Source organism: Thamnophis sirtalis, unplaced genomic scaffold, assembly GCF_051295495.1.
Source record: "Thamnophis sirtalis isolate CommonGarterSnake01/CBP01778 unplaced genomic scaffold, rThaSir2_p1.2 scaffold_6, whole genome shotgun sequence".
Taxonomy (NCBI): Eukaryota; Metazoa; Chordata; class Lepidosauria; order Squamata; family Natricidae; genus Thamnophis; species Thamnophis sirtalis.
Genome location: NW_028261386.1, coordinates 104512374 through 104800731, shown reverse-complemented (window position 1 = coordinate 104800731; position 288358 = coordinate 104512374). Strand labels below are relative to the sequence as shown.

At 39.1% G+C, this 288358-nt stretch overlaps 4 protein-coding genes across 16 annotated transcripts in view; 1 reads left to right on the top strand and 3 right to left on the bottom strand.

Annotated features, from left to right (window-relative positions):
• FYN (FYN proto-oncogene, Src family tyrosine kinase) overlaps window positions 1-51076 on the bottom strand; it is a 126667-nt gene extending 75591 nt beyond the window's left edge. For 3 of the 9 annotated variants that reach the window (XM_087718634.1, XM_087718633.1, XM_087718635.1), the window contains exon 1: window positions 50408-51076. The gene's annotated coding sequence lies outside the window, so the exon portion shown is untranslated. Of the gene's footprint in view, window positions 1-10989; window positions 11105-50407 lie in introns of all 9 variants that reach the window. The other 6 variants (XM_087718627.1, XM_087718636.1, XM_087718637.1 and 3 more) reach the window with 4 other exon arrangements.
• A 36737-nt stretch (window positions 51077-87813) lies between these two features.
• CCN6 (cellular communication network factor 6) lies at window positions 87814-99157 on the top strand. 3 transcript variants are annotated; one of them, XM_014051966.2, is made up of 5 exons: window positions 87814-88241; window positions 92134-92425; window positions 93066-93308; window positions 96921-97114; window positions 97983-99157. In XM_014051966.2, the coding sequence occupies exons 1-5, from the start codon at window positions 88071-88073 to the stop codon at window positions 98262-98264; spliced, it is 1182 nt and encodes a 393-aa protein (XP_013907441.2). In that variant the 5' UTR covers window positions 87814-88070; the 3' UTR covers window positions 98265-99157. The 3 variants fall into 3 exon arrangements, with proteins under 3 accessions (XP_013907441.2, XP_013907444.2, XP_013907446.2); XM_014051969.2 differs by having other exon boundaries at window positions 88170-88241; window positions 92145-92425; XM_014051971.2 differs by lacking the exon at window positions 87814-88241 and having other exon boundaries at window positions 92192-92402.
• TUBE1 (tubulin epsilon 1) lies at window positions 97039-112955 on the bottom strand. Of its 3 annotated transcripts, XR_015697071.1 has the most exons (13): window positions 112822-112955; window positions 112625-112698; window positions 110797-110849; window positions 109737-109794; window positions 107832-107947; window positions 105755-105876; window positions 104919-105106; window positions 103433-103608; window positions 102178-102318; window positions 101174-101314; window positions 100179-100353; window positions 99528-99752; window positions 97039-97883 (listed from the first exon to the last, which is right to left on the bottom strand). XR_015697071.1 is itself a non-coding variant. In XM_014051973.2 (12 exons), exons 1-12 carry the CDS (start codon window positions 112844-112846, stop codon window positions 99594-99596), a joined length of 1428 nt encoding a protein of 475 aa, XP_013907448.2. In that variant the 5' UTR covers window positions 112847-112955; the 3' UTR covers window positions 99196-99593. The 3 variants fall into 3 exon arrangements, 2 of the variants coding, with proteins under 2 accessions (XP_013907448.2, XP_087574750.1); XM_014051973.2 differs by lacking the exon at window positions 97039-97883 and having other exon boundaries at window positions 99196-99752; XM_087718624.1 differs by lacking the exons at window positions 97039-97883; window positions 112625-112698; window positions 112822-112955 and adding an exon at window positions 112221-112492 and having other exon boundaries at window positions 99196-99752.
• Window positions 112956-116012: 3057 nt separating this feature from the next.
• LAMA4 (laminin subunit alpha 4) lies at window positions 116013-215000 on the bottom strand. The gene is made up of 38 exons (XM_087718623.1): window positions 214476-215000; window positions 182990-183091; window positions 177746-177870; window positions 171602-171682; window positions 169651-169865; window positions 166557-166652; window positions 164028-164179; window positions 160716-160826; window positions 160074-160185; window positions 158628-158795; window positions 157896-158089; window positions 156745-156861; window positions 155102-155250; window positions 153905-154046; window positions 151662-151758; window positions 150524-150637; window positions 149086-149268; window positions 147810-147949; window positions 146589-146762; window positions 144737-144879; window positions 143204-143366; window positions 141547-141674; window positions 139955-140126; window positions 139467-139598; window positions 136075-136217; window positions 134907-135045; window positions 133371-133508; window positions 132167-132300; window positions 130649-130813; window positions 124853-125006; window positions 123672-123865; window positions 122939-123128; window positions 122107-122262; window positions 120969-121128; window positions 120040-120170; window positions 118295-118388; window positions 117939-118058; window positions 116013-116701 (listed from the first exon to the last, which is right to left on the bottom strand). Exons 1-38 carry the CDS (start codon window positions 214674-214676, stop codon window positions 116556-116558), a joined length of 5475 nt encoding a protein of 1824 aa, XP_087574749.1. The 5' UTR covers window positions 214677-215000; the 3' UTR covers window positions 116013-116555.
• Window positions 215001-288358: the final 73358 nt, after the last annotated feature.

Below are 288358 nucleotides of genomic sequence, written 5' to 3'. Positions count from 1 at the left end.
CTGATACCAAGTAATTTAACTGCTCATTTCTATAGCTGAAACATCAGTTCAGAGAAAGTCACAGCTGTTGCTTCATCACATCCCAGACTTCACGGGCAGCTGTCAGGTCCCATAAATTCATATCTTGTTTTTAGCAGGAGTATTTGAGAAATTCCATACACTATGAATTTATTTTTAATTTTAGGAACTTAAGAGTATGTGAACTGATGGGGATGATCAAACTACGTTCCCCAGCAAGTTAATGTACCATTTCAAATCTTATCTGATCTAGAGACTACTAGAAATTTAAATTTGATTGAAGAAAAAAATCGCAGTGCAAAAAAAGATAAATATATCTGTGCATAAATGTTTGCAATGCATCGGTGTTTCATAAATACAGTATGCATAATTACTATATATAATTTAATGAATTTTTACATGAATGGATTTGTAAGGACTCGTAGGAGAGCAATGCTATTTGACTGATAACCTTTCAATGCAGGCTGCTTAGTAGGCTTTTTAAATGCCTCAGTGAGCTCATTGAGGAAGGAAAAAGCCATTTGCTTCTCCTCCTCCAGAGCTCATTGTATTTCCATTCTGCCTGCCAGTGTGAAAATCAAAGCCAGAGGAATGATGAGGCACTGTGTCCTTCTACCAAAAGCTTACTCATTCATCGAAGGACACATGCACTCACCACACGCGAATCCTTGGTTGATTATTGCTTTGAGGCAAATTGTCAAATCTGAGCTGAACAATTTTCAATGTATTTGGTTGAAATAGGAAAAAACACTGAAAAGATAAATGTATTCAGACTTAATCTTAACTGAAGTTAAGTAGTTCTTATCTAAGAATTAGAATTATTATAATGTGCAGAGTTAACAGAAAAGTAACAGAAGTTAACAGAAGATGAGAAGAAGACCTGGAAGTCTATTTCTCCATGTCTTAAAAGAGTGGAAAGAAAATAAATTAACACAGACAAAAATTATGAGTTAATCCAGAGTGGCTAGCTGAAATCAATTTCAAAAACTTTTCCTCAACAGCATTCATGTTCATACAATTACATTTGTGATATGTGGATTTAAACATACACACATATGCACACATATATATCTCCCTCCCAACAGAGAAAAATCATCAAATAAATAAATAAAATAAAAGCAGGGACCAAGCAATAACAAAAACAATTTAATAGCATCTGATTAAGTGTAATCTGTAAAGTAATGTGCCACTTTATAAGATCTATTAGTTCCCTCATTTGCAAAGGCCACTTATTGTCTCAGAACAAATCAAGTAAATTCATCTATGCATCCATTTACCCCCCTCCCTCATTTTTTATTTTATTTGGCCATTTATATCCTGCCTTTTATTATTTCTACAAACAACTCAAGATGGTAAAGATATCTTACACACATTCCTCTTCCTATTTTTCCTAGAGTCACCACCTTCTGAGGTGAGTTGGATTAGAGAGAGTGACTGGCCCAAGGTTAGCCAGTTGGCTTTTATGGCTAAGACAGGGCTTGAACCCAAGAGTTTCTTGCTTGCTAGCCTGGTGCCTTAACCACTAGATCAGGGGTGTCAAACTTGCTTTGCCATGGCAGTGTCACTTGATGTATTGGGACTTTCCCCCCTTCGCTAAACCGGATGTGGGCGTGGCCAGCATATGACGCATCCAGCCCACGGGCTGCGAGTTTGATAGCCCTGCACTAGACCTAACTGATGTTCATTTCTGCATAAACAGCAAAAGAGAAGAAAGAGGATGGAAATACAATGAAATGGAAACAAAAGTGGACAGAAAACATCACAGGGCAAAAAAAGAAACCTGTGTAAGTTTCCAAAAAGAACCAAAACTCAGTAAGAAGAGAGATGGGTATTTAGGCTAATCTTCCATTTTTCAGCAGTCAGGATTGTCTTATTGTAGACAAAATACTTAAATATTAAACCTACTGCAGGATCTATTGTAAATTCCTCTTGCCTTTGTTTCCAGCAGTTCCTTCTATTCTTATCATAAATGCGTGCTCTCTCTCTCTCTCTCTCCCTCCCTCCCTCTCTCTTTCAATTAATAGGCAATTATTGAGGGGAGGATGATCTCCTACTCATGAAAACCAATTCTTAACCGTACTTAGTGAAACAGAAAGTTCTACCCAGAGAAAACGGCTATGGAGCAAAATACAGATGTTAATAGTCTGTTAAAGGAAAGATTACGCTGTACTATTATAGTTTAGCATAATCTTTATAATGAAACAACTGAGTCACTTTGTTTTACTAAATTTAAAAATCAAATTCACTTTACAAGTGTTTTAAAGTTTATTCAAATAAGCCAAGATAAGTTTGCTTCTTGGTATATTTATTTGCACTTGAAGAAAAGCCTTCTGCATCCTATATCCCATATGAGACAAGGCATTTTAAACATCAGCTTTTTCCCTACTTGATTTTGTTGTTAGAACTTAGAACCTTGGCAAAATAATTCAGAACAGAGATCTAAGGAAAGCACCCAAAAAAACAAAATTTGAAAAAGGATTGCTTCATAAATTTTTAGTTAAACATAGTGAACTTCAATCCCACTCACATTAATTTTACAGTATCTAAGAACTGTGTAAATTACTTCTATGTAAACACTGTATGTAATATATAAAATTCATTCCAAAAAGCACATTTTGATCTTGCCAAAAGAAAAAGTTTACTGAATCTTCAATTCAGCAGCATCAGTACAGTGCCACAAAGGTGCGGTGCAAAAATAACAAAAAACATAAGGTTGTCATGGTGCAAATCCCATTCTCATATAGTTGTATTCCCACATCAAACACAACTATGTAAGCTGCAATATTTGTGTCATAATAACATGATGTATATCTTCTCACTGGTCTTTCTTACAATCTTAATTAATGTGACTTGTATGGGAAAACAAGAATATTCTATTTGAGCTTTAGTAAATTTTATTTTGAATTTTTAATAGAGTTTCTTCCTTCCAACTAGCCGATATTTTGTTTTGCACTGTACTGTATAATGCAAAGAGTATTGGTCCAATAAACCAAGATAAATGTCAACCTATTTCATTAAGAAGTACTAGAGCCCCTATCTTGTCCTCATAACGCACCTTGAGTGTGAAGACCATCCTAAAAACCTTAAATTTTCAAGCAGAAACATTGCTGTCCTGGCACATACATTTCCCACAAACAATAGTTGATTGCATCAACTAAGCTCATGATGGCAAACCTATGTCATGCATGCCAGAGGTGGCATGCAGAGCCCTCTCTGTGGGATTGCGGGCCGGCCACCTGGTCTTTGGGTTTCCGGCGCACATGCCAGGTAGTCTTTGCACATAACGCAGCACTGGAAATCCAAAGATCAGGTGCCCAGTGCCCGCATGCATGCGTGTGTTCTGGTTTGGTCACTCAATGCTGAAAAGGTTCGCCATCACTGAACTAGGCAGGCATCTCTACCATTGCCTGCCTGTGTATCAGCAAAGAAGCAAAAGATGTTGTTGTTGTATTATGACATTACAAAGAACATGTTAACATGTTTTTATGCAAAAGCAATAAAAGGGGATCATATGAGCCTCCTGAATTAAAAATGAGGATATTGAGATTTTATTCGTTCTTATTGAACTTGATTTGCAAATTACAGGGACAACAAGAGTTGTGTTTGTGGGATCTAATGTTGGAACTACTGCTACTGCCTATCTTGTTAATTTCATCTCTTCAAAAAAGATCCAAAAAGATTCAAACAGAAGTGGAATTCACTACATTCTACTCCAGATATAAACTTCAATTTGACTTATGCCAATTACATCTCAATGTTTCTAAATGTTTAGTCAAACTCTAATTTAAACTGCTGAGTAAGGTCCTGTTTCACCATTATATCATCTTTGGCTCCCTTGATCACTTTTTACCCAAGATCTTGGATGCTATCCCAAATTCACTCTGCTTTGCTTGACTGATAGCAAAATGACACTTGTGTATGCCTCTGCAGTATTATTGCTAGCCAGCTATTCCTAATGGGTGGGTTAACTGTGTACTTGCCTGTTTGGCAATTCCATTCCTGGTTTTGCATGTTACCGGAGCATTCCATCTCCACTGAATTTATTCTGTTCCCAATTTACTGCCACGTGAGCATTTGCATTAAACATCTTTTGCTCCTTAGCTCTGATCCTTCCTCTTCCTTTCCGTTCTATACTAGATAGGGGAATGAAAAAATAGTATTTTGATAGATAAGTATTTTATTTTCAGGGATGCCACTTGATCAATGACAGATAGAACCACTCTTCTCTTCAGGTCCACCTCTATGCATCTCTCTTTCCACTTTTTACATTTTCCCCATTGGTTAGCTAGCTAACTGGCTTGCAGCCCACCAGCAGATGTCACACACAAAAATGCTGTGTTGGCTCATTCAGTTTATAAAATTTCATCAAAACAGGACTGACTCCACCACTTTTGGATTTGTGCAACCAATGTGAACAACATGAGTAAATAAAGCATGAATATTCACATTAAACAGGTAGAGGCATACTGTGTGTGTGTGTGTGTGTGTGTGTGTGTGTGTGTGTATTTATTTTATTGGTTGATTGAATTACCAAATCCTTCAAGATGCTTGGTGGCTTTCAAGAATAATAAATACATAATGAAAAATTACAGTTATTGTGTTAATAATGCCAAAGAAACCCATCTACCTCCAACTATGTCAACATATATATGTGGTAAAACAAAATATTAATATAATAGCGACAAAATTCCCCTTAGAAAACACAGATTTTTACAAGTTTCCGAAAAGCCATTACCAAGGAAATCTAGGTCAATGTTGTTCCATAGCAATAATAATAATAACATAGCACTAGTGCTACATCTAAAACAACTAGCGTGCCACTAATGTTGTTGAGCTGGAAAGCATCATCCTTTCTCACTTTGTGAAATAAGAACCACAAACAGTTTATCCTGGGTAGTACATCTTGAGTGAGTCAACTTCTGGTTGGAACACCTTATTGTCAAGCAATATAGGGCATTATAAGTTAAAACTTGTAGTACCATACACTCAATAAAGGGCCTACAAAAGTTGTGAGCTCAGGCCAATGAATTGGATGCTATCTTTTGAATTGAATGCACTTTCCAGATGGTCTTCAAAGACAGCCCCCTATAAGCGCATTATGAAATTCAATCAAAAGGTGCGAAGGGTATAAGTCATTGTAGACAGGTACTTCAACTCTAGGTAGGCCACTATAAGCAAGGCAAAGGCCCTTCAAACCATGGCCTCCACTTGCACATCTAGTAGGAAGCATGACTCTAGGGCAGTGATGGCTAACCTTTTTGGTGCTAAGTGCCCAAAGCACGCACGAATGCACACTTGCGTGCCCCAATCCCCAAATCCCCCTAACCCTAACCCTAACCCCAGACATGTGCCCTGCCCTGTGCATGTGCCTCGCTACCCCCCATTTTAACTTCCAGGTTGGTGCAGGAGGCTTTTCGGGCCCAAAACAGGATGTGGGGCGGCCTCACGATCTCCACAGCTTCTTGCCCCCCCAGAGTGCCCTAACTTTCTCCTCCATTCCTGCCACAGAGGGGCACCTGCGGAGGGTGGAACCTGCAGAGACCAAGCAAGGCACAGGCAGCAGGAATGGAGGAGAAAGCTAGGGCGCACTGGGGAGGAGAAAAGTGCTAGGGGGGAAACTGCAGAGATTGGGGAAGGCCCAGCCCCCATGCATGCGCGGCAAAGATCCAAAGACCATCTAGCCGGCGAGAGCTACACACGCATGGATGGTGGAGCTGGGCTGGGGCGAAGGCTGGTGTGCCCATATAGAAGGCTCTGCATGCCACTTGTGGCACACGTGCCATAGGTTCACCATCATGGCTCTAGGGGAACCTCTAAGGACAGTGCTCCCTTATTGAGAGACAACTCTAACATTGGCAGATAATTGTAAACCACAACTCCATCTTGTTTGGGTCAGACCCAACATCCCGATGCCAAAACAAGACTTTGAAAGGACTTCTGGCTGGGCCAGAGGTGACAATAGAAAGCTGAATATCATCAGTGCATTTATGGTATCATTCCCAAATGTCCTGATGATCTTTGTCAATAATCTTCATGCAAATGCTAAACAGCAGGAGGTGACATAGTAACATCCCTGTGGCAGCTCACACTTGAGTGGCCCCTTGACCAAATTCTCTTCCTCCAGCATCATTGGCTGGAACCACCAACTGAGAAAGAAGCAGTAGATAGACCGTTGGCTTACTTGAATGGTCGTTCTCTAGGCGCTGTGGGAGTGTCCAAGCACGGGTTAACTTCAGCTTGCTGCCCAAGGAACTGAGTTTTAAAATTATTGTAGCTCTGCCTCATGCTTGCCTCAGAGGCTCAGTTTTGAAAAACAAAGAAGATCCAATAGTCTATAACTCGAACAAGTCCAACTCCCAAACAGTGGTAGAAAGGACCTCGCGGGTGGGGTTGGACACTCCTGCAGTGCCTAGAGAACAACCATTCAGGTAAGCCAACGGTCTTTCTCCTAGGCGCTGCTTGGAGTGTCCAAGCACGGGACATGCCAAAGCTATGTCGAACTCGGGAGAGAAGAAGGACAGTCCAGGGCCACGGGGATCGCTATGAACTCTCCTCCCAAACGATGCCTCAGCTGAGGCGAACATGTCAAGTCTGTAGTTCCTTATGAATGAGGACGGGCTTGACCACGTAGCGGCATGGCAAATCTCCTCAATCGGCGCTTGAGTAGCCCAAGCAGCCGAGGTTGTGGCGCTCGTTGAATGTGCTGTAATGTGAGGAGGGACTGGCTTGGCCTGAAATTTGTAAGCCATCTTGATACTCACTCTGAGCCAGCGTCCTATGGTGGAAGACGTGACCTTCTTGCCCATGGAAGCGAGTTGAGAAAGTGTCTAGAAAGTGGTAACTGAAAATCTGTGGACAGAATGGTGCTCAAGGCGGCCACCTGCCACCTGAGAGTGTTGGGCGCCAGACCCTTGTCCAAGCCGTCTTGCAAAAAGTCCAGAACTTGTGGTATGGTTGCAGAGGAAGCAGTGATCTGGTGGCTCAAGCACCACTGCAAGAAGGATGACCAAGTTGCTTCATAGATTCTGATGGTGGAAGGCCGCCTAGACACCTGAATAGTCCGGATGACCCTGTCAGAAAAAGTGTGAAGCCTCAGGAGGTCCCCCTCAAGTGCCAGAAGGCCAACTGCAGCCACTGGGGCTCCGGATGTTGAACAGCCCCCTGGCTGAGGGAGATTTGCTCCTGAGGTATGTGCCATGGTTGGGACACCGACTGGCTGACCAGGTCAGGAACCACGTCCTCCTCGGCCAGTGAGGAGCCACAAGCAACACCTCCGCTCCCTCCTCCAGAACTTTCCTTATGACCAGAGGAATCAGTGGGAGAGGAGGGAAAGCATACAGTTGACCGGGTGGCCAGCGGGACTGAAGAGCGTCCGTGCCTTCTGCCCTGGGGCAATGGAACCTGGTGAAATACCGGGGAAGATGCGCATTGGTCGGTGAGGTGAACAGATCGACTACTGGTGGGCTGAAACTCCGGGACAGCTGGCGGAATAACCTCGGATGGAGATGCCACTCCGAGTTCTCGATGGTGGTTCTGCTTAACCAGTCTGCTGTTATGTTGCTCACGCCGGAAATGTGATCCACCTGTATAGAGGCCAGGTGTCTCTCCACCCAGTGACCCTGAACTTCCGCTTCTGACATTAGAGCCAAGGACCGCGTGCCGCCCTGATGGTTGATGTAGGCTTTGGCGGCGATGTTGTCGGTCAAAATCAGTACATCATTGCCCCTGACCTGATTGAGGAAGTGGCGCAAGGCTAGCCTGGCCGCCTGAAGCTCTAGCCAATTTATGTTGTGGGCGAGCTCCGCCTGCAACCATCTGCCCTGGACCACCAGAGTTCGTAGGTGAGCACCCCAGCCAAAGAGGCTGGCGTCTGTAGTTATGATCAGGTGCTCTGATTCCCTGAAGTAACTGCCCTTCAGAAGGGCCTCTGACTGCCACCATCTGAGAGAACGGAGGACCTTCGGGGGGACCCGAATCACCCGTCTGGAGTTGCTGGCCTTGCACCTCTGTAGAGAGAGCAGGAACCACTGGTGCGCTCGCGTATGCAACCGTGCCCACGGGACTACCGAAATGCACGACACCAGCTTCCCCATCAGCTGGGAGAGGGAGACGATCGACGCTGATCCGGCCGAGCGAATGCTTCTCACCAGAGTCCTGATGCTGTCTACCCTCTCCTGCGTGAGGAAGACTCTGCAGTCCCCAGAATCGATCACCATGCCGAGATGCTGGATTCTGCAAGTTGGGGTCAGGTGGCTTTTGGCAAGGTTGACAGAGAATCCGTGGAGCTGCAGGACTCTGGGCCTGCCCCCTGGATGACGAGTGGATGAGGATGTTGTCCAGGTAGAATTCCAGTCTCACGGGAAGGGACCGGAGATGCACAGCGACTGCGGTCAGCAGCTTGGTGAATGTCTGCGGGGCTGACAACAGGCCGAAGGGGAGGGCCCTGTACTGGAAGTGACAATTGGTGAACTGGAACCTCAAGAACTTGCAATGCGCCGGGTGGATCAGAACATGCAGGTACGCTTCCTTCAGGTCGATAGAAGTCAGCAGATCGCCCTGCCTGACGCAGCCCAGAATGGTCTGAAGCGCTTGTACGCCAGATGCTTGTTGAGTTTCTTGAGGTCCAGTATCGCCCTCACCCCCCCCCCGATGACTTGGGGATCAGAAACAGGATGGAATAGAACCCACTGCCTTCCTGACCCCTGGGGACCTCCTCTATGGCTGCTATCTCCAGTAGATGGTCGATCTTCTCCCTCATGAGCTGGAGCTTGTGGGCGGACCTGGGAATGGGACAATGGATAAAGGTTCTCGGAAGTACAGGAACTCCAGGGTCAACCCATGACGGACCGTGTTCTGGACCTAACTGTCCATCGTGGTCTCCTCCCATTGGGCGGCAAAAAGTTGGAGACGGCCGCCTATGGGGGGAGCTCTGTGATGGTCACTTAGACTTCCGAAAGGATCGGTTAGAGTACCATCTTCGGAATTGCTTACGGTTCCCTTGCTGCCTGCCCCTGTCCCTAAACAAGGACCTGTCTTGGGAACGGTCCTGGGGCGGAACATAGGAGTGACTGGGACCTCCGGAGGAGGTAGAGGGTTCGTTATTCCGAAAGGAATTCCTACGAAAGGACTGACCCTTACGCTCGTGCTTCTTAGTGATCACGGGGAGTACCTTGCGCTTATCCTTGGACTCAATTAGAAAGGGTTCCAAGGCCTCCCCAAAGAGTTTCCCCCCTTTGAAGGGAGCGGAAGCCACCTTCCGCTTCGCCTTCACATCCGCCTGCCAGTGGCAAAGCCACAGTAGGCGCCTTGAGGTGACATTAGAAGCCAGGGCCCTGGAGAAAAACTTCGTGGCTGTGAGAGAGGCGTCCGTGGAGTACTCCACAGCCGCAATTATCTTATTGACATCCTGCCTGGCTCTGGTATCCCCTGCTGGAAGCCCTGCCAGCAATTTTCAAAGCCAGAACAGGGCTGCCCTGCTGAAATAGGAAGAGGACGAAGAGGCCCGCATGGTCCAGGCAGTAGCCAGGTGGGTCTTGTGAGCTGCTGACTCTGCTCTCTTGTCCTCAGCTTTAAGTCCTTCCAGCAAATCCGCAGGAAGAGAAGACGGAGAAGTAAGTGACACAATAGGATCATCCACTTGGGGGCGCTTTAACAGCTCCTCTAGGGGAGCTTCCATAGTATAGAGCTTTCTATCTGTCCTGCTAGGATTCGCCATGGACCCCGGTTGGGTCCATTGCTGTTATATAATGTCTGGGAACAGCTGGGGGGCTGGGACCAGGTCCAGAAGCAGAGGCGCCTCCTTAAACAATCCTGCGCCTGGGTCCTGGGGACCTACGGTCTCGCTGGTGCACTGATCTGAAGGAGTTTTGGTCGCAGGGGCTGGAAGACCCATTTGGGGCCCCGCTGCCCGAGCCTTGGTGAGAATGGCCCTGAACATGGCGCGATTGAAGAGCCCGGAACCAATGGCCTGCTCAGGGGCAGGGTTCTCATCATCAGAGAGAACCGGGGCCTCTAGCCCGGCCTCCTCCAAATCTGAGACCTCACTGATCCCCGTGGGTGTTGGAGAGGCCTCCCTAGCCACTGTTGCCCAAGTACTGGAGCCCCAGAAAAAACGTCCTGTAGGACGACTGAGTTTTTTGAAACTGAGCCTCTGAGGCAAGCAAGAAGTGGAGCTACAATAATTTTAAAACTCAGTTCCTTGGGCAGCAAGCTGAAGTTATCATGTGCTTGGACACTCCAAGGAGCGCCTAGGAGAACAGTTCATTCATTAAATACTAGCATTGCATGTTAGATCATTAATACAATTAACGGATTATAGTCAAATGACAAATTTAGCCAACAAGGTAATGAAAGGAATTTCCTATGATGATTTTGATGGCTTTCTTATGACTAAGTGTTTCCTGCAAACTTGTTGAAGACACAAGCACATCATTTTCAGTAAGAACTAACAAGAATTTGAAATCAGGAAGATTGGCTTTATTCCAGCTAGTGTTAACTGAAAACGGTGGCAACTCTAAGTTCAGATGACATGCTAAGCCATAATAAATACACAAACCATGGCTGACGAGCTACATATCTATTATAAGCTCTTTTATTCAGTTTCATTGGTTGTAGGGTGTTTGTTACATAAAAGACGCTCGTTACATCAAGTTTCATTTCAACTCAGTAAAAATAATACCAACAGAAAACTCTTTCCCATACTTTTAAAAAAGTCAAAGAAGTGAAATGCTATTCTTGCAAAACTATAGCTACTAAGCATACTATAAATGTAATATGTCTGAAATATTATTTATTTCACACAAATAAATATGGGGGATGTGTTACATAAAATGTGATAGTTGCCGGGTCACATTTTACCTATAAAAAATGCAACACATATTTATATTTATTATTAACACAATTAAGAAAATAAAATTATACATTATACATGTACAATAATACAGTTCTCTGACATGACTTGTTGTCACATACCATAATGGCTGTGTTGTTCTGTGCCGTCCCCTGATACCAATGCCATCACATACACAGCCTGGCCCTAATACTATCACATACACACTCCTACAGGAAGGCAGCAGATAGCAGAGACCTGCAGAGGTACAAGATGGGTAAAGAAAGTGGTAAGTAAAATGGTTGAGCTGTTGCTGGCTGCACAAAAAAAAACTCAGTGGCCTTGTGTTCACAAATCTGGCTTAGATTTTTTCCAGATGAAAGTATTTCTAGTAGCATTCCCAGGAGAAAGTATTTCCCAGAAGCATTTTTCCCCACAAAATTGATTTAATTCACTGACTCATAGGAAGTGCTCCTATTAGAATAGCAATCAGTTTAGATCAGAGGTGTCGAACTCACGTCATCCCAGTGTCGTCATGTGATGCATCGGGACTTTCCCCACCCTTCAATAAACTGGGCGGGGCCAACGCATGACACATCCAGGCTGCAGGTCAGTAGTTTGAAAGCCCTGGTTTAGATGAACAAGTTAAGAACACCATTCCAAAGAGTGATGTTCTATCACACCTGCTTTTTAAAAGTTGAGATTGTGATTTTTTAAATTCAAATTTGAATAAAAGCAATGCCTGGTTTTAATTACCTAAGAGTTCATATATAAATAAAGTTCCTATTTAGAAATGAACAGTTGATCTTACTTGAACACCGTCTTTCTTGGAGTCTTGTGGGAGTGTCCAGGAATGTGATAATACCCATTTCTGGACCCTCCCACAAGCTACTCCGGGGAACACATCTTCTATCCCAGTGTTTCTCAACCCTGAGAACTGTAAGATGTGTGGACTTCAATCCCCCAAATTCTTTAACCAGCATAGCTGGCTGTGGAATTATGGGAGTTAAAGTCCACACATCTTACAGTTGCTGTGATTGAGAAACACTACACAATATCCATAGCAAACGGAAGCTAGAAGAAATGCTAAAAAAGAATTGCAGATACACAACAGGTAGATTGCTTGATACTCTGTTTCCTGAAATGTAAAAAACACATATGCCCCCAATTCCCCCCATCTTCTCACTTGTGTGAAAACAAAGTTTGCTGTGATGTATAATTAATACTCCCATATTAATTTAATGAATTAGTCAAATGCATGTTTTAGAAAAGACTCATAAATTGTTTCTGATAACCAGTATTTAATTCTTTTATGCTAATTACCACAATTCTCAAACCCAAGAATCAAAATCAATATAAAGAAATAAAAGTGTTTTTTTTAAATAAATATTGATTCATGGTGTTTGCTGCAGAAGAAATGAAGCAAGCTTGCAAATACAGTATATTTTACTTTTGGAATTTTAAGTTAAAAGGCAAAGCAATATAGATTTATAGAAAGCTAGCTATGATTATAGGTTTTGTCCATAGGTTTGTAACATAAATACAGTTGTCATGTTAACAACTTTCTAACCACTAAGAATTACTTTTAACTACACCCTTTCAATTATAAATGTAGAATCCTTTCATTTGGGGGGAGGGGGCAATTGTCCAAAACTAAGTAACTTCTAAGATAATGCAAGACTGTCTCTTCAAGACCTTACAATTTCAAATTCAAGCTATATATATATATATATATATATATATATATATATATATATATATATATATATATATATATATATATATATATATATGTCAAAAATGTTAACTGTATAATTTAGCTTGCTGATGAATTTGACTTCTATTTGTAGCAGATTAACATGCTCATCTATTCATTTCAAACAACAAATGTTAAGCATTTTATTGCCTTCTATTGTTTCTTGAATCCAGAAACAATAAAATAATCAGACGTAAAATTACCATTCCTTCTATAGAGATCATTATCTGAATTTTAGTCCTAAAAAACAAAACAAAAAACCACAATTGTGTTTGACCTGTTAAATGACTACACAACATTCCCCAACTTCGTATATTCCAAGTTGGACTGCGCTAAATAGGCAGTACCATGTACAGCAGTCCAATACCACAAGTGTATTAGTTTCTATAAAGGACAAGGTACTGGTAAATTATAAATATAGGTGGAATACACTTTTAAATGACAGATTTGTGCAAAGATGGTGTGACTGTCAACTAAGTAGGTGAATGCTGCAGCTGAAGCAGTAGGCCTCACAACTAATCCTTCTTTGGCTCAATTTATTTCTGCCAATTCTGTGGTTTTACAATAGGCTTAAGTTGATAGTTCCGCATGAAGTAAAAGCAATCACACAATTTAACGTTAAGCCACAAACTAGTGCAAACAGCCACCCATCAAAGTGTGAAAATGAGCAGATGCAATGGCAAAAAACAAATTTAGAGAAGCTTACTCCACAACCTGTTTATGTCAAGTTTTAATTTATTTACCAGTTTAACTGCAATGTTTTTTCTCCCAAGTAGAATTCAAATACCAAAGTCATCACTAATGGAGGCAGTAGTCAATTAGTCTAGCCACAAATCAGTGTTACTCTTATAATCAGGCTACAGATGGTTCCAAACACAGCCTTCTGGATAGTTGGTAGAAAACAAAGATATAGGATTACCCATAACTTCACTGATTTCAACTTTTAAATAAAAAAGCTTGTCACAAATCTATTTATTTTTTATAATTCTCAATCCCATTCTCACTTGATCTTCTTCTTCCATTAGTTTGCTTCTCCATTCTTTCCATTCATTTAATTCTTTTCTTTCAGAATATATGCTGTGAATTTCAATGTTTTATTTTCTTTAAAGATAAGGCTTCAATAGTGACCCTCCTCCCTGATTTATTCACCTTTCTTACAATTAATCCACTGATTTTTATGTTTGGGGCAGTGGTGGGTTTCCATTATGTTTACTACTGGGTCGCTCATGCACGTGACACTTCTGCACCGAAGCATCCAGGAGAGCGGGCGGAGCCTTTCGCCACTGCAACTATCGGTTTGCCCGATCCGGGCCGAACCGGGAGCAACCCACTTCTGCTTTGGGGGCATGTTTCATTCTCTCCTAATGGGCCTGTCTTGCAGAGTTTTTTCTGCTCTGATGAAAATCAACAAAAGTAAAGACAGTAGTACATATTTTATCTGTTTACCGTGCTGTTCTTTTTGAGAAAAAACCCCCAACATTTGTATTTTTAGGATCAAACTTCAGGAACGACTACTCCTTGGACCATGCACAATTTTTTAAAAAGTGCCTTCGGATCATTTTTTGAGTGCTGGTGACTTCCTGGATTGTCCGTCCAAATTTTTTTTGCAGGGCTTGCTTGCCCTTGTTTCCTTCCTAGGGCTGGGATTGGGTGGCCCAAGGTCAATCAGCTGGTTTTGTCCCCAAGGTAGAACTAGAACTCAGTGTCTCCTGAATTTCTAGCCTAATGCCTTACACACTATACCAAACTGGCTCTCGTATGCAATGGGTATTTTCTCAGCCTTCATTCTGGTGAAAGGGAATCAAGTAATCTCTGCAGAACTCTACTTTCTACCTTGTCTTGCCTTTTTGTTTGTTACCCCCATTAATCTATCTGATTAATTCTCCCACTAGTTGTTCTTTAGCAGCAACTGAGTACCAATTATATCAGTGGGTTCTCCTAGGATATGAAGAGTCAAAGGTAGGAGGCTAGCACATGAATCACTGTATGTACAATGATACTCTGAAAATAAAAAAGGATGAAGTGGGTGGGGGGAGTGTGCACCTAATATTTTATTGTTGCTGACAGATGCCAAAAAGAATGAACCTCAAAGAATTAACCTCTTTGTTTAGCCACTGAACAGTTGTGGCAGAAGCTGCTTCTCCCACACTGCTTAATGATTTGGCCGCATTAGAAAGTAGAGGAAAAAAGCTTGTTCTGTTTCCATGACTATTCACCCTTTAGCATCTCAGCTGAAGGGGACAACAACTGATCCTATTGATGTCAACTCCAGCCATTACATCGCAAACTGCAAGCTATAAGCTTCATTTAATATTAGCCAATAAATATGCTAACCACATTCTGATAATACGCCTTTTAAAAATGCTTAGGATTTTTGTTTTGTATGTTGAATTGCAATTGGATTTATAAATACTGAAGAAGATATAATACACACACATTGACATACTCTATTACTATACTGTGAATAGAAGAAGACTTAGATATATTATTTGTTATCTGCATTAAATGGGAGGAAAAGAACGTTGGTCTTACCTGAACGCGTCTTTTAAGAGGAAGGGAGGGAGTGGTCATGTGTGGGTATTCTCAAAGCCTGATTGGTCCAAAGACTGAGAGCAAACTCTTAAATACTGGTGCCTTCCAATCCTAGCCCAGTTTCCTCGAAGGTGAACTACCGTTCACTGAAACAACAAAAAACAACAACAACCAACCCCCCGGGAACGACCTGGGCCCTCCCCTTGGCCCCAAAGGAAAACATCCAGGGTGGGTCATGACCACTCCCTCCCTTCCTCTTAAAAGACACGTTCAGGTAAAACCAACATTCTTTTTCCAGAGGAAGGGAGGGAGTGGTCACGTGTGAGACATACCCAAGCTTTAGTCCCAGGGAGGGAGAACAAGAAAACCACTAAGGCCCAAGGGGAGCATTGGCCACCACCCTCTGCAAGACCCTCCGACCAAAGGACGCGTTCGCTAAAGTGAAGGCATCCAGACGATAATGTCGGATGAAAGGCGTCGGAGAAGCCCAAGTGGCCGCACGACAAATGTCCTCAAAGGGGGCCCTCATGGCCCACGCCGCCATGGTTGCAGCACTCCTAGTAGAATGGGCCGTGATACCCGAAGGGACCGGCCGACCAGCCGCACCATAGGCCTCCGCAATAGCCTGACGCAGCCGACAGCCAATGGTGGCCGAGGACACCCTAGATCCCAACGTTCCCAGCTGGAATGAAACAAACAAGGCCTCCATCCTACGGACCCCCTCGGTCCACTGGAGGTAGATCCGCAGCGCGTGGCGGACATCCAACTGATGCCAAAGCCTCTCTCTATCATTGGACGGGCCCAGGCAAAAGTCGGGCAGGATGATCTCCTGAGCCCTATGAAAGGGAGTGTTCACCTTCAGGATGAAGGCCGGATCAAGACGAAGCACCACCCTGTCCTGGTGAAAATGACAAAGGTCGTCCCTGGAGGACAGGGCGTCCAGCTCTGTCTCTGACCATCCCCAGGTGAAGAATGCATGTGGAGGGGGAAAGATGACTCTTGGGGAAGTTCACTGAAAAACCTAGGCTCTGAAGACTCCGGATGGTGAGCTGAAGGTCCGAAATGGCTTGAGGAAGAGACCCCTCCTGAACTAGGACATCGTCTAAATAACATTGGCACTGTACCGGGATGGAGTGCAGATGAGCTGCCAGGGCCGCCAGAACCTTCGTGAAGGCCCGGGGGGCCGAGGCCAGCCCGAAGGGAAGAGCCCTGTATTGGTAGTGGCATTTCCCATGCGAGAACCTCAGGAACCTGCGATGACCGGGCAGAATAGGGATGTGAAGATAGGCTTCCATGAGGTCCATGGAAACCAAGAAGTCCCCTTTTCTGATGCCTTGAAGGATAGACTTGACGGAGGACATTTTGAATTGCCTGTACACCAGAAAACAGTTCAGGTGCTTGAGGTCCAGAATCACCCTCCAGCCCCCCGAGCTCTTCGGAATCACGAACAGGTTGGAGTAGTGGCCCAGGCCCTGTTCCTCTAGAGGAACTGCCTCCACCACCTGAATGTCAAGAAGGTGGGCGATAACCTGATACATCAGGCGGTGGCGCTGCAGGCTCTGGGATGGAGGGAACAACCTGAAGAGATTTGGCAGGGTTGAGAGAAATTCTAAACTGAGACCGTGATGAACCATGGCTCGGACCCAAGCGTCTTATGTGATCTCATCCCATTGATCCGCGTAGAGGGAAAGGCGGCCGCCGATGGGACGACTCAGATTCAAGTCACTTCCCCCTGCGGTAGGGATGGCCGCCTCCCCCATGAAAGGGCCATCTGGACTGGTGTTGGAAGCGGTTCCTGTCCTGAAAGGACGACCTGGGAAACTGCCTGTCTGAGCGGAAAGAAGAAAACCCTGGTTATAGTCGTAATCTGTAGCCCTATACTGCTGCCTATGATAAGGATGAGACCTAGCCTCGGGCTTCTTAGCTTTAGATGGCAGAACCTTCTTTTTGTCTTGATTCTCAACCAGAATGGGTTCGAGGGCCTCCCCAAAAAGATTAGGCCCCTCGAATGGAGCAGCCACCAAATTCCACTTGGCCTTGTTATCCATCTGCCAGTGGCGCAGCCATAAGAGCCTGTGAGATGTGACCGAAGTGGCCAAAGCACTGGACGCAAACCTGACTGTATCCAGGGTCGCATCAGCGGAAAACTGGGAGGCCGCCATGATCTTGATCAGATCCTGGTGGAGCCACTCGTCCTGGATGGGAATGCGCTCCTGGAACTGCTTAAGCCACATGACCGTGGCACGATTGAAATAAGAGGCCGAGGCCATGGACTTGATAGCACATGCAGTGGCTGATCCAAATCCTTTATATCCCCAAAGGCAGAACTAGGCCCCAGGGGAGCCAACCTGCGCGAAGGGCAGGGTCCCCTAAAAATACCCTCCAAAGGATCCCTCGAGGAAGAGGGCGATGGGGAGCCCCTCCTCCCGGAATAGGCCTGAGGCATGCCAGGAGAAACCGAGGGAGAAGAAGGGCTAAACCCCCTAGGGGAAGAGCGAGTGGAAAGAGGCCCCAGTGGGGACTGGGACCTGTCCCAGGATGAGGGCCCAGCTGACTTGGCCTGCCTCTCTACCCTAGCAAACGTTTTCTCAAGTGCCCTGTGTCTCCTGGCCTCCTCTCTGGTGAAGGACCTAGACGGGCGCTGGGCAGTCAAAGAACCTGGGGGGGGGACCCCTTGCTCTCCCCCTGAACCAGGCCTTCTCCATCCCTGATTGGGCCCACCTCCTGGCCCTCGGGAATCTCTGCCCCCTCGTCCATGGCTACTCACGTGTCCAAGGCTGGAACGAGGGCTTCGAGGCTCTATAGGCCCCACCGGGACCGAGACCTTCTAACTGCTGTGAAAAATGAGGCCTGAGCAGCCGCCGATCGAAGCACGCTCCTCGCGCATGTGGCGGCAAACCAAAATGGCCGCCAGACACCTCTGTACAAGTCCAGCGGCCAAATCAAGTCTCCCGCAGCTCAGCCGGGCTCCCAGGCACCCACGCTGCTTTCAGAGAGATCAGGGGAGGCCATGCGGCGCCCAGGCTCGCACCTCCCTCCCCCAGAGGCCACTCGCAGTCAGGGACAAATAATTAGAAGCATGGAAGCCGATCCAACGATTGCCGGCTCTGCGAATGGCTTGTAGGTGCCTCGTGGCACTGCACTGCTTTCCAAAGGTTAAATAACAAGCGCAGCTGCCATTGCAGCCGCTGATAAAGGAGCTGGCACCCCCACACCCCTGGGGGATAGGGCGCTGAGGCTCCAGGCCCGTGGGGGGGGAGGCAGAACACCCCACAGGGCCCTCCCCAACCGCCTGAGGCAGAGAACTGTCCCTTGGAGCCACAGCTGCTAAATTTAGGAATTTGGAAAACTTTTTAAAAATGTCCAATTAAACTAAATGAGACCAGATTGGAATATAGATCCTATCATGGAATATTCTCAACAGCACTTGGACCAAGTAGACTGAGAAGAAACTGGGCTAGGATTGGAAGGCACCAGTATTTAAGAGTTTGCTCTCAGTCTTTGGACCAATCAGGCTTTTACTTTTGCTTTCTCAGTATATTTAAGCAGTAGATTATAGCTACACCAATGATTTATCATTTTCCTAGCTTGGCATATATCCTACTCTACCAACCTTTGCTCATGCTATACAGCTTCAAAATATATAGGCTAACGGTATGACAAAGTTATGGTTAATATGGATTTTCAAAATCATGTTGTTAGGCATGCCATGTTGACTCCAAAAGTTCTTGTATAGTTATCAATTCAAGAAGTTTTTTTAAGAAGAGAAATGAATTATTGTTAATCGTGTCCGACCCATTGAAACCCCATGGACAATGTTCCTCAAGTTACGCAAATTTGGCTGACCTATGCAGATTTGTTGATTTTTTCAAAGGAGAAACCAAATTAAACCAAGGGAAGAATTGGAATTAAAGGGTCATATTTGTCAATGATAAGCTAAGTTGTCAAAAAGATTTAAATTGGGCAAGTTTGATTGTACAAATAAGAAAACCAAATTTGAATTGGATCTGTGTACCATTGATGAGCATGTTATTAATAAGATGTATACTTTTTTACTGAAACTGAATTATGCAAGATGAATATGTTAAAGATTGTGTGACTAAATGGGAAAAATGGATATAATGCAAAGAATATATGAAATATATACTGAATTTTAACGTGAAAGAGAATTTTTATAAGAAGTACCTTGGTATTTAACACTTGACAAATTATGATAAATCATTTCATAAATCACTAAAGATGCGGCTGTGTCAAATATATGTTGGAAGTGTAACCATTTGAAAGTACTGTTACCATATTTAGGGGACATGTAAAAAAGTTAAAAATATTGGGACCAGATATGTATACTTTAATTCAGAGAATTCTTGGAATAAATGTGCAATTGAAATCAAAAGATTTTCTTTTATGTTTGATTCATAAAAACATCTTGAAAATAAACATGGGACCCTGTTTTTATGTATAACAGTAGCAAGACTTTTTTATGCAAGGACTTACAGATTCCTACAATGTGAGTATCAGTACCAAAGAAAGTCAGATGTTACTTTTTTTCTTTTTTTGCACCCCTACTCATTCCATTCTTGACCTTTTCTTTCCAATTTCTCTTTAATTTTCTGTTCATTTTTTATTTTTTTTATTGTTACTTAATGAAGTTTTACGAAACAAATAAACAAAGAAAATAAAATGTATGGGCTAAAATAATCTATCTAGCTGCCCATTCAACTTTTTGAAGCCCCACTTATCAGTTTATAGATATGAATTACTACTAGTTATATTTAAAACTCCACTCCTGATTATTTTTCTTTCTTCTATCTGCTCATTACATCCTTTTGTCTTTTCTCAATTGTGCAGAGTTGCATGTGTCTGGCCAAAATCGCTTACAGATTTTCCACTGATTATTATTCAGGAAAGTCTACCTACATTGTCTCTGCTGGAATGATGAGACTGATTCCTGGATCATTTCCAGGAAAGTGAAATCACCTATGAGCACATGATCACCAACAATCCAATCAGCCATTTTCTAAGTCTTCCAACTGCTGCAAAGTAGGTTAAGAGGTCAATACTTCCTGCATTTTTACTAAAGAAGTGAGCAGAAAATTAGAAAAACTATACTATCCTGATTAAATCCAACCATAGCAGATAGATGGAGGTGGTCTTATCGACCTCCAATTTTTCTGTGTCCTCACCCTAAAAATAAAATCCAGGAGCCCATATTATTATTTATTAAATTTATATGCTACCCATCTCACTCTCAAGCAACTCTATTAGCCTTGAAAGCAAGAAGGGAAGATAATGTCCTGCATCCCTTCAAATGATATAGCAGACTGGAGAAATTAATTTAGTCCCGAACAGTCAAAGCAGCTCTTGGGCATGAAAACTAAATCCTGAATAATAAATAAAGAAACAATCTTAATATAGTAAGTTCAGTGATCATTGAAACAGCATATAATTCTCTCCTTTTGTAACTGTTGGAGTTTCCATTCTTTTTTCTTCTTCAACTACAGTGAAACAGATGGCAGTGTGCTGTCGATCTCATCCATATCCTATTGTTCTTTTTCTACATGTTTTACAAGCACAATGGCATATATGTGTTTTTATAGCCTCTGCTGCAACGATGGGGGTGGTAGATGGAATGGCAAAGTGACCTACATTGAAAAGGATTTCCCCTGACCATATCTGTTTGATTAGTGATTGAGAGGATGAGATGGAGTGGAAGAAATTAATAGACAGCAGAAGCCAATAGCAACGAAAAAGGGGAATTGGGTAAAAAAAAAAAAGTTTCATCTCTTAATAGTGACTTAAAATGAATTCTCTTTATGGAATTCAGATTAAAATTTAAAAATATGTTCTCTAATGAAAAATAGAAGGGCTAAAAATATATCCTTGACTGAAGATATTTTTTTACCCATTGCATGAAAATGCAGAATGAAAAGTGACAGTGGACTCATCTTCATTATCTACAAAGCAATCAATTTAAAAACAGGAAGCCAGCACCATTAAAAGTTCCTTCTTTTTCCTTTTGTACCAGCTGAAGGGGAGAGCCTTAAGAGCTCATTTTGTCTCTGTGTGAAATCTGTGTCTTGACTTCTTCTGTCTCTGCCTTTATGACTCTTTGCAATGCTTCCTGTTATGTTTGCTGCAGCTGTATCCTCCATATCAGTCAAACTAGCACATTCTTCTTCTCACGGATTCCTTTCACAAAGGATTTCCTAAAACACCCGTCCACATTTGCTATAATTGGTTACCGCTATGGAAGCCAAATCCTGTTCATTCTATTTGTTGTCTAAAATAATGTTTTTTATCCTCTTGATTCATACAACCTTCATTTATTTGTCTTACTATCCAACCCTCATTCATTCATCCTTTCTGTATGACCAACTACCTCAAAATACTTTGTCATTATTGATAATTCATTTTGTATTGAACCTGAACTCATTCAGCACCCATTCATGCTTGACTCGTCTTCTCATTTTATGAAACCATTTTTTCCCAGTATGAAGCTCCCACTGCATTCAACTTAATTTTTGTTTTTCTTGACATACCCAACTCTTACTTTGATATAACAAAGTGATCAAAAGCACATTCTTATATAGTTGTTTTCATATTTTCTCAATAAACATTATTCCATGTAAAAGATCAGAAACAATACGCAGTACTTTTCTCCTAGCATTTATACAATTTAAGATTTCTCCACCCGTTTCCCTATTTTTATTCAAAGTTCACAAATTCATATGCTTGTTCTAGCTTTTTTGAATCAGTTTACTTTGCAATTATTATTAATTCCATTTTTATTATCAAATATGACTGCCTTAATTTTTTTAATTAATTTTCAGATACATACCCTTTGTTACTTTATATAATCTAACATTTGCTGCAAATCATTTGGATTCTCAGCCAATAACACCATACCATCTACTTACAAAGATACACACACATTCATGGCTCCAAACATTACACACATTTTCTAGTCATGTATGTAAAACATACAGAAGACAATACACTTTCCCGTCTCTCTATTCAATGTTGAATAATTTGCTAAGTATTATATTTATTTTTTACCTACCTACCTACCTACCTACCTACCTACTAAATTTATTAAATTTATATTGCTGCCGATGTCACTTGCATGTAACTCTGGTTGGCATACACAATTAAAATACAAGAAAAATCAGTTTTCTTCCATGAAAAACAATTAAAAAAATTAAAAGTTATATTTAAACATGCAAGAGGAGAATGCACTCTAACTATGTACAATGTTACTATTTAAAGGATTCCACAATTCCTTTGGATCTCCAAACCCAGTGCCACATCCAAGTTTTGAGGGCATTGCAAAGATTGGGGCCAATCTTACCTCTGGGAGAATGATGTTCTCTTTATTCTCATGACTTCTTTCATTTCATTATTCATGTTTTAGTTCCATTATATCCATCTCTTATCCAATTCAGATGTACAGTAACTTTCAATTACACATTGGAAAAAACATTCCATTATCCAAGCCTATTCATGTTATCACATGCTTTCAACAAATGGGCAATTAATTTTTCATATTCATACATTTCTTAATGATTTGCTGAAGAGCAAAAATCTGGCCCGCACATTCCCTGCCCTCTATAAATCTGCACTGTACTAATGCCTGTATATTTAGTAGAAGTCCCTAAGTCATAGAGCTGCTTCTTAAGGGCAGTATCACCTTCTCAAAATACCATTCTGAATCCAACACACAATGGCAATGAAACACAGCTCCAGCTTGCTTAGGTTAAATTTCAGACTGTTTTATCCAATCCAGACCTCAACACTCTCCAGACACAACAAAATTTCAACAGCATCTCTAGATGAAACCGAGGCAGAGGTGGGTTGCTCCCAGTTCAGCCTGGATTGGGCGAACCAGTAGTAGCAGCGGCGGGAGGCTCCGCCCTCCCACCCAAACGCTTCTGCACATGCACAGAAGCTTCTGCACATGTGTAGAAGTGTCATGCGTGTGTGCGAATAAACTGGTAGTAAAAACATTGGAAACCCACCACCGGCTTGAGGTGGCAATGTACAACTGAATATCATCAGTATATTGACAGTATCCATTCCAAATCTCCTGATTTTACTGGTTTCAATTTAAATCTTAGATATTATGGGGAGAGCACCAACCAGGGCATCCCGCGAGGAGTAGCTCAATAGTTTCTAGCACTTTCAGGACTTTTCCAGGTACATTAGCTGCAATGATCTTATTCTCTTAGCAGTCTTCTGAGGTTCAGCTTCGGAGCATTCCCAGTGCTAGGAAGAATCCATATAAACTGTTTTTCCTTTTCTCCCACTCTCTCTCTTTTCTAGATACTCTCCCTCACCTGCCATTATTTTTTATACTCATGGGCTTTCTGATTTCACCATTCAAAAGATATCCATCATGCCTTCTCTTCTGCCATGTTTATGTGCTCTATATGGTACAGTAACAACTTAGGCAAAAGCAGAGATGGGACTGTGGGAAGGAAAGACCACAGAAGAACCACAGTGAGATCTATTTACAAGAAGATGGCGGTGTGGGGGAGGGAAGGGGGTAAAACTGATTTACATAGTGAATGCACCTAGCATCTTTTCAGCTGTGGTGCTGGATTTTCCATTAGAGAATGCTTGCTGTACAACAATGATCTTAAAGAGTGACAAAAGACATGAGTGAGATATGGATTATAAGGGTAATGTATAAAATAGTGGGTAATCACTTAGCTCATTTTTTAAAAATGTGATTTAAAGAGGCTGGCTTTTCGCTTTCTTCTCAGAAAAATAAGCAACCAGGACATCTATAAATGAGAGAGGATGCAAAATATGTTTGCAAATGAACTGTCATTTTGCATACCTGCACTGTAATTGTTAACATCCTGTTCCTGTCTAGACTTCAGCTCAAGGAGACTGTGCATAAGACTCTTCTTGCAAGCAAAAATCCAAAAAGCTTTCTGAAAAGAAAAATCAGAGAAAACTTCTTCTTGCACTCCTAATTAAAAGCGACAACTCTTACAATCTAACTACTTCTTGCGTTCGCATTTGCATCCTCTTCCTCCTCTTTCTGGTTATGCACATGAAAAAACCAGCTGACTCTTTATCAATTCTATTTGCTGAAAAAAGCTCCAGTTCGGATGCCAAAGCTTCTTCTGATACTATCAAACGCTGCTAGAATTGCTTGTCTACTTCAAGGCAAGACTAAGCACTTCATTAAGGTACATCGCATTGACTCTGCTTTGATGAAGACAATTGTACTGCCTCCAGGATGTGATGTGCCTTAATTTAAAAAAATAATAATACCCCAAGGTCACAAGCTTGGATTGATAACTTATGATAAGAAAATAAGTTTAAAATAATCCTTTGAATGAGGCAGAATTATTATTCAAAGAGGACTCATGCCACTTTTCAAATTCTTAAAATGGAACACACAAGCCATTTCTTTCCCACTCCATTGTCTCCTGAATTATGTGAGTGCAGTGGTGCCTTCAGATATACCGGACAGCCTTTTAGAGATTTTTAAAACAAGCTTTCATAAGAGGTTATTGTTTCATAGCACTTTACAGTTATGGGTAAACATATAAACCATATAAAAATACTTCAAAGAATCACTGGTAATACAATACCGCGTTTCTCCAAAAATAAGACAGGGTCTTATTTTCTTTTGACCCCCAAAGTAAGCACTTGGCCTTATTTTTGGGGAGGTCTTATTATTTTTGAGGCGTAGGAGGTGGCTGCTGCTGTGTTGCAATATTTTTGAGGAAGGCTTATTTTCAGGGGAGGGCTTATTTTAGTGCATGCGCTCAAAAGCCCAATTGGGCTTCTTATCCGGGGAGGTCTTATTTTCAGGGAAACAGGGTAGTAATTATGAACCAATCAGATTAAAGCAATCTATTTAATTTTTTTTCTCTTAGTAAGCAATTTATGTTTTTACTTGATCTGAATCATAGGAAATAAAAGAAAAAATGGATTTATATAAAACCAATTCAACAGTACAACACTGTCATAGAATTAAAATGTTTAACGTGAAAGGGAAGATTAAAATTCCTAAGAAGTTTTAGCTTCTGGTTTGGCCCTATCAATTTTTGCTCTGGCCCTACTTAATTTTGGGGCTGAAGGATGGGGGTAGAACAATCCATTCAATTACCACAGCCCCTCCCCCCGGGGCTGTGTACTCTCTCCATTACGCTTCTCTCTGTACCAATGACTGCATCTTGAAGGATCCCTCTATTAAAGTACTGAAGTTTGCACAAGATACAACAAGTCATTGGTCTCATTTGAAACAATGATGAGTCTGCATATAGAAAAAAGGTAGATTAACTGGCTCTGTAGTGCAGCCAAAACAATCTGGAGCTGAACACTCTTAAAACTGTAGAGATAATAGATAATAGAAGAAGCTCTCCTATTCTACTACCTCTTACAATATGAGGCAACACAGTATCAGCAGTAGATATCTCCACGATTCTAGGTTCTATTATCTCCAAAGACTTAAAATGGACATCTAACATTAGAACCATCATTAAAAAGGCACAACAAAAAATGTTCTTCCTGCATCAACTCAGAAAATTCAGATTGTCCAAGGATTTGTTGATACATGTCTACAGAGAAATTATTGAGTATGTCAATCATATCTCAGTAACTGTCTGGTACAACACAGCAATGAAACAGGACAGGTATAGGCTTCAACGGATAGTTAGGACTGCAGAAGAAAACAATTGCAATCAGCCTGCCTTCTACTGAAGATCTGTATACTGCACGAACTAGAAAGAGGGCTGAGAAAATATCTACAGAACCCTCACATCCTGGACATAATCTATTTCCACTTCTCCCCTCAGGATGCCACTATAGAGCATTGCATGCCAAAACAACCAGGTAGATAGTTCCTCCCTCCACATGCTTTCACTCTGCTGAACACTTAATTCCCACAGAACTGTCTCATTTCTCATCTTGTCTCATCTTCTCATCTTTTCTACTATCTTCTCCTATTGGTTTCTTCCGACTTATCAATTGTTGTTTGCAACTTATTAATGATTGCAACTATGATTATGACCTATTATTTGCTGTTTATATATACACTGTAAATTTATGCACCAGAGACAAATTCCTTGTGTGTCTGATCATACTTGGCTCCTCTCCTTTCCCCTTCTCTCCACTGAACAAGTGTTTCCTTAGGACAGTGTGGGCGAAACCTTTCAGCACTGAGTGCCAAAATGGGAGCGCGTGCACGCAGGGGAGTGCCAGAAACTAAAAGAGCACCTCCCCCGAGTGCATGTGCGGGAGCACTGGAAACCAGAAGAACAACTTCCGATGCGCACGTACACACCAGGAAGCTGTGTGTGCCGGCCACCTGGTCTTCTGGTTTCTGGCGTGCATGCACGCATGAAAACCAGCTAGCCAGCATGCATGCGCAGTCCGGAACCCAGCAGCTCAGCTAGGGAGCTACTTTTCTGGTTTCCGGCACTCCTGTGCGTGCAAAGACCAGCTGGACAGCGCTGGAACCCAGAAGAGCAACGGGCGACAGCTGGCATGCCCATAGAGACGGCTCTGAGTGCCACTTCTAGCATGCATGCCATAGGTTTGCCATCACAACCTTAGGACTTAGTGATAAATCATAAAATTATAGTATTTACTTCTATTTTGTACAATTATTTAGTAGAAAAGATATCTATTTACATTTTTTCATATAACATGAACTATGTGGAGAATTAATCCCAATTTAGATCAGTCTTCAATCAGGAGCAGAGGAACCCTTTATTCCCTATAACGTGGGAGGGTTTCTAGTGGTTTGAAAGGGAATCATTTCTCCTATGGTAAAAGATAAGTTGAATCCTTGATGCACTGTGTTTGGTTGCTTGCAGATGCCTGACAAGATAATACAATCAGTGCTGGTGAGTGTGGGGTTTACTCCCTATTTATATACAATAGTGTGTCCTGGCAGTTTTGGTGGAAGTGAAGTTTCTCCTTGGTATTCCTTGATTAGAGTATTGTTCTCTGCTTGGCAGTTTCTCTGGTGTTAATCTCTGTTTATAGGGATTGCTGGAGGGATGTGTTCTAGTCTTTTTGTTTCTTCTTTTTTATTATCTCTTTTGAATTATTTATAAATGTCATTTATTTCTATGTATCTACAGCTAGATGGCATATGTGTCCCACATGGTGGCTGCTATATACCTTACACTGTACAGAAACAACCAGCAGACTATTACAACCACATGGCATCAGTATAGCACACAAATCAACTAAAGACCTGCAAAATTATTTAAATAAACCAAAAGACCCAATAGAACAAAGAAAAAACATAAGAAAATACATTTACAGCATGCAGAGTAAGGACAAAAAACCAGCAGAACATGTCCATAAGCATCAACTAGTAAGTTAAAAGACATGATGGAAACTCCATAATCTCACAACACAAATTCAACCATAATTTCAACAATGTTACCTTGTTTTGGAAAAAAATATGTTGATACAGTTTCTGCAGAGGTAATTATCTTAGTACTAGAGTGCCTATATAGAAAAATATGTGTGTTTATGGACATGGATAGACACACATATACCCTTCCACATAGCACTATTCTACTTATTGGTGCTATTTGATACTATTTTAACAATCTGATTGGCTTTTTCTATATTTTAATTGAGGTATTTGAGCTGTAGGACTTTAAAACTCCTACCCCTGGGGGGCTGTTGAAATAGCCAGCCCCACGGGAACCATGAATGTTGTGTATTTTAAATTGTTGTTTGTCTATTTGTCTATTTATCCCCTTCCTTTGTTTATTGTAAGCCACCCGGAGTCCTTCGGGAGTGGGCGGCATACAAGACCAATAAAATACAAATACAAATAAATAAAAGAAAGGAACACAATTAAGCCAAGATCAATAACTTAAAGCCATCCTACTGTTCTATTCAGCATCATTTAACATTGTGGAAGTAATTTCAGGAACCATTTTTAGAATTATTTCTAAAAGCCTTTTACAGTACAGGTATGTCCTATCTTTTTAAAAATGAAATTAGTCATCTAATAGTCACTAATTAAAATATTATTTCAGCTCAAATAACTGAAACTCTTATTGAAAGAATAATGCATTCATAATTGTTCCTTTCCAACACATGTAACTGTTGTACTGAGTAGTATGGAAACACATATATCACCACATCCCACAAAATGTAGAAAATTATAGTCTAATAGGTGTTTTTTTTTTGCAGCTTAAATGTCTTTGATTTTACAGTATGTCACATTTTATGAGATAGGTGGCTATATAATAAATATAATAAATAAAGTATAAAGCTAATAAACTAACCATGAAAGTCAGTTTGGTATAATGGATAAAGTGTCAGATAGTTCTGCCTTAGGCACAAAGCCAGTTAGGTAACTTTGGACCAGTCATTCTGCCAGCCCTCAGAAGAAGGCAATGGCAAATCACTTCTGAAATCTTGCCAAGGTAATTGCAGAGACTAATCGAGGAGTCAACCCTGTCTCAGAAACACACATACAACGAAAATAATAATTCTTCATATTATAAATAATTCTTATTTATAGCTGAGATCAATATCTGGTAGTACAGGCAGTCCTCATTTAGCAACTGTTCAAAGTTACAACAGCTGTCACCAAAAGGTACTAATGACCTGGTCCAGATTTCCAATGGTGGCACCCACCCCATTGTCACATGATCACATTTTGAGTGCTTGGCAATCAATCAGCCTTTTCAGCCATTTTCGGGGGGGGGGGGGGAAACCACCAATAGGAATGCAATGACTGACTTAACAACCATGGTGTTCACTTAACGACCACCACAAAAAGGGTTGTAAAATTGGATCAGTCACATGTGTGCCTCGACTTACGATGGAAAAGTTTCCATTATGGTCATAAGTCAAGACTACCTGTACTACTGTGCTTTTAGATTAGCAGATCCTAAGGCAAAATGATTCATGACTGAAAAAACAAAGGCTCATCTTCACCTTTTTATATGAATCTATTAAGATCAAATAAGGGAATGGGTGAAGGAACTCTATGAAAAGCTTTACCATGGAATGGAATTTCCAAGAATAATTTAATCCCCCAACAAAACATCCGTGTGGGGAAAGCATTTCTTTTGTTTTTCTTGACTTTTTTTCCTTCTTGAAAGTAGGAAGATTGTAGTACAGGTAGTCCTCGACTTATGACCACATTGAGCCCAATATTTTTGTTGCTAAGTGAGACAATTGTTAAGTGAGTTTTACCCCATTTTACGACTCTCTTGAATTACTCCAATCATTACATTAGTAACCCAGTTGTTAAGTGAATCTGGCTTCTCCATTGGCTTTGCTTGTCAGAAGATTGCAAAAACTGATTACACGACCCCAGGACACTGCAACCATCATAAATGTGAGACAGTTGCCAAGCATCCGAACGTTGATCATGTATCCATGGGGATGCAGCAATGGTCATAAGTGGAAAACAGTTATAAGCCATAGTAACTTTGAACAATCACTAAGTGAATTGTTGTAAGTTGAGGACTACTTGTATATACATTAATGGATCACTTCTACTAACCACAATGATATATTTTCTTCTTAACTGCTATTCCTTCAACTCAAGTTCTTCAACTTAAGTTCTTTCAGGTTAAAGGAATGCAATATTACAAAAATATTAGTATCACTAAAATAATATTTCCCTGAAAATATTGGGAAAAGGAGAGTTAATAGTAACACAAGAAACAGTAGCAGATTCCTTAGTGTACCTTAGAAAATGAGACATAGCAATCTGTTCAATGTCATGACTATATTAAGATTCAGGAAAGTCTTTTTTTTTTTTGCAGGAATAATTAAGAGAGATTTTGATTACTGACGGGAAAACTGATGATCTTATTAGTCATATTATTCAGAGATTTATCTGTACCTAGGAACATGCATAATGTTTTCATGCTTGCATCAGTGATACCCTCCCTGACCTACACAGCTCATGAATGACACCACTGATCTGCATTAAGGCATGACATGAATAATGGAATGTAATAACAAATGAGATGCTTTGTCCTCATATTCAATCTTAATATGCAGCTAATTCAAATATTTTATATGTCATAAGACTGTTCATATTTGATTTCTTTTCTTCCATTCAATTGTACGAAGTCGTAAGTTTTGGTTATTCACCATATTGTTTATTTTGAAAGCGTGTATTATTGAACTGAAGTGTACAGGACATGTTTTCAATACTGAAATAGCATATGAGTCTGAGAAATAAATAAAAAATGTAATTTGTGTGATTTAGCTTAATGTGGTTAGGAATCTAGCCACTGCACTTAGTAACATAGTTTATGACTCTGTGTTGTGTCAGTTGTGGTTTATTCAATAAACCATGTTTCAGGGTGAACTTGGTTTCTGCCTATCAACTGTGAGAGTAGGTTGGTGAATTGAATTACCTTTCGGCTCTTCTACATGTACAGATCTGTCTCAAAACAATAAACTCAATTATTAGGAAAACAGTCTTATTTTTCACATAAAAGCCTTCTAGGGTAATGAATCTTAGGGTAAATTCAATTATGCTCATGCACTTTCCTCTCTTTGGAAGAATATTATCAGGAAAAAGTGCCTTGGTCCCATTATACAGACTGATTGGTTTTTAATAACTGTTCAAAATAATTAGCATAGTAATTAATAAACAATCAATTGCATTATTTCCAATGAATAGAGTAGTGGGGCTCTGCTATTCTATTCATAGTACACCATATAGCAATGTCACTTACAGATTAAAAGAGCTTCAGCAATTTGGGATTGGTTTTCACCTAACACCAAGTAAATAGCTATAGGCACTTCGACTTATATATTGTTTCACAGTGCTTTACAGCCCTCTCTAAGCGATTTACAGAGTCAGCACTTTGCCCCCCAACAATCTGGGTCCTCAGCAAAGCTAAGGAAGAAATTCTAGGCAAACCTTTCTAAAGAGAAAGTTCCAAAGTTAGAATGGCACTATCACAAAGATCATGTCTCCATTCATTACCTGATTTATTTCAAAGGAGCTGTTTCACTGCTAATGGCTTACAGTATTTTCACAGCATCAGCCAAGAATATTGTTGAAGTATAATTTTATATATTTGTTGAATTTATCTGCTACCTATCTCACCATGGGGCTATTACTGCAGCTTACAATGATAAAAAGGAAGAAGATGAAATGAGTGTAAACAGAAGTAAAATAATAGAACTCACAAAATAAGCAATGAAAAAGGAGCACAATGAGAATACATCAATATAGCTAAAAAGATAGACAGGTGGAGAGCAGAGACCAAGGGGTGGGGGAGGGAATGTGGAGTCTACCATCAATTCAGCAGCCACCTCCAATGTAAAAATTTCCCATTTGGACCCCAAGTCAAATGGAATAGCCAGGTCCTCAGATTCTTGCAGAATGATGGGAGGGTGGTAACAGATCTTACCTTAGAGGGTAAGATATTCCAAAGGACAGGCATTGCAGCAGAGAAGGCTCTTTTCTGGATCTCAATAGTCAAGAATTCTTTGACTAATGGGATCTGAAATAAATCCTTCTAACTGCTGGCATGAATAGGAGGGACTTATCCTAGCGGGAAGAGACAGTGCATCCTATTTTGGCTCAAGGATGACTGGGTAACTTTAGAAGATACTGGAAGTTGAGAAGTTTTAAAACTGCAGGAAGAAATGTTGATAACCTGTGCTATGCTGATAACACTATCCTGATAGCAAAAATGCAAAGGATCTGCAAGCTCTACTTACAGATATTAAGGTGCACAGAGAGGGAAAAGAGACTACAATTACATATTTAAAAGGCCAATTAATGACAACAAGTAGAGCAACCAGCCTTAGAATTGGCAATAAAGAAATCAAAGTGATGGATAGTTTCTGCCTTTTAGGATCAACCATCAAGAATAAAGGAACAAGTAGTCAAAAATACACCATAGACTAGCACTTGGCAGAGAAGCTGTTAGGAATATAATATAACGGTTGGGTTGGCAATATATAAATCATGTAACAATGCTGTACCTGTTTCTTTAAATCATGCTGTAAATTTGTTTAGTTGCTGTTTCCTGAAGCGGCCATAAGTTGGAGCCAGAATCACTGTTAGATGCTGATCTGATCTGAGTGTTTGGAAGCTGGTTGCTAGAAGTGCCATATAGTGATCAGCGTGAGCTATTGTAAGTTTTGCAACTGCTAGCAAACTTTGTGTTAGTATGATTATGGACTATATTATTTGGATTATCCCTTAACTGAAAGACGTTGATGACTGACTGTCTTAACCGTGTATGACTTGGACTGTTTGATGGACTCTGATACCTCTATTTCCATGAAAGTAAAAGTCTATTTAAACTGCAGTGTCTCTGTATGCTGGTTTGTGTGTTCTCCAACACCACTATCACAATGCTTCTCTGAGTGCACTCGCTCTCCCAACGGGGAGCTTACCTAACAGAAGCCATGAAGGCCTTGGAAAAGGTATTCAAATGCTGTGATGTTTCTATATGTGCAAAAATGAAAATTAAGAAAAACATGGTATTCCCTAAACATACCATGGAACTAAAAGCTGAATTTTAAAGAAGCATTAAAAGCAATGGATCTTTGAACAAATCAACTCATCTCAGATGACAGGGCAAGAAATTTTGCTCTACATTCCAGCTTGGTTAGCAATAATGGCTTAATTTAACTAAGATGGCAATTGCTGAATATTTGTTCTCCTCCCATTTATAAACTTATGTAGAGCCGAGGTGGCGCAGTGGTTAGGGTGCAGTACTGCAGGCCATTTCAGCTGACTGTTATCTGCAGTTCAGCGGTTCTAATCTCACCGGCTCAAGGTTGACTCAGCCTTCCATCCTTCCGAGGTGGGTGAAATGAAGACCCAGATTGTTGGGGGCAATATGCTGACTCTGTAAACCGCTTAGAGAGGGCTGAAAGCCCTATGAAGTGGTATATAAGTCTAACTGCTATTGCTATTGCTATAATAGTGCTCTTCCTTTACACAAAACCCATTTCCAAATAGGTTAGCGCTCTTCCTTCACACAAAACCCATTTCCAAACCATTTGCTTTTCAACCAGTTCCATTTCCCCCCATGTAGATATCTTACAATATTACACCTAGACAACAAGTTCTTTTGTAATCATCTCAATGCAGTTTTGTCTTTTAATGTGAAAAGCTCAAATGAGATAATTTCGCAGAAGTTGAAGTATTTGGTAAGAACATTAGGGACAAGAGTCCAGCTGTCTAACTTAATTAAGTTTCTTCTTTAGGCAAGGATTTAGGTCAAACTCTGAGAATGACTGGTGGGATTTTAAATTGCTATAATGTTTACTTGAGTTAAAATGATGCAATAAAGGCATAACATTTAAGAATATAGCAGAATTAGAACAGAGATGACTCCACTAGAGCACATTGTTGCTATCTTGCTATTAAAATGTCAAGGTTAACTATAAAATACAAACATTATAATTATATAATTAAAATGTCTTTAATTACTGTATATACCATATTATATATATATTATTTATTTAATTATATAATTTAATATATTATAAAATATGATAAAAATTCCTCAAATAAAAATTCAATAATGCAACATTTTCCAGATTAAATGGAAGCTTTAGCGCCAGCGCCAGAAAGCTGTCTACAGAAACAATGTCATTGTTTGCCAATGGAAGGACAAGTGAATTACAGTTAGCTGTTCTTCCTTGGCAGGGAGCTCCAGCACTGGGAAATAACCTCTAGAATCTCCTTCAGGGTCACTAATTTAACATTATCCAGCCCATCACAGTAGCAACTACAAGTTATTATACACTGTCTCCTTGGTCTTTTCTATGGGAAACAGCTAGAGGAATTTCAGTCTAGTTTCAACCTGAATGTTAGCCATATAGCAACTGCATCTAATTTACATGTTTGATATTTCAGGAGACTCAAAGCCTAGTGGGCACAAAGGGTGGATTTCAAGTATTTCATTATTGTTAGTGTAAAGAAAACTTAAGAGGTTTGATTAATTTCTATTTTTTCCAGAAATTCATAATTATCATTTTTTAGACCAATTGTTTGTCCTATATCCAAAACTCCACTATTTTCATTCAGCACCACCAGTGTGTTTCTTTTATTACCTTTATCAGAGATTCTAGAAAATAAGACAAATATCATGTGCTCTGTGAAGTAGATTTTAACACAAATGTACTGTGAATAAAAGATAATTTAGAAAAGGTGAACTGAATTCTTTCACATCTGAAAAAAAAGAGCTTAATCTTCTCCAAATTAAAGAAGCAAAGGCGATTACTCACTAATCATAAAAAAGAACACCTGTTCATAATATGCAGAAACCAACATATTCACAAAGTATAATCCTGCATACGTTTACTCAGAAGGAAATCTCATTGCGTTCAATGTGGGATTGAGGCCTACTCATAAAGGAAAAAAGTAACACGAAAGGAAACGAAAAACATACACAAAAGATTATTTTCAGAAATCTAGAGGTTTCCTAGTATTATGTTTGTTGCCAAATCTTATGAATGTACTAGAATAAATGGAAAAATAGTGTATCAAAGCCTTGTCTACAACCAATAACTAAAACCAAACTATTCTTAATCAGGAATTTGTATTTCTTCATGGCTGACTTTTCAACAAAAGTTCTTAAGCCCATGGCTCCTTGTATAATGTAAATACATCAAGTGGGAAGAACAAAGCACCATTATAATCAGGGATACTGATCCCATGGATAGTGGAAATCAGTGCTAAGAATTTACAGGCCCCAACTATAAGTAAATATTTAGTCTTGTTTGTGCTCTCTTGTCCTTAATCTAGGTAGAATTGTTAAAAAGTAAAACATGAGTCAGCAACTTTTGCAGCACTCTTTGTTAGATCAAATGTTAGCAGAAAAGACGACAAAAAGGGCAGGGCAGGAATTCTTAGCATGAGAACCATGTAACTTTGGAGTTTAAAATAGAGACTGTAGAGATTATTAGGCCTCTGTGTGGCAACTGGGATTTGTTTATATCACTTGATAATCAATTTTGTACAATCATTTTATTAAATGTTACAGTTAAACAGATAAAAATACAAACTACAAAAAATAAAAGAAAAAAAACAAGTACAGAAATATAAATGAAGAAAAATATATAGCAAAGAAAAATGAAATATATAAAGTCACGTTGTTACACAAGTACAATTTTAACATCATCACTTTTTTAAAAATACAACAAACTTTTCACTTTATTTATTATCTATAAACATATCTTTAACACCTTTGAGTCCTGGTCAAAGTCCATTTATGGTTACCAGGAATAAAAGGTAATCCTCCGATTATGATCAGGGGCCCAGAATCTCAGGACACTGTGTGAAGCAGTTAAGTGAGATGCCACTTCACTCAACCACTTCACTCAGTGACTACAATCTTGGCTCTCCTAGTTGCAGTTATTAAGCAACTGCAGAGGTGGTTGACTAGCCCCCATGAGAGAGGGTCCAGGTCTCCTGGATATGGTGGGGCAGGGAGACACCATGAATTTCCCACCCTACTGGAGAGAATGGATCCTTCCCTCCCTCCACTTCAGGGAGAATAGTACAAATGATAGTCTTCACTAGTGTTTTTGCCTTTTTGGGTCTACTCCTGCAGTGTACTGAGGGATTTCTTTCAGGGGAATCCTCTGGCCAACTGAAGGAATAAACCTCCAGTCTGGTGAAGACATTACACCCAGAACCATGGCATTTGATAGTGTTTTCTCTTCTGGTGCAGAAAATGCCAGCAAATACCAGATTTGGAAAGGCTCAAAGTGTTACCAGTTGCTAGCATTTTGTTAGATTTGACGTCCATTCTTCCAGCACACAGGAGAATTTTTCCCTCCCTGTACAGAGGGAAAGGGAAATCCCTATGTGCATGAATAAACAGACTTCAAATCCAATATCCCCTCTGCTTGCGCTTTCTAGGGACAGTTTTCATTGACATTCTGGGGAAACCAGCAAAGAAGATTGCAAATGGTGTTCACATGATCACAGGGCACTTGGGAACTGGTTGTAAATGCAAACAGGTTGCCAAGCAGCCAAAAAGTAATTATCGTGCGTGTGTGTGTGTGTGTGTGTGTGTGTGATGTTTTATTACAGTTGGAAGTGCTTTATGGACCATACAGTACCCATTTGGAGGATATTGTGACTGTAGTTGTCAAATGACTAGTCATTAAGTCGAGGACTGCCTGTAACAACATCTATTTTAATTTTGATTAGGTAAACCCACTTTACATTCATTCCTTTTGCTTTTAACAATCCTAATCATTAGTCCCTTAAAGTAATATCCTAGAGCTTCTTTTTTTTCTTTGTCCCTTCTCACAAAATCCTTCAGAACTTTCACATGTCCAATAATCCAATATAAGAAAGTTACCCAAGTCACTGTTTTGATTTGCCATTTGATATTTTTTAATTATTAAGATATCAGCTGGCCTTATTTGTATATCCAATATAATATCTTTTTTACATTTAATTCTTGTAGCTTGTCATTTTTAAATGCAGTTTCAGACCAAACTGAGTCTAGTCTGGTGAAACTTATTCCTTTTTCTTACCTGAACTGAATGCAAGCTATATATAACAGCAGATACTCTGGGTCCGTTATTCACAAGTATCTTCCAATACATCCAATGTTAAAGTATTTTGCTCCATTCTGTGCTAGTAAGTGAAATTTAAGTGATCTTCTCCTTTAATTGTAATATTTAGTTCCTTCTGATTTCCTCTAGTATCTAATATTCAAATTTCCATCCTATCACTTTCTAAGGGAAAAGGATCATTGGACTTACCTGAAGGGTCGTTTTCAGGGGGCTGCGAAGGAGAGTCCAAGCAAGGGTTAAATACAGCCAAACTGCCCAGAACTGAATCGAAACTTTAAGCCATGCCTGTGGTGCTGATTATCCTCAGATTTTTGAAATGAAGACGTGGAACCGGTGTGCGTTGAGAAGTCCAACGTAATCCAACGATCACACAACAAACAAGTCCAACTGGAACTTCAAACTGAACATGAAAACAGCAGAGCTAGACCCCTTGGCGGGGTGGACTCTTCTTCGACCTGAAAATGACCCTTCTGGTAAGTCCAATGGTCCTTTTCCAGGGCGCTGCTCAGGAGAGTCCAAGCAAGGGACATACCCAAGCTAAATGTCACTAGGGCGGGAAGCAGAAGCAGTCAGGGTGTCTCCGCTGGAATGAATACCCTGCAGCACATGCCTCCCAAAGACCCTTCCGCTGAAGCAAACTTGTCCAACTTATAATTACGCACAAACAGAGACAAATCCAGGTGGCCGCTCTGCAAATTTCCTCAATCGGAGCCCGAGCCGCCCAGGCTGCCGTGGTGGCAGCGCTCTTAGTCGAATGTGTCGTGATGTGATGGGGCATCAGTTTAGACTGCAGAACATGAGCGAGGGCGATGCAGGCCCTAAGCGATCCACCAATGGTAGATGAGGACACCTTCCGGCCTTATGAAGATGGCTGGAAGGAGACGAACAATGACTCAGAACGCCGGAAGCTGGCTGTGCGCTTGATGTATCTGCGAAGCGTCCTGCGGACATCCAACTTGTGCCAGCACTTCTCATGGGGATGCCTGGGATGTGGGCAGAAGTCAGGGAGGATGACCTCCTGAGCCCAATGAAACCAAGAATTAATTTTGGGAATGAAAGACGGATCCAGTCTGAGATAACTCTGTCTTGTTGAATCAGGCACAAGTCCTCACGGACTGACAAGGCAGCGAGTTCAGAAATACATCCAGCCGAAGTGATGGTGATGAGGAACATGCTCTTAAACATCAAATGCTTCATGCTGGTCATCCGGAGGGGCTCGAAAGGAGACTCGACAAGGGCACATAAGACCACGTTAAGATCCCAAGTCGGATACCTGTGAACCGTAGGATGGCTCAAGTTAGCAGCCCCCTGGAGAAAACTGCAGATGGTGGGATGATGACCAAGGGATGACTGACTGTCAGGGGCCAGGATGGTGGAAAGTGCCGCCACCTGACGGCAGAGTGTGTTGGGCGCCAAACCTTTGTCAAGTCCGTCCTGTAGAAAGTCCAGAATGATAGGAATTGACGCAAAGGGAGCCTAGGTCCCAGGAGAAGCACACCAACTAACAAAGACCCTCCAAGTAGCATCGTAGATCCAAATCGTAGAAGGACGACGGGACGCCTGGATAGTAGAAATCACCTTGGTGGAAAGGTTGTCCCTGTTCAGGAGATCCCTCTCAAGTGCCAGACGGCTAGCTGCAGCCACTGGGACTCCGGATGTTGAAGGGCCCCCTGACTGAGAGAGATGTCCTGTGGCGGAATCCGCCATGGATCTTCAACGGAAAGGCTCACCAGGTCGGCAAGCCAGGTTCCCCTGGGCCAGAAGGGAGCCACCAACAGGATCTCCACCCTCTCCGCCAAGATCTTCCAGGTGACTCGGGGGAGCAGCGGTAATGGTGGGAAGGCGTAGAGTAGGACACGGGGCCAAGGGCAATGGAGGGCTTTGACCCCTTTGGCCCCAATTCTTGCTGCTCTAAGAGAAAGGTCAAGCCAAATTGCCAGCCAGGCCGGACAAAAAAGGCAACATGAGGCTCCTGCTGAGTCAGGCTGCAGGCAGCTGCAGCACACAGTATTTAACATCGAAACCGCAAGTGGCTCGAAAATGGCATCCGGAGCTTCCCGGTGCTTTAAAAGCTTGCCACCAAGTTTAAATAGGAGCCCTGAGGAGCCGCATCACACGCCGGCCACCAAGAGGCACGGACGACGGCAACAAAGCCTCAGCTGGGATTCCCCCTCTCAGCGGGGATCGCAGCAGCGCTGGCGCCGGCTATCTGAACCACGTCCCCCCGATAGCTGCCTGAGTTCCCCGCGATGCCTGTGTGTGAAGCAGGACGCCAGGGAAACAAGGAGATCCAGAAATTAAAGCACTTACATTAGTCAAATCTCACCAAGCCTGCTCACAATTTAACGAAAACTACTCACAATTAGCTCAAGAGAATCCAAGCAAAAACTTCCAGAATGAAGAAAAACTCTAAGCACATCCACTGGGCTAGCTGAATTGAAAAAATCTGAGGATAATCAGCACCAGAGGCGTGGCTTAAAGTTTCAATTCAGTTCTGGGCAGTTTGGCTGTATTTAACCCTTGCTTGGACTCTCCTGAGCAGCGCCCTGGAAAAATAAAACATTTTCCCATAGGAAGGATTCTAATAATTCAAAACGTTATCTCAAATCTATCTGGATCCTTAATACACTTATAACTTTCTAAATCAATATCCTAATCTCCCCTTTGCTGTTTATTAAAAAAAAGAGTGAGTTGGTTCTTAAACCTATCTTTAAAACTTCTTTTGCTAAGTATTATGAATCCTCACCAGAAGTCTGTGTATCACTTGTAGTCTTGACAGATACTTGTAAAAGCTGAAAATGAGGTTTCTTATGTGGAAGCATCAAAATACATTTTTGTACTGGCAGAGAAGTCTTTTTCAGATATTGAAAGTACTAATCAGGGATGTGGAAAAGCTTTGGAACAGGACAAAGCAAAGCAACATGGATATTAGTTGTTCTAACTTCAAAAACAATTCTAAAGAGCTGCTGCATTTGAGGTTTCACTAAAATACTCTCCCTCTTCAAGAATCTACATCCTTGTATAGTGAGTTATGAAGTTTATAGTATATATGGAATCATGGCATATGCACAAGATTACAGCCTAAATTTTAAGATAATTGAATAAGTATGTTGATTAAACTACACAGAGAATAAACACTATTGTTAGAAGATGAGGAAGGTAGTTATATTATGGCTGCATAGTTCTTCACAAAATACATTCAGCAGCAATCACTGATTTGTGACTGTATATGGCACCATTTTACATCCATAAAACACAGATGTTTGAGGTTTCATGCTTAATTTATCATATAAATGGCTGTCCTCTTAGAATATTATAAACTCAGTGCTATACTTAGGTTTGTTGCATATTACAGCAAGATAAGAGCCATTTTGATTCCATGCAACACAATAACTGAAGCGTCAGTTAAAGAGTTATTTGGAAGTATTAAAATTACACTGTACATTTTTGTTAACTAAAGATATTCAGCGTATCTTGCAAACACCGTTTATATTAAAGTGGACAAATATTCTTATCAAATATTGTATTCTAAAATTTAGTATCTGGAAAAAGATATTGTGTTTAACAATGAAGTTAATGATTACAAATTTATATATGTATAAAGCAGGGCATTTTATCTTCAGAGCTTTTTGGAAAGAGAGGAACCTGAAGTAGACATTCCCTGGGAAGGGATTTCAGAAAGTAGGCTGTCAGTGACAATGCTTGACACCAGGCCTTCTTCCCTTGTACGTATTTTACATGATCTCATATGGATCTCTCAATAGGATATTTGGACAATGACCAGATTTTGGGGGGGTAAAGCAGTTCCTGATGTATCCTGGTGCCATACTATAGTTACTTTGACTACCAGAATTCTATTCTTCAACAATTCTATGCTGTTTCTTAAATTTAGAAATGGGTTGGGTTGAATTGGGTTGGGTTGGGAAAGGGGAAAGGAAAATTACCAGGGACTCTCCTGTTGGTTTAAAGGTAATGTAGGATTTAACTTTTAAAAACTGTACTTGGTACATGAAAGATATCTGATCTATCTATGAAGTTCTCAAGAAAAAGAACTGGAATCAGTCACAAATTCATCACTGTGGTTTTAGAATTGAGGAAAAGTCCAGAAAAATCTTACCATATTTTTGGAGTATAAGACGCACCGGAGTATAAGATGCACCAAGGTTTTGAAGAGGCAATTTTTTTAAAAAAAGTTTTTTTGCACTCTGCAAACCTCCCAAAAATGGCCCGTTTTTCATGAAAAGGGGATCGGGTATTTTTTCAAAAAAAGGGCATGAATAGCCCTTAGGAGGCTTTTAGATTGTTCTGGGGGGGGGGGCAAAAATGAGCAAAAACAGCTCATTTTTTGAAAAAACGGCCCATTTTTGTAAAAAAAAAAGGGGGGGGGCATTAGAAAACTTATAGAGTGCTCCTGTGGGGTCAACATTGAGCAAAAAATGACACATTTTTGCTCATTTATGCCCCACCCCCACCCCCAGGAGCTCTCTGAAAGCCTGCTACAAGCTATGCATGGCCGTTTTGGTAAAAGGGGCAGGGTTTCAGGAGGCAAAAAAATGCTACATTCAGTGTATAAGACGCACCCAGATTTTCAGCCTGTATTTTGAGGGCAAAGGGTGCGTCTTATACTCTGAAAAATACGGTAACTTATAGAATACATGTCTGAAAAGGGTTTTCTGCCATCTTTAATGTTCAAACTACTGGATTAAGATATGTTATTCTCCAAACATTTTTAAATGATTTTATTGCAGTAACCAATAATACCCTTTTCCATCATTGATGTTTTTATTATGTTTTGCTCATTTGTTTCTTGCCCTATTTTAACAAATAGATTTTTTATTTCAAAATAGTTGCTTTTAAAATGATTTAAGACTATTTTTTCGAAAACAGGATAAACTGATTTTATAAAAACAGAACAATCAGGAGCATCACGGTCCTTGAAATCAGAAGCCAAAAGTGCACATTCATTGTGTGTAGAAGATATATGAGCCAGTAAAAACGTTATATTTTCTGTATGTGTAACACACGTGGGGTAATCAGTTCAGGTAGACTGGATATAAATCAGGCATTGTTTGGTTTGCTCTTGACTTGCTTCATTACACAGAATATTGGCAAGGACCTTGATTTGGAAGGGCAAAACAGTATTGGCATCATCAAGGGGGAAAATGTCCACCTCACTGACTGTTCACACAGCAGAAAAGGAAATCATTTGAGCTTGACATTTAATCAGAATAATAAAGATTTATTCCATCCTATGCCCACACACTAAAAATCCACCAACAGATTAATGACTACCAGGACAGAATCAGCAAAATGGTTATTTCAATCGTTACTTTTCCTCTCCAAAAGTGGAATCATGCATCCATCTACAGCTGTTTGTGCAATCAAAATCATGGTTTAATACAAGCATATTTAAGCGCTTAGATATACCCACATCTATGCACAAGATAAATAGATCTGTATGAAACTGGGTCTACTGTGCATTTGGAAATTCCAACAATAGAATCATTAAACTAAAGCAGGGATGTCAAATTCGCAGGCCAGATGCATCATGCACTGGCCACACCCACCCCTGGTTTAGTGAAAGGGGGAAAAGTCATGATATATCATGTGATGACAACATGATGCCACAAGTTTGACACCACTAAACTAAAGCAACATCTAACCCTGTATATCAGATCCAAAAAAGCAGATAGGCAAAGCATGTCCATAGAATTGTTTTCTCCCCACTTTTGTCAGCAGCTTCTTATTCCTATCAGGAAGGCCTTCTTTGTGAAGAATGTTCCTGGAAGTGAAATCTGCCATTTTGATGAAGAGAGAAAAAGGAAAACTTGGATTACCATGTGCAGTTATTTGAAGCTTGAATACAATATATCAGTGGTGGGATTCAAATTATTTTACTACTGGTTCTGTGGGCGTGGCATGGCTTGGGGGGCGTGGCTTGGTAGGCGTGGCAGGGGAAGGCTATCGTAAAATCTCCATTCCCTCCCATTCCAGGGGAAGATTCCTCAAAATCCCTCCTGATCAGCTGGGAGGAAGACAATAGATGGGGGCGGAGCCAGTCAGAGGTTGTATTTACCAGTTCTCCGAACTACTCAAAATTTTCGCTCCTGGTTCTCCATAACTGGTCAGAACCTGCTGAATACCACCTCTGCAATATATGCATGTCACACGAGCGAGATGATTGTGTTACTGGTGTTCTAGCTCACATGCAAGTTCCCCACTTTACTTGAAACGATTGCCTGTTCACAATATGGTTTAAGGGGAGGGAGGTTGATTGTGATGGAGATTGTGCACTGCTTCCCATAGCCTGAATCCTATTTGGAAATATGTTACTTGAAAAGAGCTTGGATGTTATCCCATTCCTGATAAAAAAATATTTTAAGGAAAGTAGCTTTGGTTTATCATATAGATATATTGCTTGATCAATACTCTACCCTGTGAAAACACTGTTCCAATTTTCTTTCTTAAACTACAAATTGGTATAGATTTCTATAGAACTGGACTTTGCCAGAGAAATGGAAAAATGAAAATATGACAGAGTTGTAATTACTGAGAACACAGAAACAGCATTTGGACACTGCAGTGTATTAATATTATTTCTGGATCTCCAAACGTTTGAGGATACTTTTGGTGGCCTAGCTGACACAATAGAATAAGTATTAGAATTTTGAAATATGCCAATTATTTCTGGATTAGAATAACAAAGTAAACAGCATTATCTGTTTTTCCATTATTCAAATTCAGTTCAATGAACACTATTTTGAAGTTAGTTACTTTATTTTCAAAAAAGTAAATATGAAAAAGTACTAATTTTCCAATGATGGGTTTCTCTCTAACATACTTACTTTTCCCTATATAGTTAGAAGTAAATGTTTCCAGTTATTCCATTGCAGTATTATTCCAGACAACATTCCTCAGGTGTTTTTTTAACTGCAAACATTTATTTATACCAGAAGTTTAACTATAAATACTGAAACAAACAATTTTTCAGATACAGTAATTGGCATCGTACATGACCTTTAAGAATTTCCAATGACTAGCATGCAAATTAGAGCATAAACTCATTGAAATTAAACAGATCCCATTGATTTCAGTAGAGGAATCCTATATTTAGAATTCCGGTTAAAATTAACAGGAGTGAAGTTTTTAATTTTGGCTGGATAGTATCTTTATATTTTTACTCTCTTCAAAATATAATAAGGCCAAAATATACCTTTGTGTAAGCCAGTGGTTCCCAAACTTGGCAACTTAAAGACTTGTGGACTTCAACTCCCAGAGTTGAAGTCCACAAGTCTTAACCAGCTCTGCTGGCTGGAGAATTCTGGGAGTTGAAGTCCACAAGTCTTAAAGTTGCCAAGTTTGGGAACCACTGGTGTAAGCATTCCCATCTTAGCATTCATACCTTATCTTCACTTAGCTTCTACAGCATTGTTTTTAATCATTCTTTTTTCTGTGTTGCATTATCAGTAAAAGTATAAACATTTAGTATAAAACCACAAATTGGTTAGATCCTCTCCTCAGGAGTCCAAGGCAACCTACAGAGCATTCTTCCCTACTGATTCTACAAGACAAGACGGTCCACGTTTTTTGATCATGTTTTAGTGAAAGACATTAAAAGCTGTTTTATATAAAAGGGATTTTTCCTCTTCTTTCCTCCTTTTGTGACTTACTGCTAAAGGAAAATGGTTTTTACCCATCCCTTGTATTTTCTTTTTAAAAAATCCCTCTTGTATAAGTAATTTATAATAAAGGCAGAATTTACAGCCCAGTATTTTGAAGATGGGGAAGCTGCTATAACTATGCTAATAACTATGTAGAAAATTACTATGAATGTAAGAGCTTCCAGATGTCTTTTTTAAAATATTAGGTAATTCATGAAGGCAAAATATAATACTAAATCCTGAGTCCAAGGATAGAATCCAAATACATCCAAGGGTCCATTCTGGAGGGAGGACAACAAATAAAGTTTGTTGGTTTGTATATTTCCTGGTAACATTTTAGTCACAATGGGAAGCAGGAGGCAGAATACAGTGAATGCTAAAAGGCTCTTTTTAGGTTTTTGGTTTGCTTTTTCCTTCTGTGACATATTTTTACTTCCATACTGAAAGGGGGAAAAAATCCTATATTTTCAGAACTTTTCAGGCGTGCAGTCCCACTAATCATGTCTGAAATATTTATTTCCTGGTTAAGCTGCTGTGTTATATACATGTATTATAAAAATAGTTCCTTCTTCATGGAGATCCGTTGGGACTATAAATATCTTTAGTGACCTATTTTCATGCCAAACAATTATTCTATGAAATTTAAAAGGAAAATGGGTAGCTGAAATAAAGCCTAGGACCCACCAATAAAGGTTTCCCTAAGACAGTGTACATTGATGCAAATATTAACACAAGCACATAGAAGAGATGTATGAAAACATAACGCCACATATATGACTTTATTAACAGTTCATTTTAGTGGATGGATAAGAGAGAGACTGCAAGAGTAAATATTTGCATCTATGAACAAAAGGACGATAAAATAATAAAAAGTGTTTTCCAAAAGGTTAGTTTAATGTAATTATTAATTGAAGCATACTGCCTGAAAGGGTGAGCAGTTTTAACTTCTATAATCAAATTTGAATTAAATTCATTGCATATCATATTATGCCTAGAAATAGTGTTAATCCTAATGAAGCTTATTGGTATGTAAGCCTCAAGGGTGTCTTGTCAAACAATTCCACCTGTATGTATACTTGCATGATGTGACTCAGGCTCCTGCAGCAATATATTGCTTTCTATTGAGGCATAAAGAAGATTCATATTCATAGCTTTATAAATAATATTTGTTTCCACTGTTACTTCTTTGATGGAAAATTCAACAGGCAAAAACTTTGAAAGCTGCCTAGCATCTGCATCGCCTGAAAAAAAATAGTAGATATATCTTATTACAAAAGCCCATTTGTCCCACTGATAATTAAAAGTCCATCTTTGGAGCAGTTAAGGAAATTACAGTCACTTCATTCTCATGACTGTACCAGTGGAAATGTGAATTGACTCATTTCTAATGAGTTGAATGATAAGGATTTAAGGGACACTTCAGGAAAAAATGTTTTGGCACTAGATATCTTGAAATGTTCTATTTTTTTTAACTCTAAAACATGCCTGAATGTAACAAGATATACACACATAAAAGCATGCACTATTTGCTCTGCTGACAAAAATAATTCTCCAGGCTAGTACTCCCTAACTGGTATTAACTTGCAACTATATTAAAGGTAGTTAAGTGCACCCATAAATTTGCAAATTCAATGGAACATGGTGTACCACATATCTGAAAGATATCCAGTCAGGAAATTTTTACCACCCATCCTCCTTATGGAATACAAATTATTTATTTTTACTATTATAATAGCAAATATGTTTTTTCTGGAACTAACTCTTCAAAAAACCATATACACTCACTCAATAAATACTACTTCAACTGGGCAAGACAATGGCTCATAGTTCAAAATTACTTCTGTTCTGCAATTTTCGCTGCAATCTGAAAGCCAGAATCCCCTTGTGTCCAGTTTCCTGAACTGCTATTCTAACAAAAGAAACTGCTACATTATCAGCACTTCAAAAAGAGCTTTTGAAGGCACAAATGAAATGTTATGAATTTGAGAAGCAGCTCTTTAAATAACTTCCCAACAGCACTAATATCCCAGCTGCAACTATCAAATTCTTCCATTAAACGATATAATGGCATTCAGCCCTGTCAAAATTGTCTCACACAGCCAATGCTTGTATAAGCATTCTATATGCAGCATTTCCTCTAATGTAGGACAGAAAAGTGAGGTGAAATTGTTTCTGGCTGTAGCTACCCCGCCCCCTGCCCTGCCTCACCTCATCCTGCGCGATGAGCCTCCTGCTCACTGCTCCACCCACTGGAGACCCCCGGAAGCACATTACAATTATTATAAATTATTAAATTATTTTTAAAATCTCAATGGTTATTTTATAAAAACAATTAAAAATCAATGGACACAATGCAGGTAAATTCATGGAAGCATACATTGCTTGTGCTGTGGTATATCTACCTACATTCACCTACGTGAAAAAACAATGGCTATGTTCCCATATCTTCAATCAAATATTGTACGCAAGAGTTAGTATGTTAGTGAACAGCTAAGGCTAGTCAAGATCTAGATGGTCTTGCTAAAATTACCACTTCCAGAGAACTGATTCACTGGTGTGTGTGTGTGTGTGTGTGTGTGTGTGTGTGTGTGTGTGTGTGTGTGTGTGTGTGTCAGATTTGTAGCATGAAAATAACAATCATTGAGAGAGAATCAAACCCTCTTCCCACCACTTAAATCTAATGACACAAATTTGAGCTGAGATTTACTTCTGATAGGAATCAGTTTTCTTGGCAACAGGACAGTAGTAGTTATTACTCTTCTGAAGCTTGGGTGTTGGTATCTTTTTTAGTTTCCCAATCTAGGCTACAAAGTTACTTGGTGCTGAGAGGTAGTCCTCAACTTATGATCACAACTGTGACAAGTTCCATTGCTAAGCAATGCAGTAATTAAGTCATTTTGTGACCACTCTGATTTTAGGAGTCTTTTTGCTGTGGGTGATTAAATGACTCATGCAGTTATTAAATGAATCTGGCTTTCCCCATTGACTTTGTCTGAAACCAGCTGGGAAAGTTACAAATAGTGATTACCTGAGCCACCTTTTGAGGTTTACTTCATAAAGGTGTGTGTAGAATGATATAAGAAGCGTCTTGGCACTGTGCTACAAACCAACCCCTTTGTACATGTGCTGTAATATCATATGAACAAACAAAAGGGGTAGAATCATCAGCACATCACTACACAGTTGATTTCATCATTCTAATGAAAACAGCCAGTTCTTGGGGACGCCCATTCTAATAACACTCTTTTTCTTTTACCCAGACTTACTCTTATTCTTTGAGCCCAGATAACAGGGGGGGGGGGATTCAGGAAAGGGGTTGAGAAATCAGTGGGGCCACCTGAAGTTGCACCTCTATTATGGTGTCATTTTTGTTTTTAAATTTTTGTGTGCATGTACTATAACAGAGGTTAAAAGGCCTTAGCCATTTTCCTCTTGGAATTCAGTGTGAGCAATGAACATATTTAAGTGTAATAAGTGGCAGCTCTTTACATTTGTTCAGGTAATACATATAGTAGATATAACTATGGGCAAATTAAAATATACTAAAAAGCTAGGGAATTTCATAAATTAGGTATTGTCTTCTGCAATCGCAGAATACAACCAGTTGCTAACACAAGGATAATAGGACCATTTATAAAATAACTTTATTAAATAGTAAGCAATTAAAACTATTCTTTTATGAATTGTCAGTCTCCCAAAGTCAATATGTTGAAATAGGCAGTCTTATGATTCAAATGAAATTAATTCCACTAAGTTTATTCTAGAGTTACATGTATTATTATACCTCATTAGTAGACTATACCTTTTAAAAAATCAGCACAAGTGTTCAACAATTGTATAATTCTTAGAATGGTATCATGTGATAAGTTTATTTTAAAGAACAGCTCACTGTAACCTAGTTACGTAGGTAGCATAAAACAAGGATGTACAATTGAAAACAAGAAAACCGCAGACTTCTAACCAGATGTTTTAAACTCTGTTTATGTCAGATTAAACTGAAGTTTCCAGAACTTCCAACCAGCAACATTGAGAATTCTGGGAACTTCCATGTAGGAGGTGCCCAGAAAGAAGAAGTTATCTCCCAAACCCGTTTCCCTTTTTGGAGGAATCAGAGCCATCACAGTACTAAAGGTGGGTTGAGAGAATAAAAGAGAAGGTGTGTGCATCCTTTATTTCACCTTTATGATATGCATTATAGATTGCAGTCTTACACACTTAAATCCATTAAACTTAACAGGATTTGTTTCTGAGTCAGCATGAATAGGACTATGCTTTTGGCATCATCCTATCTCAGAATGAATTGAATCACTTGCATGAATCACTCCCTTATTTTTAAATTTAAAAAAAATGTATTTTTTACAGATAGAGAATTAAATCAAACTCAACTACACCATAATTTTTTTTTAAAGATATTGGTTTAAATGTCCTTTAAGACTGTAGGCACCAAAAATGCCTGCACCCATGGTAGAGATTTAGAATCCTTCACTTAAATGTTTAAGGAAAGTGACTGAGAATAGGGGGGGGGGTCTCCTTTGGAAAGAGAACTGCAAAGCTAGGGAGGAGAGAGAAGAATCAAAAAGGAAGAGCAAATGAGATCCCCTTTCAAACTTCAGTGCCCTTTGGCATTTTATTGATATCTTCTCTTAAAGCTCCTCTCTCTTTGTCGCTCTTATACAAATCTTGCTAAAATTTATTTGAAGAGGAGCTGTTTTACTATTTCTTCCACTCCCCCTTTTTGCAGTTAACTTACAGCCCAGGCATGGATCACTATGACTCCTCCCATCCTTAAATTATACTCGGTTTGTGTAAGTTAGAGAGGTTGAGAGATCTCATTTAATTTCGAGGATTCTTGCAAACGACCCCAAAGGAAAAAAGAAAAAAGAAAGTCAGCATAAGAGTGTGAAAAACCCAGCTGAACAGGAAACTCTTCAATTATTAAAAGATTACATCATCGCAGTTATTACCGTTCTTTTCCACATTCACACGCTACAGAACATTATCTATTTAATGTTCTCAAACCTTCAAGGCATCTCCACCAGGGATTATCCTGTCTTTCTTCTATTATGGGCCAAAGGAACAAGTTCCACTCCAAGAACGCCACCACCACACCGAACCAGCAAGCCTTCATTTCACAAAGCCTCAGCACTGCAGAGCCCATAAGCATGATCCCGTTTTTGAACATTTTGTCATATGGCACCATCAGTCCTAATCAGCAGGTCACAAGAGCCGGTCTCACAAATTCGCCAGCATGTCACACTAACCCAACACTATCCGGCGCGATAGTCCAAATTACCCCTTCCTTCATGCCAACACATCATCGGACAAATGTAGTAAAAGGAGAAAACTTCTGATCTCAAAAGTCTTCCTCTCGTGGATTTCCGCCCCCCAAAATAGCACAAGTACTGACTCTTAACCCAACAATAATATGAATGACATCCCATAACCATTAGCGCTTTCCTAAAGGGCTTGGACTACACCCCTTTGTAACTCTTAGCCACGGCGGCCTTAGCCAAGCTCTGGGGGGCTAATTTTCATATATGTTTCAGAGAATACGTGTACAACGTACGGTATTAAGTACATTTATATCTAAGAAACCCCGACTCTTTTAGAATTTAGGGGATCCTCTCAGCTCCCCACCCGGCCACGTTCAACGACACAAATTAACCCTTCCCGCACCGCGAACGCAAGCGAATTTTCTTCGCAGTGGTGGGTAAGGCTTCCCTCGCCACTCGTTCTTTGGGCCCATCCCCACCCCACTCCCCATTACCCACGCACTCATCCACGTTTCGATTACCGCCGCCCACCTTTCCAATTCTTCCGCGGGGGGGGGGGAATTTTAGGTTCCTACGTAGCCCCGCGGGGGGGGGGTTGCAGGAGGGAGCCCCGAAGGAACGAAGACAATTACGCTCAGAGGCACTTCAGATAAAGAAGTGCGCACAAAGCAGGGCGAAGGGAAAGCAACCCATGGCGGGTACACAAAAGCCGGCGCACGCTTCCTTCCCTTTTCCCTAAGGCGGGGCGGCGTGTGTGTGTGTATGTGTGTGTAAAGGGGGTGGTGGTCGCTGTTCCGGGTCTTACCTGAAACGCAGCAGGACTTGGTCTGCAGAGCCCCTTTCTCACCAACGCCCCCTCCCCTTCGTTTTCCTCCACTCTCTCGCTCTCGCTCTGCAGGATCCTAAGGGCGGAGGCAGCAGGAGTCCCTCGTGAAAGGCTCTCCAGGTCCCTTCGCTCGCTCACTTCCAGCCAGCTCCGGAGCTCCGCTATTAACGAAAGTAAGGACCGAAAGACGGCGGAGGGGGCTGGGTGGGGAGAAGGAAACGGGTGGGCGTCAAAACAGCGAGGGATGCCGAGACGAAGAAGGCGGCCGCAGCTTTGTTCGGCGCGTGGGCAGCCTCGCGGTGCTCGTCCGGGGAAGACGGGTTCGGGCTCCCGTTTCCTCCCTTTTTTTTCTCCCCCCAAATGCAAGTCTTAAGGAAAAGCCGCTTCAGTCAGTCTCCTCCCCTCCTTCCACTATCGCCGCCGTCGCTGCTGCCGCCGCCCCCCAGGCTCCTGACAGATGGCGCAACCGCAGCATCGCAGCTCTGGCGCTGCTCCTCTCTAGCTCGGCGCGGTTGGGAGCCTGGACTCCGTTACCCTGCCTTGCCTTGCCTCCTCACCCCTGCGTCAGTTCCCAAAGCGGGGAAAAGCGGCTCCGAGACAGACATCCCTAACCGGCCTATGGCGAAGCGACTTCGGGGGCGGATGGAAGCGCTTCCGTCCTTATTGGCAGGCGGCCCCGTACGGGAAGGCGGGCATGTTAAAACAAGGGGGGGGGTCGTTTGCGAGTCACTATCAGCTGCAACAGCGGCGGCGGCGGTTTCCACGCGGTGGGCTGGGCTGCGCCTTTAGTATCTCTCGCCGTGTAAAAGAGCCCTTTGAGGCGCCCCATTCAACGGAAATGGAACTATTGCGGAGAATAGTCTTCTCTTTCTTGATCGGCGTGCGGATTGCAAGATTGCAATGAATCATATCGTTTGGAAAGATTCCGTGTACGATCCTCCCCAGCCTTCCTCTTTCGCATCCTATCGCGCGTAAAGTACAATGACTACCGGCATTTCTAAGAAGGCAGCCTCTGTCATCTACGTTCACACGCTTCGTTGGGTTGAAGTCGGATGCCGCTTGGATTAGGTGGTTCTGCAAGCACTGTGGATCCGGTCGCGAGCAGTGCGGATGATCGTTGTAACAATTAAGTAGTGACCCTTACGCAACTCTCCTAAAGGGGATGAGCGGTTTGTCAGAAAGCCGGAAAGTGAAAATTATCTTGGTGGACTAAAGTTTACGTTTGTGGTCACAAAAGTGAGAGCTTAATGGACCACAAATGTGAGATTGCTCCCTGCCATATTTGTAAATGCCCTTTACCTTTCCTTCTTACCTTCATTTCGTCTGTCATTTGGGCGTTACTCCAAATAAATCTCCCAAATAAAGCCCTGGTCTGCAATCAAGTTTTCTAAGCAAGTTATGTAGAGCCCAGAGCGTGTTGGCTGGAAAATTCTGGAAATTTGAACCCCACACATCTTTAAAAGTTGCCAAATTTGAAACACACTTCCCAGAGACATTCTTTCCTTCCCTCCTCCATCCCCTCCCTAGACTTGTAAAGTCTCCCCTCTCCTAATTTGTGACTCCTGGTGGCATATATCAACTGAAAGATAATTTAAAAAAACATAACGCACAAGGTTGGCAATAATAACATTAGAGAACAGGCAAGTTTACAAATAAACTTGGGTAGGGCAAGAAGCCACATTTTGCCTATTCATCCTGGATTGGATTGGATTTATTACATTTATATGCCGCCCTTTTCCCCGAAGGGGACTCAGGGCGGCTCACAATTCAATCAGGGAAGGGGGTACAGACAGGGGAATAAAAAGACGAGACATAACAATACAAAATTTAAAAACACACAACAACCATACCATTCGAGAAGGGGGGCAAAAACTCTTTAGCCCCAGGCCTGTCAGAACAGTCAGGTTTTAAGGGCTTTGCGGAAGGCCTGGAGGGTGGTGAGGGTTCAAATCTCCATGGGGAGCTCATTCCAGAGGGTCGGAGCAGCCACAGAGAAGGCTCTCCTCCGGGTAGTCGCCAGTCGGCATTGGCCGGCGGATGGAATTCAGAGGAGGCCTAATCTGTGGGATCTGATCGGTCTATTGGAGGTAATTGGCAGCAGGCAGTCTCTCAAGTACCCAGGTCCAATACCATGAAGGGCTTTATAAGTGACGACTAGTGCCTTGAAGCGTATCCGAAGACCAATAGGCAGCCAGTGCAGCTCGCGGAGGATAGATGTTACGTGGGTGAACCGAGGTCACAATATTTAAGATTAGAAGACAAACCAGAAACCATTGTCAACCCTGAAACACTTCCCAAGCTCACAAGGTTGTGATTGAACTCATTTGACTATTGCAGGAATAACTATTGACCTTGCTCCCTCCATAAGGAAGTGCAGAAACCAGCTTCTAGCTAATGCCCCCAATTCTCATTCATTCATGGTGAAGGAGAACAAAAAAGTATGGCCTGAGTGGACACGGGTGTCAAATCACTGTGGTACCCTGGTGTAAGGCTTGAGATCATCAAAATAAGAATCAGTAGCTATCCAAATTTCAGGTTCCTCTAAGGCAGTGGCCCCCAACCTTTTGAGCAGCAGGGACTGGTTTGATCGCAAGAGGTTTTTCCATAGACCAGAAGGAGGGGTGGTTTCGTGTACTGTCTGCATCCCGCGGATGGGCCTTTGCTTGTTTGCATGGCCCAATTTCTGGCATGATATGGCATAGTGCCAGTCCATAGACTGGTGGGTTGCGGACCTCTGCTCTAAGACCAACAAGAATCATTTTAAACTTAATTGATCAATTAAGTTTAAAATGATTATTCACTGGTGCTGCCAGTAGTACTGTATGATACTCTGCCAGGAGTAGCGTCAAAGCCCACCTGACAGTGTCCTTAATTTTCGGAAACTTGGCATACTGTGGCAGGATTTTAAGAGAATGATCAAGAAATTGGGACAAAGTAATCTGATTAAAAAGTATAATTCTGCATGGAAAATAGAACAGAAACAGCCAAAAGACCACATGATACCCAACATAGGAGTAAGGAATGGAAGAGGCTCTGAAGTATTAGAGGGAAGGAAGAGCTAACTCTGGAAAGATGCAGAACAGAATACTATAGACCCTACAGGAGACACATTTTGCCTAGGAGACAACATAAACAAGGGGTGTCAAAGTCAAATTCAGGTCTGTGGACTGGATCTGGCCCACAGGGTGCTTAAATCTCACCCACAGGGCTGCCCTGGAAACAACGGACAACCTGTGGTACCTCTGCTAGTGAAACGGAGGTTGGGAAGGCCGCATGCCCCCCGCCTGAGCTCTGTTTTTATTGGCAGAGAATTGCAGAAGGCCATCGCAGCCAAAAATGGATATCAAGCTGGCCACCCCCATCCTGGCCACACACCCTGGCCCTGCCGAGGTCAAACACAACCCTGATGCGGCCCTCAATGAAATTGAGTTTGACACCTCTGATGTAGACCTTAACTGGGTGTGTTCTAACATTAAAACCTCTAGTTGTGAATACTAAAGTTCTACACATTCTTGTGGCATTTTTATTCTTCAGTAACTGTGTACTCATGAACATATTTCATTTACTATGGGGGGGGGGATTTCATTGCCATGAATTGCAAAATCATAAATGCAGTCTTCCATGATTTTGTAAGGATGTAGTGTACCTTATTTTGCAGTATCTGTGTTTTGATATTACGGATCATGCTGGTTTTAATTCATATAACAAATAAGATAAATTAGTTGTTAATCCTACTGTAATCTGTATGCTACATGCATATCTGAGTGTTTGTTTGTTCTGGTGAGACTATCCAAATATACATTCACTAATATTGTGATTTATGTCATGCTTTAGTTCAACTTTATTTTTTTCCACAAAAACTCTTGCAGTAGTTCAGAATTCAATTTTTACAACATTTTATTCATTTCCTTTTCCTTTTTTTCTTTTTCTAAAAGGATAACAAAGAAATTATAATTTGCATAATATTTTCATTTATATTTATTTATACATAAAATTATTGAAATTTAAATGGAGATATAATATCTCTTACCATAAGAATACAAGAAAAACTGCATTGGATTTGATATCCTATTTAATGCAGCATACTATTTCTCCACTGTGATTTAACAATTACAGTTTCCCAGCAAGCCATAGCTTCCTTATACTAGTAGTTTCCAGCAACTGGAATTTAATGGTATCTTGCCTGTAATAGAGACAATAATATGGCTCTCATAATTTAGTAGATAGTGAAGAGTTCAATGAGAACAGTGTTTCTCAATTTTATTTATCCAGCGTGTATGTAAGAAACATATTTTCCTCTATATATTGGTTTGGTTTTTTAAAGCTTATTATACATGACTGAAGTAATAAATGAATCACATCTGGCTTGGGTGGTGTTCCTGAATTATTTCTGCAGAAGTTCTTGTATTTCTGTTTTATTTGAATCCATATGCAGGATTAGCACATTGTCATGGTTTGTATATGTTAATCGCGGGTGAAATTCAGCAGATTCTGACAGGTTCTGGAGAACCAGTAGCGGAGAACTGGCAAATACCACCTCTGGCTGCCCCCAGAGTGGGTAGGAATGGAGATTCTGCAATATCCTTCCCCCAGAAGTGGAGTGGGAAACAGTGACGTGCGGTGAGGTTTATGGCTGGTGAGGCAAAAAGAAAGAAAGCGGCTTTTGGCTGCCCTGGCGCCCTGGCGCTATGTCCGACATAGAGGCGGGATGCCTCTATGTCGGACATAGCAGCAGGGCAGCTTTTCTTGAAAGCTGGCAAAAGCCTCTATGTCGGACATAGCAGCAGGGCGGCTTTTGCCCGCTTTTAAGAAAGTTTTCTTGAAAGCGGGCAAAAGCCACCCTGCCGCCTCAGCGCTATGTCCGACATAGAGGCGTCCCAACATAGAGGCCGGGACGCCTCTATGTCAGACATAGCAGCAGGATGGCCAAAAGCCGCTTTCTAGAAAGAAAGAAAGAAAGAAAGAAAGAAAGAAAGAAAGAAAGAAAGAAAGAAAGAAAGAAAGAAAGAAAGAAAGTGCCAGCCCACCAGCAGAAGCGGGTAAAAGACCCGCCTCTGCTGGTGGGCTTCCCCGACACAGAGAAAGAAAGCTGGTGGGCTGCCCTCCCTGCCTCTCCCTCTGAGTGAAGAAAAGCACACAGACACACACAAATTACTTACAATTACTTACAAATTACATTAATTTTGAATTCCTCCCCCTCCCTCCGACCCACATACCTTTTCCAGCTGTTTCACAATCACAGAGGATTTCAACTCTGCTCTTGCCTGCCATGATGAAAATGTAAAAATATAAAAGGAAAAAGGCAAGAGCTGCTGAGGTCAGGTTGGGCTAGCTGCTGCCAGAGTCCCCAATGGATAACTCTGCTTAACTGTTTAAAAAAGCTTCTAAAAATGCCCTCTACAGGAGGAGGCAAGAGAACGATGTGCCTCATCTACATAAGGAATTTTTCGGCTTTTAACCCTTGCTTAACTCTGCTCGAGTGATCATAAAGTCAGACTAAATGAGGTATGTGGTTCTCCCACCTCCTCCTGTAGAGGGCACTTTTTTAGAGGCTTTTTTAAACAGTTAAGCACTAAGCAGAGTCATCCACTGTGACTCTAGCAACAACTACCTCAGCTTTTTTCCTTTTATTTATTTTTTCTTTTCATGGTGACAGTGGTGAGGCTCTGCCTCCCCTGACTGCATGTCACTGGTGGGAAAGGAGATTTTGCAGTATCCTTCCCCTGCCACGTCCATAGAACCAGTAGTAAAAAAAATTGAATTTCACCACTGGTTAATTATTTTAGATGCTTACAGTTTTATAAGAATTTCTGCACAATACTTTCCTTTTAACTTTCCTCAGCTTTCTGCCATTCATTCTCATTGATTATATCGTACACACCCAGATAAGAAATATGTCACTTCTATTCAGTTCTCAACATCATCCACGATTTAACAGGGCTATATACTCATTTGGGGAATCTGTAGATGCATCCATCTAGATTCAGCTTTGGACATGTGTGGTCTGATGCCATCATCTATGCCAAGAAACTGATCCAGTCCTGCTTTTGCTCAGTTGGTGTGTTTCTAAAATCATATTTAATATGTTGCATTTCTCTGAAATGCTGCAGTACTACAGAGCTTGTGGGCGGTGTTTTCCCATTGGGAAGAACTTTTCCCTCACCCTGGCTCCTGGGTTTCAGCTGACACTGCAATTTGCTGACTGCATTTAAAAGGGGGAGATCTTTGACAGCATCACAAGTTCCCTTTTGCAGCAGCCTCTGGCTTATTCATTTATTTATTTTGGTCAGTGACCAGACAAAGACACGCAGAGCTCTTGCTGCTTCCACTCGGAAAAGCAGCAGGGAGTAATCTGGACCTTTTTTTGACTCTTAGACCTTTGCAACTGTTTCCAAGTGCACATTTCTCCCAATGAAGGAAATTGGGCTGAAACTGACAATAATTTGTCCTGTTTTTCTCCCCCCCCCTTTTAGAGGGACAGGCAGCCAGTCTGCAAAGCTCCATTTGAGGGTCCTCACTTCAGTTTTGTGTACAGAACAAGGTGCTAGCAATCCTCTTCCCCCTTTTGTGTGATGTGGTACATTGGTGGGTTGCCAATTTTTCTACTACCGATTTGGCGGGGCGTGATGCTTCTGTGCATGCGTAGAAGTGTCTGGGTGGCTGGGTGGAGAGTCCTGCCACTGCTACTACCAGTTCTCCCAGTCCAGGCCAAACCGGGAGCAACCCACAGTGGCAGCTGTTTCTTCACCTCTGGGTCATCTTCCCAGACTTCCTATAGGGAAATTTTTAGCACTTTGTTTATAGTGTTCAGATGTTATTCAGAATTTCTCCTCTTCTCGTCTTCATTCTATCCTCGGCAGCCCCACTTGAGTATATTGACAATTACAAGGAAAAGGCCTTGTTGCAAAATTGCCAGCACACTGTCCTTTCACCATGAATGCAATCAAAAGACTTTTGAATGCAAGACAAATGGTGAGAAGAGAAGAGCAGCTAAGATGATTAAAGGCTTGGGTTCTAAAGCATATGAAGAACAGTTCCAGGAATTAAATATGCCTAATCTAGGGAAAGAAGGACTCAGAGTGACATGAGAGCAGGGTTCCAATATTTTGGGGGGCTGCACCAAAGAAGAAGGGGTCAATCTATTTTCCAAAGCACCAGAAGGCAAGATAAGAATATCAAGGAGAGGACCAACCTAGAACTAAGGAAAAATTTCCCAACAGTGAGATCAATTAATGGAATAGCTTTGCCTTCAGAAGAGACTGAGCAGCTATTTGTCTGAAATGGTAAAGGATCTCCTGCTTGAGCAGGGGTTTGGACTAGAAGACCTCCAAGGTCCCCTTCAACTCTATTACTCTGTATTCTGGTGGCTTGGTGAGTTTGCAGCTCTTCTTTATATAACAGCTGCTCAGCTTTTTTCTTTTCTTTTTTGCAAAAGGACACAAGAGGCAAACACATTCGGTATATTTGGAAATGTGGTTGGCCTGCTGGGGAGGGGTCTTTTTCTGTTCCAGAATATGCAGCAGTTTGGAATTGGACACCAATTGAATTCTCCTCCTCGTCATCCTCTTAGATGGAGGGAAAGTATTAATATTTCCACCTGTTCTCTGCATTTCAAGTTTGGTAAAACTGAAGATAATTAGCAAATTCAAAGTGTTCTACATAGGAAATGTAGACATCTTGGTATTCAACTCTGGTTGCAGAACCATGATAACAATTAAAAGCTTGATCCTTATAGTGATTCTTGTATACAACTCCATGTGTTCTTGTACACATCTCCATGGCAAGGACTGTCCATTTATATTCCTGTAGTCTAGTCTGCTTCCTGCTGGATAACTAAAAGTTTTAGGGGAATTTGAAGAGAGGCTATGTTGCAAACTTTTGAAAGTCACATTGTTGATCTAAATAGTTAAATATATTAGTAATATGTGGCTTAACTTTGCAGAAGTCCTGTTGATACTTCTTTATCAAAGCTCATTTTTCTATGTCAAAAAGAGGCAATTTATTTATGATCGGGATAAAATTCTTTGGCAACCTTTTGATGGTTATTAAAACTTTTGGAAGTCATGCTGCCGATTCTGCAGCCTTGATTTCTAAAAGTCACTAAGTCTCAAATAGTTATACAAGAACCTACACTGAACTTCTAAGATGTAAATTCTACTCTGTACATGCCTATGCATATGTATATTTGCGCGTACACACACATACAAACACGGGAAAAGAGTATATTCCCATGAAACAAAACTAATGTGAGAAACCCTATTTGTTCTTTTTTAAAAATAAGCTCTGTTATATGATGTTACAATGTCATAATTCCCCGTCTTTTGACCTGGAGCTGGGTCTGGAGTGTTTCCTGTCCCGTTTCTTCTCTTTCAGGTCTAGTGTTATTGGTCAGACTATTAAAGCATTATTTCAAAGTTGCATCAATTTAGAAATGAAACTGCCTCTGTCATGTTTATTTTGAAAACAGTATGGTCTCTATAGCAGTTCAGATACAGAGGCAGATTTGGGGCTGATTTAGGAACTGCTTCTGCAATGGTTGATAGAATTGCTCTTGTGACTTCCACATTATGCTTGGAGCATACGTTCTCCATACACACAAAAATGGTAAAATACAAGGTTCTGTCTGATATTTTGTGCTAGAAATACAATTCTGGGCCACTGATCTATTATACTTAAACCTCTAATACAGGTACAGTGGGACCTTGAGTCCCAAATGGCTCAGATGATAAACAATTCAGGTGCCGACTGAAAAATCTGCTAAATGTTTAATTCACGTCAAGAACACATCCTCGGGTGACCAATAAACACAACCGCGGCAATTTTCCCTTCCACACCTTTTTTTTTGTGGGCGCACATGCAGAGTTTGTCTTGCATCTGGTCATGACCAAATCAGGTGCTGAATGAAGTCCTGGAATGGATTATGGTCAGCATCTGAGGTCCCACTGTAGTCCTTGACTTGCAACAGTTCATTTAGTGACCATTTGAAGTTACAACGGTACTGGAAAAGTGACTTATGTCCATTTTTCACAATTGTGGCATCCCCTGGTCACATAATCAAAATTCAGATACTTGGCAACTGATTCATATTTATGATGGTTGCAGTGTCCCAGAGTCATGTGATCCCCTTTTGCAACCTTCTGATAAGCAAAGTCAATGGGGGACCCAGATTTACGTAACAACTGTGTTACTAACTTAACAACTGCAGTGATTCCCTTAACAAATGGGGCAAGAAAGGTCGTAAGAAGGGGGAAAAGTCACTTGATCAATGGGTCACTTAGCAACTTAGAAATTTTGGGCTCAATTGCGGACTACCTGTGTGTACAGATCAGATTTACTTATTTGACTTCTATCTTGTTTTTCTGCTCTGATAAGCACAACCTCCTTAATATGGGGCCTGAGAGCAATAACTACATATGGGGAAATAAACTATTTGTTTTAGCAAACAGGCTCTAGGGTACATTTCTACTGTGCAACATTACCTCTCTTTCAAGGTGTTAAAGCATAAATCCCACAATTAAAATGGAATTGGTAAAATATACAATTGACTATCATTGTTTCTCCATCCTTTAAATTAGGCATGTGCAACTTCAGATGAGAAACTTTGGGAGCCATATTGGGAGCTATGTTTTATGGGGTGATTAAATATATCTGCAAGCCTTAAGGGACCTGTTTTACTTTTTAACCTCCCTAAAACGACAAAAAGAGCATAATTTTCTGGCCCCACTCACCCTGGGGCCCTGAGCCTTCAAAAAACATGCTGACAGACTGCAAACAGCCAGAGGAGCGCATTTGTGCAACCCTCCTTTAGACTTTTATGGCTCCCAGGCACAAGAAGCTTATAGAAACGCAGGTGGTTTCATTTTGGTGTCAAAACACTACTAGAATGATTAAAGGAGTGAAATTAGGAGATTTCTTTATGCAATCATTAGCAGTGTTCTCCTTGCACCTGGTTTTAGGGAGATCATGTTACCTGTAGGTTTTAAAGATAGGAATTAAGTTGGTTGTCACAAAAGGCACAATGTCCAGGGCTGCTTTGGCACGACACCATACAATGAATAATGTGCCAAAGTTGAAGTGTGTCTAACTATGAGGGTCCCTTTTTCTTCTTTCTTGTTGCAGGTTTTTATTTTCTTTCTTACTTCACATCTTGCAAAGCCTGATCTTTCCGTGCCTCTAAGGACCATTGAAAGTACAGGTAGTCCTCAATTTACAATAGTTTGTTTAGTGACCATTCAAAGTTGCAACAGCACTGGTTCATAGTTATGACCATTGCTGTGTCCCAGGGTCATGTGAACACCTTATGCGACCTTGACCAGCAAAGTCAATGGGGAAGCCAGATTCTCTTAACAACTGGGTTACTAACTTATCAACTGCAGTGATTCACTTAACAATTGAGGCAAGAGAGGACATAAAATGGGACAAAATTCACTTAACAAATATCTCAACAACAAAAATTTAGTGTGTGTGTCAATTGTAGTCGTAAGTTGAGGACTACCTATATTGTGAAGAAAGAATGATATCAGGGAAAAATTCCTACCTCTATGAGACCTCCACAGAAGGGAGAGTAATTGCTAGTATCCAGGAGTGGGCTGCTGGGGGTGTGCGGGGGTTTGGGAGAACCTCTAGCTAAGATTCTGTGCAATTCGAAGAACCCCCAAATCCCACTCCTGGCTGGCCTCGCCCACCCCCTCCCCTCCCAGGAGTCCCCACATGGTCCATTTTGGATGCAGGTAAATGCAGGGTGTGCATGGAGACTCAGGGAGGGCAAAAAACGGGCCTACCGGAAGTTCAGGAAGGGCCTTTGGAGCCTGGGGAGGCCATTTTTGCCCTTCCAGAGGCTCAAGGAAAGCCTCCCAAGCCTGGGTAGGGCAAAAAGCCGTGGTGCAGGAGGCTGACTAAGTCACACCCAACATGGCCAAGCCCACCCAGCAACTGGGCAGAGAACCCCTTGCTAAAAATTTTGAAGCCCATCCCTGACTATCACTAAAGTAAAGAGACTGTCAGTATATAACCTGGGTCCACACAGATAATGAAGAAATGTTTAAAAAGAAGTTGAGAAACAACTGAAGCTCAGAAAACAATCCTTAATATTCATAAGAGGGCTCCCTGATAAGGCACAATATCAGATACTAATATGGCACTGCCAAAGTACTGGGGAGGCTTCACCCCAGGCATCTTTTTAGACACTTCAGAAAATAGAAATATCATCTCTACCTTCAGATTCATCTTTGGCTAAAAACCCCAGAATGTTCTACAATTCACTTTTCACCATAAAAAAGAGTTGCTCAGCTTCCCATTGTTCTTTTCCTTTGCAAATTTAGAGTATTTTTAAAATTCCCCCTTGAACTGTTTTATCAAATATCTTAATATACTTTATATCTTTGTTCATACTCTTTGGACTATGAAGTGACTTGACCAGGATATTTTGCTTGATCTTCTCTAGTATTGTATTAGAGGATTACATATCAATAAACCTTTTTTTTTAATTGGTAAAAGCTACAGTATTCAGGCCACATGGAATGTGGGTGATTAACCAAGATTATTATGTACCAACCTGGGACTTATCTATACATGTATGATAAAGTTCACATTTATTTAATTATGGGATTTATGACAGAGTCCAGACTGTTAATCTTGCCGAAAGCCTTCATACATTTTAATACATTAAGAAATTATACTCCAACATTTAGGATTTACCATTGTTATTATACATTTAGCAATTTTAAATGAAAATTTAACCACTTATGGTGAGCAGATGAGCTGAAATCAAATTCTCAGGAGAGGCAAGATAATTTGGAAAGTGTTTTCATTTGGGGGAACAAAATAGGTGAGTTTGAACTCTTCCCCAATCCAATACTGTTGATATTTGATTTTGGTCAGTATCTCTGGATTTTCTGTGCACTGTAAAGGATTCTGGTTCCCCCCCCCCCCCGCCAGGAACTCATTAAAGCCAAAAGTTTGTCACTTATATAAAATGCTGCAGTGAGGAATGACAGGGATTACTTGATTTTTATAACTGTCTTGTTCTCAAAGATCCTTAACTACCACTTTTGATCACTCTAATTATGGTTTTCTTTGGAGAGATGAGAGAGTAAAGATTTTCATAGTTTTGCCATTTACAGTATTGTATGATTGTCTCATTGGTCCAATCATTCATGTTGAAATAGTGGTATGCAACACCATGTAGATGGATGACTCTGGATACCATTCTCTTCTGAAACTCTTTGAATAACATCCAGCATTTAATTTCAATGGGCTTCAAAGACTTTTTAAGAGGTAGTCTTCTGAATTAAATTTTCTGTTAAAGGACTTTAGTATTTTCAAGGCAAATATATATTTTGCTTGCAAGTTTTTGCTTAGTAAACTAAAAATACTTACCATATTTTTCAGACTATAAGGCGCACCGGTGTATAAGACGCACCAAGATTTCGAAGAGGTAAGTAAGAAAAAAAAGTTGTTGTCCTCCCCAACCCCCAGGAGCACTCTGCAGGCTTCAGCAGGGCTGGGGTAAGGCAAAACACCCCCGTTTTTGTGAAAAACTGCCCATTTTTTGCCCATGTGTCACAAAAATGGGATGAAGGGGCAGGGCTTTGGGAGGCCAAATGGCTGTATTCGGTGTATAAGACACACCAACATTTCCACACACTTTTATGGGGGGAAAGGTGCGTCTTATACTCTGAAAATATGGTAGTTTGTCCTCATTTTCCTGATACAGAATATCAGACTGCAATTCAAGCCTAGCAAGGAGGAGCTGCTTTGAATTTTTTTGGGGGGGGACCTGAATTCAGGGATCTGTTTATCCTGTTTCTGGTTTCTATTATATACTCTCACACACAATTGCTATGGAAATCAGCAGTTTACTCAAGGAACATGACAGTACACAAGATATGCAACCCAAACCTGAATCTTGGAAAGAAATTTGCCTGAATGGTTTGCTTTACCTGGAATGTGTAAAAAAGTAGACAAAATCCAGTTCACTGTTACAAGATCCAAGTTAAAGTTGTTAGCCACTCCCGAATTTCACAAGCAGAATTCATACAAATGCACACAAAAGCCAAAGATCAGACAATTGATTCCAAAAAGGGATCATGGGCCAGGGCTGCCTCTTAAATCAAACTGCAGCCAGATGTCTTTAATCAAGAGATTTACTTCCTTGCTTGTCAAGAAACATCACAGAATAGCTCTGATGTGCTATTTTCTGTATTGCCCAGGTGTGGGAGTCAGGAGGCCTTACCTCATCCCCACCTAAATGCTCCAGCTGCTTAGGGGTTCCTGTTTATGATCAGTCTTGTGATTCTTGGTTTTGTGTCTCCTTAGCCTGACATTTCACAGGTTCTGTTGGAGCTGCTTCTTCAAAGTCAGAATCAATTGTTATGTGAGCTGCACTAACTCCTGTTAAGCTTCCAAATGCAAGATGCTGGTTATGGTTTTTAAAGTATGGCAGACACACACAAGTGTTGCAGTAGTCCATGTTACTCACAGGATAACCTGTCTATGAGGGTTTCTGCCTACCTCACCAGATCTGACAGGGCAGGTGTGCTTCAAGTCCCCCTGTTAAGCAATGCCATCTTGTGAGTCCAAGGAGTCATTTCTTGGACTGGTGGGAGTCATCTAACATCCAGAGGGACTTTACCCCGGAAGGCCATGAATGCTAGATAGCCCCAATAAAGGTGGAGTTTATAAAGTTTGTTATATGGTGGTTGGGTTACTGCATTATGAACAATTTAATTCTGTTTTGGTTTGATTTATAAAGATTTTATAATACTGCTTTTATTAATTTGGTGTTCAGTAAAGATAGAGGTTCCCCATGTACATATGTGCTAGTTGTTCCCTACTTTAGGGGGCGGTGCTCATCTCCGTTTCAAAGCCGAAGAACCAGCACTGTCCGAAGACGTCTCTGTGGTCATGTGACCGGCAGGACTAAATGCCAAAAGTGCACGGAATGCTGTTACCTTCCTACCAAAGGTTGTTCCTATTTTTTCTATTTGCATTTTTACATGCTTTCGAACTGCTAGGTTGGCAGAAGTTGGGACAAGTAATGGGAGCTCACTCCGTTACCCGGCGCTAGGGATTCGAACTGCCGAACTGCTGACCTTTCTGATCGACAAGCTCAGTGTCTTAGCCACTGAGCCACTGCATCCCTAATTTGATGTTAGTTATCTGGAATTCATATGTAAGTTGGGCAACATTATATACTTTTTAAAACGAATATCTAAAAATTAAAAACTAAAGGAAACGTTAATGCATGTTCTCTTAACAAGGTCACCTGCTATATCTTTACCACTGTTGAGACACTAAAGACTTGTTTGTGATCTCTTGTCTTGAAGAAATGGACTTCTTGATTAATGCTGATTGCCTCTTTATGGAAACTTCTTGATTGTGATATACAATTTGCTGACCGTTTTCTCCCTTTTTATTTTTAATATTCAGCTGCTTTATAAGTTGAATGATTAAACTTTGTAGTATTGGTTTCCCTTGCTAGTGAGACTTCATTTTATACAGTATTGATAAACTTATTGTTAATGTTGTGAATGGAATCTATTTAAATTTTTAAGAATAAATAGTTGCAAGGCAGCAACAGTCTCACAATCCCAATGTTAAAAGATTTAAGCCCTTCAAGTCTTATTGATTGCTCTATGGTTCTTTTACCTGCACAAATATGATGGTAGTAGAAATGTTTAGATTGATGAGAAATACATGGAGATGAGGCAAGGACAGTGATTTCAAAAGCCACAACAGAATACAGAATACAATACTCAACCAAATCTAGGTTAAGTTTCAGGATATTTACGCTTAATTTTAAATTTGTTGGTTTTTGAAGCCTAAGTGGGAATTGGAATATTGCTGTCATCTGAAACCAAAGGTCTTCTGAATGTTGAATCAAAAGGCTGCAAGGAATTTGAATTTCAGGAATTTTCGTGTACTGTTACTTGTGTTATTTGTGTAATGGTATAATGGGAACGACCTTGGAAGATAGGAGGAAGAACTGACAAAAAGAGGCAGCTGATCCTGCAGAAGAAATGGGGGTGTGGCACACATCTCAGAAGAGACCTTCCCTAGTTTCAGAGTTGCAAGATTTTGTTAATGTAACCTTGCAATAAAGATAGTGCTAGTACTCCTGCATAGGATTCAAATTGTGAGTTTCCCACAAGAATGTCAGACTTTATCTAACAAAGATCATATATACCCAGTTGAGCAAGTAGGTTCCTTTAGGATTTCAATATCTGTGTCAAAATTATGCAATGAACATGACATCTGTACTGGTGAAGATGCATGTATGATAGGCTAAATCAGGGGTGTCAAACTCAAGACCCATGGGCCGGATCCAGCCTTCAAGGTGCTTAGATCTGACATTTAGGGCCGCCCTGGAAACAGCGAAAGACTGGCCCACGATGCCTCTGCCAGCGAAAACGGGCTCCTGAGCTCTGTTTTTGGCTGTGGTGGCTTCATGCAACCCTCTGCCAGTGAAAATGGAGGTGGCTCTCCCGACTTTGTTTTCACTGGCAGAGGGTTGCAGGAAGCCATTACAGCTGAAATGAAGCTTGGGAGCCTGTTTTCTCTGCCACAGGTGCCCCCCCCCCAAGTGATATCGATCTGGCCATGCCCACCCTGGCCATGCCCACCCCGGCCCCCAAGGTCAAACACAACCCTAATGCAGCCCTCAATGAAACTGAGTTTGACACCTCTGGGCTAGACTTTTCATCATGATATCACACTACCTAATATTTGGATTATCACCATTTGTACTGGAAATCTCTATGCTGTTAGGCTTTCTGAAAACATCTAGGTAACAGAAATAATGATCTACATGAATTCATGGATCCATGCACTTTTGTTAGACTCTTTTGTAACAATAGGAATCTTTTCTTTTTTTTGCTAGAGATTGTTTACCCACAGAGATAATTTTGGGGGCTATATGTCAATGAGATAAAGGAGGAACAGTGGTAAGGACATCCATCCCTTTATTCTTCTCTTCTACTCAGTGAATTTTTCCTGCTTCCTTATCATAGTTGTCAGCCATTCTGTCGTGTCTGACCCACGGCCACTCTATGCATCAATACCATCCATACCGCCTCCTTCAAACCCGCCATAGCCATCCTGGTGTCATTCTTTATAATGTCCAGCCATTAGGTATTAGGGTGGCCCCTTCTCCTTTTTCCACTGATCATTCCCAGCACGATTGACTTTTCAAGTGAGCCAACTCTCATGACGTGTCCAAAGTATGACAGCCTCTTTACTCATCATCTTTTTATTCTTTGCAACCGAATAGAAAATTGTAACAGAATTATGTAATGATATTTGGAACTCCCTTTGTATCTGCCTGCCTTTCTATCTGTAGAGTAATTATCTGCAAACAGAACAAAACAGGACAACATTTGATGTGATGAGGGAAGCTGGCAAAATAGATGAGCTGGATCCAGCAGGATGCCGCAGAGAAAAACACTCCCAAAAATGATCCTCAGTACATCGCCTTGGGACAGGCAATGATGCTGACAATTCCAAGCCTCCTCCTTCTTGGTAACATGGAATGGAGCATATGGCGTTGGTTGCCCTGCTGATCCTGTCCAGAGCCCCTCTCTCTTGTGACTGCAGCATCAGTGAGTGAGGTTTCCACCCAAAATAAAATACAAATAGCTCCTAAACAGAGTATGGAGATATTTCATGGGCTCACACACTTTCACCTATGTGAAGATGGTAATTTTTGTTTACAGTGAAAAAATCAAGTACTGTATTCATTGCTTTTCATATAAATACAGTATATTTCACAAGCCTACTGGCAGTGGGCGGGATTCAATTCTTTTACTACCAGTTCTGTGAGCTTGGCTTGGTGGGTGTGGCAGGGGAAGGATATTGTAAAATTTCCATTCCCTCCCCACACCAGGGGAAGGTTATTGCAAAATCCCCATTTTCTCCTGATCAGCTGGGACATGGGAAGCAGAGAATAGATGGGGGCGGGGCCAGTCAGAGGTAGTATTTACCGGTTCTCCGAACTACTCAAAATTTCCGCTGCCGATTCTTCAGAACTGGTCAGAACCTGCTGAATACCACCCCTGCCTACTGGCAAAAACGTTGGAAAGTCTTATGACCTAGAAGACAGCATATGCAATCCATCCCACTACCCCAGTATAGACATACCACAAAGACATAGACACAAGAGAGAGTTTTGGTTTGGAAAAAATACAATTTTCTGGAAAAGATCAAAAGAACAAATAGCAAATGAAGTTTGCCAGCCTTCAGTAGGAGTGGTACTTAAAATGATGCCCTGTATGTTTCTCCACCTTATTTCTTTCTCTGATTTCTTTCTACCTGTCTCTTCCCTGTGCAGAGGTTTGCTAGGGTTGGGATAAATTAGCTTTGCTAATTTGAGGAATGGATAGTCCTCAGAAGGCTTTTTAAAATAAGACTGAGTGACACATGAAATAAGATTAAGCTTCAGACATGGCTATTTGGTAAGAGATCACTGACTACTCTTTTTGTATAAACATGGATATTACTAATATGCAGAAGTATCTCTTATCTTATCTATGAAATGTTAAAGACTTTGCATTGTATTTTAGTGGCATTTAAAAGATATGAATCAAATCCATAGGATACATGGGAATTGCTATTAATAACATTTAGAAAGACCTACATTAATCGGGGACTAATTCTAGGCTCATTAACATCAACAATAATGCTTAAACTTTTAACAATAAAATGTAAGCCTATAATCTTTTACAGTTAGACTGAATTTAGTAAGGGCGTAAAAAGGTTTGGCAGTTCATCTTGAATAAGAAAAATGCTAGATTGCATCACTATTTAAGTACACTATGGAGAGATGTTTCATTTACTTACATACCATATTTTTCAGAGTATAAGATGCACCTCCCCCCCAAAAGAGGGTGAAAATATGGATGCATCTTATACACTGAATACAGCATTTTTGGCCTCCTGAAACCCTGCCCCCTTCACAAAAATGGATGTGCAGAGGGTTTGGGAGGCCTGCAAAGTGCTCCTGGAGCCTGGGGAGGGCAAAAACAAGCAAAAAATGGGCATTTATTTTGCTCATTTTTGCCCCCCCAGCCCCCAGGAGCACTCTACAAGCCTCCCAAAGCATATGCATGTCCTGATTTTTGCAAAAAACAGTCCCATTTCTGTGACAAATGGGCCATTTTTTGCTCATTTTTGCCCCCTCCAGCCCCCAGGGGCACTTTGCAAACCTCTCAAAATCTCTGCATGCCCCTGCACAAAAAGCCAGGCATGCAGAGGATTTGGGAGGCCAGCAGAGTGCAAAAACCTTTTTTAAAAATTTACCTCTTCAAAATCTTGGTGCATCTTATAGTCCGAAAAATATGATATTTACAACTATATAAAAATGGTGTTTTTTCTCTCTGCAATAAATGATCATACATTATATTTACTGTATTTTCACTGAAATGTAGTTTAATTAAAATGTAAAGGAACATATATTCATACACTCTCACACTGTGCTTCAGCTTTTAGACAATTGAAATATATTTAGACAGTTATAGATTGTTCCTTATATTGTCAATATGAATGCTGCTGTTGAAAATATTCTGCAACAACTGTAATAGCAAATAGCAGTGTCCTGCTATTTGCCATTCACAACACTGAAATCTCATCTCTTTGTGAATGTGTACATCCCTCTGGATGCATATGTCTTTTATTTATTTAGCATATGGCAATGTTACATTAGCTAGGAAACTATAATGCTAATACAAGAGTAGTAGTTTGGCAACCATGTTTCCCATGTTTTCCCGAAAATAAGACCCGGTCTTATTTTCTTTTGGGCTTGAAAATAAGCACATGGGTTTATTTGGGGGCAGGTCTTGTTTTTTTTTAAGTGCAGGAGGTGGGGAGCATGGGGGCCGAATTGCTCTGTTCCTGAGCACCCGATAGGTGAGTAAACACTTTCCATCCCGATGGAGAAATGATGGAGTAGGTCTTAGTTATTTATTATTTATTTATTTATTAGACAGCCCTTTCAGCCCTCTCTAAGCAGTTTACAAATTTTTTAGCAAATTGAGTTAGCAACTTGCCCCCACAGTCCGGGTCCTCATTTCACCCACCTCGGAAGGATGGAAGGTTGAGTTGACCTTGAGCCGGTGAGATTTGAACCGCTGAGCTGCAGATCACAGTCAGCTAAAGTGGGCTGCAGTACTGCACCCTAACCACTGCGCCACCTTCTCCTCCTTCTCCTCTTCGGGGAAACATGGTATTAAGTCTGTTTGGTTCACACTTTTGTGGTTTCCAAGGTGCAGCACAGGGGGTGAGGTAACTCCATGTCAGAAATAAAGATGAGAGGCTTTCCTGCAGCTTCATCTAGAGCCCTCTCCCTCCACTGAAGCCACCTCACAAATGGGTATTACAACTGCAAAGGTCCAGGGCAAGCAAAATTCTAACCATCCACGGTAAGTACTGGCTCGTTTCTCCATTGAAGTGGTACCTATTAATCTACTTGCATATAACATGCTTTCAAACCGTGACCCGTCAAAAGCGCGGACGGCAAAAGCGCGATCGACAAAATCGCGCCTTTGACGTCATCACAGCGCGACGAAAAAGATCGAAAAATTCAAATAAAAATTAATAAAAATTAAATTAAAGCAAGCCGATTCACATAAAGGTAAGGGTTAGGGTTAGGGTAAGGGTTAGGGTTAGGTTAAGGGTTAGGGTTAGCTTTAGAGCGTTAGCGTTAGTGTTAGGGTTAGGTTAAGGGTTAGCGTTAGGTTTTTCGTTACTTTAACGGTTAGGTTTAGGGTTAGGTTTAGGGTTAGGTTAAGAGTTAGGTTTAGGGTTAGGTTTAGGGTTAGGTTCGGGGGGCTTAGGGTAAGGTTTTCGCTTTATTTTTACATTTTTCGAACTTTTTCGTCGCGCTGTGATGACGTCACAGCGCGCTTTTGTCGAGCGCGATTTTGTCCTACGCGCTTTTGTGGTGGAACCCTTTCAAACTGCTAGGTGCGCAGAAGCTGAGGCGACTGATGGGAGCTCACTCCGCCATGTAGGACTTGAACCACTGGAGCAAAAACCATCTCCAGCATTATTAAGCCACTGAGCCACAGCACCTCTCTATGCCGTTGATTACACTACTTAGGAATGCTGTACCTCCCTTCCCCCCTCTGTATTCACTGACCCTGAACAAAAATAAGAAATATTTTTTAGGGTCCATTATGCTGATATCTTGACAGGCGGTATTCATAAATCGAATTATCTCCCCAAGAAAATCTAACACATGCCCCAAACATATAGAAATATAATTTACTCTAGAAGTCTGCAATGCAGCTATTTATTTGGTTTATTTTTCTTTGAACAATTAACATCAAATAATTAAATTTATGCTAACCCGTCATAGACTAGATCATAATGAACAATGCTCCTTGGAAGCATAAGAATATTCAGTATGTTTCTGTGCCTGTAGTCCTAAATGTACTTAGAGAGTCATCTCTGACTTTACTTTCTTGTCTGATGTGCTGTACAAAATACCGGAGGGCACATATTTAAAGAGCTTCTTCACTCATTGAAGTTGTTAGTTGGCCTTATTAATGCATATTGTTGTGGCGGTATTGATGACTTCTTTGGAGATGTTGATAAACCTCATCCCCCAGGGGGAATATGCCTTTCCTAGCTAAGACAGTTGGGAGCACTTAAAACCTGTGATGCAGGGGTAAATACATGAAGCAAATTATTCAGCTCCCCTTCTTTGTGGGTTTGTCTTATTAAAATGTTACAGAACTGGAGCATGTACTACACGAGCAATCCGGTTAAGCCCTACACTCTTTGGTGTCCTTCAAATGACATTTTACGGTATAAAACAGTCCTAATTCACATGGAGGCCAAGATGCATACAGCTTTATGGCTTTCCTTTCTCTGACATGATTCAAGTGATGAAGGAGGGAATTATCTGGAAGTCTCGTGGCAAGTGCTTTGGACAAGGCTAGAGCAGTGAACTGATTTAAATCAGGAGTTCTGTTTAGAGAGAAAGGGTGGTCTAACTCCCAGTCTTTTACACAGAAAAAAAAAGAACAGAAAAAAAGGCATATTTTTCATAGGAACTTCACTGGCACCAAAAGGTTTTGTTTCTGTTTTTAACAAAAACCTTACATCTTCATTGGAAGGTATGCATGTAAGTTTTTCTCTTTAAAAGGCCTGAAAAGGAATCGTTAGGTTTATTTGTCTTTTCTTCATTGGACAATCATTCTCTTCCACATACAAAAAAGAAAGAAAGAAAACTTAAAAAAGCAGCTTTAAAACATAATTCTGCAAAGTGTTCCAGGGGCTCATCATGCCCTGAGCTTCCACATTCCATACATGTGCTGCTGCTACGTAAGTGAAAGTAAATCCATCACTTGATGAAAGTTCTTTGGAAGGGAAGGGAAAGAGTTAGCTCAGAGGGTTGCAGTTTTAAACATCAGCCTCCCCCGCCCACTCTATGTATATACACCCCTCTTGAAACTTTGCCTTTGATGGAAGAGGGTGATCATTGAGATAGAGCACATTGTTCCTTCGGTCAAGCATATGCAACCTCCTCCCTCTGCTAGAAATTCCATCAGAGTGTTGCATTCATCAAAACAAACATTCACTTGAGAAACCAGTTTAATATATCGACATATGTATCTAGACATTGTAAGGAAGAGGAAGACCTCTTCCAAGCCGAGTTTCCTTGCATCATGGAAATGATAGATCAGTCTATGGAAAGAACAAGCTGGATGACAGCATCTCTTCCACAGAACACAATAGAGCTGTGATGGTGAACCTATGGCAAAGGTGGCACACAGCGCCCTCTCTGATGGCACATGAGCCATCACCCCAGTTCAACTCTGCCGTGCATGCGCACATGCTTCCCACCAGCCAGCTGATCTTCAGGTCTCTGCCCCACATTTATGGGAGGCGTGTGCAGGGGGCCATGCGTGCATGTGCTGGGGTGGGGCACATGCATAGGGGTGAATGGCAGTGACGTGCAGTGAGGTTTATGGCTGGTGAGGCACTGATGCAGTGGTGGGTTTCAATTTTTTTAGAACCTATTCTGTAGGTGTGGCCTGTTTTGTGGGAGTGGCTTGTCAGTCATGTGACCGGGTAGGAGTGGCCAACTTGATGTCACTCATCAGGAGATGTCATGGATTGGGTAAAATGTGGTGAAGCTCACTTAACAACACTCTTGCTTAGCAACCAAAATTTTGGGCTCAATTGTAGTCATAAGTCAAGGAGTATCTCTGCCTTCCTCTGCATAGCAGCATTGTCCTAGTAAACTATTTCTCCTTTCTGGCAGTTTTCCTCTCTGTTAGAGGAATCAAAATAATCCATACAATGTAAGGTTTCCTGTTGCAGCAGGGGGTTGGACTAGATGACCTCCTAGTGACCTTCTAGCCCTAAATTGCTGTGCTGTTTTTCTTTCTTTCTGCTAACAAAGAAACTTGCCTGAGGCTCATTCCACATGCCTGCCAGATAGAGATAATGAGATAATGACCCTAGAGAAAGTTTGGCTCCATTCACAAGCCTTTTAGAAACACAATGCTCATATTGCACAAACCCCAAAACTTCAAAAACATAAAACCATATAACTTGTAACCATATAACCAATTTGTTCTTTCCTGCACCTTTCCAATTTAAAATTATTAAGACTTGTGGACTTCAACTCCCAGAATTCCACAGCCAGGCATGCTCAGTTCCGATTTAAAGCGACAGCATTTGTTTTTCTCCTTTGCGAAAGAAGTTTCCTTCTTTCTCTTTTTCTTCTCCCTTCCCCTCCTTCCTCCCTCCTTCCCTCCCTCCCCCTCTCTCAAACACACACACACACACACACAGAGAAGTTGGATTGGACTATCTCTCCTACCCCCTTCCCTCTCTCACTCACTCACTCTCTCTCAAACAAACACACACACACACACACACAAGCTGGATTGGATATCTTTTCCAATGGCTTGAAAGCAGCTCCTCTGCCATCCCCCATTCCCCCGTTGCCTTCCCCAAACACCTCCCCCATTGCAAATGCAGCCTGCTGACTGGGTGGGAAATGCCTGGAACGCAATAAAGCCCACTCACTCACCTCCTGCTGGCAGGCTGGGGTGAGAGGAGAGGCAGAGAAGCCGGAGGGGAGCCAATCCGAGCCTTCCAAAAGAAAGAGGCTGGGGGAAAGTGTGTGTGCTACAGCATGGCTCTTTGACTGGCTTCCTGCCTCTTCCTGTGGTCTCCTCAGTGCTCGCTTGTGCTCTCCCTCCTCAAGTGTAGTTTGATTGCAGGTGGAGCCACGTTGCCTTTTCAAACCTGTAATCAGTGAAGCTGGGCTGGATTTTTATATAGTTTTATCCAGCTGTGTGTGAGAGAGAAAGAAATGGATGGGGGCCGGTGGAGGAAGTCACTACACTTGGGGAGAGAGAGCAACAGCGAGCACTGAGGAGACCACAGGAGGAGGCAGGAAGCCAGGCAAGGAGCCATGCTGTAGCACACACACTTTCCCCCAGCCCTGGAAGGATCCACTATGTAAAAATCCAGCCCAGCTTCACTGATTACAGGTTTGAAAAGGCAACGTGGCTCCGCCTGCAATCAAACTACACTTGGGGAGGGAGAGCACAAGCGAGCCAGGGTCCTTCCCTCCAGCCTTTGCCCAAAGCCCCACACAGCCACAGGAAGATGAAGTTTGAATTCCTCCCCCTCCCTCTGACCCACACGTACCTTTTCCAACTGCTTCAACTCTGCTCTTGCCTCAGGTCCTCTGAAGACGCCTTGCCTTCGCTTCCTTCTCTTTGGGAAGCACCTTGCAAATGGGCTGCGGGGCAGGGGAGAGTACCGGTATGGGGGCATGGCCATGCCTCCATGGAACGGCTGTCACTTACTCTGCTGCCACTGAGTCACAGAAAGAACGTGCACCCTCTACTATGAGGCAGGAGAACTGTGTGCCTCACCTAGTCTGACTTTTTAGGCTTTTAAGCCACTGCTTAAAAAGAGCCGAGATGGCGCAGTGGTTAGAGTGCAGTGCTGCAGCCACTTCAGCTGACTGCTATCTGCAGTTCGGCGGTTCAAATCTCACCGGTTCAGGGTTGACTCAGCCTTCCATCCTTCCGAGGTGGGCAAAATGAGGACCCAGACTGTGGGGGCAATATGCTGACTCTGTAAACCACTTAGAGAGGGCTGAAAGCCCTATGAAGCAGTATATAAGTCTAATTGCTATTGCTATTGCTATTGCTTAACTCTGCTCAAGATCATAAAACGCCAAAAAAGTCAGACTAGGTGAGGCACGCAGTTCTCCTGCCTCATAGTAGAGGGCGCTTTTTAGAGGCTTTTTTTAAACAGTTAAGCAGAGTCATCCACGGTGAGGCAGCAGCTAGCTCAGCCTCACCTCAGCTCTCGCCTGAGAGGCTGAACTCACTGCAGCCTTACCGCAAGCTCTCACCTGACTAGTTGAACGGTAAATGTTTGCAATTTTAATACCAAATAATGTAATACTAGTGAAGCTAAATGGAAAATAACTATGGTACAGATCAGTAGATAAATACAAGCATTTAATTTATTTTTTTCTTTTCATGATGAGAGGTGAGGCTGTGCCTCACTTGCCTCACCTGACTGCACGTCACTGGTGCACGGGAGTGTACATGCATTGTATTTTGGAGGTTTGGGTATGCACCCATTCATTTGCACACACACGCACTTTGGACACTAGGTCCAGAAAAGATTAGCCATCACTGCAATAGAGTGATGTTACTTAATAGCAATGCAAGTTCTCTTGGCTGGAGACAGTATGAGGAGGCCCAGTTGACAAAACATATTATCAACTCCGCTGATGATAAGTCCCTGGGCAGGATGCGCCACATGAAGATATGCAAAACATCAGGAACTCCACAACTTTGAAGGAAACAAAACAGGAAACACGCTCCAAATAAACTTGCGGCAGGCCTTAGACAGGTTGCATTGCTGAGTCAGGCAAGAAACAGCGAAACTCTTAACTATGAACATTGTCACTCTGACAAGTTATTCTGACTGACAGTCTTGTCTTCACATGCTTTGTAACATTAGCAGAAGGAAAAATCTACAGGAATATATAAATCAGTATTTTTAGACTCTCGACATTTAACAATAAAGCAACACCTCTTTCCGGAGCACAGACCTAGAGGACAAGGTGCCTTGGCCAAAAGAGCATTGAAGATTAAACAAGAAGCTCCCCCATGATCAAACAGAATAATGGAGTGCGGGGAGAGAGGAGGAGGAGGTGACATGGCGGTGGAAAATTTTCAATTTCATGAGCGCGTTTGTAGGCACTAATACACTTTCAGGAAGTGTGAATCAGATCTGACTCAGTGTAAAATGGAAGTAATTAGTTTTGACAAAGAGACTGTAACTATCCCAACATAACCCCAGCGAAACAGAGTTGCATTCTGAAAGATGTGGGCAAGATATCATGCAGATTCCTTAAGGTATCTTAAGTGATACAATACATAAGAATATTTCAGTATCTTTTTTTTTTAGTTTTGTTTAGCTTACATACTGTAACAACAGATGGTACAGTGTTTAAATGTTTTACACTGAATTTTTCTAGAGCCATCCAACCATCATTGTACCAATTTGAGAATACTGTATTAAGGACAGTTGGCTGATGACAACCTGTTGCAAGTAGCTAGTTATAAATTACATGTACTTGTGTGTGGGGGGGGCATTAACATGCTTAGGTCTGCTCTAACCCTTTTCTTCTAGTATTACACATCACACACTTGGTTAATGTGACAATTCATGGCAAGTACCTTTGAAAGTGTTACTAAATGCAATTAAATTGCCTACTTCTTTAGGGCAGCAGAATTTTCTGGAAAACCCACATCGTTAGCAAATAAAATTGTTTTTGACTGTTTGATGTTTTAAGCCACCTAGAGACTTTTGAAGTAGGCAGCCTTAGTACATTATAATGGCAAAGCAGATAACAACAAGACCTGGCAATAGCTTAAAGAAGGAAAGTTGAAGAAAGGACCAATTTGGCACAAGTCATTGCGTTAAGAACATATACAAATAAAGTCAGAATTGAGAAGACAGCAATAGACAGCAAATGCCGCCTCTGCAAAGAAGCTGAAGTAACAGTAGATTACTTAGTTAACTACTGCAGGAAGATTGCACAGACTGACTATAAACAATGGCATGACAAAGTAGCAACAATGGTGCATTGGAATATCTGCCAGAAATACCATTTGCCTGCAAGTAAGAACTGGTGAGACCGCAAAACAGATAAAGTAATAGAAAACAAAGACATTAAAGCACTCTGGGACTTCAAGATTCAAACCGACAAGCATCTGCCACATAAGTAAGTATAAGTAAGTATAATCTTTATTGTCATTGTACAAAATAAACACAACGAAATTGGTTTTAACCTCACTGGTGCAAAATTATAGCAGAAACAAAAAAAAAAAAGAAAGAAAAAGAAAAAAACTAGCGTGTGCATGGAGTGATTGTGGTTGTATTTAAAAGTCTGACACTACAGACTTAACAATTATTAATAAAAAAGGCAAACTAGTTTCCTTGATGACCTTAAAATGGAAATCAACAGAGAACAGAGGTGTATGACAAGGTGATACAATATCACCTACCCTTTTCTCAGCCGGCCTTGAAGAAGTATTTTGCAAACTAGTCTGGGCAAAAGATGGAATAAATATCAGTGGCATCTATTTAAATCACTTAAGATTTGCAGATAGCAATAGCACTGGACTTTACAGAGCTTAATAGCCCTCCCTAAGCAGTTTACAGAGTCAGCATATTGCCCCCAACAATCTGACTCCTTGTGATGATGTTGTTCTGTTCTCACAAGACCCCGAAGAGCTACAAAGACACATATAAGAGATGCACAAAGCAGGAGAACCGTTAGGCTTAAAAATAAACCTGAAAAAGAGCCAATACAAAAACTACAAGTGCTGCAAAGAGCCATGGAAATATATATGCTCAGCATTACAAGGCAAGAGAGAGAGACCTGCACATGGATTAGAGGACAAACAAAGTATGCACTATCATCAAGAGAGTAAAAGAATTGAAATGGAAATGGGCTGGTCACATAGCAAGAAGAACTGATGGCAGGTGGACCAAAGCAATCATAGAATGGATCTCACTTGTTAAACTGCATCCCCGAAAGAGATCTAAACCAAAATGGATCAATGACACCAGCAGGTTTTGCGGGTCCAATTGGCAAAAGAAAGCTCAGGACTGTATTGGTTGGAAACATGTGGAAGAGGCCTTCCTCCCGCAGTAAATGAATGGAGATGATGAGCTAAAGTGATGAGAATGAATGGAGACAGCAAATATGCTGGAGACAGCAAAATAGAAGAGAAAGAACTGGAGAAAATCACAAAATACAAAAACCTGCAAATAGAACAACTGCAGCAAAAGAAATCAAAGATTGTATCAATAGAAATAGATGCCTTGTATGACAATTTCAAAACAACTGGAGCACCACTTGAACGCCATGACATTGACAAAATAATCATGTCAATTGCAAAAGGCAGCTTTACTGGGCAAAACTCACATCCTTCAATGATAATTTAATACCATCAAAGAACATCCCTTAGGAAGGTCTTGATAAGTTAACAAAAATGCCAAATCCAGTCTAAACACCTGGCTGACTATGTGATGAACTATAATAATAAAATTTATATGCTGCCTGACTCCCAGTGAATCTGGGCACTTATCTAAAGTGATGTGCCATGTATCTAAAAATGTTGATTGGTTGCATTTTTTGTCAAGGAACAAGGAGGAAACTGACAGTAACATCCATAAATAAAAAGCTAGCCAATCTAAATATAATTCAAATGCAGTACGTTCTAACACCAATCAAAATCAAACCAAATTTAGCAACTTTGACAGACCAATTTGTCTAGTGGAAAATGCACAACTCTATTTTAGGCTACCTTGTACATTCATCAAGAAGGACGAATATTATCTTAGAGCACCAAATGTAGTACTGGGGAGAGCCCAGCAGGTAGTAGGAGACTGGTTGGATGGCTTTATCTGAGAATAAATAAAAGTGCCCTGCATTTATTTATTTGTATTAATTTATATGATGGCCCAACTCACCAAAATAACTCTGGATGGCTAAAAAGAATTAAAATACAATATAAATACATGTAAATGAAAAAAATAAATAAGATACACCGTCCCCAACCAATTAACACAAGTAGAAGAAACATTATTAAGACATACCTACTTCAGAAGTAGCAAGTTAATTATATTTGGGTATGGCTGGAAAGTTTTATTTTTAAATTGCTATTAGCATTATAGCAATTGAACTTGTTGATCAGAAAGATCAGCAGTTCAGCAGTTCGAATCCCTAGTGCTGTGTAATGGAGTGAGCTCCTGTTATTTGTCCCAGCTTCTGCCAAGCTAGCTGTTTGAAAGGACGTAAAAAATGCAAGTAGAAAAATAGAGACCACCTTTGGTGGGAAGATAACAGTGGTCCCTGTACCTTCGGCATTTAGTCATGCCGGCCACATGTCAACAGAAACGTTTTTGGACAGCACTGGCTCTTTGGCTTTGAAATGGAGATGAGCACTGCCCCCTCAAGTCGGGAACAACTAACACATATGTGTGAGGAGAACCTTTACCTATTAGCATTATATGTAGTGATTAAGGCACTGGATGAAAAGGGATACCATGAATTCTAGTCCTGCTACCTCAGTGACCTTGGGCCAGTCATTCTCTGTTGGTCCTAAGAAAGAAGCAATAGCAAACCACTTCCAAAAATCCCTTGCCAAGAAAACTGTAAGAATTAGTTCAGGCAGTTGCCAGAAATCAACATTGAGACAAAGGAAATTCCTCCTTAACGGTACAATAATATTTTTTTTAACTGTTAAAATGGATCTTTCCAATTCTATCTATCCTTCCTTATCTGAAAATGCCAGGGATTGGAACTACATTTTTTTTTTATCTGTGAAGAATATACTTTGTTATTGACCTCAGGGTCGTCTCCATATATTAGCAATGCCTTTGATGCATTCAGCCACAGATTAAAGTGACCTTTGTAAGCCAAGAGTTTCCTGGTTTTAGCACATCAGATTGGAGCCTAAATTGATTTAACATTCCGAGAGGTGAGGGCAACCCCTCCCCCCATAAAACATGTAAGAGAGGAACAGTAGTATCCTTGATTTGGGTTTTTTAATTCCACTAAGGAGCAAAAGCACCACAATTGCAATAACTGATGTGTCCTAGTTGAATTTTATTACACTGACTAATCCAAGCAATGTTTTAAACAATTTTTGATTACGCATTCTGGGTGAAATAATGAATGGCTTTCAGTTTCTCTTAAAGGATGTATTCTTTTATTATAAGAGTGACCTCTAGTGTATAGTTTGCAGCATGTTTTTCCATGGCTGTTCATTATATAAAATGACAGAACATTCTATTGTTTAGTGAAAGGTTAAAAATTTTCTTGAATTATTTAACGTTGCATTCTGAATTTTAGTATGGATAAAGAAACAAAACCTCCAAAGAGCAGAGCGCCTGGGAGAGCAGCAGTGATAGAGGACAGGACATCCTTTGCAAGCAGAAGACCCCAAGTTCTCTCTCCAGCGTTTCCTAAAAGGATGAGAAAAATCCTTCCTTCAGTGCTTAAGAGTTGTTGCTAGTCAGTGCCAATAAAGTCACAGAAGTAGCCTAAGCCCTTTGACTACTCAATTACAACAATCATGTTCTGGCCACAGCAATGTCCCCCTTTCTCCCCACAATGTTGCTCTTTCCTCCCAATCCCATGAATTAATCAGTCTTGGGTTATCATGAGACATATTACCGTAGTTTTTAATGAAGTCTTTCCCCATCAAGTTGTTACTACCCTTCTTCAAATTCAAGATGCATCAATCCCTAATGGTTTGTCACACATTATCTTGAAATCAGATGATCCCTGAGGTGCAAGAATTCCAGTGATGGGTTCCAGATCCTGTTGCAATCGGCGTCCACCACATGAACGTGCGCAGTGCACTCATGGTTACTTACTGTCTGTGACATTCCAGCTGCTTGGCGGAGTGTTGCGCAGGCATGCACGCTCCATGAATGTGCGCGTAAGCCTCAAAGAGCTCTAATACAGGTAAGGAAGGCGGTCAAGCGGTGGGCCCTCCGGAGCAGCATACCAGAACAGTACCCAGTGCTCCCGCCAGCACTGGTACACCCGTATTGGGGCATACTGGTTGTAACCCACCACTGAAGCATTCCCTTCTTATCTGGCCATTAATCATCCTCCACACAGCCATCTCTCTCCCAGCATTTACTTTCTTCATTAGTACCTTGCTTCACAAGTTCTTTTCCTATCCATCCTTCTTTCCTTTCTCCTAGTTTTGACCCCAGGCTCTTTTTAGGGGTTCCTACAAGGTAAAAGTCGGAACAGCAGAGTACTATTGTTTCACTTGGGAAGAAAAAAGGCAGCACATTTATGCTTATCTGCTTTAACAGCTTCCTGAAATACATCTTTATCTTGAGATGTATCTTTATCTTAAGCTGCCCCATCTTTTCTCATTGTAGAGTCAAGAAATAATGTTCAGCTTTTTAACTGGGCTTTTATTGCTGTACTGTTTTGCTGTATTTCTCAGTTTTAGTCATTCATTCCATCATTACCTCAGCAGCTAGTCATTTTCAATTCTCCATCAATATGGGCCTAGTTAATTGCACAATCATTGCTGATTTGCTTCCTTCCTCTTTAGTATGCTCTCTTTCTCCAGATTACTTTAATTTGAAAAATATCCACGAAGATGCTGACAAACTAACCCAGGCTGGAATCTGAAATCAGATTATTAGCCCCTCAATGTATTCCAGACAAGAAGCATAGCTGGTATGAGTTCTAATTCTATATATTTTTTGTAAGGTTACATTAATAGAATCTTGCAAGTCTGAAAGTAGTTCTTCTCCCTTTTCCTCTCCAGAAAACTAGGGAGGATCCCTTTTGAAATGCTTCCCACATCTCCTCTCTTTCTGTGAGATACTTTTTGCATAGCAGTTGTCTAGCTTGTGGCTCTTCCTCCTATCTCCCAAGGTCCTTCCTACATATCGTTGCCCCATTTGTGCTGATGTGCTCCAAAGAGCAAGATGTTTCCCTGATCAGCTACATCATGGTATTATCACAAATCAGGGGGATACTATTCAGCAACATCTTAAAACAGACACAATCAAAGCAAGCTAGAGATCATCAATGGATAGAACAATTTTTATGCTACCATTGTTTTGTGATAGTTAGAGGATAGACACCAGTAATTTAACTCAGTTGTGGGGAAAGGGCCTAAGGAATGTGCTGCCAGAGACAAGTCTGTGAGGTCTATCTCAGGACACCTGATATTGTAGCACATTAATTAGTATTGTTGTCTTTGACTGCAAATCAATAAAATAAACAAGATTTGCACGCATGGCAGTGGTGGGTTTCAAAAATTGTTCGAATCTACTCTGTGGGAGTGGCTTGCCGCCCATGTGACCGGATGGGAGTGGCTTGCCGCCCATGTGACCGGATATGAAGATGCCGACGACACTTTTCAGAACCATCTTAAATTACCTCACACACAGCACTGGCATGCATAAGAATATGATGTAAACTTGTTTTTTAAAAGGCATCTTTGGTTTGCATTAAAACAACTTCAACACACACAATGTTCTGATTGCACCACAAATGCAGTAGTCATCCTTACCTTTCACAGAGGCACTGAGTTTTATAAATATGAGCATGATAGTGTAGAATAATCATATCCAAGGACCAGTGGTGGGTTTCAAAAAATTTTGGAACCTCTTCTGTAGGTGTGGCCTGCTTTCCGGGTCCACTGGTGGAACCTCTTCTAACCGGTTCGGTAGATTTGACAAACTGGTTCTATTGAATAGGTGCAAACTGGTAGGAACCCACCTCTGACACATGGTTAATACAGAGTTTACTGCATGAACATCTTTCCATACTAAGCTACCATACCAGTTATACCATCTAATCTGATGACTCCTGCTTTGTCTACGTGTCTCATATGATAGCATTAGTTCATGTTGACTATTCTCTGTGTATCGGAGAACCATCATCAATGAGAAACTTTAAGATTGGTGGATAACCAAAGAGTTGCTATGCTAGTGCTTACTGTACCTTATCTTTTGATTCTACTGCTATTCTTGCACTGATTATTTTGCTGCATGGATATCCCAGCATAATTGTGGCTAATGGAATGGAAGTCCAGATTAGCCTACCTGTTTTTGCCAATCCATGCTGCTGGTAACCACCTACCATTAATGCTGTTACAAATCTTCTAAAGATAGATTGGCTTTATCATTATTCTGCTGCAAAATCAAAATGGATAGGCATCATTACTCAAATTATACGTCTTCAGAAGGTCTTTCACACAGGCCAATATTAAAAAGCCCATTTAAATGGAAAGCAATTTTCTCTCTTTCCTATTTTCTGTATTCCCTTAAGTGGCATCGAAGTAAAAGCTTTCCTTGGTGCTATACTAATTTTTTTTTCTCCTTTAACCCAACTGTGAAATCATAAAACTTAATGTTCATGCCAATAATTTGTGGAGACATTTATGATGTTATGCATTTATTCCCATGATATGATCTCCTGTGCTGCAAATAAAACAGGAATGTGTGTTGTGTGTGTTATGAATTATATTTAGGAAAAAAAGCCAATTTTTTTTACATTTTGCTTCTGGCTCTCCATCAATAATAAATCTTTTGTTATGAACTTCAAGATCAACCATTATATCTTTTGGATTACTCTGAAAGAAATTCTTGCATGTCAGCCATCTTTCACCCGTAGCTTTCTTTTGTAAATTTTGATTCCCATCTCTCTTAATAATATATTATTATGCTTTTGGCAGTTACACCATCTTCTTTTGGCCTAATTTTGTTCTGACATTTGCATAAAATTATGCAAATGTTATCATATTGCAGAACTAGAAACAGCTGTTTAACTTCTGTCCAGGAAGACTTTGAAACTTCATTCAAAACCCACGGATTGTAATAAATAAGTTATTTAACAAAATCATTAATTAATCTTAAAATTATTTTTTTTAGACACCCTGTATTTTTACTGCACTTTTTTGGTTTTAAATATTGAATAAAGTAAAAGAATGAAATCAAATGAATTTGAAAGGGCCAATAAAAGATAATATTTATAGCTCGGGGTTGAATTGTGGAGTCCTAGGTGCTTTGTGAACTCCTCCCCCCCAGACATTTCATTACCACACTAGGTGACATTATCACTATCACCACAGAATTTGAAAGTTATATTTTTATTTGGAAATAATGCAGGTAAAAGGACAGGAATTAGAACACAAACCTTTTTTTTTTTGCAGTATTTAATTGGTATGCTATATGGTAATAATATTTTACTACTCAGGACATGAAAACTGAAAAAAGAACTAAACTAAAATTAAATTACTAAAATTTAAACATAAATAAGTCCAAACTAATGGCAATAAGTATAACAACCAGACTCAGAACTGACAAGGAAGATACTGAAGTGGTAGATAATGTTTGCCTTTTAGGACTGACTTATCAATACTAAAAGGGACGCGGTGGCTCAATGGCTAATACTCTGAGCTTGTCAATCAGAAATGTTGGCAGTTCGGCGGTTTGAATCCCCAGCACTGCGTAATGGAGTGAGCTCCTGTTACTTGTTCCAGCATCTGCCTACCTAGCAATTCAAAAGCATGCAAAAATGCAAGTAGAAAAATAGGAACCACCTTTGGTGGGAAGGTAACAACATTGCATGCACCTTCGGCATTTAATCATGCTGGCCACATGATCACGGAGATGTCTTCGCACAGCGCTGGTTCTTCAGCTTTGAAACGGAGATAAGCACCGCCCCCTAGAGTTGGGAATGACTAGCACATATGTGCGAGGGGAACCTTTACCTTTACTTTATCAATACTAAAGCCACCAACAGTATTCACATTGAAGGTCTTGAAAAACATATGTGGGGATATGCCTGTACATCATCACACAGATCAAACAACAAAAGGCAATGATTTTCTTTATGATACCTTATGGAAATGAAAATTGGACTTTGAAGAAGAGTATTAATATTGTGAGCTCTGAAGAATACCATGGATAGCCAAGAAAACAAACCAATAAATCATAGACTGCATGCATCCAGACTTCTCACTTGAGGTACAAGTGACTAGGCTCAAATTATCATATTATGGACATGTTATGCAAATAGCTAGCTCTCTTGAGAAGTGTATAACACTTGGAAAGGTGAAAAGTAAAGAAGTACAGGGTGACCCACAACAAGGTAAATAAGATTTAATTATAGTGGTGATGGATGCACCAGACCTGAAGGGCCAGGTTAGAGGCAGAACATCCTGAGCAAATTCTATCTATAGTAGGGATTGACATAAACTTTTCCAATCTCTCTGCTCTGCAAGGCAGGGGATGAGGGGAAAAAAGAGCAATTTATGTAGGTAATCTGTCCTGTACCGGACCCCTTCCCCCCCCCCCCATGCATTCCATATCATGTTTGTGCATATGCCATAGTTGTCAGTTGAGGGATAGATATTGATCTTCCCTACCCATCTTGACTTTGGTCAATCAATGACCTTTGATATCACTTTTAAAAATAAAATAAAGAAGGCGTAGACTAGGTTATTAGCCTTAGTCATACCTGTATCATATGCAGCATCCCAGCTACCATCAGTTTTGACACGTTTTGCCCATATGTGACAAGCATAATTTTATTAAAAAGAGGTTCTCTAATTCGGAGACTACCTTGCGGTATACTTGAAGCCTGCATCCCATTAACTAGGAGATACTGCAAACTATTGACATCCACTCTGGGTGCAAACCTGGTCCTGAGCATTGTGTTAATGTTAATACAGCATCAGTACGTAGTACAACTTTCTATCTTGTCATTCCTTGACAAATGTGTCAAAGCAAAGTCTTTTATGCATGAGCATACTTCTATGTCATTTAATAATTTTGATGACTAAAATTTCATTATGTGCAAATTAGCCCTAAATTCGTCATTACTTTCTTGGATCATTCTGACTTGGGTACTGTTTTCACAGCTTTTTATAGGAGATATATTTTGCAAAGCACAAGCCTTCGCCAGCATTCTTGGGTCCAAAAGGGACATTAAAGCCCCCCCCCCTCCTCATTTCAGCAGCTGAATGTAAGGGAATGCTTTTATATATGGCTTCCAGCTGGCATTTCCATGGAAACAGAGGACTTGATTATCCATTCACTCACATGTGTGTAAATGGGTGAATAGTATTTCCCATCACAGAACGTTTGTGAAAAACTGGGGGGCGGGGGGCAGGGGGAGGGAATCCAGCCATCTCTTCTTTATGGAGCTTGTCATTGAATACATATTTCTATAGCAGCTGTATTTAAACCCTTGGACTGACTGGCAGAAACAAAGGTGTATATTGTATTTCAAAAGGGAAATTGATATATGTATCATTACAGCAATGCCAATTTATCTTATCTATTTCTATCTCTCTCTCTCTCTCTCTCTCTGTGTATGTGTGTGTGTCTCAATATCCAGTGATTAATGAGTTACTCTTTCATAAAAATTCTATGACGTTATGGGGTTACTTGGTTTATATCTCAACTGTCCAGCAAAAATTATATTAAAAGTAGCTTATATTAATTATACAATTATACTTCTAATTATATTAAAAGTATAAAACAATAAACAAATAAATAAGAAAAACACTTCTATTAAAAAAAGATAAACAGTTCAAATTTGCAGCTAGGAAACATAAAGATGAAACAAACGAACAAAACAAAACTCTTATGGTAAGATCTAAATGCTACCGCATCTTTTAGCAAGAGATTGGCACTTGTCCCTTTTTGCTGTGAGGTGTAATTTCAAGGTTGCTCACATCTATGCTGCTGAGCACAAAGTAATGATTCATGTCTCTGTAGTTGAATATTTGCCATGGTGTCTCACAGAAGGAAAAACAGAACTCCTGTCACTTTCTTGAGAAACACTGAAATAATTCAGAGGTTTTGTCCTTGGTATTGCTGTGAATCAAGAATTGTCTTTCAAACCATTCGACTTCAACCCTCCTGGTAACCTGCGTACTTGAAGCAGGCATGTTCCCCAAAATTTGGACACTGGAAATTTGTTAGAAGTCGCCAAGTTGCTTGAGCTGCAGCTTTGTTGCTGTAGAGAACATTGGGAACAAATGTTTACAAGATACTGTATATCGTGGTTCCCTTCAGCCTGAAGCTCTTGGAAGAAGAGTTATGGAAGCTCACCATCATATTCTGAGGAGCAGTAGTGTCTCTCTAGTGGTTACAATGAAGAGTGAAAAAGGACATTGTGGGAGCGGGGGAATAAAGTACAACATGGACATACTTGAACTGAAGAAGCTTCTTGGATGAGAAGTGAAATGTCTTTAAGGAAAAACAAAGTCCGCTTGCCTTTTGAAAAAAATACCTTTGGGATGGACATATTTGCTTTGCCTGAGATTTCTGGAGAACTATTTTTCTGCACTAACCATGCCCAAAATTGCCTGAATAAATCTTTATAAAGTGTTCCTTGAGCTGCTGGTATGCTGATATTACTATTTTACAGAGCTAGAGCTATAAGACCAACTGAGGCAAATCAGCAAAGATCACAACCGTGGATCTTTTTCATTCATTCATGGCATAAAAATAGCTGAATTAATCCTGGCAATGTTTGCACACTTGTATAATTTTGGAAAGCAGTGTTAAACGTTGCATGCTCACCCAGTTCAGGGAACGTCAAAAAAGAAAATATACCTAAAAAACCCAACTTGATTGCTGCTGTAAGCAATTTTGCATTGTAAATGAAAAGAGCAAAACATATCTCAGCTTCTAATATAAGTCTACCTTCCTCCTGTCTTCATTTTCTCTCTCTCTCTCTCTGTGTGTGTGTGTGTGTGTGTGTGTGTGTGTGTGTCTGTGTGTAGATAAATATGGATGTTATCATTGCTTTCACTGGCTAGCATCTCTTCCCTCCCACCCCCAGAATATTTATGGGAGTAATAAAAATCTCAAATTCACTGTCCCCAGGGATCTATCTAAAGTTTATTTGAATTATATTTATGCTCTATGCTTTGAAATCAATGGAACCTGAGTCATAATGAAATATCCACACCTTTTCATAATAAAAGTCCTACCAGGAAACGTCCCGATATGCACTCTAGGAGACAGACTTTACCCCTGACAGAAGATTACTCTTTGATATGAAATTCATAGATGTGTTTGGTAGGACAGTTATGCTGGCAGTCTATTAGATAAGTTGGGAAAAGGTTGAACAACAGAGACATCTCTAATTGGTTTGTCAAATGGAGACTGCCTGCTACAATGCTGTAATTAATAGTATCTGCTTAACCTGCTTGTATTCTTTTTCTAGGAACTGGGGATTCATTAATATTGCCACATGCCCGATACCGATATTCTCATGGATCTATACATTGTATAAATAAATAAATATAAATAAAATGTTGCTTTCACCCATGCCTTCTAATGGGCAGAGCTCACCCTCAGCATCTGCTGGATCTAAATTGTGAAACTGTGCAATACTTCAGGCTCCAAAATTGTTCTGAGATGAGGAATGAAAGACATTCCAAAAAGTCACTGCGACCAAACCATCCCAAGGAAGAGACGGTGCCCCAGAAGAAAGAAAGAACTACTTGACAGATTGAGGGCAAAGCTTCGCTTCTGTGGAGGAGTCTAAATATGAATCTGTGGAGCTTTGTCAATGTGCCGAAGAGAAGAACCTGGCAGGGTAGACAGAGGAGACTTTGTCAATAGCCTTGGCTCCCACACAGCTCAGCCTGTTCACTCACTCCCTGCTTTTCACCTCTGCCATCCCAAGAAAATGCAGTGGGTCCTCATCTCCACCCTTCTCACAATCCCTTATGCTCAGCAGGTAAGTCAGCTCTTTAGAAAGATGACCTCGTCATAGCAAAGGCTGATCTGTTTATTCGAACGAGCCAATTTTACTTTGAGAAAAGGGTAGGGCATAATAATCAATTGCTCCTGCTTGTTTGCATTAGTTGTCTGCGTGAAGTCACATTTTTGAGACTTTGTGATGGAAATCCTTTTTTTCAAAGCTTTCAATAGGTTGATAAAGTACAGTATAGGTCTTTATGAGTATAAATAGCCACACAATATAAGCTGTAGGACCCTTTGTTTAAGATCGTCTTGTAGTTTCATAGCATAAACTAGTCATGTTCTAAAGGTACAGAAGCTGCTGTCACCTGAACTACATTTATCTGTCTTTCCACGAACCCTAAGAATTATCCAAACTTATCAGAAATAGCTTTATAAGTTAAGTCTCTCACTTTTTACTATGGATTTACAGAAGAGGCATTTTGCTTAATAACATCTTTCCCTCATGAGATTTCTACAAAGTGCTTCTATTTTAATTTCTGCCCTATGAAGTTAATTGAGAAAGCTTAAATGTTAATTCTGTATAATGTGAACACAAGTAGATCAAATTAGGAATATATTGTAGAACATGCAAAAATATAAAAAAGCAAATTATTACTGTAAGGCATAAAATGGAGACATATAAAAATTTTAAGTGATCTGTTCGTCTGTTAAGCATATAGGTTATTAAGGGATAATTTTTATATATTCTTCAAAATTCAAGTTGTTTATCTGTTTTACGGTGAAAATGTATTTCGTAAATCATTCTATAATTTAATTAACATAAATTAAGCTATTCTTTTACATGGATACAGTGCAATAGGATTATATCATATAATATTAATTGCAAATTGGCTCTTTGTTATCTTAATAGAATGAAAGTCTTACTTAAATTGGTGTGAATATTTCATAATGACTCAAGTTCCTTTCATTTCAAAGTGTAGGACATAAATAATCCGAATCCACCCTACAATCTACAGCAGGAAGGATTAAAGGTTTACCTGAATTTACTGATTACATATTCAGCAGATAACAGATCTGGACTGCAAAAATCTGGATAAGGTTGAATTTTGTATGTTGCTTTTCTGCCATCTGGTGGTTCTCTGGATTTTTGCAGCTCAGATCTGCTAGCCTATTTTATTTTATATCATTGCTTTTTAATTTTATTTATAATTGATTGCTCAACTCCTGTTAGTTTTTTGAATTCTGGAAAGGTCTTTTGAATTAGATAGACTTCTAGTTTATTCATTAAACCAGAATTAGAGCTGAAAGAAGTGTGGTTATAGTTATAGTGTATGGAATTAAATACAAATGAAGAAATAAAAAGAAAGCAATGATTTTAGAAGTGCCTGGTTCTCAAAAATTCAGCTTACATAAAAATATGCAAGTCCATTAGGCCTCCAACTTAGGATCTCAAGTAAGATCTTCAGCTTCCTGAATTATGCCAAATGGCTTTATTAAAATTATAACTTTTAACAATAACATTATAAAGATAATTAAAGTTTAGGGGCATGAACATTTTTATGAGCAGAAAATGAGATTTCTGACTACCTCAAGGGAGGCAAAATGCCACAGTTGAAGAATGAAGCTGGCTTTTGTTTTATTTCAATTTAAGCACAGAATCTAACACACTGCGATAATTTGCGATTGCAATTCAGAGAATTCCCAACTGGAGTCCAGGTTGGAGAATGCTGTTGCCAAGGTTATTACCTTGAATAAGGGGATTCAGTCACTGCAACATGTTGTGCTTTGTTGAAGAAACTCCACATGGGTGGATTTACAAATAACACCCAATTCCAGTATATTGTTTTACAAATTACAATGATTGCATGCATCCAACATGTTAAGCCAAATTATAGTAGAGGCTAGAGTGCCATATGAACCTACTCTAAATGAAAAGTAATATGTGAGGAAAGCAAAATGTTCTTTGTTCCAGAATATCTTAATTTGGTACTTTTTTGATCTTGCTACTCCAATAATCTTTGGGTTGTATACTCACTGGCTGTGGTGATTGAGGGTGATATCGTCATTGTTGTCAGCCATTCAAGTCATGTCTGACCCTCGGCCACTCTATGGATCAGCACTCTCTATATCCCTCTGTCTCACACCAACTTCTTCAGGTTCACCATGGTCATCCCAATGCCATCCTTTATAGTATCCAGCCAGCGGTAACTAGAGTGGGCCCTTCTACTTTTTCTGCTTATCACTCCCACCATAATTGACTTTTCGAGTGAATCATCTCTCATGACATGACCAAAGTATAACAGCCTCTGTTTGGTGAACTTGGCTTCAAGGGATATTTTGGGAGAGATTCGATCTAGGACTTCTTTGTTATTTTTGTAGTCCATGGGATGCTTAATAGTCGCCTCAGCACCACAGTTCAAAGGCATCCAGCCTTCTCCCATCTGCCTTTTTCAGACTCCAGGTTTCGCAGCCATAAGTAGCAATTGGAAAAATTATTGTGTTAACTAAGTGCTATATGCCTTCTGATCTCAGGGCTGCAGTCATCACTTTGGTCGATTTTAGAATCCAGGAAGATGAATTCCTTTACTGTTTTGACAGTGCCATTGTCAATCTGCACTGTGTGTTCTCTCCAGTTGTCATTATCTTTGTTTTCTTGACATTAAGGTGTAACCCAAATTTTGGGATGATAGGAATTGTAGTTAAATTCATAATGTACTGAATCAGATAAGTACAAACGAATCTGCCTGAAAGGACACATTTTGTGGTCTGCATTTTCCATGTGCAGTAATAGTAAAACTGATGAAAACCTTTTGCAGCATCAACATCCTCCTCCATGAACTGCCCTGGTCCATATAGCAACAGCAATAGCAATAGCAGTTAGACTTATATACTGCTTCATAGGGCTTTTAGCCCTCTCTAAGCGGTTTACAGAGTCAGCATATTGCCCCCACAATCTGGGTTCTCATTTTACCCACCTCGGAAGGATGGAAGGCTGAGTCAACCCTGAGCTGGTGAGATTTGAACTGCCGAACTGCCTAATTGCAGTCAGCTGAAGTGGCCTGCAGTACTGCACTCTAACCACTGCGCCACCTCGGCTCAATAGGTATTCTCTCTAGGCCAGTCAAGATATTTTGGCCATTTACCTTGATTGGTAGAAGAATATATTAATGAATCAATTTTCTGAGGTACCTGTCTTATGGTAATGTGTGCCATAAGTGGTATGGAGTGTTTGCTTGTTTGGCACCCATTCAGCAACATCCACAGCCAGTACAATGCCAGACAAAGTTTCCTTCCGTCTGGATCCTTAATGTATGTATTGATGAACCAAGCACACTTGATTTGGCTGTTTGAACCATAGACAGAGTTGAAGAGAGCACAAAGATACGCAAGTCAATTGCAGTCCAGTTAAACCTGTTTTCACTATGCCTGCATGCCAACAAAAGTCATGCTTAGATCATGATGTGAAACAGATATCTTATTTGGTGCAATTTGCCTTGACATTCCTGGTAAGGGGTGAGTTTCATTAGGTTGGTAGTCTTGTCCCTCAGAAATATGATTCTTTTAGTCTTATAAGTCTTCTTCTGTGACAAGGCTAATTATTATCCTTGTCTGGCTGGGGAAGATTGATGATAGACCTATTGTCCTCTTGCCTTGGTCTTGGCTCTTCAATGGCTCATGAGATCAGGCTGTAGGGAAACACATTAGGCATCACTATTAGGACTTCTAAGTAGACTTGTATGTGTTATGCTACTTTGTGTTTTAGGAATCATTGTGGTGAAAGAGTAGGTAATTGTACAGATTATAGAGTGTCCCACCCTCTTGTAATAATGGGGTATTAATATTCAGGATTTTGTGGCACTTGGAAAAAAGTTGTAATATTTCTTTGTAAGCTTTCCAGCTCTCAGATGAGTCCACCTGTATGAAAGCTTTCTTTCAGGGCATCAGGCCAGAGGCAGCAGCAAGGAAACAGCGGAGAAAGTGCAGCAAACAGTGAACTGCATCAGCGCCAAGAGTTATGTCACTGGCCCTGCAGATGCCCACCTGTGCCAAGCTGCAGTCCTGGGGTGAGTGTGGTGAGAGATGGCTGCGGATGTTGCAGGATGTGTGCCAAACAAGCCAATACCACCTGTAATGAAGCAGAGGTCTGTGACCATCACAGGGGACTCTACTGTGATTACTCTGCAGATAAGCCTAGGTATGAAAGAGGAATATGTGCATGTAAGTCTTCACTGTTTTCTTTTCTATTTCTATATAAAGGGACATCAGGGCTCCAAAGAAAAGGACATTCCCAACTGACCCACATTCTGTACCCGGCTATTTTTCTTCCAAAGGGACAATGAGCACACTCTGGAAGACTGACTTATAGCACTCTCTGAAATAACAGAGGGACATTTTCTTTTGCTATCAATTAGACTGAGATTTAATTGAACAAGTGAATTTCTGAACCATAACTTTCTTAATCATTAGAAATCTAATCCCACTGAAGAGCTTTCCAAAGCTAACTAAACAGACCTCCCCTTTAAAAAGGATTTTTTAGACAGGATTAGAAGGTTGAGATAATGGAGATATTATTACTGTTAGATCCTTTTTTCTTACTATGGAAAATACTGAAGAACAGCTGAAAACATGAAATATCAAGCAAGAATTCTTCAAATCTTAACAAACCCGCATGTGTGTTTTTATGCGCATGCAAAGTTTTTTTGAATAGTGTGAAACACTAATACTAATTACTGCTTCATTAGTTATTAAATTTATGTGTCACCCATCTCCTTGATAGGTAACTTCATGCATGTCATCTGCAATATTTATATTTAACTGATTTTCCTGACATTTATTCATTCTGTTTTGCTATTTCAAGATATGATAGCTGTTGGCTGTGAGCTGAGTGGTGTCTACTATACCAATGGCCAACATTTCCAGCCGTCTCCTCTCTTTTCATGCCTGTGTGTGAATGGTGCAATTGGATGCACACCGGTATTCATCCCAAAGTCAGCATCAAATGACTGTGCTTTGCTGAAGGACAAAAAGAAAGTTGGACCTTCCAAATGTGCTTTAGGGCATTTGGAAGAACAGCGATCAAGACATCATCGAATAATGTCAGGTATACAAGATTGGATCAATGAAATATTGTAGGCCCATGATGGCGAACCTATGGCACGCGTGCCACAGGTGGCACACGGAGCGATTTGTCAGGGCACATGAGGCATTGCCCTGTCAGCTGGCCAGCGCGCATGCGTGCGCTGGCCCACTGACTTCGGCCTTCAGCCTTCTTTTGAGGTTTGAAATTTAATAAAATTTGTATGCCGCCCAATCCCACGGGACTCTGGGCGGCTTACAGAACAGGATAAAAAGCATTTAAAAATTAAGAATAAAAATACAGTTGTTAAAATTACACACCAACCATTCTGTCTAACCGGAACCACCTGCCCACCTGCCGGAACCGCCAGGTTCTAGGGCCTCCTCTGGAGTGTGAAAAAACGGCCTTAGGGGCAACCGGAAGTTCAGGAATGTACTTCTGGTTCACTTGTATGGCTGGTTTTAGCCCTCTGGAGCGTTCAGGAGAAGCTTCCTGAAGGCCTCTGAAGGTTCCGGAGGATGAAAAATGCCCCTAAGTCCATTCCCAAACTTCCCGTTTGCCCGTAGGGCTGGGTTTTTGCACTCCGGACGCTTCAGGGAATTTCCTGAAGCCTCTGGAGGGCCTCCGGGAGGGTGGGGGAGGCTGTTTTCACCCTCCCCAGGCTCCTATTAAGCCTCTGGAGCCTGGGTAGAGTGAAAAAAATCATGCTAAAAACAGGGGGTGGAGAGCTGGCCATGCACGCATGGGTTGTGTGCATAGCATTGTGGGTATGGCACGCCCACACACATTCCCCCCACTTTTGGCATGCGAACCAAAAAATGTTCACCATCACTGTTATAGGCGCTAAAAAAAGAGAGAACAGAAGACATGCTGCCTTATTAACGAAAGCTAATAAATATTTTAATTTATTTGTTAAATTTTGTTACCACCTATCTTGCCATAGGGCTGCTCTTTTTTTTAATCCAGAAGCAACAAGATTTGAAAGCAGAGCTGAACACTCCACATTTGCCAGATATCCAAGAATATTCTACTTCCCTGATAAAATTAATATTCATTCCAAATCACACACGACTGCTAAAGTTTCAGGATATTATGGCATTATCATGAGATCTTGCATGATTTCTGCAACCTCATGTAAAATATCTACCTTGAGAAATTGGCTTTCTTTGCGGGGGGCAGGCAATGCCTGGCTCACTGCATGGTGTCAAACTCAGGGCCAGAAAAGCTGATGTCCATTTTGAGCTTGTTGGGAAACTCCACTTTTTAATTTGTGGTTCAAGGATACCACTTGTCATGATATAAAAAAGATGTTGTGACTCTAGAAAGAGCGCAAAGAAGAGCAACAAAGATGATTGGAGCACTGGAGGCTAAACACTGGAAGTTTTAAAAAAGAGATTGGATAGGGATTTGTCTGAAATGGTATAGGGTTTCCTGCCTAAGCAGGGGGTTGGACTAGAAGATCTCCAAGGTCTCTTCCAACTCTGTTATTTTAATTCTAATTCAATCCTTTTCTCACACCTGACAGATTAGGATAAATAAACAATTGTGGAAAGGCTGCCTCAAATTCTAAAAATTCCATTATACTTCAAGCAGTTTACCACTTTTATGCTATAAATCAGTGGTCCCCAACCTTTTTATCGCCGCGGACCAGTCAGCCTTTGATAATTTTACCGTGGCCCGCTGAGCGCGCGCAGGGGTGGGGGGGCGTTGTTCGCGACGACACATTGATTGTTTATATATCAGATTGGTTTGATTAAACAACTTTTATTTTATTGTATTAAACATGCCATACTAGGGCCTAGTATCAATGTTTGATACTGATCTGGCTGGGTAACTTTAGCCCATTCACTCTATCTAAGCCCCCCCACCTCACAAGGTTGTCGTGGGGGAAATAGGGGGTGGGAGTATTAGGTAGCTTCACTACCATATATAAAAGGAGATACTATCTTAAATAACAAAGTGGGCCCCCACCTCCAAAATATACTAAAAGAAAAAAGATTCCATGTGCTCAACTAATTTTTTTTTAAATCATCACTATATTATGGACTACAGACATATATATATGTCCACATACACATACATACATACATACATACATACATGCATACATGCATATATACATACCGTACGTATGTACGTACGTATATATATATAATGTCCAAATAACAGGAAAAGCGCTTCAAGGACCAAAGTATATTCCTTTTTTGCAGCCTTAAGAGAACTCTCGTTTTTTGAGGCTCAGAACCAGGCATTCTCGTGGGCTGCAAAAAGGAAACGCGACCCGGGAGCGCAGCCTCCAAGAGTCCATATCACCAATAACTACGCGTGGGGGGGAAAGGAAATGTGTTTTGTGAGGAAGAGAAAGAGCGTGCTTCACCGATGCCCGTTGGCGAAATTTTGGAAGAGAGGCAAGAGACTTCAGGCACCGAGCCCCCACCCCTGGCTGCGGCAACTGGAGCGGGCGGGAGGCAGGGAAGGGGTGGGCAAGACCGCCGCTTTTCCACCGTGCGCTGCAATAGCGGCAGCGGCGGCCTGAATCTGGCGACTGCCCCTCACCACCTCAGGCGGCGCTCATACCCTCCCCTTTCCTGCGCTACCGTTAGACTCCTCTCAGCCCCCCACTCACGCCCGCGGAGGGCGCACGCGCGCCAAAATCATGCACCCCCCATCTCCCCTCAAAAGACCCCCCCGCCCTCGGCTGCCCGACGTTCTCTCTCTCTCTCTCTCTCTCCCTCTCCCGCCGTTCCTTCTCCCGCCGTTCCCTCCCTGGGCAACTCGGAGACGACTGAGCCGCTTTTTCTCCAGCTGCGCGGCCCGGTGCCAGGTACTCCACGGCCCGGCACCGGTCCGCGGACCGGGGGTTGGGGACCACTGCTATAAATGCATGGTTTGCATGCAATGTTATAAATACCAGTAATTGTTTTCAGAGTTGTTTATTTTGCCAGATGCAAAGCTTTACTGGAATGTCTGCTATCTTCCTTGCTTTCCTCATTTACTGTCCTAGTTAACAAGTCCCATAGTAAAGGCAATGGAATTATTTTATATACAATAAATCAAAATACACTATCTGTTAAAATATACAGCTTTGTAATCTTGCTTTATTTATTTCAGATCTGTGCCAGGTTTTTACTTTGCTTCCTGCACTGAGATTTTAAGCTGCTGTTTACTTCCCAGGTATCCTGGCTCTTCTGCTATGTCCCTTGCGCTGTGCACTTTTTATATCTGGTCAGTCATCCTCTGAAACTGCATCAGGATTTGCTAATGGAGACTTTAAAAAACAGTTTAACACAGAGAACTGTTAGTGCTTCAAATTTGTAAGGTCATTCATCTTGAAGAAAATCAAATTCTTATAGAATTAAGTTCAAGAGTAAGACAGAAACATAACATGTTCCAAGTTTCAGGGGACTGAGGTATCAAAGTCCCATAAAATGTCATAAAATTTGAAGAGGCACACATCCATTGGCCAATTCTGCAAAAACCTTAACCTCATGAACAGTGGACTTTTAAAAATCATTTTCATCATATTTTATCTTATCTTATTATGGTTTGCTCACTGAGCCCTGATTGGAGGTATCATTCAGTATTTTTAGCTTTTAGATTAAAATGTTAAAAAATTAATATATTTCTGCCTTTTAGCTTTCAGAAACGTTCCTCTTGTTTTGAAAAAGAAATGCCTGATTCAAACATCCCCATGGACACCTTGCTCCCGAACTTGTGGTATTGGCATCTCTGACAGGGTGACCAACGGAAACAGTAAATGTGAAATGAGGAAGGAAAAGAGACTGTGTTATATTCAACCCTGCCAAGCAAATTTTACAAAGATTCTGAAGGTAAATTGTGATACCCAAACTGCCTCCTTACTCAGAGAGCAAATGCTTAATGAACAAGGATTTAAAAAGAAATACAGTACATGGATGATTGTGTTGCTATCATTTTGCCCTTCAGTTGAGTTATGGGCTAGGAAATAGTAGGGCTGAGGAACAGGAGTCACGATTAATAGCTCATTCATTATAATTCTGTGGGCCTTTTCCTACATTGCTTTTAAATCTATTAATTACTTCTATTTAAGAATTTGTTGCCTTCTCTGTTTTAGTGATTGCTGAATAAGCATTTCACATCAGTTACATGAGTTCTTGTGCTTGCAGCTCCAGCTCAGAGCTGGGAGGAACTTTAGCTATCATTAAATTTATAACAGATTATCTTGAAATATATAGCCCCACTCTGTCCCCAAACACATCCATTATAAATTTACTTGATCAAATTATGTAAGGGCATTTAAAAAGCTGCCTACTTACTTATGGGATGCGGTGGCTCAGTGGCTAAGACATTGAACTTTTCGATCAGAAAGATCGGCAGTTCAGCAGTTTGAATCCCTAGCGCCGCGTAACCGAGTGAGCTCCCATTACTTATCCTAGCAGTTCAAAAGCATGTAACAATGCACATAGAAAAATAGGAACCACCTTTGGTGGGAAGGTAACAGCGTTCCATGCGTCTCCGGCTTTGTCATGCCAGCCATATGATCCCAGATATGTCTTCGGACACTGCTGGCTCTTCAGCTTTGTAACAGAGATGAGCACCGTTCCCTAGAATTGGAAACAACTAGCACATATGTGAGGGTAACCTTTACTTTTAAGTTCTACTATGTATGTAATATGCATTTGACCATAATTTCAACTGTATTCTGTGTTTATTTTCGAGATTCCAAAAGGAAAAACATGTCGCCCCACATTTCAGCTTGCTAAAGCTGAGAAACTAGTCTTCTCTGGATGCACAAGTAGACAAATATACAAACCTATGTTTTGTGGAATCTGCCTGGATAAGAGATGCTGCATACCGAATAAATCTGTAATGATTACAGTACAGTTTGATTGCCCTGAAGAAGTACCCGTCAAATGGAAGATGATGTGGATTACATCTTGTGTTTGTCAGAAGATATGCAATGATCCAGGAGACTTGTTTTCTGAACTCAGGCTTTTGTAAGAAAGGTGTGGGAAGAAAGTACCTCCGTTTCCTTTTTTGCCATGAAAAAAGTGGCCACGTCCAAACTGGATGCTGAATTACCCAGCATATAAAATATTAACCAAAAATTACTTTAAAATACTTTTGAATGCCTTGAAACTATAGTAACAAAAATAAAGTTTAGCACCTTTACAGTCACTCTGAGCAAGAAGCAAACAACTAGTGGAATATTTTGCTGGTTTCAACTAGTGTGTTGATTTCAATACAACTTCTGAATATAATAAAACAGATTTACTTCAATGTGCTTATATGCTTGAGAAAAATGTCTTCATGCAGCTGGATGGACCCATTTTATGTTATAGATTTGGCTTGCTCGTTACAACTTTCAAAAATGCATGTTTCTGGAGTGGGTAGGTATCTTTTTCAAAGTATGTTCATCATAACATGATTCAAAATATCTTCCACCTTTTATAACTCAACATGGCTATATAATTAACTTTTGCATTTAGCAGTAACTCCCCAAATCTCAGTCAACAGCATAGCAAAACTATTTATAGAAATAGATTTTTATTTTTCTCTCAACCTGCTCTATAACTGCTGTTTTTGTTACACTTTCTACCCAACCATCAATAGAAACAGTAAGGATCCTGGTCTGCAATAGATTATCACAATGTTTCATTTTCAAGAACACACAGAAAGATGTATCTCATTCAAAGCCAGACTTCTGAAAGACTGCATTTCACTTGGCTCTGAATCAGAGTAACAGGCAGTGAAACTAGCAGCATGCATGCCTAAATCTCAGTTAAACTGGAGTAGCTGACAGAATGTGATATAAGGAACTGGGTTTTAGACGAGACAGCTTTTACTTCATATTGGGATTACAGTGAACCTCATAGGTGAATAGAACAGTCATCAACTATGCACAGGTAATAATTTCAAATTCAACACAAGGGATTTTTTAAACATTTATTAAAGTATTAATAAAAATATCACAAGAAATATTTATATTCAAAATGTGCTCATTTCCAAAAATATACATACAAAAATAAACAGTGCTTAAGATAAAAGTGCATTTCATAATATGTAAGTTGCGATTTGCATTATCCAATCTCCGTACAGCCTCTGTGCAAGATAAAAAAATATTTTACAAAACTGTTCGGCAGACTGAATGTTTCCACTGTCTTTCAAGAGTAACAGTGCTTCTGGTTGTCCCAAAAGATAGTTTGTTAAGAATTTATCAGCCAGAACTAGCCTTACATTTTTCCAACTGAATTCAATACTCACCATATTGACTGCATGTGCATTTTTTTTTGCAAATATTGAATTGTTTCCTGCTATGTCCCCGCATTGCTATATCATTATCTTTAGCCTTGGTGGATCTACTGCAGGGCCACTGTTAGCAGCTTCAAGCTGATTATAGTCCTCTATTAAATTTGACAGTGATGAAAGTGCTTCAGAGAAACAGTTCTGATCCATCCCATCAACTTGTAGGTAATGATGAAGGTGAGCCTGCAGAAACAAGTATTAATTTCAGTCATGCATTATACCTTACTGGGATAAATATTCCACATAAATGCAATTGTTCTCCTAAAATTGAAAAGAAAACAGAACGTATGATCACTTATGGTAGAAAATCAGTGTGGTTTTTTTTTAAAAAAAATCTAGGCTATCATGTCACTTGCACCCCCTCTCCAACCACACTCTCTCTCTTTTTTGTGTTCCCTTTCTCTCCCATTCTCGTTACATAACTTTGCACTGCAGTCAACTAGCCATTTACCTTCAAATATATTACAACCTTACTATAGAGTTTGTAAACAGGGAAGCCAACTAAGAGGACTACAGTTTTTTTGATAGAGGATTTCCTAATATTGAGAATTATGCAAATGCAAATGAAGTACTTAAAATAGTTGCATGACTTTTCATTTTAGGGCATACCTTTTTCTTGTACAACTTCATGAATCTCTCTTTGAGTTCAATGAAAGTTGGTTTAATGCATGTGTTATTTGCCAGTGCCAACAAAGAATGGGAATGGCCAACTGGAGGTACTGAACATAAACCAGTTTTCCATCCTTCTTGATTCCAGGATACAAACTGAAGTGAAGGCTTCAACCTGCAACCAGAAAATTAGGGCTTGAAAAATAGCAAGCAGTAGTGCTACATTATGCTTCATAATTGAACTATAATTCCAGACAATAAAGTGAGATTGTGATTGACAAGGTTAGACTTGCATATCTCAAGGGTGCCTAGCTGGAGAAGATGCCATTACACAAAACAAAGTTAGTGGCAGATTTAACTATTTCCAATGATATTTAAATGGATGTTCACAGCACTAGTATGCAATAAAGACCTTCTAACTATCCTTTTAATGGAAGTGTGTTGAAAAGCCTATGCCAAAAATTGATGTTAAATCTGAGTTTTACATTCTGTGTGCTAGTTTTTAAACCACATTCAATTTTGATGGGATGCCTAAAAGATCTTGAGAACAGAGGAGGCAGTAAGAGTCTTAAGGGAGAAAACAACTTTATTACAAAAGAGACTCTTGAGTCCATGGAGGTGGTGGGGAAACATGAGGAAAAAGAATGGGCCTGTCTTAATACAGCAGGTGTAAGTTCTATAGGACAATGACTCTGTAGGCTGTATGATTCTTACATAGTCCTAGCAATAAATATATTTCTAGAAATCCAAGTGCCTCTTGTTTTCTGAGTTGGCCAGCCTTGTAGGGCTTGGTATATTCATAAAGATATTAACATTACGTGTACATCAAATTCTATGTTAGAGAAAATGTAAGATTAAATTACCAAATGTTTCTGTATTCTCATAAATTAATCATTTACAACATAGGCATAAGTGACATTAAAAAGAGATCACACTAAGTTGTCCTTTTGAAAAAGCAGTTAATAATTCTTGAGAACATATATTTTAGTACAAACCGTTCAATATTTCTACGAAGATCTGAAACCTGTACATTTCCTCTGACTAAGAGGGCACAAGCAAGGTACAAATTATGTTTTGGATCAGCTCGTAACAGCTGGTGTTCTTTGCTAAAAGCATCAGAAAACATTTGATCCAACCTAAAAAACAGAGGAATTGTTTAACAGTATTAAGAATATATGCCAAGTAAGATAAATATGCATTTTGTATATATTCTGGTTGCAAGCTTTTAGAAACTATACTGTAGTTACAAATAGTAAGAATATATTTGTGAATTTTATTTCCTATAGTACCCCCCTTCCCGAAAGGTCAGGTACAAGTTCTATGGCATCTCAAAAAACAATATAATCTTCCTGAAAAAGAAAAGAAAATCAGACTTATTCACAGATTCTGACAATACAGCAGTCTGAAAAAAAGCAATATGGATTCTGGTCAAGTGAACAGAAAGCCTCATGTCTCCCAAAGAGATGTAGTTAAATACAATCCTTAGGTCAGAAAGGTCCTAGGTTTTAATTATATATTACCTGAAATAATGAAAATGAATTCTTCCCTTTTTAGCTTCCTTATTTACAAACATCAATCAAACCGATCACATCACAAAGGTTTGAGAACTAGCAATAATAGTATCAATATACAAAAGGATAACACGAAAGATAAGCCAGCTGCTTATCTTCTCAGTGCAGTTGGCAAATAATGTGTCAGAGGCTTAAAACTATAAGAATGGATGGAAATGGAAAGCATAACTGAAGATGAACAAGCAGCTGACACAAGGCCAAGCATTATTTTTTCCTTTTAATTATATTTTATTTAGACTGCTGATCATTGATCCAAAGAAATATCATTTTTTCCTATTGATGTTACAAAGCAGATTCATTTTCAAGTTAGTATACAGTTGTCATTTTACATGTAAAAACAAAGCAGCCAAGAGTTGGGAGTCTTCAAAGCACAATACTATTTTTGACAAGTTACCCTTCTAGGAACAATGTTGAATAAAAATACTCACCGTCGCAAAGGCACGTTAACATCAGCCAGAGTATAAAGAGGAGTCAAGCTGGAAACTAGATAATGAAGTCGAGGAAAGGGAACCAAGTTCATGCTGATTTCATTAAGATCCATATTAAGAGATCCTTCAAATCTAGCAGAGCTGAAAATAACATAAGATACCACTTTATAATGCCTTGGTAAGGCCACACTTGGAATACTGCATTCAGTTTTGGTCGCCACGATGTAGAAAAGATGTGGAGACTCTAGAAAGAGTGCAGAGAAGAGCAACAAAGATGATTAGGGGGCTGGAGGCTAGAACATATGAAGAACGGTTGCAGGAACTGGGTATGTTTAATGAAAAGAAGGACTAGGGGAGACATGATGGCAGTGTCCCAGTGTCTCAGGGGTTGCCACAAAGAAGAGGGAGTCAAACTATTCTCCAAGGCACCTGAGGGTAGAACAAGAAGCAATGGGTGGAAACTAATCAAGGAGAGAAGCAACTTAGAACTGAGGAGAAATTTCCTGACAGTTAGAACAATTAATCAGTGGAACAGCTTGCCTCCAGAAGTTGTGGTTGCCCCAACACTGGAAGTCTTTAAGAAGATGTTGGATAGCCATTTGTCTGAAATGTTATAGGGTTTCCTGCCTAGGCAGGGGGTTGGACTAGAAGACCTCCAAGGTCCCTTCCAACTCTGCTATTGTATTGTAAGAGTTGTATAAAATCAAAAAGTCCTTTGGTTGCTTGAGAAGGAGATTACAGATCTTCTCTGCCAAGTTATGTGGTGATTTAACAGCTCTGAGTTTAATAATCAGATTAATCATTATACTTATATTTCAAAAGGCTAGAAAGGGAAAAAAATCCTGTGACTTTGCCTATACTACAAGGCCCAGGCAGATGGAAATTCTACATAGGGATATGTTGATATTTTGCAAAGCTATACCTATGTTTATCTACTACACAGAAATGATGCAGAAACAAAGTTTTAAACATTCAATTCAAAGCCAAAAAGAATGAATTTTATCCTTTCAATTTAGCAAGTGTGCTCAGGGGCTTTACAACCATTTTCTTTTAACTTTTTCTGCCACTCCCAGGACCTGGCTTTTTAAACTTCCCACAAAAATAACAATACTCATAGTTTTTTAAGGAAGTGGCTACTTGCAAAGAAGAAAGTGACTATGACCTGCCGAAAAATGCAGAAGCTTTATCTCAACAAAATAACATATTTTAGTGTAAGGACAATTTTATTTTTTTATTAAAAGGCTTAAAGGTTCACCTGGTCAGGTTCAATAGTAAGTTAGCCACAATGTTGTTCATAGCATCAAAAGGTTTTTCTTGAAGATGTTTTATTCCACCTGCACTCGAAGTCACCAAGCTGCTTTGCTTTACAGTTGATCCTAGTTTTCCAGAGTTGGTCATCTGGTTAATTTTACTAACTATGTCAAATAAAGACTATGCAAGATGAAAAAAAACAATGAAAAACATTTACAGTATATTATGCAAAGTCAATAATTATTGCATAGTTCTAATTAAATTCATTGAGAAGGAAATATATTTTCAAAGAAGTTCATCACAATGCAGGAATGCAGACTTATAAGAAACCTAATAAGTCTGCATTCCTTGTTTCAAATACATTTAAACCTCAAAAGACAAAATAAGCAAAACTACAATGGTCTGGATTTTATAACAGAATGACAGATTTAGTTAATCTTAAGAGTAGCTCTATGAAATGGGTAGAGCTTATGATATTCTAAACAATGCTTTCAATAAGGAGTTGGATTAGGAGGAGGGAAAATCTAAGACCAGGTGCATGATCCATCGTGGATAATCGATATGTGATTGTGGATTGCCAATATCATTCAGCCCAATTCACAATGGAAATGTGAACAGCAGAATGCAATTTACACTGCCTTGGACTGCTAGAAACTGGACATACACATAAACAATAGTGTTGTTATTAAAACTAATTATAAAGTATTTTTTAATTAAAAAGTTGCAAGATGCTTCACAAATTTAACATCCAAACACATGCTAAGTGAAAGCAGACAACCAAGCAAAACATTTAATTCCTGTTAAGTGCAGAAAAATATATTCACATATACATACATTATATACACAAGAAAAGTGAAAAATTTACACAATATGAAGAGAAATCAGTATATATATAATCAGACTATCTCTGTCTGTGTATACACACACACACAAATATATCAGAGGTGACAAACTCGATTTCATTGAAAGCTGCATCACGTTTGTGTTTGATCGGGGGGGGGCAGGGTGGGCGTGGTTAGGGTGGGCCTAGCCAGCTCGACGTCACTCGTCGAGGCGGAGTCCGGGCAACCCGTGCACAGCCTCCTGAGTTCTGTTTTCACTGGCAGAGGGCTGCAGGAGGCCGTCACGGCCAAAAACGGAGCTCGGGAGGACTGCACAGAGGCACCGCGGGCCACATTTAAGCATTCTGTGGGCCGGATACAGCCCACGGGCCTTGAGTTTGACACCCCGGGTATAAACTTATACACACACATACATATTGGTCATATACTTTTTAAATAAGAAAATATTTTGTTTTTATTTATATAAAGTGCAAAGATGTCTCTTCTGTTCATTTTAAAAAGCAAAGTTGTCATTGGTCTTGACTCAGAATAGTTCTACAATGGGAAAAGCATGTAGAAGCTATCAGTTCAGCATTTGCACTATGAAGTTTATATTAAAGAAAGAACTACCCTTCTAATGTAAATTCTCAGGCCCTGAAAAATGCTTACCTCATTTTCAATTGGTAATACACAGTCAGCATGTTCGGTGAGTTCCTTCATAGCCAATACACTGTTATATGGAGATGTGATGACATCATCCTCACGTGATGGATAAACGGAAGTCACAAATCTATATACTTCTGGAAATTCATCTTCAAGCACTGTTAGTAAAAATGTACCAAGACCAGATCCTGTTCCTAGAAGAAATAAGGAAATAACTACAATGACAAATGACTTGTCTTACAAATTATAAGAATTTTTAAAAAATTCAAAATCAATGTTTATACAATTTATTTCAGGCAACATCTATTGGAAAACCTATGAGAAAATGTCTTAAGACAATGGCATTATGGAATGCAAGAACTCTCATATATATCAAAGAATTCAAAAGAAAGCTAACAGCAACATGATTTTTGTAAAGTAGTTAAATATAAAGAAAAATGTAATTTAAAAAAATTCCACTGAAATTCAGTAATAATTTTAATGAATATATCTTTTGAGGCAAATTGCAAGATATCTCCTTTATTTTAAACATCTCTTTTCATTTTAATTAATGCATTCAATTTTTATAGAAGTTTTGTAAACAGCGATTGGGCGTACTTTGCCCAATGCAATAGCACTTCCAATAACATGACCAGCAAGGTGGAAATGGAAAGAACCTGAAAAAATGTTGTCTCACAGCAAACAGGAAAACAACTGTGATGCTGGATTCAGTTCTAAGAAGTCAGAAATTTCTTTCCAATTTCAACCAAATGGAAATTTCTTATTGGATGTAACAGTATATGCCGAGTTTTCCTTCATGTCATCTGACATGACTATATCTCTGGGACTAAAAAAATACTTACCCCCTCCCATTGAATGAATAACAAAGAAGCATTGCAGACAGTCACAGTGCTCTGCAGTTTTCCTCAATTTTTCAACAATATGCTCTCGGTACTGACATCCATACACATTCTGACCCACAGCCCTGAAAATAGGAGACTTTTAATATGCTACCCTACTATTTTAGTGCTAATATTTAACATGCCATCTTTTGAGCTCATATGCATTAGTGTCAAATTTAAGCACAGCCCACATGAAAAATGGAAGCAGGCTACTTAGCCCCTTCCTCTTCTTTTGATTCCACTGGTTTGCTTTTCCCATTCCACAGCTAGCAAAGGCAAAAGAGCCATTTGGATCCGTTTCCCACAGAAAAGAAAACACCGGGAGCCACAAAGGTCCTAACTGGAAGCCCCCTGTTCAATTCTGGAGCTGACTGGAAGTTCAGTTCCCCCATCATAGAGTCTCCTCCTAGCACGGCATACTTTTTCCTCTACCTGTCATAACCGAAAGCCCTATCAATTGTGGAGACAACTGGAAAACTCTCCCCTTGCCATAGAGTCTTCTCCTGGCACACTGTGCTTATCTCCTTCCCTGCCCCACCGGAAGCTCCTCTCAAAATTATGGCGCCGACCCGTGACGGAGCCACAGCAAAGGGAGGAAAGAGCCACATGAGGCTCCAGAGCTGCAGTTTGCTGACCCCCAACCTAGACAGAAAGGGCAAAGTCTTTTGTCTTTTTAAGGTCATTCTTTGCCACCATAAAGACAAAAAAATTAACAAGAAAAATAAACAAGAAACAATTAAACTGATACCAATGAATCACTCTTAAATTCACACTCTACTAGTCTTCACAGGCAACTTAAAATGATTGTGGCCATAAGTGAAGAACTACCTGTACATACCTTCTATGTAATCTTAAGAGCATTTGTATGAAGTTGGGACTGAGGGTGCATGGAGGGCTTAAAGGTCTAAATCTTCTCTTTTGTTAGCTGCTGCAATTTGTTCTTAGATGACCAAATGAAATGAAGCAGCAGCAGTTAGGAACAGATCAGCATGTGCCTGATAGGAGAATTTGGACCAGCTGGATTCCTCCTCCCCACAAAACGAACTATTACCAACTGTTCTAACTGTTCTAAGAATTATTTCAAAAAGCAAGCAAACAGATTGCTCTTGTGTCATCTGGACGCAAGTGTTACCGTATTTTCGGAGTATAAGACGCACCGGAGTATAAGACACACCAAGGTTTTGTAGAGGCAAATTGAAAAAAAAAGAAGGTAGGTAGATAGTGGGATAGACAGGGCGAGAGAGAGAGAGAAATACAGTAGGTAGGTAGGGAGAGAGAGTAGTTAGATAAGTAGATAAAGGGATAGAGAGAGAAATAGAGAGATAGAGAGAGAGTAGTTAGGTAGGTAAATAAAGGGATAGAGAGAAACAGAGAGTGTGTAGGTAGGTAGGTAGAGGGAGAGAGAAAAATAGAGATAGAGAGAAACACAGTAGATAGGTAGGTGTTTCTGCTGGCACAGAATTACACTTGATCAATGTAATTCTCATCCATCAGTTAAAGAGCTTTCCAAAAGGAAAAAAAAGTTTTTGCACTCTACAAACCTCCCTCAAAAAAGGCATGAATAGCCTTGGGGGGGGGGGGGCACTTGCAGAGTGTTCCTGGGGGTGGGGTGGGGTGCAAATATGAGCAAAAACCGGTGTATTTGATGTATAAGACACATCCAGATTTTCAGCCTCTTTTTTGAGGAAAAAAGGTGCGTCTTATACTCTGAAAAATACGGTATTTACAACCAACTCTCCTATTGGAATAAGTCTAAGCCATCATATAAAGGTTTATGTTCCGAAAATCGGGATACAAAGTATACAATGAACTGATCAATACAATTATATGAAAAAAATGGAACGTCTATATATGTAAGCATGAAAATGGGAGATATGAGATATTTGGCAAAACAATTATAAATTTGGGTTTAAAATATTTATTTTAATATCCTTTCAGGGATTGTAGTAAGTGCAAAAGATAGAAAATTTCTATTGCATTTGAAGTTTTTCAAAGAGAATCTGGTTGAAGATTTTTATTAAACAGACTTTATTCTTACCAATTGTTCCCTGAGCCAGAAACATCTGTGATCAGCTGTTTGCTATCAAACACATCTCTTAATGGCCCCTGAAGAATTTCATTCACAACACCCTCTTCCATATCAATCAGTAGAGCCTTAGGCAAGAGAATAAAAATAATTTATTCAGCATATCTTTAAAAACAGGACATAAAATAAAGTAGGTATTGGCTTTGTTTAATTTTCACATACTCTCTTAATTTTCAAAAAGCTGATTCCAGAAAAATGTACCCTAAATTTTCACATAAAATGAAATTTTAATTTCCATTACCGTAATTAAAAAATTGCTCCAGGATTAAATGCATACAAACATTACATACAAATTAGTAAATGTAATTTATACTAAGTTATGCTTTTACTACACTAATATTTGCTATTATGTGTTAGTTAACTGGATTAATCAACATGATCTTGTCTCAACAAACATATTTCCAGCATGATTTTTTTTTGGAAATAACTCTGATTAAACCTTGTAATTTTAATAATGATATTCAAGCCAAAAATACTTCTGTAGCAAGACTGCTCAGTCTGCTGACTCTTTATACGATAGTATATACCAACCCTTTCTGACAACTATAAAATAAAAAGGAAAAAGTTATCAAACAACCATAAAGTCATTTTTTTCATTAAGAGAAGCATCTGTGCAGGCAGATTTTTCTCTGTAATCTATCTGGAAAAGTGTTATTTTCATTTCTAAAATTTCTTATTTAGATTATGCTCACAATAAATTTATTAAACAAAATTTGTTTATATCTATCTATCTATCTATCATCATCTATCTATCATCTATCATCTATCTATCTATCTAATCTATCTAATCTATCTATCTAATCTATCTATCTAATCTAATCTATCTATCTATCTATCTATCTATCTATCTATCTATCTATCTATCTATCTATCTATCTATCTATCTATTTATCTATCTACCTACCTACCTACCTACCTACCTACCTACCTACCTACCTACCTATCATCCATCCATCCATCCATCCATCCATCTACACATACACAAACTACTGACCTTACTGCTAATCCTATATTGTGTATGTATGTACTGCATGTGTAAGAAATAAATTATATCTGACATGGTGTAACAGTGTTATAACCTGCACAGTAAAGTTCCTTCTAATAGTTCACTTTGCATTCCCTCTCCTATCTCTTTGAAAATGGGGACAAAATATGAGCAGATATTCTAGAGCAGTGATGGCGAACCTTTTTTGGCTCACGTGCCAAAAGCGGGAGGAGCGCAGGGGGGTCATGTGTGGGCGTGCCACACCCATAATGCTACGCACACGGTCCCAGCATGGATGCGCGCACGACCAGCGCTCCTCCCCCCATTTTTGGTCTCTTTTGTTTGCCCTCCCCGGCTCCAGAGGCTTTATAGGAGCCTGGGGAGAGCGAAAACAGCCTCCCGCGCAGGCCCTCCAGAGGCTTCAGGGGCCAATGTTCGCTCTAAGCTGTGCGGGTCCGCGACCATGCACATGGCAACAAAACACTGCACGGCAGTTTTCAACTGCTGCGCAGTGGTTTTTGTGAGAGGCCTTCCACGATAATAGGAAAGGAGAGGCAGCCTGGAGACAGCAATCAGTTCTAGGTCCACAAGGCAGAAAGTAGCTGAGAGAAGGGGTGTGGGGGGTTGGGAGAAGGCATGGGACGGGCTCCCAGCAGCCGGGGGGGGGGGGGGGAGGAGAGAGAGAGAGAGAAGCTGAGAGAAAGGGTGTGGGGGTTGGGACAAAAACCTCACTTGTTTAACCAAACATATAAATATTATTTCAATAGTTACAGGGTAAATATGTTTGAAAATAAAACTTTCCAAATTAGGAACATTTTACAGTAGTCTACAAATTAAAGGGAAGGGTTAAATTAAATAGTTTCTTCTCTTACACGTGCTTTTAAGGAACAGATTTTTCCTCTGGAAATGTCAGCACTGTCACCATCTGTTCTAGAAAAATCAGAACAAGGATAGTTATAATCATGAATAAAGCTCAGCCTGCCTTTGCAGGTGACACCACACGCATTTTATAAAAGAAAAATATTGACACAAAAACTGAAAAATGCTTTTCCTAATGCAAAATAAAGAAACAAGAGAAATATAAATATTAAAAAAGATGCTTGGTATATGTAACTCTTTTTGCAGGATCTCAAATAGATAACACTGGAAGACTATAATATTATCAGCATTATCTGATAGCAAGCCAAATAAGAGGGGTTTTTTTTTCAGTGCAACTTGATAAAGCGATGGAATTGTAACAGGTCATTATATTAGGAAATCAGAGAGATACAACTATACCATGCAGGCAATGGAGCTCTGGCTTGGAAATAGTTTTTTGTTCAGGCTATGGAGGATAGCAAGTAAAATTGGATGAACAGTTAATATCTTCTCTATCCACCCCACCACCTTTGCTGCCAACTTATGACCTAATAGCTCAGAGATAAAAAAACAGAACTATGATATTATTCTAAAATGATGAATACCAAGAATTATGGCCCAGTCAGAATAAGTTAAGTCATGGCAGTGGTGTAACATTTAATTAAATTTCTATACCCCAAATCTCATCTAAGTGACAGTTTACAAATAAACGTATTCTAAGTCTGCAACAAGTTGACATGAATATCACAACACAACCTACCCACTGGGATTTCACTTACCTAATCCAGCAATAAAGAGATGCAAGCTTAAATTTTATACTTGCTTAATTAAACCCCATTGAATTGCTCACATACTGGATTATAACAAAGCAGATTACTTATACAGTATCAATGACATGCAGTGAACGATAAAGTCATACCGTTAATGTCAGAACTTTATCTTTCAAAAGATAGAAGAAAATGCTAACTTTCAGCAATGCAAAGTCTGATGCAAAAGAATCTCTCAGCATATACAGAACAGTTTAAAACCAAGTGTCTCAATTAACATATTACTGTACTTCCCAAAGAAACTTACCTAGTGTTCACATTTCTAAAGAAACTGCTTAATGCTTCATCATAAAGTCCTTTCTAAAATAATAAAAAATACTTTAAGTAAAAACTAAACTTTGAACTTGCGCTATAAATTCTAGCACAAACATTTCAAAATAACTTTTTGAGATTATACTCCTCATTGTATTTCAAAAACCATTGGTGTGATTCAAAGAATACATCATGCGTTTATTTTGTTTTCTTGTACAGATGTATTCCTAAGTTATTTCAACTACTATTCTGCAAGATGGCTTTGGATTTTTGGACAGATAAGTTGTAAGCAGGCTCAAGGCATACTGAACACTAATCTCTCAAAATCTTACAGTAAAATTCATGTTAATAATTGTGAAGAAATCAAAAGAACAAATTACCAGTACTATTCAGAAACAAATAACATAACTGAATTATAATACTATTAATTAAAACAATGAATAATAATGAGTTTGGTAGTACTCTTTCAAACTGAAAAAAGTTAAAAAAGCATAAGTTTTTTTGAATTACAGCTTACTTCCTCCTTATTCTATGATGGCAAGGCTTGCTATAGATTTTAACATTTTTTCCCTGATTTTAGATTTAGTTCATACACACAGTGCTTCCGAGTATAGCAATGTATGTAAGTTCAACCTCCCCTCCTCCCACTGACCTTCAAATCAGATATAATGGAACTTATGGATGGTTTCTTCAGCTTTTCTCTGAAGGTAACAAAAAAGCATCCCCAAGGAAATTGTAAAGTGTACATCTTGCTTTTGGCGAATAGCATGGGACAAAGAAGTGTATATTTTGAACTTTGGTCTTGGAGAAGTCTCCTGAGAATGGGTCTGCGACAACTTGCTGCAGCCAACTCGCCATGGCCAACTCACCGCAGAACAAGAGTTACAAATATGGAAGAAATAATGGAATTGAATCACTAAAGAAAGGATGCCAAAGGAGGGACAAAACGAAATGTGAATGACAAGAATTTAAATATTTTAAATAATTAAATTGTTGAGTTGTCCTGCGGCAAGCTGGCCGCTGTGAATTGGCTGTGGAGAGTTGTCCCATTCTGCCTGAGTATTCTAAATAAAACAAGTGATGGACCACTGAACCAATCAGCCCAGAGTTCTGAATCATGTCTACTCCTGATGCGAAGACCTCACTCTCTAGAAAAGGATGAGAAAGGAGAGGAGAAAGAGAAGAAGGTGACCAGCAGTGAAGTGGAGGGACTCCGGTTTACAGAGGCATGAGTGCACCATTGGAAGACCTGAAAGGATCAGGTCAGAGACAGATAATCGTGGAGAACATCTGGTCGACTGAAGCCGAAACCACTTGATGGTACAGAATTCACCAATAACCGAAGAGGCTGTCTGCACAAAGCCACGTGAAAAAAGGAATAAAATAAAAAGGGGTCGATGGATTTTATTGGAATCTTACTCCACCTGCCGGATTGCTGGGGAGCTCCAGAGCATCATTGGAATCGTAGCCATGGTAACAGAACGCTGGGAGGGACGGTAACCACAGTAACCAGTCGCTGGGTACGGCGGGAACAGAAGGGCTGCAGTGCCTCACCGTGGCGGCATAAATGACGGCGATGGTGGAAACCACCTCGCCTCAAAGGAGGGGAATCTTCGTTGCGGCGTTCCGACTCGGTACCCTGTTTGCTGGGGTCTTATGTAGATGGACCGCAATGGCAAAACAATGAAGTAAAGACCCCCCCCCCTTTTTTTTTAAACAATGAGAAGGGAAACAGGTGAACAAGGAACCTTTGAAAAGCATAACCACGCATGCGCTCATGCTAGTAGAGACGCCGCGTTTTTAAAAGAGGCGGGACTTGTTACCTTGTTAACAGTCGCGTGCTCCCGTAACGCCAGATCCCAAAATCGGCAGCCTATTTGGTTTCCGCATTGACCCACTGTATGGGGAGAGAGGAAAAAGAAAAAAAAAAGAGAAGAGGGAGGTATCCGTCATGGAAGCAATACGGAGGAAAGTAGTAAAGGGGGAAAAAAAAGATACTGGGAATGACGCGCACGCTCACCCTGGACTACTACGGACTGCGTCATAACTGCTGCTCGCGCCGGTCTCGTGTCTCACGCAGGTCGCGGCTGAAAGATACTCCTCTCCCTACCTCCCTCCCCCCGCCGCGCCGTTTGGAAGCGGCTTCAGAGTGGGAACGCGGACGACCCCCCCCCCCCGCCTTGCTGATTGGACGCTCTCACGCGGGCGAACCAACGGACATGGCTGGTGTGATGGTTTGCAGTAGAGTGGGAGGAGGGAACGGTTTCAGCCCTTGCTTTGGGCGCATGCGCTGAGGCCTTTTCACCGATAAGAGCGGTTTTGAACTCTTCCCGCCTGCAATAATGCCGGCTTATTTCGGAGTTTGTCGCTCGTTTGGGTTTTTTTCCTTCAGGATGGTGACCGGCACGACTCGTTGGCAAAAGGATACTCATATCTTCACGTAGCAACGAGAATTATGACGCCAGCCGTTGTTAACCAGCCTCTGGCGACTGATCTGCTTTCATGGATGATAATCGAAAGGAAGCTATATAGAGAGGCTTCTTCAAGTGGAGCTCGCCTTCTGAGACTCCGAAAACACATTCGGATTATGCTTTTGGCGGCAATTATCAAAGTGATATTTGGGACGTTTTCCACATATATCTATATCTATACCTATCTCTTAGTGGAAATGGTCACTGTCACCCACCTCTACCCCGTTTGGGAAACACTTTAAGCTGAAACACATAAAATAGCAATTGCAGTTAGACTTATATACCGCTTCATAGGGCTTTCAGTCCTCTCTAAGCGGTTTACAGAGTCAGCATATCGCCCCCACAGTCTGGGTCCTCATTTCACCCACCTCAGAAGGATGGAAGGCTGAGTCAACCTTGAGCCGGTGAGATTAGAACCGCCGAACTGCAGAACTGCAGTCAGCTGAAGTGGCCTGCAGTACTGCACTCTAACCACTGCGCCACCTCGGCTCTAAAAGAGTACGGCTAGTCCTCTGTTGAGCCCAAAATCTCTTTTGATAAGTGAGAGATTTGTTAAGTGAGTTTTGCCCCATTTTATGACTTTTTTTGCCACAGTTGTTAAGTGGGTTACTGCAGTTGATAAGTTAGTAACCTGGCTGTTAACTTGTAAGTGGAGGATTACCTGTATAGTATTCTGAGTGGAAATAGATCGTAGAGGTAGAATACATTCTTATTTTAAAATAATTTTGATGCTAGTTTATATAAGTCTTTATTTTACTATTTAAATTGTAACATACAAGCATACTTCAAGAGTGGTTTGTTTTTAAGACCAGTGCAATATGTGAATATTAAAATACCAGTAGCAGTCAGCTTTTTGGGTTTCCCTGTACATATAAAAGTTAGATTTACATTTTGCATTTAAGTCTATTAAGTGTATAATATGCTTAGCTTAATTTAAAATACTTATTTTTAAAAACTGTTAATCATTTGAAATGTCAACCAGTCACAAGCTTTTTGTAGGTGGAGGGGTTTGTAAAAAATGCAATACCTGCAAAGTGCAATATAGTGAAGCAAGTTATGTCTGTATATATATATATGTTCATAACCCCGTGAAACATTTTAGATTATCACTAGATATGGATTTTTGTGGCTTCTCAATTCATTGTTTTGACAGAGAAATGATGGATTGTTTTCCTAACATTAAAAAAAAATCAATGATTAATACTAGTAAATAGAACATTGTAATTGTTTCCCTGATTTCAGTCATTTCATGATTAGGACAAAGCACAAAGAACAGCTGAAGTCTCCTCAAAAACATACTTCCATAGAACATCTTAAAAAGTAAGATATTCTTAAAACAATATGGCTTACTATTGGTTTCTTCCTGTTATGTGGTTTGGGTTTCTTTACTATTTGATTAATAAATAAATGTTTAGCATATAAAACTTGTATTCCATTAAGGTGTTTTCTGTAAATCAGAATTTGGCCTGACTGACCTGGTTAATAACATGCTGCCATTTGCCAAGGCAGTCACTTAATCTGAGCTGAATATAAGAAAAGGATAAATCTGTATCATAATCTTCAAATATGTGCACTCATACTGATTTAAGCTGCTCTAGCAGCTGGCCATTTAATCCAATTTAAGGTCTGAAACCAGAAATATGTTAGGATGGTCTCTTGTCCTGTTCCTCGTTGAAAACATGACTACATTAAGCTATACCACTCTTAAGAATTTTGATTGCTCATCTCTCTTCTCTGTTTATAATACTTAATGTTCTAAGCTTGTATAAATTTTCATGTAAACCAAATATTGCTAATGTCATAATTAGTTAAGGTAAGAACTGAACATGATTTTTTTGCAATGATTTTGTAAAAGCCAAGATAATCTAGTTCAGAGTTCCCCAATCTTTCCGGCTTTGTGGACTGGCTGGGATGGGGTGGGGAGAGAGGGGAGGGTTGGGGCTGGGGTTTTTTATGGAACTTTTTCAAATATTAATCTACAATTTGAATTCACATTTAGGAGGCCTAATTCCTAGAATAATGAGGGGTGATTTTTGCTTTAATATGAAGCATTGTAGGAAGAATCATAAGATACCCCCCTTTATTTCCATGCCACCAGTGAGGACAAAAAAACCCATCTATAGAAGCTAAAGCAATACCTGCCTCTGAGCCAGAATGGCCTCCAGTAACCCCCATTAGAAGACTGAGATAGGCTGAATTGACAGGATTAAGTATTTAATACTTAAGTATTAAACATAAAGCCACATATAATTTGCATTCCCACCTTTCCCAAGCCTTGACCCTAACCACCACCCAAGAAACCAAAAGGGACAATTAGAATACAGAATGCAGTCTAATAAAATAAACCCACCAGCCATCTCAATCTCATAGGTCCAACGGTATAAAATCACTCTACTATCCATGTTAGGCTGTCAGCTGTCCCAGAACCAATGCTGAATCACTTCCCTTCTGATTCCTACATAAATGGAGACTTTTCCTGCAGCCTGCCTCCCAATTCATTGACTCCTGTGTCTTTCCCCCAGCTTGGAACTGGAATGGATTTTTTTCCCTACACTGTTATGAACAAATGCCTACACCAGAAATTTGTATAGAACAACATTTTATTTGTTTCATTCATATTTATTTAAAAATGTTTTTATGTCAACTGGTGTTTTTAATTTCACTTTTGGAAATTGAACAAAACCCATACTACTTTACGATAATTGAACAAAAATGTATAGGAAAAGGAAACCCAGAAGATACTGTTTTAGTGAAACATGTCTGTTATATAGTTTATTCTGTAAGATACATGAAGCAAAGCAAACACCGTGAACAGAATTAATTTATCCCAAGACATAGCACCTGGACATTCCAACAGCAGCTTATTATCAAACTTCTGATCAAACTTCTGATGGGATAATAAAATGATTTTTTGTGGATTGAAGCTGAAACCCACAGTTGCTAAGTCATTTGCTCCTGAAATGCTGACAAATGCAAAGTCAGGCATGCCTGTGATTGTTACTATACAGTAGTGGATTTACATTTCTTCCCACTGGGTTGATCACTTTCATTCCCCAGTTAGAAGACTGCAGTGATGTTTTTTTCTAACACAGGTTAGGAATCTGCATTTCCAAAAAAAAAAAAAAAGTGTACAAAGCTCTTAATGATTGCAAGCTTTATGCTATATCATTTATTTAAAATGAGTGATATATTTTAATTCTTCTGATACTGAAAATTAAACCCTGCACAGCTTTTGCTGCTGCTTCAGTGCTATATATCCTTGTAGTTTTGTAGTACCAGTGTTTCACATAGCAGGACATACATTGATGCTCACAGCGCCACTGACCAAAGCTGCCTTACTGAAAATCACTGGCCTTTCATCAATCATAAAGTTACGAATGCATCCAGTAAAAGAATTACGTGTGGTCAGGCTGAATGTCAGGAAAGCTTCTGTGAAGAAAAAACATTATTAGCCACAAATTGTTCACAAGTGACATTATAGTATCTAAATGCAAGTACATGCTTGGAATGGCTTTAACTGGAATATGAAACTTTTGGTTCCACCACAAAAGCGCGTATTCGTCGCGCTGTGATGACGTCAAAGGCGCGATTTTGTCGATCGCGCTTTTGCCGTCCGCGCTTTTGACGGGTCACGGAAACTTTTAACATACACTTAGTACCATTTCTAAGCTCAGCTTAGTAGCATTTCTGTGGGGTTTTACATTTTTTTTAGTAAATTCAACTTTTTATTGAAACAGTATTAGATATTCTGAAGCTAATTAAAGAAAAGGTTGTAGATTGGATCTGGAGAAAGGCATTAGAAAAAGGATTTGAGAGAAAGTTTCATAGAAAACTCAAGATCAGGAGACTCCTACTTGAAGGGGTGGAAATGATATGATAAACATGTTCCTTTTAAAATAGCATTTAACACTTATAGCAATTACACTTATATACCACCACAGTGCTTTAAGCCCTCTCTAAGCAATTTACAGTCAGCATATTGCCCCCAACAATATGGTTCCTCATTTTATCGGAAGGATGGAAGGCTGAGTAAACCTTGAGCTGGTCAGGATTGAACAGGCACTGGGCAGAATTAGCCTGCAATACTGCATTCTAATCACTGCGCCACCATGGCTCTTAGCAGATATGGTAGGTAGGAGATTTGGATCTTTTTATTGTTTATAAGATAGTTGGCTTCTGATTTTCCCTTGTGATGAATTCTATTAGCATATTTAATTAGTGGTATTAATGAATATTCAAGGCACATGGACATATCTTTACATGCATCCAGTACATGTGGGAAATAATTCAAAACCTAAATCATAAAAAATTAAAATTATTGAGCATTAAATAGATAACATCTCTGATAGTATCTCTTTGGACATAAGAAATAAATGTTATTACAGTACATGTTTATAAAGTCCTCAGCTTTATCAAAGAAAAGTTGCATTAAACACCAAGTTCCTAATAATGCTCATGTTTTCTGTTGGTAATCATATAGCCATATAGCCTTAAAGAAAGCAACCGTTTTGTGTATTTTTTGGAAAGTAAATATGACATCACTTTTATAGAATATTTTTTGCTTTAAAGTGTTCATTGGAACTGGTGGACTAATAAATCCAAATAAACAAGTTAAATAGTCCATTGTCTTAATTTTCAAAAATAAAGTGATAGTAATTAATCTTACCTGGTGCTCCTCCAACAAATACCGGCTCTCTATGGTCAATTGCTCTTGGGTTTAATGGTCCCACAATATGATTCACTTCTGAATCAACATCCAGTTGTATCACATTAGCATCTCTAATAACTATTATGCAAAACAAGAAGAAGATAATGTATTTTCATATCCCAAACCACCAGATTAAAAAAAGGTTTTGAAAATACCAACTTGTCTAATTGTGCCCTGGTTAAGGCTTCTTCAGTATCTGGGAGTTGAAGTCCACAGGTCTTAAAGTTCCCAAGGTTGGACACCACTGTCTTAGATGGTTTAAACTAAAGAAATAATCCACAACAACCATTGCAGAGCTGTTGGTGTTGACTCACCTGTAATTCTGTGCCATCTGCCATCACAGAGACTTTGCTTTGGTGTAACTGTAGTTGAAAAATCTTTAATGCCATTGTTCAATTTCACAATAACCTGGTAAAGTAATTGAGTTCAGCTTTAAAATCTTAATATTATTTAAAATATTATCTTAAAAAATTTAAAACAAAATGTTTTTCACCAGCCTTAAGGCTTACACTATAAATGTAAGATTCTTCCCCTGTGCTTTGGTACTTAGATAAGGAAGGCTGGTTTACTTCTTACTCATTATACAGGCATTTATACATGCAATTTGAGTGTGGAGAAGAGCCTATCAAATCCAGTAATTGTTGGATAGGTAGGATTATGATTATCAATACATGAACAGTATGTTATACAACACATAATATATGCTTTATAATAGATATACGGTACAATTAAATATATATTTTACTAGGCATTATTTGTTTTAATGTAATTGGTTAATAAGAAAAAAAAGTAAGAAAAAGCTTTAAAATGTGCTAATTGAAGATTATGCATTTAACCATCAAATGTTTGAAATTATTCAAGGTAAAATATACCCAACAGATAGGGTTAGTTAATAAGCATGAGATGAAATGGAAGAAAGTGTTATATAAGCAAGATAGGTTGAAAAGTCCAGCAACCTAACCATCCACACATTGGATCATTTCAAAATTGCATCTTCCAGGTGAGTCATGACTAGAATTTCCAGAGCTACCCTGATTAGGGAATTTTTAGTTCTGCTATATTTGGAAAGGTTGAGGTTGGAAAAGTGAAACTATGCCTTTGCTGGCAAAAGCTTTAGACCCACTGTTGTATTTCTCTCTAGCTTCATTTAGAATTACATTGCAAAGGTCTTCTGGCTACTCCAATACATTCACATTCATCTGTAGTCAAGCTCCTCTTGACTGCTCCCAGTTGGTGGCCTTTTCCATAAGTGAAAAGCAGCTTTGCAGAAATAACATACTATGCTCAACACATCTGCACTGCTAACTTGCCCTGTTGTGAGTACTGTCAGTCAACCAACAGTTTCTGGAAGATAGAAGTGGACATCATCTCTTTGGTTTATCTGGTAATGGGATTGGGCTTTCTGTATTTAATTTGTCAGACTCATTGGCTTAAGTGAGGCTGGATGGTAAAATTTCTGTCTCAAATTACTGCAAAATGATGGAGAAACCCGATAGAATGGAAGATAGTTTCTTAATCCAGACAGATTTTTTCTCCAAAGACTGCTGAGTGTTATAGCAGTAGGGCAGATCAGGGACAGGTAAAATGAAATGTGAATGTGCTCTATGAATGCCTATTGTTAATATTAAGTGCACTACTATAGCATTCAAATCAGATTTGCAACATTTATTTTTAAGTGCAATAGGAAGCCGCCTGATTCTCAGAACCAATGAGCACTAAATACATTATGTTATGAAATCTTTAAAAAGAGTTGGGGTCATTTCCCTAAGCTATTTTATAAAAACATTTAATTATTTGCTCTTGGCAATTCTATGGTTTCCCTCCTAACTTACACTTAGTTTTAAAAATCCTCAACTATCCACACGTTTCAATTGAGCAGAGATATTTTTGGAACATGCTATAAAAATGTTCGCTTGATAACATTACTACTTATTTCAGAAATTGGAACTTTGCTGATATTAAAAATAAGGAACACAAGGTGCTTGACAAAAAGGTGGAAAAATCTGATTTTGAAAAATCAATGTAAAAATAGGGAGGAGTGGTTGGTCCTTTCTCATACCTGCCCCTGTTTCATATGTATATTCAGGAACTCTCCATTTACATTATGTGCATGCATTAGTATTCCAGAACTGCGCCGAGGGCGGACTTCAAAAACAACTTCGAATTGCAGGCCCAAGCTAAATGATTCATCTGCAAGGAAAAGTCACACAATATTTTATTTAAAGTTAATTTGTGAAATTATTCACATGCTGTAGAAGATGAAACAATAACTAAAGATCCTTTTAATCTCTTTTAACTCTGGAAATTTAAAAGTATTTTTTAAATTTCAGTGACTATGCAATTCTTCAATATTATGCTCTTCTAAAATTCTTCTTTTAGATATGTTGTATAATTCTTGCTTTCATACAGTATTTAGCAGATTCTCAATTTGTAATCTGCTGATGGTTAACTTGTGTTAATGAAGCAATACCCAGTATAATCCCCAATATAGTCTTGGTATGGCTTTATCCAACATGCCGCTGTATACTTAATAATGTTTAGTGGTAATTTGCATCTTTACGTGAGCTATGGTGATATTATAGTATTGTGTTAATAATTACTTCCCTAGCCTAATGCTGTCCTCCCAAATATTGGAACTATAAACCCAGAACTCAAGCCAATATTTTAATTGGTATTCTGGGGTTTAATTGTCTTTATGCATAGGGAGAGCATTAGGTTTTGAGAACTTATGTTCTGATCAGGAAACCAGCAGAATGACAATACTGATTATACTATGTAAGAATTTCTGCCTTTGATGTAATGCAAAATTGTTTGGAAATTTAGTCCATTATATGCCAGAAATATAACAGAACACGCTGAGTAATTTAAAAATAATTAACTGACTAATAATCCTAAGTATATATTTTCCCATCTCTTTGCATCAGTAACCATAGGCATTTATCTAAAGGTTTAATAACCACCACTAATACCACAAGAACAACTCATTACCAAGTATAATGTATCCCCCTTCGGATGAAAAATAGGTTCCTTCTTCTGATGGTCCTTCAAAACAAGGTGTTACACTGAAGGTCTGTGACGGAGAAGTGACTGGCTTTCCATTGAGCTGTAGACTGCCAAGACAACCACTAAAACTGTACACTGAGTTAATCTAGGGAAACAGAGTTGAACAAAGAAACAGAAACTTTCATTTAAATACCTACTGGTATACTACTACTAGTGTATATAGCCACGTGTTTCTAAAATACAAGGAAGCCAAGACAGAATCAAGGTATTTGTGAAGAAGGCTTAATGATAGCAGGCTAATCAATAGATTGCCTATTGCAGCATTTCTCAACTGTGTGTTAACTTTAAAATATGTGGACTTCAACTCCCAGAAATCCCCACCTAGCATGCAGGCTGGAAAATTCGGGAAGTTGAAGTCCACACATCTTAAAATGGAAAAGATTGAGAAATATTGCTCTACAGGTAATCTTTGACTTAAAGCCATTTGTTTAGCGATTGATTGAAATTACAATGGCATTGAAAAATGTTACTTGTGATCAGTCCTGACGCTTATAACCATTGCAGCATCCCCACAATCACATGATCAAAATTCAGAAACCTGGCAACCATCATGTATTTTTATGATGCTTGTAGCATCCTATGGTCATAAGATCATCATTTGCAACCTTTGCAGATGATGTCTGACAAGCAAAGTCAATGGGGAAAGCTGCTTAACGGCTGCATTCACTTAACAACTGCAATGATTCATTTAACAACTGGCAAAAAGCTTGTAAAATTGGATGTAACTCACTTAAGAACTGCCTTACTTAGCAATGGAAAGTCTGGTCCCAAATGTGATTACAAGTTAGTGATTCTCTGTATTAGAGGAGAATAAAAAAAACTATGCTGAAGGCAGTTCAGCATAGACATCAGGAAGAACTTCCTGACTACAAGTTGTCACCCAGTGGAACAGGCTGCCATATGCATGGCAGTGAGTTCTCTTGGGCTTCAAACAGGTTAGATGTTCATCTGTCAAGAGATTATTGAAGTAGATGATCTCTATGACTCCTTCCAACTATGATTCTGTTAACTCTCACAAATAAATATCCAAAAAGAAACATTTATTATAGAAAAATATATTTACCTGGATATTTTTAGCAGCTTTTCCTGGTGCCACACCTCCTATGTAGAAAGGAGTAGTAACTGGCCATGTATTATCAGAATAAGGAAGACTGTCTTCTAGTACTCTGAGGCCATCAATAATCAAACGACCAATATTCTTCTCTCGAACAAACATTACCTTTTTTAAAACAACCACAACAACATGTTTATGTTAAAGATAATGGAAAAGATGTCATTGTAATTTGCAGAGAGTATATTGTGATAGCTAGTCATCTATCCTGTTTGCTTTTTCAAGTTATTTAAATAGAAAAGGCTGTTGAGATTTTTCTAGTATTTCTATTGTTTTTTCAATTTAGTGTGAAAAGTAAAAATTTGCCACTTAATAAAATAAGAAGCTGGTTCAGTGCAGTGCGTAAGAGACTTATTTCTGAACAGATAAGTAGTGCATACGCATGCACGCACAAACATTTATATTGTTACTGGATTATATTTTCATTGTGAATTGTTGCTCTAGTTTTTTTGCTGGTGTTTATTCCTTATTTTTATCTTTATTGTTGCAATACTAGTGTACTTTTCAATATTTTTAAAAGATAAGATATGACAAAAATTAAAGTATATTCTCAGAAGTATATAAAAAGGTTTGGAAATTTAATTATTTTTCTCCATAACATTTTGATACAGAAACTGCATAGATGGAAGATGACCTGTTTTATTCCTGATCTTTGGAAGGTGCAACATTTTAGTGCATTAAAACTCCAATTAACTACCAATTTATAAATATACTTATTCGGGGGTAAACGATACTTTTTTAAAGCTTATAAAGATTCTACCTGGATCTTTCGATTTCAACTTACATTATGCCACTGGCCATCATTGTACTTTTCTTGGGTTCGGATTCTTAATTTCTGGTGATCTCTATTGAACATATAAATAAGTCGTCCATGGGCAATGAAGAGGGCCATGAAATGTTCCTCTGCTTGGTCCGCAATATAGAAAATCATTCCATGGGATGAATGAGTCTTTAGACTGATGGAGAATTGAGATCTGGTAAACAAAAATGGCATTTTTCTATGAAAGAGATATTGATTTCCATTCACAAGCTGAAAAAGAAATGAAATGCTGCCTCCGGAGAACAGTTTGTAATGTCAAAAATAAGCAGTTTTTATTTGTGTTAACTGATATACCCAGTTACAGGTAATCCTGTAGGGCCCTGTTACTTGAGGGACCAGGTATCTTTCACAGTGTATCTCATCTGGTATATGTTGGCAAAGCCGGCATGCTTTGGGTTCCTTTGATTACATAATGCCCTCTGTCAGAACCCAAGCATTATGCCTTTTATGTTGCAACCCCAGGCCTCTAGAATGACATCCATCAGAGAGTAGTGTGGCTCCCATTTATGATGGCATTCCAGAAAGACTTGAATATCTGGCTTTGCAGTAGGATGGAAGTGGTCTCCTTGTTAGATACATACTTGTACATATATAAACAATTTTGGAATCAGGCAACAGATCTAATAAATTAATTTAATAATTTGCAAATATGTGAATAGTTATTTAATATTTTATAGGTATATTAAAATATGATTACCTTTCATAGAAATCCTCTGGTAAGTAATCAAACTCTTGCCGGCTATTTGCTGTCCCACCAAAGAGATATGCCTGTTCAGTTGCTTTCGGATTGTTGGAGAAATGGCAGTGTGGATCCCTCTGATTTCTCAGTTCTTGTTCTCCTTTATTTATGACAGATGAAAAAGGGGATGTTCCTTTTTTACTTTTTTCAGCCTTCGAACAAAACAAATAAATGAATGTAATCAACAAACTGCTGCTGGACAGGCACAGTTTTCATTCTGCATACATTCCTGTATGTTATTTTTCAGTAAGTGTGGCCCAGGTCTTATACTTCACTTCGTCATACTATTTGGATGACTTAGCTGTGAATAATATCAAAATTGCATAGGCAGGTGCTATAATGGAGCAAAGGTACAATTTGAGAACTCAAGCAGGCCACATTTAATCTTTGATAGGTGAAGATCTTTCAGTTACCACCATCTTTATTTTGTTTGCTCCAACATGATGGAATGTTGGAAAGAGTTTCAGAACTTTCTCCATTGGCAGGATAACCTGCTGATAACCCGCCCCCCAAAATGAAAACAATAGGGCTGAATGTGACGTGGAGGTAGAAGCTGGCAAAAACAAAGAGAGACCAAATTTGAAGAAAAGCCCTGTAGAAAATTAATCCTTGGGGGAGAGGCAGTTGGGCAGTGGCTTTGAATGCTGCCAAGTACTCTTTGATTCCTTGTCAGGTCATGCAACTCAGAGCAGAGCTTAAGCTGCTGATCCTGGCCTTCCCAGCTTATACATACATGGAAATTCACTGACAAGCAACCCAAAGGGAAAACAGTAAGTAAAACGGAGTCCACTACTTCCCCAAGTACCTAGGCGTAACTACTTAATACATTTTATATACTTTTTAAATAGATAAAAGCAGGATTGTAAATAGCAATAATGATGTAAAGGATATGGGAAATGTATTAAATCAAAGCAATGTGGAATGTGTTAGTATGACTGTCGTTTCCTGCAGTTCTTTTTCTTTTTTCATACTGTACCATTTGTTAAAAATTACAACTTTTGAACAGGATAAATTTACATTGAAGTGTCTTTCAATTAAAAAAAGTTTAGAGTCTGCACAAGTGGCTCAAAGAAGTCTGCTATTGGTTAGCATCAGTTCCTATCTAGAAAGCTGTAAGCCCGATGTGGACACTCACTCACCCTTTTGCTGTGGCTTTCCTTAGCTTTGGAGGAATTTTTTCTTTTTTTATGAAAAAGGGCAACTGGAGGAGATTCCACAGGACATCCATAAAGAGATGCATGAACTTTCTCAGGGTAGCGTTGAAAGTCTTCCACCTCAATATCTCGATCTAATCTATTTAAAAGAAGGTTATTATTAAATCAATTTTGATTTCGCATATACATTGAGACTGATTTTCTACTGCCATCAAAGATATTACTTGCGTTGTCAACTGAGTGGATCTTTATACTTTTGCAATATCTATCATTGATATATGTGTATTAGCTCATAGGCAATACTAGTTGTCAGAGAGGTCCCAGATTCTGTTTTGTTGTAGCTAAAGTGCCTTTTTATAGAGTTGGTAATCAGTTTATAAAGCTAGCTATCAGTTAAAACTGGCCATCAGTTGAAACTATGATATTTAATGAAACATTCAGGCTTTGCAAGGAGAAATACGCTATTGTCCTCCTGTCCATAATATTGTATTTTCAGTTGACCACTTTATGACACAGCATTTTGGATAAATAGGTTTTGGTATGATCCAACTGGGTTTTTCTTGTGTTTTTATAAACTTTGTTTATTTGAAATGTAAGTTGAAGTGATGATAGCTACCATACTTTTTGGAGTATAAGACGCACCGGAGTATAAGATGCACCAAGGAGTTTGAAGAGGCAAATTAAATTTTTATAAGATTTGCTAAAAAACAACTAGAGATGAAGTGTCCAAAAATACCAGAGAAGGGACGATTACATTACAGGGAAAAGAGTTGATCATGCTTAAACAGATTCCATGGAGAATTCGTGAACAACGTAGACAATACCAATTTTTAACAAATCAGTTAAATAAAAACAATAATGTACAGATGGTTGGTACCAAAAGGGGTACTGGTATCTTGACAAGGAAAAAGATATAAGATAGAGAATATAGACGAAGCGCAGAGATTCTATGAAGAATACTGCAAAGGGGAAGAAGAACAAGGAAGTAAAGAGGACCTAGAAAGTCAAGAGGAAGAAACATCAACAACACACCTCAATTCAAAATCTCTGGGATACTATGAAAGCATACACAAAAGGCCTTACAATTGCCTACATGGCGAGAAAAACTAGAAAACAAAAAGAGCAACAAGAATGTATGCAAAAAGAACTTATGGAAGCCAAAGATGAACTACAGAAAGACCCAAAGAATAAAATTAAAAAAGAAAAAAGATGATAAAACTTAAGATCAACTTAATAACTCAAAAGGAATTAGCACAGAAAATTAAAGCAGCCAGACAAAATCACTTTGAACTAGCCAACAAACCTGAACGATGGCTGGCATACAGATTGAAGAATAAAAGAGAAAAATGATATATCAATTAAAAGATGATGAGGGAAGAACAAAGCGGAAGAAAAGAAGCATATTATTCATAAATACTTCGCAAAACTATATGCGCAAGATAGTATGGAGGAAATAAAAATAAAGCATTATTTAAACACAGAAAAGATAACACCAATCTCAAAATAACAAAGGGAGGTGATAAACAGGCCAATAACGTTAGCCAAAGTGGAATTAGTCCTGAAAAACCAGAAAAATAATAAATCCCCAGGACCAGACAGAATACCGGTGGAACTATACAAATATAACAAAATAATATTGGAAGAGCTAGGAGTAGAAATATTTAATGAAGTTTTAGGAAAAGCCATGATACCTGAATCATGGACAGAAGCAATAATATCACTAATCCCAAAAGAAGAAACCAACCGACAAGAAATTCAAAATTACAGGCCAATTTTATTATTAAACTCTGATTATAAAATATTTGCAGCAATTATGGCAGGAAGAATTAAACAGGTTTTAAATGAACGAATACACCCGGACCAAATGGATTTTTACCTCACAGACACATTAAAAATAATACAAGAGTCATCCTAGACATAATAGAGTATTACGAGGCGTATCCAGAAAAGCAAATGGTACTAGTTTTCCTTGATGCACAAAAAGCATTTGACAACGTAATCTGAAAATTTATAATAACACTATTGGACGAGATGAAATTCGGAGAAAAATGTATAAAAATGATAGAAGGATTTTATAACAGTCAGACAGCCAAAGTTCTGATGAATGGAGATCTAACAGAGAAGATTGATATAAAAAAAGCAGTCAGACATGGATGCCCCCTCTCTCCTTTGCTGTTTATATTAACTTTGGAAATTTTATTAAATGAAATTCGGAAGGACCAGGGAATAAAAGGTTTAAGACTCAAAAATGAAGAATATAAGGCCCAAGCCTATGCCGATGACTTAGTATTTGTTCTAGAGGACCCATTAGAATCCAGCCTGAAATTAATTCAAAAATTAGAAGAATATGGCGAAGTGGCTGGACTAAAGATCAATAAAGACAAAACAAAAATGATAACCAAGAACATGACAAAAAAGCAAGAAGAGGAACTGGAAGTAGCAACCAGAATGCAAATAACTAAAAAAGTGAAATACTTGGGGATCTGGGTGGCGGCAAAATGTTCCACAATTAGATGATAATTATAATAAATTAGTGATACAAATAAAGAAAGATTTAGAAAATTGGAAAAATATTCAGTTATCACTCATGGGACGTATAGCGACAATTAAAATGAATATTCTACCAAGAATTTTATTCCGGTTGCAAGCCGCACCTATTAATCCGGGTAAAAAATTCTTTCAAGAATTAAACAAAATAACCAATAGGTTCATTTGGCAGGGATGAAAAGCGAGGATTAAACTAAAGTCAATGCAAGACAGCAAGGAGAGGGGAGGCTTAGCATTACCAAATTGGGATTTATACGCATCAGCAGTAACAATAACATTGGTGAAGGATTGGATAGCGCTAAAGAATAAAAGAATTTTGACCTTGGAAGGCCATGATTTGCAAGCAGGCTGGCATACATTCCTATGGGATGATAAAAATAAAACGCACAAATACTTTCAAAATCATTGAATTAAGATAGCGTAATTGCAAAAATGGCTCAAAATAAAAAAAACCCACTATGTGAAAATCCAGAATTGACAGAAAGGATGACTCACCCAAATTTTATAGATTTGAACAAAATGCTAAGATACAGAGACTTAATTGATAGATAGGGAAATTTAAAAACAATTGAAGAATTGGCAGATCAGAACATGAAAGTTGACTGGCTAACTTATCTCCAAATCAAAACTAAATACAATAATGATACTAAATTATATGACATCGAAACAGAACCACACGAATTGGATAAAATTATTCAAAGCTCAGATAGAAAGATAATAGGGAGAATATATAAATTTCTCCTGAAGTATAAAATGGCAGAGGAAATTGTGAAAGAACAAATGATAAAATGGGCGCAGAACTTTGGCTATAATATTGAATTAGACAAATGGGAAAAATTTTGGGGAACAAATTTAAAAATGATACTATCAGTTGCATACAGGGAAAACTAGTGCAAAATGTTTTACAGATGGCACATGGCACCAACAAGGTTAGCTAAAATCTTAACAAATACCTCTACAAAATGTTGGAAATGCGAATAAATACACAGAACATATTACCATTTATGGTGGACCTGTGAGGAGGCTAAAATTATTTGGAAAAGGATCAAAAATTGGCTGGAGGCAATAAAATAGAATGGAAACTTGAAGTTTTTTTATTAGGAATAATGTCTGAGAAATACAAAAAAGAAATCCAGTATTTAATACTACATATAATTACGGCAGCAAGGATTGCCTTTGCCCAGAAATGGAAAAACAAATTAATTCCAAGCAAAGATGAAATAATAAGAAAGGTTATGGATTGTGCTGAAGTGGACAAACTAACTAAAGAAATCCAGGGAAAAGAAGAATCAGAATTCTACCAGATATGGGATAAATGGTATAAGTGGATGGAGGAAAGAAACAAGAATCAATGAATGAATATAACAAAACTCAAAAACAATAGTTATGAATAAAATAAGTGGGTTAAGAATGATGAAATCCAAATGAAATATAATAGAAGGGGAAATAATATAAGGTGAGTGGTATCAATTGATAATTGCTATTAGAAAGAACAGGAAGCTCCTGTTCGTACTGTATTGCTATTAGAAAGAACAGGAAACTCCTGTTCGTATTCTATCGTGTAAATGTGTAAGTTTTATGTGTGTGTGTATTTCACATGTTTGTGAATTTAAATAAAAAATAAAAAAGTAGGTAGGTAGATAGAGGGTTGGAGAGGGAGAGAAAGGCAGTAGAGAGAGAGAGTGTGTAGGTAGGTAGAGGGATAGAGAGAGAGAAATAGAAAGAGAGAAATACAGTGGATAGGTAGGGAGAGAGAGAGAGTAGGTAGGTAAGTAGGTAGATAGAGGGAGGGAAGGAGGGAGAGAGAGAAAGAAATACAGTAGGTAGGTAGGGAGAGAGAGAGGTTAGGTCGGTAGATGTTTCTAGGTCTATTTATCCCTGTGCTGGAGAAGGAAATCGCTGTCAATCTGTAGCACCTAAGACTTTGTTTCTGCTGGCACAGCACTTGATCAATGTAATTCTCATCTCTCAGTTAAAGATTTTTCCAAAAGGGAATTTTTTTTTTTGCACTCTGCAAACCTCCCCAAAACGGCCCATTTTTCGCAAAAACGGGCCTGTTTTTTTTTTTTAAAAAAGGCATGAATAGCCTTAGGGGGGGGGGCTTGCAGAGTGCTCCTTGGGGGGGGGGAGAAAAAAATGGCCCTTTTTTGTGAAAACGACCCTGTTTTTTGTCAATTTTTTTTTCATGCATAGCCTTATTCAGGCTTATATAGTGCTGCTGGAGGCTGGGGGGGGGGGAAACGGGCCATTTTTTGCTCACTTCTGCCCTCCCCAGCCCCCAGGAGCTGTCTGAAAGCCTCCATAGGGCTATGCATGGCTGTTTTGGTGAAGGGGCGGGGCTTTGGGAGGCAAGAAATGCTGTATTCGGTGTATAAGATGCACCCAGATTTTCAGCCTCTTTTTTGAGGAAGAAAGGTGCGTCTTATACTCTGAAAAATATGGTAATTTGACTTCAACTTAGCATTTTTGCTTAAAATTAATCTCATATTTCATAATGAATTAAATCTGCTGTGGTTTTCACGATGACTAATTTTTAGTGACAAGAAACATATATTTTGCATAAGCCTTGGAGCAAAGCTAGATAAATAGATAGTTGGGACAGCCAGCATCAACATAATTTGTTTCATATTCTCAGTTGTCCAAAGTGCAACATAAAATCTGTTTAACACTGATAAAGCCTAATTCCATTCAACACAAATCAGAATAGCAACCAATTATTTTTAATAGGTTTACTTCTGGGTAAAGTTATTTTCTTCTATATCTTAAAACTAAATGTATATTAGAATCTGTCCACCCACCCACCCACCCACCCACCCACCCACCCACCCACCCACCCACCCACCCACCCACCCACCCACCCACCCATCCATCCATCTATCTATCTATCTATCTATCTATCTATCTATCTATCTATCTATCTATCTATCTATCTATCTCTTTCTCTCCTCCACTCCCATGATTTTTTATAAAACTCTCTTAATGAAGGATTTAGGAGAATTCCAAAACCTGCCCATTGTTATATGACCTTTGGGGCGCTTCTAATAAAGCTATTACCCCATAGTGAGTTCATTTGTTTTTTCTCTGATGTAGATTCCTTTCCTTCAAAAGAAAAAACAACAATCACTTACAATATAGCAAAATATTAATTTTAAAAAGGAAGCTAACACATCCCCCCCAAGGCAGCAATATTGTGGCTCAAGAAAAGGACCCCCCAAAAAGCCCAAATGCTCTCACCTTGTGAAATAGGCATTGCTTATGCAGCCAGTAAAGTTTGCTAATTGTGTACTGAGGGGTGAGCCTCCAAAGTAAAATTTCTTGGTGCTTACAGGCTTTATCTCAGCTGCATCCTTTGCTGGATTATTTTTGCTTTGTCTTTTTTCATCTACCAAAAGTTCAAGCCTGTGGAGAACACAGATCTCATGAGGAAATCTTTAAAGGAACTTGGTTGACAAGTGAGAAACTGTCTCATTGTTAGCACTTTTTTTTTTTGTATTTATAACAATTTTCCCTACAGTTGACAATATACTTGGATTGCTTTCTTAACATCCCATAGATCCATCTTATCTTACAAAGCACTTATTTCTTGAATGTTGAATTTGATGAATGGCTCACTAGGTGGCAGCCTCCACGTAGGAGAGTGTCTGAAAGCTGCGATTCTCTAATCTATTTCTCAGCTTTGACCTGCTTCTGGTAATATATAATTTAGGCTTAATAGGCTTTAGCCAAGATGTCCTAGAAACATTTTGGACAAAGAGGTGCAGGAATTGAAAATTAATAACTTTAATTTTCCAGAGATGTAGGACTGGTGCATGAAGAAAACTTCTGCCTTGCTTCCACTTGTTCCCTAAAGCCGACATGGCGAAACTATGGCAAGTGTGCCACAGGTGGCACACGGAGTCCTCTCTGCAGGCAGGCGAGCCGTCACCCAGCATAGGTCCACCACGCATGCATGCGTGCTTCCCTCTGGCCAGCAGATTTTCGGGTCTGCTGTGCACGCGGGAGATGCACATGCACGGGGGGTGGGGGGAGTGCATGCTAGATTTTTGGCACCAGGAGGCTTCAAGGAGGGGCTCCAGAGCCCAGGGGAGGCCATTTTCGCCCTCCCAGGGGCTCAAGGAAACCCTCTGGAGCCTGGGGAGGGCAAAAAACAGGACTTCTGGAGGTTCAGAAACGGGCATGTTTTTGGCTTCTGGAGGGCCTCCAGAGCCCGGGCAAGGCCGCTTTTGCCTTCCCAGAGGCTTGAGGAAAGCCTCCAGAATCTGGGCAAGGTGAAAACACCTCCCTTGCATGGGTCACACGTGCATGGCAGATAGATGGGGCACATAGCATTGTGGGTGTGGGGCACACGCACACATAATTTTGGCATGTGAGGACAGAAAGGTTCACCATCACTGCCCTAGAGTTCAAATACTCATTTTTGCCTGTGGTTGCTGATCCACATAAATGCTACTTGTCTCATGGCAGGGTTGCTACAGACATTGGGTTTGGGTCTAATGATACTGGCAGCCTTCATTCTATACTTGTACACCAGTAGTGCTTATTGAATGCTAAAGAAAAGATAATACTATTCTTGCATGAAGATCAAGTGTCCAACTAATTTTGGTAAAGGTTGAACACAAAAGGTCTTCCCCCTCCCTTGTTAATTTTCTTAACGAAGAGCTTACTCTGATAATAAGGTTGCACTTGATATGCCAACAAATGCAGGCTAATGATATCTATGTGTGTTAGAAGAAACATATTTTACTACTTTACTTTTCAGGTGAGATAGTTGTCATGACAAAATGGGCTTTTCCATCATTAAAGGACTTGTCTGCTGTCTGAACTTTGACTCCTTTTGTATTTAATACCACATTTCCTTTTTCCATGGAAATAGAGAACACTTCTGACTGAAATGAAGAAAAGAACATGTTCTTATTGCTGGGAATGGAATTCATGCATTTATTTTTAATTTTTTTTTTAAAAAAAAATTAATTTCACCCATCTCGCTAAACAAGCTACTCTGGGCAATGTACAACCAAGCTATACAATCAATCAATACCTAAAACCATTACCCCGATTAATCATTAAAAACATGAAAACCATTAAAAAGACACTAAAAACATCAAGAACAAAAACGTTTCAGATGAAGGGGATGTTAATAATGGGGCCAATTCACTAGTTTACCCATTCCCTAGGAGCCCCTGGTCTACTGGCATAACCAGATTTTAAGGGACCTTTGGAAGCTCAGAAGAGATGAGGCTGACCTCACCTCAAGGGGGAGAAGATTCCACAGCATGGTGCCACAGCCTAGGGATCACCAGATGTAGCTTCCCTAACCACCAGAACGTGTACTGCTTTCTTTGCTAAATCTGCTGGGATGGGCAGATGAAATTGGGAGAGGTGGTCCCTCAGGTAACCTTATTCTATGCCATAAAAGTATGTACACACCCACCCACATTAATTGAAGGCTTGATCATCTAATTGTCCTAAACACTGTAGAAAACACTTTGTATTATACAATATATGAATACAGATGTATGTTCCTGTGCATATATATGTGAATCCACACACACATTATTATAGTTATAATCATTGTCATCATCTCAAATTAAATCTAGATCAACATTGCATTCTGGAGAAGGTCAACCATGTCACTAAGAGACTACGTAGACTTGAAGATACATAATCTATTGTCAGTTTCACTATATCTTTAATAAGGAAGCTTTTTTTTAGCTATGGATAGGTCCTATGAAATCTAGTCAACACATTGATTATAATTTATCTCAGGGACATCTTTGTTAAATTTATTGGACTGGTGTTTATGGGATTTAATTTACATTATCCCTCAATATATCTTTTGCACTTAAAATTTCTTTAAGAGCAGTTTTTTTTTAAGAAGGAAACAAGACTTTTGTCTTGGCTATATTTATTTTAAAGAAATACATTTAAAATACATGGAAAACAACCCCAGACTTACATCTTCGGTGCAATAAAACAACAGTCCATTAGGCTGTAAAGTTCGGAAATTAAAGCCACCTTCAAACGCATGAAAAGGAGAGATTTTCTGGCTGGATGCGATATAGCTTTCACCATTAAAATATGCTTTGCGGGACATCTGTTCATCAAATAAACAAAACGAACATATAGGAAGAGTAGAGAGCAAAAGATGAAAATAACAATAGCAGGAAGAATCCAGGGGGTCAACTATCACATTCCAAAATGCCCAGTGATTCCGATGATGTGTGATCATCACAGAGCAGTGAGTGTGAACTCTTTATCACACCACAACAGAGATTCACTCTTGACAACCTCTTCCAGAGTTCATCAAACACTGCTGCTCTATAATTATTTCCTTTCAATGGGACTCACACATCAATATTGTTGGAAAGAAATTAGCTTTTACAATAATGGCACTGAGGAAATTGTGCCTCAATGTGTCCCATTGAATGAGGTTCAGATAATACTCTTGGAATCTCATACACAGATTTGGAGGATGTGCACCTTGTGTTTCTTTTCTCTTTCCGTAGAAGTTAATAACTCAATTGGAAAATCAAGCAGCTTCAGGAAGACCTTAAATCCATTTCCAATCTCATCGCACATAGAAAGTTAGAAGAATACGGTCTAGCTGACTTCTTGCTAAATGAATTGTATTAGTCCTCTGAAAAATGGAGTGGCCTATGATGATCACTCTATGATGAATAATAGTGCTATTACTATTGCTGTTGGTGCCATAATTGGGAGTACTACTGGTATTATTAGAAATATTAATATTTATTTAGCCTACTGTCAATGTCACTTATAGGAAAGTCTTGATAGACTGGATAGTTGAAATATGTATAGCTCAGTGCTATCAAGATATCTCTATTTGAATCTAGGTCAACTATTCTTAAATAATTTGCAAAAGCTACTTCTATTGACAACAGTGACAAAAGTGAGAATTTGACTGTAGAACTTAGGAAACTTTATACCACTCCTACATACTATGATTTTGAAATTAAAAAAAGACGCTTGCATTCATTTGATGTTCACTTTAAAAAAAATGCTTTGTGAGCCTTTTGCTCTCGTAAGATGGGGATGCCAAATTTTCATTTTGTCATCCTGTTATAGTGAACTGTTAAAGACCATACTTGAAGTACAGCATGCAATTGAAAATAATCTAGCTTAAAATCTGATCTGTGGAGTGAAAAAAGACAAGACATAAATATTTATTAAAGTGTCAAAACATATGACTGTATAAAATCTATCACACTGGTTTTCTTTCAAAGATGTATTCTACATTCAATAACAGATACCACTTCCCATTATTTTACTCAAAAGAAATAATATTGTATTAAGAGAGAAAATTGCTTTAAGAAATGTTACCTTTTTATTCCCTAATAATACAAATTGGTGAAAGAAAACAAACATATTCACAATAGAACACAAAAAAGATCATGAAATAAGATTATATATATTTAAAAGCAACAGAAAACCAACGTAGAAAATAGAGTTTAAAAGTAAGTACTACACTTACAAGTGATTCTTCAGGACAGCCATAACCAATTCCCAGGGTACCTGGCTCTTCCAACAAGTTGAAGTCCTTCTTTTGGAACTGGAAACCTTTCATACAGCCCGTAAAGGGTATACTGATAGCCAGGTGTGAGCTGACACCACTGTTAAGGCAAGTGAGATGTTGAGCGTCAAGGGTCATGGCTAGTGGATTCTAAATACAGAATGCCAATGCAAAATAAAACAGTAGACTGCACTGTTGAATGGGAAAGAAACAACATTTGAGCAGATTCCCTCATCCTCTAGATTCAGCCTGAGAAATACAAATAACCCTAAAGCGATTCATTGGAGGAGGTTTCCAATTGCTTAAGGCAGAAGTACAATCATCCACCATAAAGCAGTTTAGTGAAGTAATAGTGTTTCCATGTTATTACTGTGAATAGACGGTGGCAGGTCACTGAATAAAGGGCACAGTACCTCTACTTCACAGCCATATTCTGATGATGTGGTAAATGACAGAGGACAACCTTATCTATTGTTGGGAAGTTTCACTCTCTGGCAGTTTATAGCATTTTATATCAAGAATATTTCTTGCAAAGTGTCCAAACTTTGCACAGAATCTTGTCATGATGCTCATGGAAATTATGGCAGTGACTGTTATAATGATGCATTGCCTTCTTCCAGAGGAACTGTAATTGGGCATTTTCATATAATGGAAACAAAGCTTGCAAGTGCATTTATTTTTGGGTGTGATTTTTTTTTGAAGGATCTGAAAACGTTGTCTCCCACTTGCAAGTGTAGATTAAAAAACAACATTTATAATCAAAGCCCAAATACTCCATCCCCCAAGAGCTGAAAACAAGCAGTATACAACAGATCAGAAAGTGATGTCTCCATATGAGGAAAGAAGATTATGTAAAATGACTTTATAATAGACTATAGTTAAATATGCCTCACTTGGCTGGAGCAGAATGACTTAGTAAAATGCTGAAGTATCTTTTCTCAGACTAGATGGCGTCCAAATGGGTGGACCTCAATTATTAGATGTTCTCTAATAATTTGTCATTTGCTTTGTCACCATTACAGAATAATACACAATATACAAATTCACATCATTATATGCATTATGTAATTTCTAAACGAACATCAATACGCAAAGGGAAAAAAAAACTTTTAAATGATTATAAACCAACCTAGATTTTAAAATCTCGGTAGGAGCTCCTCCTATATAGACATCACTAAATGGCATGCTTTTCTTTTCATTTTCCATACTTTTTATATGTCTCCTATCCACTACCAAGATCATTTTCTTGGAATTATGATATATGACAGATATCTGAAATGAAGAAAAATAAAGATAAAAGACACAGCATAGAATCCAGTGAATTGTTTAATTTATAATATATCTTTCATGCAGGAGCAAAAAGCAATGTGCATTCTTCCCCTTTTATTTTCCTAACAACAACACCCATCCACAGAGCTTGCACTGAGGGAGAGTAACTGGCTCAAATCTGACTGTGGGAGCTTTTGAGTCTGAGGCTCGACTAGAACCTTGATGTTCCTGTTTGAAGTCAAATGCTTTAACCATTATACCTCTCTGTCTTTGGCCTTTTTGTCTATATCACACACCAATATGCTGATGCATTATAATGCTTTACAGAGAAGTCTGTAAAATCAGAACAATTTGTAGTGAGAGATGATGGAAAGAGGAAAACACATTTTGAGGGGAGCTTTCTTCTCATGTTTTTGCAGGTAGGTCCAGGTCAATAACACTGAAAGGATGAGAAGGAACAAAAAAAATCTTAAAAGCTCCATTACTGTCAGCTGTTCAAGGTAGCTCAGGTCAAGAAGTAGAGGATTCCAGGAATGCTATTTTATTCTTATAAAATATAATAATAGAATTTTGAAAGCCCGTCTAAAACCTTCACTGCTCCCTTTTAAGGACAAAGTGGGACTGTTCTTAATCTTTTTCTTACATTTTCTATTTTCTCAGAGATGAACTATTTTATCAGTTTCACTTCTTTCTCAAGATCAAGATTACAGTATATCTATCTATCTATCTATCTATCTATCTATCTATCTATCTATCTATCTATCTATCTATCTATCTATCTATCTATCTATCTATCATCTATCATTATTTTCAAATAACTCAAGGTGATGAACATATCCAACACATTTTCCTCATAATAACAACCTTATGAGGTGAGTTTGGCTGAGAGTGACTGGTCCAAAGTCACCCAGCTGGTTTTCATGAACTCACGACTTGAAATCAAGATCTCTTGCTTTCTAGCCCGATGCCTTAACCACTGGACCAAACTGGCTCTCTTTTAGATACTGTATGTATGTATGTATGTATGTATGTATGTATGTATGTATGTATGTATGTATGTATGTTATATGCACAAGCTGCTACCATTTTCTGCCGTTTGCATTAACTTGAGCAAAGGATAGGTTTTGTAGTAGATGGAGGGTGATCTGCAGGCTAAACAACCTTCCTTCCCTGTTCTTTCTTTGCAGTATTTTGCAGAATTGTGATTAAGGCATCGCAATTTATCTTGGCCCAGTAAATCCTAATTTCAGGTGCTTGGTCCTAGGAAGATTCTGGAATTCCAGGCTTTGCTAGTCATGCTGCTGATTTCTTACCAGGAAAAACACAAAGAAGAAAAGTTGCTGTGGGATCAATGGCAAGAGGGCCTACAGAGTCAGTCAAAAGATGTTTGTACTCCTGATGATATAATCAAGAAAAAAATTACAATTTTAATAATCCTATCTTAGGCACAAAGCCGGCTTGTGTAATCTTGGGCCTGTCACTCTCTCCACCCTGGAGAAGAAACAGTGGAAAATCATTTCTGAAAACCTTTCCAAGAAAATGGAGTCAGTGAGAGCCAGGTTCGATTCAACAGAAATAATAAAAAAAGATTGAAGCCATTTACATTAGAAGATCTGTCTGCTGCAATTCACAGCAATCAAAGTATGGATGGGTGTGCATGTGCATATATGTACAGCATATTTGTAAAAATAATAAAGGTGGGACATAAATAAAACAAAAATAAAGTAATAAATAAATAAATATATACACATACAGGTGGAACTCAAAAAATTAGAATATCGTGCAAAAGTTCATTTATTTCAGTAATGCAACTTAAAAGATGAAACTAATATATGAGATAAGACTCGTTAAATGCAAAGCAAGATAGTTCATGCCGTGATTTCTCATAATTGTGATGATTATGGCATGCAGCTCATGAAAACCCCAAATCCACCATCTCAGAAAATTAGAATATTACATGCAATCAATAAAACAAGGATTGTACATAGAACAATATCGGACCTCTGAAAAGTATAACCATGCATATGTACTCAGTACTTGGTTTGGGCCCCTTTTGCAGCAATTATTGCCTCAATGCAGCGTGGCATGGAAGCTATCAGCCTGTGGCACTGCTGAGATGTTATGGAAGACCAGGCTGCTTCAATAGTGGCCTTCATCTCTTCTGCATTGTTCGGTCTCATGTCTCTCAGCTTTCTCTTGGCAATGCCTCATAGATTCTCTATGGGGAGAATCCTCATAGATTCTCTATAGGTCAGGCGAGTTTGCTGGCCAATCAAGCACAGTAATCCCACGGTCATTGAACCAGGTTTTGGTGTTTTTTGGCAGTGTGGGCAGCTGGAAAATGAAGTCAGCATCCCCATAAAGCTCGTCTGCGGAAGGAAGCATAAAGTGCTCCAAAATCTCCTGGTAAACAGCTGCGTTGACCCTGGTTTTAATGAAGCACAGTGGTTCAAAGTCCTGTTGCTCAGTGGTCCAAAGTCTTCTTTTCTGATGAGAGCAACTTTTGCATCTCATTTGGAAACCAAGGATCCAGAGTATGGAGGAAGAATGGAGAGGCCAATCAAGCACAGTAATCCCACGGTCATTGAACCAGGTCTTGGTGCTTTTGAAATAAATGAACTTTTGCAAGATATTCTAATTTTTTGAGTTTCACCTGTACAGTTTAGTGCTTAAACCACAGGCTTCTTCCTCCCAACATCTAAGGCAACAGCCATGTCATGCTTGGGGATGGAACAACAGCTGTAGCTGAGAAATCTTGATATAAAATTTCTCTTGAACCTGGGAAAAGATGGTTGCTGCCTTTCCAGCTTTAATCCTAAGAGTTTGTTATAGTGTTTATTTATTTATTAAATTTATATGCCTTCCTTTGCACCTATAAGATGGCGGACACACAGCATTCATTGTTTGGAATCAAGTTCACTCTACAAATTAATTCTGAGAACTCATTACTTGTTTCCTCTTCTATACAATCTATACTGAGTCCTTTTCTCCCCAAAGTTCAAATGTTATTATTGATGGTTGTTCCTTGTGGGTTGAAAAGGGAAAAGAAGCTCTTTTCGGAACCTTTAACTTTTTTTTAAATTTGACAAGCATTTGTTGTCTCCTTTTTTATTGGGAAAATTATACATATTGACCCTTCAAGCTAACACTGGTTGATAGTGTACCCTGAGATTCAACTTCTACATGTCTACTCCCTTTAATAAGCACTTAGTGGACAAACTAGAAAGAAATGCAGATAACAAGGCAATTTACCTCATGGAACTTTGCATCATTAATCAGAGCCTTCTTCATAGAATCCTCTAGAATGACAGGGCCGTTACTGAAGCCGAAATCATATTGCAGGTACAGATATCCATTTTGCATCTCCAGGCTGAAAAACATACTCTGCATAACCACAAAATTAGATGTTTCAGAAAAGATTGGAATTTTTAGAAGTTAAAATGTATATTTTATACTCTTCTTCATAGATAAACCTATTAATAATAATTAATTACTATATTGCTTCCTATTATGATAGTTCTTGAAGCAATTTACAATCAACAGGCAATGTTCAAATACAAGGAATAACCTAAAGCAGTATAAAATGATATGAAAATAATATCCAAATAACTTTGAATAATCAATTGGATCTTCTTCAGAAACAGAATTTAAATAATTTACTTCTTAATATATCTGAACAGATATATATCAACAAGATAAGAACTCATAAAACGTGTTGTTTCTTTTCCCCTTTTACTTACTCCATTAACCATCAGAAGGAGAAGACCATTATCACTTGGTGTTCGAACTTCTATATCAAAACGAGTCACAAGACCAAACTTCCCTCTGCTCTCAATATTCTTTGCCAAAGCATAACCCGAACCATCAAAGAAATAGTTTACAACTCGGCTCTGTGTAAAGGCCAGTTTATCTCTAACATGAAGAAAAAAAAGACATAAAGAAATATTAGGAAACTGGACTATATCCCACACTCTGGAGATCTAACATAAAAACCAGACTCAGGTGGAACAAACTGACATAATTGTTTTGAATGGCAATTGATTATCTAGTCTGGCATTCATTGTATGATTTAGGAGATATATTTCTGAAGTGTTTACTGGGAGGGCAGGATTAGCCCTGCTGTTAGGATGAGTCAAATGACCCAGATCATTTTCTGCTTTTCCTATCGGGGAACAGAATTGAATAGCCCCAGGACACGTCATAAACTATTTACCGCTTTGGGTATGATAAAATAGAAAGAGAGCGCCATTTTGCTTTTCACTCTGGGATCTTATTTTCAATCATTTTGTACTAAATACTTTTGATACTGGAAATGCCTAAAAAAGGTTAACATAATTTTGGATAGGTCTTAAATATGCTGAGCTGAAAAGGATGCATATTAACTAATGGAAGGAAAGAATACTCAATGGGTGCCTTTTGAATAAAAGAGCAATGTCTTAGAAATTAAAACAGAGTCGTAAAAATAAGGAATGATCCCATTCCCATAAAATCTAAATCTATTGGTCAGGAGTTATGTGGGCCTAGATAGGATATAAGCCAATCAGAATTTTGAGAAAAGGGGTAAACAATCAGACCAATGCAGTGGTGCTCTTCATCCATTTCTATCCGGTTCGGGTGAACCAGTAACAGCAGCGCCGGGAGGCTCCACCCATCCTCCCAGACATCAGCATGTCCCATTTTTTTACGCTCTGCGCAGCACAGAGGTGGTGCATGAGAATGAAATTAGTGCGTGTGCAAATGCACTCACATTTGCAAACCGGTAGCGAAGGTAAGTGAATACTGGACCAATGTTTTGTCTCATATGGAAGGTTCCCTTGATCTCCTAAGCTTGATCATCAATGCAGCCTGTGGAGTGGATCTCATACACATGTACTTTATGCACCTGTGCAGCCTCCCACTTTCTTTTCACCCCACCATATTTACATCTGAAATGTTTGAAGACTGGTTAAGAATTAAACATTCTACAGCCCTGCCTACCAAAACAGGGCATATATTAGTTTTGATTGGTACAGACATCTACCTTTTGTTGAATTAATATTTGTTAACTGTGATAGGCAAATGGCTTTTGATTGCATAGTTGAGATCAGCCAGTGTTTTGGATGCATTTCCACATGGTTGAGATTATAGCTGCTGGAAGTTATGGAGTGTCAGCATGCTCTCCTGCTTCCAGATACTTTGGGAACTCCAAAAATCACAAAACTCTCTGGAGCTATCTGGCCACTTGGTAAGTCTTGTTTTTGGAAATGATTATACCCAAGGTAAAAGTACTTTTATTGACTGACTGAGGAATTGATTTGTTCAAGCTATCCAAGGCAGACCAAGTTAATCTTACCTGATACAAGGTATTGATTTGGTAATGTTATAGATGTTTTTGAAATTATACAGACTAATAACATCATCATTCAGAGTAGCAAGCTCCAAGCAGCCAATGAAGCCCGGCAAGTCCAAGCTTGGAGGGAGCTTTAAAGAGAAAAAAACACAATTCAGATCAATCTCATAAGCCTCAAAGGTTTATTCTTTAGTTTAGTGAGCAAAAGCATATTTTGCAACTTCTCCTTCTGCTTGTTGAATTATTTAAACTCAATCCATTTACATCTAGACTAAACTGATGAAGCCTATGGTTCTTGCTCTCAGTTACTGATCATTTTCTCATTACTTGCAACACTGATTTAGTGCCCCCCCTCACATTTACACACATTGTGTGTATGGTTGTGTGTGTAGGTCTGTGAGAGCATATGTAACTATCACACACATATACATATATACATACATACATACCCACACCACACACACGAACATTTCTCTCTATCTCCCCCCTTCTCCCTCTTCCTTTCTCCCTCCCCCCTTCTCTCATCTATTTATTTCATTTTTATCCCCCTTCTTACAGTCCTTGAGCATTTTGCAATACATCAAGATGAAGTTTTTCTTGGCTGTTATCAACCTTGAACAATTACCTTACACTCTTTAATTGGAAAATTATTATTATTGTGTTATAAATATTACATTTCCCCTTTCCTGAGTGTATTCAAAGCAGAATAAATGGGAGAGTTTCCTTGTTTTTATTTGTGACAAAGTGGGATGTGATTGAAAGAGAAAGATTACTCCCTGTCACCCCCGGAGGTCTATATTTGAGAGAGAAGTTGAACTTGGTCCAGGGCCAAAATCTTAATCACCACACTGCTCTGGCTCTGGCTTTAGTCTTGGGGATTACAGGTAGTCCTTGATGTGTGGTCATAGTTGGAACCAGAATTTCTGTTGCTAAGCAAAATGGTTGTTAAGTCCAATTTTTGTGCCCAATTTTAAAGTGAATCACTGCAGTCGTGAAGCGAACCATGCAGTCATTAAGCAAACTCTGCTTCTCCCATTGTCTTTGCTTGTTGGAAGCTGGTTGGGAAGGTCACAAATGGCAATCACATGACACTGGGACATGGCAATTGTTGTAAACGGATGCTGTTTGCCATTTCATCCGTTCATGCACCTGAATTTTGATTACATGACCATGAGATATTGCAATGGTTGTAAGTGTGAAGACCATTTGTAAGTCACTTCTTTCAGTGTTTTGGTAATTTCAAATGGTCACTAAACCTATGATTATAGGTTTGTAGTAGGTCGTTTGCACAGAGCTGAATTAAACATATCTGGATACTTGCTTTTCCCTTTCCCTTTCAGAATATGCTGTTATCATCAGCAACAGAAGATCGTGTCCAGATTGTTAGCATATGGCATTGGATGCAACATGACTGTAATCTAGTTTGCACATTTCTTTATCTCAGTTAAAAACACAGGAACAGGTTACATGAACTGAAATCAATTCTAAACTGTCTGTCATGTTATCCATTAGGAAATGTTAGGATGAAATAATTGTTTTATTTAAAGCTGCCTCATTTTTTTTTGCAAGAGGCTTCACAATAAAGGTGTCATCTTTAATTCAATCTTGAAAAAGACTGAGCATTCGCAGAGACAATGCACAGAACCATTATTGCTCTTACCTTAAAACCTGGAGGCACTCTTCCCACATAGAAAACAGTATTTTCAGCATCCAGATCCAATAAAGAAGCATCACCCGGAGCCTCTCCTTTATTGATAAACTTTTCCTCAGCCGTGCTGGTAAGGCTGGGGATTGTCAAAAACACTTTGCCATGCTTGCCAATCCTATTGAAGAAAAGCGAAAAATGGAACTCCTGCAATTGCTTGATTGAATGGTTAACAATTTCTGCATTAGGAGCTAGTCAACATTTTCATTTAACGACACCCATAATCCCTTGCGTAGTGGAGTCTGGGCAACTGAATGGAGCTAGCAGAGTGTTTACTGTCTGGATCCCCTTCCTGACACCAATGCAAAGAATCGTTCAGCAGATATATTCTCATTGTGTTGAGAGAGAGAAATATTTGCCTCTACTTAGGATCCAACTCACAGCCTCCTGATTGTGAGGCGAAAGCTCCTCCTCTAGGCCACTGCACCACTCCTTTCAAGAGAGAGTAAGGGAGCAAGGGAGAATGATTTATTTTCCATCAAACTTTGCTTAACATTATTAGTATTCTCATTGATGAACTCTATGATTTTGATCGATCAAATCTCAAGATTATTTGGGATACAGGTTGAAATACTCCAAAGGAGAATAATGGAAGAATGCTTCCGTTGCTGACTTTATTTAGCTATAATGGATTGGAATAACCTTCCTTTTAGAACTTTTTAGCATATATAGTGATCATTTAAAAAAATGGTAGATGTTGTGGCCCAGCAGGAGCTGTTGGAGCTGCCGATGGACTCCGATAGTGAGGAACCCTATGAGTCTGCTATGGAAGATGTGGAGGACCCTGGGCAGGGTTCAGACTCAGAGCAGGGACCAGAGAGGCTAGTTGGCCACCAGGAGGTGCCTGAGGCATGGAGCAGTGGGGAAGATCAAAGGGAGTTTGTCCCTGACGCCAGGCAATGAAGGGCAGAGAAACGGAGGCAGCAGTTACAGAGACAGACTCATAGGAGATAATCAAGCCCAGGTGGTTGTGGTTTGGCTCCTCCCAAGAGAGCATACAAGAAGAGACTTTGGGAGGAGTCCTTTTGCAGGACACAACCGTTCGTAGTAATCTGGAGAACTCCTTGTCTGGTCTGCCTTGTGTCTCCGTGTCTGTTGGAGTCTGGTTGCTGCCAACGTCTTGCTAGTGAGTCGTGTCTGGGCTTTCAGCCAACAGGATTATAATTGCTGTGAATAAAGAGTGGCAAACAGCTAAGCCTGTGTCTGCGTTCATTACCGGACAGAGGGGCCCAGAACAGGTAGGGTTTTTAAAGAAAAATATTCTTTTCCTTTCCTTTTGTTTAGGCAATCAACAGGGATAATTAAGTAGCAGTGATAATTCAGCAGTGAATACTAATTACAATAAGTAGGGAGACGTATTTTGCCAGGCTGTTAATAAGTACAATTAACACTATTAACAGTCTCCCCAAGCGTCTACATTGTCCTGAGTTTTTCTAACCCAATCATATAAGGAATACATAATAAAAGCAGCAGATGTAATCATATTACCTCTCTATTTTAACCAGATTGAAATGTGCAGGCCAAGAGCTGATTGGCTTGGAATCTAAAGGTATATTCACATCACCAGCACCCAAATTATAAACATAGACCAGGTTTCCATTCTTAATTGCAAGACCCACATAATTTTTTATCTAGAGAGAAAAAAAGAAGAAAACATGCTTGTGAAGGTTTCAGGAGAAGTAAACAACAAACTAGCTTAGCATAGTTCTGCCACACATTGGAAAACTTAAGAGAATGCAAGGTCATCCTGGTTTATAGATTTGTAACGTTTCTGAGAAATGGTTAACACAACACCTTGAAAAATATGATCTAGTGAAGAGAAAGGAAAGCTAAACTCAGAAAAGCCTCGACAAAAATATATTGGTCTAATCATGTTACATATCTCGGTGTCAGAGAACGGCACTTATTTTTTCGTTTGGGGTAAAGGGCAAAAAGGGATAAAACGAGCAGGAAAGGGATAAAAAGATGAATCTAAGACTTTTCCCTATGAATTTTTGGAAAATATGCCCTTTCTTTTACTTCTAAGCTATATTAAATACTACATTAGGGTTTCTACTACCATTTTCATACATTTCCAAGAGTTAAAGGGAACCTGAGAAGTTCACATAAATAATATTCTGGAGCTCATGTGATTCTAAGGCTTCAAAATGAAGTCCTTGTTGTTCTTTGAGCTTGGCTATTTTATGCAGACATTTCATTAGATAGCATCTTCACTGCTAGAAAGAGTGAGGCTTGATCTCTCGTTAGAGCTTGGCCTGTTAGTGTTGGTGGGGGTATGAGTTTTTCCTTCATAGTTCCTTGATTAGGCTGTTGATCACCATTTAATTTTTTTTAATTTGAATTGGTAGTTCTTTGATTAAGTTATTAAGTTGAAGTCCACAAGTTTTAAAGTTGTCAAGCTCGAAGACCTCTGCTCCATGCATTTGGGGATCCCCAAATGGTGAGGATTTCTTTCTTTCTTCCTTAAAGCCCCCCCAGCCTGTTTTTGCTCCCAGGGGGATGCAGGGAGGCTTGATAGATACCCCCATGCCCTATTTTGGGCCTAGCAGGCCTCCCTGAAGCCCCCTGGGAACCAAAATGGATGCGGCGAGATCCTGGAAGGGGCGGGGGAAGGTAAAGTTGCGAGCCCAGTGTGGATGGTGGGAGAGAGGCACAGCAAACTCAGGGGAGGGGGGTAGTGAGACTTACCTGTAGGCAAGAGGAGGCAGCTCAGTTGGGGTGCAGGGCAGGCACCACGTGGCAGCTTAGGCAGGGTTAGGGAGGTGAGGAGTGACTGGGTGGGTAGGTGGGTCGGGCGAGTGCCCAGGGAACCGGTTTGGGGGCGTGACAGGCCCAGGTTCCAGTGACCCAGGCCATCAAATTACTATCTATTTGGCTGAACCGATCTCAACTGGTAGGAACCCACCTCTGGTTCATTGCATTTTGTTAAAAATTCAAGGGTTGGCTTATCCATGAACTGACTTAACAATAGCAATAGCACTTAGACTTTTATAATGCTTCACAGTGCTTTTTCAACCTTCTCTTAGTGGTTTGCAGAGTCAGGATATTGCCCCCAACAATCTGGATCCTCATTTTACCCACCTTGGAAGGATGGAAGGCTTATCTACAAGAATGTTTGGCAAGACTGAGGGAAGTAGAAGAAGTAGATGAAAACAGATAAGGTTGATGGACAGGATTAAAAAGCCAGAGATTATTGTTGGAAACAGGCTGGTGGACATTTTTCAGTAAAATTCTGAGGGATGGATCTGACTCACTGTCACCTTTTTTAAATTTTGATGAAAAAAACAACAACCCAGTGAAATATATGTGAAATCACTATACATTTAGCAGGTGAACATACATTTTTGTTTCCTAAATACAAAACGAACTGATCTTGAGGCTTTTTTCTTTGTGGATTTTCCTCAGAAAACTTCATGTACAAACTTAAAGATGTGAAAGCCTTTAAGTCATCTACATTCACATGAGGATTGACTTCAACTGCTGAGCGACCTTCAAATGTCATTGACACTTGAACCTGTAAGTTGAAATATGCAAGTGAAAGATTAGACATATCTTGGAAGACTCCCTTTGGGAAGAAATGAGAAACTACAATACATTTATTTCAATGCACTATTTAATTGGCAGAATGCTAACATTATTTATAAAGATTAATAAACTATGGGTTGTGTTAAAATATAACATACAATCAATGTGTTAGATTCAGAATTGCCCAGAACAGTATTCTATAGATACATTTGCCCTGTGGATAAACTAGGACCTAGTTTTGTAAACATATCGAGAACTCAGATTCATTAGTGAAAAATGGTAATGAAAGAGGTCATTTTCATAAATAAAATACTCATTTATTTACTGGTATTTATATTTATAGCAAGCAAAATCCATTTGTGATTCTCTGGAACCTCATATAGGATATTTATATCCTTATATCAACAAATAAATAAGTACTAGAGTAAACTACTTTGATAATTTTCCATGTGCAGATTTAAAATGATTATTTTTTTAAAAGAACCCCATCAAATATGAAAGCTTGATTTGTACGCTATTTGTGTTGAACTTCAGGTCTTCTATAACAGTAGTATGTCAGCCATTCTGCCACTTAGACTAGAATAGTAACTTCATAGTTAACCTTTGGTTAATGCCCATTGGCAATAAATGATTCAACATCAAAGCTGAAACTAAAAGAGATTCAGGGAAAGCATTAGGCTCCTTGCTATAAGTACTGTATCAAAGTCTCTGACTCAGTTTTCAGAAGGGCCATACTGCAATACATCTCTCTCTAGGAATTCTAGCTATGTTGGAAAAGTCTCTGGAAACTCAAGGACTTGGTGTGATTACACATGGTTCTATAACAGCAGCTTTACTAACTAAGGTGATCAACTTCACAACCTGCACATCTCAAGGTTTAAATCCTATATTTCTTTCTCTCTCCCTTCTCATGTAATTGCTTGCTTGCAGCCCATTTCTCTTGCTAGGCTGCTAATGAAACTTGTACTTTATTTCCAAGCTCCTTGTTTCTACTCTTGCTGGCCCCAACTCCCAATTTCTTTTGCAGCATCTTTACCTTGTTAGCCACACTCCTGGTCTGTGCAATGAGTTCTCGGACCCTCTGGATGCTGGCTGACACATTGTTTGCTGCCCTTTTCTCTTCTACTATGCGCAGCTTATCTAGGAGTTGTGGGACAAGTTCTGTGAGACTCCTCACTGTTGTTCAAAACAAAACAAGACAACTGCTTGGTTTCCGTATCACAGGCAAAGAGATTATGATGATTAATAATAATGGCACAGTGGCTAATTAGCAAATAACACGTAGAAGCCAAAGCCTTGCATCCAAGAAGATCAGTGTGGACCAATCTCTTTATCTTTTATGATAGTGCGTTTTTAGAAAGATTTGAGAGTGGATTGTTTAACTAAATTGGGGAACAGAGCTCCTATGATAGAGCATGAAAGCTTTGTTTTCAAACATCTTACAATTCTAGCCTATTAAATGTTGTTTGCTTTAAGAACATGATATAGATCTTGATTTCCCTGGAAGTTAGCCAACCATGCAGAGCCCACCCACTGGGTTGTTTAAGGGATCATACACACAAATTCCTCAGCACTGGAGGAATCTGCTGGCACAGATACATACATATATTTTTGTCTACTTTCTGTACAGTCTTACTAAAGTAACTATTTTAACCACAACCCATGGTATATCTTAGAAATCCAGTTGAAATGTTATCACTTTCCCCACTATAATTGAGTGTGTCCAGAACAATTTCCAATGTTAGTTACTTGTGAAATAGCTTAATTAACCTCAGTCAATGTTTTATTAAACACCATCTCTTTTTTAAAATGTAAAATTCAAAGCAGTTAAGGGAATCTCAGTTTGATCAGTGTTAAAACAATAACTACTTTTATAAAAGTCTATGCTCTTTTGTTGTAAGTACATTTTCCTGTTTCCTGTTATAATTACAGTATATAGTTGAGCAGTAAGGCACATGGTGACTGTACTCTTTGTTTGCTCTGTGGTACTTTATACAAAACAGAATTTCTAACAATAAGGATTAGGACCCTATAACTCAGAGGCTGAATGCGATCTGCCAAGGCAGAACATCCATATTGTGCCATCTTGAGCAAAACCAACCACAGTCCCTGACCAATAATTGCTGATGAATTGGGAGAATAGTTTGACATAAGATCTATGTTTGCCCTAACTACATTACCATGTTCCTCTCTTTCGTTGACAACCACTCTTGCAATTCAATTTTACACAATCCAAAATCAGTATCCTTGAAACAGAAAGCAGAAGCTGTAGATTTCAAGGAACATGTCAATTACATATCCTTTCACATTACCTGTATCCCTAGTTGTGACTGTGGCACGTTCATAAGCTGCTCTTTCAGGTTTAAAGTTGCGCAGATCTTTTGACCATTTTGTCACATTCTCAGCCATTGGATCTGTGGTGGTGGTTATGATTGCAGCTGTTTCTTTAGCTTGAGTAGCAATAGCTTGCAATTGCTCAAACTGCTTCGTGTGATCTGTAAACATAAAGTTCTGTGATGAGGAAATAATGATCATGTTGTTTTTTTAAATATAAAACCATGTAACTTCCTTTCATTAGTGCTCTTCCTCAAATAAACACAGATTTGTAATCTAAATATGTAAATAATTTATTTAGAGTGAATTGTAGGAAATTGATTTACCATAATATAGATTTTTGGAAGAACTGTGTCACTGGGTGCATGTAGCAGGCACAAGTGATGGTAAATCTATTTATTGTATTCTTTGATAGAACTCTTTCAATTAGTTCTTTAAATGTAATAAGTAGCCATTAATCTTAGGTGGGTACTTTAGTAGTAAATAGCAAGAACATTCTAGATGAGTGGTGTCAAACTGGCGGCCCATGGGGTGGATGCGTGACACACGGGCCACACTCACCCCAGCTCCTTGAAGGAAAAAAATGTCACAAAATGTCATGTGACAGCAATGTGATGCCGCAAGTTTGACATCCGTGTTCGAGATGGATATACAGTATATATTAGGGTGGTATGCTCTTCAAACTGGCTGGAAACTTCTCCTGTGACATAGGTGCCTTGGAAGCAATAGCCCATGTTTGTATTATCTTGTCAGTTCTACAGGGTCATTTGCCTAGTTGATTATTCTTTCTGTCTAAATTTCTTGGGCACTGATAATTTTTATTTGCATTATTTGTTAGACAGGATAAATGTATCTCTCCAAAGTTAGCAAAATTCTGCTATATTCTGTAAAGCTTTGCTGACAAATGGTTACCAACTGTCATTCATGTTAGGGGTCAACTTTGCTTTACTGAATGTATTTTTATTTGTCAATGACTGAAATAAAGTTTTTGTCTGTGTGATTAGGAACTTACATGAACGCAACCTCTTTCATTCAAGTAACCAATGTTTTTTTTCTGGTTTACATATCAACCTGAAAAAAATGACATCACTAATCTAAGGAATCAATTAATTATGGCTGATGTGATTTTTAAAACAACAATGGCTTTTATTTTCAGGCTTCTGTGGAAAGCTGAAATAAATTGAGCTGCTTTAATGAATAATAGAGAGGTGCTATTCTCACACACCTGTGAAATCTGAGGGACTTTTCACATCACTTTCAAAGCACAACCAAATAGTCAATTCAACTGCTGATGAGTATTAGCCAGGTAAGATTTGATTTACTTTCTACCTCAACATTACTTAAGAAGATCCTTGTAAAGATTTATCCTTTAATCAGAATCATTTGATTACAATTTTGTACAGTTTATTTCCTGACCTTGCTCTGATGTGTGCATTTTTTTGAGGACTTTCATGAAACGGCCTTTAACATCATTCTTCTTGTCAAGTGTTTCATTAATCTCTCTGCCTGTTTCTTCAACATTAAAAACATCTGCAAAGTAGAAGAAACAAAATATCAAAAAGCTTTTGGCAATGAGTGGCAAAGGCATTTATCTAATTATAATAATAATGCATCAGAAAGACATCACTCTAAGGGATTCTTATCACCATATAATAACATTGGGACTTATTTGATGGTCTATACCAGGGATCAGCAAACTGTGGCTCTGGAGCCACATGTGGCTCTTTCTTCCCTCTGCTGCGGCTACGTCACCGGTTGGTGCCACAATTTTGAGAGGAGCTTCCTGGGGGGGTGGGGGGAGAAGCACAGTGCGCCAGGAGAAGATTCTATGGCAAGGAGTGGATTTTCTAGTTTTCTCTACAATTGATAGGGCTTTCAGTTATGACAAGTAGAGGAAAAAGTATGCCATGCTAAGAGGAGACTCTATAGTAGGGGAACGGAACTTCCGGTCAGCTCCAGAATTGAACAGAGGGCTTCCGGTTAGGACCTTTGTGGCTCCTAGTGTTTTCTTTTCTGTGGGAAATGGGTCCAAATTTGAGTGTTTACGTTTGCTGACTCCTGGTCTATACTAAGTTTTAGATAATACAATTTTTTTCGGTGACTTCCAAAGCAAGTCTTGGCTCTTCATTAAACAATCTAAAATGTTTTTCAAAATTTTGTTTTAAAAAAGAAAGTATAGTTTGCATGCTTTTAAAGTAAACATCAGAAATGTGAAAGCATTTGATTGGGCTTCCAGCAAGCCCCATTATTTTCTACTGCTGCAAAAGTACTATAAACATACTGTACATCTTTCATCTGGCCCGATCGTAGTCTATATTTCTTAGTGTTATTTATACAGAATAAAAAAGATGTAACTTGGATAGAGTAATGTATTTTTATTAGAACAGACTTTATTGGGCTTCAAATATTCAAGATTTTAAATTGCAGAACCCAATGTAGGGGGATCATGATTAAATTGCTTATGTCAACATTTTTCTTTTGTGGGATGCTCTTTATTACAAAGCTTTTCTAGTGTAAGAGAGACGTATGAATCAAGAGAAAGGATTATATTTACTAGCATTGGCATTTCCTTGCTGTTTTCTGGCTTCACCAAGAAGCATTGTGCTTTTGTCTTTGTGGTAAGTTATCTGAGTATCAATTCCAACAGCAGCCTATAATTTTATGAGGGGGGGAGGGAGAGAGGGAGAGAGGGAGGGAGGGTGGGAGAGAGAGAGAGAGTCAACATTAGACATCATGAATATAAACACTTGGAGTTTCCAGATGAGGCTACTATTATATAAAAAACCTGTCCCAGTCATAGAAGTTATGGGGAATTCAGATAAAGGCTTTCATTTATAATCCTCTGTTGTTCTATTTGCTTGTTCTACTTTTATCTCGTCCATAAATAATCTTATGAGAAAAAGCGGGAGCAGCTGCATGATGTCTTTTGATTGGTAGTATTAAAAGATATCGGTCTGGAAGCACAATTAGTTGCATCTTGTATTTATGAGGCAATCACTTTCTTCCAGTGGATTGGATGAAACATACTGCTTGAGCGTTTGTAATGGATTTCATATTGACATTAAGGAAAGGGCCGATGAATTTTGCTCACAACATCACAATGTTGGATTTGCCTTTCCTTAAATAGAAAATGCATTCTGTTTGAAGAGTCAAAATACAGTAGCATTTCACTAGATTACTACTTTATTCTGCAGTCCTGAGTGTTTCCTTCCATTCTATTGTAAAAGGTAGTTTAATCCTCCAAATTTCGTTCTTGAGGAGAAAGGAGGCAGCAGAAATAAAATTGGTAACGCTTAGTTTAATCCTCCAAATTTCGTTCTTGAGGAGAAAGGAGGCAGCAGAAATAAAATTGGTAACGCTTAGTTACAAATGCATCCCTATTCTAGCAAAAAGAGCTTTGACCAGATTTCTATTCATGAAAGATCTGGCTCCAACTCAAAACAATTACTAATCTATGCAGCAATTATGCAATGTTTGAAGAGTTTAGAAACTGACATAAAACAATGTTTTATGAATGTTTTTACTGTATACAGGGTACATGATCTTTGACTGGCTTATTAAAACATTTATATAGCTGCCAATCTTGTACCAAACTCTGGAAGACTCACAATCTATTAATGATAATTGCTCCTTGGAGGAATTGTATTTGTTGTTGGGCCTCATGAAGGATTGCATTGCTTCAACATAGCAAAGAAGCTTGCAGATAATAACAGAATAACAGAATTGGAAGAAACCTTGGTTTTATAGTCCAACCCACAGGCAGGAAACACTATACTATTTTAGACAAATGGTTGCCCAATCTCTTCTTAAAAACTTCCAGTGTTGGAGCATTCATTCTGGAGGCAAGTTGTCCCACTGATTAATTGTTCTGTCAGAAAATTTCTCCTTAGTTTTAGGTTGTTTCTCTCCTTGATTAGTTTTCATCCATTGCTTTTTGTCCTGCCTTCAGGTGCCTTGGTGAATAGTTTGACTCCTTCTTTGTGGCAACCCCTGAGATATTGGACTATTGCTATCATGTCACACCTAATCCTTCTTTTCATTAAACTAGACATACCCAGTTCCTGCAACCATTCTTCATATGTTTTAGTCTCCAATCCCCTAATCATCTTTATTGCTCTTCTCTGCACTCTTTTTAGAGTCTAGATTATTTTTACATCATTACGACCAAAACTGGATATAGTATTCCAAGTGTGGACTCATCATTAGAAAATGGTATTAACATGTCACATGATCTTGATTCTATTCCTCTGTTAATGCAGCCTAGAACTGTGTTGGCATTTTTGGCATCTGCAGCACACTGCTGGCTCATATTTAAGTGATTGTCTTCTAGGATTCCTAGATCCCTCTCAGAATTACTACTATTAACCCAAGTACCACCTATACTATATTGGTGCATTTGGTTTTTCTTGCCTAAATGTAGAACCATACTTTCCCCCCCCCCCCCATTGCATTTCATTTTGTTAGATAGCATCCAATGTTCAAGTCTGTCAAGATCCTTCTGTATCTTAAGCTTATCTTATTGTTGATGGCTATTCCTGCCAGCCTGATGTTGTCTGCAAATTTGATGAGTTCCCCATCTATCCTACACATTTATCCTCCTTGCCCCCATCTGTGTACCATTGTGCTTGTACAGAGTCAAGATGGGCTTGAACTTCAATCCCCCCAATTCCTACAAATTTCTATCCTTGAAGATGAGATTGTAATGGTATAACTGCAAATAGGTGTGGGGATTTTCATAGGATACAGATTTTACTTGATCTCAAGGGCACAGTCCAGATACCTAATACTATTACTTACATCACTGACTCGTTCTGTAGTATTTAATGCCAAGACAGACATTTGATTGGCTTCATTAATATAATTAATTATATTTTCATGTACATTGGAAGCATTTAGTGCTTTCTGTACTAATCCATTTGTGTCAATACCATGAAAAGTCCTGTAACAGAGAAAAGAGAGGGTGAAGGGGAGGTTATAAAATGCATCATGTATTGTTCAAGTTCACTATATATCTGCTAGTACTATTGTTATCCTTATTATACCACTGTGATGCTCATCTATTTTTATTTTATTTATTTTATTTATTTAGTTTGTCAGACATGTATGAGATAACAGGTGTAAGTATAAACATGGACATGAGCACATGAAATGGGGACAAGTAAATGGGGACAGTAGGACAGGGATGATAGGCACCAGCTAAACATGGTTGGTCCTGATTACTGTAATGCTTGAATGGAAGACCATCAGCAATGTCAGAGCTATAAGCTAGGAGGAGAAGCCTGGAAGAAGGCAAGGGCAAACCACTTCCATGTCATGCCCCTCCCCCAAAAATCAGCAGGAGTCAAACTTGGCTTGAAGACAACCTTGCAGTAGCTGTATTTATCAATATATAATTTTTCTCTATGTCCAACTCTTCCCTCACTGGCATGATCCATCATGACATGCAAGAAGATATTCAGATCTTCTTCAGGATAGTTCATCAGTCAATCAGCATCCCCACTCAACTATTCTGCAGTAAAGGAGCTTAACACTATGTAATCACAATTTAAATTCAGTCCATATTGGGAACTGGTATGATATAATGCTGAAAAATGTACATTGTGAGAGAAGGAAAGCTTTGTTTAGGTTTCAGTTTATCTTTAATTTATTTCTGTAGGTAGTCTTGAGAAACATAATCATTCAGTGACACACCAACTATGTTACAGGAATAATAAAATACTTTACATGTACATATTTTACAACATAGCATTTATAGGCTAATGTTAAATGCTGTTGATATGACATTTGTTTCATAATTCTCATATCCTTTAATAATGGTTGGTATTATTAAACCAATGTGTAGCATTTTAAGATACACTATTTCAATAGAACAGTTAATCACACACTTAATTCTCTCTCCCTGAGATCAGTGGGACTTAAGTGTGATTTCCAGTTCTTCATATTGTATCAATTTATTGCAGAAGGAGAATTTGGCTTAATACACTTGAAAGTTACCTCTCCAAGTTATCTGCAAGGTCCTGAAGGCCCTGTGCATATTTCATCGCTTTTTCAACCAAATCTTCATCAAACCTTGTCTGGTTGGCCTGTTTGTCCTGTAGCTGTATTTTAGCTCCATCTATTTCTGCATAAAACCTGGATGCGTTCTGACCAAACACAAAGAGTAAAGGAAAAATAGCTATGATTTTTCTATAAATTGCAAAATGTCTTTCCAAATTAGGTAGATAGTGATAAAGTAATAAATGGATTCTGATGACAGAGTGTATCCTTTCAAATTGGGGATCATTTAATTGAGCCCTTTTTATAGTGAAAAACTTAACTGCAGCTAGAATTAAAAAAAACTTATTTGTCACTAATCATTAAGGAGGAGTTGAATAAAGGAAACATATAGCAATAGCAATAGCAATAGCAATAGCAGTTAGACTTATATACCGCTTCATAGGGCTTTCAGCCCTCTCTAAGCGGTTTACAGAGTCAGCATATCGCCCCCACAGTCTGGGTCCTCATTTCACCCACCTCGGAAGGATGGAAGGCTGAGTCAACCTTGAGCCAGTGAGATTAGAACCGCTGAACTGCAGATAACAGTCAGCTGAAGTGGCCTGCAGTACTGCACCCTAACCACTGCGCCACCTCGGCTCTTCAGTTACATTCAGTTACATAACTCCAACTTCAGCCCATAATATATAACCCTGAAACAAGTTAAAGGAATTTGTTTATTTACTTCTCAAAATTATAGAGTAGCCCTACTCAACCCATTTTGGGTGGCATACCACAAAAGCAGCATTCAAAGTACCCAATAAAATAGCAAGAACATATACTGTACTGTAAAAAATGAGAGAAACTAAGAGGAACAAGACATGATAATGAAAACTCATATCAAAAGCCATTCTTCCTTTCAAGGGCTGAAGAAAGCCAGATATCTTTCTCTATCTGAACATTGGATAATTCCTCTCCTTATCACTCTTCCTCCATTATCTATCTTCTGCTAATCATTTCTTTACCCATCTGCACCTCACTCCTCCTAGCTAGATGGCTCAGAGGACACACTTCCTATTAGAGCATTTAAACCTGTACCTAGCAGTCTTTCTTTGCCAGTAACTATTGATTAACACTGAGCTGATTATAACTATGTTACTTGTGGTTATGTGTACTTCAGCTTGATACCCATGAGCCAGGATCACAATTTAGATTTCTCTCTGTCATTGTCTCCAACTGGATGAATGATGCTACAGTTTCAGGCAATCACTTCTGATTTTGTTGTGGACTTCCACTCTCCCCTTTGTTGTAGCTCTTTTTATGTAAGCATAGCTGGCTTATAACCCGGCTGCCTGCAATTTGGCAGATTGAATCTCTCAAGGTTGACTCAGCCTTCCATCCTTCTGAGGTGGGTAAAATGAGGAGCCAGATTGTTGGGGGCAGTATGCAAACTCTGTTAAACCACTTAGAGAGGGCTATAAAGCACTGTGAAGCCGTATATAAGACTATTGCTATTGCTATCGTAAATCATAGTATCTGCTAAGTCTTGCTGAAGTTGATGCTAATATAACTGCATTCTGAAGATCGTGTTAAAAGCTAAAGATGTAAACTCTGTGGACTAGGTAGACAGTAGATTTTGATGTATTATTTAAAAAGAAAATCACCTGTATTGCTTCATTCACTTCAAAGATGATTCCATGAGAAACATCTAGAATGTCAGTGGCCATCCCTAGAGTATTGTTCAGAGTGTCAATATCTTCCTCCAATATTTCTTGTTGCTTCTGTAAGAAAAAGACAATAATTCCTTAAATATGTTGGTTGTTTGCTAATCACTATTGTATTATTTTGAGTAAATTAGATGTTTGGATCCACAGTAAAATTAACAAATGCTTTACTGAACACAATTGATACGATAGTAGAGCAAATATAATGAACATTACTAAAACATTAATATTTATTAATAAGGGTCGTGCAGTGCTTTGGATACAGTCTCTAAAAGATGCTTCAGAGGTGTACGGAGAACTGCAAATGAGGTACCAGTCTGCAAACCTTAGTCTGTTATGTGATCCCGGGAAAAGATACATCTGCTTTAATATGTTGCAGACAAAAACTTAGTATTGTATATGCTCCTCTGCACTTCAAATATCTTTAGTTTACATTGCACAGGTCTTTGAATAATATTCTAATGTTAGAACATTTTGATGGTGAATATTTTGAGATAACTATTGTGTGATACTTCTCTATAAAGGGGAGAACTTGCAATATGGGAGCAAGTTCCATCTTTTTTTAGTGTTGACTGAGACAGAATTCAAGATACTGGTACTTTTTATTTTTATTACTGTCCCAACATCCTTCCTCCAACCTCTCTGAAACAGCATAAGTAATTCAAATGGTCTTTTCCTTTTTACATGAGAAGAATGTATATAGTACAAGACATACATGTGGACATTCTTTAAAACTGGTTGGAACTTATCCGTAAAGTATAAAATCTTGTTGTGATAAGCACATTCCCCAACTGTAGACCAGAAAATGAGTACATTTCCCTTTTGAAGCTCAGTTTATGTGATCCCGGCTATTATTCATTTACCTATTTATTGATAAAACTTTTACAAACCGCCCATCTTATATCGAACTCTGGATGGCTCCCAGCCATTTGGTAGGGTGAATTCACCCAGTATCTGATTTTATTTCTTTAGCTGTACATACATCATTGATCATATAATAAAAAAGATTATCTTGACAGATTAGGGCCAATATTTTACACTGTTAAAAATGATAAAGCACAACAATTTTGAAACAATTGACTGCATGGTACCTCATGCACTTGGAGTTTAGCAATGCTTTCGTTATTTGTAGTGGCTGTTTTTCTGATGTCATCAATAACTTGGTGCAAAGCCTCTTGGAAGTCTGTGAGCTTGGTGTTGTGTTCCCCAAGCTGATCCAATATGTCAGGAATCAAAGACCTGGTTTCATTATGTTTCTGTTCCCAACTTTCAGCTTTCCTTAATACTAAGAGAAGAGGGAAGTGATTAACATGCTTAAATTCCTTTTTTCTCAGTCTCTGTAATACATTCTACAAGTACACGCTTGCTTGTTATGAACTTGTGCACTTCTACATTACCAGTCTTCAATCCCCAGCCTCAAACAGTTTTTAAGCTTTTAAACTTCTCCATGATTATCCTTACTGCTGCTGACCTCAACACACTGTTGAGCAGTATTCCCAGCTCTTCAACATATGATTTAGCACAAAAGTGTTGTGCTGTCTGAAGGAAGACTTAACGTATCCCTGCCATAAATATTTTTTATTTTGCTTACTGAAGCATCTCAAGGTATCCAGAAGCTGAAATTCTCTCATAAAATATTTAAGGTAAAGTAATAATGCCATCATGCTTTTCTGCTGATTAGTGGCATCATCACTGGTATACACTTTATCAACTTGAAAATCCTACATATTCTAGGGCCTGAGTATCTCTAAGTTGAATCTGCCCATCTGATGAGATACATCAGAGAGGACTTGCTGAGGGCCCAAATAAATAGAAGAACTCACAGTCTTGAGCTGCTTCAGACTCTTCAACAGCAAGTTGCCTCTGGAAGTTGAAAGGTCTGCGAAGTCTGATGTCCTTCAGCATCTCTTCTGCTGCTCTGACCTTCTGAGCAATATCTTCAGGCCTCAGATCATGCTCAATACCATAGTATTCTGCCTTGCTGCCAATTTCTGTGCATAAAGCAGAGCATAAAGCATATGATTCAAGATCTTTTTGTTGTATATTTTATTGACGAAGCTGCTGCTGCCCTTTCTAGTTACGGTCATTCAAGTTATTCCCAATTTTGCTACAAATATATATTTTTTCTCTTTGCTTGAATCAGAGAACCACACTGAGTAGATCAGAGGTCCTATACTTTAGGTCATGACTTGGCAAAAACTCACATGTTGGCTGAGGAATTTTGGCATACATCTTAAAGCTGGCATGGTTGAGAAATGTTGATCTAAAGGTCTTGGACATTTTCTTCATTTGAACACCAAAAATTGCCAATATTTTGGAGGCTCTATTGATCAGAATCTACTGTATATAGGAATCCTTCGAAGTGCATTGTGGTTATGGTTCTGCTGCTCTTATTTAGCCTGTGTTCCAGTGGTGGGTTCCAGCTCCTGTTGCAATCGATACGGTGCAACAGGGCCGCACATCCGCCACATGCACATCCGCAGCAGTGTGCGCATATACTTAGCACCTGCGATGCTCCACGACGGCTCTGCTATGCTTCAGCTGCTCGGTGGAGAATCGCGCAGGCACCGTATGCTGCCTGCGCGAAAGCCCCGATTGGCTCAAATATCAGTAAGGTGTGCGGGCCCTCTGGAGCACTGCACCATACTGGAACGGTACCTGGTGCTCCCAGCAGACACCAGTACACCCATACCGGGGCGTACTGGTTGTTTCCCACCACTGCTGTATTCCATTGTAGGGAGGTAGAATCATTTCCAAATTCCTAAATTATTATGAAAATGTCCAGGGTGGTTTATATGGGTAACTGACTTTTTTTTCAACATAGAAATGTCCCAGGGATAAATTTGTTCTCACATTTCAAAACTAATTGTTCAAGTATTTTAGAAAGTATCTGGGTATATTTCTTTATCTTTCTGTGTTAAAATTAGCTTGCATTCTCAAGGAACACATAACATTGTTCTAAATATGTACTACAAGGAAGAGTGGAAAAAGCTGAAAGCTGTCATACAAATCTGATCTTCTGGTATGGAAAAGAAAAATAGAATTAACAAATGCTGTTTGATTTATTGGGGGGGGATTGGGAGTGTATGCATCAAACAATTTGATTAGCAAAAACTATAACCATGAAAACTGGAGTTTAATTCTGCTTCTCTTCGTTTATATGTTAATTTTGGACAGTTTGTAAATGTTCCTATAATTACCTTTCTCCATTGCCAGTTCCACGGATGTACCCTATTATTCATATGAATCAGAAATGCTCCAATGCTTACCTTGGATGTTATCTACAATATTTCCAAGTTCCTGTGCAAGAATCGTAGCACGCTTAATGGTCTCCCTAGTTTCCTTCTGCAGCTGCTGACCTTTGCTTGATCCTTGATTTTTCTATGGAAAATCAGATGTTTGGAACACGAGTATCACATTTTATTTTACATTTAAATCTACAACACGAAAAAGAAGTCACCGTCTGTCAAAAAGTGATAGGTATTTTTTTTTGCAAAACAGTCTTTCACACTTTGGTGTCATCCTATGTTTTTTCTCCATTTTCTATTTGCTTAAATTCAAACTGACTCCCATTTAAGGCCAGAGTCCTCATTACACTTACTTGAGAGTTGGTCCTATATTACGTAATGTACTTGAAAAAAAATTGAACTTTGTTATTTAACCTGGTTTTGCTTAACGAATGACCTGATGCTTAGTTTAGTTCTAATAAAAATATTGCCTAGCTATTATCATTTTAATTTCTTTGTCATGGACTAAACCATTACATTTTATTTTACTAGGACTTGTTCTTCAGGTTCATACTGATAGTATTACTGGTTCATGGAATTAACTGTTTACTTCTTTAGCATTGTTAAGCTGATCCTGCTCAAGGCAAGAGAAATATAAGATGGAAATGAGCATAATAAGCAAACCTTTTCATCAAGGGCATCAATTTTCCTGAGAAGTTTTGTCATTTCATTTGCAGCATCATCAACCTGGGTTGTCTGAAGAGCAGATTGATTGTCCTTCTCGGAGAATTTTGCCTGAGTATAACAATGATACAAATTGAGACATCTTTGTTAAAAATTATCTTCATTTTTTTCAAGGTACTTACAAACCAATTACCTTAAGAATATATATATTAATGAGCTTCTTCATAAGAATGCAATCATGATATTCTGAATGTCAGAATCAGAAGGTTGGAATGGATTTCAGGCATAAGGCAGAAGTTATGAGAATTATGTTACCATTAACTGATGCTTATTTAGTGCTTTATTGAATTTTAACCAGAAACAGGTTGCATAGCAGCCTCCCACTCTCTACATCGGGCTTTACATTCCTGTTCTGGTTCTGTTTTTCTTTTTCCACACCACATACTAGTTTGCATATCTATGCATGCCATACCAGTAAATAGTGCACAGGAGGGGGCCTCCTGTTTGCTACCGGCACTGTACAGGGAATCTGAGCAAAACTTTTGGTAAGATTCCATATGTCATTTGCCTCTTTTGCATTTTTTTCACTTTCTCTGTTGCATAGAAGGCAGATATAGTATGCATAGAAATGACATTACCCACAATAGAAAAGTAATTGGTGAAGATGATGGAACTTGCTGAGATGTCCAAATTTACTTCTTTGAGAGAAGAACAACAATTATTATTGACTGGAAACATCTAATGGGCTTTTTGTGTAAAACAGACAAAAATGAATTTATGATTTTGATGATAAGATCGGGTAGATTATAGAAAGAAGAGGGTCATGTTGTAACCTTAGAGTAAAAGGTAATGTGTAATTGCATTTAATAACTGCTGTGGAGATGTGTGGAAACCACTTCTTTGTATCTTTTTAAATTTCTTTTCTATTTTTCTTTTTTCCCCTTTTCTTGCATCTTTCTGTTTCTTTTTTCTTCTGATTTATATTAGTTTGTATTAGTTTTTATCTTCCTTTCCAAAACTATACACAAACAGGCACACACTCAGAAGCAGAAATAAGCATAAAATCTATTCATGAATCTGATTTGGCACCTATTTTTATAGATATGTATATTATATTAATTGATGAAACTCTATTGTGTAGTTCTTCACTCCTTGAGTCCAGAAACTCTTATCTTTTCCTTACAGGATGAAACTTCAAGTCATCATCTGTTTAAGCAAGATTGACTTTCAGTGGTTAGCCCACATTAATTCCATCACCATTCTGAAGCAATATTCAGAACTATAATATCCTTCTCTGAAGAAGAAAGCAAGGAGATCAAAAGGTAAGTGGTGACCCTCAATCCCAAACTTCAAATTACCTTCTTCAACATTTTCATGTAGATGTTCAGTAACAGTATAACAGCCGATCTGCTGCAACCACAGGCAAAGAATTGCTTCAAGAAATCACCTCAGTTCATATTTTCAGGTGAAAAATACATAGAGAGTGACTCTATTAACTACTTTTAATGCCTTTTGTTTTTTTTAATTTTAAAAAAACTTAAATTGAAAAAGATTTCCCTATCCCTTTGTTTTGATTCCATCCACTTTGTGGAGTGCAACGTTTTCTGTGTCACCCATTGTGAGGCTTGCATCCTTAGTCCCCAAAATGTTAATTCTCCTCTATTTGGATTGGCCACCAGCCAAGGTTCTAAAACAAGCATTACAATATTAACACAATTTCTGAGACAAGATCTCCAGGAAAGACAGAAGCTCCGCCCCTTTCTTATTAGCATCTTGCCTTCAGTTTCAATCCATTAAACATTAAAAAATATTACAAGCAATGGCATTAAAACTCATTGAGAGACCCAACAGAATCAAAGGAATGCTTTCCTGTTGCTTAATTCCTGAAAAATGCCTTCATCCAAGTTATTTTAAAATTGACCTTGTTTTTTGATCATTAAAAAAAAAATCCCAACCACTGAAAAGTCAGCTTTTTCCATACATCTTTCCAAGAATTACTCTGCAATTGAATATCACATCCCCCCCTCTCATTTCTTTCAAAGGGAGGAATCCATAGATGACCTCTTTTCTCCTCTCTCTACTTCACCTTTTAAGAAATTGGACAGACATTTGTCTGAAATGGTATAGGACAGGGGTGTCCAAACTTGGGAACTTTTTGTGGACTTCAGCTCCCAGAATTTCCCAGCTGGGGAATTCTGGGAGTTGAAGTCCACAAGTCTTAAAGTTCCCAAGTTTGGACGCCCCTGGTATAGGGTCTCCTGATTGAGCAGGGGGTTTAACTAGAAGACCTACCTGGTCCTTTCCAACTCTGATATTCTATTAATCTCTCACTACAATCTAGCAAAATACAGTAGTTTAGGCAAATAGAGAATGACCAACCAAAGGCTTACAGGAACCAGCCATAACTAAATGGGAATTAACAAATCTAAATCTCTTTTATTCTTGACTGACACTGTCCTTTCACTATACTTATCTGCAGTACATGTGTGGCTCTGTATCTTCATCTCTCTCTCTTCTCAACTATCTCTATCTCATCTCTGTGTATCTAAATTTCTACTTAGACAAACTAAATGAATGTATGAAGAGAGTAAACCATAGAATTGCCTCTGAGGTTCTGCAAGCTAAAATTGAAGTTGCCTCAGTGGTAATAAATCTGGAATGACCAAGGTATGCTTATAATGTATTATTTCATTGTGACATTAATGACTTATAAACTTGCTGAGCTTGAAATTTCTGCAGACTATATCTCAATCTATTTATAGGATCATAGATCGTGGAATTGGAAGGGACCCCAAAGGTCATTTAATCCAATCCTCTGAGATCTGCAGGAGAATATATTAAGCCATGCACGAAAGGTGACTGTCCACTCACTTGTTAAAAACTGTAAGAGAGAACTCACAGCCTCCATAGGTAAGGTGCTCTATAGATCTTATTGCCAGGGAGTTTTTGTTATATTTAAATGCCTCTTGGTTGTGGTAATTTGTACTCGTTATTTCTGATCTTTGTTTCTGTGGCAATGGAAATTAGGACCTGACCATCTTTCCTATGGCACCCTTTTATGTATCTGCCTGCTGATATGTGTTGTCATGTGTTCTATTTCTCATGGCAAATGATAGCTGAGGAAGGAGCAAATTTAAAATGGAACAGAATTATTATTTTTTCTTTGTAGTGACCCAGCTTTAATTTCTCCTTTTCTCCCACCATATAACTTTTAGCCAAATCTCCCCACTCTGGTTTATTTTAACTCTGAAAGGAAGCTGTTTCCGGAAACGATTTCTTCTGACGGGATTGAAGAATGAAGAAATTAGGTACCTTGAGGATAAATGTAGTGGCATTGAGGTCGTGCAAGTGTTTGTGAGCAGCAACTCCAGTGGAGATGCTTAGCAGAATTTCTTTGCTTTCCTCAATGGATTGGATTGCCAGGCTGATATCATCAGTCAAGTCCCAAATGCATTTGTCACAGCCTAACAATAAACGAAAATGCAGACAGTTGAAAAGGGATACACATTCTTGTTAGAAACTCAAGTGTCTTTTCTGCTTTGTAAAAGAATGTTCCTGCTTGTTTTCCCTATTTAGGAAAAATCTGTCAAAAGGATGTACAGTACAAAGGATTAACAGTAAGAAATTCAGATTCTTGTTGTATGGTTATTACCAGTAATATTGAAGTAATACAACCCTTATATCAAAAATATATAATGTTGAACCCAAATCTTGTCACACTTCTTAATTGCTGTAAATTCACAGAAAAACAACAATCTTAGTATATGTTGTTTTCGAAGTGAAACACCTACTGCCTTACCTAACAAGTACAGCATATAATTAGGAAACTATAGGAAATGACCTATTGCAGGACAGCAAGAGAAAAATTAACACTTAAGTGGAAGAATTAATTAAAAGCAAAAGAAAGCAACTATTCCAAAATTCAAAAAAAGAAACAAAACTCATATGACTATGAATCAACAATTTCCCAAAAATAAGTGGGTTTATTTTTAATGCAATACTATACAGATTTTTTTCTTAAACACTTTATCTCTGTGAATACCAGATTTAATAACAGAGATACACAGAAGAAAAGGTATCAGTCTCTGTTTAATAATCTATCCATAGCTTAATTTCATGAAAGAAAGATCTGGGACTGAAGTTAGCTAGAAATTAAGACTGAATTTGGATTTTTTTACCTAGTTACTTTATTAATTTATGGCCAAAACCCCAAAGTATCCTCCCCAATAGAATTCAAATCACGAAAGAAAGATCTGGGACTGAAGTTAGCTAGAAATTAAGACTGAATTTGGATTTTTTAACCTAGTTACTTTATTAATTTATGGCCAAAAACCCAAAGTATCCTCCCCAATAGAATTCAAATCTTTATTCTTAAATATATTGAGGGACGGTCATCATTGGCAAAGAAAATGGACAAATCAATAAAGGAGAATATTTATAGTTTAGGTTGAAATGAAGGGTCCTTGGTGCTCTCTGAGCTTGCTTGTTTTCTTGCAGATGTTTCATTACCCAAACTAGGTAGCATCATCAGTGCTAGTGCTAAATGCCACTTCAAAATAATTGGCTACATTACGTTTAGAAAGTACATTTGATGGTGGTTTTCAGTTATTTTGTCCAAAGCATAGCTACATAAACTTAATATTGAAGTATGCACAACAACTGTCTTAGATCTCGGTGGGACTAAGTTTATCTATGTGATTCCTAGGCAGATTGGGCCTTTGGTGTAGGGACCCTTCATCCTGTTTTGCCCCAGGTTGTCTCTTCTTTGAAATGCCTTTCCTAGGTTGCACTTTTCCTTCTCCCAACGAATCATTGTGGAAAGGGGCATTTTAAAAAAAGAAGACCATCGATATCCCTTCAGGAATAATTTATTGGGAGTCACAATTTGGATGGCCAAAGCTAAACTTTATAGGCAAACCCTTCTTTCCATTCTTCTCTCTCATTTCTTTTTGCTAACATGTTTTTGCCTCTTGTTCAGGCATCTGGTTAAACAGAAGGGTCTTCCAGAGACCTGAGAACTACAGGCTGCCTATTCTTACTTCAAGCAATTTCCCATGCCAAACTTTAATGTATAGGTAGTCCTCGAGTTACAACAGTTCATTTAGGGACCGCTCAAAGTTACAATGCAATAGCAATAGCAATAGCAGTAGACTTATATACCGCTTCATAGGCCTTTCAGGCCTCTCTAAGCGGTTTACAGAGAGTCAGCATATTGCCCCCAACAATCTGGGTCCTCATTTTACCCACCTCGGAAGGATGGAAGGCTGAGTCAACCCTGAGCCGGTGAGATTTGAACCGCTGACCTGCTGATCTAGCAGTAGCCTGCAGTGCTGCATTTAACCACTGCGCCACCTTGGCTCTGAAAATAGTGGCACTGAAAATAGTGACATCACCATTTTCCACATTTATGACCCGTGCAACATCCCAATCATCACATGATCAAAATTCAGAGGCTTGGAAATTGACTCGTATTTATGATGATTGCAGTGTCCCAGAGTCTTGTGACCACCTTTCAACCTTCTGACAAGCAAAGTCAATGGGAAAACCAGATTCATTTAACAACCATATTACTAATTTAACACCACCAGTGATTCACTTAACAACTGGGGCAAAATTCACCTAACAACTGTCTCACTTAGCAGCAGAAACCTTGGGCTCAATTATGGTTGTACTTTAAGTCAAGGATTACCTGTAGTATATTCTAATGTCTACCTCTTTTACATCTATCATTCCATAAACTAATGCTGGCCAAAAAGAACATAGAATATGTATAATTTGGAGATGTAAACATGGGGAAGAAGGACCGAATGTAGCAAAAGAACACATCCCTGCTCTTCTTACTGATATCTGGGCAATCTGTGACTGGAGCAGGCATTGGAGGTTCTCCGAGGCATTGTCCTGTTTGACGGTCACAAGGTGCTCCTCCACAGTTGCATGCTGGGAAAAGACAGGTCAATTTATTACTGTGCAGTTGTTTAAATGGTAAGCATGCAAGTAAATAATTATTTCATACTGGGATATTGTGAGCTCTCAGAGGTAGTCAAGATAAGAAGTACTAGCTCTTTCTTTTTTGGTGTGTGTGTGTGTGTGTGTGTACATTAATAGAGTTTTGAAAGATTGAAAGTAATTCTTTCTTCCTTTCCTTTTACTCCCTGTAAAACTAGGGAGGGTCCCTTCTGAATACTTATCATGTTATCACATCTTGTGTGAGTTGAGACATCTTTTATATGCTGTTTATGCAGCTGATGGTTCTACACTACACACTTGAATCTTCATTTCCTAATTCCTCTTTAGATATTCCTCAAACTCGCTTCATTTTATTTTCCTTTCCCTGATTTTTTTTCCTCGATCATTTTTCTACAGTATCAATTGCTGTCCAAAGATCCTGCACTTATGAATTATTTTCTTCGTTGTTTTGGTCAATAGAGGTCAGTAGCCCAGGAATCAGGCATGTAGGTAGAAATGTGAAATACTGAAAAACTCTTGACTTTACATTTTAAAGAATTGTTTTTTCTTCCTCATATGAAAAATATTGATCCATCTAAAATACTGAATTTTGGCTATGGCCTGGGAATCTCTTGCCCTCTTTCCTCTAAAAAAGGATGGGCTTATAAGAAATATGATGTTTTTATACCCTGACCACTTGCATTATGTAAAAAAATTCTGGAGCTTTCTCATTCAGCAGTAGCAGCATACCTACCCTACGTTCAAACACAATCACTTATTAAAGATGTCAAGACTTTTTATGCTGTTAATTTCATACAATTTTGTAGAGGGGGGTGGGCTTAAAATGGTGAATAAAAACAGAAGTTACATAATAAATAAAAAAATGTAATATAATACTTATGATTCTGGAATGTTCATTCATATTTTTGCATTATCAAGAGACCAGACAGGCGGAAAACCATTCTATATCCTAAGCCTGAATTCGATTAATAATTTGGCATTAGAAGCAAAGCTACATCTAGGATTTTATATTATGAGGCCAAGATATGCTTTCCCTTTGCTCAAATGATATAATCCAAAGGCAATAGGCTTAGAAAAATAGGTGACTGATAGTTGATCATCATAATAAAAATGTTTGGGCAAGCATTAATCGCAATATAGTATTGTTTAAATCTTATTTTAGCATACAAATTCACTATATTACGTTACTGATACTATCCCTTAGAATTTTGGGAGGAGGAAGGAGGCATTGTAGTCCATGTTAACTCCTGGTCAACTGTCTGGATTAGATCCTGCAGTTTTCTTGACAAGATATTTTTGGAAGTGGTTTGTCACTGTCTCCTTCTTAGGGCTGGGAAATGGGGAGGTCACTCAATTGGCTTTGTGCCTCATGTGTGACTAAAACTCAGGGTCTCCCAGTTTCTAGCCTGGTGCCTTAAACACTACATCAAACTGACTCTTCATTCCTTTGTATAGCTTAATAAAGTTTTAGATATCGGGATGATTTTATTTAATAGTCTTTATTTGCTTGTTCATTGTATGTACATCTTTTTTACATATCTATATAGAACATGACTATATGGTTGTGCAGAAATCTCAGTGAATTTAAGGCTGCATTCACATATTACCTTACAAATTCTGTTATTTTAAGACCAAAGGCATTGTGACATTTGATAGTTGTTTTTCTATAAAACAAGCAATAGACATATAGGTTTGCGGAAAATGTATGCAATAAATCAGAAAATAATTCCAGAAACAATTATTGCAATTGAACAATATTTTTTTTTTAAATCATGGCCTAAATAGTTTATATGTGAAACATATAAGTTTGCAGCATAACAGCTCTGAGGAAATTTCTGAGATACAAAAAATAACACTCTTGCAATTTTTAATGTCTTTGCTCTTACATTTACGAAATAATGCTAGTTTGGTAATGGGCTCATCTGCATAATCATGTTAATAGAATATCTGTAATTTCCCATTAGATGCTTTCTAATTTACAATTTCTAAGCCCTAACCCTATAACACTGATAAAAATTTATGCATTATTTTTCATACCTACCTTTTAATCTCTGAATTCTAAAATAAAACTGGCTATATTTCTCTATAATGTTGAAGTGTTCAAAATACTGCGGATGAAAAATAAGCCCACCTAACACCTATAGAGAAAGTGGACAAAATTCCCCAATGTATGTATGTATTATCTCAATCAACAGACTGTTAGCATGAATATAATATAAAGGTCCTTTTGAAATCTTATACAACTTGAAAGGCTAAATTATTTATTACTTCCAAGATTAAAAAAAACGAGAATAGTGTGCAATTATTAAATGTTGGGCTTCTAAAGGATTCATTTTTGGAATACATTAATTTTTTTTGGCACTTATGTCTTATTATGCTTCTAAAATTAGCTTAGTCCCTAGGCTTAGTCCCTGGTTTTTACTGTGATATAAATGTGTACATTGCATGATTAATCCACTACTGCAAAGCAGATAGATATCCTTTATGGATAATAATGTCAGTATATTAATCTGCCTTACTGTAAATGCACAACGAAGCCAGATTCCATCTGAAATAATTTTCAGAGCAATAGCAAATATATCTCCAGTTATAAGCTATATGATATTTAAATGAAAGTCCTGAGCTTAGTGGCAATGTTCCTCCAACACTGGAGCTTTTAAGAAGAGATTGGACAACCATTTGTCTGAAATGGTATAGACTTTCCTGCTTGAGCAAGAGGTTGGACTAGAAGATCTCCAAGGTCCCTTTCAGTTGTTAGTCTGTTTCTGGTTTTTTATTTTTATATTCCCAACTTTATTTTATGTATCCGTAAAATCTGTTCTTGTTTGCTATAAACTCACCAAAAGTAAAATGTTTCCGAGGGAGATGGGTGGTTTAGAAATATGAAATATAAATAAAATAGTCTACAGAGGATCAATTTTTCATGAAAATCCATGGAACAAATCAAATATTTTACAAAATGTAGTACCTGTGCATTTTCTGGCTATTCTAGCATCCCCGTAATAACCAGGAGCACAGAGTTCACAATTGAATCCTGTGGTACTACGCATGCAATTGCGACACTGGCCTGTCACTTCATCACAATCCTCAACGATCAAGTTAGGATCCGAATTGCCGCTGCAATCACATTTTTTGCAAGTACTGCCAATCACCAAAGGGTTTCCATAATAACCGGGAGCACACCTGGAGTGAAAATACAAACCCAGCAATTATTAATATGCATCAGTGGTGAAATTCAGATTTTCTTACTACCAGTTCTGTGGGCGTGGCTTGGTGGGCATGGTTTGGTGGGCGTGTCAGGGGAAGGATACTGCAAAATCTCCATTCCCACCCCACTCTCGGGCCAACCAGAGGTGGGATTTCCTGGTTCTCCGAAATACTCAAAATTTCCGCTACCAGTTCTCCAGAACCTGTTAGAATCTGCTGGATTTCACCTCTGATATGCATGTCTTTCTTTTGGACTGGTGGCATTCCAGGGAGGGGGGTATAAATCAACAAGGTAGAAACTTGGAGCACTTCTGGCACCCAGAAATCTGATCTATTGCTCTGATCTCCAGAGTTCCAAGGTTGAAATGTGTATTGCTGCCCTACATTTATCTTTCATGAAATGTTACCTTTCCAGCTGCTAATATCTTTGAAACAGCAGATTGGTGAGAAAAATAAATTATTAAAAAATCATGCCAAAAGGTCATGCTGTAATATAATTTTCACATTTCATCCACTTGATATATTCTTCAATTTTTTTGACACAGGTGTTGAAGAGATTTGAAAAGAGTGTTAAAAAAAACATTGTTTCCTGGGGCCATTGGATGCTGCTTGCCCTTTCAATGGGAAATCAGCTGAAATGCAGTTCATTCTTAATGCTCACACCGCATGTATGTAAGAGCACCTCTTTTTAATGAGAGAACTGAATTCATTGAGGATTATTCCAATAACTTGTTTTGATCGTGGACAAATTTTTGCATTCAGTCACTTTGTGAGAACTACCCAAACCAAAGAGAGCCTGCTCATATGATCATCAGGGATGCCAAAGTGGAGCCGCAAGTGATCCATTTCTTTTTTTTTTTTCTAGCAATTGTTGCCCTGGAAATGCCTGAAACTGCTTTGATTTCTAATAGATTTAATACACTTCAACTCTTCCACTATAAAGTGAAAATGGCCCAAATCCCACCATTCTAACAGTCTCATGCTATCAGCAGCCTGCTCCCTATATGGCCTTAACTTAAAAATAATAATAATGATAATGCAAGTGCAGCTCCCAGATGCAAAAATCTAACTGTTCTATGCAAGCTTTTTCGTTTTTATATGATGTTTCTCCCATTCATTTGAATTTCCATTCCCATTCATTTGATTCATATAACCTACCTATCCTATGCTTCTCTTCCTTTCCTCTCTTCAATACAGATGGATATATAATGGGGATGCTTCAGGCACACAAAGCATGATGGGTACTTTGTACACTTGTAAATTGCATACGAATGTGAGTTCATTCTTACATAATTCTTAACGTTCATGTATATGTAAGAGCACCTCTTTAATGAGGGAACTGAATTCATTGAGGATCATTTCAGTAACTTTGGTTGGAGCTAGGAATGGAGAAGTAAAGCAACTGCATTGATAACCTGAAACAAATTAGTTAACCTTATTCCTCAAGCAGTTCTACAGAGCAGGAATTTGCTGAGATGTCAAGGTTGTGCCCTCCCTCAATTTACTTTAAGTTAGTCTTTGGTAAATTAACAACATGTGAGGTCCACCATTTTTCTCTCTTTTATTATTGTAGTATATGAACACTTACTGATTTTTCCTGCTTCATTTAAGTGTGGGGATGAGAAGAAATTTTGCCTATTAAATCATTTATATATATATATATACTGTAATAATCAAAATTGAGATGTATAATTCTTAAAACATGTCCATACCTTTCGCAGTTTGACCCTGCATAATGCTCTTTGCATTTACAGCGCACCACTCCATTTTTTCTGTAACAGGAGACTCCAAAGCTAAAAGTATATTAAAAAGTCATTATTAGAGATGATTATTCACACACTCGTGAATGTAACCTATACAATACAGAACCTCAATAGGCTTATGTTGAAAACCTTTGTACATTTACCACTAAATGTGGCAATACCTCACCCTGATCCAAGGTTTAGCTACTCCTAGGAGATAAAATAGAGGTCACAAGAAGGTAAGATAAACAATGACCTCACTAGTCAGTTTTGAATGACTTCAAAGTGGGAATCCTAGTTTTCCAATAATATAATTAATAAATGAAGTAACTGTTATTTATGCTTGTTGTCAATAGGAGAGGAACAAAGAGAAATCATATTTATTTCCAACTGGTTTTAGTAAGAACACATATGTTCAAGCTCTGTTATTTCCTTCATTTCAGTCCTTGGTTGCTTTGAAGGAGAATTATTGCTACCAAAAATGCCAAGTGGTTTATAACTTACTGTATATACATGAACTTCTGAGAACCCTTACAACATAATTCATTCAGATTCTATTGAAGTTAATTAGATTCAAACCATAGGCAATTGCCTGCTGTGCAGCCTTTGTAAGACTATTAAAGAAAGAAAAGCAAAATTAACTCAGCCTACAATCTGAAAATTTTCTCATAACAGAAATCTATTTGAGACAAGTTCTTTTATTAGAGCAAAGATAAAAGGATGCAAGCTTCCAGGCTGTAAGAACTCTTCATGGGCAAATTAATAAAAATGTTGAAAAGGGATGGGGGAGGGAGCAAATATGGCTGGGAAATAACATTTTTTTCTATTCCTTTTTCCCCCAGGAAAGAAAGGAAAAGAGAGCAGAGATTAATTTTTGCAGCTGTATCAGTCCTTGCCACAGCTGCTGTCTTGGAATGCACAAATATTGGATCTCTGGAATTATGAAAGTGTTAGAGAAATCCAGAGAAAACCAGATGAAAAACAACATCTGATTTGTCAATAATACACAAGAATAAATTAACTCTGTTAGCATTCTTTGACTTTAGGTAGGGAACTAATGAATACTATATAAGCTGGCTTTTCCCAATATTGAAAATTTGAAAATATTGAAAATTATTTTCAATAATTTCAAAGTTCCAAAATATATTTGGAATTTCAAAATTCTTTGCCATTATAATGAATATTGGGAAACTAGTTGGGAAATTTTATGATAAGCATTATTACAATACTACCTTATTTTTTATTGTCCTGTTTGGATATTCTTTGCACACTACCTCAATAATATAATAATGTACTTTAATATACATTATTTTACATATTTTATTTCTTAGTGCATCTCCTCGTGCAAATATTCAGCTTTTGAAAACTGGCCTATTTTAATTTACAAACTCAGACACAGAAGAACTATTCAGTAACTATGCTGTTTAGTAACCAAAAGATACAGATGGTGTCATTCATTAGGGAATCACATGCTTTTCCCGTTCAATAATATTTGGCAATTCTATCTCCTCCTGGGAAATTTTGGTGGGATTCCAAAACCCAAATCACAAGGCAGTCTCTTACATCTATTTCCTGTGGCATAAACTTCATGGGTCAAAGTCCGTTTTGTCAGACCCACTGAGTAGATAATGCTGGTTACAGAAATACCCTGGTTTCCCAAAAATAAGACCTCCCCAGATAATAAGCTCAATCAGGCTTTTGACTGCATGCGCTAAAATAAGCCCTCCCCAAAAATATTGCAACACAGCAGCAGCACTGAAGTGACCACACTTGCCACCTCCTGCACCACAAAAATAATAAGATCTCCCCAAAAATAAGGCCAAGCGGTTATTTTGGAGGTCAAAAGAAAATAAGATCCTGTCTTATTTTTGCGGAAACATGGTAATATAAATATATTTTTCTCCAAGAGCAAGGATTTATTAATCTAGCTTCTTCCCAGGTTACCTAGCTGGGAAGAAGCTAGCTAGAACCTAGCTAGAACATGGATGCTATAACAGGTGGCTGGTAAGTCTCAAATCCTGATCCTTTCACATCAGGTGGCCAGAAATGAGTTGGCTGTATGGAGCAGGATTGGCTGTATGGAGTTCGTAGCTTCCACAGAATTCTGATGGGATTGTTCGGTGTAGCTAATCAAATGCAAATAAAAACTGCTGTATTCTGGCTTCTATTTCATCTGCATGTCTAAGCTACTATTCTCTAGCGCTACCATGAGTACATTTATTTCCCTTGTTTGGAGATGTTTATAAGGTCAAAGAGACTTGTTTGAGATTGTCATGAAAAATAGCACTTGCACACTGCCTTCTGTTAACATTTTAGTGACATTATTTCAACTTCATTTCATCCCTGGAGTATTTTTCTCCTCTACCAATTTTACACACTTAATTCCTTATATATTGAAAAGAACTCCAGTTCTGGACATAATAATAAGCTAGAACTATTTCTGTATATTTTGTAAGAGAGTTTGAAAAAAATTCTAGGGAATTAAAAAAACCCACATATATTGACATTTTAAATAACTGGTGTTCAGTTGTCCAAAGACTGTTCTGCAAATTCCCAAGCTATCCAATATAAATGGAGATAATCTTCCAGACCCCCATGCCTGCTCAGAAAATCCATCACAATCCCTACAGATGAGTTCCAAGAACAACTGTGTAAATAATGAAGATGCCAGTTTAAAGAACTTGATACACTTTTGGTCAGACTATAAATGCTTGTTCTGTGTTAGCCATATATCTAGTTTCTTCGTTGCAAAACAGAAGAGCAAACCTTTGTTTCCCATAACATTTAAGGAATTCTATTCCTGTAACAATACATTTTTAATGTAAAAGGAAAAAGTGAATAAAGTGAAAATAATAAATAAAGACAATAATACATTGAGAATGTACATCCAAAATTCTAACTACTCTAAGGCCAGGCAACAAAGAATGTTTCCTTTCCTTTTTTAAACTATTAATCAGATAATGTGTCTTTTATTTGAAAGGGACACACAGCACAGTAGCTTTGAATATGGCTCTTGATAGGATTGATTAGATGTAAGCCAGATTTTAAATCAGTTGCACTTTATTGGCAAAATTTTCAATGACGATGGAAAGATCAGTTAGGAAACATTCATTGCCTTGATGGAGATGTGAAATGGATTGCAAATAAATGGAAATCCTAAAGATGATGGTGGAATATTTTGCAAAATTCTGACCAATTCAAAAGTTTATTTTTTAAGAATAAATAAAATGACCTCTGATACATATCAATAGTGGAATAAATTCTGGTTTAGATATCTGGTGGGGTGGAAGGGTGCACGTTGAACAGTAAAACATTTTCTATATAGAAGGCACCAGGAACCTGTTTGCAGAAAATGGAAAGACTCCTGTCAGAAATCAGAATAAATAACAGTGCTGAATGGAGAAATGTCCATTTTGGGTTAAAAACCTCAGCAGGTGACAACATTTAGCTAATTTTGCATGATTTCATGAAGCTAAGCAGGTCCAGCCATGTTAGGATGAGAAGCTACTGGGGTATACCAGAACTGTAGACTAGGAAGTTGAAAAAGACTTCTGAGGATCCGGTGACAGGACGAACTGCCAGACCCAGAACTCCTCTCCAGAGCAGGCCTGCCATCAGCCTACACTCTACTGATGAAAGCCCAGACACGCTGGGCAGGCCATTTTGTAAGGATGCCAGACCATCACATCCCTAAACGGCTCCTCTATGGCGAGCTGTGTCCAGGAAAGTGATTGCACGGAGGACAAAGGAAATGATATAAAGACACGTTGAAAGCCTCCTTCAAGTCCCTGGAATTGACACCACCTCCTGGGAAACCCTGGCACAAAATCAATTGACATGGCACACACTGTTCCACCAAGGCTGCCAGACATCTGAGGACAGAAGAACAACCATGACCACAAGAGAAGCGATCATTCCGCAAAGCCAGAGCTGCAAATGCTGCAACAATGGTGCCCACACATGTCTGCCCGACATGTGGTAGAACATTTCATGCCCATATAGGCCTTACCAGCCACTTGTGGACACATTGTGGACAGCCCACAACCTGTTAAATGTCAAGGTCCTCTTCGAACATGATGGACGAACATCATCATCAGGCAAACCTATTCATTTGACATCATTTATCCCTTCCTACTAGGTCAGTATACTAACCATATGTCTCTGAGATACGGTCAAAAAATCTGGTTTACTGGGCTACAGCTTCATTACTAAATCTTCTCCAATCTTGTTGCTCTTCAAGGTCAATTCAGTTTGCTGTGAATGTTTTTCTATAGGGGTATTTTCAACAGTTCATGTATATTGGAGGAGGAGAGGCATCTTATAGATTTGGTAGTGAATACAGATTACATGTGCATAGGGAGATACTGTACCTTTTATCATCTCAGGTGACCTTCCATGAATATGTAGGGCACACTCTTAAGAAAGACTATTTTTCACCTAAAGGCATTCTCATAATCCTAGCTGAGTAAATGTAATTGTTTCCCATAGACTTTTATATCCATGTTGTACAAATATTTTCTTTGCTGCGTTCATCTTTTATCCTTGTTATAAAATCTTTAAATCTAAGAGACAAACCAATTGGCCTTATCTCCACCCATTGCAACAGATCCCAAATGTTAACTAACCCATTATCCACATTAGGCATAGAGCACTGTAAACTGTGAAACTTTAAAAAAAATCATATAGTTAATTGCACCACAACATATCTATCGAAGGGAAAGAAGTAGGAAATGATTTATTTTACTTCATCTTTTACAGTTTCAACATCTGTCTTCCACAAGGTATTTTTGCAATGTAAGCAATATATATGAATTCATGGAAGAAAAAAAGTAATAAATGCCTTGGAAGCAAGACTAATAGACCATCCGTGCAGTCTGTCAGTTTAAAGGTTACGAAAATTGTATGAAATTGGGCTGCTACTGAAATGGAAATTATAAGGATAAGAAGTGACAATTTATTAGGATCTTAGAACTATTCAGAGTTTGTGCCAGATAAATGACCATGAATTCCATGTTATCTATATATTAGTAAAAGTCTTGTATCTGTAACCTTTCACTGGGTGAAATGGTGCATCATAGAGTAACACTTTTTGAACTGAGATATTTTAAATGGTTTAACTTATAGAATGTGCCCCATTTCAGGACCCATAACTCTCATGGAATTGGAATTAGGGAAATGTTATAAAACCTTTTATGACAAAAATGATCATAAAGCATTTTATCACATAATACAAAATGTCATAAAACATTCCCTGTGATCAATTCCTGATGTTTGATTGTGTTATACAGTTCAACCTGGGCTATTTTGAAGGCAGATCCATCTCTGAATACATCCCTGAGTTTTTAAGAACTTGTCAAGTTCGTTAGAAACTATGATATTCTTGAAGGCATTGAGGAATCCAGTAACAAAATCTCTCACGGATTATTAAGTTGAATATAAGTGTAGGGTTTCCATTCATTCCTCATAATGCTGGGCTCTCATGGATTTCATTCAGAATACTGAATACTCTGGCTCAAAATATCGTATATTTTACATTTGTAAACTTTCTTAACATTTCTATTACTCTGGATTGCTGTCATGTTCTGTAATATATCTGAAAAGCTTTGTCTGAAGATTTGAGGCATATTTTCCCAAAAACATCTGTACCCAGATTTGCTCCCAACCAGAAGATTAAACTAGTTCCTTGAAAGAATGAAATGCTTCTTTTTCAAGGCACATTTGTATTATAAATTATTTCCCTCCAGTTTGGTGCAGTGGTTAAGGCATCAGGCTAGAAACCAGGAGACTGAGTTCTAATACAGCCTTAGACACAAAACCAACTGGTGACTTTGGGCCAATCACTTTCCCTCAGCCCTAAGAAACAAGCAATGGCAAACCACTTTAGGAGTCAAAACTGACCCAAAGGGGCTCAGGTATGCACACACAAGGTAGATCACAGAATAAAAGAAAAAAAAAGATTAATTATAATGTCTGCAATATCAGACAACACATAATAACATATTTTTTTAGGTATATTAAAGAGCAATGAAGTTTGGCCATGGGCATTTTTTTCAGCAGCAGGGGGGATGGCTATAATAACTAACATCATTTGAAAATAAATATTAGTTTGCCTACTTGGCCACCAGAGGCAAGGGACAAGGGCAAGGTTGGCAGAAACTGGGTGCTCCTCTGGTCACATCACCGAGGTAGCCTTCTGGACATCGGTCACAGTAGTCTCCAGTTGTGTTTCTTTGGCAGTCCTGTAATATGAGAGAGAGAGAGAGAGAGGGAGGGAGGGAGGGAGAGAGGGAGGGAGGGAGGGAGGGAGGGAGGGAGAGAGAGAGAGAGAGAGAGAGAGAGAAGGAAGGAACAGAAACATGTAAGGATTTCTTATTCAAAGGACCTAGAAATCATTGAAGTGAGCACTCATGGCAATCAGTGTGAGAAACCTTGGTGTTGATGTGGTGATCTGGTGTTTATTGATGGATAAAAATAAGATTTTAGAATTGTATTTGGACTTTTGAAGATGAACATATCAGGTTTGCTAACAAGGTACCAACCAAATAGTTTCCAAGATGTAATTGTGGAAGGCATATTTCTGCAGCCTGCCCAGAGCTGCTCAGTGCAGTCCTTTTTTGGTCTAAACCATGGGTGTCACACTCGCCGTGTCACATTGCTGTCATGTGATATTTCACAATGTTTTCCCTTTGCGGAGCTGGGGTGGGCGTGGCCTGCGTGTGATACATCTGGCCTGTTCTAAACCATTCTAGCACAGCCCAATCATTATTGCTCACAGTGAGATCTGTATTATTAAAGGATTTATTTCTTGATGCCTGCTTGGAATCAATTTACTAATGAACATGCTGGCTAACCTGTAATTATCAATTCATTTCCAAGAGCATCCATATGGATCTAAGGAATGTTTCCAATTCTTATAAGTTAATGATTGAAGAAAGGCTCTTGAAGAAAGTCACAGATTAGATACAGAGAAAAAAAAAACCTGCTTCCATTTCACTTTATTCAGCATCCAGAGACTTGGGTTCTCTGACAGCTACAGAGAAATAGAACAAAAGAAAGGCTGCAATCTCCCATATTTCAATCCATCCAAGAAGACGGTTTAATTTAGTTTTGTTGTAAAAATGATTTCTTTGTGGCTTCTGCAGGATTTTTGTTTGTCATATTTCATTCTTGTTTGTTGAAATGCAAAACACCCTTTTCTTATCTTTTTGTCAACATACAGAAATAAAGTTTATTTTTTTAAAAATGTACCGAAAGGAGTGCAGTTTTAATAGCAATAGCACTTAGACTTATATACCGCTTCATAGTGTTTTTACAGCCCTCTCTAAGCAGTTTACAGAGTCAGCACATTGCCCCAACAATCTGGACCCTCATTTCACCCAGTTCGGAAGGATGGAAGGCTGAGACCACCTTAAGCCACTGAGATTTGAACTGCCAAACTGCAACTATCAGTCAGCTGAAGTAGCCTGTAGTGCTGCACTGCACCACCTTGGCTTTTAAAATGTCAGCCTCTGGGCAAAGATTGCCTACATATGATCTTTGAACCTAACTGTGTGAGGATCATTTTTTTCATAGTTTTTCTTTTAGAAACTTCCTCCCCATTTTGTGAATTTGATGCAAAGAAAATTTGCAAGAGAAAATATGGGAAAATGCTGAGCATTTCAAAATAACAGTTTGTTCTGAATGCAGAGGTGGCTGATGTCTCCAATCTATGCAACGTTTGCCAAAGAAACAAATTATTTATTTGTTTTATGGTATTTCTATGCCAGTATCTTCAAAAATGGCATCAAGAATGCAAGAGAAATAGTAGGGATTGTACATTATATCCTACTTTGAGTATAAAATCAAAATTGTTTGAGATCCATTTCAAGTTGTTTTTGAAGAAAGAAATTCACTTGTGCATGAAGGATTTGTTACAAGATTGGAACAAACAGCTATTCTGATTAATGCTGTTTTGAATGTTTGATCCTGATTTGAATGGCGATACAAATATTTTTCCTGTGTCTTGAAAAGATATATTTTATCTCTGCTTGGGCCAGTATAGAACTAGACATGTCCCTGCTGCCATTAGTTTAGATTGGGCATCTTTCTGTGGCCATCTACATGAAGATTACAAAAAATCTGAAGCATTTAAGCAGGTGTGGTTTATTTTCTGATGATGCTTTCTCTATTTTTAGATATTAAGCATCATTTCATAGTTCTTGGCTGGATACATCACACTCTAGCCCAGCCTTTGCCTGCAATACGTATATAAAAAGTGTTACTGTATTTCTGAATAACAAATAAGGCTCAGTAAGTCTTTACAGCTTATGTTGCACATTTCTTAATTCCTCTGCTTCCAATTTGCAGACTTCTTGAAGCACAAGTGATTGGCAAAGGTCTGGTGCCCACTGCTTATGTAGCCAGTGAATATCAACCCAGACATTTTTTTAATAGGGGCTATAAAGGTTAAGGTTATGATCAGGTTCATTTCTAAGTGCTGCTTAAAGAAGCAGATGAAATGAAGCCATAAACTTTTATACAGAGACCATAAAAATGATAAGAACAAAACAAAAAAATAGCAAAGGATAAGTTGACTGAAGCAGTTGCCTCATTCCTTGTAAGTCCTTTTAAATCCATGATAATGCTGGTTTAAATCCCGGAAGTATGTTTACATCTGCCCTTTTTCTCTCTCCTAAAGGCAGTAGCTGGACTTATTTTCTGAAAAAATTAAGCTTACTGTGCAAAGAATAAGAGTTTGCCTATCTGGAAAAGGAAGTGATGGTGGTAGTTGTCTAGTAAATGGCAAAATTTCCCAAAGTTGTCAAATTGTGACTTAGCTAAACAATGCCTTGAATTTGTCATAAGCACTGAAATTGCCGAAATTATAACTAAATAAACTGAACTAAGTAAACTTTTCACAAAACTAACTAAACCTTTCCTAAATTTGCTGGCCAGTCAAAATACCTGACTCGGACCCCCAAGATATATCACTAAGCTGCTAAAGTCCACTTAATCTTGACTAAACGTGGAATACTTCAGAGCTTCAGGGATACCTAATAATTTGATTCCTAATTTTGATTCCTAAAATAGCTACCTTTTACTTTAGGAGTAATCAAATGTAATTGAATGTTTAGAGTGAAAGAGATGAATATAACTATACAGCTCACACTTATGATGTTGTTATCTACTTGGGTAATAAAACTCTGCAAACAAACAAACAACATCAGAATGCTCCAAGGATTCCACAGTTCACAGTTAATGTGGAAAGTAATTAATAAACATTTACATTCTTTTTGTTCTGTTGTTCTTAGTTCAGATTAAATTAGTAGTTTAATTTTTTTTGATGTAACTATATATGATAGAATAAATTATAGCTTAAATATGTTGCAATGCCTAATTAACCTTGGGCATGTTGCTTCTTCAGTTAAGGGATGAAATAAGGTTACTGCAAAGGAATATTCCATAGTCAGCAGAGAGGGGAAAGGTGATAAGGTGATTCAAAACAATTCCACCTTAGATACACTAGCTCTAAAGGCTTTCAAGATTCTGTTGTTTTATCCTATTGTCAATAAATCTAATTCAAAAAATACAAGTATTTCTATACTTGCCAGGCTCACAGAGCTTAGTTGTAAGACTGCTTAATGACATACAAAATTATTCAGAACCCTTTTCACCACAAAATTATCCCTAACCCTTTTGTTAGCATTTTGGTTATTTTCTATGAAGTGGTTTGACAGGACACTTTTGTTGTTTAATTGGTGCATTCTTGCTTCAGCTTTCTTTCTGTCTACATGTATACTCAAGTTGTCTGAATTCAATTCTTGTGTTAGTATATTTAGGATTGCATTGAGTAAAATATAGTTTTCTCCACTAAGATATAGGGAGTGAAGCTGGGGATGTAGGCTTCACTCAGGTCTGCTTTCCAAGCAGGAAAGTGGGAAGGTTTAAATTGATTGATGGACACCACAGATGGGAAAATAGAGCAACCTGAGTGGTTGAGCTGCCTGACAGTTCCCTTTAAGAGAGTGAGCTGTCTGGCAGCCTGCATGTAGAATGTACCAAGCCTACAATAAAGAGCTGTAGTCACTATTCTGAGCCCTGCCTCTTCATTTGACCTGCACTTCTAACAAGTAGAGAACTTAAATGTTTAGAACCTTAGTGGAGGACATAAATACTGCAAACAAATACATTCTGTATAGCTCATTCTATACATGCACTCTCCACTGAATAGTATGGGGATCACTCCTGAGTAGGTGCATACAAGATTGTAGCTTCAGACTTGTAAAAACACTAGATAATGAAATTATCTTTATATTCTTATTTGGCTCTCCTGTTAGCTGCTTTGAAAATTTGGCTTAAATAGCAATAGCAATAGCAATAGCAGTTAGACTTATATACCGCTTCATAGGGCTTTCAGCCCTCTCTAAGCGGTTTACAGAGTCAGCATCTCGCCCCCACAATCTGGGTCCTCATTTTACCCACCTCGGAAGGATGGAAGGCTGAGTCAACCCTGAGCTGGTGAGATTTGAACCGCTGAACTGCTGAACTAGCAGTCAGCTGAAGTGGCCTGCAGTACTGCACTCTAACCACTGCGCCACCTCTGCTAAAGTGTGGAGACAGTTTGTCCAAAAAATTCTGGAGTACAATCCATGGTGTCTGCAGCAAAATGTGATCGCATCAAATGAACCTTGTAGAGATGATCATCACACAAGTGTCATCACTGCATATTGGGTACTAGCATCTGACATATACATAGAGGATGTGAAATAAGTTATTCATGGTAGGCTTGTGGTCTTCAAAAGAAAATCATTCATATGTGAGCCAGCATTTCAGCAGTGAAGCAAAACCCAGGGCAAACTCCTAGCCAACCAGAATCATTCAGTAGTTAGATGGACAGCATAAAAATCCAATAAATTAAATGAATTTATGAATGAATTTACTTTATTTGTATGCCGCCCTTTTCCCTGAGGGGACTCAGGGCGGCTCACAATTCAAGGGAAGGGAACAAAACAAACAAAATTACAAAACATAAAGACCATACACAGCTAAAAAACACAACAATCATACCATTCGGAGTGGGGCTGCAAGTCTTTAGCCCCAGGCCTGTCAGAACAGCCAGGTTTTAAGGGCTATGCGGAAGGCCTGGAGGGTGGTGAGGGTACGAATCTCCACAGGGAGTTCGTTCCACAGGGTCGGAGCAGCCACAGAGAAGGCCCTCCTCCTCTGCCCTCCTCTTTTTTAAAAAAAACCATAGAGGGCAGAAAAGCAAGCGTACAAAATTCAGACAATATCTGACTTCACATGATAGGACTCATAAGAACGACCACTTATGAGGGCAAAGGCATTCACAGACATTGTAAAGCAAAAGAGATTACCTACCACACAAATACCAGATCCATCAAGACACTTGTAGGCATTGTTATTGCAGTGGCAGGGGCTGCAGTTGCCCGAAATGGTGCGATAAAACCCTTCTTGACATTTCTGCAAGAAAAATCCAAGGGGGAAAAACATGTAATTGGCTACATTTTCCCAGGTTAATTTTGTTTGTTTTTTTACAACCTATATATTGCCTAGCTAGCATGTAGCTATAACTCATAATAAAAAAATAATCCCTGCAATTTTAAAAATAAGAATAAGATCAATAAAAACAAATGCAGCTGCTGTAGCTCAGATTTGGTAGCTCTAATATGTTTCTTAGCTCTGGCATTTTCCAGAAAGAGTTGTATGTATTAGGATGTATCAGCCACAGTTCTAGCAGCAAGACCATAGCAAATTTTTTTATTATTGGACATTTTAGACAACAAACCTTCAAAATGACCTTGTCTGAAGCATGATAATACAGTTCTTCCGAATCCATATCTCTAAATGAGACACATGCAGAAAAGGTGATAAGTCAGGGATAAATAGCTAATCTAAATATAGGCTGTGTACATCCATTAAGCCACACATTTATGAAAGCAATTTTAGCAGATTGGCAGCAAGGTATCACAGATGGGACTGATCTGTCACTACTTTTCAAATTCCTTTTTTCAGTGGTTATAAAAGGAGACAATCTCTTATGAAATGGCCAATAAAACAGATGAAATAAGCTTTTTAGAATAGGTTAATGGGCACTTATTTCAATGTCAGCCTTCATTTTTAAGATTCTTTGGACACTAAGAACTGAGGTTTTCATTCTTCATGCAGCAAGTGAATTCAGAAGAGCACTGTGAAGTTTATATCAATATAAAGGAAGTAAATACAATCCCAAATTTTGTCTGCCCCTATTTATCCTCCTGTCCTATCTATTCGAGTACAGCTGGTACTCAGGGGTGGTTTCTGGATGGCTTTACTGCCGGTTCGCTCGTGTGCGTGCTTTGCACACACACGCATGCTGGATGAACTCTGCATGCGCATACTTGTGTGCGCATGCACAGTTCAATTAAAATTGTTCTTCTCATGCACAGAATTTAAAAACAAGATGTGAAGCTGATGGTGCTCACTGTGCATGTGTGTGACACCCCGCACCCCATTTTGGGCCTAGCAGGCCTACCTGAAGCCTCCTGGGACCAAAAATGGGGCATATGACCCCCTGCCCCCCGCGCATGCATGTGCGTCTCCTGCATGCATGGCAGAGACCTGAAAATCAGCTGGCCAACAGGAGGTGGCACACATGCACAATGGAGCTGAGCTGGGCAATGGCTCATGTGCCCACAGAGATGGCTCTACGTGCCACCTGTGGCACATATGCCATAGATTCTGTTCTGACCCCTCTCATTCCATACCAAAGCACTCCAAAGATACTTTATGGAATTTATTAATAGACAGACAAGCAGCAAACCGGCACAGACAAGCCTTGGCAGCAATCCAGTACAGATAAGCCTTGGGAGCAATCCAGCCTGCCAAGCTCACAATACTGTTCTCCAACATTAGTTAATGCGTTGAGTTCTGCAAAAGGGGCATGTGCACAAGCATTCCTTTTATAGTCTGGAGAGGAGCCTAATTACCACCAGCTGAGTGCAATTACCTCCTATAACTGCGTAATTGTTCCTTACGCCTATTAGCTCTCGGGTGCTGGCATCTAGGAACAACTCCCTTGGCTCCTCCCCACTGCTGACATCCGGATCACACTCCCTTGTCTCCTCCCCACTGGTCCAAGGCTCAGGCGCCTCCTGGTGGCCAACCAGCCTCTCTGCGCCCTGCTCGGAGTCGGACCCCTGTCCAGGGTCCTCCACATCCTCCAAAGCCGACTCATAGGGTCCCTCGTTGTCGGAGTCTGGTGGCAGCTCCAACGGCTCCTGCTGGGCCACAACAGGTTCGCCATCACGATTCTATCCCCTCCTCCTTCCTTGGAGGAACACAGTATGTTTGCTCCATTTATTGCTTCTAGTATTATCAGGACATTTAGCTAATTGTATGATTTAAGTGATTTAATATTCCTTGGTCCCAAAAGAGTTGATTGTGAAAGTATGGGGACTAAACCAGCAAGCTACTATCTTTTCTTCCATGACTTGCTTTACCCACTGGTGTATAATTCAACTTTCTAAAAAAGTAGGTGGGCTGAAATAGTCCTTACTTCAATTCTTTCTTTAGCATTAACATTCTTATTTGCTATGTGGATCAGTTCAAACCCAGGGGAGAATACTTTTCCCAACCCAAAGAAGAAAAAAACAGTCATGATTAAGTCTCGAAATTGTTTTGACACCTGCATTCTGTTTTTTGTGATTTTTTTTTAGGCAAAGGCATCTGTAACTCCAGAATAGCTAAGTTATGAATGTTGTCTTCCTTTACAAATAATGAAGTGCCTTATGCAGACAATAAGTACAATTACTTCCTCTTCCCTTTTAGCTTATCTTACATCAGGCATTGTTATATTTTGTGAAGCTGAGAAATAAAAGATAAGCAAATGAAAGGAAATGTCATAGTCAAAGCAGAAATAAAATGACCTCAAATTAAGCTAGAAATGTCTGAATTGGAAAGTGCTTTATATATTAAAAGGTATATTGTGCTTAAAATATTGTACTGTGTTGCACAAGCACGCAGTTGTATAGCCTAAAAGTTTGTATTATGAAGATGAGAACATTTATGAAGCCATACTTTCCTGTTGTGGCCCGGCAGGAGCTGTTGGAGCTGCCGCCAGACTCCGACAGCGAGGGGTCTTATGAGTCGGCCCTGGAGGAGGTGGAGGACCCTAGACAGGGTGCCGACTCTGAGCAGGGCGAGTGAGAGACTGGTTGGTCACCAGGTGGCACCGGAGCCTTGGATCAGTGGGGAGGAGACAAGAGGGAGTGATCCAGAAAACACCTGTGAGTTGTTCCGGGATGCACGCCGTTAAAGGGCTACTGGCGGCAAGAACAACTGCGTAATTATAGGAGATGATTACGCTCAGCTGATGCTTATTAAGATCCTCTCCTGATTATAAAAGAGACTGCGTGTGCCTTCTGCTTCTGCAGAAGTCAACATTAAGGACCAACAAGAAACAAACTTGGCAGGCTGGATTGCTGCCAGAGTTTGTTTGCATTGCTGCCAAGTTTTGTAGGACTTGCTGCCAGAGTGCTTATCTCTTTGTTTATGTGGCTTGCAGCCAACGAGAGTCTTGACTGATTAAAAGAAACCTTCTCATTTACGTTGGTTTTGGCTTTCGTTCCTGGATGGAGAAGGGGGGGGGGTCAGAACACTTTCCTATTATTGGAGTTCTGTTAATTGAACCAGCTTGTTGGCTTCTCATGTTGATGAACATTCTTTTATGGCTTCAACTGATAAGAATGCAATTGATGCTTGAGAAAACCTAAAAATAGGACTGATTGGCAGGATGCTTGCAGATAGGTATTTATTGAATACATGTAATCTTTGCATGATTAAAGCAACTTATATCCTCTGATCTGGATTTTTTAAACTTACTATTTCAATGTATCTTTAGATAATCATTTTATATGCAGTTTCCAGGGAGTATTGAAAATAGTGGAAATTACTTTTGTGGAAAAATGTGTAAGGTTGCAATTTTTTAAAAACTGCCACTGAATTTGTTATGAGCTATGAACATCTCCCTACTGAACTAATGTACCTGCTAGTAATGACTTTATGAAGAAGACATCACCATTGCATGAATGACTCATTTATTTTTTTAATTCCCTGCTTTTCCAAAAGACATACACATGGAACTGAAGAAGCTTCTTGAATGAGAAGCAAAATGTTTTCAAAGAATAAACCAAGAAAGTCCAGTTGCCTTTTGGAAAAAGCAGCTTTGGGGCACACAAATGGAAACTTGCACTTTTTTTTTTTTTTTTTTTTACTGTTGCAATGGATATATCTGATAGTAAAAATAAGCCATGTTACACCAGAAATTCAAGAAGGCTTCCCATGCTGAGATTCAAAAGAAAGCAACCTGGAGTATAAATAACAAAATGCAAACCTGGTCTAAATATTTTTCTGTTCTGATACTTTATTTGCAGCCATTTTCATGCACTGGGTTTAGGATAATTAATGATGGAGCATGGGCAGAAAAAGGCAGCAAATATCTGCTTTCTATTTTGTTGGAAGAGGATGGTTATGAAAAGAAAATCTCCTCACTCTGCATATCTACTTTTATGGTAATAGTCCTGACTTCTTACATATTCTTTCTTTAGTTATATCAAACAAAATCAAAACTAAGTGTGTTTCCTCCTTAAAGGCAGTTCAAAAGTTCCTTACTGTTCTGTAAAAAAAACAAAACCCTTTGAACTTTGGTTTAGTTACACACTGCATTCTGCAGTACGGCAAGAGAGAAAAATGTGTATTTATTTTGTGTTAACTGTTTCTATTTAAAGTTTTCCTTGCATTATTTCCGCCTCGCAGTAAAACAGCAGATAGATAAAAATCATTGGAGTGACTTCAGTGCCATTAACAGATCAATTAGCAGGTCAAAAATCTGTTACTCTGGATCTCAAATGGAAGAAAGTTGTGCTTTCAGAATATATTGCAAGGAGCTTTTGTTAAAAATATATTCATGATAAGAAGCATGCAGATATCAGCTGATCCATGTTTGGGGTTTCAACTGGAGCCGACGAAGCAAAAATGCCAAATGTCGGAGAGTTTCAAATAAGAGCAAGAAGCTTTTAAAATCATGAGTTTTTAAAAAAATGGATGTTAACTTTTTTTCTTTGGTGACAGAATAAACTGTAATTTGCAGGAACAATCATTTGTTTTGTGACAAATATCCTTGTCCAATTTCAGAATGATATTGAGGGACTCGCACAAGGAAAGGAACAGTGACGTGTGGTGAGGTTTATGGCTGGTGAGGCACTGACACAGTGGTAGGTTTCAAATTTTTTTCCATAAGGTGTTGTACAGAAGAACTAAGTTTTTTGTGTGTGTGCTGGCACTAAATATATCCCTGAAGAGAGGCTGTAGAGAAGGACACAAATGCATCTGAGCACAATTCCTTCCGCAACCTTTTTAAAAAGGAATTCCTGCCAGCGCATTGTTTAAAAAAATTAACCTTGTTGGTTACTTTAACTAGCTCTTTTAACTATGTATGTTAACAACATACTATATTGTTGAGACTTTACTGAAAAATTAAAATGGGTGGTCCCAGCAGAAGCATTGCCAGTGGATAAGGTCATTGTTTCTGTAGTAGAAGGCAGACAGGCTGCTGGACTGATGATCCTATTCAAAACATCTGGCACTCAGCAAACTTTAAAATGTTAATCTCCCAATATTGGATTTGAAGATACTAAACATACATAACTTGCAGACAAATTATAATTACAGGTAGTCCTCGCCTTATGACCTCAATTGAGCCCAACGTTTCTGTTAAGACCTTTGTTAAAGTCATCTTTGCTCATTTTATGACCTTTCTTGTCACCGTTGTTAAGTGAATCACCACAGTTGTTAAATTAGAAACACAGTTGTTAAGTGAATCTAGCTTCCCCATTGAATTTGCTGGTTGGAAGGTCACAAAAGGTGATCACATGACCATGGGATATTGCAACCGTCATCTGAATTTTGATATGTGACCATGGGGATGTGGCAACTGTTGTACTGTAAGTGTGAAAAACGGTCCTGAGTCACTTTTTTCAGTCACTAAATGAGTTGTTGTAAGTTGAGGACTATCTGTACTCAAATGGAAGTGGGTATGGTCTTCTGAAGTAGGTTTAACCCAAAACACTCAACGGCAGGATCCTTGGTCCCTCTTTCATCATGTGTTCTATTTTTCTCTTTGGATAGGCACTTTGTACATTGCCATTCATACTACGTCAGTAAGGGGAAGTACAGTACTGTAGTTTGGAATGTAAATTGACTTAGCAAAAGTTTATTATTTTTGTTTAACAATAATAAGAACTAAGGGATTTGATTTTTTTTAAGGTCAGCTGGCAGAAATTAAAAGAGTTTAAGAGGGAGCTGGCTGAGTTTTTTTTTTTTTAAAGCTATGATCTCAGTTCCAATGTTCAAAATTAAGTTTGGGCTGATTAAACATTCTGAGGTACTTTGTAATTTAATTCCAAAGATGAATCTGTCCTTTGAACTGTTACTTTCAGCAGTTAGTTTCTGGTTAGTAGATGTAATGGTCTCATAAAAACAAAATACAGTAATAGTATTTCAAATTTTGTCCTCCAAGATAAAGAGTTAAGTTAAATTAAATTTTAATTTAATTTTAATATGATATTCTGAAGCAAAGTCTTTATATATTCTTCAGGTTTCCAACATAATGCTCATTACTTTAGAAAGCCCTGTGCTTTGAATATCATTGTGAGGTGAGACTGGGTCAAGATTTGTTTTTTTGTTTTTATCTCAATGTGTTAGTTAAATAAGACACAATCTGCTGAGTTCACGCATCACATTAACAAAACAAAACCTACTGTATTATGGCTTAGTACATTACATACACACATACAAATCCAGTAAGGGCAAAACAATGTAGGTAAACTATACTGTATTAAGGAGATGCTAAAAACCAAAACTGATGGAAGGACAATGAAGTCAGCATGAGTGCAGAATTTGTTATATTTACATAAAAATGGTTGCATTCCTTAAACATTTATTGGACAGTTCCTTTGTAATGTGATTTGGACATTAAACTAAAAGCTATATAACTGTATTAATTTGACCTAGTCTAATAATCCATTTAAGCAGGGGAACAGTAAACCTCACAGGCATAAGAAATTCTGGAGATGTAAAACTGTGTTTCAAGCTATGCTAGAATGAATCATAAACAAGTCTGCTCAACAGCTGATTTAGGTGCTTATATGGTATTCTTCAGGCATTATGTTCTTACTGTTTCAGAAAGACTGCCTTGCTATTTAATTAATAGACTTTCTTAAAGTTAGATCTCATTGCAGATATGTCTCCCAACTAACACAACTATTGCATTTTTTTCCTAAGACAAACTCATAATGATTGATGGAATGGAATGGAATAGTATATTCTTTCTTGGCCAAGTGTGATTGGACACACAAGGAATTTGTCTTTGTGCATAAGCTCTCAGTGTACAAAAAAATAAAGTAATATAATCACAATAACTATACCAAAAAGAGAAGGTAGTAGAAAAAGATGAGAAGGGTAATGGTAATACAGCCATACTATTAGCCACATAGACATTAAACAGCACTTTGAGAATTAGGTTTTCAGCAGAGTGATGGGACAAGGAAAAAAAACCTGTCCCTGTGTTTAGCTGTTTTGGTATGCAATGCCCTTCGTGCAAAGTCCTGAGGGGAGGAGTTGAAACAGTTTATTTCGAGGATGTGAGGGGTTTGTAGATATTTTCTCAGCCCTCTTTCTGATCTTTGCAGTATACAGGTGTAAATATAAATAGATAAATATAAATAATATTTATAAAATAAATATAAAGGTGTATATATATATATGTGTATGTGTATGTGTATGTGTATGTGTATGTGTATGTGTATGTGTATGTGTATGTGTATATGTATATGTATATGTATATGTATATGTACGGTATATGTATATATACACACACATTCTACAGATGTAGTGTGTAAAGAAGTCCCTCAGAACACCTAAAAAAAAGAGACCAAGAACACTTATAAAAGAACAGACACTGAAGACTGATCTATAAATTAATGGAGGCCATATTTTTCAGCTACCCAATGCAGCTTGTGCATTGTTAGAAACAAGAGAGCCCAAAATTGTGCATAATGAAGTATTAACTCTTTTCTTCTCACAGTTCTGTTTTCTTTTGATTTTTGGTTATGATTTACAGGTTGCTGTTTAGTCTAAATTGGATCTTTTCCTGCTTGATGAAATATACTTAACATTTTGAACTTCATTCATATAATAATATTGTAAGAATAGAAGTTTATTACCACAGAAAATGTACTAATTTCTTTACAGAATTCTTCAAATCATTATTATCATCAAAAGATTGCTGGGACAGATAATCTTTGTTTTAGAAAGCCTCCCATTTTCAGTGCCAAACATATTCCATTGGATTTATATAAATGAAGTTGTATTCCCATGCAAGTTTGTTTTCCATGATATTCATAGGCTGGCATGCAAAATTTATTTTCTATGGAGATATCTATAGACTGATGTGATTACAACACAATACAATACAATAGCAGAGTTGGAAGGGACTTTGGAGGTCTTCTAGTCCAACCCCCTGCCTAGGCAGGAAACCCTATACCATTTCAGACAAATGGCTATCCAACATCTTCTTAAAGATTTCCAGTGTTGGGGCATTCACAACTTCTGGAGGCAAGCTGTTCCACTGATTAATTGTTCTAACTGTCAGGAAATTTCTCCTCAGTTCTAAGTTGCTTCTCTCCTTGATTAGTTTCCACCCATTGCTTCTTATTCTACCCTCAGGTGCCTTGGAGAATAGTTTGACTCCCTCTTCTTTGTGGCAACCCTTGAGATATTGGAACACTGCTCTCACGTCTCCCCTAGTCCTTCTTTTCATTAAACTAGACATACCCAGTTCCTGCAACCGTTCTTCATATGTTTTAGTCTCCTACCTTTTGCTATATTATTATAAAACCAGAAATTACTTCTAACTTTAGAGGAACATACAGTTAAATGTATAATGATCATCTCTCAGCTACAACCCACTACATTTTGCATTGACTGGCTTGTATTGTATTGCATTGGTCAGCTTCTACACCCAACAAGACATGGTCAGAAATTTGATATTGGTAGACATTTTGCAGTAGAGGAACATTCTGGTATTCTCAGGACCAACTCTGAGACACTAAGAACTCTGATTTAGTTGAGAAATAATTGAGGTTGAATTTATCAGGACAATGAATAGTTTCTTATGAATTAAACAGAGATCAAGTTTTCTTAATGTATTCTACTGTTAGCTATTCAAAACAAGTATCTGCATTACAAATTTATTAATGGGTACTATCTATAATTGTTAACCCTCACTCCTTTTTTTCTTTTATTATCTCATCCTAAGAACCTTTACAATTTTATTTCATTTATATCATGTATGTGAAATTGAATTCACAAGGATTCATTTCTCAAGACTTCATCCCGTGCATCTAAAGATGGGCCTGTGCTTATGCTATAATAAATCTGCTATTCTTGACTGCGCACAATACTTTTAGTTGGTTTTACTTTAGGAAATCATTGTGCTCTTCCACACAACACATAGGTGTTAAAATGACTAATATTTTTAAAGGTATCAGTCTCCAAAAAGATCCTGAAAGTTATAGAATGGTTAAAGTCACTGATAAGCTACACAAGATACACAGTGGATTTGAGTTGGAAAAACACAGCTTACAAGCTGAAGAAGGCAAGAGCTACTAATGTCCTCGTCAACTTGCTTCCAACCCACCATAAGTGAAATTCTACCCATGTTTATCTGTTCCGTGTCAAATATGGTATTTTCCAGTTTGTATCCACTCAAGCAGTGCTGTCTGGATTGTTGCTAGCACTTCACTTCCTTGCACGTAAACTACTCAATTCCAATTGGCTTCTGTGTACAATGGTGGAAGGTCCCTCCTCTATGACCATTGCCCCTCATAGCCATTTGTTCCACTCTAGTGGGCTGCCTACATTCTACAAGGGCAGCCAGCCCAGCCTCTATTAAGCTGCTCATTCTATCTGTTTTGTTTTCCTGTTATTTTTCTGTTGGTATGTTGATCAGCAACCCCACAGCTGTTCTAGGCGGTTACCTGTTGCCATGGCAATCCTTCCACTGTGTCCTCAGTTGCCTACTGTTCAACTGGTTGCATGGCAAGCAAGAGAAGGATCTCTGTGACAACCAAGAACAGCCTAGAGCAACAATGGAACTATTAGATCCTTGAATAGCTCATATCTCATCTGTCTGCTGATGTAAATGCAAAAGAAAAATGAAAGAAAAATGAGGTTTTTGTGTCTGAAAAAGATTTACATCCATATGTATATCCAGAGTGCAGGTGGTGGAAGTAGCAAGGAGTGTTCATTTCCTGTGAGAGGGAAGCCAGCAGAATACCCTCCATGTATGGGAACAGGAAATGATTTATTGGAGCATATATAGAACATGGCTCCTTCTTTGGTCAGAAAATGCTGCCAAGTCCACTGTGCATTTAATGTGCACATTTAAGCCTCACAGCTATCTCTTTTTTGTTTTAATTTGAAATGTCCACTTATTAGGCAGGTAATATATTATACATATCAATGCTGTTCAGTTTCAGAGTGCTGTGCTGATCAAATTGTACTAAACATTCAGAACGAAAACCTTGGGCTCTGTGAGATATCACAGAATATATTGTTTTTCTTAGAGGCAAAGTCAGCCTATTCTTCTTGGGTCTTATTTGTGCTTGACAGATGGTGAAACTTTAGAGGGGGAAACTGGGAATAATGAGCTAAAGGGCTGAGAGGTCCAGTCAATGAAGGGGAACCACCCTCAAAAGAAAGTGTGCATGCTTTCTCAGCACAAGAGGGATGGGAATCCACCAACCAAAACCCAAGCCAATCACCATCCGGATAAAATACTTGGCTAGCATTTTTTACCATTGCTAAGGAATGAATTGAAATCTGGACTGGAATTTCTTATGGCAGATTATGCAAATGTTAAGGCTACTATGTAGAACAGTTCAATCCTGTGACTTGTAATGCTGGACTCCCAGAAATTCTGTTTGGGTTCAAACATCTTTTTTCAAACCATTTGCAACATGAATAGCAATGAATTCATAGGGAACGTAGGAGGAATAGGACCTATGCATATTTGGAATGCCAAGAACAAGGTGCTAACAGTTTATTGGGTTTAGAACCTAGTTCTTGGCATTCCAAATACTTGTAAATCCTGTTCCTCCTATGCTCCCTATGAATACATTGCTAGTCATGTTTTCCCCACCCCACTTTATGGGTGGGTGGGGGGGAAGGATGATAGGGAGGCAAAGACTCTGAGATGTTTAAGGAGCCCAGAAGTGAAGGGAAAACCAATGGAGGATTCTTTACAGTAGAAGCAAATTGCCCCTTTGTAAAGCAAAGCTAAAGGTCTATTTACTAAGCTCTAGCAAATCTCCCCAACCTATTGACACAAAGGAATATTACAATGGCAACATCGTATTTATGAGATCATGTAATCAGTGGGGTGTTTATTTCACCCAAATGCTGACTGGGGCCTTTCTCTGGAGCTCTTCTATGCTGTCTGATTTATTCAGACGAAGTAATTACAGATCTTTGATTGCTGACTGTGTTCTCACCAGCAATTACACCCCAACACTTAAATGAAATTAAACAACTATTAAATAAACACTTGGGGGGGAGGAGGAATGGAGAGAATGCTAATGTGTTTTAAAGTAAATAAAATATTTAATTTACTACTGTGGCCAAACATAATTTGTACTGATGAAGATTTTTCCACATGGTTACCTCTTTTCTGATACAAGTGCAAAGCAAAATACTATTCAACAATAGAGTCGGAATTAGAGATGGGGTTGATTCCAGTATAAACATTTCAGTTTGGCATTCTCTATAAAACTGCACAGTCATATTTTCCATTTACAGCAAGACTAACACATTTTTAACTTAAAGGCGTTCTTTCCCACGAAGTAAAAAGACACAACTGCTCTCTCTCTCTCTCTCTCTCTCTCTCTCTCTCTCTCTCTCTCTCTCCCTCCCTCCCTCCCTCCCTCCCTCTGTATGTTTATGTATGTATGTATGTATGTATGTATGTATGTATGTATGTATGTATGTATACACACAGACAGACAGACACACACAGACACACACAGACACACACAGACACAAACATGTATTGTACTATACCCAGTGTACCATAGTGATAATCTTTGTGACATCTGTTGTTCATTAGGGCTGTGCAGCATTTTGCATTTGGAATTAACAAAATAACTGTCGGGAACTCTTTAAAGCAGTTGTATCTTTTCTCAGAATTGTTTTCTCACACTTTACAAGATTAAAAAAAGAATAGCAGGGAAGCTTGACTAAGGTAAACTAGCTGTGATGTGAAGTTAAATAAACATTTAAAAAAAAATACATATAGGTCCTTACAGAAATTTGCATAGTTAAAATAATAATAAACCTGTATATAAACCATAATCTAAAAGAAATGGTTTAAAATGAATATATACAAGCTATAACAGCTTTAAAAAAAAAGACAAGTAGTCTGAAGGTATTTGCTCTGTCCTTTTCTAATCAATTAAAATCAATGATCCAGCAATAACTCCTGGGATTAAGTTTGGACTTATTAGTATCTTTTTCATTAAAGGCAGTAAAACCATTCAACAGTATTTCCTTGCCTTCCATGGACCATTAAATTCTCTGGTCATTAGTCTCTAAAAAGGAGAGTCTTCTTTGAGCTGAATTTGACTCTGATGACTTCATCCTGCAATAATATGGAAATGATTTTCCATTATTTTTATCCAAGATTGTCCTTTTTTTCTTTTTACTTCCCAGCTAACTTTCAGTCATAGGATTGCCTGGTGATCTCCCACGGTTAGCATTTTGAGACCTAAGAGCGACTTAATATTGCCTTAATTATCACAGCTTCTTCTTCAATTCTCATAGATAATTGCCAACTAAATTGTGCCCACATAGCTTATTTATCTCTTGATTTTCTGGCTCCTTCTCTTCCAGTTCTATTTTTGCACTGCCATTGTTTTGCTTTCTATGCTATTCCATGTTCCCCAGCCTGCTTTTAATCACCCATTATTTTCTGCCAGTGTGTGAATCAGGGGTGGGTTCTGGCAGGCACCACTGCTGGTTCGCTCATGGGCAAGCATGCACGCTTGATGTGTGCTGGGTGTGCATGTGCAATACAATTAAAATTGTTCTACACATGTGCAGAACCCAAAAACATGATGGCGGTGCCTATGGTACTGCCCGGACAACCAATTTTGGGGGTGGTGGTGGCAGACCTGGGTTGCTTCCGGTTCCAGCGAACCACTACTTGTTCGGCCAAATTGGTCTAAACCGGTAGGAACCCACCACTTGTATGAGTCTAGGTTCATTTGTTGTGCTAAGCTGTGTTGTAGTCTATTTGGTTTAGTTTACTTGATGAGGTCTCTACACAATCACCCTTTCCAACTGAGAATCTTTCAAAACACTCACTCACAAAGTCTCCATATTGTCCTAATCTGTAGACTTCAGATGTTCTCAGTTGTGCATATGCTTGTGACCCTCAAGCACAAAGGACACTTCAGCTAATTATTTCATGCACTTTGTCAGTCTGGCAAAATTTGATTGTTTTGTCTAGTCTAAATGTCTCTAGGTATGCACTCTGTATATGTTCTTAGTTTTTTTTGTTAATTTTGAATGTCTTTATAGATGTAGCAAGTCTTCATCTTCAAAGATAATTTGAAAGCATCATAATCAGCAGAGCAACATAGCATGCACAGAGAAACTGAAGTTTGGCAAGCTACCATTATAATATATTTCTCCCCCCCACTCCCCAAAAGCACAACTTTAAACAACTAAGGGCAACTTAAGAATGCATGAAAAATGAATTGGGGATCAGACACAGTCAGTATTATGAAGATATAATGTAAGAAAGAAGTTGGGCACATTTGTGCTGTGATTAAATGCAAGTGGGGAAATGTCCCTAATCAATATTTCAACTGAGAGAATACCAACCAATTATCTCTTTATCATCTGTTATTAAAACAGAAGTAAAAAAGTATTTGTATCAATATCTCATATAAACTGATCAAATATTTGTCCGCATGTATTTGTGTATATTCATCTGGCAGTATACAAAGTAGTCCTCTTGATAGGTTGCTATCAGCATGGTTGAAAAAGACCAGTTTTAAAAACTATTAGTAAATGCACTGAGAAACCTCAGAAGCATTTATGGAGTTTCTCAATCATTTAGGTCATGGTTGTCCCAAAAGTGCTTTTCAAAAGGCAACTGGACTTTCTTGGTGACTTGATAAAAACTGGACAAAAAAAGTCCAGTTTCCTTTGGAAAAGCACCTTTGGGATTCCGAAGCATTCTGTTCATTTACTGTATGGTATCAGATATATAATGCAGAATAAAGAATTGACTTAAATAATTTATTTTTAACTTCATAATTGGCTAGCATAACTATGTAAATTAGCATTCTTGTGCTTCCCAGGAGATGGATATGATTAAACCCGTAACACTGCAAAGTCATCATATTCATTTTGTAATCTTTGATTGCTTATAAGGGGGCAAAAAAGACCTAATTGGATTGAGATAGAGAACTATTACAAAACAACACAAATTTGGGATACAATAGTTATCAATAGCAGTAGTAGTCATTCTCAGGGCAACATTTTAACTGTTTTTACTCCCAAAACAAAATCAGAAGAATATTTGATTCAAAATTATTTTTAATACAGATATTTAATGCTGTTCAGCTATTTTTGAGAATGTATGCATAATATTAAGGATTAATGTTACCAGTTTTTGCCATTTACTTGTCAGTTAGATAAGTAACATTAGCATTGCACATATTTCTGTAAAAGAGCTCAGTAAAAAACCAATTATAATTATGGGATAAAGCTGTTTAGGCCATGCAGTTGGGCTTGCTAATTTTGTTTTCTTCTAAGTTTCCCATGATTTAAAATACTTAGCACTGGCAGCTTGAATTTTAGCAGTTGATTTCCAATTAAAACTTTGACAAACTACAATCTCATACATCTGTAGTGTAATTTCCAATCCATACAAAGTCGTTTCTTAGGAAATGACTAAGACTGACTTAGAAAACTAATACCAGTAATTCATGGCAACCTGAATTATTTTTGCATGGAAATGATTTCAGAAGATCTCACTCAATATATTTTAGGCATTGTAATCCACAAAAGTTTATATGCAAATAAATGCACTAGTCTTTAAAGTGCCACAGAAATAATTGGTTTTACTGCAAAATACCAACATGGATATCTAGGTCAATTATGCTTTAAATCTCTTCCTTAAGTAGTGCCAAAGTCATGATAGGCTTTTTGTACAGATGTTAAGTGATCTGCAAGTATACCACTGACATGCTTTGGTGACATACAACTCATGGTTTTCATGCAGGCCTGCTGCAAAACCATTTATTATTTGAGCAGCACTACCAGTTCTGCCAAGAGTACCCCAAAAGAGTAACCAATATATTCTAGTTGTATATGTCTAGGCCTCATGTTACCCTAAAAGAGTGCCCCTCAGCAACATTATAGTTACAAAGATAGAAGAAAACCTGATTGAAGAGTTCATTGGAATGGGATTACCACTTGATCAAGATTCAGATTTCTAATCAGTCTCACTAAGATGTCTCTATATGGAGATTTGGGGTTCGCAGGATAAGAACCAATCCTTAATAACCCCAGATTGATGGCTGAATTAAGCACATGAATCAGACCTTCAAAAATGATCTTCTTCCTGAGACTGAGAGAGAGTTGATTGGCCTAAAGCTACCAGTCTGACTTTTCTTCTTAGGCAACACTAGAGCTTACAGTCTCCTGGTTACAAACCTAGTGTCTTTACACCAAACTGGATCTTATTTGCCTATAGAAAAGTGGTTAAAACATCTACAGGTATTTAATAGTCTTTTTGAACTGTTTTACAGTAGACAACCCAGAAAAGTGATAGGCATCCAAAAAGTCTAAAAAAAACAAAAGATTTGACTGAATGTATATTTGCCCAGAGAGTGAAATTATATGCAATTAGCTCAGGCAAATTTACCAATAGCTAACCAGAAACAGAAACTCCAAGAGCTAGAGATAATATGTTGAGTTGGGGACTTGGTGTTATTGCAGTTACCTAATCAAAAATGTAAATTGCAGGCAAAATGACAAGGTCCATCCATGCAGGGCAATGAAAAAGATGGGACCTGTTCACGACAGGATAAAATCTACCATATATTTTTTACTACAAAAGAATTATTGCAAAAACAACCCTATCTCATGCTTTACTAGTACAAATGAAATTGGGAATCCAGCTGCTAGCCTAAGCTTGTTGATGTTTGGACAGGCAAAAGAAGATGGCATAATTGAGAAAGAAGCCTATGCATTAAGATGAGCAGAAGAATCGGATGAGGAGGAGCCAACATCGCGATGATATGGATGTGTGGTCTCGATGCTCTGAGACCGCAGTCAATACTTTTGCCACTGGGTGGTTCAATCGGACCTAAACCATCCCGAAGAGATGGTGAACAGGAAGAATATGTTTTGCTGACCTCAGGGATATCGCAAAATTCTTGAAAGCAGCAAGAGAAGTTCTTCAAGCCAGCGACAAAAAATCCAGCCAAGGCTGACGAAGTCGGGGCGGCTCCAAAACGGAAGGATACAGAAAGAGAAAGTGTTTCCAGCTGGTGAGGAACTTTTACTGTTTTAAAAAGAGACTGCCTATAAAAATTTAAAATTAATCTAAATTGGAAAATAGAAGAATCAACTGGCGGAATTAAATTTGGAATGGTTTTGGACAGTGGTTATCTTACTTTTTAAATGCTATCTTCATGGATGGAATTTATGCAAGCCTTTTGAAATGGATGGATTAAGTTTTCTTCTATTTTTTCTTTTATTGTTCTCTGTAATCTATGGACTAAAGTTTTCCTCTTTCATTGCTGCGGGTACTTTTCTAATTCATTTAAAGATTGGACTCTTTTTTCTAACTTGAAATACAAAAAAGATACAAAAGGAAATTAGATTTTCAACAGTATTGCTGCTGCTCAGAGGCTGGGAGGATTTGTTGATTGGAGTTGTGTATTGAAAATGGAACACTTTTTTTTCTCAACTGATTGTTTTGACTTGGCATTACAAGGTTTTACTGCTTGGCTACAGAGAGTGATAAGAAGGGAAGCACACACATGTCCCTTTGAAGTATATTTCTAATGAGAGAAAAGTGAAAACAACGTTCTTTGTGAATCTATGCTTTAGTTTTATTAACCTTCCAAGCTAGAGCAGCTGTGTTTGTTAGAATGGCACAATTTCAAAAGAAAATAGAAGTCTCAAGTTTGCAAAAGATACTTTCAGAAATACAGAAATTATCAAATACATATGAAAGAATCAGTGACGTGCGGTGAAGTTTATGGCTGGTGAGGCAGCAATTTTTTAGACTTGTGGACTTCAACTCCCAGAATTCCATAGCCAGGCATACTCAGTTCCGATTTAAAGCGACAGCATTTGTTTTACTCCTTTGCTAAATAAGTTTCCTTCTTTTTTTCTTTTTCTTCTCCCTTCCCCTCCTTCTTCCCTCTCTCCCTCCCTCTCCCCTCTCAAACACACACACACACACACACACACACACACACACACACAGTTGCACCAGGATTCAGAAAATTTAGGTTTTCCTCCTCAGCCCATGTTAGCAATACCACTAGCAGCATTTTGGCTGGCAGGTGTAAATAGAAGTGGAAATTCATTCTACTGAAAACATTGTTTTTGCTTATGATTGGATAATTAAAATTTCAGAAGACCCAAAGGCATAGTGTCAGGCCTGCAATTATATTCCTTTTAGAATTTTGGCCTGCCACACTTTCTCTTATTTCATTATACTGTTTGTTTAGTATAGTTGATGGGAGGGGGGAATAGACAGGAGTGAGATTGTGGAATGTATTGTTTTCATTCTTTACTAGAGGGCAAGGTCATCCTTTGTCTCCGCACCAGTACACCTGATCGGAAGCAGCTGGGTGTGAATGCCAGTGTGGAAGAAGAAGATTGGACCATGTGATGGATTGTGGGTATGGGGACAAGATCATGAACTTTTAACTGGGTGGAATTCTGATGTCATTTCCAGTATTGGGATTAACACTGATGTGCCTAAGATGTCTGTTTTATTAAATTGGAACTTTAAGGATAGTTTTGCCTTGGACTCTGATTTAATTCTACATGATACTTGGAACGCTGACACATAGTATTAGAGTGTTACATAGTGCATAACTAAAGAACTATCTCAATATGCTCTCTCCCCCCTCTCTCAAACACACACACACACACATAGACAAAGTTGCACCAGGAGGATGAAGTTTGAATTCCTCCTCCTCCCTCCGACCCACACATACCTTTTCCAGCTGTTTCAGAGAGGATTTCAACTCCGCTCTTGCCTGCCATCATGAAAAGAAAAAAAAAATGTAAAAGGAAAAAGGCAAGAGCTGAGGTGAAGCTGAGCTAGTTGCTGCCAGAGTCACCATGGATGACTCTGCTTAGTGCTTAACTGTTTAAAAAAGCCTCTAAAAAGCACCCTCTACAGGAGGAGGCAAGAGAACGATGTGCCTCATCTACATAAGGAATTTTTTGGCTTTTAACCCTTGCTTAACTCTGCTCGAGTGATCATAAAACGCCAGACTAGATGAGGCACGTTGTTCTCCTGCCTCCTCCTGTAGAGAGCACTTTTTAGAGGCTTTTTTAAACAGTTAAGCACTAAGCAGAGTCATCCATGGTAACTCTGGCAGCAACTAGCTCAGCCTGACCTCAGCTCTTCCCTTTTTCCTTTTACATTTTTTTTTCTTTTCATGATGACAGTGGTGAGGCTCTCTTCCCCTCCCTCCCCTGACTGCACATCCCTGGAAAGAATAGAGAAAAAACTTGGATATTTAGAGCATATAACAATAAAATATGATGAAGAAATTGAGGATGTCTATCAAATGCAAAACGGGGTGGTTGAAACTCAAAAAATCAAAGTGGAAAATGAATATAAAGAGATTAAACCTGCTGATATTTATGGTGATTGGTTTGTCTCTAAAAATGGAAAGAATGCAATACTGAAAGAGGAATTAAATGGAGAGGAAATCTATTCCAGAGGGCAAGATACAGAAGAAGAAAAAAACTAAAGAATCTATGGATTTAAAGAGAGAAATTCTATTAGCAAAAGCATTGATAACACTGCTGACAATCAAGGATAAGATGAACAAGGAAACAGAAAGAGATCATCAAGATTATATGAGAGATCTTATAAGCAAGGAGTTGCTAAGAGAAGTCTATACAAAGCTGACCAAGAAGATGATTAGATATGAGACTGTTTTGCTATTGGAAAGATACAGGTTGATAGATGGAAGAATATAATTTAAAACTAGTTAAACTTAGTGAAACTTATTGACAATAGATATAGCTTAAATAAATAACTGATAATGTTACTAATGTATACAATGTGTAGTGTTAGGATGAGTATAATTGGATATGAATATTGAATGGTACCCATGAAAGGGAGATTAGCAATCCCTTTGGATTATACATAAAGGTTAATAATAATAAAAAAAAAGAAAAAAAAGAACTAAGTTAGATACAATTAAAGTTTTGATTATTAGGGGGAAAATGTTATGATACAGGATATAGTCAAATAAAGGAGGGATAAGAAAACAACACACACACATGTGTATGTATGTATGTATGTATGTATGTATGTATGTATGTATGTATGTATAACAAAAGGAAACTGGATGTAAACAGTAATTTGGAAAGGAAGATTAGAAAACTTTCTTATTAAATATTATGGATGTTTAGCTAGAATAGGACATAAGGATTTAGTGTTAGTGGAGGATTTTAGAAATAGTAATTGAAAGGCCAGTATGTGGTTATGTATTAAATTTTGGTATATTTTATGATGAAGGATGCTTAAACAATTATAGACAAATGAAAATGGAGATATGATGATGGTGACATGTATATTTGAGTTAAAATACTTAAGTTAATATGAATTATGTTTGTTGACTGTGGAAGAGATGCACAAAAGTCTTTTTGTAACCAACTGATACACAATATAATACAATAACAGAGTTGGAAGGGACCTTGGAGGTCTTCTAGTCCAACCCCCTGCCTAGGCAGGAAACCCTATACCGTTTCAGACAAATGGCTATCCAACATCTTCTTAAAGACTTCCAGTGTTGGGGCATTCACAACTTTTGGATGCAAGCTGTTCCACTGATTAATTATTCTAACAGTCAGGAAATTTCTCCTCAGTTCTAAGTTGCGTCTCTCTTTAATTAGTTTCCAGCCATTGCTTCTTGTTCTACCCTCAGGTGCCTTGGAAAATAGTTTGACTCCCTCTTCTTTGTGGCAACCCCTGAGATATTGGAACACTGCTCTCACGTCTCCCCTAGTCCTTCTTTTCATTAAACTAGACATACCCAGTTCCTGCAACCGTTCTTCATATGTTTTAGTCTCCAGTCCCCTAATCATCTTTGTTGCTCTTCTCTGCACTCTTTCTAGAGTCTCCACATCTTTTCTACATCGTGGCGACCAAAACTGAATGCAATATTCCAAGTGTGGCCTTACCAAGGCATTATAAAGTGGTATTAACACTTCATGTGATCTTGATTCTATCCCTCTGTTTATGCAGCCTAGAACTGTGTTGGCTTTTTTGGCAGCTGCTGCACACTGCTGGCTCATATTTAAATGGTTGACCACTAGGACTCCAAGATCCCTTTCACAGTTACTACTGTTGAGCAAGGTACCACTTATACTGTACCTGTGCATTTCGTTTTTGTTTCCTAAATGTAGAACCTTATCTTTTTCACCATTGAATTTCATTTTATTAGATAGTGCCCAATTTTATAAGATAGTGCCCAACACTTTCTATAGCATGTAAGGAAGAATGTTGTATTTGTTTTAAATTAAAAATTAAAAAAAATATTTAAAAAAAGATGAGCAGAAGAATCCTTTAAACTGTACTGATGGGGATGAGAATTCACAGTGGACCATAACTTGTTGTAAGGAATGAAGGATAGTGTGTGTTAGTTCTTGGCTTAAATTCATTTTCAACCCCACAGTTTGAATTCTCTGGCTTTTCGAGATAAATTCCAGCCTTCTTTATGGAAATCACCCTAGGTATTATGGTCTTTCACCATACCACTAAGTATTATTGACCTTTTGACCCTGATCTGAATGAGTTTTAGCAGGCCAAATCATTCTTTAAGCAATGTGCCAGAAATACTGACTTTCACAATGATTTTAGTCGGGCTTTACTTTTTCCCAGTTGGATCATAAAAAAAGGTTTGTAGCTGCTCATTATTAAATATACAACCCAAACACCAAAGGATCTTAACGCTGGTTATGCCCTTTTGTTTCTTCATTCTTAAAGAATCATGCCTCGCCCTATATTGTGAGTGAGAAATTGAAACTGTTGGTGATGTTCTCTAATCTGTCTCTTTTATAGAGATATTCAGACTATATACATTTCCCCAATCAGAATGTAATATTTAAGTAGGACTAAGGATAATCATCGCAACCTCGTATTAATTGACCTGGAATTAGTGATCTCAGGTAGTGTAGCCAGGCTTTGTATACTAGTTACAATAAAATATAAATGAGTCCTTCTAGAGGCCTAAGTGTGAGTTTTGTGTTAATATAATTTTATATTTGTTCTCCTACATATTTGTTATATTATGCTTCAATTTTGATGTATTTTAGTATTCATTTATTTTTAATTTGCTTTGGTCTACAATTGTAATATACAACCATTGGTCTACAATGGCTGAATTCAGGGGTGGGCTTCAAAAACTTCAGCAATGCGTTCTCTGCTTGGTTTATGGTTGGCTGTGGCCATGGTGGGTGTGGCCTAGTTGGCCTCCTACACCACAGCGGGGGGGGGACTGCCTGCCCCGAGCTCCGGAGGTCTTCCGGGAGGCCTGTTTTCCCCCTCCCTGAGCCTCCACACAGGCCCTGCACTTACCTCGCATCCAAAATGGGTCACATGGAAACTCCTGGGAGGCGCATGGTGGGGTGGCAGGGGTGGGGTGTAGTGGGCGGGGCCAACCAGGGTGGGATTTGGAGGTTTTCTGAACCAGCCATAATGTTAGCTACAGATTCTCCCAAATCTGGACTGCCCACCCCTTGCTGAATTGCTGTGTAGATGAAGGAATAGAGTATGTTACAAAAGGAGTTTATGTATTGGACCTTGGAGCAGTGATAATTTCCTACCGGTTCGGACCGGTTCGAACCGGTAGTGGTTTGGCGGCCTGGGTCACTGGAACCGGCGGTGACCCAGGCCTGCTACACTCCCGAACCGGCTCTCCAGGTGGCGCCTATGGCACTGCCATCAAGTGCGCACGTGCATGGGCCGTGCACATAAGCAAACCGGCAGTAGTGCCTGCCGGGACCCGCCCCTATCTTGGAGCATATACATCTCTCCAAAGAGAAACAAGGAAAGTTATAATATAGAAACAGAATGACATGGGATAGATGGGCAAAGGATGGAATCATGGTGGGACTGACAGAAAGAGTCATACCCCATTGAGAATTAAGAACTATATGTGGAGAAATGAACTACAGTCTTGGGTGGGTTTTTTACTTCCAAAAAACTCACCCAACTGGAATCTCTTGAGAATGAGAAACACATCTCCTAGAGAGTGAGCTGGTAGGCTAAGAAAACACTGTTTAAAGAACCGTGAAAGTGAAAGCTTTTTAGACAGCAGGAAAAACAACTCCACAGCATTGAAAAAGCAAAGGCAGAAATACAAGCAAAGCTTGTGTGTTATTTCAATTCAGACCACCAAGCTGAGAGAATTTCCTGAAAAGCTCTGCAGATTACTTAATAGGCATAAGGGAAAATATCTAAGGCAGGGGTGTCCAACCCTGGAAACTTCAAGCCCTGTGGACTTCAACTTCCAGAACTCTTATGACTGTCTGGGGAATTCTGGAAGTTGAAGTCCACAAATCTTAAAGTTCCCAAGGTTGGACACGCCTGATCTAGGGCATAAATTGAGTTAGGATTGAAATTATTCTAGTTCACTGCTGAGATAGAGCAGTGTTAGAAGTCTGGCAAGCACTTTATGAGTGCCCCTTTTAGCCATATCCTACACTCTATAACTCCAGTTTATTGCTATTGTGCAGAAGAGCCCTGGGAATTAAATGAGAAGTTATGCCATTCAACTGAGGTAATCTCCCAGCATCTAATTCTTCTCTGTAACGATCCCTTAATAATATCCCTTGTATCATACTCACCTACCTTAAAAAGCTTTCTCTCCCTTTCAAGTTCAAAATCAGAATCCATTTTATCTAATGAGGAAGGAAAATAATAGGATTTCCTGTTGTAGCTGAGCAACTTGGACTTCTTGAATGTTATGCTCTCTAGTTTCTTTTGATTCATTCCATGAGTTCAGGCCAATGCCAAAATCTGGACACCCCTTTTCCTTGTTCTTCAGTTCTTGCTTTCCCTAACCTATTTAATCCTGTGTTCCTGAAGCAAATCTTGGTTCCTATTTCTTGGCTCATATCTGAAGTGCTGCCTATGATCAGTTTTGCAACCTAGAATTTGCAATGACACTCTTGAGTCCTGTGAGGGAGCTACAAGTGGTGTCTTCAAAATGGCCATTTTGAACTGATCAGCAATGGTCTGTGTAGAAGTGTGAGAAGCAAAACCACCCTCTCTTAAGGCCCAGACAGTGAATTCCCATTTTGGCGTCACCTCGTGAGAAATAGAGGCCCTGCAAAAGATCATGGGTACTTTTGTTTGAATTATATACAGCAAATTAGTAGTAGCAGAACAGCTCATTCATTCACTTCCATACATTTCACCCTTCCCACATACTGATTTTTATTATCTTTCAGATTTCCTCAGTTTTATAGCTTTTCTTTTCATAAAGCATATTTCCTTCACTATTTACTTTTAATTAACAAGTCCCACACTGAAAAGACACACAATATATGTGGCAACATTTAAAATTGATGAACATTAAGTAGCAGGTTTCTTAATATTTAACTTCTTTGCAAGCCTTTGCCATACAGAACAAGGCTGCTGTTTCAGCACAATCAAAAAACCAATAAAAGCGAGCAAAGGGAAATATATATTACTTCTAGCATGTCATGTTTCAGACTAATCACATTTCCACTGTAGGTTGTCTACATCCAAAGAATTTGTAGGAAAAATTCTGCAGAATATTTTGTGTGGCAGGATTCAATGTCATAACAGCCAGTATATACAGTATGTTTCAGCATGCTTCCTCATTCTATCATGTTTCATTGTTCTAGTGGGTTGCTTTTTTTCAGATGCTTCATTCAGCTTGGAACATTCTGTGAACTGATTGTGTGGTTCTCATAAACCAATTTTTCTAAGATCTGGCACCACTGAGCCTGACTAATGGTCGATGTCTATTTAGGAGGGGAAGAGGATTTGAACTAGGAAATAAATCAAGAACATAATTGGGAGGCTTACTCTGATTTCCGAGCCTAAAAACTGATTCTTATTAAAAAAAGTAGTTTTGCCCTATAAGAAAAACAATATATCTATTTAGAATTATATTTAACATTTATAAACTATAATTTTTTAAAAAAGTGATTATATCTAATATTGATAAATAAAATATTTATTTGATTTATTTATTTGATTTATATTTAAACACATTCATGTAATTTTACCATTCCGTTTAGCTGCTTTTGTCTGGTTTCCCTTCTGTTATACTGGATTTAATTTATCTTTCATTTACGCATAGAAGTTTATCTTTTCCCCTCTTTTTAGTAACTAGCTTTGCTATCAAAAGAGCATAACATTTGGAATATAGGCCACAGTCTCTCAGGATTACATTTATAAAATGTCTAGTAGATTGGACCAAGTGAAGGCAAAATAGAAATGAGTGTGAATATCTGTCTCCAAATTCATTAAAAAAAATTAAATCAGTGTAAAAACAAGTGACTATGCATTTGTTGCATTTCAAAACCCAATGCAGCCAAGGAGATGGTGGGTGCCACTTTGTACTTATCCTCAGGCCTACCCTTTGAGAACAAGACCGAGTGGCTGTTGTGTTTCCCTCCCAAGAATTTGGCCACTATTCCATCACTCAGGCTGGGGGGTGAAAATTTACACCCCTCAGACAGGGCGCGCAACTTGGGAGTCCTCCTGGACCCACAGCTGACCTTAGAATAACACCTGTCAGCTGTGACCAGGGGGGCATTTGCCCAGGTTCGCCTGGTGCACCAGTTGCGCCCCTACCTGAACCGGGAGGCACTCGTGACAGTCACTCATGCCCTCGTGACCTCAAGACTGGACTACTGCAATGCGCTCTACATGGGGCAGCCTTTGAAGAGTATTCGGAGACTACAACTCATCCAGAATGCAGCCGCGTGAGCGATTGTGGGTGCACCTCGGTACACCCACGTTACACCTATCCTCCGCGAGCTGCACTGGTTACCGATCGGTCTCCAAATACGCTTCAAAGTGCTAGTCATAACTTATAAAGCCCTTCATGGTATTGGACCTGGGTACTTGAGAGACTGCCTGCTGCCAATTACCTCCCACAGACCCGTTAGATCGCACAGGGTCGGCCTCCTCCGGGTTCCGTCTATCAGCCAATGCCATCTGGCTACCACCCGGGGGAGGGCCTTCTCTGTTGCAGCTCCGGCCCTTTGGAATGAACTCCCTGTGGAGATTCGGACCCTCACCCCTCTCCAGGCCTTCCGGAAAGCCGTTAAAACATGGCTGTGCCGGCAGGCCTGGGGTTGATGAGTTCCCCTCCCCTCTCAACTTGTATGGCTGTATGACTCTTGCGTATTTTAATTACGTGTATTGTGTTTGTATCCCCTTTCCCCTTTTGAGTTGTTTGCCGCCCTGAGTCCCTCCCGGAAAAGGGCAGCATACAAATAAATTAAATCTTAAATCTTAAACAACACCTACCTATGAACCAATGGTGGGATTCAAATAATTTAACAACCAGTTCTCTGCCTTAATGACCAGCTGGGTAAGCATGGCTTGATGGTCATGTGACTGATTGGGTATGGTCAACTCAACGTCACTCATGTCAATGGGCGCTTTGCCTTAGCTCTTACAATGTAATAAGGGTTAACCGGAGAGGCGGTTTCTGTATGCAGGGCAATAAAGATTAGGCTAGAAACAACACCAGAATGTTTCCTTCCTTCCTTCCTTCCTTCCTTCCTTCCTTCCTTCCTTCCTTCCTTCCTTCCTTCCTTCCTTCCTTCCTTCCAGGATTAGCCTTGTAAAGTGGGAAAAAACAAAAGATTTCTTCCAACAACCAGTTCTCCGAACTTCTTAGAAAGTTAACAACCATTTCTCCCAAATAGGTGCCAACTGGCTGAATCCCACCACTGCTATGAACTGTCCTGAATGCAGGGGGATAAATGCATGTAGAAGATAGTCTGTACAAGTAAGAGTTCTCCCTGCTGCCTCCACTAGCAAACATTTTATTACTACTTCCCTTTGATCCCAGTCCACCCAGTTCGCCAACACAAGAGGACAGAGTTGGTGCACAAGAGGAGACTTATGGCACTTGTTCAAGGAGCAGACAGCAGCTGTGACTGATGTTTGTGTGTGTGTGTATGTGTGTGTGTGTGTGTTTTCTACAGACAGCTCTCAGGTGCTAATTGCTGGACCAGGAATCTTTGTTTATAGTCACTAATCCCTTGGTTACTTCTTGGTAGGATTATTGCAATATGCTCTATGTGGGACTGACTTTGAAGCCCACAGATCCAGAATGTACCAGCTTGCTGCAATACTGGGCATCTCTCAGTTTGTCAATGTAACACCATTGTTGTGCAAGCTGCACTGGCTTCCAGTTTCTTTCTGAGTATATTCAAAGTACCTCTCCTTTAAATTCTACATGGCACAGTGGCAGGTTTTTTGGGGACTCCTCCTCTCTGAGAATTTCTGCAAATTTCATCAAATTGGATTGAACAGACATAATCCAGTTCCCTTCATTTAAATGTTGCCTTTAGTGGGACATAAAAAACATGGTTTTCCTGTAGTAGCCCTTCTCCAGTGGATCACCTTCTTCTTGAGTTCTGACAGTTCCCCATTCTCTCAACCTTCTAGATAGCCACAAAGAACTATTTTTCCTCCTGGGTGTTGGGATAGTAAGGTTGGAATATGAAGATAGCATAGATGAATAGATATATACCAGACGTGTCAAACTTGATTTCATTTAGGGCAGCATCAAGGTTGTGTTTGACCTTGGGGGGCCAGGGAGGGTGTGGCCAGCTTTACATGTCATGAAGACAACAAAGTCCATATTTTGGACAGAGAGGACCACTGGTTTGAAAGACGGATTAAGGAGGCCATCTATGGCAAAATTGAACAGCCCCGTCTCAACAGAGGGGGTGGGATATGACATCCCACAGCTGCGGTGGTGCAGTGGTTAGAGTGCAGTACTGCAGGCTACTTCTGCTGATCACCAGCTGCCAGCAGTTTGGCAGATCGAATCTCACCAAGCTCAAGGTTGACTCAGCCTCCCATCCTTCTGAGGTTGGTAAAATGAGGATCCAGATTGTTGGGGGCAATAGACTGATTTTGTAAACTTCTTAGAGAGGGCTGTAAAAGCACTTTGAAGTGATATATAAGTCTAAGTGCTAAGTGCTATTGCTATCATCTATCTCCAAATCTCCAACACAGTCCTTTCAGCAGTTCCAAGAAGGCTCCACACCAATTTGCACCATTCAGGTGACCCTGATGACACAGATAAACCTCCAGGTGACCTTAATGATCCACTAAAAGAATGCAAATGAACAGCTGTCTGCAAGGAGTATAAATCCTTCCATTCCCCATTATCCAGTCAGAGCTGAAGAAGCTTCTTGTTTGAGAAGTGAAATGACTTAAAAAACCAACCAACCAACCAACCAACCAACCAACCAACCAACCAACCAACCAACCAACCAGAAAGTCCAATTGGCTTTCGAAAAGCATCTTTGGGACAATCTAGGCCTGGATGACTGAGAACCTCCATAGACATTCAAAGAAGTAGTGCAAAATCAGAAGATGTGAAGAGTCTTGGCTCAAAGAATCACCAAGAGATGGACACAGCTGAATGGATAACATCATCATCATCATTGGATAATCTACTGGTAAACTAATTATATAAAGTTCATGAAGGTGTAGGATAAGCTTTATTTACCTATTGATGCTAACTCATGCAATAGTTTTACCAGGTTATTAGGGATGAAGAACAAGAATGAAAGGGAGCAAGTCAGGGCCAAGGGATAATCCAGAGGAAATTATCCAGAACCAATCAGATAATGAAACTAAGGAATAATTTCAAAAACTACAGAAATATGCTAAATATATAACTCTGAGTAGCTCATAATATATTACCATAAAAAATCCAACACAAATCAAAACTAGATGGGATATCTATATACAGACATAAAGAAAAATAATAAAGATCATCCAACAACGGACCCATCTTAATCCAAGGCCTGCAAGAATAACCAAGTCTTCAAGCTTTACTAAATGCTATTGAGGGTTAGGGCCACATGGATTCTAATTCTAAAGAACAGGCTCTACAACAGGCAGAAACCTTGGGAAACAGTCAGTCCCCGGAGTAACCTGGCTCTATGCCATGTAGGGCTTTATAGGTAATAACTAGAACTTTGAATTGCATCCAGAAGAAGACTAGCAACCAGCGCAGCTTGCAGAGCAGAAATATTAGGGGGGCATCATCCCTGTGCACTGTTTTCTGGACCACTTTTCTAGACCAGTTGAAGCTTTAGGTTAGTTTTAAAGGGCAGCCCCATGTAGAGCACATTGCAAGTAGTCAAGCATCAAAGTAACTAGGGCAGAAGTGCCTGTTTGAAAGGCTTCTTTATCTACAAAGCCATACAACTCTTGTACTGGTGCAAAGATGGAGCTGTGCAAATCCCCGCTTGATCAAAGTTGCCACCTTCCCTTTGAGCAGGAGTTATCAGTTCAGGAGGACTCCCAAATGTCCTGTCATTCTGCAATTGACAATTGCCTTGCATTGGGGCTAATAATTGTTAAGGATATACATCAGCTGTGCATCATAATGCTTTCTAAGTCATTCAACCAAAGTCTCGAATAAAATTTGTACTATAAATTCAAATGGAGAGCATTGGGCTGGAACTCAAAAGACAGTGAGTTCTAATTCTCCCTTAGGTAAAAAGCCAGCAGCGCCAGTCATTCCCTATTAGCCTGAGAAAGAAGGCAATGGCAAGATATTTCTAAAAAGGTAACAGAAAACTTCAGAGATTTCTTCGTGTAATTGCCATGAGTCAAGACTGACTTAAAGGCACCTAAATAAGAAAACAATAATAATCTAAAAATCCAATTAGTAACTTGAGAAATGTTTCTGTGCCCAGTATGCTTTGTGAAGACATTACTATATATGTTAAACGTCAATAGGATCATGTATTGTATATAGTTAATAATAAATAGAAACACATATTAAAACCAAATTTCCACTGAATTTCCTGGAGAAACATGTATGCTTAAAATTCCCTATGGAAACAATAATTCCTTCTGCTTAGACTGCATCTTTATTCTTCCTTATGTATAATATTAAGGGCTTGCCTATGCTGAACAGAGCTGTGGATATTAACTTGACCCAGATTTAATTTCCAACTAAAGCAATGCCTGGTGCTGGCAGAAAAATATTTGCTTGGCTGCAGTTCCTTAAAAGTAAACATTTGTGGTGTAGCCTAACCCAATGTAAAAATGTGCAGGGTTGGGAAACCCAGATTAATCTTATGCATCCATTTAGGGGATGTTTGTGAGCTAAGATGTTCAGGTCTTTCTAGTTCTACCTCACCCAGCCCATCAAGCAGTAAATCTAGTGATCCTGGAAGAAAGAAGTTAAACATACGTTTTGGCTTTTGATTGTTGGTTGAGTCACTGTCCCATATATTCTCTTATGAGTATTCTTTTATTAATGCTTGCCAGAGCAGAAAGGCAGAATGAAAATGAATAAATAAATATACTTTTTTATGATAAGGCATAACTTTGAGCTATTACGGTATATATTGCAAACATCATTGGCTATTGGCAAATACTAACAAACGTATGAAATTTGCATCCAGCATTGGGGATGGGGTGGGAGTGATACTTATAGCAATGCTTAAATTTAATAGTGTCTTAAAAGTAGGAGTTCCAACTACTTGTCTGTTTTTTTTTTCCTGAACATGAGTATTGAGGATTTCACAAGAATTTCTTATTCATTCAAACTGTGGAAGAATACTACAACGACGACGACAACAACAACAATATATTTTTTATAAATTCTCTATTTGCTAAATACTGGTTCACTAAAAGTTGAGCTGCAAACCAGAATGTTCACTTTAAAATCTGCTACACATTTATTGGTTAAATTTAGTAGTACTACTTAATGAAGCAATGCTTCAATCCTGGGAACTCATTCTGGGCTAAGCTCTGCACACTTTCTAGGTTATTGTCCAAAAATCTCTTCTTTCCCATGACCTCTCTGTCTTAATTTTCCTCCTACATAATATCACTTTTACAGGATATAGTTTCTCCCACCCAAGTCAAGTTGTGTTTCCCCCTCCCACCTGAGCTGTGAATGATACTTAAACCAAAACCAATCAATGACAAGTATTCAAGATAGAAATAAAACCTACTGCATTATCATTATCTCATATATTTTACATCTTGAGTAAATATATTAAAGTACACTGCTGTCTTTATTTTCTTATAGGTAGAAGAACATTCAGTGGCAGATGGTCTTCAGGAATTTATTTTCTAAAGTTTGAGTTACAGTCTTTTACTTAGAACACAAATGTTATGACATAAGTCCTGAACTCTGTGGCAATAACTTCCAAACAAGCAAGTGAAGTTTTGATGAGGTTGCACACATTCCTCTAGATGTAACAAAAAGTCTATAGGCTAAGGTTCTGTACCATACTACAGTTTTGAATTCTACTCAGTAGGACCTATAACTACTTCAGACATTATACTTCCAAACTGGGAGAATAGACCCATGTGATACAATCATAGAACCTTAATACAAAGCTTTATTTACATTGGTGTTCTTAATTTGTATTTAAGGAGCATGCATTCCTGTACTCACATCCTTTTCATGTGCAAAGTCCTTTTTTTTATACCATAGTGTAAAATTGGGGCATTGACGAGTATTCTATGTACAAAACTGGAACTCTTGTTTCTAAGGGAATTTTGGAAGGTTAATCACATGGTGATACCAACCGTAATAAAGGTTTTGTCTGGGGAAAACAAGATTATTATGGCAATCATCAAATGCCCAAGTTAAAACAAGGAAAACAGATATTTTATCATAAGAATACATATTTCCCAATTAAACAGTATAATAAATTTTAAATGTCCATTGATTCACAAATTAGTGTAGGATCATGGGGCTGTGTTTTCACACTGAAATGAATGGGATGAACTGTATATTCATGCAACTAGACCAATTCTTCATGTCAAAGACAGTGAAATCACCAGATTTTGTTATTTAACCCATTTTTCTCTTTCCTGACAAACCAATTACTCTTTCCTCAAATCTTCCTCAAATTCCAGAGGCCTTAAAATCTCAACACAAGTACAAACATTTCTTTCAAAGGGAAAGTGGTACTATAAGTTAGTTTACTTGAAACTCTTTGGTAGGCCAAGTTATTGTTTTTTCATGAAAAGCCAAGTAAGCTAACTTGAATTTGTAGTACTGCACCAGGAGATGCACTTTGGAATTTGAAAGGGAATCTTTTCTAGCAGCATTTAAAAAGCCTTTACAATCTTCCTAGTCCCACACTTCTGTTTTCAAGTGGAGGGCATTTGTATTATCTGTTTGAAATCTTATACAAATATGAGAGAAAGCATACAAAGGAGGAGAAAGGTCAACAGACAGGAGAGTGACTATACCTCAGCAAAATGCGACCAGCTTGCAAAATCTACAGCTTGCTGCTGCCCTCTGAGAAGGCTATTGTCTTGGCTACCATGGGCTGAGCTCTCTTCAGTGTCAAAATGAAAAGCGTTGTCCTCCGCTGAAGCTGAGCATAAGGAGAAACATCCCAGAAAGGAAAATATAGGAAAAAGCAGGGTCCAGGCCAAGATCAAAGCCATCTCCTCCCCTCACATTCAGCAGAGATCTTTCAGCTTCTTGCTTTTTTTGCTTCTGCTTTAATTGCCTCCCGGCCCACTTGGTTGAGTGGCGCCTCGGTTATTTTAAGTATCAGCTTCCAGATGTGGGACTTCTAAGTCAATTTGCAACAATTCCTTCTCAGAAGAGTGCCTTTTGCTTTCTTTCTCACTGGCTGTCGGAGTCTGGAGTTCCTCTTTCTCCCTGGAGGCTCTGGCTGAATAACATACAGATGGGCAGTGCTTAGCAGAGAGTGTCAAAATGCAGATTGTATTCCAGGAAAGCAGCCCGAGCTCCACTGCCACCTTATCTCCCCTCAGTCAGGATACAGGCTGAGTCTGGATTCAAAACTCTGCCTTCCGCCAACTTTTTCAGGATCGTCATTCCCCTTTCCCCTTCCAGCTTGAGAGCCACCCACGCAGCATTCAAGTCAGACCTCCCCACGCTTCCTCTTACATCCCCTACTCGAGACTTAATAAGACCTTGCTGATGATAGCTAACTTACAGGATAACTTTCAAAGTATCACAGGCATGGAGAATTGGGTAGGCTGGTAGACCCACAGCCAGAGGGATGATAGGGAGATATGATTTTCTTTTTGTCATTTGAAACTTCAAGATGAAATCAGGTACCCCAGAAGTCCTAGAGGAAGGATCTTTGCTAGAAAATGGGCATCTTAGCACTCTTTATTAGATTCTCCTTCCCTCCCATTTCTTCTCATCAAATCTGTTCGTTGAAAAAAAAAATTCATTCAGTACCGATTTAGAAAATGGCTTCATTATGCGATTGCATGAACTTTTATTTACAAAGACCAACTTGTTTTCCTTTTCAAGAGATGCTTTGTGAAGTGGCTGAAACAAGGCTGGTAGTGTATAAAATTCTCCCAAGTAATTGACTAGGAACGGCATCTCTATTTCTAGACTAAAACCCTTAGATCATGACATCATTTTAAAGCATTCTATAGTTTCCAAGGCTTTTAGCAGAGTGGTAGTATTTCCATTAAAAATGGCAGTATTTACCTAGGACTCCCTCTGCCTTGGTGCCTGTCATCTCCCAAGTCTTTCTCCTTGATTTCAAGCAAGCAGCCTTGTGAATCAAGACTCTGATAAAGCAGCTTTGCTTTGATCTTTAACTCAGGTGTTGAAGAAAAATGATATCTATAGAAAAACAAAACTTACTACCATATTTGAAATTATACTTTGGGGAAGATACAGTCAGAAGAAAATCAGTCCAATTTCTTTGGCCATTTCCTTAAGAACATTAGAGCAAGCCTCCTGGTCCTGTTCAGTTCAGCATTCCTTTTCTAATGAATCAGATGCATCTAGGAAAGATCTGTTGGAAGAAATGTCCATCCGGGTTCAGTTCCAAGTGTGGAAAAAGACACTGGATTCATGGAAGTTGCTTGAAAGAAAGTTTATTGATGATGGACAGGACCACGTGGTTTGAGGGGGAAAAGGGGAAGAGATACTGAGAGTGCCTGGGTTTTATGCCCTGTCTGGGCTTTTGAATTTGAGCTTGTATTCTGATTGGTTGTCAGACTGCCATGGGGCCACTCTGTAGGCTGTCCTGAGCCCCAGGCATGGTTGAGCCTTGCTAGATGATGTAATCTTCCCAGGTGCCATGTGGTGAGATAGGTAGAGGGCTTTGGGCAATTCCTACTATTGCTCTGCCTGAAGGAGGTAGATCTTTGTTATGTAGAATAGACTGGCTCAGGCCCTAATGGCCCATGGAACACAAATGATTTGATCCTGACAATCTGTATTCCATTCTCTGCTAACACCCAGACACCCAGTTCAGTACACTGCACTTAGGTGGAATGGGGACAGATAGCTGCATTCCAAGTTAATAATATTGGATATAGCTCGGCCCATCTACCAGTCTGATGGTCTGCCTTGCAGAATTTCTGCTAGTCCTCAGAAAGACAGGTAGAGGAGAACTTCAGATCCAGTAAAAATGCAATGAAGAGAAAATACTGCATTCTTTTTATTCTCAGTTTCAAAATTTGATCAATACAATAAAAATAACATAAATAACAAAAGACCTTGCACAATCACTGGGTATTGTATCCTTCCACTCCTTTCCTTGAGATTTAGACTTCTCTCCACCTTGGTTACTCTGTATCTGGATTAGATGGCAGACCAGAAGTTGTCATTTTGAACAGGAAAATCTTAAAGGAGAAAATCACCTACAGGAATTGTAGGAATTGAATAGACTGATGATGCCACAGTGGTTAGAATGCAGCACTGCATACTAACTCACTGTTCACTCCAGGAGTTTGATTCTGAATGGCTCAAGGTTGATTCAGCCTTCCATCCTTCTGAAGTGGGTAAAATGGGGACCCAGATTGTTGGGGGCAATATGCTGACTCTGTAAACCTCTTAGAGAGGGCTGTAAAGCACTGTGAAGTGGTATATAAGTCTAAGGGCTATTGTTAGTGCTAGAAGGAAGAATTGAGGAATCAGATATGGTGAATATCCATTACTTTAGTGATATAGTGATACAGCAGGACTGTCAAACTCGTGGCCCATGGGCCGGATGCATCATGCACAGGCCATGCCCACCCCAGCTCTGTGAATGGGAAAAACATCACGAAACATCACGTGACGGCAATGTGATGTGACGAGTTGGACACCCATGTGATATAGGAATCAACCAGCTTGTAAATAGAATTGTTCAGAGAACACCAGAATACTTTCTGTGCATGATGCAGAAGTCTTCCAAAGTTCAGTGGCTGTATAAAGGTAATAGGGAACCAGTGCAGGACAATATCTATTGTTTCAAAAGGGCAATTATAAGACACACACACAATAAGACATGATAAAGTTTATGCATTTCTTGTAATAGATAAATCAGCAGTCTTTCCTCTGTTTCATTTTTCATTTTAGGCTCAAACCATAATCTCTTGATGAAGAAAGAAAATCCTTTTCCGCTCCTATGTAGCCTGGCCTCTTCTTGGCCTTTGGTTCATTCACTAGTCAATGCTATAACATCATCTTATGGGAAGACACTATCTAGAATTCCTTTATATCTTTTTGTTTATATTAGAAAATTCCTTGGCTTTGTCTACTGGCATCCCACAATTAAAATGGATAGGGTTACCCATTTGATTGTGCTCAGCAGCATATGGAAACATAAATTTTTTTGAAGAAACAAAACATCTAGAGAAGTATTTGAAACACCTTCTACTCTATAAATGAGGCAAGTGCTGTAGAAAAGTTATATTTCTGCTTTTTAAAGCAGTTACATTTAGCAGAATTTAAATTACATTTAAAGCAGTTAGATTTTATTCTTGCTATTGTAGCTTTAAGAAGGAAAGCTTCACTTTCCCTTGTTTTATCTTTTTTCCCATTGCTGTGCTACTTGCATTGCTATATTTATTTGGATTTTAGAGAAGAACAAACTTACCTCTGTGTTATTCTTCTGCCTTATTCCTCTATCTTTGAATTTTCCTCCTTCCTTTCCCATGGTTACTTTAACACATCCTCAACATTATTGGATCCTTCCTTGCCACTTAGGAGATAGTTTAGAAATTAAGTCTTTCAGATGGTACTCAATTAAGATCGACTTTACCTGACTAGGAGAAAAAAATTACTTGAATTTCTTCTTATTTACACTTTTCAAGGCTTGTTAAAGGTCTGTAACTCAATAAGGACCATGAACTATTGTGTCTATTTGGAGCACTGCCCTTAATTGTTGCTAATAGCTCAATTTCCCAACCATTAAAGTCCTTCAAGATGTTCCCTTTGCCACTGTTTCTATAATTTCCCCTCCATTATTTGCATTGTCCTGTTGACTTTAAAGGTTATTTATGTACAAGAAATGCATTTAAAACTTATATGGTGTTTCTCCCAGTTCTGGAGTTTAAAAATGTAAACGGCTTTTCTTCACCTGCCGATGCTATTAAAACACACATCTGAATTTTCTTAACATATCATGTGTGGCTCCAACCTTGAATGAGTGCTGTAGCTAAAATTATAAATAGTGTTCATATTTGTACAACTCATGGTCCATAAATTAAGTGGAATTGGGATAATTTGATGCATCCCTTTTAAATGATCCCATAATAGGTTTCCTGTTACAGTTTAATGGAAATGAACCCTCTAGTCTCCAGGATCCACTATTGTGAAGGTGGAAGAATTGTGGAAGAATGAAAAGGCAACTTTACACTCTCTAGTCTTGCAAGAAAACAGTCTTGCAATAATGGAGGTCATGCAAAAGTCTGAGGATTGATGTCATCAAAAGATTTCAAAACAATATTTAGTATCGGGTTCACCGCAAGTCATTTTTAATTTATTCACTGGTTGCTATTTAAGGGAATTAGGAATAATGTTTGGTTCATATTGGTTAAGGATCTTTTTCTTCTTCATTAGGGTAACTTTTATAGGTTTCTAATTAGCTGGTAGAATTGGCTTCTTTATTACTAGATTGTTGACTACTTAGAACTTTTCCTAACTTGTTATCACAACATGGCATATGGGTCAGGGAGGTCAGTACAGAGGCCCATCATTAGATTAAATTTCACCACCTATTCCAGGATAGTAATCACACCTCTACACTTTAATATTTCTCATTCACATCTGAGAATATGTATTTTAGATGTGAATATGTATATGAAACAGTTCATATACAAATAACCCACATTTGCTTTTTTTTGGGTAATATTCTGGAAACATGACCTCTTCTATGTTTTTACCTCTTATCTGTGGTTTATCTTAGGGGAAAATGGCAGCACTCTCTCCCGTGCAGTGACAATTGACATTGAGGTCAACTGCAGAATCGTCAAGGCAAACTCTGCGACCAACGTGGGGGACCGCTGTGGAATAAGCCTTGCTACAAAGCTCAAAGTCTACTGAGCTGTGGTGCTAACTACCCTGATGTATGCCTGAGACGTGGACTGTATACAGAGGTTATGCTAAGGAAACTGAACCACTTCCACCCGACCTGCCTCCGCAGACTTCTGAGGATCCGGTTGCAGGACAAGGTGCCAGATCCAGAACTCCTCTCCAGAGCAGGCCTGCCATCAGTCTACACTCTGCTGATGAAAGCCCAGACACATTGGGCAGGCCATGTTGTAAGGATGCCAGACCATCGCAGCTCCAAACAGCTCCTCTATGGTGAACTGTCTCAAGGAAAACAATCACATGGGAGACAAAGGAAGTGATACAAAGACATATTGAAAGCCTCCTTCAAGTCTCTGGATATTGACACCATCTCCTTGAAAACCCTGGTACAAGATCAATCCACATGGTGCATGCTGATCCACCAAGGCTACCAGACATTTGAGGACAGAAGAACAACCACAGCACAAGAGAAGCGAGCACTCCGCAAAGCCAGAACTGCAAATGCGGCAACAATGGTGCCCACACATTTCTGCCCGACATGCGGCAGAACATTTTGTGCGCTTATAGGTCTTACCAGCCACCTGCGGACACATTGTGGACAGCTCACAACCTGTTAGATATCAAGGTCCTCTTTGAACACAATGGATGAACATCATCTTGGGGGAAAATGGCAAATGGATGTTCAAGCTTATGCAGGACAGTGAGATATGGTTACTCTTTGTATTCTAAAATAACCATTTTTCATAAAATATACTGTGAACACATGTTGATAATTCAGATATAAGTAATTTGTTTCAAACAATTGCAATAATATTTCTACTTTGGAGAAGGTGTGGAAATATTTCTACCAGAGGTCTTCAAACTTGGCTGGCTGGAGAATTCTGGGAGTTGAAGTCCACAAGTCTTAAAGTTGCCAAGTTTGGGGGCCCCTTGTCTGTACAAATGCAGAAAGATTTTACATTCCCATTTCCCCCTATTGCTTTTATTAGTTATCTTACAACAGCACTACAATCGTTTCTTCCCCATGAAGGAAATAATAACAAACACACCAAGATTCCCAGAATTCTTTTTTACTCTGTTGCAATTTGAAAAAAAGGCCTGCTTTAGGAAGCGATATGCTCTGTAATTGCATTTTTCCCCTCTTGGGCTTTCTTGATTGTGGCAAATATCTCAGAAAAATGATGATCGGCTCAAAGGCAAGTACGTTTCTATTGCAGCTATAAAACACGTGCACACTAAACCCTTCACTGAATATTACTTTCAGGAGGCAAGATCTATTTCAGGAGGACAAATGTAACAGTAAGGGGAATGCTATATTTAGAAAAAAGAAATGTGTCTCAAAAATATTAGAAGAAGATTTACAAACAGAAATAATAGCAGCTTAGGAAATTGCTCCCAAGATTATTTTTGATGGATCTTTGCTGGAACAGCTCTGAATCTACAAACATGTCTTAAAGCATTTGCAGTCAAGCTACATCCTGACAATGAAAGAATGTAAAGTCAGTCAATGCGGTGGCTGTAGCTATGGAAGAGAAAATATCATCAAGACGTGCTTGATGAAGGCTTAGGAATGTAGTTGAAAACTGTTCCTGGATCAGCATCTGTCAGGCTTTCATTGCCCAATTAGCTTCTGCGCATGCAAACCAGTAGTAAATGGGTTAGCAACCCACCACTGCAACACGTTTTACATGGGGCTGTCCTTGAAAAGCATCCGGAAGCTCCAGTTGGTGCAAAATGCAATGGCCCTCATGGTTCTGTGCAGACTTCAGTGTGCACATGTATCACCTCTCCTGTGGGAGCTGCATTGATTGCCAATTTGCTTCCAGATACAATTCAAGGTGTTGGTTGTCATCTTTAAAGCCCTTCATGGCGTGGGTCCAGGTTATCTGAGGGACCATCTCTTGCTGATTACATCTACCCCACCCAGGGGTGGGTTCCTGCCAGTTCTAACCTCTTCTATAGAAGAGGTTCCACAAATCTATAGTGCCGTTTAGAACCGGTTCCAGCTCCCTCCTCCCGTCCGTCCGCATATCACCAAGATGAAGAGCGTGAGGAGGAATTCTGGGAGCTGAAGTCCACAAGTCTTAAAGCTGTCAATTTTGAACACCCCTGGGTTTTTTCTAAAGGGTTAGGGGTGCAAGGGTCTTGTAACTTGACCGCTTTAAGACTTGCTCACTTCAGTGCCAGAGTTCCTGAGACAACATGACTGGAGGAGGAATTCTGGGAGTTGGAGTCCACAAGTCTTAAAGCTGTCAAGTTTGAACACCCCTGGGATTTTTTCTTAAAGGTTTAGGGGTGCAAGGGTTTGTAACTTGACAGCTTTAAGACTTGCATGCTTCAAATGCCAGAGTTTCTGAGCCAACATTTTGGTTGTTAAGCAAGAGTGTTGTTAAGTGAGTTTCACCACATTTTACAAGTTGGCCATGCCCGCCCAATCACATGGCCAGCAAGCCACTTCCACCCGGTCACATGGCAGCAAGCTACTCCCACAAAGCAGGCCACACCTACAGAAGAGGTTCTAAAACTTTTTTGAAACATGCCACTGACTCCACCCATTAGAACGGGAAGGCTGTGGTGGTCTCTCATGAGGAATAAGGCACGCAGGCAAGGTATCTCAGGATGAGAGCTCAGAACAGATTCCGAAACCCCCTTTTATTCTTATTACACTCATTAGCATACAATGTTATCACTTAGGGCCAGAGCTGGCTATGGCCAGTTACTTTTATGAGTCATTTATCCTGTTTTCCACATCCCATGCACTTTCATTGTTTCGTGTGCTCTATGGGACATCCTGTGGGAGCAGGTCTCTGCAATTATTCCCAAAGAAGGCAAGGAATGATGTGGGTCCCATCATCTAGGGAGATAAATCTGATGGGACCCAGAAGAAGTACCTTCTCTGTGGTGGCTTCCTCTCTTAGGAACATCATTCCCCCAAAGGTTAAAATGGCCCCCATTCTAATGCTCTTCTGAAAGGTGCTGAAGATCTGGTTCTGCCAGCGGGCCTGGGGAAGCCAGAGAGGGGTGGATCCCATTAAATAGCTTGTATAAATATGTGCTGTCACCTGGATGGGTGGGTGAGGGCTATTATTTTATTATTTTTAATCATTTTGTTATTTTCTTTTATTATTCTTATTTTTATATGATGTTTTTATATTGTGTAAGCCACTTTGAGTCGACATAGGCGAGTAGGCAGCAATATAAATTTTCTAAAATAAATAAATGAAATAAGATAATGTGAAAAAGAATTCTGAAAATTCAGATTGTGAGAATGAGGACTTTGTGGCAGATGCTGCTCTTTCCTACCAAATTAAAACCAAGTCTTCATCCAAAATAGGAGATGCCTCCAACTCCTTTTTCTTTCCCAAAGAAGGAAGGTTGCATTAGACTTGTTTAAAATGATGTGAAAAGGCAAGAGAGAAAAATGATAAACATATAATAAAACTTGATCTGGAAGTTAATTGATCGCTTGACTGATGAATCCAGGTCATTTAACGTCTCTGCCTTGGATATAAGGGTGCAATTTCAGTCTGTTAATTCAGGTAAACATAGCAGATTATAATTCTATGCAGGGTAGTCTTCTGTAGATATGAGGAGGATACTTCAATTTTACTTAGGTGATAGAATCAGAAAGCCATATAAATTGTCATCAAATTGTATTGGTTCTGTGTATGGGTAATGGCTAACAGGTTGCAATGTATATTACCCATTTGGAGTGGTATTTCTATGGTCATCCAAGTGGGGAGGCAAATGATGACACATACATGATGATATCCTTATGCAAATACCAGGGTTTACATAGTTGAAGGAGATATCCTGACCCAAATATGTAATTACAGTATTTGCATGATTGTCAATAAGCTTCTGTCCCTATTTTGGTATCACTATTTTGCCATTTGCTATGGACACCACTGGTATTTTTTGAGTAATGTTCCATATTGCCTACTTCTGGTAACAGTTAATTTTCTGAAGTGATTTGATTTATATTCCGATACTTCAAAAATACTATATAAAAGCTGGCAATAGTCCATTTAATTCAGGTTTTGTTTTTAGTTGCAGCTATCCACAAGCAGACATCAAAATAGTGGACTTCTTCCCAAGCAACTACTGTAATATATTCAGATATATCCAAATATTTTGTGCTCTGAACATGGGATTTCAATTAGTTATCCGAGCTGAGAAGCTGATTGCGGTAACATAGTTTTATATTCTCTTATGAACCTAATAACATCATATTAATGTCTGTATAGTCCCTTCTATTCTTAGGCAATAGTTCCTAAATTATTAGCCAATATCTAAGTCAAAATAATACTTCAAGAATGTTTCAAGAAGGATGACCTTCCTTGGACAGAGTCACATTTTTTTTAGGTTCAACAAACTGAATCAGAGCACAGGTGAACACCTAGGCTATCCAATTAGACATATACAAGGTCCATATGGAGTCCAAGAATCAGACTACACAGAGATCAATATAAAACAAACAGCAAACTATATTGAGGCAGTGAACCAAGTCCTGCCATACCATAGACCTGGTAAACTGTTACAAGTGATGGCAAAAATAGCTTGCATAGATCTTACCAAAATCAGCTTGTAAATCACTTTCCACAGAAGATGACACATTAAGAACTCTACCTCTCCCATGGAATTGCAGGGTATGGGAGAAATGTATCAGTACCTGTTTTGCTTCAGTTGGCTTTGCTCCAATTTTCCTCCAAAATTTTCCTCCTCTGACTGGTTTTTCAGCAACTGAAGAATCAGAACATTTTGTTGCCTGCAATGAGTGCTTTTCATTCTCTGTAACATAGTGATCATTCCTGTTCCATCAACTGCAGGAGTGGGTTTCAATTGGTACGGACCGGTAGGGCCATACAGGATGGTGAAATTCAGTGTGCCTTCCCATACCCATTGGTCAGGAGGCCCCATACCGGAACGCTCCCTCCCCTCGTTCGCTCTTTCACTCACCCCGCCCATCCTCACCACGCTGCCGAAAAGTTCTCAGAAGAAGAACCAGAAGAAGAAAGAAATGGTGAGTGGCTGGGCTGGAGTGGGGTGATGTTGGGGAAGAGGGAAGAGGCAGAGGGGCTGCTAGAAGAGTGTGTGCATGTGCACAGGCTGTGGGTTTTAAAAACGTCTGAGTGAATCCAGGAAGAGGGAAAAGGCAGAGGGGCTGGAAGATACTATAGGAACACACTTCAGATGTTCATTCAGATGTTTTTAAAACTCACAGACTGCACAGCACACACACTTCCAGCCCCTCTGCCTCTTCCTTCTTCTTGGATTCACTCAGAGGTTTTGAAAACTCACAGCCTGTGCACACGCACACACTCTTCCACTCTTTTAAAAACGTCTGAGTGAATTCAGGAAGAGGGAAGAGGCAGAGGGACTAGAAGTGTGCGCGTGTGCACAGGCTATGAGTTTTAAAGATGTCTGAATGAATCCAGGAAGAGGGAACAGGCAGAGGGGCTGAAAGAGTATGTGCTGTGCACAGGCTGTGAGTTTTTAAAACTTCAAGTGAATCCATGAAGAGGGAAGAGGCAGAGGGGCTTGAAGTATGTGTGTAAGGTGGTCAGTAATGTTGAAGACTGGCAAGGACAGCCATATTTCCTCTTTAAGTATTTGTTTTAATGCTTTGGGTACTTATTTTATTCTTATTTAAGTAGTAAGTGCACAAAATAATAAATTTCCTTTTTTATATCTTCTTTTTGTAGGTCATTATTTGGGGCAAACAATTCAGTGACATTGACTTGGCCACTCCCACCCAGTCACATGACTGCCAAGCTACTCCCACCTGGTCACATGATCATCAAGCCACTCCCACAAAACAGGCCACATCTACAGAATAGGTTCTAAAAAAATTGAAACACACCACTGATCAACTGCCTTCTTGATATTGAGTGCTTTTAGAAATGAGATTTTGAACCCATCTGAGATTCAACTACAGATAGTCTTCAACTTACAAAAGTTCATTTAATGACTGTTCAAAGTTACAATGGCAATGAAAAAGTGATTTACAACCATTTTTCACACTTATGACCAGTGCATCATCCCCAAGGTGATTAATATTCAGGTGGTTGGCAGCTGCTTCATATTTATGATGGCTGCAGTGTCCTGGGGTCATGTGATCCCTTTTGTGACCCTCTGACAAGCAAAATCAATGGGGAAGCCAAATACACTTAACAACTGTGTTGCTAATAACTACAGTGACTCACTTAACAGCTGTGGCAAGAAAAGTCATAAAATGGGGCAAAACTCACTTAACAAATGTTTTACTTGGTAACATAAACTTTGTGCTCAATTATGGGCATGACTTCAGCATATTTTCTTAGACTTTGGCTTCTTATATAACAGCGATGGCAAAACCATCCTGCGAGGAATGCACAACCTTGCTGGCTCCTCTTCCGCATTCCTGTGCACACTCACACACTGGCCAGCTGGCCTTCATGAATGTGGGAGCGCCCAAATCCAGAAGAGCAGCATTCCAGCGCGCATGTGCGCACTGACACCTGAACTTCTGGATTTCTGTTGTGTGCTTGCGCGATTGCCAGCTGTTTGTTGGGCCCGTGCCGGAAACTGGAAATTTGGGTGCCAGTGCACGCATGCGTGATGGAACGCTGTTCTTCTGAGTTTCGGTGCTTCCATGTGCGCAAAGGCCAGTGAGGCTGCGCATTCCTCGTGGGATTGTTTTACCATTTCCGACATGCAGGTCGGCATGTGGGTATGAAAAATTTTCACCATCACTGTTATATAAGAACTGGCATTGGTTGAAATGGGGGACGGGGACTGTGTTTTACATGCAGAATTAAAAACAATCTCCTTATATCTTGAAGGTGGGTAATCTCATGCTTTCCCTGAAAGATTAAGAGCTCCTTAATCTGTCTAGTGTTTCCAAAATTAGCTTACTTCTCATGGTCTTCTAGCTCAAGAAGCTACAGCTTTTCCTCTAAAAATGAATCTCTTGGAGGACTTGAGAGAGGAAAATAAGAGCACTTTGTAGCCAAGTCAACTGCTGGGCATAACATAGTCAACATTTCATTTCAGCCCCTCTCCTATTTGAAGCATTTAGTGTTGTCCTAAAGTAAACCAAGGCTACAATACGTTCAACAGATGTTGATAGTAAATAATATCCTCTCACTTTAGTCTCTTCTTCTGTTCTCATGCTGGCTTCAATTACTCACACCATTTGGATTGCCTTTGTTGTGGATGACATTCAGACTGATGGGCTAGATGAGCAATCAGAATGTTATGAATATTCCACAAACAATGAAGTCCTTAAACTGGAATGTATGCAGTCCTCAAACAACAAACACTCAAGCATAAGCAAATATTCTGCTTCATCTTAAACAGTTTCCAAGTTTCCCTTGGAACTTTTAGAGGGTGGACTTTCCCACATGGCAGTCTTTTAGCCTTGATATCTCTTATCCTTTGAGTTTGTAAACTATTTGCTTATCTTGGCCTGCCCTGAGTTGATATGCTCCCATTCTACTTTCTTCATTGATTCCTGATTGCCCTTAAACTGGTTTTCTGAAACAGGGACTTCCCCATCCCCATCTGCAACAACTGAAAAGAGAATCAATGATAAGAAACAGATACCCTTGGTTAAGGTTAGTTGAAGCAGTGAAGTATTTCTATTTGGAAAAGATAACTGACAATTGTGTCTTTCAGTCAGGGATACGATAATATTGAGGACAATGCAGTTTTTAATTCACTAAAAATAACAGTTATGTTAGGTGTAATACAAATCTTGCATGATTTCTGAACTAGGAGAGATTGAAGATACTTCGTGAACACAAATGTCCTTCCTTGTTTGTAAGGGATTTTATAAAACCTCCAGATGTTTTTCATCTGTATCACTCTCATGTACTGTTGTTCCAGTACCATTAAAAAAATGCAACAAAAGATTGAACAGCTGAATTTTGTTGACAGTATTAAGAAATCTCCATCTAAGTACTGAATGAAAGAGGGACATTGATTGCACAATCACAGAAAATACCAGCTTTGGGATTCAACCTGGTTAATGGACCACCAAAAAATTAGGAATGTTGACAGGACTAAGATGTTGGAAAAAAACAACCCAAGATAAAAGCAATGGTTGTACTGTTGCTATAGTATAGTACATGGATGTGTCCCTATAGCCACTAAGCATCAAGCTCATTAAAAGGAGGCTTTGCTTTTTAGAATAAAAAAAGCAGAGATACTAAGAATATGTCACTTTTGTTTCCTACAAAACATCTGTTGTATAATTACCTGTTGCAGCAAAGGAGAGCAAAAATAGAAAAGATAAAGGTGAAGGTTCCCCTCGCACATATGTGCTAGTTGTTCACAACTCTAGTGGGGTGTGCTCATCTCTGTTTCAAAGCCGAAGAGCCAGCGCTGTCCGAAGATGTCTCTGTGGCCATCTGGCCAGCATGACTAAAAGCCAAAGGCGCACAGAATGCTGTTACCTTCCCACCAAAGGTAGTTCCTATTTTTCTACTTGCATTTTTTACATGCTTTCGAACTACTAGGTTGGGACAAGTAACGGGAGCTCACTCTGTTATGTGGCACTAGAGATTTGAACCACTGAACTGCCGACCTTTCTGATCGGCAAGCTCAGCGTCTTAGCCACTGAGCCACCATGTCCCTATAGCAAAGGTGGAAGCAGTCAATCAAGGTCACATGGAGTCCTAGCTCATGTCATCTGCTTGCAATATTTCAATGAAGCAAGGCTTGTATGACTGTTCTATTGAAGGTCACCAGATGACATTGGAATGACTATGGTAACTTTGTGAATCTGTAGCCCCCAGAGAGAATGACAGTCAATTAGAGCTTTCTTTCCATTTCCGGCATGAGTACAGAATGGTTTCTGTCAATCATTACCCCTTTGCTAGCCAGCCAGCCAGCCAAGAGAGCTTTGTCTTGCCCTTTAGTTTGGTGCCAAGCACAAATCCTTTCTGCTCCTAAAAAGGATAAACAACAAGCCATCTCAGAGGAGCTCCATCCGTTATCATTAGTAGGTAATAAGAAATTAGCTCCTCTAATTGCTGATACTGCAACTATCAGTTCTGCTGCTTGTGTCTCATAACAACAATATCATCCTACTGTTTTTAGGCTGTTTAGCATAAATACATTATCAAGAAGGTCAGTAAAAAATACAGCATCAGGCAAACCACACAATATAAAAGTGACTGAGGTTTATAGGTAGCAAACCAGAAATACTGTGTTGTTTCTTTGTGTCATATAATATACCCGTATATACTCGAGTATAAGCCGACCCGAATATAAGCCGAGGCACCTAATTTTACCCCAAAAAGCTGGAAAAGTTATTGACTCGAGTATAAGCCTAGGGTGGGAAATGCAGCAGCTACCGGTAAATTTCAAAAATAAAAATAGATACCAATAATGTTTTTGAATAAATAAATATTATTTATTTATAAATAAATAACTAGCTCTGTAAGTGGAAAAGAGGGTCAATAAAAACAATATGGTATCAACAATAACTTTAAATGTACAAAAACCTTAGCTCATTCAGCAACCAAGCTAAAACATAAGAGTTAAAATCCTTCAAAACTGGATTCCTCCTCATCATCTGTATGTCCAAACAGAGCTTCAGCATTAGCTAGTGTGAGGTTATCAGCATAGACATTGTCATCATCACTGAGTTCGCAGTCATCACCATCAGAGCTGTCGTTCTCATACAAAGCGCTGTCTTCACTGCCATCCATAGCATTACTAATGCCATATTTCTTGAAGGCGTGTCGCACCATGTCCTCCGGAATCTCTTCCCATGCATCACGAACCCACTTTGCTATCAATTCTGTCGGGCTTCATCAGATTTCCACCTTTTGTCAGTCGGGCTTGACCAGATGACATCCATTCATGCCACATCTTTCTCACACGGTCTTTAAAAGGTTTATTTAAACACACATCTAGCGGTTGCAATACAGATGTAAGCTCACCTGGAATAACGGCCAAAGTAACTTGAGAAGATTTTGCCATTTTTTTAATGTCATCAGATGTGTGGGCTCTGAACATATCCCAAACTAGCAATGATGGTTTTTTCTTTAAGGCTGCTCCTAGTCGTTCTTTCCAAATTTCTTCCAGCCATTTTTTTGTTCCGTCTTCATCCATCCAGCCTTTAATATGTGCGCGCACTGTAATTCGTGGTGGGAATTTGACCTTTTTAGGCAAGGTCTTTCTTTTAAAAATAATGACAGGCTGCAGCTTAGTTCCATTAGCCAAACATGACAGAACAACTGTGAAATGGTTTTTTTCATTTCCTGTGGTTCTGAGAAAAATAGTTTTGTCTCCCAAACTTGCCACAGTTCTGTTGCTTGGAAGATCAAAGGTCATAGGTGTTTCATCCATATTTCCAATATCTCCCAGGTCATAGTTATGGATCCTTCTTTGTTTTATGATGAATGAATGGAATGACATCACTTTTTCATCAAGGTCTTTTGGCAACTTCTGTGAAATCTTTGTTCTTTGCCGCAAACATAGGGAAAACCTATTCATGAAGCGGGTACACCATCCTGCTGACGCAACAAATTTTTCAATGCCTGGTGCTTTAAATTTGTCATCTTGTGCCATTTGAAGGGCACGTAAGCGAATTCCCATGCGTGTTACACAGTAACCATTTTGACGACACTCCATAACCCATTCATACAATTCAGTCTCTAGAGCCCCATATGAAGTTGTTAAACCACGTTGAGCTTTTTTTGACTTTGGAATCTTTTCCAAGTCAGCTTTCTTTTTCCGCCATTCCCTCACTTGTTTTTCATCAACACAAAATTCCCTACTTGCAATACTGTTATTGCTTTCTTCTGCTCTTGACACAACCTTAAGTTTGAAACCAGCTTCGAATGACCTGCGTTTTTGTTTTGGTCGAGGATTACCGGTAGAAGTACTGGGATCCATTTCTAACAGGATAAAAAAAAAAAAAAGACTTGTTCGGGTACCGTATCTTTTGAGGCCTAATGCAGGCTGATATTATAGAAAGTGATGACATGACTGTTTGCATAGAGCAGCCTGATTGGAACCCCCAAGGAATTTGTCTTAGGTGTACATAAATAAAATAAAATAAAATACATTCATCAAGAATCATAAGCTACAACACAGTGATAGTCTCTCTCTCTCTCTCTCTCTCTCTCTCTCTCTCTCTCTCTCACACACACACACACACACACACACACACACACACACACACACACAAATGCACACACACTCCTCCTCTGGATTCAATGGGGTTTAGGAAATCTCCCACCCTCATACACTCCTTCTTTCTTTCTCTCTTCCCTCCTCTGGATTCAATGGGATTTTTAGAAAATCCCCACTCCTGTGCACACACTTCTTCTTTCTTTCTTTCTTTCTTTCTTCCCTCCTCTGGATTCAATGGGGTTTAGGAAATCTCCCACCCTCATACACTCCTTCTTTCTTTCTCTCTTCCCTCCTCTGGATTCAATGGGATTTTTAGAAAATCCACACTCCTGTGCACACACTTCTTCTTTCTTTCTTTCTTCCCTCCTCTGGATTCAATGGGGTTTAGGAAATCTCCCACCCTCATACACTCCTTCTTTCTTTCTCTCTTCCCTCCTCTGGATTCAATGGGATTTTTAGAAAATCCACACTCCTGTGCACACACTTCTTCTTTCTTTCTTTCTTCCCTCCTCTGGATTCAATGGGGTTTTTAGAAAATCCACACTCCTGTGCACACACTCCCTCTTTCTTTCTCTCTTCTTTATAGCTAAATTTGATACCATTAAAAATTAAATAGGATTAAAATCTGTGGTTTATAATTTACCAGTTGTGTCCACCCCACTCCTTTCACCAGCGTTAGCCCGCTGCACCAAGGAGGGCACGTAAGAGGAAGGGGAAAATACAAGAGTGCAAGCAGCAACCTCGACGTCTAAGTGGGCAAGTTCACAGCATGCGCGCCTGCACGTCTGAGACAGGGCATAAAAAGGGGGAAAAAAGCTGATTGGACCCAGCTCTGTTTGGGGCGCAGGCGTGGCGCGGCAGCAGTTTTTCAGGCTGCTCCCAGATGGGAAGGGAGGGGGATTGTAAACCCCTTCTACACCCTGGCTCCTCCTCTTCCAGAGTTCAGGCTCTCTTTCTTTCTTTCTTTTTTTCTTTCTTTGAAAGAGAAGCCCAAATTAGCCAAAGGGGGGAAAGCGAGCGAGCAAGGGACCACAGGAAACTAGACTCGCTTGGCTGGACTACGTACGCTCCTTGGCTTAGTTGCTTTCCACGCGCCTGTTAATATATTCAAGGAAACAAACCGCGGCAGTTTTCCCCAAGGGCAATGCCGAAGAGCAGAGCCCGGAGAAAAACCAAGGAAGTCACGGAGGGCATTTGCCACTTTCTCTAGAAGGCGATACGAGCTTCCCTTTCGAATGGGAAGGGACGGGGGGGGGGTTGGCTGGGCTCTTCCCAGCAGGAAAGGGGGTTGTTTGAAACATTGGGACCGGGGGAGGGGTTGGTTTTGTTTTGTTTTGAAAGGAAATCTCAACCTGTTACAATCGTCCTTCCCAAATGAGCTGAGGGGGACAGCGGTGAAAAGTTTTCTCCAACATTTAGGGGAAAGTCGCGAGCAGCATTGCCCTCACAACTGAGGGGAAAAACCCGCCCTCTTCCCCTTCCAGGTTTTCTTTAAAAGCAGGCAGCGCTCCTTGGCCGCAGGGCTTCACAGGGACCTTTTCCCCTCCCACTGCTTCGCTCGCTCGCTCGCTTTCCCCCTTTTGGCTAATTTGGGCTTCTCTTTCAAAGAAAGAAAGAAAGAGAGCCCGAACTCTGGAGGAAAGAAAAGGAGCCAGAGTGTGGAAGGGGTTTACAATCCCCCTCCCTTCCCATCTGGGAGCAGCCTGAAAAAACTGCTGGTATGCGGTTCCTAGGTCAGCGGCCCCAAGGAAAGGAGAGGCTGAGCCACGGGAACGAAAAGAAAAAGGGAGGGGGAAAAAACCTGCCCTCTTCCCCTTCCAGGTTTTCTTTAAAAGCAGGCAGTGCTCCTTGGCCGCAGGGCTTTCCCCCCTTTGGCTAATACAATCCCCCTCCCTTCCCATCTGGGAGCAGCCTGAAAAAACTGCTGGGAGGTATGCGGTTCCTAGGTCAGCGGCGCGTGGGATCAAACTAGGAAGAAACTGGAGGTGGGGGGGAGCAGTTCGAGAGACTATGGAGAATATGGACTTCAGAGGCGGACCAGAAAGAGGTCCGGACAAAGATCCGAGGCTGAATTCGGCAGTGTTTATGGATCAGGGTCAGCCCCACCAGCTGGCGACAGGAGAGCAGAGAGGAGCGGACGGAGCAGAAGCAGCCTCAGGGCTCCGCTGCCGCTCCCCGCATTTTCTGGACAGGGATCCCTTGGAGAGGGGATTCCTTCCTGCGAGACCCCGTCCACAAAATGCAGGGAGCGGCAGCGGAGCCCCGGGGCTGCTTCTGCTGCGTCCACTGGACTGTGGGGCTTGGAAGGGGGCGGGAAGAGCGGCGGGGTGGCGGTGGCCGGCGGTGGCAGGCTGGTTCGCCTCCTCCTCCTCCAACAGGCAACAGCACTGCCGGATCCAGTTGTAGACTCGAGTATAAGCCGAGGCGGCTTTTTTCAGCCCAAAAAGTGGGCTGAAAAACTCGGCTTATACTCGAGTATATACGGTATGTGGTCATATGCATAAAAATAAAGGTAAAGGTTCCCCTCGCACATATGTGCTAGTCATTCCTGACTCCAGGGGGCAGTGCTCATCTCCATTTCAAAGCCGAAGAGCCAGCGTTGTCTGAAGACATCTCCGTGGTCATGTGTCAGGCATGACTAAATGGTGAGGGCGCACGGAACGCTGTTACCTTCCCACCAAAGGTGGTCCCTATTTTTCTACTTGCGTTTTTACATGCTTTCGAACTGCTAGGTTGGCAGAAGCTGGGACAAGTAATGGGAGCTCACTCTGTTATGCGACGCCAAGGGATTCAAACTGCTGAACTGCCGACCCTCTGATTGAGAAACCCAGCTTCTTAGCCACTGAGCCACCACGTCCCTCTGGGTATATGCATACTTTTGTATTTATTTATTTGTTTGTTCATTTATTTGTTTATTTATTTAGTCATGTTCACGTAATGTATATTGGAGGTGTGACCCTTTGAGAGCTGTATGGAACAAAATTTCATTTTAATGTAGGCTGATTAGTGTACATTTGAAGTGACAATAAAGTTATTCTATGTTCTGTACTGTTTTGTTGTTTTTCAGTTAAAACAATTCCTTTTTATTATTTGGAAAACATCTAATGGTCTTTGGATACTCTTTTGCCAATATTAAGGCATCAGTATTATCACAAATCCAAATGCAGAATTTGCTTTAGAGCAGGAATATCCAGCCATGGCAACCTTAAAACCTGTGGACTTCAACTCCCAGAATTCTCCAGCCAGCATGGGGGGAGTTCTAACCTCTTGAGTCTTCTTGGGGTCCCCCATTTCTTAATAATCTCTTTATTAAACACATGGCTCTCATTCAAAGAATGAGAAGATATTTGAAAACCTCTCCAAAAGATGGAAAACTTTTCTTTTAAATGTTCTAGATATTTTTAAAATGCACATGTTTTTTTCATGAACGAAGGGGAAATATGTGTCCCAGAATAATGTAGCAGGATCCAATCTGGGTCAATCACCGGGACTAGAGGTTTTATCTTCTGTGCTTTTGGATTTATGCTATGACCCATCTTCTGGAAACTTCTCTCTAGTTAGGGAGAAATTCCCTGAAGATGGGCCACAGTATGAGTCTGAAAGCTCAGAAGACAAAACCTCTGGTCCTGGTGATTGACCGGGTGATTGATCCAGATCCTGCTACATGTTTTTTATTTGTAATTTTGTTTTGGTGTACTGCTTGCCTGTTTTTTAAAAATAAAGTCCTTGAAACTCTTCAAAGTGTGGAATCAGAAGCTGAATCATTATTACTGCCTGTCTTCCAAAAATAGTAATAATAATAATAATTAGGATTTTTTGTTGTTGTTGACATAGCAATCTAAATTTAAAGAATTGGAATGATACTGGAATAAACTTGAAGACCTTACTCTTTCCATGCAGGTATTTTCATTCTTAGTTCAACATTCTACTATCTCTTTCTCTAACAGGATATTCAGAACCTCATGTGCAGCTAACTATCGACTTGGCTCAAAGATATGTTTGTTGCTACATTGTGATCGGTGGCGATGCGGTAACACCAAGCATGCTTTCTCTCCTGTAAAGGGCAAGAAAGCTTCACAAAATTGGGGGGGAAAATCAATGCCAATTGTTCTGTAGTAATTTATTCCTGTCTTGCTTTGTTTTGACAGCTGAGAATGGTCTAGATTTGCTGAAACGCTAATCCTCATGCAGGTGTTGAAATCAATGGAGCTTTTCCAAAAACAAACTGGCTGTGATGGGGTTTTGACCAGAATGGGTAATTGATAGCATATTTGTGAGTTGATATATGTCTGCTTTTGTTTATCATATTATTTCATGCTTTTTGCTCATTACATCATGCAAGCATCTAGCTCATTTTTTAGGTTTTCATGTTTCCTTTCATTTTTTTCTTAATATTATGGACTCGGGATGTGACCATGCAAAATATTCCATTGTCTTCTGGAACCAATGAAGAAAAGCCGGGAGCTTATAAATGCTTCTGCTAAGACTGCAAACGTAAATAAAATCACAAAGAGGTGGAGATTCTATAACAAAGTGATTCACAAAGAGGGCCATCTGTTGAGGGAACAAGCAAGGCCAACACCTGACAAAAACATATGAAAAATGGTTGCAGGAATTGGATATGGCCAGTGTAGAGAAAAGAAGGACTAGGGTTGACATGACAGCAGTATTCCAGTATTTGCGGGGCTGCCACAAAGAAAAGGGGGTCAACTTATTTTCTGAAGCACCAGAAGGCAAGACAAGAAACAATGGATGTAAAGAAGGAGAGAAGCAACCTGGAATTAAAGAGAAACTTCCTAACAGTAAGGACAATTAACCAGTAGAACAACTTGCCTTCAGAAGTTGTAGGTGCTTTAGTGGTGGGTTCCGGATCCTGGTGCAATTGGCACAGTTCAACGGGGCCCAGCATCCACTACATGAACGAGCGCAGCTTGCACACTTGTCCTTACCACTTGGGATGCCTCCACAAGCCTCTGCGATGCTCCAGCTGCTTGATGGAGTGTTGCGCAGGTGCCGTGTGCTCTGTGTACACGTGCAGAAGCATTGAAGAGTGCAAATACAGGTAAGGAGCTCAGGATGACGGATGGGCCCCCCAGAGCACTGTACCGAAATGGTACCCGGTGCTCCAGGCAGGCACCGGTATGCCCGTACCGGGTCATACTGCGTGCAACCCACCACTGGGGTGCTTCATCACTGGAGGCTTTTAAGAAGAGACTGGACAGTCACTTGTCTGAAATGGTATAGGTTTGAGCAGGAGACCTCCAAGGTTCATTCCAGCTCTATTCTGATTACCGGTAATAATTACCTGCATATAAGTGGGAACATCTGCAGGTTTGTGGCTTATTACTCTTTATTGATTGGCACTTGAGCTAAAATATTTTTATTTTATTAGATTTGTGTATTCACTTGTCTATTCCGGCAGCACACAATATCCATGTATCGTATTTGAGATAACTAATGCTATATTAAATTCACCATTTCGAAATGGGGGTCAGGGGAGGGAAGAGCTGGATTGAGACTCACTGAATAAGAGTGGTGGGAGAATGGGAAAGCATCCCCACATAATGATAAGAAACAGTCAAGGAAAATATAAATGCTCTCCACATGGGTCTCTATTTTCTTTCAGCACCTTGGTCCAATAAAAAGTAATTAACTTCTCCATTGTTAATGCTACAAGTCAATCCTATGCTTAGTTTAAATCAAAATAAAAACATGTTGTTTCAAATGATGCTGTAATGTAGTAAATAAAATTAAAAATACATAAATTAATTTTAATTTCAAGTAGCAAAATTAAAATTCATTTCACTATTTGAAATTAAAATTAATTTATGTATGTTTAATTTTATTTACTACATTACAGCATCATTTGAAATTTTAATTTTGATTTAAACTAACCATAGGATCAACGCATTTATTTTGTATAGATATAAAATTACATAAATTATATTTATGTGCATAAATTTTTTTAAAAAAATTATGAGCCAGAGCCAGAACAAATGGGGGAAAACTGAAACCTAGGTGAAGGGATGAAAATATTTTGAATTCTAATATATATATATTTAAGGTTACAGAGTTTTGAAAATGCAAGAACATTATTTTCCATCATAACTTTTAGGCAATTCTACTGTTTATTCTGCCTAGCTGGAGTAGCTATAGCAAATAAACAGCAAGTATGACCATTCATCTCCTGCAGGCAGAAAAGGCACCCAGCATCTCCAATATCATGCCTATAATTCTTAAATACTAGCAGGAAACGGAGCAGCAGAAGACTGGGGCTGATTTTGCTATTTATTAGCAGCAAGCATGGTTGGGCAGCTGCTTGCATTCCATCTGTGAGAAATGCTGACTATAACACCACCACACTTCAGCTGTAAACCTGTTCCCGCAGTACATCTTGCTGCCTAATGAAGTGCGTAAATGTCTCTCAGCCCAGCTTGAAATGGAAGGGGGGCGAGGGGGGGGGAACACACCTTTGGGACTGCAACCAGAAGTGTATATACTTACACAATGGAGAAACCAGATCTGTTTGCTACTTTAGACCTGAAAAGAAATTTCTCCCTTTCTGGTTGATGAACCAGAATTTTAATTTTGCCAGTCTCGGTGGCAGGCATCGCCCCACTCCTACACTTTTCGGTATATTTGGGGCTTTCATTAAAGAGGGAGGTTTGTTTTCATGTTTTCTTTGATTATAATGAATGAGGGAAAAGAACTCATTAAGATACATAAACTGTATTTCTCCTTTTGCAAATCCTATTGTAGGGCATTAGTTTATATTTGTGATTGATTTCCTCTCAAAAAATAATTTTACTTCTGTAAGCCATTTTAAAGGCCAGGGAGATGAAGTTTTGACATTTTGATTCCTGATATTTCACAAAGTTGTGCTTGTGTACAGGGGTGGGCTTCAGAGGTGGTATTCAGCAGGTTCTGACAGTTCTGGAGAACCGGTAGCGGAAATTTTAAGTAGTTCAGAGAACCAGTAAATACCACCCGCCCACCCACCCGCCCTGCGCTTTACCGACTGTGATCTTCTCAGCTGAGTTGCACAGCATAGTGGATTGCCGCGCCTCAGCTGTTTTCCTTCCCAAGCAGTAATCTGGATGGTTCTCTATTCTCTAAACTTACACACACATACAATGTGTGTTGGGGGCATGCGCGAATGAAGCAAGCACCAGCGGCCACCAATGCTCAAACATGCTCGTCCTGGCTCAGCAAACCAGTTGTTAAACTGGTAGGATCCCACCCCTGCTCGTGTGGTTCAAAATTGAGTTTGACCCTGAACTAGAGAGTTTGCATTTGAAACAAAATTATTAGTAGCTTAATATCTGCTTAAAATGGAGACACTGCTTAAACACTGGAATAGTTTAGGGCAAGTTTAATCTTTTTCAAATAAGGATTTGAAGCGGATATCCAAGCTCAAAGAGCACTTATCATGAGGATTCAAATATATTTGCATTTTGTCTCACAGAGCATTAGCTATTTGGCTACTGTTCTAATTTGGGAAATTTTTGTCTCAGATCATTATTTCAGATCATTTGCCATATTTGTAGTCAATTGCTTTTAATTAAGGTGAAGAGCAACAGTATTATATAGCAAATGGTAATCCAATTTCAGAGTTGGCAAACCTCTATGTTTCCTTATTTGTTATTCAGTAGAGTAATGAATGAACCATCAGTTCTACATCACAGTGGTAAACACTGAGACTCACATACTTGGAAAATAATTTGGAATGTGCGCTTTGGACCTTGTGTACTTAATTGGGAGCACACATTTCTTTTCATTTTTTTTACAAACATTTATTTTAACAAACATTTAAGTTTGTTACAAGACTGAAAAAAGGAAGATGCCTGCTTTATGAGTTGCATTAACTTTAGTAAGTGAATTCATGAAAACAAATGTATATTTTTTCAGTTGCTGCAATTGGGGTGCTCTTTGTAATTATCTTCAAAGTCTTTAAACTCCATTAGAATTCCTACAACAATGTAGTCTATCAATACTGAGACTAATGAAAAGCCAAGCAATTTACCATAAACCAAATCTATCATTTCCTAAATCTCTAGGCCTGAGCTTTAACTCTGCCCCCACCCTATAGTCAAATCCTCAGAAATATCTACAAATGAAAAGAAACCATGTTCCATTTTTCCACAAATTCAGGTAAATTCCCTGAAGAAGAACAGTTCTTTTTTCCCTCAGCAACCATTACCAATTTCCAAGTTTGATAAACTCCTATCACCTCATCATCATTGTGGATTTTTCTTATTCTTATTCAGAACTCAAATACTTTCTTACTCAGAACTCAAATACTTTCTTCTTCTTCTGTTTTCCTACATTCCATTTTTCCTAAGCTGACAAGGACAACATTAGTTGGGGGTGGATTTATGTCCTGTCTTGCCCTGATAATCTCTGGCTCTGTGAATAACCACAATTCAAAGGCTTATGGAAGTAAACGGAAGGCTCATGTTGATTTTCATCGTGGATGTCATTGCCCCCCCTCCCACAATTCTTTTTCTTCAGAGCATGAAGACTGAGATTCATCTGACTGCTTCCAGCAGCTGCAGTAGTTTTATGTTTCATAGTGGCTGATATTAAGCTGGTTTTCACTCGAGCAGAGTTAATTGGTGGAATGGTGATCATGGTGGCGAAATTTTGGCTGATTAATGCTGACTTGATTCCTGACATCTTCCATTTTCAACTTTGATTATTGCACATCATATACAGTACAGCTACTCCTCGACTTACAACAGTTTCTTTAGTGACCGTTTGAAGTTACAACGGTACTGAAAAAAAGTGACCTATCACTGTTTTTCACACTTATGGCTAATCCAGCATCCCCGTGGTCACATGATCAAAATTTGGATGCTTGGCAACTGACTCATATTTATGATTGTTGTAGTGTCCTGGGGTCATGTGATTCCCCTTTTGCGAACTTCTGACAAGCAAAGTCAATGGGGAAGCCAGATTAACTCAACAACCATGTTACTAATTTAACAATCACAATGATTCACTTAGCCACTCTGGAGAGGAAGGGTTGTAAAATGGGGCAAAACTCACCTAACAAATGTCTCTCTTAGCAAACGAAATTTTGGCCTCATTTGGGGTCATAAGTTGAGGAATACCTGTAAATCATCTATGAAGGCCAATGTAGGATTCCTCTAACATCTGATTTTGTCCAACATGTGATCAGACCATTCTTTTAAAAACAAACACCAGACATTGGCCCTACTTTTTCTGTGTTAAGTCAGAATAATTTTTTTTCATTTTTCCCCCCTAAAAGGAGGCATAATTGGAGCACAGAGCTCCAAGATGCTTGTGATGTTAACTGTATAAATTTGCCTAAAATGAACATCAATGTTCTTTTTTTTTTTAAAGAAAAAGTTAAGAATAAAAAGAATTCCAACTCAGAGAAAATATATTTACTATGATCATGAGAAATGTGTGTTGGTTTGGCCAAAGTCTATAGATCCTTCATTCCCATGCACAATCTTAATTCCAGAACAAGAAACTCCTATTTTATAGAGACTTTGGAAATGTTTAGCATCTGTTTCTTATAAACGGTACATTAAATGTACAGTGAAATTATGCAGTTGTCTCTTTTCCCTTTCCACTCAGATGAGCTCATTTCCCGTTCTCAATATTTCATTCCCTTGAAATGGGTGGGGGTGGTGGGAAAATTAACCATGGATTTCATGTGTGCTGATGCACATTTCAGTGTCTCAGGTCCAGGCATACCATAATGTTTTCTTATTTCAGAAAGACAGTTTACAAACCAGGCCTGGCTTTTAAACGGTGATCTTTAGCAATTATGCTTGCAATTACCCCACTTTGCTTAGGGTTGGAAGGGTGTGGAAGAGGAACCATCTTCAGTGATTATTACCTTCCAGAAATCAAAAGAAAGAGAACATCCTTTTGGGGAGCATTTCATTGAAAACTTGCTTCTTGGGAAAATGCTGCAAATCTCAAAGCCTTATTGCTACCATCCCGTTTGTCTGAACCTCAATTTCTCTCCTTTCCAAATTTATATTCTAGTTGGATCCAAATTTTCAGATATTTAAAACTGTTTAAAGTCATTTGATTGCAAAGTTTTCATCAAATAAAAGACAATCCCCATAAAAATAATAACACATTTCCCAATATATCCTACAATTATCATATAATATAACAAGACTAAAACATATGAAGAACAGTTGCAGGAACTGGATATGTCTAGTTTAATGAAAAGAAGGACTAGGGGAGACATGATGGCAGTGTTCCAATATCTCAGGAGTTGCCACAAAGAAGAGGGAATCAAAGTATTCTCCAAGGCACCTGAGGGTAGAACAAGAAGCAATGGGTGAAAACTAATTAAGGAGAGAAGCAACTTAGAACTGAGGAGAAATTTCCTGACAGTTAGAACAATTAATCAGTGGAACAACTTGCCTCCAGAAGTTGTGAATGCTCCAACAGTGGAAGTCTTTAAGAAGATGTTGGATAGCCATTTGTCTGAAACAGTATAGGATTTTCTGCCTAGGCAGGGGGTTGGACTAGAAGACCTCCAAGGTCCCTTCCAACTCTGCTATTGTATTGTATTATATTGTAAATTGACCATATCAAAGTTTAATCCTGCGATCTGCTTTGTAACTTTGATAGTTCAGATTTCCTCCTTCATGTTTTTCAGTGAAGAAGACACATGGAGCTGAGAACAGAGCAGGGAACTAACAAGAATTGGGAGAAGCCATCCCACAGGTTCTTCATCTGCCAGCTTTGACTATGTTATTGTTAATTTTGTTTCATGGAGCAGGCACTGCAACACAGGGGGCATGATTTCTGGGCCATGCCAGGTGACAATTTTTCATGGAAGGAATCGGAAGCATCTCTACTCTGTCAGATCTCATGAGTGAGCAGAGAAATTGGAGGTAGGTAATTCCACCTGGCCCTAACCTGCACCTTGAATTCTATCTAAAAACTTACAATGCAGCTCACAAAGCAGTGTGGTTATGTGGATGTACTGACATATGACCACATTACTACTTGCACTACGACTGTATTTGGGAGCAATTGTGGTGGTTTTTAAAGTGAGTCGTGTTTAGAGTGCATTGCAATACATCCAATGGGATGTGTTCAGGGCATAAATGATTATGATCAGGGCCTTTTGATTCAGGAATGGGTATAATTTGATGCATAATGTACAAAGGCTTTCCTGGCCACATCTGACAATCTTCTAGATAGAGGTAACAATTTAAGAAGACTCCCAAATTGCAAGTTCTTTCTGTCTGGGTGAGTATAATTCCATTCAAAATAAAAAAATAGAATCAGTTTGCCTTGCTTAGGTTGAACTGAAACTTGTCACCAGAGCACCTGTATTAATGGATGACACCACCCAGCAATTTCATGTAGATATTACAGGAGACACGAAAAACTAGAGCCCCGAGGGACTCCTCAAAGAAGGGCTAGCTCTCTCTCCTCCCCAATTTAGAAGACCACGGAGAGGATCTTGAAGAAAATATGTAGTGGATGTTAATAAAACCTAGACTGAAAAAACAAGACCGTGTGACAAAGAAACTTAGACTGCACCTTACATCTTTTTGATATAAGAGGGAGGGAAGGGTAAAATGTTATCAGGCAAGATTCTATGACTACAACCTCTTTTGATAGATTTCTAATACTTCTTGTGTTTGTTTACTGTCTATCTTGAAGCGCTAATATGTCTTAACACCAACTGGAAAATGCCCTGGAGGAAGGGCAGAACCCAATGCCATGCGTTCCATTCCTAAACTTTAAAGCTGGTTCAGAAGAATGCTGTGGTTTTTTTTATCTTTCTGAGATAAGGATCTCTCATTATCTCAAGGATAGCTAGAATCAGTGTTGAGATTCAAAAATGTTTACTAATAGTTCTGTGGGCGTGGCTTTGTTGGTGTGGCAGGGGAAGGATACTGCAAAAATCCCCATTCCCTCTTCACTCTCAAAATTTCCACTACCGGTTTTCCAGAACCTGTCAGAACTGGCTGAACACCACCTCTGTCTAGAATGGATGCACTATGTCTAGATCACTCTTCGTTGTAATAAATAAGAGTTTGCTAGGTGCTTCTTTAGAGCTAATGGGTGATTGGAAATCTGATTTAAGCAATATTTCCTTTTGATGGTCATGTTCAGACAATACACCTAACCAAACTATATAGAGATTTAAGTCAATACACTCTGTGTAGTGCTCTAGTCTATGAGTTCAAATTCTTTTCTTAAGCTGTCAGAATGGAACAAATCTTACATTATGTCATGCCTCTCATTTTACAAGGTTCTACATGATTTCCACATGGATTCTCTATTTTTACACTGTGTCGTGGTAGGAGACATCCTTGAATCCATCCAATTCTCAGGGAAAACATGTATTGACTTTTTTAGGCTACATCACTAGATGCCCAAGGCAATAATCCTAAACCAGATTGATGACAACAGCATAAGTCAGGTTCTAATAGAACTTTTTGCTGAGAACGGTGAGTCACTGGAGATTCTGACAGATACAGTGATACATTTTTGGTTAAAGATGATGGAAAAATAATGAGCTGTAGATGACATGGACCTTTCCACATTAATGCTCTTCCATCTCCCCCCCCACAAAAATGGCCAGTTGAAAGTGTTAGTGGAACTTTGGGTGGTACAAGAGGGTAATTGGGAATTGATATTGTCAGACCTCTTGTTTGATATGTGGTAGTGCATTTGTGATTCTGTATTTTTGAGCCTAAATAGTTCTATACAAACTTTATAGCTAAGTTAAAGTTAAACATGTGGCTGGGAAATCTCACCATGAACATTAAATCAGCACTGCTTCTGCATCTTTGTTGTTATAAGAATTTCTATGTAGAATAGTAAAAAGTATATATAAATATTTATAACAAACTATTTTAGGCTGTTTAACGAGCTCATGAGAACAGCCACTTTTTAAAGCCAGTGATTTATTGCTTACTTATTTGATATGTGGTATTGTGGAATAAGATTGAATATATTTCCTTTCATTTACATTTCTGTCCAGTTATGTCCTATGACTTATAAATTTGTACATGCTCCTGCATAGGACCTGTCATATAGTTAGAAATAAACTATCCAACTCTTAAATCAATTTTATTTTCTCCCGGATCGTAAATATTTTAGGACGCATTTTTGTGGATTGAAAATAAAAAACATCTCATCCAAGATACATGGATGATTTTGCAATTAATAACACTGTATACAGGCTTCATTATAGATACCAAATGCTATGCTAGTCTATGATCATGATAAATATTTTATTTTATATGATACAGAACTCTACTTCAGAACACTACTATATATACTCAACACTACCACTACTTGGAAGGAATTATGGAAACTTTCAGCATATGTTGAATTATTGCTGGATATGGTATGAAATACTCAACATCCACTGCAATTATATAATTGTTTTTCTCAGCACAAAAGCCATTTTCTGAAATATGTGCATATACTTTATCAAGAGAAATATAGTTATACATGATATTTCTATTTTTTTTAATTCAGAAGGCAAAAGGAAGTTCTTAAACAACAGATCTCAATGGTTAGGACTAGACACTGCAAGAGGATATACACTAAATAATTCCTTGAATGAGTCAAACAGTAATTTAGATGATAGCAGCATAGACATCTATCCTGAAATAGGTTTCTCCTGCATTTACTGAGAATAATTGAATTATGACCATTATTGTTTTGAATTAGTTCCAAATGGGCCAATTTTTAATGCATTTTCTGGAGGGTATTACCTCTGAGTAATACACATCATATTACCATTTTTTCAGTCTTCCTTCTTTAAACAGTGGAAAAGACAAAACTCTTTTTTTGGTATCACATGCAATTTCCTCAAAGCGTGTGACAAATTGACCTGTACTACGCTATACCTTCAAGATAGTTATTCAAATTGTAAATAGAATTCAAGTTTTTATAAACTTAAAAAAACCCCTCTTCTCATGTGATTTTATTTAGGTTTAGGTTTAGGTTTATTGGGATTTATATGCCGCCCTTTTCCCTGAGGGGACTCAGGGCGGCTTACAACCACAGGGGAGGGGAGTGCAAGGTCAGAAACAAAACAATATGTGAACAAAGAAAAAATGGTAAAACACAACTTTCATTCAGCAATCAAACACTCGGGCGGGTAAATTGGAAGCCTATCCCCAGGCCTGCTGGGAGAGCCAGATCTTGAGGGCTGCGCGGAAGGTCTGGATAGTGGTGAGGGTACGGATCTCCATGGGGAGCTCGTTCCACAGGGTCGGAGCAGCAACAGAAAAGGCTCTCCTCCGTGTGGTCGCCAGTCGGCATTGACTGGCAGATGGGATTCGGAGGAGGCCCAGTCTGTGCGATCTAATTGGTCGATTTAGGGAGGTAATCGGCAGAAGGCGGTCTCTCAAGTACCCAGATCCACTACCATGGAGTGCTTTAAAGATGGTCGTCAGTACCCTGAAGCGCACCCGGAGACCGACAGGTAGCCAGTGCAGCTCGCGGAGGAAAGGTGTAACGTGGGCGAACCGCGGTGCGCCCACTATCACTCGCGCGGCTGCATTCTGGACTAGCTGCAGTCGCCGGATGCACTTCAAGGGCAACCCCATGTAGAGCCCATTGCAGTATTCCAGTCTAGAGATCATTTAAAAGGGCACACCTGTAAAGAGAAAGTTACATTCTAAACATTCCATCAAAGTTCTTTAGACAGACAGATTTTACTACACAATGATTTATTTTTTGCTACTAGATCATTTCTGTTTTGTTAAATTAAGAAATCACACAGGGACACTTAAAGAAATGTAAAAAAACACTAACGTTACAAACTATTCTTTATGTAGTCTGTGTGTAAAATTTGCTTTACTTGAAAGAACATAGTTTATGTTGACAGGTTTGTTACTATCCTTTTGTCAACCTTCAAAATAATATAAGGAAAATCACGCAATCCTGACTTCAGTAATGGTCAGCATAGACCAAGAACTGCCAGAAGTAAGTGCTAGATTTAAAAAGAGGCAGAGGCAGAAAATATTACATTTTAAACATCCAATAAATCTATCTGAGAGACTGCCTTCTGCCAATTACCTCCCTTCGTCCCATCAGATCGCATAGAGTAGGCCTCCTCCGAATTCCATCCGCCAGTCAGTGCCGACTGGCGACTACGCGGAGGAGAGCCTTCTCAGTTGCAGCTCCGACGCTTTGGAACGATCTCCCTGTGGAGATTCGTACCCTCACCACCATCCAGACCTTCTGCACAGCCCTCAAGATCTGGCTATCCCGTCAGGCCTGGGGATAAGACCCGAACCTCGCCCCACCCGAATGCTGAATGAATGTTGTGTTTTATCGGTTTATTTTTTTATTCACATTTTTTTCTTTCTTGTGTTTTGTCTTACACTCCCTTCCCATTAATTGTAAGCCGCCCTGAGTCCCCTCAGGGAAAAGGGCGGCCTATAAATGTCAAATAAATGACAAAAAAAATAAAATAAATGAAAAGACAAGAAAATTCCGCAAAGACGTCCATTTTTAGTTTATTGAACCCATTAAGGCCACAGAAAATTGTGCTAGGTGTATTAGCCATCTCATCTGCCTATTGAAGAATTTGTGTGATGATCAGAAAGAAATTATACCATCACCCTCTTTATTTAAGTTACATGGGAAATACTGGACTAGAAAAAATAGAAATTGGAATTAAAATTACTGGTTGAAGCAACAAAACCTCAGATATTTTGATGACATCAGTTTTCCTAGTCATAACATACGCCTGTGAGTGCTGAAGCCCCAGAAAGGCTGAATGAAGAAAAACATGATTTTAGATTATTGTGCTGGAAAAAGAATGGTTAAGAATGCAAGAAGAATAAATAATTTACTAGTAAGTAGGTAAAGTAAAGCCAGGCTGCTTTCTCAAAGCCTCAATAATAAAACTAATAGTGAAGCTAAAGCTTAGGTATTTTGCATATATAATGTGGGAAAAAGAGTCATTGGAAAGAAGGCTGATATTTGAAAAAATGAAACATCATTGAAAAAGAACTAGCAGAAAACAAATTGGCTAGGTATTATTGCTGATGACATAAGCATGAACGTGTTGGAAAAACTTCAAGAAACAGTTGCTGAAAGAGAATCCCTGTAAGCTGGGATTCATTGGATCGTGAGCCATGGTGGCACTCAGCCTTCCATCCTTCTGAGATGGGTGAAATGAGGACCCAGATTTTTGGGGGGCAATATGCTGACTCTGTAAACCACTTAGAGAGGGCTGTAAAAGCATTGTAAAGCAGTATATAAGTCTAAGTGATATTGCTATTATGAAGAATTATAGCTATTGACATACATTTTGATTTTTTGGGAGTGGAGAAAAAACACCTTCTTTTCCATTTTTCCCTAAAACCATTTTTTTCCTTTTCCTGAAAGGCAGGAAATTTTCCAGCTGGACATACTAGCATGTACCAGAAAGTTCAGCCTGAGTGGAGTTTATCCTAATTATGTTTTACTTGGAAACCCTTGGAATAAGAGATCACCCAGACAGTATATTGGTATGTTGAGATGTTATGTTAACTTCCCTCCCATTTTTAAACAAACATTGAAATAATGGAATTCTGAGTTTAGAAACTATGAACACAACTATAATAATTTAGATGGGGTCTGATACCATCAGATGCTCATTTCATTTTTAACTGTTTTTCCCAAGGATAAATTATGGTCTCTTTGTTGAAAGCTTAAAGAGATGGGGAACATTACTGTATGACTAAAATAATTTCAATTTCTTGTTAAACTTACCAAAAGTTATTTGTTACATCGGCATCCTACTCAGGGGTGGGTTTCTCGCCCCGTTCCAACCGGTTCAGTTGGAACGGGGCCGGCGGCGTCCTCGTGCACGCGCGCAGCACACGCATGCGTACTAGCGTCTGTGCGATGCTCCAGCTGCTCCTGGAGGATTGCGCAGGCGCTGTATGCGTCCTGTGTATGCGTGGAAGCGCAGAACTCATCAAAACCTGGTAAGGAATGCGGGCGGGCGGGTGGGCCCTTCGCCGTTCCCGGAAGTTACTTACTTCCGGGTTCGCCGACCAACCGGTTCGCGGGGACCGCCGCGAACCGGTTGAAACCCACCCCTGATCCTACTGGCCCATTAATGAGGATCAATAGTCATCTTGGCTGCCTGTGATGGAAACTGCAGTCCAGCACAACTGCAACACTCCATGACTGAATTAACATCCTGCTGGAAACTGTCCTCTTGTCTGAAGTTGATGGTAGAACACCTTATAAAGGGGTTGAAAAATAATTTAAAATATTTCCGCAATTTTAAGTCTTCACAAAATCATACTGGCAATTAATACAACCATACTTTCATTAATATGAAGCTAATATCTGTACCACAGCAACCACTCAAACAATACTAAGCAGCTTAATTACATTTTCTGAATGTTAGATTTTGTGTACTCCCAGGTTCTGATATATAGGCAATGATATGTTGACTTGTAAGGTAGTCTCTAGAGGAAAAATCCTAGCTTGCATAGAATAGAGTGAGGGTGCTTGTGTCAAACTGGACTTTGGTTATATTTGTGATAAGGTAAAGGTTCCCCTTGCACATATGTGCTAGTTATTCCCAACTCTAGGGGGCAGTGCTCATCTCCATTTCAAAGCTGAAGAGCCAAGGCTGTCCAAAGACATCTCCGTGGTCATGTGGCTGGAATGACTAAATGTCGAAGGCATTACTTACCACAGAACACTGTTACCTTCCTACCAAAGGTGGTTCCTATTTTTCTACTTGCATTTTTACATGCTTTCGAACTGCTAGGTTGGCAGAAGTTGGGACAAGTAACGGGAGCTCACTCCATTACACGGCGCTAGGGATTCGAGCCACCAAACTGCCAACCTTTCTGATCAACAAGCTTATTTGTATTTGTGACATATTAGCCAAAATGTGCTAAAACTGACCACTATTGTGTCCTATAACTGGGACCTATAAACCAATACTAGTGGGGCTGTAATCTGGTCTACTATCTTTCTAAAATTGTTATTTGAAAGACTTGGTTGAACAATGTTACAGTAGATAAAGGTGATCAATATTTCCTTATTTGTTAGATTTATAACCCATATGGATCTATGTGTACCTGCTGATTTAAAAAAACCATCAGTAATACAGGGATATTATTGTGTGAAATGGGTCTGGGAAGATGCTTGGCAGACTTCTGATCTAAAGAATACAAGAAATGACAACAAGTTAAGTTTGGGAACTGCTATATGGCTTATTGATTTTCAGCAAAACACTGAAAAATGTTTCAATATGGGAAAATTTATAAGTACATTTTGATTTAGACAAAATGTATACTGAAATGAATGAGTAGTCTTGAGTAATGAAATGTTCAATATGAATATTGCTTGCCTCCAGAAGTTGTGAATGCCCCAACACTGGAAGTCTTTAAGAAGATGTTGGATAGCCATTTGTCTGAAACGGTATAGGGTTTCCTGCCTAGGCAGGGTGTTGGACTAGAAGACCTCCCCGGTCCCTTCCAATTCTGCTATTGTATTGTATTGTATTGTATTGTATTGTATTGTATTGTATTGTATTGTATTGTATTGTATTGTATTGTATTGTATTGTATTGTATTGTATTGTATTGTATTGTATTGTATTGTATTGTATTGTATTGTATTGTAATATGAGTAGCAGTTGCTTGCTGAATATAGTAAGAATGGTGAATATAGCATGCATTAGAATAAGTGGAAAGCTCAGCAAATGGTTCAGAGAGTAAGGTAATGATGTTTAATGTCCCTGGTTATTTTAAAATATGCATGGATAAAAAAATAAATAAAGGACGCTGGTGGAAACATCACAGATGCCTTAACCATGCACATATATGTGTGTGCATTTTAACATGCAGATGGCAGCTTACAGTTGTCTTAGAATACAAATGAAATTTTGATGTGTCTATATTCTTTCAAAAAGAGATAGACAGTATGATGCTAAGAGGGTTATGCATCTGAAAACTGACGTTATCAAAGACCACAATAATTGAATTTGGCAGGGAACATGGGAATTTATTCATAAAAAAACTTAGAGCAAGTATTTGAATGTGTGTACTTTGATTAAATGTATGTTACAGATAAGAAACAAAAGGAGGAATATCAAGATGTACAGATGAATTGTGGGTAGTGTATGATCCATTGCAGATACTACTTTCCTTTCCTTCCAATTTGAGGAATGCTGTCTTTATATCAGTGGAATTGTTTTGTTCTTGCATTTTATTGTTTGTAAAATGTTTCAAGATGTGTTTGCCTAGAAAGCAACATGAAAATACATTGATTAAATTAATAAAAGGAAAGATTAGATGAGAGGGGAGAAGAGAGCATGTGTTTGTGATACACAGCATAGCCGCAATGCAGCGCAATTCCCCTTTGGCTTGTCACACTCCTGGTCAGACTTTTTTTGAAGTGAAAAAAGCACAAGAAATGAATGAATGCACACTGTTCTTTATCCTTTCTGCAGAAATATAGTAATAAGCATAGGTTCATAAGAACCACTTTGATGGATTTAAAGTCCATTGGGGTGCAGTTCCTAGGCCTCCCCCACTGTCTGCCTGAAGCCTTCAAGAAAATCACACTCTTCAAGGTGGCATGGTCTCTTGTTCTTTGGCATTGTGTACTAATTTCAAATCAAATGAACTCCCCTTTCCTCATGTATCAAAACTGAGTACAAGATTTGGTGGGGGAGGATAACGCTATACATATTCCTTCGGATGAAAAGTCCTAGAGTTGAGGCTAGCTGTTATCTTGGGTTCTTCAGCTAAATGCAAAAAACTGAGCAGAGAGGTCAGCCATTCCCTCCTACATACCTCTGGCAGCCCCATTAGCTGTTCTTTGCTTGTATATCTGACATCAGATGGGTGTGTGTGTGCAAAAAATTTAAGGCCAGGCTGCTTCCCAAAAAGCAGCTGGGGAGAAGATAAAGTTGGCTGAGAGAAGATAAACTGGCTGCTTGCTTGCTTTTGAATCAGAGCTGGGAGGTCCGTGCAAAAGAGAGGCTATTTAAGAAAGTGTCCCCTTGGTGCCAGGGTACCTGGGTGCCAGAGCTAATATTGGTCCTCTGAGATTTGCCTGCTGCTGCAGGGCCTTGAAGGTAGAGGAAAAAGTTCACTGCATGAGGGAGATTTTATTTAGATCCGGAACCATGGAAGAAATTCTTCTCTAGTATCAACAGACGGAGAAGAATCATAAGAGGCTCAGTTCATCAAAATGAAGACAGAAAACCACCCTTCCTCGCTCCAAACTTAGTGTCCTGGCTTATACATTCTTTATTTTTTTAATCTTTTCCTTCCTTCAAGGAATGGCCAGCCACAAGAACCAAAGGGAAAGTCCCAGGGATGAAGATCACAACAGAGGGGGATGAGATGGAAGAAGCCTTGCATAACTCAATACCGATATACCAGGTATCCAGCTTCATGCTTTTCTTGACTCCTACTTTGAAGGACTTTGTAAGGTTCCATGGGAATTATGGGAACTAGAGTCCCACACTTGGGGGACAACCCATTGGTGAAAGCTGCTGTAACATCATGAGGAGCTGCTTCAAAGAAGGTGTTGCTAAGTTTTAAAGGAAATAAGGAGGCCTTTGTGTTTTGCATTAAGATATATGGGAAGAATTTGAGCATGAAAAGAAGCAGAAAATGCCTTTCAGATTCATGCCCAACTGTGACTTGGCAGTGTGAAGATGAAGAACAAGAACTTGATGGTGATTGTAGATACTTGAATCTGTTGCAGTTTGAATTCTCTCCACTGATTTCCTCTTAGGAATCTTGTTCATTCTGATAGTTCACCCCTCCTTTTTTGGGTAAAAGTGTGGTGATTAAATGAGTGTTGGCTGCCTGCCTGCCCACCAGTGAAATCCTTAAATAGGAATACTCTTTTTAATTGCTTTTCCATGGACAGGAAATACTGCTGCTTTTGCAGGAATCTGGCCAGAGATGAAATGTATCCGAGAGGGCAGAAAATAGCTCTAGATAATAGACTTGCACTTCATTATTTGCTCTGAAGAAAGAAAACACAGCATTTTTGTTCCCTTTATTGACGTACACAATGATATTCATGCAAATGTTGACAATCCCAGGTCGGTTTAAAAGTAGGATCTAAAAATAGCTAGGTAGATTTCTATTCTTGGCTTATATACTGGTATATAGAAGGCACATTTAGGTAACCATGGACAGTCACATGTGAATGTCAACATTTACCATATATTGGGATACCACTGGAATATTCTACATCTGTATTTAAGTTTAATTTGGTCGGGAGCAGAGGTGGTATTCAGCCAGTTCTGACTGGTTCTGGTGAGCTGGTAGCAGAAATTTTGAGTAGTTCGGAGAACCGGCAAATACCACCACTGGCTGGCTCCTTTTTGCTACCTCCTGGGTCTTCTTCTGTTGCCCTGCACAGGAGAACGGAGTTGGAAAGCAGGTTAGGGCGGTGAGGAGGTAATGGGTATTTTTGTATCCTTGCCCTGGAGTAGGGTGGAAATGGGGATTTTACAGTATCCTTGCCCTACCACACCTACCAAACCACGCCCACTATGCAAAACCATGCCCACAGAGCCAGTAGTAAAATTTTTTGAATCCCACCTCTTGTCTAGAGTATGAGCTAATGGGGTGAAGTAGGCAAGGAGTGGGGAGATTAGAATTTTAAGTCAGCTTTACAGTGGGTTGTTCGCAATCTACCTCACATTTCTTCTCCTGTGGCAAGAAATGGGAAGGGGGAGGGCTGGGCATGCTGTTTTGAACTCCTGAACAAAAGGTGGCACATCCATTGCATACATCAGATTAAAAAAGGAAAGATGCCAGACTTCTCAGCTACATGTACGGACCCGTGAATCTACCTCTTGCACGATTTAGGTCAGTCATTATTTCTCCAGTGAACAGTGTCCTTATGAAAGGGCAACAGTATCATCTTAACAATGGTGTATCCAGTTTCTCCTATTTATGGGGTTGTGTTTATAGCATGAGCTCTCTCTCTAATGTTCAAGCGGAATGGGCAAATATTGTTTTATATATATATATATATATATATATATATATGTGTGTGTGTGTGTGTGTGTGTGTGTGTGTGTGTGTGTGTGTGTGTGTCTGTGTGTGTCTGTGTGTGTCTGTGTCTGTGTGTCTGTGTGTCTGTGTGTCTGTGTGTCTGTGTGTCTGTGTGTCTGTCTGTCTGTCTGTCTGTCTGTCTGTCTGTCTGTCTGTCTCTATCTATCTATCTATCTATCTATCTATCTATCTATCTATCTATCTATCTATCTATCTATCTATCTATCTATCTATCTATCTATCTATCTATCTATCTATCTTAATGCCACTTCAGGCAACTGAACCTGGATTTGAAAGCAGTCCTGCTTGGCAATATCTGTAGCAATAACATAAAATGTGATCGTTGTGTCACAACACCAGTGTGCCACTCGCCTCCCCCCCAATACATACAAGTCTCTTAGAGCTGCATGCTATGATGGGCAATGGAAAAACACAATCTTCGAAGAAGTCGCTGAGAGACTTACGTTATCTTATGTATTTTATTTTTATTCCACATTTATTATTTTTTATAAATAACCCAAAGCAGCAAACATACTTAATATTTCCCCTTCCTTCCATTTTCACCACCACAACAAACCTGTGAGGTGAGTTGGGCTGAGACAGTGACTGATCCAAAATCATGATTAAGTAATGAGCCAGTTTCATGATTAAGTAATTCCGCTTCCATATTGCTCCTAAAAAAACAACCCAGACCAAGAGTTGAGCTTAGATGTTCTCAATCCTGCAGGGCTTCTCTATATTATTGCTATATGCATTTGGCAGCCCACCTCCTTTGCAGCAGTAATGACGCTTCTGAAATGCTTCTGGCAGTCTCTTTTCACATTATTCAAGGAATGGCAGATGCTCCGTGCCAGGTTCTTTCCCTGAGCTGAAAGCTATTTTCCTTGTCCAAACGGTGACTAAGGAGCAATGATGACCAATGCCAGCGGTAGTGACTGGCTGGATGCCAAGTGATGCATGATGTCAGATTCCAGGGCTTCTGAAGACACAATCGTTTTCCGCTCCACGGTCAAGCATGACCTTTGAGTGGCATCCATCCTCCAACAGAGCCAAAACTAAATGTGGTTTAACTGCAAGTTAATTTATTTATAGTAAAATCAAACACAATTAATATGTCTATTCTCTATAGCTGAGGGAGGGGAGACGTGGAGTGGAATAGGGCCCCAGATAATGTACAGTTTACTTCACAAAGCTCAATAAGCAGCTCTGCATAAAAACACCTGATCCAGAGCTAGCCTGCTCCTCATCCTGCAGATTCAGCTATTACCATTGCATTATGGAGAGATTTAAAAGGAGTTACGGTTTTGTTATGCAATGAAATCATAAGAGCAATGCCATGCTATTTATTGGATTTAAAATAATTTGAAGACAGTGCTCACATTTTTCCATCCAATCCTGTTGCCATCCAATCCTGATTGTGCTGGAGCTTATTAAACTTAGTCTAGTGCCAATTTCCCTTCATGGAGGTGAAAAACAGATTTAAATTGGATCAGAACAAACAAAAACAGCCTATTTAAAAAGAGAGTTTTTGATGCCTTCATCAGTCAAGATGTGGAATTTGTTTCAAACAAGTGGAACAATGAAGGAAAACTCTGTCTCAAGTCACCTAACAATCAGTCACAAAGGAAGGTGGATCTGTGTGTAATTGTGTGTTTAACCGAATATGAACAAAGTTTATTATACTCATTGCACAAAATTAATTCTTATCATCAAAGGGAAAGGTATGAATTGTGTTCCTAAAATATGTCAGATTTTTCTGTGGCAGTATTGTTAAAAATATCAGTGTTTTATTCCTTACCCACTCTCCACAGAAAGGATTTTTCTTTTAAAGAAAAGAACCTAAATAGCTTGCTGCTAAGATTAATAACAATAGCAGATTATTTGGATGGAGGAGTGTTTGTTTCCATTTTCAGAGTCAATGGAATTTAAGGCCAACTTTTTCCAGAGTAGCAAAACACCTGAGGTCCCACAGACCACCTCTGATCATAGAGATTTGGCCTGACCTTGGCTTTAACAAGACTTTAAGGTTTTGTTTTATTAGGACACAGCTCAGTGTTATTGTGGTATCTTTTGTCTATATGTTTTTCTAGTCAATTCTTTGCACTTAAAATAATGGATAGTAACATGACCCCTAAACGTTTCTCTTTTTATTCATTTTGCATGTATATACCATGCTCTTGTTTAGAGAATCACATGAGGAAATGTGAACCTTTCCTTAGTTAGTAGCCCAGCCTCTATATTACAGTGGTTAGATATGATCTATTAGATTAAGATTGAGGATATCTCCATTCAATCATATAGCTTGCTATGTAATTTAGGGGCAGTCATATTTGCCAAACCAAAGCTATTGTACAGAATTATGAGGGAAAATAGACAAAGAAAAATGTGCTTCTGGAGGAAAGATGGAATATACATACATAAGGAAGGTTCTCTCTCCCCCCTCTCTCTTTCCCTCCCTCCCTCCCTCCTCCCTCCCTCCTCCCTTCCTCCATCTGTCTCTATGTCTCTCTGTGTCTCTCCTGTATCTCCATATATGTCTATATCTATATCTACATCTCTACATCTCTATCAACCCCATTTTTTAAATAAGTATAAACATGGGCATAGAGGTTTCTCTACAATAATGGGAATAATCTTATGCATGGAACAATGACCAATTCTGATTATTGTGTGGCAGAGGAACTCAGTTTTATTGCCTCTCTGTTAGTGACCTGTATTTTTCTAAAGACATTACTCAAAAATTTATCTCAGAATTTCCATTTTATATCCATGTTTGTCCCGAATAAAGTGGTGCAACTGGGAGAAATTCATGGAACTGTCGGAAATATAAAGCTTTGATTACCATTATTCATTTAACCCTGCCAATGATTGAATTAAGGAGAAGCATGCACATTCTCTTGTAATTAAATTAATAGGAACTTTCCCAAAAGAGAACAGATTTTTGTATTGCATATCTAATTACAACTCACCATCTGGCTGATAAACACATAAGGGAAACTTATGAATTGACCAATCCAGAATTCAGGTGGGAACAATAAAGTGAGAACATTATTCTTCTCCTGAAACATAACAAAGTCCATAATAGAATCAGTTAAAAAAGTACTTGTAACTTTCCCCCTTATCTTTAGCAGACTATACTTTTGTTAAATACCTTCTATAAATCAGCAAATTCCCAATCAGTCATTAAATTTTTAAAACTTTTGTTTGAAAATCTGTAACTGTCCAGATACTAATAATCTTTGCTTGGTCATCATTCCTTTAACTATATATTGCACATTGATTAGGCTGAAGACTAATCTGAGATTTCAGTGAGATCCTTCTAGTCCTAATCTAGCATTATTTTTTCACTTGATGATTAAGCTCTATTCTAGAGACCAATATAGGCCAGGGAGCCTATATTGATGCCTATTTATATGACTTACTCATCAGAGTACTTTCAAGGGAGAATGGAGTCAAGGGTTCCACCACAAATGCGCGCACAACAAAAGCGCGCCTGACTAAACTGCGGTGTCTAAAGCGCGGTGACAAAAGCGCGCGACGAATGAGCGACTAATTAGCCCTAAAGCGTGCCGACAAAAGTGCGCCGACAGAAGCGCGCTGTAACGTAACCCTAAACCTAACCCTAAACCTAACCCTAAACCTAACCCTAAACCTAACCCTAAACCTAACCCTAAACCTAACCGTAAATCTTACCTTAAATTAAATCGCACTTCTGTCGGCGCGCTGTTGTCGGCGCGCTGTTGTCGGCGCGCTTTTGACATCACGGTTTTAGCGCCGCAGTGTTGTCGGCGCGCTTATGACGTTCACGCTTTTGACGGGTCACGGGAGTCAAGAGTATTAACTAGAGCTTTGGGTTTGCAATATATTCAGGAAAGTATTAGTGACAACCCCAAAGTAGATATGGCATCTGGGGCTCATTGTGGACAGAAGAGAAGAAGCATTTCCTAGAACAGTAAAGTATTCAAAAAGCAGTAAGAGGAATCTGACATCCAAGAGACAACTGTTAAAAGCTTTACTAAGACTGCAGAGAATAATAACTGTGGCATGGGATTCAGTATCATGGGCCTGTTTTCATTCCAGGCCACTTCAATGGTCCTTGTTGCCATTTCAAGAGCAGATCATCAGCAGGACATGAATAAACCTAAAGATCCAGGACAGGTGACCAAGTCCATAATCTGATGGATAGTCCCAGCCTGACTAATAAGGGGAATGCCATTCAGAGAGGAAGCAAAGAACAAGGTGATTAAAGATACCAATTTAATAGATGCCAGCTTCAGTATGAGGGAATCATTGTTTGTCAACTAGTTAGATCTGCATGCCTTATTTTGATTGCTGCACCTGATAGAGGGATCCTGTGACTTAATTCAGGCAGCCAACATCACCACAAAGGCTTGCATCAAGAACTGTGGGATACAAGGTCTGATACCCAATTGTTAGACATCTGAGTTCTCTGCCAGCAAAATATATAAAGGATTTAATTAACCAAGCAGGATACTGACTAAAGCATAGAGTCTTTCACAGGAAGTGAGCACAGTATATTTTTAGGTTTTTCTAAAGAATATCAGATAGATGTTCTCTCACCCCCTTCAATCTATTGTTTATGGAAGGTGCAAGAGGAATGTGAGATGGTTCTTCTCCCAATGCTAGTAGAGCAGGCAGAATAGATTCCCTCCCACTTCTATGGACAGAGAGACTGCTATTTACCTTCCTACCTCTACTGACTTTGAGTAGGATGACATACAAGGCAAGAATACTCTGCACATGTGTAATGCTTAATGCACTGATTTGGCTAAGAAGATTTGATATTTAGTATTAGTGCATTTGATGCAGCAAAACTATAATGTAGCACAGTGATGGCGAACCTTTTCAGCACCGAGTGCCCAAACTGAAATGTGTGTGCATGTGCACTGGAAACCCAAAGAACAGCATGCATACCTGTTTTCTGGTCATTTTTAGACTTCTTTTTGGGCCATTTTTGGACCATTTCAGGCCATTTTTAGGCTGTTTTTGGAGATAAATTGGGCCAGAAAATGCCCCAAAACAGCCCCCCCCAAAAGCAGCCCAAAACAATCCAAAAATGTTTCCCAAAACAGCCTAGAAATGGCCTGGAAAACAACCCAAAAACAGCCTGTTTTGGGGGCATTTTTCAAGCCATTTTCAGGCTGTTTTCTAATGCTCTGGCGACCACGAGGACCAGCTGATGATGACACGCATGCCCACGGAGAGGGCTCTGTGTGCCACATCTGGAATGCGTGCCATAGGTTCGCCATCATGGATCTAGCCTCATATGTAAACTATCATTTATTATGTATGCCAATATAGCCAGAGATACTGAGACAGGAGCTTATTCTACATTTTCAACCAGAAAGGTTTCAATTATGCACTTGAAACTTGAATGGGAACACTGGACTGCAAATGTCAGCAATAGAAACCTACAGGAATCTAGGTGTCTAAGCACCACCAAGATTTCCAGATAACCTGGAAGGCATCCAAACCTTGGTGCAAAAGAAAGAACTACCGAGTGATTCCAGAATGTTTAGACTTTAGATTTCCAGGTTTGAACAGGGCATTGGATCCACTTGCTTGGAAGTTTTTGCTTGTGATGGATCTTACTTGGAACCCTGACACATTGAAGGGTAACATCTTGGGTAAATTAGTAACCACTCAATTCTTCATTATTTCTACTATGGGACAAATATGGGAATTTAATATTAGGATTGTCCTGGGTTAAGTGATTTCTGAGGAGCGCAAGCTCCTTTCTTCCCCGTCATACAGGAAATAATTAAAATGGAAATGCAAGCATACATTTTCCCTTACTGGGAAAGACCATGTAAGTATGCTTACTCAATCTGCTTGTCAGGTTCTCCTCTCTGGTGAAGGACATGAGCTCCTTCTCTCTTCCTAGGTCTTGTTGAGGCCATGTTAGACATGGACATCTCTTCAAGAAGAAAAGAGGACATCCTTTCAGATAAAGAACTGTCCTCCTTAAAAGAGAACATATGACCACCCAGAGGGAACCCTGAATAGGAATCTGAACACAGAAACAAGAAGGGGGGAAAATAACCTTCAAGCGTCCATGCAAATGATTAAATGCACATGGGCATAGCCTTGCAGAGAATATAACAGCAATAAATTGAACCAGAAAAATGGTTCTTCTGACCTTACTTCAAGGTTATACTTATCTCCCTTCCCTAGAGAGCACACTGCCCTTTTGTTCCCATTGGGATTAATGAGAGTCTGCCACCAGCCAACATACTTCCTGAGCAAATACTTCCACTAATCACAACACCTGTCCATGGCCTAGAAAATATAAGCCATGCCATTGTCCTGCATGGGCTGGAGTTGAATCAAAGCATATTTAATGTAAGGTTGAGAATGGCCCAGTTATAAGGTCACTTTGTTTGTTCAAAGTTGGATTATAGTTCTCCCCCCCGCCCGCCCCAGTGATGTTTAATGGCTGTCATCATCGCTGAATACAGCGTCCAGGCATAATGAGGGTCTGGTTTTTAATAGACATTGGGACTGTTCATTAAGAATAAATTATTTCTGTCCAAATTTATTCCTCTACAGCACTAGCAAAGGTAAAGAGCAGGTCCTCATTTACATCAGCAAGAGTTATAAGTACTGTATTTTTCGGACTATAAGGCACACCGGAGTATAAGACGCACCTAGATTTTGAAGAGGAAAATAAGAAAAAAATAATTTTTGGCCTCAGTGCATCTGGTTTTTTTTCCTCCCTGGCCCCCAGGATCACTGCAGGCTTCCCAAACCCATCATGTGTCCTGTTTTTGCCAAAAACGGGCACATTTTTGGCAAAAAATGGGATGCGGAGGGATGTTTTGAGAGGCCAAAAACAGTATTTGGTCTATAAGACGCACAGACATTTCCACCCACTTTTTGGGGGGAGAAATGTGTGTTTTATAGTCTGAAAAACACGGTAGTCTTAGAATATAAACCCTATGAATTTCAAGTTTATTTGCTCTTCTTTAGCCAATAGCCCGTGACTTAAAAAAAAAAGATCACTGTGAATGAGTATGGAAGATATTTTTGCACCACTAAGAATTGTTCTGCTATTGGAAATATCAAACATCATAGGCAGCAGGAAGCGATTCTTATGGAGGCTGCATGGTATAATGGTATAAGAGATTGCACATCACTGAGTAGACATTTATTATTTTATTTTTAATAAAGCTGTGCCCAAATATACCTTGCAGTTTCTCAAAAATTCCCCAGCCCCAAAAAGGGTTTTGGGATTTGGGGCTTTATTTCTTAGGAGGTTTGAGAATTTTCTTCTGCTGATTTTTTTTTTTGCTTATTTTTAAATTGCAAACAATGTAGTTCTTGTTTTTTGCTATGTATCGTTCCATCAACATAAAGCGATCTTGAGGGACTCAGTTTGGTGTAGAGATTAAGGTTCTAGCATTTGGTTAGAAATTGGAAGATTGTGAGTTTTAGTCCTGCCCTAGGCACAAAATCAGATGGGTGACTTAGGCCAGTCACTAAAGCTCTAGGAAGGAGGCAAGGGAAAACCACTAATGAAGTCTTGCTAAGATAACTGTAGGAACTGGTTCAGTCAACAATGACTTGAAGACATCAAGAGGGAAAAAAAAGACTACCTTGGCTGTCCACAATTTCCATCTGGAAAAATTCATTGGGAGAAGCTCCTTAATAGTAACTTCCTTGGCAATAATTCAGGGGTAAAATGCTACCGGTTTGGACCAGTTTGCCTGAATCAGTAGTAAAAATGCTACTGGTTTGCCCAAACCAGGAGTAAAAAAAAATGCTTTTCCGACTATCAGCTGTGACATGCAATTTATATTAGCTAGAAAGCAGGATTTCCTGCTTTCTAGCTAATCTAAATCGCGTGGCACAGCGGATTTCCCCCCTCACTGTTTGCTTACCTTTGCAGGCATGCTCAGTAGCTCCGCCCACCCACCTGGACATCATCACGTCCATCTTTGACCCTGTGACATGCATGCTCATATTGCTACCAAACTGGTAGCAAAGGTAAGTGGATTTCACCCCTGTGATAACTGGAATGTGGAAAGCCCAGGAGCCAGCAGAAAATTGAATAGTGAAAATCTGGAACACGTGTACCTCCCTTGGCCACCTTGCTGTTTAAACAATGCCCATGTTCCTCCCCAACCTCTTCGCTGTCCGATTCTTCTGCCAACTCCACAGGTTGCTGGCGGACCACAACATCAAGATCATCACTCCCTGTCCACGAGAATTTCACTAAAAATCTCTTTTTCATCAGGGGGCAGGGAAAGTGCAAATTTATTTCATTCAAGTGAACAACAAGAAGAAAAAAGTACAAGAGAACTTTTAGTATGGGCAGGCATGTAAAATGTGGAGCGCTGACATTTTCATGGCTAAGGAAAGAAAGGAACAAGAGAAAAAAATGTCAGCTTCTTTGGTTACTTTAAGTTGTTTATATGTCCACAACTCTATTACAGGATGTAGATTACGTAAACCTTCATTGTATCCTGATCCAGCCCATACAAAATAGAGGGGTGTATGTACACAGCTGTTGCCATTTAATAAGCCTTGAAATTAAAAATAACTTTAACATTCACACACACACAAACACCCACCCACACCACGAAAAATCACTTCCCTCAGAGAAACTCTTTTGAGAACTGCCCAAAAACAAAAGGGTGCCCTCTGGTGTCCGTCTCCTCTATCAAACTTTGGAATTTATTTAGTTATTCCTTGCAGAAAGAAAGACAAAGGATCAATTCCACCATGTGGGAATAGAACTCTTTTGGGAAGGAGGAAGGAGCAGCTGTAGGATTCAGTTTCCCAAAGAATGCAACCTGATAAATGGCATTTTCTTTTTATATGAACCTTGCTCTTAAGTTTTTAACAAGAGCTTTATAGAAGCTGAAATTTTAGCTGAAATGTTTTCTACCACTTACCATACATATTTGCAAAAAACCCCAGTGCCTGTTATATATTTTTTGATTATAATTAGTAAATAGCAATAGCAATAGCAATAGCAGTTAGACTTATATACCGCTTCATAGGGCTTTCAGCCCTCTCAAACAGTTTACAGAGTCAGCATATTGCCCCCAACGACAATCCGGGTCCTCATTTTACCCACCTCGGAAGGATGGAAGGCTGAGTCAACCCTGAGCCGGTGAGATTTGAACAGCCAAACTGCAGAACTGCAGTCAGCTGAAGTAGCCTGCAGTGTTGCATTTAACCACTGCGCCAGCTTGGCTCAAATATTGAAAACTTCTCATTGCTAAACCAACTTCAGTATTAATCATAGCAATAGCAATAGCAGTAGACTTATATACCGCTTCATAGGCCTTTCAGGCCTCTCTAAGCGGTTTACAGAGAGTCAGCATATTGCCCCCAACAATCTGGGTCCTCATTTTACCCACCTCGGAAGGATGGAAGGCTGAGTCAACCCTGAGCCGGTGAGATTTGAACCGCTGACCTGCTGATCTAGCAGTAGCCTGCAGTGCTGCATTTAACCACTGCGCCACCTTGGCTCTTATCATGTAATTATAACTGTGCCTGTGTATGTATAAAAAGGTAAAGCACATAGCACATATGTGCTAGTCATTCCCGACTGTAGGTGGCGGTGCTAATCTCTGTTTCAAAGCCGAAGAACCAGCGTTGTCCAAAGACGTCTCCGTGGTCATGTGGCCGACATGACTAAACGCCAAAAGTGCACGGAATGTGTTACCTTCCCATAAAAATGATCCCTATTTTTCTACTTGCATTTTTTACATGCTTTCGAACTGTTAGGTTGGCAGAAGCTGGGACATGTAACGGGAACTCACTCCATTACATGGCACTAGGGATTCGAACTGCCAAACTGCTGACCTTTCTGATCAAGCTCAGCGTCTTAGACACCGAGCCACTGTGGCCCTATGTATATTTAGGCAAGTGTAAAAATATAAGCATGGACAATTTTGTATTTTTTTTGGTCATAAATACATATACAACATATTTTGTTAATGTATAAGAAATCTATGCTTTTTCTGATCCTCTTAATTATTATATTTTTCTTTGCCTTGACCACAAACATTTTTATGTCTATTTATTTGATAATTTGGAATGTGTCTGATCTGCAGAAGGAAATATTTATGTAAATGTTACCCAGTTCTGTCTGATGAACAATAAAAACTCTTTTATGGACTACCAAGAGTCAGAGTCACATGATTTGGAACTGTGCATCAAATTGAATGGTTTTTAATATTTTATTTTTAAATGTTCCATTGTTATTGAATTCTGAGCAAACTAGCAATAACACTGTTAACTACTTTAGGTAATGAAATATCTGCACGGAAGCAAATAAACTGAGAGAGCACCAAGGTAGGATTACATCCAGTGGTGGGATTCAATTTTTTTTACTACCAGTTCTGTGGACATGGCTTGGTAGGCGTGGCATGGCTTGGTGGGCGTGGCTTGGTGGGCATAGTAGGGGAAGGATACTGTAAAATCTCCATTCCCTCCCCACTCCAGGAGAAGATTACTGCAAAATTCCCATTTCCTCCTGATCATCTGGGACTTGAGAGACAGAGAATAGATGGGGGAGGAGCCAGTCAAAGGTTGTATTTACCAGTTCTTTTTATTATTGGCCATGGTGAGTTGACTGGGACAGTTGGCCACAGCAAGGTGGCTGTGGCAAGTTGGCCATGGTAAGTTGACCATGATGAGTTGTCATAGACTGATGGATGTAATCAGAGGGTGGATTCAGCAGGTTCTGACCAGTTATGGAGAACCAGTAACGGAAATTTTGAGTAGTTTGGAGAACCGGTAAATACCACTTCTGACTGGCCCTGCTCCTATCTATTCTCTGCCTCCCAAGGCCCAGCTGATCAGGAGGGATTTGAGGGAACCTTCACCTGAAGTGGGGTGGGAATGGAGATTTTATGGTATCTGTCCCCTGCCATGCTCACCAAGCTATTCCATAGCCATCAAGCCACACCCACAGAACTGGTAGTAAAAAAATTTGAATCCCACCACTGCTGCTAGGGCTCCTTTGGAAGTTATGCTCAATTGCTGTGGGCAAGCACCAATATTCCAAGAATACAAGAAGCATTGTTAGATGCCTAGATAATTAGAAAGTTAAAAATAATCAAGCTGTGACAGCACCAACCAAGAATAAGTGTGGTTGCAAAAATTCTGGAATAAATAAATGAAGATAGAATAGAGGCTTGGTCAGGATGAGAATTAGGCTACTTTAGAAAAAAGCCTGATAGTCGGTTTTGGCAACTGATCAGATGCTGCCTGTTTTGTTTTGTTTGTCTAGAAACTTGGCTCCTCTCCTCTCCAGAAAGCAGAAAAGAAGTTCATTGAATGCAAAGAACTGGCCCACTTTTCAGCTTTTGAATACAAGTTATTTGTGCAAACTGAACATTGATTCAAAGAAAGCTTGTGTAGATGACAATAGCATTTGATAATCCCAACCTGATGTAATGAAATGTGAATATTTTTCCTCCAGGCTTACTGCCAGCCAACAAATGCTGGAAGAATTCATTTAGATGCACACACACACACACACAATTCCTTTTTTTGTTTCCCACGCTAAACATCCCAAAAAGCAAACCTGAAATGCTTGTTGCAGCTACTTGTAAATCCTTTATTTCCTGAGCTTAGACAATTGAAAAGCATAAATGGATTGCTCCCTTTGAGAGAGAAAAATGTAGACAGGTTGGTGAGTTTAAAGGATAGTTACAGTGCAACATTCTGTATAATAACAAAAGAAAAAAAAAATTAAGTCCTGGAAAATGTTAACCTTTGGGTTTTCGACTCCTTATGGGAAGAATCCCTGGGAGCCATGAAAGCTTTATCTACTGAAAGGGGAAAAAAAGAATTCCTTTTTTTCAGTTTGTCTCTGAAATGCTTTTCAATTGAGTCTGCAGAAGAGGAAGATGAAAAGGAAAACCAATTCTACAAAAAAAAAAAAAAAAAAGATCCAGGAAACTACAGACCTATCAGCCTGACCTCAATACCAGGGAAGATTCTGGAAAAGATAATCAAGCAACAAATTAGCAAATACTTAGAAGTAAACAAAGTGACAAAATTAGTGGAATGCCATCGATATAGTTTACTTGGACTTCAGTAAGGCATTTGATAAGGTAGACCATAGCCTACTACTAGATTAAGTAGAAGAATGTGGGTTGGAAAGCATCACCACCAGATGGATTCGTAACTGGCTGACCAACCACACTCAACATGTAGTCCTCAATGGAACTGCATCTACATGGAGGGAAGTATGAAGTGGAGTACCCCAAGGCTGTTTTACACCCAGTACTCTTCAACATCTTCATCAATGATTTGGATGAGGGAATAAATGGGGAACTCATGAAATTTGCAGATGACACCAAGCTGAGAAGAGCAACAAAGATGATTAGGGGACTAGAGGCTAAAACATATGAGGAACGGTTGCAGGAACTGGGTATGTCTAGTTTAATAGAAAGAACGATTAGGGGAGACATGATAGCAGCATTCCAATATCTCAGGGGTTGCCACAAAGAAGAGGGAGTTAAACTATTCTCCAAAGCACATGAAGGTAGAACAAGAAGCAACGGGTGGAAACTAATCAAGGAGAGAAGCAACTTAGAAATGAGGAGAAATTTCCTGACAGTTAGAACAATCAAGCAGTGGAACAGCTTGCCTCCAGAAGTTGTGAATGCCCCAACACTGGAAGTCTTTAAGAAGATGTTGGATAGCCATTTGTCTGAAACGGTATAGGGTTTCCTGCCTAGGCAGGGGGTTGGAGTAGAAGACCTTCAAGGTCCCTTCCAACTCTGCCATTGTATTGTATTGTAGTAATTCAGAATTTGGCTCTGCTCCTTTCTCCAAGGTCCAGTGTGTAATGCCACTGAAACAATGACATGGAAAAGTTTATAGAAGTTTATTAAGGAGGCTGAGTAGAGGAAGAGTGAAGAATAATTAGAGACGCTGTTTCCTGGAACTAAGTTCTGAGGGGTTTTCTGAAATGGCCATTTCCTGAATAACTGCTGACAGCAAGGGGTGTATCCTGAGATTAATTGATTACCCATTATGGGTAACTGAGTAATTATCTACTCATTCCTCTGAATAAGCAGTGATTGTAAGAGAAATCACAGGAAGTAGTGTTGGATGCCTAGGATGCCAGAGTGCAGGAATTGAATTAGAGGAATTTTACAACAAGCTTCATAAGAATAAGAGTAATACCAGTCATCTAGAGAGGTGGTAGACCCACTGGGTGTGTTCAGATAGGGGCTAGACTGTCACTGGTTTCAAATTGTTTAATTTAGATTCCTCCACTGAGCAGGATGCTGGACTTGATAACCTAAATGACCCCTGGCAATTCTATAATTCTCTTTGCATTTAATACTTTTAATTCACTGCTTTCCTCATTTCTGATCTCTTCCCACACCCTGGGCAGAATGTCCCTAAGTGGGGACATTAATCTATCATTAACACAATTGTGTACTCTTTTTGCTTGATATAAAATAATTATGTTAATTATTTAAATTTGTAATTTTAGTCTAAAATACTTTAATCTTGTCTCAGACCTTTCTTCTATGAAAAACACAATAAAGCTCAAAGTTTGTCAAAGCTCTTTGTACAAGGGAAAATTACTGTAAACACAATTATAAATATTAGTACAATGCAGAAAGAAGTCTGTAACAACCATATGTCAATATTAAAATAAGCAAAGTCAGAATTCACAACAGCAGTAGTTGATGATAACATATTTAATGCCCCATAAGGTTCTATCCATTGACATTTGCTTAAGATAAGATGTTTCTGCTCCACTACAATATTAATAAACTTAGTAAAGCTAAAATGCAGCAATCTTCCTTCTCCATTTTCTTGTCATTTAACTGTCAGATGCAAGAAATCAGGAGACAGGATAAATAGTTGATTTCATACTGCCTATACACAAGAATCTGAACTAGTTGTATTAATGGTCAAGGCAATTTGGCACCAGAGAGGAATAAACAAACTTCAAGAGAGGCTGGTCTCTTATGGGGGCATAGAGATTCCAAACTGATGATGCATTTGACCCCGCCCTCAGGCTTCAGCCTTGTCATCTCCTATATTAACTTCACTTCTCAGCTCCTATTTATGTATCCTTCAAACTGAACATAACTCTTCATAGAACGATAAAATCACTGGGTTGAAAAATATCTTTTATTTATCTAGTGCCACCCTGTAATTGTAATTTATAATCCAGAATGACCAGATGCGGAATTCTTTGTAGAAATTCAACCACAATTCTTCTTGAATATCACCAATAGAGGAAAATCTTCTTCCTCCCAAGGTACTCTTTTCCTGAATCAGTGTATTTAAAGAATAATTCAGCTTAGCTGAAATCTGTTCCTCTACAATTTCTAGCTATGGATTCCTGGAACAAACAGTCTATTCCAAAAGTGGGGAATTATGGCCCCTTTTGTGGCTTCTGGACTTCAACTTCCAGAATTTTGAGCCAGGATGGCTGGCTAAGGAATTCTGGGAGTTGAAGTCCATAAGTCATAAAAGGGCCACAGTTTCCCACCCCTGGTCCAGAGGTGGGTTCTATCCAGTTCAGACTGGTTCAGCCAAACCAGTAGTGGTTTGCTGCCCTTGGTCACCAGAACTGGCAGTGACCCAGGCCTGCCACACCTCCAAACCAGTTCCCCGGTCAGCACGGCATATTTTCCCCCATTTTTAATGTTATGCGCATGTGCAGACCTATGTATGGCCAACTGCGTGCACATGCTTCACTCATGTGCATGCGCAAAATTGTGTGCGCACCAAACCAGCAGTAATGCCAGCAGCAATCCACCACTATCCCCGTCTAGCCTACATGGGATAACAGTTCCTATGGTTTAAGATCATGATGGTGTCTCTCTTCAGTTCTTTCTTTTCCAGACTTAAATTACTTCTCCTTGAAATACTTGTTTGCTAGAACAGGGGTCTCCAAGACTTGTGGAGCTCAACCCATGCTGGCTGAGGAATTCTGGGAATTGAAGTCCACAAGTCTTAAAGTTGCCTAGGTTGGAGGCTTCTGTGTTAGACCATTGCCTAGATTCTACACAATCTTACAATTCCTAAACTATGACACCCAGAATGGACAAACTACAGGTAGTCCTTACAACAGTTCAGATGGTGACCATTCAAAGCTACAATGGCACTGGAAAATGTGGCTTATGACTGTTTTTCATAGTTACAATCTTTGTAGCATCCTCATGATCATGTGATCAAAATTCAGATGCTAGTTAACTAGTTTATAGTTATGACCTTTGCTCTGTCCCAGGATCATGTGATCCCCTTTTGTGACCTTCTGACAAGCAAGTCAATGGGGAAATCAGATTTACTTAATAACCAGGCTATTATCTTATCAGCTGCAGTGATTCACTTAACAATTGTGGCAAGAAAAGTTGTAAAATGGGGCAAAACTCACTTAACAAATTTCTCACTTAACAACAGAAATTTTGGGCTCAATTGTGGTCGGAAGTTGAGAACTACTTGTATTTCAGATGCTGAATGATTGATAGAATGCAGAACAGACTCGCTTTTCATGATCTGTGTAAGCAGCCTACATCCTTATTAGCAATCTCAGCAACCACAGGAGCCAGATTACACTATCTTGAGGATGTAGTTAGCAGATGTATTTTTTCATCATCAGTTTTGGGATCCTAGTATTAGAAGGGTCCTACACATAGCCTTCCTTTAAGACAATCGTAATCCATCCTCAGTGTTATGACTGCCACATTCCCCTCCACAGCCATGTGATCGCATTTTGGGCACTTGGCAACCAGCTCACATTTATGACTGGCTGCAACATCCTGTAGTCACATGACTGCAATTTGTGATTTTGTTTTTTTAAATGTCAAAAATGCCCATAGGCTGTATTGGATTCACTTAACAACCACGTGGCTCAAATGTTTGTAAAATAGAGTCAGATCATGTGGTGATGCACTTCGTGACTGCAATGACTTACAACCAAAATTTCATGCTCAAATGTTGGGTTGTTAAATGAGGACTACCTGTAATTCTTGGTCCACTATGTTCCTGATCTGAACTACAAAGGGATTGATTGATTGATTGGCCACCCAGGATAATTCCATAGAGTAGGGGTGTCAAACTCGATTTCATTGAGGGCTGCATTGGGGTTGTGTTTGACTTTGGGGGGACAGGGAGGGCCTAGCCAGGGTGGGTGTGGCCAGCTCAATAACATTCCTGTCAGGGCGCTTGTGATGGCCCGAGCACTCTGCCAGCGAAAATGGGCTCCCAAGCTCCGACGGCCTCCTGCAACTCTCTACCAGAGAAGATGGAGTTGGGAGTGCTGCTTGCGGCCCTCATGAGCTCCGTTTTCAACTGCGATGGCCTCCTGCAACCCTCTGTCAATGAAAATGGAGCTTGGGAGAGTTACACACAGCCCTCCTGAGCTCTGTTTTCACTGGCAGAGGCACCGCTGGCCAGTCCTTCACTGTTTCCAGAGCGGCACCACGAGCCAGATCGAAATACCCCATAGGCCAAATCCGGAACCTGGACCTTGAGTTTGACACTCCTGCCATAGAGTATTAGTATTCATTTGCTTTAAGAGATAATTTTGCAAAGTAGGTTAAGATCTATTTGAGGGCTGAAGCAAGAGACCAAGTTATAAGCACTCCTACACTATAGTCTAGATATGAACCCCCTCAGTATTTCTGAGTTAAGGGGGAAAAAAAGACATAGCTGCCAATTGTGTCCCTCAGTATAGTGTTTACACCAAGACAACTAGATACACATTTTATCTAAATATGTAGGTAACATTTAACATTTATCTGGGCTCAATTTTATTTTGCCGGTTTGGTCAACATCCCAGCTTGTCAAGATAATTTTGATCTTAGTTCAGTTTTCCATGGTGTTAACTATTTCTTCCAGCTTTATGTCATTTGCAAATTTAAAAAAAAATCCCTTTGCTGCTTGTCTGTATCATTTGTAAAAAGAAAAAAAAGAACACTGTAAAAATCCTTTGATCTGTTTGCTGAGCACTTTAAGTTGACCTGGAGCCATGAATGAAGTTTCTGCAGATTGATAACCAACATATCATTCTGCAACAACTTTAACCTCCTCTTAATTAGGTAAAGGTAAAAGGTAAAAGTTTTCCTCACACATATGTGCTAGTCCCGACTCTATCGGGTGGGTGCTCATCTCTGTTTCAAAGCCAAAGAGCCAGCGCTATCTGAAGACGTCTCCATGATCATGTGGCCGGCACGATTAAATTCCAAAGGCACATGGAACGCTATTACCTTCCCATCAAAGGTTGTTCCTATTATTTCTACTTGAATTTTTACATGGTTTCAAACTGCTAGGTTGGCAGAAGCTGTAACAAGTAACGGGTGCTCACTCTGTTACAATGCGCTAGGGATTCGAACCACCGAACTGCTGAACTTTCTGATCAACAAGCTCAGTGTATTAGCCACTGAACCATTGTGTCCCTCCTCTTAAATAAGATACTGTAAAACAGTATTGTATGTTTTACTGAAATTTATTAAACTAATAATTCCATGATAGGAAGAAGGTAAAGCTAGTGTGGCATGACTTATTCTTGGTAACATCAAGCTTCTTTTTTGTAATCAAAGCACCTCCACCCCCCAAAAAAAATCAGGATCGAAAAACCTGCTGCTGCAAGATCCCCACTGTGTGTTTGGCAGAAGATTACTCTGAATTCTGTATTTATATTCAATACTATTGGCACCAGATCCTAGCCTTCTAGAGTTAGGAAGTCCTCAAAAACTGTGATATATGTTGTCAGATTTAGATGGCTTCAGTTAAGTAGGCAATAAATATTCCTAACTAGATCCTTGAACTGTCTCTAATTCTGTAGAAACCATCTAAACATTTGACATGGTACAGCTAGTTAGCAATATTTATTGCCTACTTAACTGAAGCCGCCTAAATTGTCCTCTGCCAAAACAAGGGTGCAAGTTTTTTTTTCTTATATAGTGTCTGCAGCTGAAACTCTGCACTTGATTCTTCTCTCTTTTGCACAGCTTTTCCCCTTTAACCACACCCTAATTCTTAGAATAAATCCCCTAAATCCTGATGCTGACCTTAAATGTATGTATTGTATGTATGTGTCTGTGCGCATAGTATATGATTATGTATGTATGTATGTATGCATGTATGCATGCATGTATGTATGTATAGATTGATTAGATAGATAGAAATTCCAGGACTAGAAAACACATTTGCAAAGGAATAAGCTGGGTTTAGGCAATGCCGATCCACCATTGATCAGTGCCAAATTCTCCATCATCTCATTGAAAAATTTCTTCCCACAACACAACCACTTTTTATGATGCTTTCATAGACTTCAAAGCAACGTTTGAGTCCATATCCCAAATGAAATTATGAGAAGATCTGGAAGTCTCTTTGATTGATCAATGTCTACTTCATTTAATACATATGCTACATGAAAGGACCTAACTCAAAGTAAGATGTAATCCCCAGAGGCAACTGACCAATGCTATTAGAACTGAAAATTCTCATATTCAATTTCTATATCCACGATGGGCCATCTGCTCAACATGAACTTTCAGCCCACAAAACTTGCTGGGAAACGTACCCCATTATACTCAATGCAAACCATGCAGCAATACATCCAAGAACACCTATCAGCCTTAAAAGACCATTTACGGCACTTATACAGTATTGCAAGGAAGATCAGCCAGGACTCAATTGTAGGGAAACTAAAATCATGCCATTTGCCAAAGGGCCCAAGAGCCACTCATGTAACAAGATTGAGCAGGTCTCCTGTTTGACATATCTGGGACTCGTCCTTCATTATTTTGGCAGTAGGAAAGTCTAGGGCCATGATGATGAACCTATGGCACCTGAAGTGGCATGCGGAGCCATGTCACCTGTTACGTGTGGTGTTGCCCGTTCCTCTTCTGGGTTTGTGGTGCACATGTGCACACAACAATCAGCTGGCCTTTCTGTGGGTGGCAGTGCTGGAAACCAGAAGAACTGGTCTTTCGTTTTCTGGCGTGAGCATGTGCGCCGACCAGTACATTTTCCAGCGTGCACATGCCCCATAGGCAGCTCCTCTTCCTGGTTGCAGCCCAGACTGTAGAAACGATCTAAATATTTGACATGGTATAGCTAATTATATAATGTTTCAGTGCTTTGGTGCAACAGCTGACTAATGTTGTTCAACCTCAAAAAAAAATAGCCAGTGTCATGTCTCATCAATAGTTGGGTGAGAGATTCTAGTCGATAGCAAGTAAACTGAACTACCAAGGAGCAAGCTGAAAACCAAAGCAGAATGGTAAATTGACAAATCCTGTTTGTGTAGATGCCAAGAAGACATCACCTGAGAAGTTACTCTGGATGCTTTCAAGTCTTCGTTTTAGCCCCACATATTTTCTTTGCTTGTGATGGCTGGTGTAGTTTTCATCATATTATACTATATCAAATTGTCTGAAAATGTATAACCAGAGGTGATGAAAAAGACAATCGCAGGCGATTGTGCCAAAAATCTTATAATCCAATAGAGGTGTATATTTAATTTACTGAGATTTATATGCCACTCTAATCCATGGAGATTCAGAGCGGCTTACAAACCCTCTCCAATAAGAGGATTAAAAACAGTACATCAAAGCAACAAAACAATAAATTACAATCGCAATAAACTTTGCACACAGTAAATGAATGAACAGAATTTCCCCTAAGGTTTAAAATAATCTCTCTTTCTGTTATATTATGAGGAGATGATTTAAGAACTACAGCCGCTATTGTTACAAGGCCTTTCTCATGCTGATTACAACTGCCTCTATAAACCCACTGTTTACAAGATAATATTCGCATAAGAGAGATGATCTGTTTAGTGTTACTAGATGGGAATAATGAAACTTAATTGTCTGTATATGTGTTGTGTTATTTGAAGTATCACATAGGCCTATTCCCAACAGAATATTAACCTCTTGAAAAGCAGAATGTGAATACTATGCTGTGGCATTTGTGTTGCATTTAAATTTAACCAGTGGCAACAAGCAAATTTTCAGCCTGCAATTTGTCAGAAGACACAGCAGATGGCAGTGCACAACATAACATAAATTAAGTTTAAATGATGCAACTTCTGCAAATAAGCAAACAAAAAGATTGTTTTTATTGCAGTAGAAGCCATCATGGCTTTCCTTGATTCTTCACAAACCTAGGAAAAGACTTCCATTAGATTAAATTCGGCCAAAAATAGATCATATATGGCAAATCGGGAATGATACATCACCTAAAAAGCAGAGCCTGTGATTTTATTAGTTTCAGAAAATGACTATTGTGGAGTTTTATTATCCATGTTTGAGCATTGGTGGCTGCTGGCATTTGGCATTCAAAACTTAAACTTTTTTCCCCCAAAAGGGAAATATCACCTTTTTGCTGACAGGCAGGTCAATATGAGAGGTCAGTAAATGATCATCATAATAACAATATCTTTTAAAGTATTCAGACTCATAAAGGCAGGTAGATTAAAAAAAATATAATAAATAAATAAACAAACCTCTTTTGAGATTCTTTCATCAGAGCATTTAGATCCATCTATTCATGGTGATGGCATGGTGGCTCAGCGGCTAAGATGCTGAGCTTGTCAATCCGAAGGTTGGCAGTTTGGCGGTTTGAATCCTTATCGCCGCCATAACAGAGTCAGCTCCTGTTACTTGTCCCAGCTTCTGCCAACCTAGCAGTTCGAAAGTAAAAATGCAAGTAGAAAAATAGGAACCACCTTTGGTCGGAAGGTAACAGTGCTCCTTGCGCTTTTGACGTTTAGTCATGCCGGGCACATGACCACGGAGACGTCTTCAGACAGCGCTAGCTCTTTGGCTTTGAAACGGAGATGAGCACTAGAGTCAGGAATGACTAGCACATATGTGCGAGGGGAACCTTTACATTTACCTATTCATATAAGCAGCATAGTTCAAAAGGACTTTATACCTCAGCAGAATGTAAACTGATTCTTGGTAGTGTAAACAAAAATAAAAGCCAGAATATATAATAATACATCCAAATAAACAAATAGCCCCACTGACCAAAGTTAAAAGGTATTATACACCAATCTCCCATCTTCATTCCCTCCCCCCGAAAGTGGATAATATCAGAGACAGACAAATGTTCAGTGGGCCAGTGCAGCTTGCAGAATAGTTGTCAACTCTGAAGCTGACCTGGCCAAAGCCATTTTGGAGCTTCAGTGTTGCCACACTGGAGCTGAGGGATAGAGAGGGGGGGAATAGAGATAGCTGGGATTTTGTAGCCAAAAGAAAATACTTTCTCCTGGGAACCAAGGACATCCTTACACATGGTGAGAGAGAGGAGAAGGGATGTTACCAAGCAACCGGACGTCACCCTGATTGGACTATGTGACTGATTGTTTGGGGAAGAGGAAAAACTGTTACTTTTAATTAGGTGAAAACCACGGGAATCTTCAGAGTCAGTTTTCACCAGAATTGCGCCAATATGATATATCCAATAAAACTATTCCGAGGAATCTACCGGCCTTGGAGTTTTGTTTGCTATGGGATTATTGCTTGGGACTCTGACATTAATGGTGTTAAACTTGCCATGGCCAACTTGCCAAAGGCATCTCGCTACAATCAACTTGCTGCAATCAATTTGCTGCAGTCAACTCACCATGGAACAACCCACCATGGCCAACTCGCCACAGAGCAACTCGCTGCAGGACAAGAGTTACATTAATATTGAAGAAATAGACCAATAGAATCATTAAAGAAAGGATGCCAAAGGAGGGATAAAATAAAATGCGAATGATAATTAAATTGAATTGTTGAATTGTCCTTCAGCGAGTTGTTCCATGGCGAGTTATCCCACAGCAGAGTTGGTTGAGGTGAGTTGTCACATTCCGTAATGAGATACACCCATACCGCTGCATTCTGGACCAAATGAAGCTTCTGATGATTATCTAGCATGGTTACGTCAATCCACTATGCAATAATGAAAATATTAGTGTGAACTAAATATTAAATTTATCATAGATATTACATTTGGAGAAAATGGGCACAAGCAGGACTGATGTCTCCCTTAGTCACAGGGGGTGCAGTAGCTTGGTCCTTAAAAATGTTTTCATGTTTTTAATTAATTAGAATAAAAATGAAATAGAAGTTATTTATTTTCATAGCTTGCTTTTTGATTTTGAAAATCACAAAATGCATGAATTTAAATATAGTACAAATAAAATATACATATAATTTAAATGAAAGCAAAGACACTTATTAAATGGAAAACATTTTGCAATTAGATACTATTATTTTTTTGTATAATCAATAGTGTAGCAATGATATGGCTAATGAAAACTCGGCCAGAGGTGCCAATGAATAAATGAGGGCAGATAGGCGAAACCTCCAATCACCTCAGGCCTCAATGCATTTACTTATATTCTGCCCACATTATATTACTATCTTTCTTTCTATCCTACTGACAAAGCAAAACTCAGTAAGAGTTAACATGCATTTAATAAAGAAAAGAAGGCAAGTAATGGACACAGTTTGAATAGCAAACTGGTGATCTTATTTGTAAGGTGTGAATATTGTATACTTTAATAACTCTGATGATACATAATAGACATCATAACTAGCTGCAATTGATTATTAGTACACTGTTATACATATATTATATAAATGTAATATATTATTACCATTTTCTATTTCTCTGTAGACAAGTAAAGCATTGAAAATAAGTTGAATGTTAATGAAAACTAATATTAATACCATAATTTTTATGGAGGGGTCTAAAAAGGCCAAAGTGCTAAGGCCCATAAAAGTGATAATATTGTCCTACATACAAGGTGTTTTGCCACTGATATATTACTCTAGTGTGATTGCCAACAGAGATAAATTATTTTCTAAAAGCAGTTGGAAATGCAATAATCAAATTGGATTATTCTTCCATACTTGGAGAAAATGATGTAAAGCTCAACAATTCTGGAAAGTGATTTATTATAGAAAGAAACAAGTCATAATGGTTGGAATTTCCTTTTCCAAAAGCTATTTTTCTTTACTGTACTAAACATTACTAAACGTTGTTTCATACAAGGTACAGTATACTAAATTAAATCTGTATATGATATAACATGGATGTATTTTATTGAAAATCAAACATTATGTCTTTAGGAGAATGGCAAGCTAAGTGATGGAAATATACATCAATGTCAAAAATAATTTCATATATAAAAAACAAGTCTAACAGAATTATTATGGATTATAATTATATCACATCCAAAGTTTGAATTTTGTTTAACTTGAGGCTTTAAAATATTAGCATCTGCTTGAATCATTAAATAAGGCTAACGTTTTTAGATTTTAGATAAAAACATTTAAAACTACAGTACATTGTGTCTTATTGATTCATTATATTCGCTTCTTTAGTTAATTTTGGAATATTGGTTTGATTTTAATAATAATTTTGAAATCTCAAATTAATATCACAAACTTGAACATGCAACAATGATCCAATGTCATCTTGAAATTTTAGTTCAATTTTATATATTGTCTTTTCTATTTACTTTCTGTTTATAATTTTTTTCCTGTATTTCCTTTTTGCAACATTGCTACATATCTACTAAAAGAAATAACTTAAAAAACAATTCAGAGTGCTTCTTATATATTAGAAAAGTCTAATGAACTAGCTCCATAGATTTTGTTCTTATACATGCAAAATGTGAGTTTCAGATTAGAATCTTCTTTCCTTGTAAAGCTAATACTTTCAATATCATTTTAATAAACAGACTTTAAAATGGAATACAACTTGAAGTTCTATGAATACTTCCAAATGCAGATAGGTTACAAAGTTCAGGTTTATTTTTTTATAAACAGATAATATTTTGCAACAAGAAGATCTATCCTCATAAACCAGTGGTGTCAAACTTGTGGCCCCTGGGCCAAACATCTCACGCGCTGGCCACACCCACCCCCATTTTAGCAAAGGAAAAAAAAAGTTGTGATACATCATGTGACAACAATGTGTCATCACGAGTTTGACACCCCTGTCATAAACAATGTATACAATTCATAAAAATTATTAAACTCTAAGCAGCAAATAGATTTCAAAAGAAAGATGTTGGGCTGCCCTATCTTGCATAAAACAACATTCACAACATGAAACCTGGACCAAGACACTGCTTTCATTCACATTATAAACTTGCTTCCACTCTGTCTATGGAGATTCTCAGTCATCCAGGTGATGGTTGTCCCAAAGGTGCTTTTTCAAAAGGCAACTGGACTTTGTTTTTCTTTGAAGATGTTTTGCTTCTCATCCAAGAAAACGTCTTCAGTGAAGAACTGAACTGAAGAGGCTTCTAGGACGAGAAGTGAAACATTTCAAGGAAAAACAAAGTCTAGTTGGCTTTTGAAAAAGCACCTTTTGGACTGTTTTCACTGTCTTCAACTTGCATACCATGCTTCTTTCTGGTTGTTTACTATTTCCCCCCAATTGTATAAAATGTGATTTTAAGGAAACAAACAAACAAACAAACAAACACTCTTGAGTAAATCCTACTGTTGATGTTTGCACCCATTCAGAGTTCTTGATAGTATTATGAAAGTGATTTCCATTACCGTTTTCTCAGATATTTTTTCAGCTTCTCAGTCTGGCCAACAACTCTGGAATTCTCTAGGGTTCCCCCATTCAAGTATTAACTAGAGCTAACTCAATGTAGCTTTCAAGGTCAGCTAGGTGCCACCACTTAGGTGATGCTCTACGCATTCAGTGAAGAGATTACAACCTACAAAAGCTTCTGTGAGGATACATTTCTTAAGCTTTAAAGAATCACAAGAGTGGCATTTTCTGTATAGAGGATTCACTGGTGTTTTCAGGTTGAAGAAATCAGTCTACTATATAGGTGGGCATGTTTCCCAGCCATTCATGTGAAGTTTTCAGTGTTACAGGAAACATGGTAAAATTGCCGATATCAAACGATATTGCTATTTTCTGTTTCAATCATATACTGTGTTTCTCAGCAATAGAGTGCACATGGGAAAAATACTCAGGAATGTTGGTATTTGGTATTGGTATTTTATTATTTGTATGCCGCCCTTCTCCAGGAGGACTCAGGGCGGCGAATAATTCAAAGGGGAAAAAAAGGGGGAACATAAAAGACAAAATACACATAATAAAAGTAGGCAACAGTCGCACAACCATGTCGAGAGGGGAGGGAACTCATCACCCCCAGGCCTGCCAACAAAGCCAGGTTTTGACGGCTTTTCGGAAGGCCTGGAGGGAGGTGAGGGTCCGAATCCCTGCGGGGAGTTCATTCCAGAGGGCCGGAGCTGCCACAGAGAAGGCCCTCCCCCGGGTAATAGCCAGGTGGCATTGGCTGGTAGATGGCACCCGGAGGAGGCCAACCCTGTGAGATCTAATGGGTCTGTGGGAGGTAATTGGCAGCAGGCGGTCTCTCAAGTACCCAGATCCAATACCATGAAGGGCTTTATAAGTTACGACTAGCACCTTGAAGCGTATCCGGAGACTGACCGGTAACCAATGCAGTGCAGTGCATGTTGTAATGGAATTTGCCATGGGCACAAATTACAGTCATGCCCTAACATGCTCTTCCCTGGAAAATTTCCAATAGATGCTCTGCTTCCATAAGATGAACATTTTTCCTTTAATTATTCCATCGGGAGAGGGCCAGTTTGGGATAGTGATAGAGGCATCTGGCTAGAAATTGGGAGATCATGAGTTTCAGTTTTCTTTTCTTTTTTGGGGGGGGAGGGGTGAGTAAAGCTTGATTTAAAAACAATAACCCTCATTACAAATAGTAGTATTGCACATAATGTTCCTTTATAAGCTGTGAACAAAATGTCATTTCTCACTTCTCATTCATATTCATAATTACCAAATGGAACAATCTTCAATAAATTAAAAAAGAAGAAGATAACCCGTTAACTCGAGCACTGCCAATTCGGTGACATGATCCAACATTAGGGAAATAAGTCTCCAAGCTACCGATTCTACTTTGAGAAAACAACGCTGTGTGCATAAACCTCTTGTAAAAATCAGCCAGTGGCATCCTGTAATAACAGTGATTATTCTTCTCAGTGGCTCCATCAGGCATGAGCAGTCTATTTTGTGGGATGTACTGAGTTTGGATTGGAAACTACACAAAGCCTGTTAATTCATGCTCTTTGTTACTATGCCGACGGATCAGGGCAGCTCCTGAGGGTCAGTTTCTCAGCTGAAGAGCTGCTTTTCAAAAAAATGACTTTAGCACAAAAGCATTTTTAAATCAGTCCAGCTTCAACAAAGAAACACACACACACACACACACACACACACACACACACACACTCACTCACTCACTCACTCACGCACTCACTCACTGGGTTCTTCTCCCAGATTGGAAGGAAAAACCAGTCAGGGAGGTACTGTATATTTCTCAACAAGATTGCACTTCTAGCAAAAACATTGTTTATTCTTCTTGTGGTTTCCTTATAAAGTGTCCTTTCTATGACCTCACTGAAGGAGCTTCAAAAGCCATGAAATATGTCCAGGTTATGTCTTAATGCTGTGAATTTTAATGTAATAAACCCAATTTCTTTTAGTGCTTAAAAAGGCAGCTGAGATTTTCATCTTGAGTTATGGCTTGTCTCGGTGAAACTTTCTAATCAATCTAGCTTCTAGTGGTCTGGTAGCCATGTCGGAAAATACAGAGCTCAATCTATCCATTCTTTGTCGTCATTTTTCAACAAATCCAAAAATTTCATAGCTTGAAGGGTTTGGTTTTTATAGGTTAAAGAATTCATTTCCTAAACGTTCATTAAAACACATTTGCTGATGAATCTCGGTTGAAGATCTGTACCGATTTTAAGAATGAGAATTCAGTAGTTTCCTAATCTATAGGGGGAACAATGACCTAATGTTTGTAATATTATTACATGCTAATATTAAAATTATGAATATAATTATTGCAGTTGGATAGAGGAAAAATATGGCTGATGGGTTCGTGTTCTTTAGTTCTACATGACTTCTTCTGCTACTTGCATAAGATTTCTGGGTTAATGAATGTTACATTATATTTTATCTACCTTTCCTTTTCTTATTCTTGAATATATAATTATATATGATTGGATTCAGTTTAGTAATTGTTCCTGATGATTTATTTGTTTCATTGGTTTCCATTCTGCTGAACTGCTGGAATTGTTTCAATGGAGGGATCTGCCAACCATCAGATGCCTCATCACCACATTTTGAGATCTGGAGATTTTCCACATAGACATGGCCATTTCTAACAAAAGCAACAAATGCTGATGTGAAATTGCGCTATGCCACAATCATGTTCTAAGCTGTTGATGGCCTGTTTAATAGCAATAGCACTTAGATGTCTATGGAGATTATCAGTCATCCAGGTCATGGTTGTCCCAAAGGTGCTTTCCCCACCTTTCTTCAAGAGGCAACTGGACTTTCTGGGAAACATGGATAGTTCGTGTACTCTGCAATTTTTCTGAAAATACGTTCATATTCCCACACCATTTGAAGGGCATTCATCCCAATGTACATCGCTGAAAGTCCAGTTGGCTCTTGAAAAAAAAAAGCACCTTTGGGACAACAGCACTCAGACTTCATATTGCTTTACAGTGCTTTTACTGCCCTCTCTAAGTGGTTTAAAGAGTCAGCATATTGGCTCCAACAGTCTGGTCCTCATTTTACCCACTTCAAATGGATGCCTATATATATTCTGGATGGTAGATAGATAGATAGATAGATAGATAGATAGATAGATAGATAGATAGATAGATAGATAGATAGATGAAAATATTGCTAGGGTTACATAATCAAAAGAAAAAAGTGGACAGAACTGCTTGTTGTGTTTTTGTCTATGATTTTGTATAGAGGAACCAAATTTGTTCTTGTTTTGTTCTCTGCTGTGTTTTAATTGGTTGTTATATTGTAAGCCTCCCATGCCAGGAAAGAAATAATCAATTACTTTTCTTTCCATGGTTAGATACTGTGGATGTATGCTTTCAGTAGGATGGTGAAGAGTATACACAAAGGTCTATCAAAAAATGCACAATATTGGCACTACACTCACCATGTAATTATGTAGGGATTTGTCACAAAGATGAAGGAGCTCTGGTTCATAACTAGGTAGAAAAGACACTATGGTTTATCGCATAGTCAATCAGATACTCATACTGGCATTTTTGTCTATCTATCAAGTCCTTCCCAAGGACCTGCGACAGGAAGATCTGGATATTTAATGGTGTTCATATATTGTCACAGAATGTAAACTGTTCCAAGTAAAGCTGTATTTTACAATTGACTGATGGTGTATTTGTCATTATCATAATTGGTATAATTATCATTATTTCTCCGAGCTCCTAAATGGTCCAGAGGGATAAAGTGCTATAGGAAAGAAAAGAAAAAAAAGAAAAAGAAAAAGAAAGAAAGAAAGAAAGAATCCAGCGTTTTGATAGTCTGCCAGCAAACTTATTAAAAAAAAGTCAGTTTAAAAGTGGGTTAGCTCAAGGAAAGAAAAATAATGATGTCACATAAAGTCTTCCTTCAACAGAGATTAAAGATCCAAAGGAAGGAGCTTTTATTTTAAGATTGTTCCTTGTACACATATGTGAGCTTTTTATTTATTTTATAGAATTACTGTCTGCCTATCTCACCTACATGAGCAGTTCACAATTAAAACAGAATAAAAACAATAAAAACAACCAGAATTAAAAACGAGCATAACATAAAAATAGCAGCCAAGAAGACTCACAACTACTTGAGTTGACACTTTTTCACTCATTACTTTTTAATGCTATCACTTTATAAAAGGCATTTTTAAGTATAAATAAGCAATGAACAAAAGCAAAAGGCTGTTTGGACTACAACCACTAGTATGAATAAGAGGGTATCTTCATATACCACTTGCCTATAAAGTCACCAAGAGTGGAATGCATAGGACATGGCAGAATGGTTGAAAACAACAACAACAACTTCATTCCACACAAGTAATCAGATCAGCTGAGGATCTAAGGGTTATGTATACTTGTTCCCTTTGGAGAAGCTAAAGGTTCAGCGTACTAAATACTGACAAGGTTCTGTCTATGCAGAGGCCTCAATTCAGCAATCTGATATTAGTTGACCCTGGAAAACAGTAACTAGGGGAACTGGAAAAGACCGTGTATGTGTCCCTCTGCAGTGCACACTATCATTTGTCTCCAATGCTAACGAATCTTAGCAGGCAAATCTATCATATCCATTCTTCCTTCAGAAAGTGGGGAAGAATATTGGTGGAATGATGCAGGAAGACAGACAGAAATTGCAGTTGTTGCAGTATGGATTGGGGACAACTCTTTATGCTCCTCTCTTCCAAAAATGGTGTTCAGGCAAACAGGATTTGGAAATCTGCTGTAAGATACAGGATGTGATAATATTGATTTTTCTTGAACATTATTCATATTCCAGTTTGCTTTATCATGTGTCACTTTCCCCATTTCGGTTATATATGGCAAAGGCAGAAAAAACAGCATAATTTATAATAAGTATTCAGAGCACCCTGTCTGCTATGAGACACATAAATATACTTGTCTTGAATGCTAATAAGTAACACTGAGTTATGCAATGTACTATGTAATGTATGTGAAATAAAATGTCACCTAATTAAACAAAGGTGCCTATAGTAATCACATTCTAAGACTGATTCTTCTTGGTTCTTCTAATTATTCACATTAACTCTAATGTTTATAGTAAACAAAGGGACATCAAATCAGTCCTTTCCAAGACTGAAATGACTTCTCCTCGAATAGTACATGAAAGATTTGCTAATGTTCTCATACAACGTTGAATGCATTTATTTATTCTTCAGTAGACACTAGAATATGTATGAGAGCTGATGTGTTTTTGGCTGATCAGAATTCTAAGCAAGAGGGAACACAGGCTTCAATTCTTACCAACACTTTGCTGACCAAATGCTGACATAATAAAGATTAAAGAACAGTAGTTCATGTAATGTCAGCTTCATGAAACGTGTCTCTAAAGTTGTTTGTTGCATCAGAACAGGATTTCTGATGGTTTGTACTCATTTCATCAGGTCTAGCAGAGAAGGCATGTTATGGGTTCCATCAACCATGGTGTGTCATCTGCCAGGAACCAGGAAGTGAGTCATTTTGGTCATGGTATCTTTTCTTTAAAAAATAATTCACCTGGAGATTACATTGATTATGATCCTCCTAGTCTTTCGGGACGCATCAGGATCAGTTAGAGCAAGGGTGTCAAACTCAAGTCATCATGGTGGCATCACGTCATGTATCAGGATTCCCCTCCCCTTTGCTAAAATGGGTGTGGGCATGGCTAGACTGTGACATATCAGCCCGAGGGCCGGGAGTTTGACAGCCCTGAGTTGGAGCCTGTAAGATGGTTTAAGATAGCTACTGTGGTATGATTGGTTTTTATCTTGGATGCTGGTTATGTTTTTTACTTTTTGATATTGGTTGTGTTTTTTCTAAGCTGCTGTTAGCCGCCCAAAATCACTATGATAAGATGGGTGGCCATATAATAAACAAAAAACATAACAAAACAACTGGTGGTGCACTTGGTGCTCTATGAGCTTGGTTGTTTATTTGCAGATGTTTAGTTAGCAGATTAGGCAACATCTTCATTAAAGAAGGGAATGGTGTTTGCTCTCTGCTTATACATAGTAGCTTGTCCTGTCGGTGTTGGTGAGGTTGTTGTTTTCTCTTTGGTAGTTCCTTCATTAGGCTGTAATTTACTGCTTGATTGTTTGTCTGGTGTTGCTCCTGGTATTAATCCCTGTTTATCTGGGTGTTGATTGCTGGTGAAGAGATGTTCTGGTCTTTTTGTTTTCTTTTTAGCTTTTTTATTGTCGCTTTAAATGATGAATTGCCACCTGCAAATGTTGTGTTATTTCTATGTGCCTCTTTATGGCTGATTTGTCTGAATGCCAAGCTTTCAGGAATTCCATAACATTTTATGGAATTTAGCTTGATGTAGGATGTTCACAATATCCCAGTTGAAACTATTGCTAAGTCTGTCCATGTGTTGTGAAATCAAGCAGTTTTTATTGTACCTTCTAAGTGCTAGCTGGTGTTCATGCTCTACTAGTCTTCTGCTTGTTTGTCTTACATAGTGGCTGTTACAGTCCTTATACTTTCTGTTGTAGATGCCTTTTGTTTTTTCTTCTTCAGCTACTGGGTCTTTTGGTTTACTTAAGATCTTTGGAGGGCTATAGTTGGCTTGTGTGCTGGGGTGATGCAGTGGTGGGTTCTGGATCCCGTTGCAACTGGTATGGTTGCAACGGGGCCCGGCGTCCTCCACATTAACATGCACAGCATGCGTGCACACACATGTAGTGTGTGCATGCATCTTACCATCCAGCGATGCCTCCGCAAGCCTCCACAATGCTCGGTGGAGCATTGTGCAGGTGGGCCCTCCAGAGCACCGTACCAGAACAGTATCCAGTGCTCCGGGCAGGTTCCGGTATGCACGTACCGGGGCAACCCACCACAGGGGTGATGCCATGTGGTTTTAATAGTTTGATGGAAATAAGATAAAATAAGATAACATTTTCACCACAGATTTAGAGAGTTTGCTGCTTCAGATGCTTGGGATGCCATGTTCAATCATATCCAGCTCAGTGGTGTATTATATATTTTATATATTAAAATATACATTCACTATCTTATATTTCACATGAGTAAACAGAAATAGAAAGAAAGGCAAATAACAAATACACAAAGCCTTGATGTCAAGGGGTAGAAAAAATGGGAAATTAAATGCCCATAAGGTGAACATCTTTATATCTCATAGATAGTAGAGTTTAATCTATGATCTAGACCTTAACTGTTTTTCCAGAACTCTCAGATAAATAAATTACACATTACAGAAATGTATGTCATCCTGCTCAATTTCTTATTTCATTTGTTTAACTATGAAAAAAAAACCAAGGGAACTGTCATGTGAGAGTACTATCTTTCATTGACATTGCCAGTAGCATTATAGCTGGTTAAGATCCACTGATTTGTGAAGGGTACTCATCCATATTGTAAGCACACAATCTAAATATAAAATGGTGTGATTCAAATGAGTTTACCAATATAGTTTACCATCCCAGACTCTCCCCTCCTAAATCAAGCAACCAACTAAGCTATTTGAGCAATTTTAATTTGTTTATTTATTTTATGTCTTTGCTAAAGAACTCTGGTATTAACTAGAAAGCCTATTCTCTAATTGTTGGAAAATTGATAGAAGTTCAGATTTTTTCAATATTCACAACACTCCAGCTATCTTTGTGTGTATTCATGGTCATGAATCACTCTTTGGATCTACACCTTCTCTGGAAGTGTACCAAGTCTACATATATTTGATGCCAGCCAGTAGAATTACAGTGAAAGTGTTGCTATAAAAATATGAGCTTTCTTGTTGGATTTTGGACTGAATGGGCAAAATCATATCAATATTGGCCTAATTAAAAAAAAAGTATTTTTAGTGTTGAGATGAGACTGTATCTTAATATTTTTTAATCTGTACATTAAAATGTTAGCTTAGCAGTAGCCAACTTTTAAAAATAAAAATAGTAATGCATCTTAGTAAATATAGAGCTATGTTACACAGCAATAAATATGTGTATTTGACTGAATGATCCCATTATCATTAAATGCTTTCAAACAAACCATTTAATAAAAATATACTACTAAAAGATGTTCCTTCACAGGGATATTATGGAGGACTGAGATATTTAAAGTTCTAGAAATTGCCTTTTCGCATCAATAAAAGCAATTTGTTTTTCTTTGTCTCTCAAATATCATCGGTTGATGATGGCAGAAGATTTTTTTTAAATTAAAACTGGAGCATCCCCAATTAGGGATTATGTAAAAGAGGACAATAAAGAATATAAGTGGCACCAGTAACATTTTCCTTTGATGAACCTCAGGAAATCAAATCTTGAACTGGAGGTAAAATGAAGGAGTGGAGATGAAGTGCAGTCTTGATATTAAAACGAAGTGTCAAGTTATGATTTTCCACAAACATTGGATAGGGTAGGATGTGATTAAAATATACCAGCAAGATACTTTGAGATGTGGGAGAATGTTGTGCCATATGTTTTTATAGTAATTGTTTGGGGGGCATTGCTGTTTTTATTGATTTGTGAGCCACCCCGGAATTGTGGTTACAATATGGCTAGCAACATGATTCTTTAAAGCAAACAAGCAAAAAAGGAGAAAAATCTGCTTTCAATTGATGAAGTAAGCACATGTTTACAGCTCAGTATTTGAGTTTTAATATTTACTAGAGTGGCTTAAATTCTGCCAGTAAGAGGGCAAAAGCCCACTATATTCATTAGCTGTGCTATGTGATCATGGAACAGAATCTTTAGTTGTAATCTGTTCTTCTGGATGCAAGATACAGACAAAACAGGAGCCCAGTGAGGTCTTGTAAAAACAAAGCTTTTTCAGGCACTGTGTTGTTGATTGGTTGTTTTCCAGCCCCCTAGGAGGAGATTGAAATGGGGCAAAAATAGTGGGAGTTTTGGGTTATTTCTTCAGGAGTGATTTATAGTATCTTCAGAGCATTCCCCCAACTATTGTTGAAGTGACATAAAGGTTGTCCACATTTTTGTTATTTTGGCACAAGGATAGTTGGATGACCGTAGAAGACCTACTAAATCACTAGTGTGGGAATGAGATGCTTCTGTAGTGATTGTGATCCAGATTGGGTCACTGCCATTTTTATGTATTTTTTTTTAAAAGTCTAGTTACAAAGAAAGCTAGCCAACTAGCCAGTCTCCAAATAAAAGACTCTGAGATGCCAGAGAAGATGATGGCTGCCAATGAAATTGAGGCAGCTTTTAATGAGAACTTCAATTTGCCTGTAGTATCCATCTCCACACAGAGAATAGACATTTGTTGTTTTCCTATTCTGAGTTTAAAGGTTAATCAGCCCATTTCAAATATTGATTGTGTCTCAGTTGACTAATACAGTTAAATGGAAGGACCAGAATTTTCTTTTTTGATGGCTGGCATCATTTTGTTGCCATTTTACCAGAATGTCAAAAACTATTTGGTGTATAAGGCCGTAACTTGTAAGCATATGTGCCTCATTTTCACCCTCGAATTTGGAACTGTTCAAAACAGTTTGAAAAGTGTCATAGAATTAGGCATAATTGCTACATTTATAAAACATGACCTTTAATGTCTGATCAGTGGAGTGGAGATATTTATGCCCCTAGACTTATATGCTCACATAACATTAGTTTTTAATATTTCACTGTTTCAAGCTTTTGTTTTACTCAATCCTTCCAGGCAAGGTAACAGGGATTACTAAACTTTCGGGTAACCAAATATTACATTTACTTAAAAAATTATGATAGTGTAGTAAAATCTAATATTAATTATTACATTTGTATTTGTGACCATTAGACCACTTTTTAGAAAATTGGACTTCATGCATGTTTGGGATGAGAGGTTAAACATACTATTGCTTGGAAATATCATCACATTCTTTCCTGAAGAAAATCTATCTATGTGATCACTAAGAATCAACACTCACTTGATATCACATAATCAACCAACCAACCAACCAACCAACCAACCAACCAACCAACCAACCAACCAACCAATCTTCCCACTTCCCATCTATGCTTCCAGAAAAAGGAGTTTTCAAATCATTGTTACAGAGATGTGATGAAGTTATTTATGGAGAATTTTAAAATATTATTTTGTTTTGAAAGCTCATTAGAAAATAAGATACTGTAAAGGAAAATGCCAACCTCAAATGTTATTTTAATTAATTCTGCAGGAGTCTCCCTTTCACATGCTTTCTCTCACACACAAGTTTTTGTGAAAAACTTGGCAGGAAGCTGCAGCCCTGTCTTCTATTTGGAAATTTGCCACCAGACTAGGGCTAAAAAATGTCAAATATAAGCCGAGAACAATTTGGGAGGATGGAGAGGGTAGAAAGAAACTCACTAGTTTGCTTTCTGTTAAATGAATCTCTTTGGTTGACTGTTGAATTACACCAACCACATCAACTATTTTTTTTGAGAGCACCCACCAGTAGAGATTGATGGGGATCCTGGATTATATTTTGCTTTCATTGGAGCAAACTTTTTGTTTATTTCCTCATTCAGATATTTATCTCTTCATATGCCTCATTCCTGGGCAAATGTCTGAGTAAATCATGTTGAGTTTCCTTTGCCAGGGGCAACAACTTCTAAGGCAGACCACATATACATAATGACTGGCCGGTTAGTGAAAAGAACAAAAAATATATTTTAATTTCAGTCCAGCACTGATTACTTCAGAGGTGACTGGGTCCAACAGATGCTGAACAATGAGATTACACTTTTAGTACTGCATGTCACACAGAATTGCTATGATATTGGATGGCCTTAGAAATTTTATAAATAAAATAAATAAATAAACTATGATGCCCTTCAGGATGAAGGTTGCAGACAATTAGAGCTACATGAAGGTTTCAATGCATTAATATGTCCAAAATATAATATTTATAAAATAAAGGCAAAACTTTTAGAAATTGAACAAAATACATTAGAATTGATTAGAATTAGAATTGATTTTATTTGTAGGCCGCCCTTTTCCCTGAGGGGACTCAGGGCGGCTCACAGAAAACCAGGGAGGGGGGAATACAACACTAAGACGACAACACATAATAAAATAATAAGCAACATGCATACAACATTCGGGCGGGGTAATGGTCCTTATCCCCAGGCCT

Bases quoted from the DNA above. Each gene is read 5' to 3' on its own strand.
- LAMA4 (XM_087718623.1), bottom strand. From the start codon at position 214,676: ATGGCTTTGATCTTGGCCTGGACCCTGCTTTTTCCTATATTTTCCTTT. The intron at 123,129-123,671 runs GTAATCATATTT...TTTGTTTACCAG, and splicing joins CCAGAGGATTTCTATGAAAG to ATCTCAATTCTCCATCAGTC. The intron at 122,263-122,938 runs GTAAGTTGAAAT...GTTTTAAAAAAG, and splicing joins ATGATGGCCAGTGGCATAAT to GTAATGTTTGTTCGAGAGAA.
- CCN6 (XM_014051966.2), top strand. From the start codon at position 88,071: ATGTGCCGAAGAGAAGAACCTGGCAGGGTAGACAGAGGAGACTTTGTC. The intron at 92,426-93,065 runs GTAAGTCTTCAC...TGCTATTTCAAG, and splicing joins TGAAAGAGGAATATGTGCAT to ATATGATAGCTGTTGGCTGT. The intron at 93,309-96,920 runs GTATACAAGATT...TCTGCCTTTTAG, and splicing joins ACATCATCGAATAATGTCAG to CTTTCAGAAACGTTCCTCTT.
- TUBE1 (XM_014051973.2), bottom strand. From the start codon at position 112,846: ATGACGCAGTCCGTAGTAGTCCAGG. The intron at 101,315-102,177 runs GTGAGTATTTTT...TCTGTTTTTTAG, and splicing joins GTTAACGTGCCTTTGCGACG to GTTGGATCAAATGTTTTCTG. The intron at 100,354-101,173 runs GTTTGTACTAAA...TTCTGGTTGCAG, and splicing joins CTTCGTAGAAATATTGAACG to GTTGAAGCCTTCACTTCAGT.